This window comes from Colias croceus, chromosome 6 (genome assembly GCF_905220415.1).
Source record: "Colias croceus chromosome 6, ilColCroc2.1".
NCBI lineage: Eukaryota > Metazoa > Arthropoda > Insecta > Lepidoptera > Pieridae > Colias > Colias croceus.
Genome location: NC_059542.1, coordinates 7,612,848 through 7,901,205, shown reverse-complemented (window position 1 = coordinate 7,901,205; position 288,358 = coordinate 7,612,848). Strand labels below are relative to the sequence as shown.

The 288,358-nt window shown below is 33.2% G+C and overlaps 5 protein-coding genes and 3 long non-coding RNA genes across 10 annotated transcripts; 2 read left to right on the top strand and 6 right to left on the bottom strand.

Annotated features, from left to right (window-relative positions):
* Window positions 1-18,148: 18,148 nt before the first annotated feature.
* Window positions 18,149-19,990, bottom strand: LOC123692481. Its single transcript, XM_045637241.1, has 2 exons — window positions 19,671-19,990; window positions 18,149-19,506 (listed from the first exon to the last, which is right to left on the bottom strand). The coding sequence occupies exons 1-2, from the start codon at window positions 19,951-19,953 to the stop codon at window positions 18,386-18,388; spliced, it is 1,404 nt and encodes a 467-aa protein (XP_045493197.1). The 5' UTR covers window positions 19,954-19,990; the 3' UTR covers window positions 18,149-18,385.
* Window positions 19,991-106,947: 86,957 nt separating this feature from the next.
* Window positions 106,948-107,357, bottom strand: LOC123692485. The gene is made up of 2 exons (XR_006751562.1): window positions 107,154-107,357; window positions 106,948-107,093 (listed from the first exon to the last, which is right to left on the bottom strand). It is a non-coding gene; the product is annotated as an uncharacterized LOC123692485 (long non-coding RNA).
* Window positions 107,358-112,168: 4,811 nt separating this feature from the next.
* Window positions 112,169-254,757, top strand: LOC123692479 (polypyrimidine tract-binding protein 2). Of its 3 annotated transcripts, XM_045637238.1 has the most exons (16): window positions 112,169-112,375; window positions 140,252-140,308; window positions 213,382-213,483; window positions 217,799-217,945; window positions 224,055-224,210; window positions 228,799-228,918; window positions 230,343-230,469; window positions 236,062-236,120; window positions 243,617-243,827; window positions 245,757-245,953; window positions 247,222-247,255; window positions 247,933-248,025; window positions 248,610-248,724; window positions 249,728-249,829; window positions 250,714-250,791; window positions 251,245-254,757. In XM_045637238.1, exons 1-16 carry the CDS (start codon window positions 112,373-112,375, stop codon window positions 251,375-251,377), a joined length of 1,734 nt encoding a protein of 577 aa, XP_045493194.1. In that variant the 5' UTR covers window positions 112,169-112,372; the 3' UTR covers window positions 251,378-254,757. The 3 variants fall into 3 exon arrangements, with proteins under 3 accessions (XP_045493194.1, XP_045493195.1, XP_045493193.1); XM_045637239.1 differs by lacking the exons at window positions 112,169-112,375; window positions 140,252-140,308 and adding an exon at window positions 177,006-177,221 and having other exon boundaries at window positions 224,055-224,201; XM_045637237.1 differs by lacking the exons at window positions 112,169-112,375; window positions 140,252-140,308 and adding an exon at window positions 177,006-177,221.
* LOC123692482 lies at window positions 121,609-176,691 on the bottom strand. Its single transcript, XR_006751560.1, has 4 exons — window positions 176,355-176,691; window positions 174,785-174,901; window positions 122,693-122,987; window positions 121,609-121,810 (listed from the first exon to the last, which is right to left on the bottom strand). It is a non-coding gene; the product is annotated as an uncharacterized LOC123692482 (long non-coding RNA).
* Window positions 159,926-167,540, bottom strand: LOC123692480. Its single transcript, XM_045637240.1, has 2 exons — window positions 167,075-167,540; window positions 159,926-161,870 (listed from the first exon to the last, which is right to left on the bottom strand). Exons 1-2 carry the CDS (start codon window positions 167,083-167,085, stop codon window positions 160,199-160,201), a joined length of 1,683 nt encoding a protein of 560 aa, XP_045493196.1. The 5' UTR covers window positions 167,086-167,540; the 3' UTR covers window positions 159,926-160,198.
* LOC123692484 lies at window positions 251,409-256,361 on the bottom strand. Its single transcript, XR_006751561.1, has 3 exons — window positions 256,190-256,361; window positions 255,726-255,903; window positions 251,409-251,481 (listed from the first exon to the last, which is right to left on the bottom strand). It is a non-coding gene; the product is annotated as an uncharacterized LOC123692484 (long non-coding RNA).
* Window positions 256,362-268,087: 11,726 nt separating this feature from the next.
* On the top strand, window positions 268,088-271,719 carry LOC123692808 (RPII140-upstream gene protein). Its single transcript, XM_045637604.1, has 7 exons — window positions 268,088-268,115; window positions 269,602-269,876; window positions 269,955-270,120; window positions 270,203-270,291; window positions 270,493-270,626; window positions 271,009-271,117; window positions 271,532-271,719. Exons 2-7 carry the CDS (start codon window positions 269,695-269,697, stop codon window positions 271,650-271,652), a joined length of 801 nt encoding a protein of 266 aa, XP_045493560.1. The 5' UTR covers window positions 268,088-268,115; window positions 269,602-269,694; the 3' UTR covers window positions 271,653-271,719.
* Window positions 271,720-271,776: 57 nt separating this feature from the next.
* Window positions 271,777-279,728, bottom strand: LOC123692669 (twinfilin). Its single transcript, XM_045637440.1, has 9 exons — window positions 279,541-279,728; window positions 279,248-279,325; window positions 279,054-279,165; window positions 278,531-278,693; window positions 276,783-276,916; window positions 275,952-276,055; window positions 275,164-275,307; window positions 274,638-274,756; window positions 271,777-274,023 (listed from the first exon to the last, which is right to left on the bottom strand). Exons 1-9 carry the CDS (start codon window positions 279,563-279,565, stop codon window positions 273,871-273,873), a joined length of 1,032 nt encoding a protein of 343 aa, XP_045493396.1. The 5' UTR covers window positions 279,566-279,728; the 3' UTR covers window positions 271,777-273,870.
* Window positions 279,729-288,358: the final 8,630 nt, after the last annotated feature.

Below are 288,358 nucleotides of genomic sequence, written 5' to 3'. Positions count from 1 at the left end.
TAATAAGAATGTACTGCGATTCTACACAGCTACCTAATTGATGTAGGTAGTTGATAACAAAACGCAGCAAGTCAACGACTATTAGCAAAGTGAAGGTAGTTGGGTCGAACGTCGTTTAAACAACGTCCGAGCCCCTAGGCACGATTCGTACGAATGCGCCACGAGACAAAGGAAAGCGGCTTTTTATAGTATTCGACAGCTAAGCATGTTCAGACTTTTAATAATGACAACTATGTTGACAACTATTCATCCACAAAAATATTAAATCAAAAGTTACGTCTAACACAACATTAAATAAAACGGCGAACATGTATATAAATAAGAAGTGTTTTTAGGTGATGAGTGATTTTGATTATGAACATTAATTATTTAAGAATTCGTCAATAGTTAAACTTATCTTTAAATAAAAATTTCAAGCCTTTAGCAATGATGAATCTAGGAAAAAGCATTCTAGAAATATTTTTTAGCATATAAGATTAATGGATATAAAGAAGAACTTTTATTCAAATTTAATATTAATTTTTTTGCCTTTTTACGTTTTGAACACGTTCATCGATGAAATATTATTTAAATGGATGACGATCCCATTCATTGGCGATTAAACTACATACTGGAACTACACTATGAATTTCGATGAGTTTTCGAGTTTTAATATACCTTGTAAAATTTTAACATTTCTGTGTCAGATTATTCTAGGAATTCTGTTGTAATGTGGAATATATTTTATTTTAATTATATCATTTAAGTTGTTTGTGTTATAACTACTGTGTAGAAAGAATAATCGATATGAATTCAAATCACTACTAAATAATATTGTTGTTAACTTACTCATACCTTACAATATCAACAGCTATACTAAAAATCTAGCAAAGAACTAGATATTTGTTAGATTTTTAGCTAGCTAAAAGCCCTACGCTCACGCTTATACAACATTATATTTTGCAATTTGCCTACATTTCACTTTTTAGAAGGTAATTTAACCTCTGTTAAAGCTGAAAATAAATAAATTTACATATAAATGACTATGTGCAGACATTTTACGCAAGCATCTAGCCCCTAACTAAACAAAGCTTGTAATATAAGCGCTAAATATTTTTATACACTTTTGGAAACGAAAATCATATCATGTCTACTATAGAAATTGATGTTATGATATTTATCGCAATATTTATCTATTTTTGAATATGAATTTATAATGAACTGTAAAAAAATAATTATCTTTCAGCATGCATGCAAATTCCTACTGAAACAAAAGTTTTCAGATAACATACCTAATACATATTTTATAGTACATCCTAAGAAAATAAATCCCCAACATCCATACACATTAGCGCGCGAACTAAACCCTCAGATCGTTTGTCATTACGGCCACACCGTCGCCAAGTTTATTGAATGATTGATTTATTTCAATTGGCCGAACGCCAACAGGTGATGTTTCAACTATTTGATTTACCCCAATGCTTTTCTAAATCACGCGGTCCTAATTCCTGAACCTTTCCCTTATCAAAATGATGTGACGTCGGGATCTAAATGTGTTCGTGTATTCCGAGGAGACGTTTTAGGATTACGCCTAGGTAAGTTAAACGGGAGGCGATTTAGGCGCACTTTGATTGATTTTATTATAATCCTTTATATTATCAGAACCTCGCAGGCTTAGAGTGATAATATGTTCAGATTAGCACGAGAATGAAGTTGAATGAAACTGGATCATACCTAGAGTGAGTGTCTGTGTACCAATTTTTTTTTATATTTATCACTTCTTAACCTACTTTGCAATTAATGAAAATTCACTTAAATTATATACCCAAAAACTAATGACTGTAATCTCGTTATGCATACATTAATTTCTTTTAAATTTTCATCTATAATAAGTAAAAACTAGCTTTTCAAGCTTTTACATCTCTAATGTTTTCTAACATGTTATCTTAATTTCAACGAACTTCACAACCTACAAATATAGCTTCCAGGAACTGTCAGCAAGCAGAAAATTATTTACAGGAGTATTAAATTATAATATTTCAATGTATAGCCACGTATAACACTTACAGCAATATCTGTAGTAATTGGCAATTAAATGCAATCCCGCTGCGAACCAGGGTAATCGGCTTAACTTTACATACTTATTAAACTATCACAGTTCCTATTTAATGTATAGAATATTAACAAGTACACAGCTTTAACTCCTTCAGTTACATATTTTCCTTGAAAACTTGCAACAATTATGAAAAGGCTATATCTTTAATCTTGAGTTTTATATATAGTTTAGCTCCTGTAACTATTGAGAAAGTACCTAATACGTTGATTTTTAGTCAGCAATTACTTTATAAGATTGAGAACAGTTTCTATGTTAGGTTAACTTTACTATTCTATGATACGTGTGAAGTCCCATGTCCCTAGTGGGGTAAGGGGCAGATGCATTATACATCTGTTTCACTGATCGATTTTCTTTAGGGACAAGTAGGTGATCAGCCTTCTGTGTCCTACCAGACCGAGACATTTTTTTTCTTCGTCTCCACGCTCACGCGTCAACCACTGTACCAAGGAGGCGGTCTACGGTACGCTCTATGATACGTACGATAACTTATTCCATTTCTAATAAAAATGTCTCCAATTATTACACAAACATTTCATTAATTTCTTTTACAGGAATAACTGGAAGAAAAACAATTTCTAAGACACAGAAAGGACGCTTATACCTAAAATAAATAAAATAAAACCCAGAATACAATGAAAATACATGCTTAGAGAAACAAAATCTTTTACTTATAAAAAAAAACATTAAACATTGAAACAAGCTAACCTTCCACAAAACTGGCTTTTATTTACTGTTAAATAAATGCGTCTCTAGGAAGGAAAAAGCTTTCTGTAGGGATTGTACGTCATAAACTTTGATTTTCTTATGAATATTACGCCTGTTGAGCCTGCGACAGTCTCCTGCAATTCATTTTCTTTATGTTATTTTAAATAATAATTTAAAGTCAACTGAAACACTGTTTTTAACCGACTTCAAAAAAAAGGAGGAGGTTATCAATTCGGCCGGTATGTTTTTTTATGTATGTACACCGATTACTCCGAGGTTTCTGAACCGATTTACGTGATTCTTTTTTTGTTCGATGCGGGATGGTGTCGAATTAGTCCCATAAAAATTTTATTCGGATAGGCCCAGTAGTTTTTATTTTATGAGCATTTTTGTCTGTATTTGTAAATGTTGCAAGTGCAAGTTTGAAGTCGGTTGTTTTTAACGCATTTATCATTTGTCTGAGTAACGATAAAATATTTATTTATAATTCTGTATTGTACAAACTTAAGTAAAAATTCTTTTCTTATTTAGAAACTAATATTTCTTCCAATTGCATTGGATACTATCTGTTAAAATAAAATGATAAAGTGAAGTCTGGGGAAACAATTAGATAATAGAAGTATTTCGTTTTAAGGATAGTAAAACGTAGGAACTTAATTTAAGTATTTTCTTACGTTGATAAAACAATTTCGTAAAACGTATAGGATATTAAACAACAGTATTTTCAAGACTGAAAGTAAAATCTGACGAATAATAAAACTAACGAAAACACGTCAAATGAAAAGAAAACCTCTGCGATTTATTTAGTGAATAAAATATATATATATCTCCCTTAATTTCAAAACTACCTTTTCTCATTACTCAACATACCAAAGGAGGTTTTATATTCAGTTTTGTTATGCCTTTGTTATGGATTGATGTAGATCTGAAGCTTTTGCTGTTATATCAAAGGTTTTCTGGGAAGTATAAAAATTGATCTAGGTATCTTCAAAATAATGTTTGAGTTTTAGGTTAAGGTTTAACTACTAAAAAAAATTATATTATGTTTTACATAACTTTCTAAAATATTTTTGTTATCAATTCAATATGTAGGAAGAAAATTGTCGTGAGAAAATTGTTGAGATCTTTAATATTTAAAAATGCACACTTAGAAAAGACTGTATTTATACTAGTTTTCACAAAACTTATAAAACTACATCATTTCATATATTTATCATGACATTTAATTATAATTAAGTTTTATTTAGGGCCAAAAATTATTAACTTATCCAATAAATACATTATGAGTCTTAGAATTTAAAAATGTAATATATAAGCTTTACATAAACCACAATTTAATAATGTAGTTAACCTTTTAAATGTAACGTTTTAAACATTCTTTAACCAAGCTGTCCTGTCCAGTACTTGGGTAAAGAAAAACTATGACAGCCTCTTACAGCAAAGTAAAGAAAAATGCAAAACAATTATTTCTTTCTTCAATCTAATGCAATTTTATTTATTTTTTACATTTTTATTATCATCTAATCTGAAGTATGGATGATTGAAATGAATTAATGTAAGCTTTATTGCATACACCAAATGAAAGAAATAACAACAAATACAAACAAATTGTACAGTAGGCTACATTATGGCTACAGAGCCATCTCTTCCAGGTAACCCAAGGAAAACAATAATAAATTACGAAAACAAGTAGGTGAAGCAGGTGGTTATAATACTGTTTTGAATCTGGAAGTAGTTCAATAGAGCTTAAAAATACTACAATAATTACCAACACACATTTTAACATTTTACAAACGCTGCCATGAAAATTAACGCCTGTAGGTATACTTTATACGGAAAAGAACGTCGATTAAAAAGGAATCTGCGTAAACGGTTATGTAATGAATAATGAATTTGTATGCATTTTATTGAAACAATATTCGTTCAGAAGGCGGCGCGGGGAGGCGGTGGGCTATAACTGATACGCCCACAAAATATCTGTTATGGAGTCATTGATCGATCGTGCTCCATTTAGATACATGTTAATATACATGTGGTATATATACTTGCATATACGCTATATGTATGCGAAAACAGGAGTCAAAATTGCACATGACATCCGTGATAAAGCACCTATATGGATCGCTCAAATTATGATGTGTTTTCGCAAATTATTTCGATGTTTTAAGTTTTTATTTTTCGTTATTTGGTTCAGATTTAAAATAAGTATTATGTTATTTCATTTAAAATTTCATAATATCATATAATTATCAAGAAATATATTTATTTCATAGAAGGCCTTGTGTACTAACGTTGCGACCGTTGTAAAAACTATGGAAATCTCAATTCATAGTTTTTCTTGTTTCAAAGTTTTTTTCTGCTTTTCAACGCAATAGTTCTACGTCTATACGTCTAATATATAACTACAGAAATTATCAAATGTATGAATAAATATAAATTTACAAAGAATAGAAAAAATCCGATCACGAGGCGGGACTCGAACCCGCATCCTTTCGCAGCAAACCGGGGCGAAAAGATACGGGCCAAGGGATGATTTGTATTATTTATAAATTTATATTTATAGAGCATTTGAATTCCATTAAACCCAAAATATCAAATTCATGTATGAATAAACTTATAATTGACCTTTCGTCAAATTATAAAATTATCAAAGATCGCCCCGGTAATTTTGACCAGCTTATCAATCCTACAACTCTCACATGTGAAACATACATTTAAAAATCTTTTCAGAAAATTAACAATTTATGTTAATCCATTGTTACTTTCCTGTATCGTTATAATATGTTAAAAACTATAACATATTTGGAATATTTAAACCCATAACAAAAGAAGAGATTATAAAACTTTCGAAGTCTGAAAGTTTCAATAACAGATGTTACTTTGAATAATTACATGCGATATAAAATATATTCCATTAATTCCAAAGTAGCTGCATAATCATTTCTACTATATGAATATATACTGAAAATGTTATATACGTAATTCATAATTGATTCACGTGTATTTTCTTTGCAGGTGAAGATTAAAAGTTACTTCTGATTTCGTTGAAAACTTTGTTGAACGCTTGTATTTCTAAGTAATGTATATTTGAGATGGAAATTACTTATGGAACGCGTGTTTGTGTGTGTTTAAATATGAGATTGGTTTAAGAATGTTTACTTTCTTATTTTGGTATCGGAGACATCTAGGTAAATATATTATAAATTTCAAAATACTTTGAAATATACACACGTACTAGTCTACAATACTGAAAACATATAAGTCAATGTATTTAATTTAACGCTGAAGTAATAATGTCATATATCTGTTCCCAAAATTCGGAAAGCTCAAAACCGCGGCATTTAGCGTTACATTTTCAAATAGATTATGCCCAAATATTTTACTAATCACTAACTACGGGTATACATCAAATCAAATCTTTGTTTGCATTAAATATACATGTCGATTGTCTATTAGTCTAATGACGTAAAATATCGACACTTTTCGGAAAGCTGTTAATGGAATTGCAGCTTCCATTTTACCAAACACATTTGATTTATAGTTTCGGAAATAATTTTGCCCATTCTATTATATTTTTAACAAGCAATATTCGATCGTATGAATGTAGTTTGGTTGCAGTACATAAACGAATGATATTATTTAAAATTACTTTTGTTACGAATGTGTATCGCATGTTATTTTATATAAAGGAAATATAAATTTCCGCAAGCAGAGAAGTATGTGGGTATTGTTTATTAATTTGAAAATTCGCAAGCATACTTTCGTAAAGTATGAATATGCAGGAAGATTACATACATTCCCAAATGAGTACTCGAGCAGTGAGGTATAAAACAATTTACCTATACATAATTCTTCAACATAATAATGTTCAATAATGGAAGAGATAAAGAGCTTTACTGTAGTATGAAACAAATCCGTAAATAATTGAACCCACTACTACGATAGCGTAACTGATGGTAACCAGATAACAAAGAGTTATAGAAAGGATAAAAGGAAAACATGATTCACATCCATTGATGTATTTGTAGTACGACTATTATGTTGTACCACTAATTTCAGATAATTCATACTCATTTTTAAAATATAATTGATGTTTCTATCTTTACGCGTCTAAGAAGGAAGAACAGACGCAGCAGCTGCTCCTAAGTTAAATATTCATTTGTCAGACTCGAATGTAAGTTAAAAAGGATTGCTAATATTTTAGATGGGTTTTGTCAGTTTCTTGCGTATTGTTTACGATCTGGCTTCAGGAGATTTGTGTAACTTCCAAGACTGCCGTGTAAGAAAATATAAATGGCCGCTGTGTTTATTAGACGGCGCTATGTATGGAAAATGATAAAGCTTTTTGATTTATTAATCATAAAATGTGACTTTTTTCTAGCTTTATTCGAAAGCGCCATCTTGGAACAATGTTTCAGCTTTTTATAGAGGCTGGAAATTCTTAGCGTGGGATACGTAGGTACGTTTATTAAGTTTATTAAAGGTATTATTATTAAGTAAAGCAATACTAGGTTTTCTTCATTTTCAAAGTAATAAATACTGTGTTTATAATGCTAGAAATAGCTATAAAGGTAATGTGCGTCACATTTGTAATATATCAATTCAACCATTTTGTTGCTTTTAATTCATTTAAACATGTATGGCATTTAAACAGATGTATTACAAATTGATGCCATTATAATAATACCACAATAATACGATGACAAATATATAAGGGAGCATAGTATAGTGTACTAACAGTACATGATTACGACATAATTTGCGGTGATATTGCAAATTATGTACGTTCGATTAATAATTAATTTTGATGCTGTACGATATTCGTTTACAATTATTATTTTTCATTGGATTCTCAAATATTTAGACATACTATAGCAGAAAATAACGATATTTCTATGTTTTCATTAAATGATCCTTAAGTTACCCAACTAGAGGGCTTAGATTCAATACCAAGTGGAAGTTCATTAAAAATATCAATTGTTTTGTTTCCCTACTCTTATTGTTACGGAAATTTTAGATACTATGAATTTTACTATGATCTTTATTCATAAAAACGACCTAATACAATCAATCTATTCTACTAATCTGTTATCTATCTATAATATAAACCAAAGCTTAATACAATTCGTAATACAATAATAACCTATTTAGGTATATAGTACAATTCAATTATCGGCTTTGCCAGCGAATGAAATGTTAATTAGTTCGATACTTAACTTAAAAACATCATTAACCATGTAATAATATTATCTGTAACCATGTAATTTTAAATAAACCCTGTTTGATGGTAAATTTATTGATAAGTACTGTTTTCTATAGGCTCTAAATTATAGTGTATCTCGTCCGAGACAAAATGGCAGCATACATTTTATTTCTTTTTTTTCTTCCACACTGTCCGAGGTGCTTCGCGCAGCAATTGCTTTGCGAGTCTATACTGTTCCCGCCTTATTAAAAGCTGAAAAATATCCCTCCATCTACATCGAATTTATTGGATATAAATTCGAAGCAATTTATACAATCTTCATTATAATATTCGCGTAACGAATATGAAATACGGTCATACAACCAGACCCATTGTGATGTATCTCGCATCAGATAGCGTCAGTATGGTGGCGATTGATAGCTACCTTTACGATTTCTAATAAGGTTCCTCAATAGAAAATCAGGGTTTCCTTTTGTCAGTAACGAGCGAGGGGAACGCTTCAATGATGGAGATACATAATTAAAAACCAATGCGAGCATCCGTCTTATTTAAAAATGTACGAGCTATTGACGAATATTTTATTTTATACTTGCCTATTTTGATTAGCGTAGCTGTAATGAAAGTTTTAAATGTTCATGGTAAAATCATCAAAAAATATGTTTCAGTATATTTTTACATACTTAACAGTTTCAATACGGATCTAATCTAGTGTGCAAATTAACGTTTATTTTTTAATGTATAAATTTTTGTGACCTTTATCAGATTTAGAGAACTTTATCAGATCTAGTATAGACATATTTTTGGTTGAAAACAAAGTTTCTTCACTCTCTAGCATATTGAATTTTACTCGAATATTCCAATTGCTTGGATTTAACTCTATTGCAATAGTGCAGGGGCCTTAGCCAAACGTCAAAACGCCAAGGAATAGAATACGCTATCGATAGAAATTGACATAAGCGTATGATGTTTTGCATAAAGATTCGGTCACCCTACCAACGACAACGACGACCACGAACAAAATTTTCATCCAGTCGCAATTAAATAAAATTGTGCAAAACACAATTAAAAATAAAATTTAAGAATTTCCTGTCGTATTGGTGTTTGGAAAAAAAATTTTGAGATCAATGGATAAACAAACAGGTTTTTCATAGAAACGGTGGCTCCTAGAAAAAAATGTATTTAACCTTTTTTATAGATAATTAGATTATATACAATTTTGGTTCAGGTGATTGTATGATAAACTTACCGTCTCGGCGAAAATCGCAAAAAACCCTATTTCTTTTTATTAATTGACCTCGAATTTTTTTATTCCTGAGTACCAGAATGACGGGAGATTTTAATATTGATTTTGAACAAATTTCGGCAAGATTGGAACTTTGGTCGTGGTCGTCTGCGTCGTTGGTAGTGTGATCGAACCATTACCAAAATGTCATGAGCTTATGTCAATAATTATTAGCGTTAGCAGTTTCTATTCCATGGCGTTGTACGTTTGTCTAAGGCCCCAGGATACAAAGTTACTAATAGGAGTTAGTAGAATTATAGGTACATAGTGAAATTATACCTGTATAATATCACTATGTAAGTGCCACCCACCACTAGTACCACCCAATAGTGTAGTTTCGGATTCTATTCAATCTCTTAATTACGAATTTTAGAAGATTATAATGAAATAAAAAGCTTTTCTATTTCTATGTTGAATAATAATAAACATTGTGCATTTTCAAAACACACATTCTTTAAAGAAAGTCCAGGTATCTATAGTAACCGCTTAAGATACAAAAGTAGGTGCTTACAGTCTAAATCTTCAAAGCGAAATGGAGGGTCACATGTTGGAGATAAGATACCTATCTTATTCTCTGCTTTCTTTAGTCCTCATAGACCGTAAAGTTTATTTATAGGTTTAAAAATGTATGTTTGAGTTTATATTATTGTAGTAATATTGCTAATTGTGAATATCAGTACGATTATCTATTAAAAATATAAAATACTAGATTTTCGCCCGCGGCTTCGCCCGCGTTTGCAAAGGAAAACCCGCATAGTTCCCGTTCCCGTGGGATTTCCGGGATAAAAACTATCCTATGTGTTAATCCAAGTTACCCTCTATATGTGTGCTAAATTTCATTGTAATCGGTTCAGTAGTTTTTACGTGAAAGATTAACAAACATCCATACATCCATACATCCATACTTACAAACTTTCGCCTTTATCATATATATTAGATAACACAACCATATAATATATTAAAAAATACAAATAAAAAAAAAACTTTGTTGCATAATATTAATATTATGAAGGCATATTATACAATATACTTCGACCAATATAATATTACTTTATTGAAATTACATCATCCATCATGTTGGCTTGCCTATAATTATTTATTCTTAGAAAGTAGAATTAACAACATACCTATAATCAAAACAGCACTTTTCTTCAATCAAGCCCCTAAAATCACACTCGAAATAACTAATATAAACAAAAGAACATTCGCCCTTCTCCCGTACCATGATATCTTAAAGCAGTATTATTTCCTGCTTTAAGATATCATGATAGAGAGATAGAGATTTCTAGAAGTATTGTTGAAAACGGAGCAGGAACAGGATGAACAGTTTACCCCCCTCTTTCCTCTAATATTGCCCATAGAGGATCCTCTGTTGATTTAGCTATTTTTTTTCTTCATCTTGCAGGAATTTCATCTATCCTCGGAGCAATTAATTTTATTACAACAATTAACAATATACGAATTAATAATATATCATTTGATCAAATACCTTTATTTGTGTGAGCAGTAGGAATTACTGCTTTATTATTGTAAATTATCTAGTATCATGACTTTCCTACACTGGAATAAATAATGCTATCAGACGTCATCGGTATCACAACAGAACTTTTACCAGTGTGTAAAAATTACAGCGCTATATAAGTATAAGGCTGGTTGTAGAGCTTGACCGACCGTCAGTGCGTACCGTCGGTCCTGACGATACGCATCAACAATTGTATGACTATGACACTAATGCGCATGACAATACGCGTGCGTATGGTCGGTCTACCTATAAATGGTTTTATGAATTTCCATACATATGACAAGCGCGACTGACGTACGCACTGATGGTCGGTCAAGCTCTGCAACCAGCCTAAAGGTCATCCAGCGCCATTGACACCAGGGTAGAAAGCCTTTAAAAATAATAAAAAGTGAAAAAAATCGCAGTAGGATGAAACCAAATGAAAAGGAGGAAAATATGATAAAAATGTAAGGAAAAATAAATAACAGTCAATCCGAGTTCGGGAAGTGGGAGGGGGGAGCTTTTAAGAGAAAAAAATGGTCTTTATTACCTACAACTTTGCGATTGAACTTTTTTCCGTAGGACTTGTAGTTTTGTCGGAAATTGAGAGAGACCATTTTTTTCTCTTAAAAGCTCCCCCCCTCTCACTTCTCGAACTCGGATTGACCGTAATTTACTTTTCCTTACATTTTTATCATATTTTACTCCTTTTCTAATGGATTTCATCCTACTGCGATTTTTTTTTGTTTCAAAAATAAACAGCACTGGTGTAATTATTTTCCAAGAGTGGAAATAATACTTCCAAAAGACATTCTAGTCCGGTAAACACCAAAGATACGTCGACTCACGTAAAGTTGCAACAGGTCGCCCATCTATCCGGCCGACGGTGACGAACACTTGGTTAATGGAAAAAAAATGTGAATAGATGAATTATGAAGTTGAAAGAAGATGATCGTGCTGCGATTTGCCACTCCATTAATTTTATTCGGTTAACTTTTGTCCTTTCGAGGAATCATGTCTTGTGTTCGGTAATGAGTGATTTTTAAATCTGGAATGGGGTTTGAATAACAGCTCTGCGAAGTTATTATTTTATTAGGTACATAATTCCTTTAGACATCATGTTTTATAAAGAGTGATTTTAAATCATTTTGAACCAACGTACAAGACTTAAATTCCTTTTACGGCTTCATTACCCCTTTTGTAAGATAATTATTTTTCACAAGGATTGTTTTACAAAAATAGAAAATTTAGCAATAAAACTTACCTACAGAAAGTATAAAAATAAAATTTGTCAAGAGTGCTCAGCTGCTCATTCTGTATTCCAAATTAATAGACCTTTAAAAGAGCCCAATTTCGATTTTAAAATCACCAGTTTGATTTCTGAATGTATTTGTAAATTTTAATCAAACTTTATTATTCATATTTTATGATATATCAATGCTAGAATAAAACCAAATATATTAGTTATTTATTTCGCTTCAGGAGTTTTTCATCACGTTTTTGTAATTTTAGAGTATATCGCTAGATATTTGGGATGAAAAATATTTGAAGATTATTCACATAATTACGATCAAAGTCTATGTTTGAAAGAAATATCCTATTAATTTCGATATCCAATATTCGAATTATATAGAATACTGTTCATGGAAATATTATTTACTTAACAGGTTCACTGTCACAGGTTCACAGCTTATAGAGTGAGAATTGTTCCACACGTCCAGTTATGTTTTTATGTCCGTCCAGCAATTATTTATGATAAAACGGTACATCTGTTACCTATGTCCCGACACTATTTGGTACAGGTAAATTAGCTTGGAGAAATTTTTGCGTTTGTAGTAGTGTATGGTCAGCAAATAAAATAAAACAACATTTTATTTTTAGTTATTATTTTATATATATATATATATATATATATATATATATTAATTATATATAAGTATATTATATGGGATTTTAAATTAAACTATATGTGTTTCTCCTCTGAAAAAGATGAGACTTTAATTTAATATTTGCACATTTAACATACGTATAACTTTTACAAAATGACAATGTTACTAAAATGAAAAATTTACTAACCTGAAAAAGAAACGACATTTAAAGTTTAATTCTTTAGTTTGAGAAGTCAAAGGCTTGCCTCGACCATGTTTTAACACTGGAGCCATTTTGAATTAACAATATAAACTTACAACACTTACACACAAATTTAACACTTCAACAAATACAAAAGATTGCCCAAGTGACTATGGCACTTGGTATCGCAATCAAACTTATTGTTTCAAGATGAAATAAAGCTCAATTTAAAGCTTGATGTTAGTACTTTTAGAAACGATTAAAGTTTTTATATAAATAAGCCGCAGTTCGCGACAATAAAAATAAAACAATAGTTTTATTCAACACTTCAAAAAAATACTTTATCGAGTTTAAACTAACGATGAACGTTAAGTTTTACATTTATTACATAGTTAATATTTTAATTTACAAGACAAATGTGAAAAGTAAATCGTAATAAACATTACCTATTTCAAAAAAAAAATACGTCGAACATTGCGTCGAACACATTCATTCAAGATTCATTTCAAATAGAAACTATGACATAAGACGCAGGACGCTTGCAAGAGAGATAGATATATGTGTCAAAACAAAAACTTTTACTTTTATTTCTATTTATTTGGTATAATTACGACTTAATAGTGATAAATATGATCATTATAAATACAAATAGGAATTAACAATATCACGAACACGTGACACAATTAGTATTTTACCGATTCCATACGTGGTCATACATCTTTCAAAACACAAACTTTTAATATTATTTCTATTTATTCGGTATAATTAAGACTTAATAGTGATACATATGATCATTATTAAATACAAATAGGAATTAACAATATCACGAATACGTGGCACAACTCAAATTTTACCGATACCACCCGTGGTCATTCTCCTTTATCAATTAAACTACGTACATAATAATTATAATTTTTGAATGAAATGTGTGCTTTATATTCTAACGGTACCAAACAACTGCATCTGGCACCTGCGGACAGCGTAAACTGGTTTATTCTGGTTTTGTGCGTTTTTCCACTTTCCACTATCAAGTGACGATTTATTTATTTGTTTTGTTTCGTAATTATTATGGTCAAATATTAATTATGAAACAAATTATAATGGACACGATATTTTATTGTTTCACGGTAGTCGCCTTGTCGTTTGCGGACGTGAAATTGAATGATAGTCAAAACCATTTTCTTTCAAATTAAAAGTTGTTTTTATTGAAAACAAAAGTGTTGCTAGGAATAAGTATAAAATTAAATAGTAATGTTAGGATATCGAAACATTTTTGTATAGGTCTGAACGATATAGTGGAAACGCGCTCTAAGATCTGAGTAATATACACACCACTACATATGCAAAAATTTCTCCAAGCTAATTTACCTGTATATAGGTTATGTTCTGTCAAGTCCACGTGAAATAAATGACGATCTCTCCACGTTCACTGTTAAAAACAGCCTGGAAATCGTATGGACGACCAGACCACATATGGTCTGTGGACTAGTAGTGCTATATACTCTACAGACCATATTTGGTCTGTGGACAGTGATCCTGTTAATAATATTTAAGTAATTCTGGTTATTTTATAAATGAAATAAAATATCAAAAACCGTAAATAACATGTCTTTAGTTTCTATTAATATGTTACAAACAGTAACTGCCCTAGCAGACGTTGTTCTGCCCTATTGCCCCATCGTGTTTTCTTTTTATAACAACCTCCCTTGTGCCTTGACAAAAATCGTAATAGATCAAATATGAAAACTATATATATGTATATTCACACATACTACACATAAATAGCGTGCGTGTGTGTGTGTGTGTGTGTATCTTCTCTATTCAGAAAACTTTCAAAGCTCATAATACAATAACAGATCAACATCAAAGGCTAGTTCTATACACACCATGCTTCATTATAATTCACAAAATTGCGTAAATGGCGTTGTCTTGTAACTCTTCATAACAAGTAGTTAACTCGGAGGAATCCGTGCTTCTTGAAAAATGATGCCAATTTAGACTTCACACTCGTTCCGTCAACTAGGCCCGACCGTCTTCATCCAGCGATTAATTAGTTTGACGTTGTTTGAGAAACAGATTAGAAAGTCTTCTTCCTTTAATGTCTGAAATTAAATTATTAAAGAATATCCTCATCGGAAATCTTAAGTATCCACTTTTACATAAAATATATCATGTCTTTTTTCTCTAACAATCTGAAATACTAAAATTAATGATATAAACTGTCATTCTTATATCTAAGTGAAGTCATAATATTATGAAGGTTTTGAATATTCAATACTACTTCTTACAAGACACGCCTGTAAAATTTCACATTAAACGTGAAATAATTCTTACCTTCGTGTTAGAATTAATCATAAGTAAGCGCATGCCTTCTGTGTTACAAAGAATATAAATTACTGTAGATACTAGATAAAGGATTAATCATAACTTCACGTGAATACGGCATGGACAGCAGGCGTGGTAGACATTTATAACCTCGTCCGAAAAAGTTGAACTCGTCCATAAATCAATAGACTGACACTTGATGAACCACCAACACGTTTCAGCAATTAGTAAGACATTTTTCCATTAAATTTTCATACAAATACATGATAGTTATTAAACTGTAACATGTTAAAATCATACATGATACATTTATATAATTATGATTTAAAACCATTTAATTGAAATTACATTCTGCCCGTGACAACTCTTTGCATGTTCGAAATAAATAATATTTAATTGTTAACGTTTCAATTATTTAAATCCTTACTTTTAATATAAATGCTTTAAATCCAAATACTAGAAATTAACGTTAAATTAAATTAATGTACAAATAAATAATAACATGCACGTACACGTAATATGCGATATGTATTATTCACCATCTTACTATCTGTAACTGATTATTCCACATAATACGATATTTACTAATGGTTACTCATTAAACACAAAGGCGGTATTAATCGGATTACAATAGTGTATATAATACAGGCTATTAGTACCTATATGACATTGAAAGGGAATAGTAATCAATCGAATGCACAATAGGGATTGCAGGTAGAGACATGCGACGTTGATGACGTCACAGTCCTTTGGATCTCCGTCACGGAATCAAAGCAGATACACTCAATGGTCATGATCAATATGGGCATGATGGTATCACAGAAATGGACTGAATGCTTATTCATACGCCTAATCGGGATGGATTTACGAAATACATAGTTGAAGCTACCATACATCAAAAAAGGGGATATATACTACTGGTATAGTATATAACAAAGTCGCTTTCTATGTCCCTATGTATTCTTAAATCATTAAAAATACGCAACGGAATTTCATGTGGCTTTTTAATAGATAGAGTGATTCAAGAGGAATATTTTAGTAAAATTATAATTTATTAGGTTTTAGACAAAGCGGGCGAAGCCATGGGCGGAAAGCTCGTAATAATTCTAACTTTGAAGAGATTTATATGAAATAAAATATTTTTAGCATTATTCATTGAAATGCATTTCCAGGTAAATGAAGTATGGAATAAATTCTGAGTACTAAATCTCACAATTCCATGAAAATTTAAATGGAATATTAGAAGTCAATATTTTCAATACAATCTCTTTAGCTCTATAGGGGAAGTAATATTGAAAGTGGCTGGAAACCTGAATCGAGTAGTGAAGGTATTACTATGGGCCTTAAAAAAATCACGTGTTATAGGTATTGAAAGTTGCTAGAAAACCTGAATCTAGTAGTAATAATGTTCCGAAGGGCCTTAAAAATCACACAATTTACACGTAGTGTTTTATACGTGCTTACTCATATGTAATTAAGATGTAAGAAGGTTAGGATTAACCTATTTAATTAGATTAACCAATTCTATTAACAAAATTTTCTGTTAGAGCCACTCTATAATTGATCAAATATAGGGTCTTAGAGATCTTTAGAGTAAAGAGTTTAAAGAAGAACGTATTAAGTTTATATATGTATTTTTCCCTAATTTAGGTTAAATAGAGTTCATATAAGTAATGATTATATCATCTCATTGTCACACAGAGTTAATACATAATGCATAACGTTTGTACTTAGATTCAATCAAGTAATATCATTAATTGACCATATCGATTAGACGGCTAACCTCTGGTCACTGCGGTAACACGCAGTTATTTGATGTTCAATCGTATTAACTTGAATCAATTAACTTTTCAATTTGTTTGACAGATGAAGTTTCTTGGTTTTTTAAATACTCTTATTTAGGAAGTGAATGGTTACAAAATTAAAACTTCAAGATAATTTGAATATGTAGATTTATTAAATAACATCCATAAACTTTATATTGTCTTTCTTATGATACTAAAAAGTATAACCAAAATCGTAATAATACAATCACAATCAACATTTAGTAACTAAAACTTTATACCCTCAAAGCTTACGCTTAAATAATTCACAATAGGCGGGGAGCAAGATGACGGACACAATTTGACAACCTTAATATCGGGAAAGTGTAACAAAGTCCCCATAAAATAAAATTCATGGGACCTACCTGAAGCACGCCTACAAACAATGTTAGGAAAATTCAATCTCGCAAAATAGAAAATATTTTTACGGTCAATGAATATGAAAATATGGATGACGGGGTATTACAATGGGTATGAATACAGCTTTACGTTGTCTCAATACTAAACTTTATTGTTTCATCCCTCAGTTACAACATAGTATTAGATCACCATACTCGTACAATTCGCCATTCTAACATGTAACCTGCTATAAAAGATTTTTATCTACTTTATTGTAACGGTGACGTAAAAAAGGCGAGCTCCATTGAACGTTGAAAGGATCAATATTAGTAAAGAGGAATGTTATCCTATAATGGCTAGTATTGAAGTGAATTAATGTAATGTTCAATACACTAGCTGTGCCCCGCGGTTACACCCGCATTGCTCCGCTCCTGTTGGTTTAAGGGTGATGATATATTGATACCTTCCTCGATAAACGACTATCTAACACCGAAAGAATTTTTCAAATAGTAATAATAGTAATTCCTGAGATTAGCGCGTTTAACCAAAAAAACTCAATACTTCATGCATTCAATAAGTTACTTTATCTCTACCAAATTACGTCTGAAGCATAGACTATATACTTATTAACGGAGATAGATGCGCATCTCTAGGTACGAAAAAAGGTGTGTTAGTTGACGCCCGGGACCAACAGAGGGCGCTTTTAGTTCAAAAAAAATCCTGCAGGTAGCGTTAGTGTCCTTTTCTCTAATACGGTACTGAAAATAGTAAACTTAGGAATTTCATTAAATGAAAGATATAGAGATATTAATTTAAAAACATTTATTGCTTCAAATACCATAATTCTTTATACCATATACATCACTAAAGAAACCAATGTTTGGTCACAGAGTATTGGAGTAGTCTTAAAAACGACAGTTTTTAGCAAAATCATAAATAACAGGTTTTATTTAATGGATCAACTATAATTTAAGTACTTTTTACATTTCTTTTAAATAAACTCTAAAGCCCGACTCAATTATTATTTGTTGATAATTGATATTTATGATTTTCTTCTTTTTAAATAAAACTCTAAAGCCTGTTGTTTAACCTGGTCATTCTTATCAAATTTTGATAGCTTTCCGTTTATTATTCTATTTACCCCCTTACACCAACTGTGAATAATTAAATTAATAGAGAGATTATTAATTAAATCAATCAATTCACCTTTATGTTTTTTACACGAAATAATTTGATAATTACATGCACAATTCAACATCAGCTTTATTTTTTTCTTTATAAATTTTGATTCAGGACAATCACGTAAACATGCAACAGTTATATAAAAAATATCTGTCATTAAACTAATGAAGTTTACACTTGGGTGAAATAAAGATTTTTTGGTATAATCAACTTCGTAATTAAAAGATTGCAAATCAACTTCTGATCTACATAAATCATGCATGCAATATTTGCAATTCCTAAAAATCTTTGTTTTGCATTTCTTAATCACATACCCAATAACATACTTTTTTGCCTCGGCATACACCAGTTTATCATTATTTTTTATTTGACCCATCACATTCAATAAGCCATCAATATCACATGCAAAATCATCATTATTTGAATCAATACATTTTTTATCATTTAATAGATTCGCCATTGATTTGAATGCATTATTATCATCATTTTCACAATTGGCTCGCGGTGAGTGTGATGAGTTAAAATTATTAATTATCAGTGTTTTAAATGCATTACAAAATTGATTGCAGGAAGGATTTACATTTCTAATTCCATTACTTCTAATACCACTAAAGAAATTTTCTAAAGGATCCTGATTAAAACTTCGGGTTGTTAAACTTTTGATATCATGCTCAGTACTCAAATAATTCCATAATTCTTTGAACGTTTTTATATTTTTTACCCAATTTTTAACAGAAGGAATTGATTCATACTTTATTGATTCATGTCCATTTTTTCTAACTACTGATTTGAATTTAATTGATTCTAAAATCGGAATCAAATCATCCCACAGTTTGAAGTGAGGGGAGTTATTTTTTAAGCATTGCTTGTACTGCTTTTCTGACAATTTGTAGGAATGACCATTAAATGTGTCAAACAATTTATCAAAAATTAAAAGAAAATCTGCAGTCCCCTTGCATTCTTCTGGAAGCACATTATGTCCTGAAAAAGAAAACAATATTTAATAAACTGTCAATATGACTAAGGTGCCTATAAAATCGTTATTGCTATAATCATAATTATTTTCACATTATCATATTAATTCATCTGTAGAGGTATTGTGTAGTATGTAAATAATGAAAGATATAATCAGGTTAATATCTTACTTGCTAGAAATCTCATTGCACTTGACACCCTCTGACTGAAAACTTGTGCAGCATATTTCACTTTCATTTTTGGTATTTTGTCTTTGATGATATGCATTTCTGTAAGCTTATTCAGTAGCCTTATTTCATCATCTCCATCATCAATATCAAGTAAAAGCTTTAAATGTTCCCATTTAGCACATTTTGTTTCTCCATTTTGCAAAAACTCTGCATCTTTTTTTAATAAATTATTGCGAACTCCCTTTAACAAATGCGGTGTGTCAAACAACGGGAAAACTTTCATATTTTCTATTTCAAACGCATTTGATTCATAAATGATCCCCCGTTGTTTATATTTATTTTTTGTTTCTTCTTGGAGCATTTTTATTACTTTTACGTTCGATGATGCTTGGTCACAAATGGTGGCCACAACCCTAAACCCAATATGTTGAAGTTCTTTTATAGCTTCGGTTAAAATTTCTTTTAAGTCAGATGCTTTTGTGCAGCTTTTACAAAATGTGAAACTAATGGCCTGTTTGCTTTTACTTTTTATGCCTTTTATCATCAAGACTAATGCATGATCAGCCAGAGTTTTGTGTCTCCTATCATTCCCCCTGTCTTCAAATCCTATGATTTGGCCAGTTGTTATGTTGTATTCTGTTCCTGGTGCCAAAGATATTATTTCATCAAATAAAAGTGTAACAAGCTTTTTTTCTGCAGGCAAACTTTGAACAACACTTTTAAGCTCTCTTAATATAGGTTCATTTAGACCTGGTTCGACAGTGAATTTACTGAGCAGAGTTTGCAAGCAACGTTTCGAAGGCAGCACAAACAATTTTTGCAATAATTTGTAAGCTTTTGGGCTTTGCTTTAAAATTGTCAGAGACAAAATTTTCTCTGCTATGGTAAATCTTCTACCCTTTGGTTTTTTCAAACTTTTGAACTGCAGTTTCGTGAAAGTCTGTATTTCACTTGGTAATTTTTCAATTACAGACAAAAATGATTTGGAAAAGGATAAATTTTTTGCAGCACAAATTTTCTTTTTTTGAGAGTTATATTTTTTTGATAGCTTTTCCAATTTCTTTGTGATCTTAAAAATGAGCTGGTTTTCTGGATTCTTTTTTGGCCTCAAACGTTTCCGGGAACCTGAAAATAATATTTATATCCATTAAAATTAAAATTTTATTATTTTAAAGAGGTTTTGTGTATTTTAATAACACATTTGGTGAAGGATGAAGGATTTAGTATAGAGCAGAATAATAACCTGTTATAAAAATCAGAAATCTGTTGCTTCTAAAACACTATTGCCAGCTACTGATGGCAGTTGGTGGGCAAGCCCAAATACATTGACAGGCTGCCTCATAGCCTGTATCCTTGTGGTTGAGGGAAATTAATATTATGTATAGTAACTATTATTATACTAACCAGTTAATTCTGATGTGATAATAGCAGCAGATGTTGAGGATGTAGCAGAGGATGTTGGTTGCAACATAATATTATGTTCTTCCATGGAATGTTGGCTGGTTGGTTGGTTGACTAGTTGTGGTTCTGTAAAATAATAATATAATAATTACCTATGTGTTATTGTAACTGAAACATGAAGTTTGCAGAACAATATCACTGTCCCCGGATAATAAAATGATAACTGCAAAAACATAACTTTTCAGGAAAAATAACAATCCAATAAGTGACTATAACTTGCCAAGCAATAGACGTAGAGAGATGAAAAAAGGCTCAGTGGTAGTTAATTTTTTAACCCTTTTATTATGTTTAAAAAAAGTTTTAATAACACTATCCAAGCTGAAGATAATTAAAATTTTAAAAGTTAGTAGCATTTGACTGATGTCTTAATTTACTAATAAACACTTATCATTTTATTCTCGTTAATATTGGACAAATGCATTATTGGATAATATCCAATGAACTTTTATTCTGGTGTTTTTGAATAAAACAATATTAGAGTAATGAACTATTATTATATTAAAATTAAACAGAGTAAAAATTAATAAAAATCAGTCTTCCTGATCATCATCTTAATCATCATGTAGATGGAAACCAGTGGCACGAAATCATATTATTTTTACATTTTTTACGAGAATAAAATGATAATTGCTGATTCGTTTTTCCACAAATATCATTGTAAAAGTTATTATCACGTAAAGAAACTTATTCACTATCATTATAGATTACAGGAGAAATATTACAAAAAAAAAATTGTATAGATGTATTAGGCTAAATAGGTTTCAAATATGGCATAACAATAAAACTATATAATATTTATATTATCATTTTATTCTCCGGGGATGGCAACATAACTGTGCTTATGCACAAAAAAGGGATAATTCCCTACGCACTTTTGTAATCTTATTATGTCTATCTAATATTATACTTAGTAAGTCTATATGGAACTTTCAATATATATGAATAGCACATAGCTATTAACTATTTAAATAGCATTCCGTTATAACATAAAGAAATCGAAAACAACTTAAAAAGTTAAAACCCATGGTCATATTAAACAATTTGGTGAATGAAAATATTGCTTAAACATTCACTTACCTAAATTTAATGTTGGAACTGCATTTTTTGTCAATCTGTGACTTGGTAAACAGTAACCTTCCAGAAAGTGGTTGTTACATAATCTAATGGTGTTAAAAATATAATTATCTCCTTTCTCCTGTAAGGAAGGAAGGAAGAAGGAAGCACACTTTTCCAAACATTGAATTTTTCTAAGACCTCATATGATTCAGTTTTGGGATTTGGAAATAAGTGAAGTGGGCCTGAAAATACAAGAAGCATAATTTATAATATTTATAATAATCTAATTTCATTTGACTAGAAATTGCGTATTACTTGATTAAGTTTTCATTCCATTAAATTAGGTAAGTAGGGATTACAAAATACAAAGCCATAATCGAAAAGGTTTTGCTACTGTAAAGTCCGAAAATATTTATTTGAACTTACCATCATTTTTGCACCCAAAAAAGCAACGTAATCGCGATTTTTTAGGCATTTTAAGTTTTGAATCCTATATATCCTAATCGAAAGGCAAGTCAGTAGTCCAGGTAGGTATAGCGCCAAGTAGATCAGAAAAGCAGTAATCGGTGTCCAAATTCAAAGCCAGGTAGTTTCAGATAATAGTCAGGGTCCGTAATTCCGTCTGTAGAGCGCCAAGTCGTAGAAAAATAACAAAAAAACAGGAGAAATCGCAAATTACAAACCGATACCAAGAAAACGTAACGAACTTTTCAAACTTCAACAAATCAACATTAGCAATGTGTTGCTGTTAAAAAAAAAGTACTATTTTCAAAGTAGGCAAAATATATTTAAAATAATGTTACATGATTATTTCAACGTTTCTAATATTCTTACAGACTTCATTAGTATTTTAAATTTGATAAATTTACTTAAATTTATACATAGTCTAACGTTGTACTGCCATCTAGATAGATTTACATGAAACAAACTTTAAAATCAGGAGGTCCTGGATCGTTAGATGGCTCTAGCTTTAGTGTTAAATTTTTAAACATAGGTTTGTTCGGAAGTTTCATGCCCCTGGTCTGAAGTACCTAAAATGTATCAAAAGTCGCACATAGAGCTAATGATTTTATTACACAGCTCCTCACATCTAATCCAATATTACGCGCTTTTGTTAGTGATTTCTACAAAGACATTTTAAATCGATTTTCTCCTGTATGAAACTAATCCACTTGCACAATGCTGGTTTACAATGGATGGTTATAACCTTATGTTGGGAAGTGCACTAGCCACAATTACACTTTATATTAAGATATTGTGACGGTTAATAAATTATTATAACTTTATTAGACGACTCCCTGATTTAGACTAGAGATAGATGGATCCAGGTTCGAGTCCCATTCTGAAAAAAAACTGCCTATTAGAACGTTTTAAATTGCCATTACTTGAGTTTTCTAGTGCTATATATAACAATCCCTAAATTATAATTTATTCTGAAATATAATTTTAAATATTTCTGAAGTATATACAATTAATAATTTCGTTTATGAGCATTAATTTGTTAAAATATTTAAAACAAAACAAGCTTAAAACAAACTCAATATAATATCAAGTAGATAAGTACATAAATCTAACAGAAACCCAAACTATAAGAAATGATAAATTTAAATCATTTAAACAGAGTTCCACAACTGTATTCCAAATAATTCTACAAAACGGGTGGTTATTAATGAATCCCCAACCAGGAACTAAGAGTTTCCAGTTAACAAAACGCTTCACTAACTATTGAAAAAAGACAGTAATTCGTTAGGTAAAGTAAAACAGCTTCAATACGCTTCCCGGTATTTTTCTTCACTTTAATTTTCTTAGCTCTTGTTACGTTATCGAATACTTCTTAATCAGCTTTGTTCTGAGGTATTTTTTGTGTTTTACGTTCATGCGTTCTATTGAGAAAAAAGCGTTTCTATGAGAAAACATAGAAATACTATTCGTATGAATGGACAAAAGTGCGTTGTTTTTTAATATTTATGATTACGAATAAATATCCTATTTTCTAGAATATGAAACTTAAATTATTTAACTAATCACAAATAGTACAGGCTTGTTATTAGGAAGGCATGTTATAAAAAATTGAAAATAATATTTAAATCAAACTGAAAGTATGACAATTTTTTAACACTGTATTTTTATGTTTTTCGTACATTTACTTCTTATATCCTTAATTATACTTATATGGTAAACATTATGAAATAGTTGTAACAATTGGAATAGTTTCCCTGGAGACTTTAACATTCAAATACGTTGTACTAAGCGTTTAGAATTACAGGATAGTCGGGTAATTAGACATGTATCAGTAACTAGAGGAAACTGTAATATTATAACAATGTGATTCTACGTAGAGCTACTAAATCGGCCATTTTGGTACTGTGAATACTATTATGACTGTGTTATGTAAAAGGTTTGAAATTCGCCAAGCAATATGCCTCTTTAAGTTTCTCGGTTTTTTCTATGACTTTGTTTCTTTGTTTTATGTTTGTATTTACATTATGATGAAAAATGGTTAGGTAATTTATCGATGGCCTTTTATAATTTAGAAGTTGCTCTCTCAAACAAAGACTGAAAGAAAATATTAAATGAAATGTATATGAAATTCTGAAATTACAACCAGTACTTTCATAAAAATCGTAAAAAATTAATATCATTTAAATAAACCCCTGCTGCCCCAGGAAAACGAACATAAAAATCCACACAAGATTAATCAGATACTCCACATATTATTTTACAAAGTATACATCAAATTACATTGTAAATGAATAACAGGAGATATTACTTCTGTTCATATTTAGCGGCAATAAGACCCGAGGTGGCCATAAAGAGGAACAAAAGCGGGAGCGACAGTAAAATTTGCAAACGACGAAACGATACGGCTGCTTAACCCCGACTCTGCTCACTGACACGTTATATTATGGATATAGAAACTCTCCCCAAATATAATATTGTTCTGTGAATCTGAAAAGCCAGTAAACTCCTTGTAATTAAGATTTACTGCTTGGTGGCAGTGATTTTTTTAAATACTCAAACATTTATTTATTCTTCTTCTTCTACAAGCATTTCTGAATCGTTATAGCATAGTTTTACCGTTAACCTTCGGTTCAAAAAGTAATTTCTACAGAGAAGAGCCGGCTAATAACTTGCCTTAAAATTGATCGATGATGCAAATTGATTCCTCTATTGATCGCTAAAATATAATAAATTATATGCAGTTTTATAAAGGAGATAAATAAAAACAATGTTTTACATTATATTGCCTTTTTATTATTCACTTAATATAAATAGCATATCTTTCATTACATAATATGTGCCCACTATACATTCATAGCCACTTAAAGATGTTAGTTACCATAATACATATGAATACCACTTTAAACTATACAATTACCCAAATTATATTTAGCTTGTAACTTCCTGATCTATTTATGATTGACCAATCAAAGGACAGATCACTGGTATACAGTCCAATGAAGCCGAACTAAAGCCTCTTTCATTGACACTTAGTTGATTACTGGATTGTGCATCTCAACGCATTAGGGGCATAGCTTCTTACGCAATTACTGTGATTGTATTTGTGTATGTGTGATCTATTGTATGATATATTCATGATTTGACATAAGTAATACTGTTACTAAAATCCTTGATATCATGGTATATTATAAAGAACGAAAGGACTAAAAAACATTTTTTGTTCACAAAATATGTATGACAATTATTTTCTTTCATTATTATACGATTGTTTTGATTCTCTTATTTGTAACGTTATTACTTTTGTAAAATGATAAGTAATTCTGAAGATAAATTATATTTCAATATTTTCGTTTAAAATTAAAATAGAATAATAATTCTCTCTTACAAAATAATTTCCTACTGCAGTTGCGTGCGTGAAGCTTTAATACCTATCTCAACAAGGAAAAAGGCTTAAAATGAAAAGCGACAAAACATAGGCTCGCAAGGCGGAAAGGCGCTGGCGGCCCGCCAAGGTACCTGTTGTTAACATGTCTCTAACACTTTTACCAGCCAACTGTTGCATTCGCGAGAACACTACTGACACTAAGGTTCTTTACTCTGTAGTTCTTGAGTAGTCTAGTTCTGTTCTCCACCGCGCACTTTGCCACACCTGAAAGAAAGAAAATGTAAGTTAGCTTTATAGCATGGAAAACTATCGTCTTATAAGATTTTTGCAGAAGTAAGTGAAACATGATTATTTATGGGTATAATAATTGTTATTCACAATCCTGTTTAATACTGTTTATTACGTTTCTTTAAAAACGAATAAGAAAATTGTCAATCTCAAATGTACAATTTTCCGTTATTGAAACTAATAAATGAATTGTTATATGAATACTAGCCATCAATTGCCAATCCCCAAAAATCACAAAGGTATCCTCATAGCTAAGAGATCGCATCCTTCCAAACAAAAGCAAAGCTAATATATTCAAGCCATTTGGTGTGTCCCTAAGATTTAGTCGCGATGGTTCCGTATAATTTTTACGTTACACCTAACGTCACCCATTTACGAATGTAATGCGATTGCAGTTGGATGCGGAAATGAAAAAGGACACACTTTTAAATCAACCCTCTAACTAAAATATATTATTACGTAGAAGTGGGAAAGGATCAAACGAATGAAAGACCTTCAGTGATGTTATGAGGCGTCGCATTTTAATCGTTATAAACTGCTTAACAAAGTATCATTTTAGGCAGGTTACATATTATATACTCTAAACAGCATTATATTATAGAACCAATGCTTTAATGCTTAGACTTTAGAGTATTCTCTTATAACTTTACTTTTTGTATATTGAATGTGAGAATAGCTTTGTAATTTATTACAAAAATATTTCGCAATATTACTATAAAAAATACATCTACAAAAATATCCAAATACTCCATTTTCAACAAAAATATACCAAAAACATTAACCCACAACAATTTACAAAAAGATACATCATCCCAAACAACCAAGCAAAAAAATACATCAATTCTAAAGTTATTTATTCAGAGTCCGATTTCAGTTGCATTGTGCATTTAACTGAATGCCATCTATCTACCGTGGGTATATAATAATAAATTTATGAAGTTTTAATTACACTTGTTTCGTATGACTGATAGAGTCAGTTCGCAACTACGCCCGGTTGAGGCATGAAATTAAAATATTATCCCTGCTTCATTTAAATGCATTGCAATGTAAAGTGACTGCACCTTTTGTTGTTCATTCGAATATTATTAATTGTTATTGTAGAAATAGCAGATGATTTTTATGAATAAAATTTATTTTGGGTAGAAAGATATTATATTACACACATAATAAACAAGAATAGATGTATTAATATATTTGAAAAATATATGGCTTAATAGCGTATTTTCTATTAAAGATATTTATTATCACGAAAATATCAAAATTGATTTTAATTGTACAACAACTATTACACACAACAGCAAGAGTTGAATAATAATATTAGGTATTATTTGTTCTCACTTTTCTTAGTTTGATATATTTCCCGTATTTTCTAACTTGGTATGCTTCGAAACTTCTTTCAATAATTTTTGTTTATTTGAACAATAACAATATTTTGTTTCATTTTTACAGGTAAATATTCAATCCCGTGCGGTGCAGAGCAACTTTTTTACAAATTTAATCTTCGTGGGTAAATACATGTGAAACTATAACTTCTTTTACGTTTATACTTACTTCAAGAAACTGAAAATTAAAATCTATAGAATGTCGTTTATCATTTATTTAACTTGTAACCAATTCAAAGAACAAATATAAAGAACCTAGTCAAATGAAAACTGCTATCTACACATTCCGTAGCGGTCGCTACGGGCTACGAAACAAAAGTAATTAACCTGAAAATAACTATTTGAACCATACACATAACGTTCGCTAAATATGTTCAAAAATAATATTTACATTATAATAATATCTATCAAAAATAACTGGATATTATACGCCAAATTAACAAAACTTAAAGAAAAAACTTTTTCGCAACAAACTTGTTATTTTTAAAAACAAGCATTTCCAAAATAATTGATTACAAAACTATTTTTTTTACACGTCGGTAAGCATTATTTCAGTTAATAAATTTTATTGTAGGACTCTAATGTCATGCGAAAACTGAAATTCTCGTGAAAAATCCGTTTACGATACAAAGTGCAGTACATCTTCTTATATTTCATGACTATTAGCACAAAGGAGGCAAGGACCGCCGCAATGCATAGTAAACGAGATGCTAATTTTAATAACCGCTTAGACATCGATATTGGCCACGCTCTTCTAGATTTAATAGCCACTGTGGTTTAAGCCGTTAAATTGCTATTGCTGTAAAACCGCTCCGCTGGCTGCCCGCCAACGCCACCTGTTGACTCACAACTAAACGAATTCTTTCCCCATCTCACCACGGTTACAACAATTCAATATGTTTTTCAATTTAATTCTTTTAAACTCCCATTCGAAATACCTAAAGCGCGGAGTCACGGGAAATAGATTGTATTCGCAACAATTTTGTTGCAAGTCATCTTAAATATCAAATCGCCTTATTGTTCAGTTTAATATAAATTTTTGAGCTTACATTTGCGATTTAAAAACGCGAAAATAATTGTTCCGTTTAAAATAACTTGACATCCTACTTTGTTAAACAAACTTCGACATATTATATTAATTATTTGAACTTTTCATTTCATTCTAGCAAGTAATTTTACGAACGACACCTGATAAAGTTTATAATTCAAAAAAATTTAATTAAAGAGAGGCAGATGTTTCGCTTTTTTAATTTTGCCACCAAACAACGTCGTCAGATGACGCTAAAACGTTACGACATTAACAGTTCAAGAATTATCCTCAACATTTTTATAAAATACCCTTGTCTCTTATGAAAAGTGCTTTTAAATCAGTGTTTCAGTAAATGACACAAGTACTTAATGTATCATTATTTTGCTCTTTATATTATGTACAATAGTTCACATGCTTTAACATTCAAAGAGATACATAAAATAGATGACATAAAGATAATATGCATGCTGATTGCTGGTGATATGTTGAATCTTTTTAAATGCTTGATAATAATCAGATATAATTAATAATATCTGGAGCAGGAGAGCAAATGTATCGCGTAATGTGATATTATAAAAGCCATTGTAAAACATGAATGCGAAATTGCTTTTCACATAATATTTTTTTATAATAATGAACATGAATCAATTTAATTTTGGATAACAAGTCTGCTTTTTTATACTATTAGATATACAAAAGTACTCTACAGTTTTCGTTGAAATCATCTCAAGGAAAGACCTAGCCTTTGAGCGCTATTATTTTTAGTAATAATTTATGTTACTAACTGACCTTACAACGTTCAATAATATTCATAATGATAAATAAATTGTACAATTTGTATTCAGTTTTTATTAACGAAACGAAAACATTGTAATTGGTTAAATTAAAACACTGTTACCTGCGGTTATACAAATAAGATATTCTCTTATGTTAAAGCATTCGATGTTTAATATTGGCACAGACACAATGTAAAATAAATATTTATCTGTTGTTCCCATTTAATATTTAAATTTAAAATATTGACATAGCTCCCATTACGCGCATTCGATTACCGGTTTTCAATTCGTTTTAACAGAGCTAAAGCTTGGCCTGAGGGCTTGCAGGGAACATACAGCTCATAATTTACGAGATCCGTAGCGGAAACAATGTTCCGAACAAAATGGATAATGAAAGCAATACAATTCTGCATCACAAATTTAATCGATTATAGTTGAAGTGACAACGCGATGGTACTGCAGCATCCTTTGAGCTGAATCGGCCTTCTATCATTAACGTATTGTGCTTAAAATGTATAATCGAGCGTTTGACAGCAAATTTAATTTGTTAAATAGGTTGAGCTATTGAATTTTTATCGACGATGTCCCAAAGTGAGTTGAGTCGGTTGAAAAGACCCCGTATCTTGTTAATTAAATCTACATAGTAGGGCGCAACCCCGCGAGCGTTTGGTATCATCTGGCATGTCTTTATAATGCTGCCAATTTTAGGCACAAACGAGCTTTAATTTAAACTAGATTGAAAAGAAATTCTTTTTAGTAGATACTAATTATTTGCTACAGTAAGAAGGAATAATAATCTCAATTTGTGCGTTACTGAAAAAAGCATAACAAGCTACTTAATTGTGATATTATAATACACCATTATTAAAAAGCTGTTTAGGTTGTCTTTACATTTCAAATTAATTACTTAATATGAAAAATGTAATGGCACTTTTAATATAATTTTTTAAATATGTATTAAAATACAATACGTACGTGTTTAATAAAATGTATAAAATCTATGTTTAATAAAATGTATCTCACTCATTTATATTTGGATATTTAAAGCTCTACCACAAAGGAACAAAAATGAACAATATGTCATATATATTTCTCATATTTTATATAGAAATTTACAATTGTGCAGATTTAAAATATTTTAAATAAAAACATCAAACAAATTGTATAATGGACATGCAACATCCATTAAATAAAATCTTGTAAAATGTAAAAAATACACGTCCATTCCAAAATATGCACACATTAAGATCATTATTTATTCAAAAAGATACGTATCTTAATTAAGAATTCCAAAAGCTGGTCCACGGGTCTCTTTGTGAAAAATAAATTGTATGAATCCACATCAAAGAAAATGGATTGGGAATATTGTAACAAAGCACGGCTGTGTCTGAATTAAAAGTAAAACCCTTTCGTTCCGGTCAGCTAATGTAAATACATCCTCTAGCTCTTATAAACCTAATGTATCCAAGGATTAAGTTCAGTTCTTTAATGGACTTAAATATGCTAGTGGAGAATATATGTGTGTTATGAATAATACAAAAAGAGTTGGTTTTTGCACGTTTTTTGCGCACGTTAGTATGAATAAATGTTTCATCGGAAAAGATAGGTTAAACTAGATTCCAATTTTCAATAAAATCTTGGGTATTGTTTTCGGTTGCAATTAGTTTAGACAATTTGTGCTTAATTTTAATGCTTAAATAATTTTTCGTCACTCGTAGTAAATACTTATATAGTTATTCATTTTGGAACCTCTATTGCTATGTTTATTCTAAAGATCATTCTGATACAAAGTCATTAAAATTCGGTGTCATAAATAATTAATAATCGGAACATTATACTTAAAGTATTTCCAATTTAAACATTACTGTATTACGCAGGGAAGGAGAAATATAATTTCACTTTTCGCAGTCATCTTGTGAAACTCGATACCACTCAGTAAATATACCACCATTTTAATGTTGATCTTCAGCAAGGGTGTGGTAATCGAGTGACCCAATTCATAATCCATACTAATATTATAAATGCGAAAGTAACTCTGTCTGTCTGTCTGTTACTCAATCACCTAAACTACTGAACCAATTTGCATGAAATTTGGTATGGAGATATTTTTATACCCGAGAAAGGACATAGGCTGCCTTTTATTGCGAAATACGTACCACGGGCGAAGCCGGGGCGGACCTCTAGTAGAGCATAATTTTACAGTTAAATATCAAAATAGCAATCATACTAGAACAACAATAATTAATACATATTATGAGGCTACGTTACTCTAATACCATTTCTAATATTTCACTCGATTAATGTAATTATCTCAAATTATCATGATAAACTACCAAATAATTTGTCGCATTACACGCACTGTAGGATTAATTTTCATAGCATCATTTTAACCGCATATGTTTGTAACGGCATATTTCGCATATATGTATAAACTATGAACTATTGAGCACTGACCACACCGACGCTTTATTTTGGCCGGTTGATTAATTCGCTTCTGCTGACCAATTATCATGAAATATGAAATCTGAATACACCTGGTTTGTACACTCAATTACTGCGTAAACTGTGATCGGGTGTGAGGCTGAGAAAAGATACAAATATATCAATTAAGTACAAATTAACCTGAATTTCACAACTTTGTTTCGGACTTTTTGATATCAATATGCTAGTTCAATCTATTTGAGAGAATTTTTCTTGAAGAACCTCGTTTGTAATAACAATGAGTTTTTTCAGTTCAGTTTCATGATTAATTTTATATCGTTTCTATTATGCCGAAACGATTATCTCAGCAAAATATTCAAGAAATTATAAAATAACATACATGAATAAAACAAAACATACGTATTCGGGAATTATAAGTAAAGAACAAAGACATAAAGAGCGAGTTCGTGGTAATGTTTTTGTTCGCGTACCCGCATGGACGCCGCGCCGCCGCAGGCGCCCCTCCTGCGAAACATTATTTATATTATACATAACTGTAATTAAACTAAAATGGAGTATTTTAAAGTTTAATGTAACTAGTTGGTACATTTATTTCTGAGAGAAAAACTGTAAATTGCAAGTTTATAACAAAAATCATCAAACAACATTGTATTGAAATTTCCAAAATTCATTAGAAGCACGTGCAATGTATTAAATAATTCACAAAGGAACGAATTAAACTTACGTTTGAAACTATAAAAGCAAAAATCATTTAAAGCCACGCACAAAATCACTGAACTCATTTATAATTACTATCAAACTCACAAACTAACCCAACAACAATTTGCCACAACAATACGGACCTTAAGTTAAGTACTTGGACATTAAACATAGTTACATTACAGAAATTAAAGCCTGCGAATGAACAATCGTCGAAAAGGCTCGTGTTTTGCGAGGCTAAATTAAATGGACACATTACGGGTACGGTACGTACGGTACGACGCAACGCCCGCGGCTTGCTCGCTACAAAGGGCGTATTATTGAAAAAGGGGTTGATCAAAGCCAAGCGATACATTTTCATATATTGTATTCCTTTTCCGTTTCAGTTTGTACAGGTGTTTTTTGAGCTCACATTCCGTAGGCAATGTATGTAATTATATTTTTTTTTTGGCGGAAAAAGAACGTTCTAAGTATACGTTTGTTTTTCAATCACGAAATAGTTTATCTAAAAATAAAATGTTAATTAAATTCTTCGTGGATATTTTTATGCACAGAATATTTTTATAATATGAATAATATAATGAACTCTCCATTGGTATTTCACATGAAGAATATAAATTGTAGTTAAAATATCAAATTTCTCCGAAAAACCTGTAGGTTCCGGGATACGTGTTTAATTTTTTTTAATTAACTTTTGTTTTTATTAATTATCAAGATAAAATGTAGGGAAAACAAAATTTTTAAATCCAATGGATGGACTATCTAGAATGTACTTTGAATAGTTTAATAAAGTTTATTCGCGTTCATTAAAATGCTTCTAACAATGCCATAACTATTCCGTGTAATTTAAATGAAATAGGAAACATATCAATACGAAACAAGAATCATAAATATTTTCATTTGTTTCGTTCACGTTTATTCTTTCGAAACTATTAACAATATGTGTATTTACATAGCGGAAAATTGGTAACATAAATACAAAACAGCCTCTGGCTACATCCCATGACACAGAATATAAGAGGAAGCGATTTTTAATTCGCTTTTCGAACTGAAGTTTCAATATGAGTATGTCTCGGACTATTATCGATTGATAACTTTAACGTTGAATTTGATATTTTTGGTTTTTATGGCATTCAAATGCTTTATAAATACAATATAAAGAATAGAAAAAAAATTCGTTCTGGCGGGTCATGTCAAGTGGCTGAATTGGTCAAGCATCCGCCCCGGATTGGCGTGATAGGATGCAGATTCGAGTCCCGCCTCGAATTAAAAAAAAATAGTAAAAATAGATACAGTATTTGGGTAGTGTAGGTACGTTTTAAGTGCACCTATTCGTTGTTGTGAAGTGTGTTCAGAAGAAATTATATTACATGCAATAAATACTCTGAACTTTTAATATTTACACCGCACGTGGACAACGAACGTTGAGTTTCGATCCTTGCCTGGTTAAAAGGATTTAAATATCCGTTTAAACCAATACGTAATTGAATATGTATCTTAGTTACGATTCAAAAAGGAAAAATAATTCAACACGGTATGGAAATTATATTATTATATAAACTTTTACCTTTGTGTACGGACAGCGTAAAAATTGAAAATGGTATTAATAATTTTTATATTAATCTAGTTGTATGTAACAGGATTCAAAGGAAATAAGAATAAATCTTCTACTCTCAAAACATCAGAAAATTTGAACAACATAACGCTTCTCCTTTTTGTTTCTCTTGTTCCATAACATGATCGAACACAATACTGCTGTTGCCAAACATTGGCTTTGTGCAAAATAATGCAACCTTTCTTTAAATATTTTTACAATTGATCGATTGAATATTATTTAATTTAATTTAACGTTTATTTTAATTTTAAACTATAGTTACCTATATTATATCTAGCTGAACATCTTGCTTATTTGTTTGCTTGAACGCGCTAATCTCAAGAGACATGATTTGAAAAAGGCTTTCAATGTTAGATAGTCCAATTAACGAGAAAGGCTATAATATCATCACACTAAGACCAAGAGGAACGGAAAAATGCTAGTAAACCCACGAGACACAGCTAGTGCTAGTATATAATACAAAATAACACTTATTTTTCAAGTATAAATGCCCAAAAAACGCGTAACACTTGTTTACTTCGTTTCTAATAAGATTATACTCAGACACAAACTTTGTGATTTTTGCGAGATAAAATGTTGCTATTGGCAACGCGTTTGTGTTATTCTTTGCAAGAGATAAAGCACTTAAGTCTCTGATATTGATATGATATGATTTATGGAACTATATTTTATTGAAAATAAATATAAATTTGAAGAGATATTGAGATAAAGAATGAGATGAGAATGAAATTGGAAGGAATTGTTTCGCAAGAAACTAGCTTAACCTAACACTAGTCAATATATTCTTTAGTGGCCATGAACATGAACGAAACCCACATTTTATAAATTTCATGTATTATGTACATTATAAGAAGGTTAAGTTCATAAATCTCAATTTTAGAATTCCGCAAGTTGACCTAAAACTGCCTTACTTGCCAATACGAAAAAAAGTATTCAAAAGCTCATCTATCATACAACAAACCAAGCCAGGAAAAATTCTGCCAAATAATAAACTTCACGAAGTTCTCACTCAATAACGTTAAAAACGAGCTCTCAATAGCAACGAAATTGTTTTTCCGCTAAACAACATCAGCCTGATACATCGGCAAAATGAAAAGTTTCCCCATCACCGACTGACACGTCGATTGGCGTTTACATCTTTGTGGGAGAAATTGGCGAAGATCATACAACCAAACTTAAACCTTAAAGTGGCAGGCTCTCTAATCTCAATTTTAAATCGTTAATCGCTACGATGTTTTCGAACTGCCGTGTTATTACTAACCAATCCATCATTGCTGGATGGAAGTAACCGAGACGAACGAGACAAGGACGTCTACATAACGGCATTATGCTATCAAAGCAGAGAGATAAGTACATTGCTTAGTAGGTATCCATCTAAATGGGACCGCTTATTGATATTGATGCAGCAAGAGGAGTAATGGGCTATCTAAATGGCTATCTCGTAGGTGTATAGTGCGAGTAATTGCTTTCATTGACATGCCGAACCTCGAAGCCGCGTGGAGAATGCCTCCATAATTAATCGAACATAAACGTAGATGCAAATCAGTTTGTGGATGATACCATATGCGTTCACTATTACCATATTGTCATACCGCCAGCCACAGCACGACGGCACAATGAATAACTTAAAAGGTTACTTTGGCAATTCCTTAACTTTCGACATTTGCAAAGTTTACTTAGAAGATGTCTTCAATACATTTAATTAGGAGAGTAGTTGGAATCTTTCGATTGCATCTCTGAAAGCCCTGACTTCTAATAAACTTGCAATCTGTTGCATCCGAAATTCTTCAGTCTAAATCAAAGCAATGGTCTTTCACAGGCGAGTTTTGAACTAGCAGTAAATTAAGATGGTTGCTAAAGACCCAGGATACTTCGAATACTGTTCTATGAACTAGCCTCTCAGCTAATATTAAGGCAAGATTGAGAGTTCCCGAACGGAGTTCCGTACAGACTGACAACATTAATTTTACGTAAATTAGAGATGTAATTTTATTTTAATTTCGGTTTTATTTTTTAAAATGGAAAAATTATGCCTTAACCTAGCTTGGAAAAAACTGCGAAAATATTTATGTTTCTAATTTCACTGAACTACTTACTTGTATGTTTAACAATTACTTGGATATATCAGACGCTATCAGAGCACTAAAACTGTCGTATGAAGTTATGACCTGAATGTACCTTTGCGTGAGTGTTTAATTTTACTTCTGTGTCCTATTTGTATCCCAAAGTTACCTTCAAACTAGCCTACGTCTGTCCCTGAAGTCAAGCCATCTTTTATGTACACCACTCAATCAAATTTCGGTTCAAAACCTACAACATGTTGAATAGTGATCTATTTATCTCTACAGACATTATTAATTACAGTTTCAATGAAACCTTTCATAAAACAAATTAGATATTATTTATATTTACTACCCACGAAGGCCGTAAAGTTCGCTAGTCAATAAAAAGCAGGCCACGATATTCGAGCTATATTTTCGTCCAATTAGTGGGGCGTGGGCAAGATTTACATGAAAGTTACACTATGTTAGTTTTATTAACCTTGTGTCTAATGAATTATGAAGTTTGCTCGAAGCGTGTTCGCAAAGTTTTTACTTTTCGCTGAAATGCTAAGCTTGTCTTTCATTTTCGTAACGAATACTCGTTCTTTCTATGATTTAATTGCTGCTTTTAAAATGTTCGCTTTTAACATTTTGTAGGGTTTTACTTTAATAAAAAGTGGAGTTTGGAAAATACGTATTGAATACATTGCTGGTTAAAATAGTTGACTTATCTTAGTGTTTTTACGTGATAAATGTTTGTATTTGAGCATGAATCATTACGTGATTAATTATATATCTCTAAATGTTCGTCAAAATAGTAACTTCATTTTCTTTAATTCAATGAAATTAGAAATTATTACATAGCTACAATTCATATACAATCTACAAATTTATTTCCCTGTTTACTACCTACACTGTTGTTACATAAATCGTGAAAGAAGTAGATAATACTATACTGAAAATTGTTTTCCTTGTAATATTGGTAAGGAAGTTTAAATCTGAGATGCCTGTTACAAGTAGGTAACCTAGAATTAGGCAACAACCCCGCTGTTAAACTTTACACTGGTTTTTACTCGAAACAAAACGTGGGCGAGTTTTCATCATATTAATATATGTTAAAACTTATTAGCAACATCTGATAGATGTCAGGATCAGCCTCAAGAGGTACGCACGAGGCAAGTTGGTGAATATCTTGCAAGTAACACGTAAATGCCTTAAGCCATCAGGTTGTAGCGGAGTTGCGAACTTCACAAAGCTACATTTATTTAATTTATAATGTACGGAGAACACGGTCCGACATATCCGTGTTTAATAATTATGTTGTAATGTAAATTTGGAAATTAATAGATTAAAATCATATTATTTAACCTTTTGTCTCATAAAAGTTTTTTTTTGTGTTCAAGTTCATCTTGAAGCAAATAGAATAGCAATAATATTGTATGGCTTTAAAAATGATCGTATTTGAAATATGTTTGACATTTTTCTTCTTAGCCAATCGAATCAGACCTGTGAATAAAATAAATAAAATAATATAAATGAATAAAATATATTAAATAAACATTTGGCACTAGTAATTCAGGATACCAAAATAATTTTAATATTAAGGTAAAATTACCCCAGAATCTGATTTTGGTTATGACGACATATCAAATAGCAGCATTACAAACACTGGCAAACAGTTCATTTACGGAACAATCTGTAGCTAAGCAGTTTCGCAAAATACATATTCGTAGTTACATACAAGTCTTGGAAATCATAGCTTAGGCAAATGTCATCATAAGCCATGTAAACGAAGCTAACTCTCAGTTCGTCCTCACTTGAACTCTGTTTGAAATGAGTTTAATCACGCTTCATCTGACAATTTATTCGTATAATAAAGCATATATTGGATCCAAGTTTTACAACATAGTAACGTTAACACTATGTATGTTTTATATTAGATATTATGAAGGCAATAAACTGTTAGTTAGGAAACATTTTGATTAGATAGTTAAACTTACAATGATCTTTTATAATTATAATTTAATGTAAATGTTTAAAATGACGTAATAAAGAAACGCCTGTTCATACGAAGAAAATAAGATAATTTGAAAAGTGGTATTTTTATGAATTCCGAGGACGCAATATAACTTCGTAAATTAATGAGCAAAAAGTACGTATTTATAAGTTCAAGGCAACAAATTTGGGGGAAATATTTCACGATGTACCAAATTATAACTGCGTATAATTTTTTGTTGTGTCAAGTTTTTAATACGCAGAAATAAATCAAATTATAATCAGCCAATGCCAGCGTATACTTTGCATACGTATACCCAATACTATTCTGCACATATATCAAACACTATTTTGAATGCTATGCTTCAAAGACTTAAAAAATATTTCGTAATATTAGTTTGGATTACTCCAACGCTTCACCTGCATGACGTCTTACCTCGATAAAATTATTTGTGCATCTTAAAACTGCTTTTCATAGGATAAAAGCTTTCAAAATTTTATATCTTTATTTCTATAATTAAAAGTTATCCTTACGACAAACAATAGCACAAAATATTTTAACGAATATATCAGCTGTTAAGGTCAGTTTACAGCTTTATTCTGATATTATATAATAACAAAAAGGTCCCCTGTGAGTACCTAAAGATAGGTAGGTGTTATAACTTTCTAGCGAAATAAAGATCGAAAAACAATACACACGCGGAGTTTTAATGCCACTCGAATTAGGCCTTATCATTCCTTGGAATTCAATACAAAGTTTGGTAGCGTCAAAATATCTAATAACTCGATTTGAGTCAAGAAAAAAGAATTCCTTAACACAATATTTCATTGTTTTGTTTCTTTCCCTCAGGTGAAGACGCTTCCAAGCTAAACTTTTAATGTGTTTTTCACTCTGTCGTGAAATGTTTCAATCGCTTTAATTAAGCTCGGAAAGTCAAAAATCCCAGTGTATTTCTGTGTTTAAATTTTTCTTGTTAATGAAAATTTGTACAAGCTTTCATATTTACTTAAATAGCAGTTTTATTTTTAAAATTATTTTTTTTTAAATCACAATATGAAGAATTAGAATATAAATGTAAAAATATTTATTTTTGACTTCTACGTATAGGTACATTAATATTTATATTATATTCAAAATTAAATTATAGAGCACATTATCAATTATAAATATACTTCCTCGTCTCATCGTCTTTGCCGTTTTCTGCTGATAGGCGAGGGCCGTCTTCAAAGATTTCGAATGTAATATTACACAGATACAAGACACTATTTTATAGGTCTTATTCTTAGTTATTATACGTAATAACTATATTATATATATATATATATATATATATAGATATCTCCACGGGCACTATGTTGATCAAACGTGCCATATAGTTAGTAATTATTTGATCCGTTTTCACTTGTTGATCCGGTTGGTATTTGTGGATCCATTGCCACACCACCGTCCGTATGTGGATCCGAACGGAGCCACAAGTGTCACCATCAGTAATAATAATAATTACGTGCTTTTTATACAAATCCACCTTTTTTGCGTTTTAGCTCTTGTTGATCCGATTCAAATGAGCCAATCAGAGCCCACCGAGCTCAGCCATTGGTCGCTTGCGGCCTTAGCCATTTGAAGGTTTAAAGACATTTATTCCCGTTATAGAAACGTATGTTGCCGTTCGCCTTACATAATTTGTTCGGATCTTCGGGAGGGCAAGATAGCTAGCTCGTCTATTAGGATAGTGGCGATTTTATGTTGAGATTATGATATTTGTATTTATGTTTTTATGTAGCGCTTTGCGGATGAACATACACGTATTATAAAAGTATAATTGTTTTAAATTCATTATTTTAGTGTCGTCGTAGATTTTATTTGTAGAAGTTAAAAAAGGATAGTTAAAGAAAGTTTTAATGATTTTATATTGTAAAATTTGGAGTGGCGCTAATTTAATTTTGTAAGCACTCCCCCATACTTCTATTAAATACATTAGGTACGGCTTTACTAACGTGTTGTAGATGGTGTTGCGTAATTTATGAGGTATGCAAGAAGTAATATTACGCAGAGATCTAAGAAGTGCTGATAATTTATTTTTTAGGTGGTCGATGTGATAATTCCATTTCAGGGAGCTGCCGATTCGCAGATCTAGGTTATAATTTTGTTATGAGCTTTGAATTTAGATATATTTATTTTTAGTAGATTGCATTGAAACCTTTTATTTAATTCATTTTGTGCTTGCGCTATCATGTCATGTATAGAGGGACCAAAATAAAACAGAAAAGTGTCATCCGCATAAAGTGTTAGGTGACCTTAAGATTTAAATCTTGTAAATTATTAATATAAATTAAAAAAAAGCAATGGGCCTAGAATCGAACCTTGTGGTATGCCATATGTAATTGGTAAGGGAATGCTATCGTGGTTATCTATTTTAACTATTTGTATGTGATCGATTTTTTAAATATGATTTCTGCTTTACCATTAATGTTAATGGATGTTAATTTCTTCATTAAAAGTTCGTGAGAAACGGTATCGAAGGCCTTTTGTACGTCAATAAACTCCCAAAACTATATTGTTTGCGTCAATGTTCTGTTTTATTTTAATAGTTTGGTCCATAGTCGCTGACAGAGTGTTACTTTTTGGCTTAAATCCGTATTGACGCACTGAAATAAAATTAAATGAGTCTAAATATTTTTCTAATCTCGTGTGTAAAATCTTCTCCAATATTTTTGACAATACTGGCAAAACCGAAATTGGCCTATAGTTACCAGGTTCAAATTTTAAGCCACTCTTATAGATAGGAGTTACCTTCGCTATTTCTAATGAGTCCGGAAAACGTCTTTGACTTATGGCTTGGTTAAAACAGTCGCTTAAGCTATGATTTAATTTTTCTTTGATGCATTTAATTGCTTTTGTAGTAATACCATCAAGACATGTACTACAGTTTGAATTAAGGTTATTTATAATTATATATTTTTACTGGCTTCGGTAGGTCTGAACTTATTAGTGAGGTAATTTTTAAAATTTCGTAGTTGTCTTTAGATTTCCTCTCCTCTGAGTTATAAGATGTCGATTCTGGGAAACCAGCAAAAATTACATTTTTTTCGCGGCTCTTTCTGTCCCGTAGTTCCTTGATTAAGTTTTAATTTATATGAAGTTGATTTTTAGACGTAAAACCCGATGGGTTGGCTGACTGATTTATTGATTGAAGATTTAATTCCAGTGATTTTATTTAACTCTCACCCTGGTTTATCTGGGATTCTAATTGAGAAATTAAGTAGCAGTAATAATCATACATGCTGATGACTAATTAATTTCATTGATTTGATTCGTATTTTGGCGAATTAAATTCAAGGATTGTTCGTTGGACGATTTAATTTCGGTAATTTGTGTTTTTACCTCAGAAATGTTTTCATGAATTTTGTTTACTATTTGTTCATTTGAGCATACATATTTTTCAAGTAATGTACTAATACGGCGGCTCAACTCCGACCGAATATCCTTCATATCATCACTACATCTGCAATCTTGTTCTAGCGGTTGTTTCCGTTTTCTGTAAGTAATTTGAGTATCAGTTGGCATAGAACTCGTAGAAAACGAACTTAGCTTCGGTAGGTCGGGATGCGATCCACCAGCAGTACCCACTGCACCACTGCTGATTAAACGTGTTGGCGATCTGCGTACACTCATATTTACTCCGTAATGGATAATTTGTGCAGGAATATGAGTCGTCATTTGTTTGACCTAAATCTAACATTTTAATTATTTTATCAGATTGATATCAGCATCAGGGCAAAGGCGAACGCTATACGTCAATAAATATTATGATAATAATCTTGATATTTACTGATGATTCAAGAGGTAGGTTGTTATTTGTAGGGTGCATACTACTTGAGAATTATCATTGTCGCTGTATGATGAAAGGTTCGTCCAAATATCTATCATTTTAGGGTTCCGTATTTTTAGTTTCACAACGTTTTCTATAAGTTTCAATTGAATTACGGTCGACTTCTTCAACTTCCATAAGACTCAGGAGATTTTTTCTTGCCCTAATTTCATATCCCCATGTCAATATCATGCAAGTGCATATAAATGGAACAGATCAACATACGACTAATGATTTGGTATATAAAACGGAGTCAAGAAGTGTTTAAGCATTTCAAAATTTGAACCGTTACGAAGTCGAGTTTGTCTAGTTTAGGCGGATTTAGCAATGTATGGAAGGTTAACTAACTATAATATGTTTGTGTACGGAGCCAACAAATACTGTAGTGTTTACGAAAAATTAATCTACGTTACTTAATATACAGTTTAGTTTTGTCGGATCAAATAAAGCTGTAATTTTGATAATATAAATGAATCTGATCAACATACGACTTTGGATTTGGTATATAAAACGGAGCCAACAAATGTTTATGGGTTTCTGAATTTCGGCCGTTACGGAGTCGATTCAGTTCGAGATCTTAGCAATAAAAATGTTGAGTATATCAATTTCTCCACGAATACGTTTGGCAACATCGCTCAAATATTTGCGCCGTTGCCACTCCGGGCAAGATCTATGCAACCGGAGTCGAGTAATATCGGGGAAAAGGTGGAGTCGGCAATGCACGGCAGTCGGGCTGGATCAACTTAGTGCCCAAGTTGGTATTTATATATATATATATATTCAACATTTTTATTGCTAAGATCTCGAACTGAATCGACTCCGTAACGGCCGAAATTCAGAAACCCATAAACATTTGTTGGCTCCGTTTTATATACCAAATCCAAAGTCGTATGTTGATCAGATCCATATATATTATCAAAATTAAAGCTTTATTTAATCCGACAAAACGAAACTGTATATTAAGTAACGTAGATTAATTTTTCGTAAACACTGCAGTATTTGTTGGCTCCGTACACAAACATAGGTAATGTTCCATACATTGCTAAATCCGCCTAGACTAGACGAACTCGACTTCGTAACGGTTCAAATTTTGAAATGCTCAAATACTTCTTGACTCCGTTTTATATACCAAATCATAAGTCGTATGTTGATCTGTTCCATTTATATGCACTTACATGACATTGACATGCGGATATGAAATTAGGGCTAGCAAAAAATCTCCTGAGTTTTATGGAAGTTGAAGAAGTCGACCGTAATTCAATTGAAACTTATAGAAAACGTTGTGAAACTAAAAATACGGAAACTTTCGTCATACAGTGACGGTGATAATTCTCAAGTAGAATGCAGCCTACAAATAACAACCTACCTCTTGAATCAGGGCAACTCTTTGGCGAACTCTACACGTAAGATCCATATTGTGATCCGTCAATATTTACTATCGGATTACGATATTTATTGACGTGTACCCTACACGTCAATAAATATCGTAAGTGTATTGACGGATCACAATACAGGGTTAGTTTTCAATGACCAGCCAAAATTTAAAATTAAGATCTAGATATTAAACCAAAGGTACATTTGAAACATTATTGTCGAATAAAATAAAATAAAAATAAAAGCATTCATTTGAAAATGTCTTAAAAATTGCCTAAATCGTAAACACCGCCAGAATTAATGCACTTGGGTGCGTGCGCGCATCGCCAAATTTATGTGTGTGCTAACTTATACCTATCTAGGTTGTTGAACTGAATTGTGCTTTTGTAATGTCCACACGTTCGCTTTTTAGTGGTGGACAGGAATGAAATCTAATTAAAAAAACAACGTTATTTTTTTCATTAGAACTAAAATGTTATCGATTCTGAACCATTTCTGAAAATTTGGCCGGTCATTGAAAACTAACCCTGTATATCGCTGGATTTCTGGAACTCCTTGTGATCTGATCCCAGGACCTACATCGCAATATTTATCTTGCCGTCATCACTTCTGGCTCGTACAAAGAACGTTTCAGTACTGACGGGATATGTATTTATGGTGTAGGGTGTGCTGTGATCCCTCCCAAGATACATCAGTAAATATCAAGATAATTATCATAATATTTATTGACGTGTAGCGTTCGCCTTTGCCCTGATTCTGATATCAATCTGATAAAATAATTAAAATGTTAGATTTAGGTCAAAAACAAATGACGACTCATATTCCTGCACAAATTATCCATTGCGGAGTAAATATGAGTGTACGCAGATCGCCAACACGTTTAACCAGCAGTGGTGCAGTGGGTACTGCCGGTGGATCGCATCCCGATCTATCGAAGCTAAGTTCGTTTTCTACGAGTTCTACGCCAACTGATACTCAAATTACTTATAGACAACGGAAACAACCGCTAGGAAAGATTGCAGATGTAGTGATGATATGAAGGATATTCGGTCGGAGTTGTGCCGTATTAGTACATTATTTGAAAAATATGTATGCTCAAATGAACAAATAGTAAACAAAATTCATTCAATTAAGCATTCATTTCAACATTTCATTCAATTAAACAAAATCATTTCGGCGGTATGGCAACCATTTAGAATCGTCTGAAAAGTATGGCATGGCGATTTTCGTAAATGGCTGCACGACGATGGTTGCCTGTGCAAAAGATAGCCTGGTACCAATGGTTGAATTGTTTTTTAAAATCAACGCATTCGCGTCGGTATGGCGGGATTTATGTCACACCGGAAAAGTATGGCATGACACTACCGTGTACATCTTTTTTTATGGGCTATCGGTAAATTCTAAAATGTTTGTGTTACAAATCGTTTGACTTTCGCTATTTTTCCGACGAGTTCGACTAACGCCCACGCGACTAAGCCGCCGGTACCAGCGTTCACACCATCATTTTTCTTTTTGTCATTGCGTACTAAGACCCCTGTAGAACCGCCATCCTGTTACAAATGACTCGAAATTTTGTGTCAATATCTCCCGATCTACTAGGTTTGCGAATCGACAGCTCTCTAAAATGGAATCATCACATCGACCACCTAAAAAATAAATTATCAGCACTTCTTAGATCTCTGCGTAATATTACTTCTTGCATTCCTCATAAATTACGCCACACCATCTACAACACGTTAGTAAAGCCGCACCTAATGTATTTAATAGAAGTATGGGGGAGTGCTTACAAAAATAAATTAGCGCCACTCCAAATTTTACAAAATAAAATCATTAAAACTATCTTTAACTATCCTTTTTTAACTTCTACAAATAAAATCTACGACGACACTAAAATAATGAATTTAAAACAATTATACTTTTATAATACGTGTATGTAGATCCGCAAAGCGCTACATAAAAACATAAATACAAATATTATAATCTCAACATCAAATCGCCACTATCCTAATAGACGAGCTAGCTATCTTGCCCTCCCGAAGATCTGAACAAATTATGGAAGGCGAACGGCAACATACGTTTCTATAACGGGAATAAATGTCTTGAAACCTTCAAATGGCTAAGGCCGCAAGCGACCAATGGCTGAGCTCGGTGGGCTCTGATTGGCTCATTTGAATCGGATCAACAAGAGCTAAAACGCAAAAAAGGTGGATTTGTATAAAAAGCACGTAATTATTATTATTACTGATGGTGACACTTGTGGCTCCGTTCGGATCCACATACGGACGGTGGTGTGGCAATGGATCCACAAATACCAACCGGATCAACAAGTGAAAACGGATCAAATAATTACTAACTATATGGCACGTTTGATCAACATAGTGCCCATGGAGATATCTATATATATATATATATATATATATATATATATATATAAATGGATTATATATATAAATACCAACTTGGGCACTAAGTTGATCCAGCCCGACTGCCGTGCATTCCTGACTCCACCTTTACCCCGATATTACTCGACTCCGGTTGCATAGATCTTGCCCGGAGTGGCAACGGCGCAAATATTTGATCGATGTTGCCAAACGTATTCGTGGAGAAATTGATATACTCAACATTTTTATTGCTAAGATCTCGAACTGAATCGACTCCGTAACGGCCGAAATTCAGAAACCCATAAACACTTGTTGGCTCCGTTTTATATACCAAATCCAAAGTCGTATGTTGATCATTATCATTTATATTATCAAAATTACAGCTTTATTTGATCCGACAAAACGAAACTGTATATTAAGTAACGTAGATTAATTTTTCGTAAACTCTACAGTATTTGTTGGCTCCGTACACAAACATATTATAGTTAGCTAATGTTCCATACATTGCTAAATCCGCCTAGACTAGACGAACTCGACTTCGTAACGGTTCAAGTTTTGAAATGCTCAAATACTTCTTGACTCCGTTTTATATACCAAATCATAAGTCGTATGTTGATCTGTTCCATTCACATATGCACTTGCATGACATTGACATGGGGATATGAAATTAGGGCTACCAAAAAATCTCCTGAGTTTTATGGAAGTTGAAGAAGTCGACCGTAATTCAATTGAAACTTATAGAAAACGTTGTGAAACTAAAAATACGGAACCCTAAAAAGATAGATATTTGTACGAACCTTTCGTCAAACAGTGACAGTGATAATTCTCAAGTAGTATGCATCCTACAAATAACAACCTACCTCTTGAATCAGGGCAACTCTTTGGCGAACGCTACACGTAAGATCCATATTGTGATCCATCAATATTTACTATCGGATTACGATATTTATTGACGTGTAGGGTAGTGTATAATTGGCGGATCACAATACAGGGTTAGTTTTCAATGACCAGCCAAAACTTAAAATTAAGATCTAGATATTAAACCAAAGGTGCATTTGAAACATTATTGTCGAATAAAATTAAATATAAATAATAGCATTCATTTGAAAATGTCTTAAAAATTTCCTAAATCGTAAACACCCCCAGAATCAATGCACTTGTGTGCGTGCGCGCATTGCCAAATTTATGAGTGTGCTAACTTCTACCTATCTAGGTTGTTGAACTGAATTGTTGCTTTTGTAATGTCCACACGTTCGCTTTTTAGTGGTGGACAGGAATGAAATCTAATTTAAAAAAAAAAGTTTTTTTTTTTTCATTAGTTCTAAAATGTTATCGATTCTGAACCATTTCTGAAAATTTGGCCGGTCATTGAGAACTAACCCTGTATATCGCTGGATTTCTGGAACTCCTTGTGATCTGATCCCAGGACCTACATCGCAATATTTATCTTGCCGTCATCACGTCTGGCTCATACAAAGAACGTTTCAGTACTGACGCGATACGTATTGATGGTGTAGGGTGTGCTGTGATCCCTCCCAAGATACATCAGTAAATATCAAGATAATTATCATAATATTTATTGACGTGTAGCGTTCGCCTTTGCCCTGATTCTGATATCAATCTGATAAAATAATTAAAATGTTAGATTTAGGTCAAAAACAAATGACGACTTATATTCTTGCACAAATTATCCATTGCGGAGTAAATATGAGTGTACGCAGATCGCCAACACGTTTAACTAGCAGTGGTGCAGTGGGTACTGCCGGTGGATCGCATCCCGATCTATCGAAGCTAAGTTCGTTTTCTACGAGTTCTACGCCAACTGATACTTAAATTACTTACAGAAAACGGAAACAACCGCTAGAACAAGATTGCAGATGTAATGATGATATGAAGGATATTCGGTCGGAGTTGAGCCGTATTAGTACATTATTTGAAAAATATGTATGCTCAAATGAACAAATAGTAAACAAAATTCATTCAATTAAACATTCATTTCAACATTTCATTCAATTAAACAAAATCATTTCGGCGGTATGGCGACCATTTAGAATCGTCTGAAAAGTATGGCGATGCATGGCGAGATTCGTAAATGGCTGCACGACGATGGTTACCTGTGCAAAAGTTAGCCTGGTACCAATAAAATAATAAATAAAATAAAATTTATTAACTTCAAATATAACATTACAATATTGCTCTGCCTTCTGAACTAGGTAATTCCTATATCTCAGAAGGCAGTGCCTTCCCTTGCAAATTCCATGTTACATTATATTTGGCAAGTTAACAAAATAAATTTTAGTGACTAATGATAAAGGATACAAAGTAAATGATTAAGAAAATAAAAATATACGATTTGAATTGCACAATACAATGGTTGAATTGTTTTTTTTTTTAATCAACGCATTCGCGTCGGTATGGCGGGCTTTATGTCACACCGGAAAAGTATGGCATGACACTACCGTCTACATCTTTTTTATGGGCTATCGGTAAATTCTAAAATTTTTGTGTTACAAATCGTTTGACTTTCGCTATTTTTCCGACGAGTTTGACTAACGCCCACGCGACTAAGCCGCCGGTACCAGCGTTCACACCATCATTTTTCTTTCTGTCATTGCGTACTAAGACCCCTGTAGAACCGCCATCCTGTTACAAATGACTCGAAATTTTGTGTCAATGACTCCCGATCTACTAGGTTTGCGAATCGACAGCTCTCTAAAATGGAATCATTACATCGACCACCTAAAAAATAAATTATCAGCACTTCTTAGATCTCTGCGTAATATTACTTCTTGCATTCCTCATAAATTACGCCACACCATCTACAACACGTTAGTAAAGCCGCACCTTATGTATTTAATAGAAGTATGGGGGAGTGCTTACAAAAATAAATTAGCGCCACTCCAAATTTTACAAAATAAAATCATTAAAACTATCTTTTACTATCCTCTTTTAACTAAAAAAAATCTACGACGACACTAAAATAATGAATTTAAAACAATTATACTTTTATAATACGTGTATGTTCATCCGCAAAGCGCTACATAAAAACATAAATACAAATATTATATTCTCAACATCAAATCGCCACTATCCTAATAGACGAGCTAGCTATCTTGCCCTCCCGAAGATCCGAACAAATTATGGAAGGCGAACGGCAACATACGTTTCTATAACGGGAATAAATGTCTTTAAACCTTCAAATGGCTAAGGCCGCAAGCGACCAATGGCTGAGCTCGGTGGGCTCTGATTGGCTCATTTGAATCGGATCAACAAGAGCTAAAACGCAAAAAAGGTGGATTTGTATAAAAAGCACGTAATTATTATTATTACTGATGGTGACACTTGTGGCTCCGTTTGGATCCACATACGGACGGTGGTGTGGCAATGGATCCACAAATACCAACCGGATCAACAAGTGAAAACGGATCAAATAATTACTAACTATATGGCACGTTTGATCAACATAGTGCCCGTGGAGATATCTATATATATATATATATATATATATATATATATATAAATACCTGTTGGTATTTATATATATATATATATATATATATAAATACCAACTTGGGCACTAAGTTGATCCAGCCCGACTGCCGTGCATTCCTGACTCCACCTTTTCCCCGATATTACTCGACTCCGGTTGCATAGATCTTGCCCGGAGTGGCAACGGCGCAAAGTTTTGGGCGATGTTGCCAATCGTATTCATGGAGAAATTGATATACTCAACATTTTTATTGCTAAGATCTTGAACTGAATCGACTCCGTAACGGCCGAAATTCAGAAACCCATAAACACTTGTTGGCTCCGTTTTATATACCAAATCCAAAGTCGTATGTTGATCAGATCCATTTATATTATCAAAATTACAGCTTTATTTGATCCGACAAAACGAAACTGTATATTAAGTAACGTAGATTAATTTTTCGTAAACACTGCAGTATTTGTTGGCTCCGTACACAAACATAGGTAATGTTCCATACATTGCTAAATCCGCCTAGACTAGACGAACTCGACTCCGTAACGGTTCAAATTTTGAAATGCTCAAACACTTCTTGACTCCGTTTTATATACCAAATCATAAATCGTATGTTGATCTGTTGATTGTTCCATTTATATGCACTTGCATGACATTGACATGGGGATATGAAATTAGGGCTAGCAAAAAATCTCCTGAGTTTTATGGAAGTTGAAGAAGTCGACCGTAATTCAATTGAAACTTATAGAAAACGTTGTGAAACTAAAAATTCGGAACCCTAAAAAGATAGATATTTGGACGAACCTTTCGTCATACAGTGACGGTGATAATTCTCAAGTAGAATGCATCCTACAAATAACAACCTACCTCTTGAATCATCAGTAAATATCAAGATAATTATCATAATATTTATTGACGTGTAGCGTTCGCCTATGCCCTGATTCTGATATCAATCTGATAAAATAATTAAAATGTTTGATTTAGGTCAAACAAATGACGACTCATATTCCTGCACAAATTATCCATTACGGAGTAAATATGAGTGTACGCAGATCGCCAACACGTTTAACCAGCAGTGGTGCAGTGGGTAATGCCGGTGGATCGCATCCCGATCTATCGAAGCTAAGTTCGTTTTCTACGAGTTCTACGCCATCTGATACGGAAAACGGAAACAACCGCTAGAACAAGATTGCAGATTTAGTGATGATATGTAGGATATTCGGTCGGAGTTGAGCCGTATTAGTACATTACTTGAAAAATATGTATGCTCAAATGAACAAATAGTAAACAAAATTCATGAAAACATTTCTGAGGTAAAAACACAAATTACCAAAATTAAATCGTCCAACGAACAATCCTTGAATTTAATTCGCCAAAATACGAATCAGATCAATGAAATTAAGTCATCAGCATGTATGATAATTACTGAACAAAACATATTGAAGAGTACTATTTCTCAATTAGAATCCCAGATAAACTAGGGTGAGAGTAAAATAAAATCACTGGAATTAAATCTTTAATCATAATAAACTTCATATAATTTAAAACTTAATCAAGGAACTACGAGACAGAAAGAGCCGCGAAAAAAATGTAATTTTACTGGTTTCCCAGAATCGACATCTTATAACTCAAAGGAGAGGAAATCTAAAGACAACTACGAAATTTTAAAAAATTACCTCACTAATAAGTTCAGACCTACCGAAGCCATTAAAAAAATATATAATTATAAATAACCTTAATTCAAACTGTAGTTCAGGTCTTGATGGTATTACTACAAAAGCAATTAAATGCATCAAAGAACAAGTAGATAACTGCGTTAAAAACAACCGACTTCAAACTTGCACTTGCAACATTTACAAATACAGACAAAAATGCCCATAAAATAAAAACCACTGGGCCTATCCGAATAAAATTTTTATGGGACCAATTCGACACCATCCCGCATCGAACAAAAAAGAATCACGTAAATCGGTTCAGAAACCTCGGAGTAATCGGTGTACATACATAAAAAAAAAACATATCGGCCGAATTGATGACCTCCTCCTTTTTTTTGAAGTCGGTTAAAAATTAAATCATACCTTAAGCGACTGTTTTAACCAAGCCATAAGTCAAAGACGTTTTCCGGACTCGTTAAAAATAGCGAAGGTAACTCCTATCTATAAGAGTGGCTCGAAATTTGAACCTGGTAACTATAGGCCGATTTCGGTTTTGCCAGTATTGTCAAAAATATTGGAGAAGATTTTACACACGAGATTAGAAAAATATTTAGACTCATTTAATTTTATTTCAGTGCGTCAATACGGATTTAAGCCAAAAAGTAACACTCTGTAAGCGACTATGGACCTAACTATTAAAATAAAACAGAACATTGACGCAAACAATATAGTTTTGGGAGTGTTTATTGACCTATAAAAGGCCTTTGATACCGTTTCTCACGAACTTTTAATAAAGAAATTAGCATCCATTAACATTAATGGTAAAGCACTAGATATGCTGAAATCATATTTAAAAAATCGATCACGAATAGTTAAAATAGATAAATAAATGCAATCTACTAAAAATAAATGTATCTAAATTCAAAGCTCATAACAAAATTATTCCACCACACGCTCCACTTAAAATAAACGGTGTTGTATTAGAACATAAAACCCACGAGAAATGCCTAGGTTTGCGAATCGACAGCTCTCTGAAATGGAATTATCACATCGACCACCTAAAAAATAAATTATCAGCACTTCCTAGATCTCTGCATAATATTACTTCTTGCATTCCTCATAAATTACGCCACACCATCTACAACACGTTAGTAAAGCCGCACCTAATGTATTTAATAGAAGTATCGGGGAGTGCTTACAAAAATAAATTAGCGCCACCCCAAATTTTACAAAAACCATTAAAACTATCTTTAACTATCCTTTTTTAACTTCTACAAATAAAATCTACGACGACACTAAAGTAATGAATTTAAAACAATTATACTTTTATAATACGTGTATGTTCATCCGCAAAGCGCTACATAAAAACATAAATACAAATATTATAATCTCAACATCAAATCGCCACTATCCTAATAGACGAGCTAGTTATCTTGCCCTCCCGAAGATCCGAACAAATTATGGAAGGCGAACGGCAACATACGTTTCTATAACGGGAATAAATGTCTTTAAATCTTCAAATGGCTAAGGCCGCAAGCGACCAATGGCTGAGCTCGGTGGGCTCTGATTGGTTCATTTGAATCGGATCAACAAGAGCTAAAACGCAAAAAAGGTGGATTTGTATAAAAAGCACGTAATTATTATTATTACTGATGGTGACACTTGTGGCTCCGTTCGGATCCACATACGGACGGTGGTGTGGCAATGGATCCACAAATACCAACCGGATCAACAAGTGAAAACGGATCAAATAATTACTAACTATATGGCACGTTTGATCAACATAGTGCCCATGGAGATATCTATATATATATATAATATATACAACATATCGTGACATTTATCAAGCGTTTTGTTCCACAGATTGTTTAACTATAGCGAACAGAGTAATTGGCGGAAAGTTGTTAAGACAACAAATCGTAGCTGCCTTGAAGCTGACTTACAATGGAACTTACCGTCCTGTTTACACTAACTTGTACATGCAACTGCAGCCTGATCGCAACTTAATCGCTAACTTGGCGCTTAGAACAAGTTCCATTCTTAAGAACTTATACAAACTTAACCACAGAAGCGATATCTTGAGATATATCGCTCACTTATAAAATGTTATCTTATTGTTTATGGAATGACTGTTTTAATTTTGAAGAATCGTTTATTAAATTTTTTTAACTTTTCCTAAGTAAGTAGACTAACATTTTATCAATTTTTCGATCATTATAATTGAATTTCGCCTTTGGTACTCACCTTCAACCTCCAGTTAACCCTCCGAGGATGGATTACAAAAAGCTTATAATATCGTACTGTATCGGTTTCAGTAATTGGTTTCAGATCATAAATTTTGTATAAGTCAAAGAAAGTTACGATATGAAGTCAGGTAATTAATTTTTCTACAGTCACAATTTTTTCGTATCGCTTCCTTTTAATGAAAAAACTTCATGATCGTTCGAGGGGCCGATAAATATACCAAGTCTAGGATGATTAATTAAATCAATAGTTAATTAATAAATTTCGGGTCTACTCAGCTTCGGATAAGAAGGATAAAATAATTGAATCCGTCAAAATTATGGAAAGGCAATCATTCTGAGGCTAATTAATTATAGAAGAAGAGTTGTTTAAACAGTGAAACCATTTACTTTTTTAAAGTTTTTTAAGCGAAGGAGTTTGAATTGTGGTCATTTGATATGTACATAAAATAAAGCCTTTTAATTGAGTTAGTATACACATTATTACCTCGACTCTACTTATTTCGATAAATTTGTCTCCTGGATCAGAATGAAAATAGATAAAAAACATACATGCAATTAGTGTTTATTTTATTAACTATTTTTGAATCAAATACGTGCTTCAATTTTCCGTAGTTACCTCTCAAGACTATAGAATAAGATTTTCGGTAGTGCAACAAAAGTAAACAACTTGAGATAGTACTACAAAAGCAGAAAGGAAAATCTTTCATCCTTTCATTCAACCTTAATAGATTTATTGTGCTGTGTGACACACACGCACACTCATACATACACACACGCTCACACATGCATACAAACACGCACACTCATTCAAACACGCACGCACAACATACTAAACTTGAGTTAAAATGTATAATTTAAATTTTATTTTGTATAATTTTGTATGGTTTTGTATAAAAATAGCTTAATTACCTAAATCATTATTTAAGTTAATAATATTATGCTATAGTTCTGTTATTATTGAGTCATTAAGGAAGGTGGACCCCAAAATACAGGCTGTCCTAGTTTGGGGTCCAAATGTTACATGTTTGTACCTAACCCACAAATTGGTCAATACATGATTTTTATTTTATTCACCAAATTTCGGCAGCTAAAGTCAATTGTCACTACCGCCTGCGCAGAATATAATATATTCGAATTTCAGTAGACAAGTGTCACCAAAATATAAACAACTTAATACGATCAGGTAAAAATAAACCTTATAAAATACAAACCAAAATGATCTTTGATCACTCACTCCCAAGCTCCAATTTTACTTAATCTTAATCACCGATTTTCCCACAAGAATTGATCGCATCATGATGTTCCCTAAGCGGGAACCCTTTCAACTATGCGTGAGTTAGGAAAGTTGTATTTCATTAACCTAACTCCATTTATTACTCTAATGAATTATAATCTATAATGTCAGTTAACTATTTAACACGCTGAATTCCCAACCTGTTAAAATTTGTTAAGTTTAACCGCGATTGTTTAATTTTCACCTGTAATATGTTTTTTGTTTTGAGTTGAAAAAAATAATTCAGAATGTTGAGACTTTGTGAGTTCTGAATGCGATTTATTCAGCGAACGTGGTCATGGGTAGGATAATGTTGAAAAAGTTTTTATTTCTCAATATATAAACAAATGTCTTTGTTAAATAATACACAAGAAAATAACAAGAAATTTATTTATTGCGTAATACACAAATCTCTTTACCAGTTGTTGGTGCAGAAAACATAAGTAGTATTTTTAATGTAAATGATTAATTTATAATATTAAAGTTATTTATTTCATTTAAAGTAAATATAGGTAAGACATATTTATTATAAATTTATACTAAAACATATTTGAAATTTCAGTGCGACTAACCGAATTCCCGAACACAATGGGATTAGGTTAATAATTTCTACGTTGATATTAACAACATTGAAAGCCATTTAACAATAATTTCTCTTCACTAATGGGATACGATTTCCAATAATTTTCTCTATAACGTAATGTTGCTACATATTCTTAACCGACTTCAAAAAAAAGGAGGAGGTTATCAATTCGGCGGGTATGTTTTTTTTGTGTATGTACACCGATTACTCCGAGGTTTCTCAACCGATTTACGTGATTCTTTTTTGTTCGATGTGTCGAATTGGTCCCATAAAAAATTTATTCGGATAGGCCCAGTAGTTTTTATTTTATGAGCATTTTTTTCTGTATTTGTAAATGTTGCAAGTGCAAGTTTGAAGTCGGTTGTTTTTAACGCAGTTATCACTTGTCTATTCCACTTATTAAATAATCTTATTCCTATCAATTTACATGGTTAATATCGTTAATATTATAATAAAATAGCAATTCTATATGAACGTTAATTTTCATTTCAAACCTTACGTTATCGCAAATTAATTAATACAACACAGATTACACTATCTTATTAGGGAACTTTGATTATAGATAACGAGATGCCATGTATATTGTATAGTTGATCCATACTTAATATTATAAATGCGAAAGTAACTCTGTCTGTCTGTCTGTTACTCAATCACGCCTAAACTTCTGAACCATTTTTCATGAAATTTGGTATGGAGATATTTTGATACCCGAGAAAGGACATAGGCTACTTTTTATCCCGGGAAAATGACGCAATCCTGGAAATAACGGGAACTATGCGGATTTTTCTTTGACTGCGCGGGCGAAGCCGCGGGCGGAAACCTAGTATTATATAAACACTAGCTGTCTCTGCAAACTTTGTTCTGCCTTACTCTTGTCACGTAGGGACAAAAATTTCATGAGAATCGAACAAGCCGTTTCGGAGGAGTTTAACAACAAACACCGCGAAACGAATTAAACTAGCCGTCCGCCCCGGCTTCTACCATAGTAGATGTATTTTATGTTTTCTCTTCATAAATTCATAATTCTTCTTACCATTCTCGTACTTCAAGAAAAATTATAAAAAAATTAATTAACGAAATGGGCACAGACAGCCGTTCTCGAGTTTGGCGCTTACCAATACATTTGGCGATTCATTCTTATTATATACGATTGAACAAGATCCTTAATAATTATGGTTTTGTATAAATCCTTATAAATTAATGACTGTTGATCTTTAGCTCAAGTATCTAAAATATTATCCAACGGTCACATTGTGTTGGGACCCTCATTTTGTTTTGAGGCTTTATCATTCAATTAATAAGCCACCTTACCTATGTTTTAATTAAAATACTTTGTTGAGCACTCCCTTGGGGAAGCTGTTCGAACCTACCGATTAACCATCTCTGATTACAATAAACGTATATCACTTTTCGAGTGAATATTGCGTAAATACTTATTCCCTTTATTATTATATATTTAAAGGAAAAAGTACTTAATACAATCATTATTAAAGACAATTCTCTATTTACTTATTTTAGTTAGATATGCGTGAAGCGATTTTCATAATCTTATTGGAATTGTTCTTTAAAAGCGTGAAATTTTATACAAAACCAAACATTTTAATCGTCGTCAAACGATACATTACATTTAAAACAATTTGCATTCCAAACACCATACATGTTTGCAACAGCTCCCTTATTCTGCAAACAAAAATAATTCCCCATTTACATTGTTTGGGGAATTCTAATTAACCAGGCAAATTATCATTAAATAAATTAATAAACTAGCCCAATGCGAATCAAAAATATGTATTACGTATTTGTAATTAAAATACACGTTTAACTTAAACAAACCGCGAAAACAATTTCCAAAACATTTAAAACATAATTATATTCGAAAACAATATCTGATATTGGTAATTCAATTCACATTCGCGAATGCATTGTTTACATTCGGCATCTCTTTATCAAAATATCATTTTATGAAACGTTCTGTTGGCAAAATAATATCGCAGTAACAAGATTGCGCGGTCAATTAAATTATACCACGCAAAAATTGTAATAACCTTAATTAATAACTTTTAACACTTTAAAATATAATTTTAAAATAATAAACAAGTTGGTGAATGGTTTTAACATTGTAGTAATAAAAGACAAATTATAAAGTTTGATCAAATAATTGTGTACATATTGTACAAACATAAGTCCATGACCATGTCCATGAAGACTATAATAATAATTATTGTTATGTGAGTAGAAACCACTCAAACTGAATCGAAATCAATCAATGCAAGATTCCCCAAAACTGTTTATTGCATGTAGAGTCTTTGTTATTTTAATTATTTATAAACATATTTATATGTTAAACCACATTGCATAATGGAATTATCGATTCCCATTTATTAACACACCCGCATAAAATAAACCTTTCAAATGCACGTCAAAGCGTTGAACATTTACAAAATTGATTTACACTTATATTAGAATAACATTCGAAAAGGCACATCAAAAACAAAACCCGAACACATTCAACAAATATATTCATACAAATTGAAAACCGCACTTAAACACGGTTGTATATAAAAGATTATTGTGTCGCTGTCCGTTTGTCGGCTGCGCATATTTGTCACGGACGCCACTTGTAATGCCGACTGATCCCACCCTGGTCCTGCATCCGCGCCTATATATTATTCATAACATTTTCAACGTACGAAGCGCTCCACACGGAATATTAGAGGGAGTGTTCGAATTTATCCAGCCTTTCAAATTCATCGCTAACTAAATTGTTTTCGACGTTTTTGATAGCCACATTATGTGTGTAATGTGTCTGTGGATTAAGCTGTCTATATGTATTTGTTTCAATGATAGTTGTAGTGTGGATTGGAGTGTAGTGTCTATTAATATTAACCGGTCAAATTATCGATATTTAAAAGTTCAAACCGCATGAAATATTAATGTAGAATATCAAACGTAAATTAAAGCCCAAATGAAGGCTTAGTACGCATTATTCTATAAATCAAAACATGCAACATTATATGAAACATTTATAAACATAGTGCATATCAAACGCTTAAAAACAAGTCATTTTATAGTATTAAAAAAGTATTTTAATATAACGCATAGAGTTTGGAATTTCAAAAAGAAAAAACGCATAGAGTTTGGAATTTCAAAAGGAAAAAATGACTTTATCATCTCTGAAACAAATTATTACTAACAAGAAGTGCTTATTGATCCGTCTATCGGTGTCTTTAAGTTAGTTCAAATCTTTACAAAAATGATTAACTAGCTTTACAAGAATCTAATTTAAATTTCAACCAAGTGACTCAGCGTCGATAAAATTAACTTTTATCACAAATAAAGCTAATTTTGTAAGAGCCCTATAAATTTATCCAGTCAGGGTCAAACACTTACTACAAATATTACTTTGTATCATACTAACCAAGGTTCTGATGAACTTTAAAAGAGAAAAAATAAATCACTTAAAATGGAAATGAAGCGATTATGAACTTTCTATGTAATCTATACAAAATATGCTGTTATTGCTTTATTGAGTTTCAAAGCTCTGTTTTAGAAAACTCATGGGTACTGTTCAATAAAAATACAGTATAATAAGTAAAGATATTAATTCCTTTAATTATGTATAATATTATGAGAAATAAACGAACTTAACAATACAATTTTTCAATCTTGAGTTTATTACAATGTATAAGCGTCTCTACTAACCAAACGAGAACACCGTTATAGTCAAAGATTCAAACAATATACATATATTATAATATTTATAGCCTATATTTTACCCCCGAGAGGATAAAATAGGGGGTTGAAATAAATGAAAGTTTGTACCATAAAAATGTAATTTCTCCGCATAGGCGAAGCTGCGGGTAACAGCTAGTTTCATAATATAAACGTTCACTAATGATAGTTTATTTTGTTGCAGGTTGGAGCAACTATGATGTCCTGTCCTCTCCCCCTCCCGCTGCTGCCGGCGCTCCATCCGCAACCTGCCTTGGCGTCGGACTTCCCTGTTCACATTGGAATAAAGGTAAAAATTACTATTAGAAAAAAATAATAATCTGTACTATTTATCATAATACAAACTGATACATGAGTTTTTTTTTTTAATTTTATAGCCCTGATTTTCACATGTAAAATAAATCCTTATACAAAATATATTCATACTTATTTATTTTAATTACTTTAAAATTCTCGGAATTAGTAATTGCTTTTAAAATAATTCCAGGTAAAACAATTTTAAACTTCATCGGGTCTTCCAGTAACACATTCGCTGAAATGTTACATAAAAAAAAATTTAACATTTTGTTTTTGTTTTTATTTTCACTCACTTTCGAGCTGTCTGTTTACTCTCTAAAGTCGTTTGCCTTCGAAGAAAAGCAGAAAAAATAAATAATTTAATTCCGGCCGCTTTCTACGACGAGTTTCAGACAACTTAAATTGCAAATATATCAAAGCTAAATATTATAAAGCAAGAGAGTATAAGGTAACTTTGAGAGAAAACTTCGTCGTAAGGGCTCGTGCACACCACTTGATTCTGTGAGAATCTGCTGAAAATATTTTCAGAATAAATAATGGACATAAATCATTAAGCTTACTATTGAAATCTAACACCGTTTCACAAATACAATACCTTGAAAGAAAAGCAAACACAAACATAAGATGTTTTCTTGGTTTTCTATTGGATTGAGATGAAATTATATTCTTTATACGGATATAAAAGGAGTGCTTATATACAATATGTATGTTCCTCATACTTTTTTTTTGTTCTGTAAATAGCTATAATTTTCATTAAATGTGTGAAAATATTTTATTTCACAATATATCTAATATAGACAGCGTTTACATTAGTCGATAAAATAATTATTACGATTTTTTTTAAATAATGTCTGACGTGCCTATTTATATTTCATTAAGTAGCTTAAATATAGAGACCTTATTAAAGTGAAGAAATTATCCAAGTCACTTCTCGTTTGAACTGTGTAGCAAAATAGATCGGCTTACAAAAATCATTGAAACCAGAATGAGTAATTATCCTTGCTTGCTTAAACATCTTCATTTTATAGATATCGATTGAAGAGTTTAATTAGTTTGAAGCTTTCAAACCTACGGTTCATTTATTTTATTATTTGTAAAGGCGAATTCTCCAATTCTCCCTTTTGTTTCCGATCTAAAATTATGTGTATATTGCACGATTTCATTTGGGTCTATCATTGTACCCATTGTTATTTTATCATAAGGCAATGTTTTTATATGCTTTTATTTCGTAACGGTTAATAAGGGAATGTTTAGGGTAGCCTAATTAGATGTTTCCTTTGCAGTATAAATCTTATTAATTGGCTCCATTATCGGAAATGATATGTGAGGAAACTAGTATTACACGCATTTAAGGACTTCATTATATTAAACATGAACTACAAGATGGTTTATAATTGATAACGTATTAAGATATAGCAGAATATTATTTATTATATGTTGTAAAATAGAGAAACCGTTAATAGAAAGGAACGTGAACGCACACACCTACACATAGCCCAGGAACGCTTTAAAATCACAAGTATTAAATAGGTTACGAAGAAAGAATTATTCAAAATAGTACATCATAAAATCCATCTAGACTTACTATTACGTCTTGAATTGAGCTAATTCAGTAGTCAATTGAATTTTCGTCAACAGAGAGCCATATTTCAGTAGTTGTGGACGAGATTTCAATTCATACATAATATTTGAATAAATAAATATGCATGGAAGCAATTTATAAAGGCCGCCGGTCCCGGTCGGCGGCTGGGTGCTACAATATCGTAGCCTCATTAGTAGCCCTCGCTACGGCTACGCTCGCTACGAAGCTCTACGACATGTCTATTGTTTTGTGACATTTCTTACACCGTTTGTTTGTCGCTGACAGATTTAAAGGTGCAAACTTGGTCCATTTATTTATAATTTCAGCTTTATTTATTTTATAAAATATTATATTACTTATAAAAATGTGTCTTTTTAATTTAAATTTTATAAAACTATTTTCTACGATCTCATCTCTACATCTCATAAAGAAACATTCACGAAGAATCATATTACCGTTAATTATTGTTCTATAATATATTTTATTAAAAATGAATTCCTATTGAATTACCCATTAACAATATTAAAGGCATTTCGTAATGGATCATAAGCTAGCGACAATGCTTAACAAAAAGCAATTTCAGTGTACCGTTGAACGAATCTACGCACCGTAAGATCCGGAATTTATTAAAGAGAACCGTTGTTGTCAAAATAACAGTGATGAAACATTGCAATCTTTTCATCGGCTTTAATAAGAAGCGACGTGCTGTACAAAAAAACATGGTTTGGTTATGACTAGCGCCCCTTTTCATGATATAGGAATTAGGAAAGTTAGCAAGAAAAACCGCTCTAATATACCAAAACATTATCGTGTTAGTAGATATTGTGTTGCTATTCCATATTGTTACTAATGAGATAAAGTATCACTTTAGAATACAAGTATCGATTTTCCAAAAGGTATGAAAGATATTTAGATATAAAAATGCGTGAAGAAGGGGGAGTGAAGTGATTATATAGAGGTAATATTAAACTATACACCAAATCAAGTAATGACACTTGAATTGATGTTTATAAATATGCATGAACAACATTATTATTACATAAAATTACACAGAACATCTTAAATTTTATACCCCTTGCATCTGCTACATAACGGTTTCCTCAATTTAAAAATATGTCTCCTTAATATCACAGGGCACCTTTACACTGATGATTAGACCGTTTTGACGTTAAATAACAGGTATTATCTGCGGCACAATATAAATGTCCCAACCTGCGACGCAATAACCAACGCTACCGGTTAATGGCCGCCCGTCCGTCATCTTCCTCCGTCTACCTCTATACTAAACGTTATTTTAATTTTCTTGGAACATTAAACATGAATGATGTAGTTTCATAAGCCGCAATATTGTTTTTGGAAATTGTTAATTGGCCAACAAATTGGACGCGATTAAGCGTTGGAGAATTCGTATTTAGTTTTGCATGGTTCCTATCTGTATTTATCAGTGAGGCTATAAGTACCGTGTTTGGTAAATTTAACTAATACACGCGGTTAAATTCCATATTGACCGATATAAATTTAACAGCCTATTTAGAATTAATGCTCCAATGAGCATGATTTCAAGTGTGTGGAAGTATGCTATGATACAGAACATTTCATTTGCTAATTGAATATTGCGGCTTCGATTTATCTAAATATTAAATAAATTCACAAATAAAATAGCACATACTATTTGAATAAACTTATAATATTATCCACTTATATAATTTATAATCTTCAAAATATATTTTTTCTTTAATGAATTTTAGGAAAATGCGAACTAATATTTTCGAAATTTCGAATGTTGCTTGCCAAAAATGTTTTGCAATAGTTAAAAATTGTACAGAATACCCGTGATTCATGGATTTGTTTTAATAAATTTTAGTTAAAGCCAATGTGCGCTACGTTAGTTGCGGAAAAATGATGCAAAAATATTAAACGAGGCAAAAAACGAAGTGAAAATTAATTAACTCCAACGTGAGCTACAAAGCAAAGATGATTTTAAAGAATACTAATACTAATTCTTTGTGGAATCAGAGGTCTGGCACGAGTGAAGATATTTTTAATAAGGTTTCTTAACCTGAGAGTTAATTTAATGCAGAAAGATTTACCCGAGCTATTTCTGCAGTCTTGTGAAGTCACCTTTAAAAGCACAGCGCCTTTATAAATTTGATATGACGTTAGCTAGAAAATTTTATAACACATAATGGTTATTTTAAAGGTATATTTTTAATGTTTTCTTTTTATAACACTTTGTGGTAGATTGGAGTGTCAAGTTTTTATGGTCAAGCTAAAATTAACTGAATAATTTACAACATACTTACTTTTGTTATTTTTGCCTTGTTTACTTGATAAAAATTATACAGCTTATATAAGTATGACTATTCAAACCGTTGATAATTACTATCCTTAGGGAATTATATATTAGGGAAAGAGCAAGAAAGTTTCGTGTTAAAACATAAGAAAGCGCGATTAGATACATTCCAACTTATTTGTAGCACGTAGGACAACTTTATTTTTCCATACTCCTTATATCGTTGATAAAAGTTTTCTAATAAAGGGCCCTTCCAATAGGTAACTTGCTCACTACTTTCTGCTTATTGCGTACAGGTGACAATTGATTGCGATAGCTCTTTTTAAATGACTTGGAACAAAACTTATTGTTACATTGTTCTTAAAGACTCTTGAGGGGAGAAGTGTGTGGTTTACACAAGTGATAACTGCGTTAAAAACAACCGACTTCAAACTTGCACTTGCAAAATTTACAAATACCTACAGACAAAAATGCTCATAAAATAAAAACTACTGGGCCTATCCGAATAAAATTTTTATGGGACCAATTCGACACCATCCCGCATCGAACAAAAAAAGAATCACGTAAATGGGTTCAGAAACCTCGGAGTAATCGGTGTACATACATAAAAAAAAAAAAAAAAATATACCGGCCGAATTGATAACCTCCTCCTTTTTTTGAAGTCGGTTAAAAAGTATAAAAAACGTATTATATTTTTCTTTATGAATATAATTCTAATTTTATATACGTATTATTTATAGAATTTTCTTATTAGCTTTACCCGAAGTACTACATCAAATAATATGAACCTACGCTTAGCTTATTTATCATAAAGAATTAACCTATATTAATAAAAACAGTTTAATAAATACAATACACATGTTATATCATAATTTTATATTATATAACAAGTAAAACAATACCAATCGTAAATAAAGCAATTAACCAGTCTAGTAACCACAATTAGTTTTATAGACATAATACTGGTTTGAACGTTTAACATAGTATGTACTATTCCTATTACAATACAAATAATAAGTGTTTCATAACAAATAAGGTGCATCGTCAAGTAAATTTTAACACGGTTTGGCTTTAATTGGATGTTTGCGTGACGTTAATGCTCCACGCAATGTTACATACTTCCTTATTGCTATAATAAATAGACACAATAGACGCGGCGCCCTATTGAAAGATAAAAATATAAAGCGTGGATAAAAGGCTAATTTAAACTCTAAACATACTGAAAATTCAATGCTGTAGTTTGCGATAGTCGATAGTTGTATCGTATATGTAGGGATGGTGTAAATAATAACGCCAAAATTAACCCAATTTAGTTTATGATCCCATTAACGGTGACAAAATATAATCGTCCATTTCTTAAATCAAAAAAACAAAAAGTAATCTACTCTTAACAATTATAGATTCATAGGCAATACATTCACAGATTCTAATAGAAAATACAGACTTAAATAAAACTATTTATGAAACATTTTTTATTCTTTTTTTATTGTAAACTTTTTATAATTTATATAATATAATAATTTATCCTATCCCACATATAATATGTAGATTATATAAACAAGTATATAGGTTACATAAAAAACCAATGTATTTTGGAATAACCTTAAGAATCCGCAAATAATAATTCTATTACAAAAATATGTATTCATAAGAATAAACCTTTCTTTCGCCAAAAATAACATCGCTGTACTTAAAGGAAAATAAGCATTATAAAAATATTTGTTTCTCTATTTTTCTGAGTTTTCATACATATACATTTTTTTCATAGTTTGGGTTATTTTTGCCCTATTATAAATATTATTTTAATCAGTAATACACTATTCAGTTCCATTATATATCAGCAATTAAACAAGACTGCAGAAATCTAGACTTCAATGGCTCGTTCCTCCGCCAAGTCAAATTAATCCTACCTTAATTAAGTTTACTACTAAGATTGTACAATATTTCGTTCTAGTGTTTTACTTACACAAATTAATAAAGTAAAAGTATGTAGTTTATTTTCTTGTTGTATAACCAAAAGATATGATTTCTGAATAGCATGTTCCTGTAAATTCCATATATTTTTATTTATATTCGTATAAAAGAATTTGTCTCTCAGTATGTCTGCTTCTTATCGTGAACTAGCTTTCCGCCAGCGGCTCCGCCCGCAGTTTCAAAGAAAAGCTCGCATAGTTCCCGTTCCCTATATTACTCGTGGATAATGTAGCTTTCGAATGGTGAAATAATTTTTAAAATCGGTCCAGTAGTTTATAATCAAACAAAGAAACAAACAAGGTTTTCCTCTTTATAATATTAGTGTAGATGTAGATTAAACGGATTTGGATAAATTTTGAGATAAACTTTGGATAAATACAGTGATCGACAAACCTAAGAAGAACTTTAGTAGATGATATAAATTTTCGGTGAATAAACTATACATGATACTCTAAAAATTTCAACAGACCGTGTAACATCGACGTACCTACTTCTGTTGCAATACGAACTACATTATATATTATATAATATGCTTAAGTGTGAATTTCCCTGCCTTTATAAGCATATCATACAGTTTTAGGTGTAAAATGTGAAAAACGCCACAGGGGTTCGTCGAGCCCGCGCTGTTGGTTTAGGACCATACTTTATTAAAATTTTACTGCAATTTAAATTTACTTCATACTATATTCCTAAAGTGAAACCAGCATTCAAAGCGTAGCAACAATTTAGAAGTTTCACAGGTGCGCATATAATATTTCACCTCAATGTTGCAAACAGACCTGACTCAAGCAACTTCAATATTTACCGCGTAACATCCTCAAAGATTTTTAAATTTTTAATGCTCTCCAACTCCCATGAAAGTTCTTTCGCGGGAACACGTACCGACGTAATTTTGACGAACCATTATGTGCGTTTTGAATTTATAATACTTTGCTATGTGTTTATAATGTAACGCAAACAGCTCGCTTCTTTTAATTCCAAGTGTAATTATTTATAGTCTCATAAGTCTCTCAGTTGGTGGTCAATGTTTGAGTTCATTAATATTGGAATCATCATCGCTGACTTATTTCAATAACATAATGATAACTCAAGATTAACGATATACACATTTATATAATCATATCAATTTACCTTATATAATTATTATCAAAACGGTAACAGTAAAACAAACAATTTTAATACATTATTCAAAAATTATAATAATATAAAATTGTTATTCTAAAGAGTTTATAAACACAAAATGTTCACTGCTTTATTAAACATACATAGATATTCATTTAATATTGCATTGACCGTGTGCGTGTTCATTTTAACTTGTTTGCAAATACTCGATCTAATTGCTCGGGCTACTATTTTATTATGAAACAATTTCTGGTTAAAACAAATCTTTTTAGGTATGCGTATAATTAAATATGTATATACTTAATTATACGCATACTTAATATTAAGTTTTAAAAGTGTGTTGTTATATGTTTAACTGTTAGGTATACTTTAATTTATTTTAGTTTGTATAATCCAATTAATTTAATAAAAATAACTTAGTGATATATTTTGTGAATTTCTTTCTTTTTACTTTGCTTAAATTTCCTTAAAATAAATATATTTTTAACATCTTATTCCAATCATAGCAGAATCCTTCTTTGATAAACCCAGTCAGGTATCTATATTTTACACGTTGTACAGTTAAATTTCCATCAAAACCAAGCACTCCAAGTCGACTCCAATTCCGTTAACATTAAAAACTCGGAAACCGATCAGAGATGTTTGCGTAATGCGGTACAAATTATCCGATACCGAACTTAACTTCTTTAAAGGAATTTCCGATCAAACGCCGGTGTAAACTAATTTCGCCGTGCAAACTCGAAACTGAGCTAAAAAAAGGAATGTTTCCACACAGGAGCCTGCTAAACGGGTTACCTATTACACTGTCGATTTAACCAAGAGGTGCCCAAAGGCCCGGCGTTGTGCTAAGTGCAGTCATTGAGAAGATCGGTATCCTTTCCATTCTAAAACCTAATTACTCGCTTTGACGAGAACATGTTTCGGTTTTAAACTGGCTCTACATTATCTTTACTTGAATGTGTGTAAGTTTTTTTTGCGTTCAAAAATTGTGTGTCCATTATAAGAGTATCATTTTGCTCACTACGAGTAAAAATTAAAATCATTATTGGTACAGTGTATGACGTATACCTGACCCTTTTGTTGAAAGTACCAGTTCACTTAATGTTAAACTGTATTATCTATTGATAACCTCGCCACTGAACATTCTATTTCATTTGATTTTCAAAAACCTAAGTCGTTATGTAAATTCTAAAAAAAGAAATTTATTATGCAATATTGATACCTCTACTTTGCACAATTACTTTTATAATGGATAAAGTTGATTCATTAAATACAATTACAGAATTGGATCAGACTGAATTTTTTACGCAAGTAAGTTGTGATATTCAGGATTTAGAAAAAAACATATGCATTAAAAAGAATGACCTGACTATAATATGTCAAAACATAAGAAGTATTTATCGTAATATAAATGATTTCCTAGTAACAATGTCGCTTCTGAATTTTGACTGCGATGTATTAGTGCTGACGGAATGTAGACTGGACAAAGATAAACCTATACCTCAAATACCTAATTATGTTGCTTTGGAATCAACCAAATATTTTAACCAAAATAATGGTGTTGTAATTTACGCTAAATCTCATCTTAAACCAGAATTAAAAGAAGTTAAACTTCAACATGCCTCTTGCATACAATTAATGATTACTGATTTTACCTTATTGGGAATTTATCGCTCTCCATCGATTCAAAATGCGTCGGCTTTCATTGAGTCCCTAAATGATTACTTAGAAAATATAAATTCATCTAACATAATTATCACCGGAGACATAAATATTAATCTTATCCAGAGTGCTAACGAACAAACATATGACCGGAATAATAAAAATTACTATTTAAATATGCTAGCTACTCATGGCCTAGTTGCTGGCCATAAGCTTCCCACGAGGGAAACCAGCTGCTTAGACCACATCATATTGAAGGTAAACAAAGAAGTGTTTCTTGCTAATATTGCCGTATTAAATACTACCGTAACTGATCATTTATCTGTATTTATGAGTGTCTCAAAAATTATTAAAAATTCAAAAATAAAGAAAAAAAATTGTTGAATATATCGACTACGACGACGCTTATAATAGACTTCTTAATAAAAATTTAAAATCATTGCTTTTTTGTGATGATCCTAATATAGTAACAGAACGTCTACTAAAGTACCTTTCAGAATCATTAGAAGAAAGTAAAATTTCTAAACATCTTCCGAGGAACCAACGCACTGTAAAGCCTTGGATAACAAAGGGCATTCTTAGATGTATCCGTAACAGAAACAAAATGCAGCTTAAACTTCGATCTGATCCACACGATGAAATTTTGAAACTTACCTTTAGACGATATAGAAATCACTGTAACAATTTAATAAAAAAATTAAAACGTAAATATGATAGACAATTACTTGCAAAATCTGCTAAGAACTCGAAGAAATTATGGAAATCTATTAAAGAAATAACTCACTTTAAGACAAATAAATCGCATTGTAAAGACCTACTTAACTTAGAGCAAACGTCTATCGATTCTCTTAACTCTGTAAATTACTTTTTTGCGAATATTGGTAAAACTCTGGCAGATGAACTTTTGAATAATCCTCCTCCATCCGTCTCTCCCGATAATAACAGTTTTTGCTTGCCTGCTCAGCAAAGCACATCTTTTGTACTTTTAGAAACAGACCCTGGCGAAGTTATAAGTGTAGTTATGTCTCTTAAATCTGACAGTGCCCCTGGCTGGGACAACATACCAACAAAATTTTTGAAATTATGTATAACTGCTATTGCCCCTCATATTAGCCATCTTGCAAACTTGTGTTTCAGGCAGGGCGTTTTTCCACTATTGTTAAAAAAATCAATTGTTACCCCCGTGCACAAGGGTGGGGATAGGGACGATATCAATAATTATCGGCCAATCTCAGTTTTACCTGCTATATCTAAAGTTATTGAGAGACTTTTAAATAATAGATTGTTAAACTACTTTGAAAAAAACTGTATAATCTCGAATTCACAGTACGGATTTAGACATGGGTTATCCACTGAGGATGCAGTTTTGGCTCTCACATCTTCTATCATAGACCAACTTGACCTAGGAAACAAGTGTTTAACTGTCTTTCTGGACCTAAAAAAGGCCTTCGATACCGTCTCTTTTCCCACTCTTGTTCAGAAATTAGAGCGTGTAGGAATTCGGGGAACACCTCTCAAATTGTTAACGGATTATTTATTAAACCGCACCCAAAGAGTTAAAATTGATAATCAAGTGAGTCGGGATATGGACATTACTTTTGGTGTACCCCAGGGTAGTGTCCTTGGCCCGACTCTGTTTCTAATTTATATTAACGATCTTACTAACCTTGCTATTGATGGTGGTAAAATCATTTCGTACGCAGATGACACCGCTATAGTGTTTTCTGGGCGCTCATGGAATATAGTGTACTCTATAATTGCTCAACTGGGTCTCTCAAAGATTTATAATTGGCTTAAATTGAATTTACTTACATTAAACGTTAAAAAAACGAATTATATTTGTTTCTCAATTAACAATAGAACTCAACCTAATAATAACTTTACTTTAAAACTGCATGAATGTAATAATACAAATGATTTGAATTGTAATTGTAATTTAATTGAAAAAGTCTCTTTTACTAAATATTTAGGTATAATTTTAGATTATCGCCTCTCTTGGTATTGCCATCTAGACTATATTAATGAAAGAACCCGAAAATTTATATGGATTTTTAAAATGTTAAGACATATTACCACTCCTGAACTCATTAACCAAATTTATAAATCTCTTGTACAATCTGTAATTAGCTATTGCATCCCTATCTGGGGTGGAGCAAATAAAACTAAACTCTTGGACGTGGAACGTGCCCATCGTTGTCTACTTAAAGTGATGCACTTTAAACCGCGAAGGTTTTCAACTTCGGAGCTATATAAAGTCTGCGATGTTCTAACAGTTAGACAGTTGTACATTTTTTCGGTTACTACTAAAACTCGTAAAATATCTCCTTTAGACAAATTAACTGAAAATAAAAGGAGAAAGAAAGACGTTTTTAACACCATATGTACTAAAACAGTTTTTGCTAAACACCAATTTAAAGCTAGGTCCATCTATCTCTATAATCGTCTTAATAATATTTTAGATATACATAGACTTAATCATCGTGATTTTAAAAAAACGGTTATTCAATATTTGAAAACACTTTCCTATGAGGATACTGAGGCGCTTCTACACTACATTTTATAATTTTTAATAGCTCAAACATACCCAAACATACACACACACACACACACACACACACACACACACACACACACACACACACACACACACACACACTCACAGACATACATCTGCACACCTTTTATATTTGTAATATTAGTTAAGGAAGAGCGGGTCCTCCTGACACAGGTTTTTGTAAACTTACTAGGAGGACTCATCCACTTTTTTGTATATGTAAACTGTGTGTATGAAAATAAATATATTTTTCATTTTCTTTTTCATTTTCAAATTTACTGAAATACACTTTCACGGTAACAAACCTGTGAAAAGCAAGAAATTAATATAAAAAAGCTGTCTACAAACAACAATTAACGTCCACACAAAAAAAAATTCAGGCCTGAATTTAGTGTATCTAACAAGACGTATACCCGACCCTTTTGTTGAAAGTACCAAATTTACAGAAATACGCACTTTCACGGTAAGAAAACATGAAAGGCTTGAAAAAAATAGTATAAACGCTGTGAAATAAGTAATGAAATGATCACATAAAACAATTTCAGGCCAGAATTTAGTTTATATCTAAACAACAACTATACGTCTATAATAATATTGATAATGACTTCATCATTTATAATTAATGAGCCAATAATATATTATCATCTGCGTATTATAGTCTTAAGCCCGTCACACACGGTGAAGATACTATAATATTTTATGTTTTTTAATGACATTCATGTCATTTGTAACAGGATGGCGGTTCTACAGGGGTCTTAGTACGCAATGACAAAAAGAAAAATGATGGTCAGAACGCTGATACCGGATACCATAAGATACTATAACGTTTTATATTAGAGTATCTTAACATAAAATATTATAGTATCTTCACCGTGTGTCGCGCTTTACTTGGTATTCGATACATTACACCTGGCTAGGGCATACGGAGCTTTAGCACGCAGGTATCTTTTTGTAAACAATGAATTATGACCCTTTTGCCCTTAGACTTATGAAAGGACTGGAGATAAATTATGTGGAACACTTTATATAATATGTAGCGTGTCAATTTATTTATTACAATAGATTTTAAATATAATTTGAGGTTTTCTGCGAACGCTAAAAAACCAAGCAATATAATACCGTCGTGCATATTGCATACGTGATAATAAAATTTAAAAAGAGGTATTAATTTGTATACTGTAATATAATAGTACATTTAATAACGGAACAAATATCTACAGAAATATTTTCACGCGCAAAGGCAAAGCTTTCAATTTTGTTAATGAGTAAAATAAAATATTTTTTATGAATTAAAAAAAGAGTTAAACTTACTTAGTAGTAAACTAAATTTGTAAAACAATGTACACTACATAATATTTATCTCAATACCCATTTAAATCTAATAAATAGTAGTATATAATAGTATAAATAGAAAATAGTATCTTAATACAAAATCTACAATAAGTATGGATACAAAATACATACATGATTACATTCAGTTGGTTCCTATAAATCTCTACGATATGAATGAACTGTATATGAGATTTAGATATTATCGAAAATTAAATTTCCGTGAAAGCATCTACTGATATCTCTCCATACTGCAACTGAATTGCATTCTCTGAAATGCCAATCATCTTCAACCCAAACCTCTTTAACTTATGAATATGTTAAACCTTTCCATTTTTCAGGGCCCGCTATTATCCTGAACCACGTGCGAAGACAGTAAAATAAACATATAAGAACATAAATAAAAGTGCCTAAAATATCGCTCAGAATAAATAAGGATTTGGCAACTGCCTCCTTGTCGCTGACCCTCGAATTTCGTGAAATGGTCAAGGTAATGCCAAATATGTATGAATTATTCACTGTTCCTAAAACTCGTCATGCTAACCCTTCTCTGTGTGGGCTTTCACTTTGTAAATAGATTCTCTAAAACACCTATCCTCTGAACGCCGAAATCAATTAAATTTTGTTTTAATGTACATTTCGCTTCGCACTTAATGGCACTATTAAAAATCAACATCTTCGCTTAAATATAATGATATTGTAACCTAAACCCTCTTGGGTTAAGCCTAAGGGACGCAGGTCGCTTATGAAGAAGACTTAAGTCCCTAAAGTGGGAATCAATTAAGCTGATAATAATTATGAAAATACTAGTATAGGTGTGTTGTCCAATCTTCATCACTAATTTAGCTTCTTCTTGGAACAGGAACAATCTTACCAAACATGTTCGTTACCTATTTTTAAATGTATGTGAGATATAATTATAGTGCGTTATTGCGCTTCATAATCCATTACTTGACCTATTTATCATGACCTATAATAATACTAAACACTGCGTGAGTGTTTAATTATTTTGTTATTCCATGGGCAGCGTGTATTTCTGTTCATTTATTTATCTTTTGAATAAAAAATATAAATTTGCTAATAAGTCTCGTGGAACAGAAATATTAACTGAAAAAGCTAATCCGATGTACGGTTGCATTTGTAAATATTTGAACATGTATTTTGAATGTAAATCAGAGAGCTTATATTAAAATAATTCTATATTTTGAAGCTTTTTAATGTGTGTCTGTGTTGCTTATAAATCATAACTATTGCACATCATTGTTTAATAATGTATAATTTTTCGTCCATTCACTCAACTTTGGTGACTGGTTTTGGGTGGTAGAAAAATTGTTTTTTCTTCGTGTGTATTTTTTATAGAAGTCTGCATTAATTATTAAATCAAAGAAATCAGAGATCATCATCAATTAAATTTAAAATAAAATATAACATAAACCTAAGCTATACCCGTAGAAAATTCTAGGAAATTGCAAAAAATGAAATGTTATGGATGTTTTCATAAATATCTCGTATATCGAGCAAAAATAAAGAAATCAAAATAAACAAAAAACCAATAGCTCACTGTTGGGTTTATGTCAAAGCAAGCAAAGAGCAGCGTATATCCTATAGAGGTGGAATTTTTGCGATATCACGAATGCACAAATACAAAAAAATAGGACTACCTTTTTCCTCTCTAATGGAGTTATACTAATCTGATTATTCTGCAATTATTTAGCAGAGAGGAAATACAAATTCAATAATGAACAAATACGAATAATAAATTTTTATCTAGGTAATGGGTGTAATTAAGTATAATTTATTGTTTTCCAATTGTAACGAAACAAAATAATGAATCTTAACATCCGCGCCTGCATATTTATTGTTTCTTATACTTCGCTTCAATACCTACAAGTACGAACAATATACAAGTCTTAAAATAGCAATTACTAGAAATTCGCAACAAAAAATAATCTTAAAAAAGTAGCACATAAATCAATCAATTGAATATCCTATAAATAATTTCCGAAGAAAACCCGTGAAAAGCTTACACAGTGAGAAACTAGATTCATAAATACGTTATTTGCCATATCTCGCGAACAAACAGATCATTCCTCCCCTCCCCCTCCCTGCGTCTTGAATTCTTCCACCTCGTATCACTTTCCGCAAACGCGTTCTTTATCCAATTATCCGAAGATAAATCTCACCTGTGACTGCAGAGGAAATAGCGCAGGAAAACGTTGTATTCGGGTAAAATTATACGTACGTTCCAACTTTTTTTGTTTGACTTATTCAATTCGCTCTGTTCACTCGCTTATATATTTATCAAAGGCTTTGAAGTCGACTATTGTACGGCTATTTTTGATACTTTCAGGTTTGGTTCGTAGGTGTCGTACGTAGGATTGTAAGCCACAATACGCGTGAACACGAAAATGATTTTCAGTCAAGCGAATCGATTAAATTTCATATGCTTCCGCGATTCAGTAAATTAGATCGGCACTCGAAACGGTCAGAAGTCGACACCGGGCCCTTCAGCCTGATATAACGCTACCCCTCTTAGCAATCACGACGAAATTTAAAAATCGGCCAAGACAGCTTCTGCTCTGCGCCTTGGGTTCTTCAAATTATTTATGTAGTGCTTCGTTTTGCCTGGAAATTTTCATTATTCATCCACTTAGCGTTAGTTACAAAGAATCTGTATAGCAGCTTATTATTTATTCTGCGGTAAGATCTAAAGGAAATCTAAATGCGGAGGAGTAAAGTAAATTATGACTAAATAAATAATTCGCAGAAGTTTGGTTAACGTAGTTCTATTAATATAATAATTAGCAACATGTTTACTGGTACTAAGAAATAATTTAATTTTTTAATCCATATATTTTTATAGATATATTTAACTAGCGGTCCGCCGCGGCTTCGCCCGTGGTACATATTATTTTGCAATAAAAAGTAGCCTATGTTCTTTCTCAGGGTCTAAAGATTGTCTGTGCCAAATTTCATCAAAATCGGTCCAGTAGTTTATGAGCCTATTCGTAACAATCATACAAACAAACAAACAAACAAAGTTTTCCTCTTTATAATATTAGTGTAGATGACAAATTATATTTGAACAAAAAGTCTTAAGGCATACATAACCTTTAAGCCTGTATTTAGAAACGGTTTGTTTTATCCCTTGAACTAGAACTTACCTGGAAACCACAATTCTTACAACAAAGATGCAACAAAAATAATTTGCCCTGCGGAATTCCAAATACGTGAAGGAGATTATTCCCTTTCTACCGGATCGGAAGCAGATCCTATTTCCTCCGACAACATCAAAGTAGATAGCAATCAATTTTTTATTCGAATCAGCAATATTTTGTACGTCATCGACTAGCTTGGCCAGTTTACTTAACACAGATTAAGGAGATTCCGATTACACTTCGATCTCGGTAGTACATTTTCTTATAAGTGCTATTTCCTAGATAGTTTAAAGAAATTAAATACTTTCGCTATAAATTTGTAGCGTAGGATTATTGGAAAGTCGTATTTAGTTGTATTATACGTGCGAAAGTTAGGTAGGTATGTTTGTATGACATGGTGACTGAAACTACAACACTGATTTGTTTTACATTTAAAATGCAAATAGTTGAAGACCCAAGACAGAAAATTACAAGTTTTGCTTAAGCTTTCGTCCGTGCTGTTTAAACCGCGAACAGGTAGATAATTTTTTACGTAAATCCGTATGAAGTCAAAAATAAAATAATACTTAAATAGGTATGCTAACAATCATAATTTTAAATTGCAACCCAATCAAAATAAATCTGGCATTCATTAATTGTAATCTTACTTCTACAAAAACCTTAAGCGTCGTTTAAGCGTAATATTATGTAGAAAATAATTTTGAATTTAGTATAAATATAAAAGAGGGTTGATTTAAAGTAGAAGTAAGATTTTGCGTTGCGGATCAGGGGACGGCACAGGCTACTTTACTTAACCAACGCAATTTACAACTTTCAAAGGGGTAACAATTTTTTTTTCATCAGACAAACTCTTTCATACCTCATATTCAGACATAAATAAAAAATTATTTGCCAACATCAACGCACCCACAGCATTCGATTTCAATTTGATGCGCCAGTTATAACAAATAAGGTTCAATAAAGGATATGCAACCCGCATAAAAGATACACAGATAAAAAAATTCGTTAACATTTCATAGCAACCTGTTATTTTTTTATAAAAGAGTTTTGAATGCAAATTAAAACTGCAAGTTAATCCATAAATAAAAATGTATGACAATCGCTATTTTAACAATACGTAGTTTTTGCATTATCATCGTGGTTGCCCAAATTTGCTATAACGTATTGAATTTAAGCATCATCGAGCGAACATTTCAATTCGCTTTCGATAAATGCAGTTGTTTTTCCGAGACCCTTATCTTTATCTTAATCCTATAAAAATGGCTTTTATAGGATTAAGATAGTTTGTATAATCTATGGGAAACATCAACAACATGCCAATAACAGTACCAGTAAAAGCTTTTTGGAGATATTCGAATGTCTGTAATATTGGCTTACTTACTTGCTTTCAAAATAACTACAAATTGCGGTGAGTTTTTATCGACGTAAGCTTTGCCTTTAAAACGAAATAAGTTGCTCAAATTCTGTTAAAAATATTGATATGAAAAATGACTTAAAATTTAGTTTCGAATTTATTATTTCACGTGACAAAGTGGTATTGTCGTCTAGTCTCTCTTAAATAGAGGCAATTAATTTCTTTCTGAATTGCTCCAAAATAACTGAGCTGTAAAATTATTAATGTTTATGTATTCCGCCGGTACACCTGTGGCTACTGGAATGTCTACGGTTTGCGGCGTAACTTTAAAATGAACTGTTTCACTTCCCCTATTGTTCCCAAAACTCAATTTTATTAGATGTTTGCTCTAAACTTTGAAGCGTGTGAACGCAAATTCTGGTCAAAATGGGAATAAAATATGTTTTTATAGTTTTGTATGTTATTTTGTATTGAAAACTAGCTGTGCTCCGCGGTTTTACCCGCAGTGCTCTGCTCCTGTTGATCTTAGCGAGATGATATAATATAGCCTATATAGCCTTCCCCGATAAATGAGCTAACTAACACCGAAAGATTTTTTCAAATCAGACCAGTAGTTCCCGAGATTAGCGCGTTCAAACAAACAACAAACTCTTTAGCTTTATAATATTAGTATAGATGAGAAGGTTATCTACAAAGTCGAGAAATTATTCAAAGTACTTCATAATATATTGTGTGTGTCAATTGTGAAAACGTCCTTCGTATATACTTATGATGTAATAAGTAGGACTTATAATAATTGTAAGATGTTTAAAGGGTAGTATACTTTACTGAGCTTCTAAAGTTGCATCGTATACGTAGTTATAAAATATCTAAGTCGAGATTTACTCTCGTTTATAAAAACTCAATCGAAATGTTTTAAACAAAGAAGCAATTTATATGACAAAAAGAATTACTAAACAATCTCACACCCCTATTTGAATTTAACCACTTTAGGGAAGTTCAAATTATCACCCCTAGGGTACGTAAGGAGTCTCTAAATTTCAAATTTGCTAACACAGGCTTATAAAATATACATTTTTTTATTGATAGATCCCATATACATAATTATTATGAGATCTAGACACGCGGCAGCGTGTCAAGCCGAGTTCAAGCGAAGAGAACTGGCGAGCAGCAGCCGTGTGTATATTTACACGAACCATTTCGAGCCACTTTTCACCCCCTTATAACTCGAAAACTATTTAAGTTATATAAACCAAATTTGGTACATATCAAGAGGACCTTAAGATAAACAAGAACCTTAAATTTCATAAATACAGATTAAACAGTTGCGTAGATATTAATATCCAAAAATCGCAATTTTTAAGACTGACTGACTTATAGACATATACAAAACCTAACCTACTTCTAGATGACCTAGAAAGTTCAAATTTTGTAATCCACTAGGTAATAGTGAGTGTACAAAGGAAAAAATCAGAAAATACTGAATTTATTTGTATTTAATTTTTTTTCAATGACATAAATTTTGTTTGTATGGAAAAATGGAAAAGTTTAAAAAAAAAGAAAATAGTATATTCACCTTACTAGTCTTAAAAAATAGATCAAAACTAATCAGTGGCCGAAAAAAATTTTGAAATCCATCAATAAATGACTGAGATATAGATTATTGAAGTTTACATATTTTAGGACGAAACATCTGTAGATTCGAAGCGCCTCTGACATCACACTCACTCGCGCTAGTATCGCTAGGGCGGATTACTTCGATTGCATGATTTCTTTATTCAAAACTGTTATTAAACGTAAAATTAAAGAAAATTGTAATAAAAATATTGCCTTTATTGCTCATACAGTTAAAAATAATATATAATTTTACATATTCACATTTATTTATTCTTTATTTAAGAGTGTTTAGTTTAGTTTTAATTTCAGTGTAAATAAATAAATAAAATCTTTATTTTGCTTTAAACATGGTATTCAATGGTGATAAAATTATATTAATAAAGCACAAACATGTTTAGCCAATACAAGCATGCAAAAATAATTACCATAAATGGTGTAATGGAAGAAGGCTTCGTCGAAGGTAAAATGATTTAATTTGCGTAATATAAATATGAGTGAAACATCTTTAGGCGCGTTTAGAGTAAAATTTCAAGATCGCGTCATGGCAATACCGTAACGTCATGGAGTAAGGCGACGATTCTTCTACAACGATCTTTGCATCTTGGTAATAGTGTGTGTACAAATTCACGCTGGATGTTTAGAAAATCATGTAATCTTTTAAACAGAAAACGAGTTTAAAAAATTGCAGATAATGACGGGGCAATGTGCGCTGACATTCATAACATACAAGAAAATATAGAAAATAATACTAAACAAACCATACAGAGAAACCGCAAGAAAAAAAAATCGTATATAAAAAGTATTATATATTTTTAAAGTAAATCAAAATTGCAGAGTAATTTTCTGTACAAAAAGTAATGATATCCCACCAAAAACATAAATGTAAAAATTGGAGCCGAGTTCAATCGTTGACTTAATTTGCCAAAAAAAGAAATGAGATCTAAATGTGTGCCAAGTTCTGCAGACAGTCCAGAAATTTATTTACAAAGATGTATTAAGTTCTTAGGTTGACTGAAAACTCAATTGTTTTATTTTCCCTTAGAGAACAATGTTTATTCCAAAATATAACTTTTTTAATTTGAATAATATAATTATTTTCACAAAGCAAACAACTAATGACCTATTGAACCCCATAATTTGATGAGGCTAGTTTTACATACTGCTTATATTTTGTGAGGTTCTAAAAACTAGCCTCCTCAAATTATGGGGTTCAATAGGTCATTAGTTGTTTGCTTTGTGAAAATAATTATATTATTCAAATTAAAAAAGTTATATTTTGGAATAAACATTGTTCTCTAAGGGAAAATAAAACAATTGAGTTTTCAGTCAACCTAAGAACTTAATACATCTTTGTAAATAAATTTCTGGACTGTCTGCAGAACTTGGCACACATTTAGATCTCATTTCTTTTTTTGGCAAATTAAGTCAACGATTGAACTCGGCTCCAATTTTTACATTTATGTTTTTGGTGGGATATACTTTATAATGTATTATCCATACTAATATTATAAATGCGAAAGTAACTCTGTCTGTCTGTCTGTTACTCAATCACGCCTAAACTACTGAACAAATTTTCATGAAATTTGGTATGGAGATATTTTGATACCCGAGAAAGGACATAGGCTACTTTTATCCCGGGAAAATGGGCGCAATCCCGGAAATCCCACGGGAACGGGAACTATGCGGGTTTTTCTTTGACTGCGCGGGCGAAGCCGCGGGCGGAAACCTAGTATTCTATATATTAATACAAATGACAGCAAGAAACAATATAAAATAAAAAAGTTCAGCTAATACGGGATCAAATATGTTAAATTTAACATTTATAACTGTCATTTACAAACTTTTAATAGCTTAGCTTTTCCAACCACTCTAATGGCTCGATGTCTATAAATTATGAATGATTTATCTTTTTGATTGAAGATCACCTATAATAAGACACGCTTTTAAAACCGATCATAATTACTATAAGAACTTAATTTTCCACGCTTAATATTTTAATTTTTAATTATAAAAATAAAGAATGCAAGCCGACAACGCTTGTTCAAGCCCAAATGAAAACAAATAAATTAAGTTAACTTTTAACGATGCAAATTTTCCAATTTCATTAAAAATCAGCGTTCTCTTGGAGATCAAAGGCTTTCGATTTGCATAATCAACAGGTTCGTATGACTTATTTATATCTCGCCTACTTATAGTGGAGTGTTAAATTAATTTTCAGTTTTTTAGAATATTAAGGGATATATTTCTAGCACAATTAAGCTTTGTTGAGTACTATGAAATTGGTTTTATCTTACCTGTTATTACTTGTGATAAATAAGTTGATTTGAGACATTTTGAGGAATATATTGCTAACTATCGAATTAAAAGGATACCATCCTTTCAAACAAAAAGTAGAGCCTAATCTAAGATATATTTTTTTACTTAATAATAATACATAGTTAATATGTAGCACTATCTCTACATTAATATTTAATAATTCCAAAAAATGTTAGTATGTACACTAAATCATTTTCAGTCATACAGTTGATACAGTAACTTATAGCTACCCGTACGGGCTATTCAAGTAAAAAATAGGTTATCTACATTTACTATAAAATATATGCAAGTTCAAATCGAACCTACGAATATAATAACGAACCAAACATTATCATTACAAGGCCCAATAGATTCTAGCAGTCCCTCGGCGCGAAAGTTATCACGCAAGCGCCAGGTCTCGGCCGTCTCGGCTCACTAAGTGATGTATGACCACGGAGGATGCGCCGGAGCGTGGCGACGTCCGACCTGCAGAATTTTAGTAAACCAACCTTGTAATTTAATGAGCTTGCGATTTCTTTGAGATCGTTTGGAGTGTTATGTATGCTACATACTACTAGTATGTGGATGAATGGAATGCTATTTTAAAGGTTCTGTGGCGGCTTTGCAATGTGTATTATGTTCGTATTACATTTGTAACTTAATAGGATTAATTTCACATTTTTCTTCTGATTGTGCACTAATTTTGTAACGATGTCTTTATTTTATATATAAACCATCAAATATCGACTATAACTCTAATTATATAACTAAAACTAATATATACGGAAAAAGCTAAAAAATTGAAATTCACTAAGTAGTTTTCAACTTATTTGTGGACTTGGTAGAGCAAGTAAAAAATTATACACGGGTTGAAATTTGTATGTTTTGTTGTGATTGATCAAATAAATTATTACACTTCAATATTGTAACGCTAAAAAGTAACTTTTATTCCAAACGATCAACTGTAATGAATAAATTCCCGGATATAAAACTCGATAAATTAACTCCATAACATCGGAACGACAATAATAGTTAGGCCCTTTAGCGTTTGAGAAATAAGCAAGTTTAATCAAGACGTTTGATAAATTAATTAAAATTGATAATCTCAACGTAAAATTGAATTACGGCTTCAGAGTATTCCAAAATTAGTTTGACCTAGACAATGGTGGCACAGTGAGACGATTGTTCAAATATTTGTGCGTTTAGACAGGGTAAGTCAAAGATACTGCCCGCTATTGTTTCGTTGAAATTGCTTGCCTGTCGCTGTCAATTGCGGAATTTATCTTTATCATTTTTAATCCTAATATCCGTGAAATTTAATTACTTCAGATATAGTCATAAGCTACGTGGTTCGTTGAAATTTAAAATAAATTTATATTGAAAAACTAACAACGTGTGTAACATATAAATTTAAAATAGATCATTAAGAGACGCTCATTAACTTATTTATGCTAAATTAACAAAATATTTATCAAAATCGAAATCTGTGCATTGCATTAAATCTAATTACACCAACCGAAACGGCAATCAAAGCGCTAATAATAAATAATCAATGAATCAAAGAGTGGTTAATTTTGATAAAACTAGTCGTTGATCAATTTGCATAAATTCTGGCGTTTACCGCGACCCGTGTCGAAGCACCCGCATTATATGGCACAAGTTTCGTTGATTTAAGATAGCTATATCAGTTTCAAGCTTTCATTAGATGCGACAAAGCCAGCCGGTATTACATCAACATCTGTTGGTTTTATCGTGAAAGGGGTGCATCTTGCTTCCACTATGATTTGATACGATTTTCTTGAGGTGGGTGGAGGTGAACCGTCCAGTGATTGGCATGAATAATTGTCGTGACCTGAGGTTGTAGCTCTATTGTTCGATTTAATGCTTGATTCATGTTTCTAAAGTTGTATTTAAGAAGGTTATACTAATTTTGATTACAACATAAAAATATTTAATTTTTGTTTCAGGTAAGCACGTGCTATTCTAGCTACGTAATGTATCGTAAGTTTTAGTGTGTACTACTTGTTATATAAACTGTAAAGAATTAATTTTCGTACTTTTTATATAACATGAAGAAATTAAATGAACTTTGTCATACAAAGCTTCAATTTTTATTCAATTTCTGTAACCGTTCCGCTTCGATACAGGTCATATAAATACTAATAGGTCATCATTTGCCGTTTCAGTTGGAATCAATTAACAAACTATAGCCATATTCATTTACAGGCGAGCCTGGCCTCGCACTGAACGCCATTGCAATAGAAATTACTATCTCATGCACATTAAACATTATTATTCTATTCTGTTTATTCCGCACTATTCAATTAATAATTGACTGATATTAATTTCCGCTTAATCAGGTTTTTAGAAAACTAATTTGCCTAGCAAATTTGTTTTGGCAGACGATACAATTTGTAACCGCATATCTGACTGAATTTAAATGAACTAAATATGGCAGAGCATTGAATGTTTATTGTTATTATGATAGTCAATTTATACGACAAATACTTCTTGCGTAGCAACACAAAGGTATATAATGTATAAGAAAAGAGAAACGAATGTTATAAAATACATTGGACCGATGACTCAGCAGTTGTACCTATGAATTGCCAGATGGATAGGAAATCCGGGACCGTCCCAGAACTTTCGATTGACCCAATTTTTATATGAGATTAAAAAGATGAAAAATAAGTGTGTTAGTTTCTGTGATAAAAAGAAACGTGAATTATTTCAACTGTTTTGTTTTTTAAATTAGTTTGCAAAACTCTCTATGTTACTTAACTAAAAATATAAGTAGCAAGTCACTTGAGATCTTAGTACTAGTTCTTAACATACATACCAATCGATAAGAAAATATATTATATTTAAAGCACAATGTTTAACTTACTTTTCCACTGTGAACTGTAAAGGATATCTTCGTGAGGCACCAGCGTGTCCCGCACTAAGGTCCTCTCACTTCGCCCGATCTCAGCATTACGTAGCAATCCTATAAAATACTGTAATGAGTTCTTGAAATCACAACAGCATTTTCCAGGATTAAAATCTCGGTTTCGGTGAAAACTGTGCTTAAAATAATACTAAAATTTTGTCCGTTACATTTCTCAGACCTTCCAAAATTGTGACCGTTCTTGCGAAATCCTACACCATACATTGAATTAATGTTGTGAACCAGAACTCCATTTGATATATTATCTGTATTGATATTAATCTTTTAGTACTACGAATTCTAGTGTAACTCAACTTTATAACAATCTATGAAAGTGGTAATCAATATAAACCTGTAGGTAACTGCTGTAAATTCTGTTTAAATACTTTTAATAATTAATACTTTGTAATTATTTTACAATTATTATAATTACTTTGTAATTATTTAACAATACATTAATTAACAAAAATTATCAATAATTAATTAACTGTGCATGAATATCGGAAAAAACACACGATAATATTTTAATTCGACACATACCATAATTCAAAGTACAAAAATTATTATTTTATCAATTTAAAGTGCCGAAATAAATAGACTGGACTTAGCGAGTCTAAACCCAAGTGACTACCATTGTAGGAAAGAGAAAATGTTCGCAGCCGGAATTGAATTTCGCTTTGATACAAGCAACTCTTTGTTACAGAAAACAAAGTAGGTGCTCGTAAATAAGCTAAAATTTTAGTTTCCGCACACAGGTTAGGCACTTAATCGATTCGATAATTTATTGCTTTCCATTCAAATTATACGATTGTATTAACTACGATAATTATTTGTTACTTCTTCCAACTGTATTACCTACATTCATTTATTTTAGTGATCAAATAACGACATTGTCTTCATAAGATGTCATTAAAATCAATGCTACAAATAGAATAAACAGTTCAGAACCTCATTACACTGAATATGAATTATATTCTGATTTCCCATTTAATTAATAATTATATCTTCGAAACTTCATAACGTTTTAAGCTCTTAAGTAAAGGGCGCAGAAGGTTGTTATATAAACAAAATGCAAATTATTTCAGTACCACTCTTACCTAATTAATACATTTTATCTAACAAGGCTAACGTAAACAAATTATTAAATATGATCAAAGGACTAATACCGGGAAATTTGTAAGATTAAAAGGACGGTAGGATGTAAATTAATACTAAAAACCAATTATTATTATCAAACAACTTTCCATGCAAAATTAAGACGGTAGAAAGTTATATTTCGTATTCAAAATGTATGAATATTTTATGTTTCAATGAAGTGAGAAAAATTGCTTAAGTATTACATTTTTTACTACGCATTCGTACATTAAATACAGCTCTACCATCCACACTTGTATTGTATCGTATTACTTTTAATGTTGATTATAAACAATTAAGTCTTAAAATTCAATAAATAACATCTACACCATTTTCAAAACTCGCTCGAAAAAATATATCCGAACTTCTATAACTTCCTTTTCAAAATGTATGAACTCGCTGATTGTTGTTACTTCGGGCGCAAAAGGCAGATTAAGTACATAGTTTTATAGAGAGGAATCCATTAATTAAACAGGTAAATTTTCTAGTTACAAGTAACAAAACAGGGGATGTCTCAATCCAATTTACGCCATAATTATGATGACATCGGAGAAGGATTTAATTAAAGACCTTTTGAAGACCTCCAAGGTAATTGATGTTCAATGACTCTTTGTAGTCCGAGATCGAAGTGTTTTTACTTAGTGATTAAGTTATACGATCTTTATTACAATGTCGATTTCTAACTGAGCGAGAGTTTTGGCTATTTACATTATCATGTTCCAATAGCACACAATATGAAACATTCTACGAATGACGCTAAAATATCCTTCACAAAGGTCCTCAGAAATATGAATACAAAGCATTTCTATTTCAGTATCATAGACTTTAATTAAGCAAATGGAAGTAGACTTCATAGATGTTTTAACGTCTCCGGCAAGTTGACAGTGCTGTAAGGGAAAGTCCAATTTAATATAAGCTTAATTAACAGCCGCTGCACAGAGAAGAATAAGCAGAACCACGTCTACTTTAAACTGAACAAAAAGATTTTAATATGCCGTATAAAAAACCTTTGGTAGCTCCGGGCAGTCACATAGCTGCAAACATCAAACATTTCCTTACTTGGACCCTGGAGAACACAAAGACGATGCGCGTTTGAAAGTTAATTAAATCTAAATAAATGTGTTGACAAACGAATCTAGCTTTTGTCTTCCGCAGTATCTACTGTAACCCCTTGACGTAATATTCAGTGATATCATTTTGTGTCGTGATTAAATTCTTCACTAAAATAATTTCATAGTTAGGTATTATATCATGCTCATGTAAGACAAAAGAAAATATGATGTAGAACTTGTTGGAAGGATAATAATTAATATTTAATCTCTAGAGATCCTACGACATTAGATTAGAAGATAGATCTACGTCTAATAACACTAGGTATAAAAATAGTTTCTTTCAAAAATATTCTCATCGAAATTTAATGTTTCAGGTAAGTTTTGCATTGTACCTACTAGTAGAAATGTGTATAATCTTCCTGAACATTAGGCAAGTACTGTAGCATTTTCCGCAAATACGATTTGGAATGAAGTGGAAAAGTCAGTTATTTCTAAGCCTTATTATCTAGCGAAATCGGATACAACTCCTTTAATACTTAACAATACTCAGAACGCAACGCTGTGTACATAAATGCTGAAACAATTGATTTGCGAAACTATTAAAACGAAGAATAAAGCGCACTTGCAGCGGATAAGTGCTTAAAGCGTTAATGTTTCAGTGAACTAATTCAATATAATAAACGCTGCTAGTACCTTCGTGCATGTTTATAGCTTTCTTAATCAAACTTATGTAGTAAAACAATATTGGTAAGATAAAATTATTAATTTTTAGGATAGGATTGTGATTCTTTTGTCTGTCTATGTTAAGGACCTTTTTGTTTCATACGATAACTCAAAAACTACACCATCTTTATTTTTCTTTTAGGTATGGGAAAGTTTAACCAAATTACACAGAGTAGATATTCTTCAGTCAACCCGGACGAAGCTAGAACATGCAATTATAAATAACTAGATTTCCGCCTGCGGCTTCGCCCGCGTTTGCAAAGGAAAACCCGCATAGTTCCCGCTCCCGTGGGATTTTCGGGATAAAAACTATCCTATGTGTTAATCCAAGTTATCCTCTATATGTGTGCTAAATTTCATTGTAATCGGTTCGGAATCGGTATCGGTAATCGGGTAGTTTTTACGTGAAAGAGTAACAAACATCCATACATCCATACTTACAAACTTTCCCCTTTATAATATTATATATTAGATATTAGATATTAAACTAGCTTTCCACCTGCGGCTTCGCCCGCGTTTTCAAAGAAAACCCGCATAGTTCCCGTTCCCGTGGGATTTCCGGGATAAAACCTAGCCTATGTTACTCGTGGATAATGTAGCTTTCGAATGGTGAAAGAATTTTTAAAATCGGTCCAGTAGTTTATGAGCCTATTCATTACAATCAATCAAACAAACAAACAAAGTTTTCCTTTAGAAATACATCTATATATATAAAAGAAAGTCGTGTTAGTTACTCCACTTATAACTCAAGAACGGCTGAACCGATTTAGCTGAAAATTGGCAGGGAGGTAGTTTAGAGCCAGGAGAAGGATATAGGATACTAAATACGTACCACGGGCGAAGCCGGGGCGGACCACTAGTATATCATAAAAATCGATCGCCTATTAAAATAATAATGCCAATTCTCAAGATAATTAACTGGAGTATGGTTGAGACATGGAACTAATTATTTTCAATGTTAAAGACTCAAGTAGGTATACAATTGTTTATTCTAGCTTTCGTTGTTTACTGGAAATCTATAGAGAAGCTATACAATTTTATCTGATTAAAATTGAATTTACCTACTTAGGTACTTAAGTATGCAATATGTTTTTGGTATTAACTATAATTAAATTGAATATAACTGCTTGAAAAAACATTTATTTTATGATTTATTATTATGTTATCTATGTATACCTATTTAAAATACACTTACTTATAAACCTAAAAGCACTCTCTAAAATCAATGTGAAGTTGTGTGTGAATCATTTAAGAAAAATGCATACAATTATTTCCTCTACAATACAAACAACGTATCTTAACTTTAATAACGACAGGAACAATAATAAAAACGTCAATATAATTGAATTAAAAGCTGATTAAGTTCAAATTTGATTACCGGATCATTCGGTGCACAACAACGGTTCACTTCACTTTGATGGATAGCCATTCATGTGACAAATTTTATCGAGCACTCAGTATTGCCAGTTTAGCTCCCACTAAACGTGAATAATAATAATAAGGGTAAACACTATAATGAAATGTGTCGTGTGCATTTTTGAGTACCGCTTTTACTCAAAATTTAGTGTAATAATCTACCGGCCATTGTAATTATTATAAATATAGGTATTATTAAAAATTTCTCGCAATGAGCAGTTAACTAAACTATATTAATAAATATTTTCCTACTAAAATAGACTTAAGAACACACTCTCATAAGAATCTAAGCGCAAACTACCTTTTTTTAAGTGGGAAAATCTTCCAAAGATACCCAGGGCCCCCGGGGAAGGAGCCGTGGGTTATGTCGGATTCTTACCGACTAAAACCCCACTGTGTTCCGTCGAGCCGCTTTAATGATGGGGCCGCGGGTAAAGCGCAAACTACCTACCTATTCCTTCAAATTGACTATAGAGCAGTAGTCATAGTAACTCTAGTTCTTACAATGCTAAGTAATAAATTCAAATAATATTTTTATTGGAAAACCTTATAATCATCAATGTGCCTTAAAATTGACTTAAAGATCATCGATGTTCTGCAAGCCATTAAGAAGAGCGTTTTATTATATTTTATACGATTAACAGGAATTGCCACTCCGTGACTCGACCACTAATAAAATAGTCTAGCGAACGTTAAATGGATGCTCATGCGAGATACGTAAATATCTAAAGAGTAAATAAACGTTAAATATTTAATTAAAAACGATTATTCCGGTAGTTTTCCGTTTTATCGCCGTTTCATGGATATAGTAAATAAGTTTATCGAGTTTTGTGTACCGAAAGGGCTGGATGGCTTCCGAGCTTGACCACAGCAATATCTACAATCACATTGCAATATAATGTACAATTTAATTTAATACCTACCGCATTTTATTACCAATGTTAATAATTATAACATATTACATCTATCTAGGGGCTCTAGTATTATTTTATTTCTTTTTCGTTGTATCTTTATACTAGAACTAGCTTACCGCCCGCGGCTTCGCCCGCTTTCTCTAAAACGATTTGAGATTTAAACTATCCTATCTCTCAAGTTGGATCGAACTGCACATGGTGTGCGAATTTTATTATAATCGGTTAAGTGGTTTAGGAGTCCATTGAGGACAAACATTGTGACACGTTGATAATATTTGATAAAATAATAGAATCGAATTATATTGAAAACAAAAGCATTTGTATTCTGTGTCAAAAGGCAATATGAGGAAGGATTCCATTGCGTAATGTCTGTACAAATGACCACCATCCACAAATATTGTTTTACGCCAAAAGCTAGCCTTAGTTAGCTACTTCTTATCCAATATTTAATTTATTAGTTTTAAGTCTAAAATTAAGTCGAATGCCAATACAACACATTATATACGTATCCTGTATCAAGCAATACGCCTCATTTGCATCTAAACTCGAGGTAAAGGGCAGCTAAAAGCCGCGTCGCAAAGTAAAGAATCTAGAGTTAATTCCAAAAAACGTTTTAATAAGATTTACTTGTTCGGATCCACTTGATAGATGATATAATTCGCATTAAATCTGTGCCCGTTTATCTGTGTAAGGAGGCGTGAGCGTAATTCGCTGAACCTCACAATTGACGATCTCCTATTGGTGTTCTCCCTAATTTAACTTAATAAGACGTATTGGTAAAGTCGACCACCCATGAATGGAGAAAACGAAACGCGTCATAGGATTATTGGATATTTCAATGGATTTTTCTAGAAGGTTCTAGAATGTTTCAGTCATTGGTTCATAATTTTAATATATCTTAGAATTATACTATCTACATTTAAAGGCGTTCGTTCTAATTCTTTCTTAAAAAAAGCTATTTATAATTCAATAAATAAATTGTAGCATCTGCAAAGGTGGCGAACAATGAAAAGATACAGTTTAAACTAAAATTAATATTCAATTAACCCTAAAAAAACCATTAATATTCTGTATATAATGACCCATATTGGCAGTATTTATTTATATTAATTTTTATTCTTCTACCAAGAACGTGCAAGTATAAGTAGCTCCATCATATAAGGTCTTCCAAGAAATTGCAAAGTACGACGGCACTTGAAATCTCTGTGATTGTACCTAATATAAATAAGTAGCTTTAAAAGAAATGCTCTATATAGGAACCTTGAAATACGAGCCAAATAGGTACTTTTTTTTTGCATTTTTGCCGCAAATAACCCTCGCAGCCAATTTTGCATAATAAGTTAATCTAACAAGCGAGCACAAATCTAATTGGATTTCATGTTTTGTCTGCTATTTGTGTTCAACAAAAATGAGTAATGGACGAATATTTCACACGACCGATCCGAAATGTTTGTAACATCTTAATAGAGCTTATTTTGAATCAAAGCGTATTAGAGAAACAAGTAATTCTTAAAAAATACATTGAATAGATGCCAAACATCGATTCCTTATCGATTCGACTGGAATCGAGACGACGATCGACATATATTACTTACTAAATAAAGTAAAACTACTAACGAATTATTGAGTAAACGTAATTACCCTACATTAATATTCTAACAGTATAATTAAAATCAAAATAATCTTAATTGTTTACATAGGCAGACACTAGGTTCTAATTTCCTCTTTTTATTCGAAGTCTACCTACCTAATCTTTATAAAATATGCTCGCTAGATTTTTTATTAATTAAATGTGAATTGTATAGTATAGATCTAATTATGCTTGTAAATTGATAACGTAAATTTTAATAACATCAAGATTTTCATGAAAAATAATTTTGTTATTAAAAAAATATCGAAATATTAAAAAACTAGATTACCGCCCGCGGCTTCGTCCGCTTTGTTTAATACCTAATAAATTATACTAAACTTATACTAAAACCTTCCTCGTGAATCACTCTATCTATTAAAAAAACGCTTTTTTTTTTTTTGTAAGGTGTTTCTCAATGTTAGCCAGAAGGGCTTCTACATTTTAACGCGGACGCGGGGGTGAACTGAAGGTTCACCCTGGTAGCGACATGCACAAGGGCGTCCCCCCTTGACGGGGACCACGAACCTCGGCTTGAGCTGTCGCTTGAGTGGAGGAGGCCAGAAGGGCCCTAATCGGACGGGCGCTCACCCGGGTGGGCGCGGGAACGCGGAACAAGGGACCTCGTCTTCGCCGGCGAAGACGGTGTACGCTTTCTGCTGTGGTGTGTGCGGTGTCGCGGTTTGTTCGACGTTGGGCTTCAATCGCCGAGTCTAGCCGTGCGTTAGCTTTGGTAATATCATCGTCGGAGTCGTCCAAGACATGTCTCGGCCGCCTACGACGATGAGTGGGATCGGGTTTCGCGACGTATGCGATGGCCTTTGTCACCAATGGGTTAGGGTGGTTTTTAGCCTTGTTGAAGTAGCGCTTAGACGCTTGCTTCATCCATTGGGCTATGGTGGGGAGTTCTAAGTCCCTATGTAGGTCCACGTTACGCACGAACCAGGGCGCTCCAGTCGCTGTTCTCATGAACCGCGACTGAATCGTCTGGAGCTTGTGTATGGAGCTGGGAGCGCAATGCGCGATAAAAAAACGCATTAAAATCCGTTGCGTAGTTTTAAAGATTTAAGCATACAAAGGGACATAGGGACATACATCATACCAGCGACTTTGTTTTATGATGATGCTCACTTGATTTTTTTATGTTTGTAAGATCTTATTATGTTTGTAAATTGATGACGTAAATTTTAATAACTTTTTTTATTAAAAAAATATTGAAATATTAAAAAGTAATTGTGTATCGTAAGAAGTTTATTTGATTACGTAGTAAATTTTTAATTGGTATAAGAAATTGTTTACTTGACAGAGGTTCAAAGTTGAAAACAGTAAAGTTCCTTTTGTTTATATAATGCGGAGATTGCGAAGGTAAGTTTGAACATTGTGGTTTTCATGATCTTATATTAACGAACATAGAAGGTATTAATTAGTGATGCAAGGTGAAAACAGATTCCAAGAAAATCCGGTTGTAGAGCGTTGTTTTGTGTGATGCGAAATCATTGATATTATAGTAGTCATTACTGGTGTTTAAACGATTGGTACCTATTATAAAATGAAATGTGAGTAAAAAAAAACAAAAACAAAATGTAAATTATCCTATATAATATAATGTAGAGTTACATTTTATTCAAATCAAACTTTAAAAAAATATTACCTAACATATTTCATATATATAAAATTCTCGTGTCACAATGTTAGTCTGCATACTCCTCCGAAACGGCTGGACCGATTCTCATGAAATTTTCTGTGCATATCGGGTAAGTCTGAGAATCGGCCAACATCTATTTTTCATAATATGTACCACGGGCGAAGCCGGGGCGGACCGCTAGTAATGATATAATATCAAAGACTTTATCACCGTATTCAGTAAAATACGAACATCCCATTTATCAAATATTTATTATAAAAATCACAATTTTCGGTTACATCATTTTTATGAATAAATGCACATAAACACTAAAAAGTTGTCTCACACCTAAAATCAGTGGCAGTTCGTATTTTTCCCTGTTTGAGTTGCTCAGCGCATTTATTGGCTCGGAGTAATCCCACCACGTCAGCTTCCTGACCTCTCTAATCCCACTCCCTCAAAGCCGTTGAAACATGTTTTCAGATACACTTCTTTGAATCGAGGGTGCTTCGGAATTAATGTGACACTATGCGTAGTTTAGAGTTGGATGTAAAAATGCTAATGTAATAATAAAATGTAATATGTAATAATAATATAATATGTGTCGTGGGAATATATTTAGATGATATTGATATAGGTGTACCAAAAATGTTTTATATAAATTAACTTATATTATTTCTTACTTATATTATACTAGCTGTTGCCCGCAGCTTCGCTTGCGTGGAAAAGATAAATTTTCATGGTATAAGTTTTCATCCCCTATTTTACCGCTTTAGTGTGTAGTAAGTAGTGCGTTGATAGATCACTATATCAGTCACCTTTGAGTTTTATATATTACTAGCGGTCCGCCCCGGCTTCGCCCGTGGTAAATATTTCGCAATAAAAGGTAGACTATGTCCTTTCTCGGGTATCAAAATATCTCCATACCAAATTTCATGCAAATTGGTTCAGTAGTTTAGGCGTGATTAAATAACAGACAGACAGACAGAGTTACTTTCGCATTTATAATATTAGTAGGGATATAGATATTATACATATTACATATCTATTATTAAAATTCTTTATGCATAGATAATATATCGTTTTTCCTTATTAATCAATCATTCATTAGTTACCTTATTTATGAATGGACTTCATTTAACTACTAACCAAATTAAATCATCAATTTTGCATATTATATTTTGGACTTTAAAATAGGCAACTAAATAAATATGTATATTTCAACTAGACAGCTATTAATTACTGCTATAATACACTTTATAACAACATTTACTCAGATCCTAATTAAAATTGTATTGGAACCTCTGAATTACATTTTCTAAAGCACATCAAGTTCCAATCAAGCAACATTTCCGTTTGCACTAGCTAATAAGTTGTTCAAAACAAATGAACACACGAACGAAGCAATAGTTGCGATCAATAAGTCTTTTCATTAAATTAATAAAGCCACTTAACCAACTAGTTTGCCAGTCGGGACTTACAATATACTGTATACCCGATACCACTTCGTTGTCCCCGAGATACGTACGAAACTTAAGCGGCTTACATGCTCCTCTAAGTAATATTCGCAATATTACTTGTCGAGCCAATTTCTGTACTGAGTTATTTGAATAATTGATGCGTCTCTCCTGAGCCACGGCAAACGTTTGCTATCCGCAATCAAAGGTCTGACTCTGCCTTCAAAGCGTGGTTTGCTTGCATTTTGATGGGCCGACTACGCCTTTATTTAATTCGGTGTTCAATCATAAAGGTATAACACGTACTGTGTACATTTGGCGGGACAGGACGGGGGAAATGGCGCCTATTACTAAACAACATGAAATGGATATGTATCATATGACATTTATAAAATAATTTTACTTTATTCTTGTTAAGTATATAAACATTAAGTACTTTAATGATATTAAAAATATATAAAAAAATCTGCCAGTAATTTGAAACCATACACGTAGGTATATAATGTTTTCTATAACGTATTTATTAGGAATCTTCATAGGTCATTCAAGTGAAATCCGATATAAAAAATGTTATTTCTTTCTTTCTTGTTGCGCAATTATTATCTTATACGAGCATAAAATTATAATAATATGTTATTGATAGATTGGTGAATTCCGAGTATTACTTGCTGAATGTTATGCATAGTATTTTTTCAGAGCATATATTATATTTCGATATTTAAAAAGTCGTGAGATATTACGGCAAAATATTTTAATAATATATCACACAGAACATTTTCATTTAGTTTGCCTTTACATAGATATTCGTAAAATGAAATATCATCAAATCAATTATGAAACAACACCCTTTGAAACTCAAACTATAGTAAATATTAATTAAATCTAGGACTAACAGATTACTATTTTAAAGCGATTCCATTATAACTTTACCATATAATACGGCAATACAAATACTCGATAATATAACTATTAACTATAATAAAAATTCACAATCTTTTTGCGACATAATATATTTAAAGAGTACCTTCTTAACCTTCATAATGTACTTAAAGTTCGTTTTATGTATGAGAAATAACTTATGCATAAGTAATTAAACAACGAGCACAAACACTTCTATTTGAATTAGTCCAAATTCATCAAAATACATACTGCTGTATTAGCAAACCAAGGGACGAATTAATACATTTTTATTCATTCTTCCTTCAGAAAATAAATGCGAAAGGACTCTTTACATTGTAAGATGTCTAATTTCGGTTTACGACAACTTTTATTTTAACTTCGTGACGTTTTATTTTTATGTCGAAATTAAACTTTTTGTTCCTCGTCTAATGAACGATTAAATAATATGGCATTATTACAATTTTGTTTTGTCTCTTAAAATGCTTCGTATATAATTTGATAAACTGACCCTTCAGGTTTCAAAGAAATCTCATAGTTTATAAATAATTAATTATATAATTCGCATAAACCTGAACCGCGTAAATCCGGCCTTAATTGAAACTATACTAACTTTACGATATACTTATATTTTAGGTTCTAAGCACTCATGGCTCGTGTAGCTGAATTTTTTTTTGTCATGAATTTTATATATCATATCCTACATATTTCGAATCCACTATAGTTTTATGTATGTAATCTGTCTTCAATTAACCTGTATATTATATTTCACATGAGATGCATTACCGAAATTCAATCCACACGTTAGTATGCAAGCATATTGTTATTGGCTTCAATCCGCAACCAATATGCATCCGAGCCAACCGTATTACTTTAGTAACTGACAATAGCGTAATCTGTTACAAACCACCGCAAGGCATATCCTGAGATACCTTATCTTCAAATTAGTGAATAGGATCCCATTGTAGGTACTCTGTAGTCTAATAACAAAGCACATGTAGCGAGGGCTGCGGCTTGTCACGGCTGGCTTGATCGAAACAAGGAGGAGAACAAAGACGTTTTCTTATTCGATTGCCGGCCATGTAAGTGGATCTGACTGAAGTCGCTTGAAAAATCTTTGACAGAATCAAATGGAAGGTGTCAAATAACAATAGCATCTTCCGCATTAATGGCGATAAAACTGGTCAAGTTGCGTTGGTAAGGTTAAAAATGTATGAAGTTATTTCGTTACCACATACATTCATTCATAATACATTCGTAATTGGTATAAAAATAGGTCGGATTTAAACAAAACAAAGAGGAAAAAATGAAAATGTAATATGAAATAAACCTGTAATCGCCAGGAAAATACAAGAAAAAGGTATGTTATATGACTTTTAGAGCTTTCTATAACATAGATATAATATACAATTTTATTTCAATTGTACGTAGCAACGAAAAGGAAATAAATCCACGGATGAAACACAGTCAGCTTAAATGAAGATTACGCTAAGTAACAAAGTTTGATATAAAGAGTAAATAGTTGTTTCAAGCAGATTTGTGTTTCCATATCATCGTTACATGTACCTTTGGGTGCAGCGCGATTATTCCGCAGTTTAGAACGTTGCCTGCAAACCAAGTTGTGGTCGTTAGTGCGAACATGCCCGGCTTAAGAATATCCAACGTTATGATAAATGGAGATATGCAAACTTTCTATGTTTTATTAGTTTGTTCTTGGGTGGTTACCTCGATGTAATGATGCTATTTTATTATACAAAATATACTGATTACTTTCGACAATGTCCAAGCATTATAAAGCAGTATAACATAGTGTAAATACGTCTATTCATTAAAATCTAATTATACGAAATCATTATATATTATTATAGGAACAATTAATTTTAAACATAATACTACTGCATACTGGAACAATTTAAATCTTGGATTTTAATACTAAAGTTTCACTAGTTCGAAATAATGGGCAGTATACACTATACATAACATTTCCTTCTGTACTCTAAGAACATTATGTTATCATATAACTGCAGTAATAAACTAAACTTTGATATACACAGAATATTCACAGACTAATTCACCCTCAATTTTAACTCAAACAGCAATCACTTATAAATTGTTCTTCCAATTTCAGGTAGGTATGTTTAGAATATAAAATATCTTGTATTGAATTTTGGGTTTATAAGCTCTACGTTTAGATTTATTATTAAATTTTGATTATATCTATTATACGATCTGGATATGAAAGGTTCAAATGCTAATTATTTTTCATATTCAAGTTATGAAATTTAAAGCAATATTACATGTATTTTGAAGCTTTATTTTGCTTTAATAATTGATGGAATTTTAAATCTCAATCAGGAATCTTATTTTTCCTATATTGAAATTGAATAGCGTTGATACTTACAATATTCCTTGTAGGGACGTACAAACATTTTGCAATACGCTCATCAAAGCTTTTTCTATATGTACCTATGTGTCCACATTGTTTCCCCGACGCTTTTGACTTTTAAATAAATTATATTAGAGTTTTGTATTGTATCTGTACCACTTTTTACTCTATTTAAATTGTTATAGAATTTTTACTTATTTTTCAATTATCTATAAAACGCTGTACTCATTATTAGATAGTTGTTGAGCATTTTTTAACATATTTGTAAATACAGGGTGTCTCAAAAGAAAGTTTATATTTTGTGGATGAATAAAAAAAAGTAAGCGGTGTATTGAAAAAATGTTTATTCATTATTAAAGTGCATAATATGGGAATTTATTTCTTAAAAATAATATCGTCCAAATGCAGTCCATTGCGTTCACGGCACTCATTTAATCGAACACTAAAATTATTTATGACAGCTCGGCAGGTAGACACAGTGATGGCTGCCATTTTGTGTCGGATATTTTCTTTTAAATGCACTAGAGAAGTTGGTTTTTTGGCATACACTTTAGATTTAAGATACCCCTACAAGAAAAAGTCCATGGGAGTTAAATCAGGGCTGCGTGGAGGCCAATTTATATCACCTCTCCTAGAGATCAATTTTCCCGGAAAAATTTCATGAATTCGAGGTAAGGACATATTGGATGTGTGTGATGTAGCTCCGTCTTGCTGCAACCATGTTCTCTGGTTAAAGCCAGGAAAGTTTTGCAGTGCAGGCACTAAAAACTCGTCTACCATCGCTCTGAATTTACTGTTACTGCACGCCCCCTTTCGTCTTCGAAAAAGTAAGGGCCAATAATTCCTCGCTAATTTCTATTCTTGATAATTTCTTGTGGGGGTATCTTAAATCTAAAGTGTATGCAAACAAACCAACTTCTCTAGAGCATTTACCTAAAAGAAAATATCCAGCACGAAATGGCAGCCATCACTGTGTCTACCTGCCGAGCTGTCATAAATACTGTAATTTTACTGTTCGATTAAATGAGTGCCGTGAACGCAATGGACTGCATTTGGACGATATTATTTTTTATACCCGGCGCGGCCCTAAGATGATCCCTATGACACTGACAGTTATTCTCAAGAGACAAACTTGTAATGGCGTCACCATTAAATTAGAAACGTATTGGAGGCGTCTAAAAATGGCATTTATTAATTTTTACGTAGCTTTATGCCATTACAATGATATTCTGTTGGCATTATAACAATTCTTAACATTTACGAGAAATTATATCAATCTGACTTTACGTTTACGTCCTTCAAAACTTACATCGTTGGCATTTATCGACTAGTGCGGAAAGTATCGATAAACAAATTTCGATAATGGAAACGAGTTCACATTTTTTTCCATGCTTAAAGGCTGGTTCACACTTTGATTAGTGCGAGTGCAGGTGATTAGTGCAGGTGTTTAGTAACTACGTGTGGACAGCGACTGTTTAGTGCAAGTGTTTAGTAGGCTGTGTAGTAAAGTGAATAGAAGCGTGTTCTATTTTTTTGCGAGTAGCCACGTCCCGCGCGCCCTCCCTTCCCCCTCACTCGCAGTGTGCCTGCCTAAACACGTCTGGACACGAGTGTTTAGTGTTTAGTGTTTAGCGTAGTGTGTAGCGTCGCGAATTGCACCATTGACCTGCACTCCCACTAATCACCTGCACTCGCAGTTGAATTGGACACTACTCGCACTACACACCTGCACTCGCACTAATCACCTGCACTCACACTAATCAAAGTGTGAACCAGCCATAAGCTATAGTTCATTCACTATTGAATGGAACAGAAGATCGCAGCATAATTAATTAATTAATTTCCGTTCGCGTTAATTTACTTACCTATGATAATATAAGTTTTAGAAAAATTAAATGGGGGATTCCATTTTCATGATAAAATAATATACACTGTGTTAAACGGGTTAAAAATTACGAGAAAATGATAAGGTGCATTTTTATGTTTTAGAAAACTTTCGTTTTACTTACCGTTTCGTTTACATAATAGACGTTAAAAATTCATTTTATAATATTTGTAAAAACATGTTTACCGACGTGGCTGAATGCAAACCACGCCTTTGCCTATAAAATAGTAAAGTATCGACACGATCCATCATACGAGCAATCACTAAGACGAACTGTCATAGGGATCATCTTAGGCCGCGCCGGGTATAGAAATAAATTCCCATATTATGCACTTTAATAATTAATAAACATTTTTTCAATACACCGCTTACTTTTTTTTTTATTCATCCACAAAATATAAACTTTCTTTTGAGACACCCTGTATATTATCTTCTACAAAATAAAATATAAAGTTACCTTGTATTATAACTATCTCCTTATTATAAAATTCTTATAAAATGTTTGTTCATTATTTACTAACGGTGAAGACCTTAGAAGTATAAAAAACATGAACGTACTATTTACGTATATCAACGAACCGATAATAATTAATTCAATGCCAACATAAACAGCTGGAAGCTTTATAATTACATTCATTTACTACCTCACCCGGAACAAAAAATAGACAACTAATACCTATAATACTAAACCTAATGAAAACACAAAAAAAAAACATCCTAAAAACCGATCACCGTATCAGAGGAAATTAATTACAACATATTGATACGATTTTATATACAATATTGAATAGGAAATAACACACGAACATATAACTGTTATAACCAAATATAAATATAATATTCACGCCAATCAATTTTCTGTTAGAACGTAATTAGCTATCGGTTATTTGATAGCTAAATTTCGGAGGTTATCTAGCAATTAACCTGAAACAGAAAACCGGGAAGAGATGGATTCCAATCAGTTTAGGAATAATTTACTTTTCATTAGGATTGTTCTTTTTGTTTGTTGGTGAAATCTAGTTAAAATTTTCAGTAGTTTCAGTAAAAATTCAGCGTCTGCATTGAATGATGTTTTTGACGATGAAAAAGTTGTTCAGAAGAATAGATGTTTAATGCATCAGCGGGAAAAAAATAAAACAATACATTATGTACCACCTACAGATCCAGCGGAATCTTTTGCTCGATAACGGGTTCAATTTTGTAATCAATTACGAATTTGATATAAAAGTTTATGGGATATCGAATGCAGAAAAAGGGTCACCCTTTCACCTAATTCAATTACAGAAAACCGGCGTGAAATAGTAGCTATTACTGTGTTTCGTACGGTGAGTGGGGGGGCCGGAGGCCCGTATCCCTATCCTAATCTCCATCCTTCCCACCCCTCTCCCTTATTCCCGTCCTCATTCCTTCCCTTAACTCAATAGTCCCATCCCATTCCATCCCTACCCCCTTCAAACAATAAATGGCAGCGGGATTAAATATAAAATTACCCCAGGAGGGTACTAGCATCAATGATGCTGGAGAATCCCTCTCCGAGTGTTCACGCTCGGACTGCCCCACGTATTCTGGGGGGGGCAAAATTCCGCTATTTTATACTGCCACGGAAAAAAAAGATAAGCTTGTACTGGCAACCCCTACCACATTACTATCTGTGGACTTTTGCAATATTAGGGGACTTCATTCAAACCTAACTGCCGTCCACCAACATCTCGAGACGGCTAAGCCGGCTTTACTCTTTTTGACGGAGACACAGATCTCCTCTCCTGCTGATACTTCCTACTTAAACTACCCGGGATACACGCTGGAACACTTATTTTTACCGCGTGCTGGAGTTTGCGTCTACGCTAGAGAGGATATCTGTTGCCGTCGCCTTGGTATCATTGAGGGTAACCTGTCCATACTATGGCTACGCGTCGACTGCGGTGATCACCCACGCATTTATGCATGCATTTACAGGAGTCATAGCGGAAATGCCGAAACTAATCGCCTCATCGAGCACATCCAAGACACGGTTGATGAACTTCTGCAGAAAGTCCCCTCCGCTGAAATAGTGGTCCTTGGCGATTTTAATGCCCACCATTCCGATTGGCTGAAATCAAGAACCACTGATTATGCGGGTCGAACTTTCCACGACTTTGTCCTGTCATACGGCCTATCTCAGCTCGTCTCCACACCCACTAGGATTCCTGACGTGGAGGACCAAATACCATCCCTTTTAGATCTCCTACTAACATCTCATCCTGATGACTACCATGTTGCAGTTGTAGCGCCACTGGGGTCTTCCGATCACTGCCTGGTGCGGAGTACTGTGCCTGTCGCACGAAAATTCCGACCTAGACCTGCAAGCTACCGTCATGTCTGGCATTATAGATCGGCGGATTGGGACGGGATGCGGACCTTCTTTGCGTCCTACCCTTGGAGTCAGATTTGCTTTGCATCCGAGGACGCTGATGCTTGCGCTGACTTAGTCGCTGATGTGGTCACGCAGGGTATGGAACTCTTTATTCCTTACTCTGTGGTACCCGTCGGCGGCAAGTCCCAACCCTGGTTTGGACAATCCTGCAAAAAGGCATCCCGCTTTAAACAGGAATGTTATCAGGCCTGGGTAGAAGCCATAGCAAGAAAGGACTCTAATGTTAAGGATCTAAAAAAAAGGTTTAATGCTGCCTCCCGACAGTACAAGAAGAACATCAAAAAAGCCAAAGCAGAGTTCGTCCGAAGAATCGGCGAGAGACTTGCACGCTACCCCTCTGGCACACGTGCCTTTTGGTCACTTGCCAAAGCCGTTCAGGGGAACTTTTGCAAGTCATCCTTTCCTCCTCTACGTAAGGATGACGACACTCTGGCCCACACTGCAAACGAGAAAGCCGATACATTGGCCACACTCTTTGCATCGAATTCGACCCTGAATGATGAAGGAAGAGTTCCACCCTCCATCCCATGCTGCAACAGCAAAATGGCTGACGTGAAATTCACACAACGCGCCGTACGTAGAGCTCTTCTTTCACTCGATATACATAAGTCGAATGGGCCAGACGGAATTCCTGCAATAGTTCTCAAATCTTGTGCTCCCGAATTAGCTCCAATTCTTACGCGTCTGTTTCGATGCTCTTACACTTCTAGCATAGTCCCAAGCACTTGGAAGTCCGCCCTGATTCACCCTGTACCGAAGAAAGGCACCCGCTCCGACCCGAAAAACTACAGGCCGATCGCGGTTACCTCCTTATTCTCAAAAGTGATGGAATCCATCATAAATTCCCAGGTGTTACAGTATCTAGAAGGTCACCAGCTGTTAAGCGACCACCAGTATGGTTTCCGTCGAAATCGCTCGGCTGGTGATCTTTTAGTTTATCTGACCCATCGATGGGCATCTGCAATTGAGAGTAAGGGGGAAGCCATGGCAGTTAGTCTAGATGTGGCCAAGGCATTCGATCGGGTGTGGCATAAAGGGCTCCTTTCCAAGCTGCCTTCATACGGACTACCTGAGAGATTATGCAACTGGATAGCCAGCTTTCTCAAGGCACGAAGCATTAAGGTCGTTGTCGACGGAACATGCTCAGAATCCTTGCCTGTGAATGCTGGTGTTCCACAGGGGTGCGTGCTGTCGCCGACGCTATTCCTTTTGCATATTAATGATATGTTGCAAGTACGTGACATACACTGTTATGCCGACGATAGCACGGGCGACGCCGCATATACCGGTCTTGCAAATCTCTCTCAGGACCAAGTGGATGAGCATCGAAGACAACTTGTGTCTAAAATTGAGAAATCTCTTAAAGAAGTCTCAATATGGGGCCAAAACAATCTTGTTCAGTTTAACCCCTCAAAGACGCAAGTTTGCGTATTCTCAGCTAAAAAGAGGTCTTTTGCAGTGTCACCTACATTCCAGAATACTCCTCTCAAAGCCACGCCATGCATCGGAATTCTCGGTATCGACATTGCGAGCGACGTACAATTCCGCGGTCATCTGGAAGACAAGGCTAAATTAGCCTCTAAGAAACTTGGGGTGCTCGCAAGAGCGAGACAGTACTTCACGCCAGCTCATCGCCTACTACTCTACAAGGCTCAAGTTCGGCCACACATGGAGTACTGTTCTCACCTATGGGCTGGAGCACCCCAGTATCAGTTACTTCCATTTGATCGCCTTCAGCGTCGTGCCTGCCGCATTGTCGACCTACCTGAGCTCACCGATCGGCTGGATCCTCTGGCTTTGAGGCGCGATGTTGCGACTCTATGCGTATTTTATCGCATATACAACGGGGAGTGTTCTGAGGAACTATTTGCCTTAATACCACCTGCAGAATTCCACCACCGCACTGCCCGACACAAGCAAAAATATCATCCACACCACCTGGATGCTTGGCGCTCCTCAACCGTGCGTTTCTCACGGCACTTCCTGCCCCGTGCCACACTCCTGTGGAACAAATTACCACCTTCCGTGTTCCCCAACCAGTACGACATGGGAACCTTCAAACAAAGAGCCTACACCTTCCTGAAAACCCAACATCCTTGTTAAGCCGGCAATACGATCGCAGTGTTCCCAACGCTGTGATCGTCATGGGCGGCGTCTATCACCTACCACCAAGTGAGTCGCCAGCCCTATTGCTAGGGTTACTATAAAAAAAAAAAAAAAAAAAAAAAAAAAAAAAAATTCAACATGCAGAAAGTAATTATTTATAAATTCAAAAAAAAATGACAATACAAGAAGCAAATTGTCCTAAAATATTAGCACTACCTGCGCTAAAGCTTCTTTACATCAAACGGCATAACAAAATTCATACATTATGTATAAACGGCTTAATGGAGCTGGCATGAGGTCAAGCCGACTTGGTATTAAGAGCTTTCGGTAAGGCCAGACGACGAGGGGGAGGGACCAAAGTGAATATTATAATAGGATAATAATAGGTAGCATTCCTTATTTTACAGCTGCTAAATAAACAGTCACGGGTTGCCTTATAGCAAAGGCTTAATGTTCAAACCCGAAACTCACTAGTCAAAGCGAACGCTGCCAGTTAGCAAAAACCATTATAAGCAGATGACTGAATACGAGAAATTGTTGGTTTGTACAAAGGCATTGAAATTAATTGCTCAGAAAATAAAGTATTGAATTTAAACAATTTCGAGGTAAATTAATATGGAATCTAAGTCACTTTGTTACTTCAATCTATTATAGTGAACAATATTTAATTGATTGCCGTGAAAGCTTTACGGATTGAAAAATAAAAGAATTACAAAAACGATTGTATTCCCGTAGAGAGCGAAATATAAAAATAAATGTCTAAATCCTGCGCCAACTTTGTTCCAATTGAGTAAGATAAATTGCACTAGTAACAGTGGAATAAATCTGAGATTAATTAAAATACTTTAGCATCTGAATGAATGTAAGATCGCATTTGGGGCGAGGTGCATTAACATAAGTTACGAGGAGCGCGCAGGTAGAAGACATAGAATTAGAATAAACGCCACTAATTGCCTTTTAACAGATCGTATTGTAGAAAATCCGCAGAGAATCCACCATTTCACCCTTTGGATAGGTAAACGGTTTAGCGTAAGCTATTTTTATACAAACTTTTGTGAGCATCTTCGAACCCTCCATAGAATGCGGACGAAAACAGTGACACGAAAATGTGTTCAGTGATGAAAAGGTGCCTTTTTGTTCCTCTTCTAAATCCATTTATACGTAGGTAATTTAAGGTAATGATTTTACAAACGAATATTCAATGTGTAGCAATAACATAGATTTATTAAAAGATGTAATTTTCTTTTCATCGTGTAATGTCTATGTTTCTTCACAAAAATTTTTTAATAATTCACTGGTCGTTAATAAAAATGAAACAAACCCTTCCTGAATTCGATACCACTTCCAAGAGACTTCATTAATAATTTTCTTAATACCGTACGCTATGCATAATCCCATAAGTTTTTCAAAGTACACACGAGACAACTTATAACAATGTCGTCAATTCACAATACATTTAGGAGTCACAAAGCAAATAAGGTCCCAGTTCTCTGTGAAATAGGGCCGCATGAGGTCCCGGGCCTAAGTAAACCCGCTAGGTACTCACAACCGCTACAAAGTCAAGAAGAAACCACAGACGGACCTTTGGACAATAATGCCTTGGGCAAATACTCATATTTAATTCGGCTTCTTTAAACTTGCTTGCTAACAAATAGAACTTTGCGTATGATATCACGACTGTTTGAAAACAATTTTGAGATACACAAAACAGAATTTGCGATTTAGCTATTTGTAGGCATTTACTAGATTTATAATATATCTAGTATCAGCATAATATTAAATTAAAATGATTCTTCTTGGACGTCTGAAAGCAGTTTTAATATTGTAGATAATGGAGATGGACAATTATTTGTATAGTCTACTTATTAAACCTTAATTAAAATTTTATGAAGACTTGTTCTTGTTTTTTTACAAGCAGACAGAACATAAAAATGTAGATGTTTAAACTAAATCTATATTATATATAATATCAAATTACTTTGGTTGTTCATCGAAGTTTTGAAGATGATTTAATTTTATAAATAAATAAAGTCAATTATAAAATAATTGCCAAAAATTATAATGTGTTATATTATATTAATTATAATAATATAATATACATTTCATTGTGCTCATAATATTATGGTTCATAACGAATTAACGACAAAGAATGAGATTATAAAAACCACCTTTATCAATAAAAAAAACTATTGATTCGTATCAAACTACACAGCTTCAATATTTTTCATCGATTTGTCCAATTTTGTCATTGAGGAACTCCAAAAGTTTGCTGACAGGATCACACCTTTCACCCGTCACATGCTAATTTATAACCACTTCACTTCAACATTTGACGAAGGTCCCGAGCCTAGACACTGAATAGTTAATGTTTTATCCAAACAAACATATAATATGTAAGTTAGTTTTGAACACAACAATCCAAATGAGCGACAACTTTCAATGTACAGTTGGTAACACCAATTCGATTAGTGCATTTGATGTAGAGAGAATATTTTATCAATTTTTGGAATGTTATGTACAAGTTTATAAGTACCGTAGTAGTTATTTTAAAGAAGCAGGTAATGTTAATTGAGATATCGCAAACGTCTTCTTTTAGTTATCTACTCACATTCTTATTTTTTTCAGTTATAGTCTACTAGCTTTCAGCCCGCGGCTTTGCCCGCTTTGTCTTTACCGAATAAATTAGATACTTGCTAAAACACATCAAAATCCATTGTGTAGTTTTAAATATTTAAGCATTCATAGGGATATAGGGACAGAGAAAGCGACTTTGTTTTATACTATGTAGTAATGATGACATTACTGCAGCTTCCAAAAACATAGAGCAACGTTGATTTTAGTATTGATATAATCCATACTAATATTATAAATGCGAAAGTAACTCTGTCTGTCTGTCTGTTACTCAATCACGCCTAAACTACTGAACCAATTTGCATGAAATTTGGTATAGAGGTATTTTGATACCCGAGAAAGGACATAGGCTACTTTTTATTGCGAAATATGTACCACGGGCGAAGCCGGGGCGGACCGCTAGTATTTAATATTTTCCTGCACATTTGCTTCTGTTCTGTATTGATAAAGAATTTCGTGTATAATAACTACGGGGAATCGGATAGTAATATATCACTTTCAGAAAATTCATCCATCTCCATACAAAAAATATTGACAGTTTCTCCATTGTGTGAAAAAATAAGAAGCATGAAAAGATAAAGGACTATGAAATACACGTGTTTTAAACTAGAATAGTATATTTTCTGGAAAACATTAAATCATTATAATAAAACCTTTGATGGGGTCCTCTATAAATTTTGACGTAACATTTGTTAAGAAGGCGTTAAACTAATTTTCTTCTCGGGTCTCATTACTGAGGTACCTACTCATAATATCTTATTCTCTATGTAAGAACACAGAATATGCGTGTTTCAGCGTGGTCACTTAAGCACACCCGAATAGGTATTTATTAATTCATTTCAGGTGTAATTAGACCCGTTTTTAATTTAATTTGTAGACCTTCGTCGCGTAGGAATGTAAGGTAAAGTGTCTTTTTCATAGAAGTACGAGATTAAAAATTAATTTTTAAGTTGTGAATTTGACTTCGTCTGCATTGAGATGTTCGTGTAGGTATAGTTCGTTCGTTGTATACGAATTATTTATATTTAAAATCTCGATTAATATATGAAATTCGATTTAAATTAATTTAAAAACAAAATGGTAGATTAGAGATTTTAAATATAAATAATTCGTATTAAATTCCTGGCTCTACTTTACTCGTAATTGCGTTCTAAATAATAAACTTGAACTTGCCACAATAAACTAAACAGTTATAATTGTTAGGATCAAATAGCAGAAGGTTTATAATTTCAATTGAAATAATTTGTATCCACTAATTTGATTGTAAACTATCAGAAAATTAATTCAATTGCGAAAGATCTTGTTCTTTTCTTGCAAAGAAAATTATTTTTATTTAAGTTTCAAGTTAATTGATAGAAAAAAGTATTCAAAGCAATTACAAGTATTTTTTTACGACTACCAAATATTTAGGTATCTGTCTTGTAATATAAAAGTTAAAATAAAAATCTGCGGACAAAAATTCTTAAGTAAAGTAATTCGTAAAGCTTGTATCCCGAACATTGAAAGACTAGAAATTGGTTCCACTTATGAAATAAACAGTTGATCACTTGTATTTTATAGAGCGTACTTATGTTTGAATTAAATTGGAAATGCAAGTAATACATTAAATTTAAACACCTTACTGCGTATGTGCTTTAATTTGTATGCTTTTTTCCTATTACCCCTTGTTTGCTCTTTGGTAAACCAGGAACATCGGCTTCGCGCAACATTGATTACGTCACGGGCTACAGCCATTTAACAAAACACTCGACACCTGCTTTATATGAACCTTTGGATGAACCTTTGTATGATACATTGGATGAACGCTTGTATGAACCTTTGGATGAACCTTTGTATGATACATCTGGATGAACCCTGGTATGAACCTTTAGATGAACTTCTTTATGAAGCAGATCTTCGTGCATCGGACTATGTATAACGGAGCCGTAATGCATTGTTAATCACTTTGATAAGGACAACGACACACCCCACTGTTATGGTCTTTATGACGTAGTTTTTACCGTTGCGTTTCGTTCCACTATATAAAAAATAATTATAATTTTTAATTAAAAAAAAAGTAGCTCCCTGGATCGCTTGGAGGTATTTACCGCATCTGCAAAGAGAAAACAAAGTTAAATTTAAAACATAGTGAACAAACAGTGAACGTATTTAAATTAATTTCAAATTCATTATTTCTTCCATTCTACCGCACAGATACTTTAATACTTTTATTCTTCTTTAGGATCAAACAGGAAGAACATTTAAAGTTAGATCTATTGTATTTTCCAAGGATAACCAGTTTTCTGATGTTTTAAATAGAATAATACTAATCTGTTATCTGAGTAATTCTAAACAAAGGAAAAGTACCTGAAAAGTTTGTTTGATGCAAATTCCAGATGGCTATAACTCCTCATCTCGTAAGAGTTAAAGCAAATATCTTGAAAAGAACAACCGCGCGACGTAGTTGCTAATTTTCAATCATAAATTAAAAGCGGTTACTCGTACGCCCGGTGTGCATCAACCCTAACCAATTATTATTATAGCGCATGTTTCATTGGATGTAAGATTTAATAGAAAAAGTGCATTTTAACTACTGACTCTATATGGGGCGCTCAACTGGCCGTAAATGCCACGGGCAACCATCGTGACGGCGTAGAGCGTGATCGAAGTTACTTTTTTTCGCCACATATTTTCCATAATACACCTTTTTAAAGCACAATGTAGAATTCACTCGCATGTTGATGTTTAATGTTTTGTTTTCGTCGTCCGTTATTTTGAATATTTTTGCTGTTACATCACCGGTTGTTTCTTTTATACCGCTATTTGTAACAAGTCTTAAATCGGAATGAGTCATTTCAAACTTGTATTCTACGCACGTTATAAAATTATAGGAAGTAAAAGCCTTAGAAACTTGAACAATAAAACAATTTTATTGTACCTCTATTTTTTTAGATAAGTACATAATATTAGTGCCAGACCTGTTATCATATTTTATTGAAACCTTAATTAATAGGTACCTACACTTGATTCGATGCCTTGATGTGTTTTCCTACACAATAACAACTGAGAAAGCCTATAACATTCTTCATTCATTCTGCAATATAATACATGTGTTATAACACTTCGAGTTCCACTGCTTTCAAGCACAGCCTACTTCCCACAGCCCAATGTTAAGGTCATCTTACGTAACTTTGTAGACGGCTTGGCGGCGCGAGCGCTGGTTCATTGACCGGGGCCCAAACGGGCGCGACAATAATTTGAATTTGGTATTCACGTATTACCTTACGCACACATACAAATATTAACTAGACACGCTACACACTTTCAAAAACTTGTTGGCTGTTCAAGTCATTCTTTAAACATTGGGCAATTGGTATAGGTATTGGCTTTTTATTGCACGTTTTATTATAAGATTTAATAGTACCGGTAATAATTGAATTACAAATTATTCTAATTGCGACATTGCTTGTAATTACGTTTGATTTTTTATTATTACAAAATTAGGATAAAAGATGATATATATAAGTCAACATCTTGTTTATATATATATAATATATTGCGCAGTTTTAACATTTATACCTATTTTACTTAAATGTAAAAAAATAAAAATATATGATTAAATTATTTTATTTTCTCTAGGACAAATTATTCGAAACAAAGTGACAAGACATAAGTAATAATAATTCTTAAACACAATTAAGTAATTTCCTTTAAATTAAGACCAATCTCTCAGTAATTAAAATTACTCACGGAAATTGGACAGGAAACTAATCGTTTAAATTACTCATATCTAACGTTATTAACAGTATTAAAGTAATGAGAACTACTAGGTAGTTAGGTAGGTATTCTTATAAATTTCGTTTCATTATTTTTACGTATCGATTATCGATACACACAGAAATAATATTTTTAAGTGTATTTATGTTTAAAGGATTACATGTTTTTTATATTTAAATTACAAAATCTATACTAATATTATAAAGCTGAAGAGTTTGTTTGTTTGAACGCGCTAATCTCGGGAACTACTGGTCCGATTTGAAAAATTCTTTCGGTGTTAGATAGCCCATTTATCGAGGAAGGTTAAGGCTATATATCATCACGCTACGACCAACAGTAGTAATATATCTAGTAGAGATAAGACTTTAAATTACCTACCTACTTAACAAAAGTACAACACAACGAACAAAACATTTAAAAATGAGAAGAATATGTGCATCAATAACGACATTATAATATGTAACAGTACGTTGTTTGTGGAAACATAATGCGCGTAAAGATATTCCTTTATAAATACTATTCAATCAAGGAATTGCATCAATTTAACCACTTCCAAAGGTTCATATAGCTCAAGCTCGCATCCTTCAGTCACAGGAGCTTGCACAAAAGCGTTCAAATTTCGAATCCGTTCATCTCACGTTAGTTTAACATATTCAGTAATTACCATGCACCAAGAATTAATTAGCGGTATCGAAAGGGACTATATTTGACAGCTGACTGCCTTGTCAAATTGTTTGAGAGTATGTTACAATATATTAGATCTAGGGTTGCCAAATATTATGTTAATAGAGATTAGGTACTACGAGGAAATATAACTTATGTTTCTGTTATATACCATTTTAATTGTTTAGTTATGATACTAACGTATTGTCTATCTTCAGGCATTCATTTTGCAATATATTTATGTAAGGTTATGGCGGATGGTTACTGATTTTGAAATTTTCTAAATACCTACAGAAATTATTATTCATTCACTCATTCAATTACTGTATGTAACCATTTTGTAATAGTGAAATCCAACGGTTCTGATCATGCGACCTCTTTGAATTTCTATCAAATTGATAGAAATTTATTTACCAGGAATAGGTAATGTGGTTAGTTTGTATTTAGATTACTGGGAAGTAATATTGGATGACCTTACCTGGACTTTGCTAAGGCCTGTCTAATATTTCATGAAATACATTTTAAAACGAAAAAGCCTCGTGCATTAAAGTTATCTAGAAATTCAATTTATTGTGATTGAGTAAATAGGTACGTATCTACTCTTTCTGAAAAATATGTTTTTATGAAGAAATGTTGTTTTCGTTTTTGTTTGCTTCTTATTCATCTATTCAATGCATATTAGTGTAATAGGTTTACCTTTCTTTAATTGGATACATAGGTATTAGGTACCTACCTACCTACTTTTACGATTTTATCTCGTCGTTATATAAAACAAATATAGGTAGTTACCTACAGTACGGGTAAAATAATATACTTTATCATATTACGTTATTGGATTTACCAGATACTGCGTGTATGTAAATTGTAAGTTGTTGTGGGTATCTACCTAAATGTTATGCAGGATATATATAATTAGATAGGTATATTTAATATTTTCGTTTGTTTCGGATAAACATAAATAAGTAACTAGATTACTTACCCTTTTATTAAGATACAAGCAGCTCTTAACAATCCGGCCTAGCATACCTATTCAAAATGATCATTTATCTTGGGGAGCGATTTATTTTTTACAAAATAAAGGTATTTATTGGATCAGAAAAATATTTCTTCTCATTAGAGTCGCCTTTATAAGATTACTGTCAGCCGAATTCAAACAAAAATCGCTTTGTTTGATGGATACTTTGTTTACCATAGCCGGCTAACAAGATGAGCTTTGAGCAGCTAAGTCCTTACCTTACGGACCATCTTCCGTTGTGTATTATAGTTGCTACTTTAATTATTATTTATTAGGTACTTACCTATGTATATTCGTTACGTATTACCTATGTAATTATGTATGGTATGACGTTTAAAATTTCTTCTAGAAGAAGTATCATTGAATGAATACAAGTTTGAGTTTGTAATCCGCCCTGTAGACTGTAGTGACCATAGAGATCTGTGATCTGTGGTAGTGACGATACTAGTGGAAAAAAATTAAGAAAATTTTACCAATTTGATTATTTTGATATTGATAGAAGAATAAATATTATGTACCTACTAACTACGGATTGTTAGGAAATAACGAACCTATTAGTTTTGATTCATTTAATTCAATAGAATCTACCTATCTCACAGAAAGGCTAAATGTAGAGTTTTTTATGCATAGATTAAATAATGATATAAAATAAAAAAACCTACAAAATCTTCAAAGGATTCATTAACTTACATAATATTAGTAAAATGTTATTATTTAAGTAGGTACACCAAGCTTTTTATGCAAAAGTTCTTAAAATTTTTGTGTATCTTCATTAGGTACCTATAATGTTTAACATAACTTTTTTTGCATTAAACGTGACATTATCAAAATAATTTGTTATTGTTTGTGAATAATGTCACTTTAATGGAAGTTGGATGAAAGTTAAACTCAAAGTAATTCGATGGGAATAAATAAAGTTACATCAGGAAAGTTGCAAGTGTTATTGGCAGTACATAAATGCATGTTGCAAAGAGTATCTTGGTTCGTAGAGCGGCGGCGGAAGAGCGGTGAGCGGCGAGCGGCCGCACGGAGGCTGAGCGAGCGCGGCGCAAGCGCCCAGGTGAGACAGGTAGACCCGCCCCTACGCCCTCCGCGCGCCGCGCTCACCTGCCGCTCCGTTCAGTCCATCGCAACACGCCGAACTGGCGACTTGTGCTCCGTGCACGCCGCCACTTTCATACTCTCGCGAGCCCTGCGCGTCGTGTTTCGCTTCACGCGACCGTTCAACTTCCCGCTCCCTACTACGCTCCGACCCTTCCCGCTCCTCGCCCGCTCGCCGCGAAACTTTTGTCGAGTTCCCGCGCTCGGCGATCTCTCGGTGCCGGTAGACGGTGTCGTGGTCGGCGGCGCACGTGGCCGTCGAAAGTTCGGAGGTCGGCCGTGGATGCGGTCGTGAGAGACGCGTGTGAGGCCTCCCGGAGGCCGTCGGCACGCTGTTCCCGCAGCAGCTTGGGTGCGTGTCCTACGCAACGCCGTGTGCTTGTTGTCCGCCGCTGATACTGCAGCACCCGCATCCACTCCCGCTCCCCTTGCCCATCCCGTTGCCCTTCGCTTTCCCGATCCAGTCCTTAGATCCTCAAGTCGCAAAGCACCAGCGTTTGCTGCTCTCTAACATGGTAAGTCCGCTCGAAAGTTCCCGCCTAACGTTCAAAGCTTACTTTAAGTTTCGTCCACGACGCCGGAATGTTTTGCGAACTGACAACAGATATATTTTTAAAATAAAAACATTTGTGTAAACTTTGAAAGTGTTTGTCGTGTATTGAACTTAAAATGAAAGTTTTAAGTATTTCAGCTAACTTTTAAAGCTTTCAAAGTTGATTCGAAAAACTTTTCTTCATTTGCCATTAAAAAACACAAAAATTCAAGATACTACTTACTTACTTACTTACTCCTCTGGCGCTGAAACCCCAAAGTGGGTCTTGGCCTCTGAGACGAGAACTCTCCATCTTCCCCGGTCCTGAGCGGTCTCTTGCCAATTATTGTTGGCTCGTAGCACGCGCAGGTCCACCTCTACTCGATCGCGCCAGCGATACTTAGGTCGTCCAACCGGCCGTCGGCCCAGGGGTCGCCCCAAGTATGCCCTCTTCAGTCCTCGTTCCTCACCCATTCTTTCTACATGACCGAGCCAACGGAGCCGTTGTGCTTTTATTTCTCCAAGTATATTTGGCTCGGCCATTAGTTTTTCAAGTTCGGCATTTGTTCGGACTCTCCAGCTTCCGTCCTCTCGTCTGGTGGGACCAAAGATCTTGCGAAGAAGCCTTCTTTCGGCGACTAAAAGCTAAAAATTCAAGATACAACTACCTATTAAAACTATCAAAATGACGTAGGTACCTACGTGTTTCTTAATAGGTACACAAATTTATTTAAAATGAAATGAATGGAAAATGTATTAACGATGAAACTTTTGGTTAATTACTCTCACGTGGATTTTGAATTAATTTTGTATAGTTTTAATTACCCACTTGAATTCTGTTTGCCGAACACGAATACCGCCAACTCTCACTTACAAAGGACTTTCAAAAGGATGCTAATAATATAATGAGATACAGTATACCTAGATACGCACACACAAATCGTTTCAATGTTAGATTTGAGAATTCTGAAGACAGAATAAATTATTTTGAAGAGATTGTGTTCAAATTACCTACATTATCTATCTAAAACACACCCTAGTACTTTGAGTCAAACCTTCAAACGCTGTCTCCGTAAAAAGTTTTGATTTTAATTGAATACAAATAAAAACAATTTATGTTTATAATGCAAATAAGATTATTATCTTATATGAACAGAGGTGCTCCTTAGCCATGAAAGTAAACGTTGATGATAGAAGTTTAACTTGGAATGGAAGTCGTATCCAACTTTTCTCATTAAGGGTTCCGTCAAAGGTAGTGTGTTTATGTTATTTTCATACCAATTTTTCTGCAAACAAAATTTATAATTTCTCAAAAGCGATCTTCGTGCAGATATTTGTTGCTACATTTCTAGAAATTTAGCTCGGAATTCATACAAATTGCATATAATATATATTTGCATACTTGTTTAAATAAATTTCACGTCACGTTCATTGAAAATATTCGATGTCGCGCCGATATAACGGTAAACAGAGTCCTCCTGAGCTATCGACTGTCATAAGTTTATTGCGAATCAATAGATATTAGAATTAATTATTAGAAACAAAATACCTATACTGCAAAAACGATTTATTAAATGATTAATGTACCTATCATGTTCAAATAATTTTTGATTCAACTAATTTGACAACCTTAATTCCATTAAAACGATAACTCGCAAAAGAAATAGGTAGGTATAAAGCAATATTTTTTTGAAATAACTAAGCCTTATTACAAATATGAAATAAATAAATTTACGCCTTTAAATGCTCCAGAGACTATCACACAGCTAATATGTAAATACAGTTCCATTATGCAAAGGTCGTTAGTCTTACCGTACACAAAAAAATAACTATTAATAATCATTTGATCATTTAAATGGAATCGTAAATCATTCGTATATATCTAATACAACATCACGGCACATTTCCTAGCCGTAATCAGAACTGGCGGAAACACAAACCAATAAACATACCAGCAGAATCCTGTCTCTGCTCTCGTGAGTCGCTCTACATACGAGATACCTAACCGTAAACAATTGTCATAGAAATTGTGGGAAAGGCTGCCGCATCATGAACACGTGTTACTTACTTATTGGACTATATTTTTCGTCATTTAACTGCTTTTTGCTTCATTGCTAAATTAAAATTAAATAACATAACATTGAATTGTGTTAACGTTTTAGGTTTAAAGCTCACAAAAGCAAAGTTAAATTTTGTGTATTCGCCAAATATTATGCTAATAAACGCCGCGCGGAAAGTGCATCCGTTGCTAAATCGCGCGCTATTTTTAAGGAAATTTTTTGCTGTACAGAAAACATAAAGTGCATAGCGTGGTTAGGCACGTCATTAGATCAGTTTCACCGCAATTTCGCTTGAAAACCACGACTCGGCGCGACCGCGCGAAACGGTATTCACAACACAAGTATGCATTTAATTGCATTCAGACGTCTAACGAGTGTATTAATTCCATTTTAACAATCAATTAATGATACAAAAACTGTTTCATTCGCTTGGAACGTTGTGTGACAGATTGCTAATCAAATTTCACTCGATCCTTCAATGTGTTTTGTGCACGATATGAGAGAAATTGTAATCGAATTGTTATTTGAATAAAGATCGAGTTTGTGTTACTTACGAGAATGTGTTGCCCATTAAAGGAAGCCTCGCTTTATACACAATTTCGTTTGTTGAATATAAACTCGTTTAAATTTTCTTACTTTTTTTATAATATGAAAGATTCATTGTATTCGCAATAAGAAAAATTGTAGTTCAAGGTTTATCACTCTATTCTATGTAAAATAACTAGACACCATCTACCTAGACATAATGCAGTACAAACACAGTATAAACCAGCATTCCTTAACACTTATTTAATATTTTGTGAGCTCTGTGAGGCCACTTTATGTCTAGCGTCATAGCCAAAGACGTAATGAAGATTGTTTTATTCTGCCGATCGAAGATAAAAGCGATAGCGAATTATAAATAAATATACATTGTCTTTCATATGAAAATATACCGGCTTAGTAGATAATACGATAAAAATAAATAACATATTATCTTAGCATAGCATTTAATAGGCACATACGTATAATACGTAAACGGTTAAAAAAATTGTCCGCCGTCATCTTAAGTTTTATAAAAGCATTTATTAACAAAAGCAAATGGTAGTAGATAGGCAGCAAAGCTTCACCCACGGTAAGATATCTTATAACCGATGAAAAGAAATATTTGCAATTACTTTGGCAAAAATATTTCGTCGAAATCATAGTAATTTCTTAACCAAACTAAAATTTATTTTCATGATAATAAAAACTATCAGTGACAGAAACTAACTGACCAAAAAAGAGTGGGCAAAAAATAATTAATGTAGGTAATTAATATATCAAAATAATTAAAAAATGCAAGACGCCTTCGCCTATGTATTACATCTAGAGTGAATAATATAGGGTCATCGTGCTGGCTTACAACCGGAACGAGAAATAACGTGTGGTGTGTAAAAAACTAGCCTCCAACTATTGAATATCTAATATCTTGTTCATTGTTGTCTTTATTCACGTTTTTTTAATCAAATTGCCCTGCTATATAGTTACCTGAATATTTATATTTTGTACAATATTTATAGCGTAATAATATTATACACACATGCGTATAAATGTAAAATTGTGAAGTATTTTTTATTAAAATAGTGGAAAATAACGGTGTTATGAATACAATTTACTATTTATAATATTTGTGAAGAAAAATGTGGAATTAATTAAATGTATCTGCACATTTCTCTTAATCTAGTATGAAGTCATTTTTATACATCACGGACAGACGTTAAAGTGCTTTATAACGAAGTTACATTACCTGTAATCTTTATAAACAAATACTTCACACATAGACAAAACATTCTATCGACATTGGTGATAATAATACTGTAACCCGAAGTAATAGAGTTCATAATGCATTCATATCGTGCGGTACCTTTTAAAAATTGTTCTCATTTTTCACCGCAATACTTAAATACGGTTCTAGTCGGGTAACAAATTTTTCTTTCTAATTACTCGGTGTCAAGGCGATTGTGCAGGAAATGCTCTGGTGCTGGACAAAGGCGTCCCCGACGTTCATTAATAAGATCACTCTAACTGCAATTCTTGAATAAAAGCCGGTGCTTCGTTAAAAACATTAATATCGGGGCGATATATTCAGCGTTTAAACCTTTTTTATTTAGACACTTTAACGGGTAATGGCTAATTCTCTTGCGGATAGAATTTGCAAGCGATACTTGGAAATTTGCGTTCAAATTTACTTGAGTAGTACAGTTAAATAATCTGACAATGCGTCTCGTCTCGTTTATTTGAGAGTGTATAATTCTCTGAAAAACCATATAGAATTGTTTCCAGAACCATAACCATAAGTTTCCTGAAAAGGTAGAGCTCTTACGCAGCTAATATATTAAACAAATATATATTTACATTCATCATTTAATATATTTACATGTTAAAGATCATCATAATAGGTATAATAATTTCATTAGAAAATCTTGAAAACAACGTGGAAGAGTATTCCATTTTAATATTGCATTTCTCATATTTCAACTAAGTACGTTAGCTTTTTCATTATGAATAAAATCCGTGCTTTATGAAAAAAGGTTCTTTGTTATTGGTCAATAAAAATTGTCATTCATCCATCGCTAAGAATATAGACAAAATACGTTTTACATAAAAGCTATTTTGCTAAAGTGTGAATAATACATAAACTTTGATGCTGATAACTCAGTACTTTCAAATATCCTAATGCAACAGGCATTAGGCAAACGAAATTTTCGCACCCTTTTCTCTTCACACAGTTCCTCTTAACAATAATATAACATTGAATTGATGCATAGGTATAATATTTTATCAATTTATTACATACTCACAAAAATAAAATATGAGAACTAACTACTCCGTAGAGACGATAATATTTATTATGTTTATCAAAATCATCTATTCGTAGAAAAACAAAGTCGAAATATTTATGGCGTAAGCGGAAACAATCGGAATATCGTAGTATGGTTGAGCACTTATATAAGTTTCACCAAGTACTGTCTTGGATTGCTTTGATACTAGTACTGATAGCAAAGTTATGTACAATCGACCTATAGTTATTTATAGCGATTAATCGTAGAGATAAATAAATCAATTTATTATTAGAATCTTTGAATATTGCTTAGAGCTTTTGCATGGTGGCTAACTTTAAACTATTTGTAAAAAAAAGTATGATTTGTAAATAATTATATTAGAATATTCAGGTAGTCTTAAAAAAAATTATAATTATGCGCCAAATAATTATCCATGAGATTTTCCTGCGCACACAAATAAGAGGAAAATTAGTTGCCTGTTGTACTTATTTATACGACAATATTACCTATATACGTTTTGATTTTAAATATCTCTTCGATAAAAAGTTTTTCGAATACATATTTTCCGACCATTAAACTGTAAATATAATGATTTATTCATACTTTGCTCCCAATCTTGTAGAGAGCAAAAAGCACGACAACTTTATTTATTTACCAATATATTTAATATTGACGCAATCTAATGTTTTGTAGCACTTAAAATTTGTATCGATTTCATATAAATCTTTCTCACGGATACATTTTGTAAATAAAAAAATCAATACGTTAAAGTAAATTTTATTCCTTCGTTGTTATTTGAAATTGGGTTGGTTTAACCTTTAAGGGCTACTAAATTTTAAAATAAACCACAACTAACGAAACTTAAAAGCTTAAAGGCTCAATTAACGAAATCTTTAATAATTGTTCAGAAATTAACGAAGTAAATATACCTAAGCAAAATTAATTCTCTTAAATTTATTGCTTGTTAATTTTAAAGTTGAATCAAATGAGATCTAATGTTCTACATTTACATTTTAGCTAGATTAGTATGTTTTGATATTACGAGTGCTCATGCCAATCTAACTTGTAACTAGCACGTATGCACCGCTAATTTGATCAAGTTGAAATCATAGTTATATAGGTACCTATGGAGCTTGTGAATTGTACCTTAATATAATAAAAATAATCTGTGCTAGTTTGAACTCGTACTTGACGGTTTTTTATAGATGTTACGCAGAGTGCGGTGTCCGTAAGCCATGTGTTTGTTTTCCGCGGTTATTTCTGGATGCCGCTATTGTTGGTTGAATAAAACTGTGAGAAGGTTAACAAGGAAGAAAATTAAAGTTACAGCAGTACGTACGGATATTGAAAACGTGTGTTAAGTAATGTAGAACCCCCACAGTACAAGACCACTAATTCTGAAAAACGTAAAGTAAGTTTTACTCCTCTATCTTACTCAGTAATTGCCAGGTTTATCCTTGTTTTATAATAAGCATAATTACATCTTTACACATCATAATTTAAAAACGTTCGTAATGTGCGAAAAATCGATCACTTTAAGCGCTACGACCATTAACTCAATTAAAAAAGTTAACTTCTAAAATACAAAACGAGAACAAGATTCCCCTAAAATATTTCGATTCACTTACAAACAGGTTCGATAAATTTGTTATGAACTCTGCTCAGGTTATCGAGTCCCGGACCAATTCAATAAAAGCTCAAGGAAGCTGTGGCGATAATCTCGTTATAGGCAGTAACACCATCACTTTCCCTTTAAATAATTGAAATAACAAAGATGCTATTAATATTCAATAGCGGAATAATATGGTATCAATTTCGAAGAACAATATTTGCATGGTTAAACGTAGGGGATGTTGTATCATTGTTTAATTGATTACGCCTGACTAAAAGTATTAAAAGAGCGCGTATTATATTTCCTTTGTACACAATTTAAATACCAATTAACATTACCTCACGTCTCTTTGTTACAAAACATATCATCCGTGTATTTAATAATGTTAAAATGTAAAACCAAAGCTTGTAATAAAAGCGAAGTATTTGCTATCGAAACTCATGCACAATCTAATGAAAAAAGGAAATTTAACGCTCCGTGTGCCTATTGCTGAAACTATGCACTGCGATGCGCTGAACAAACTGCTACAGTAACATTACATTCCAAACAGGGCGTAACTGAATCTGTTTTAACTTCATAGTTGACTGCGTTTTGCAAATCAATATTGTGCTTACTGAATAAAACAGTTAATTAATGTGTAAAAGAGTTACGTGTGCATTGGGTGAAGAAAGTTATTGTATTTTAATTACATGATGCTGGTTTTTTTATGTTCAAAAAATATGTTATGGGTAGTTCTTACTATTTAAAACGGTTAACGTACTTTTTTAGATTTATGATTGACTAGCTTCCGCCCGCGACTCCGTCCGCGCGGATGTCGGTCTTTGCGTGGATGGTTTATTTCTCCATTTTGAGTAACTCGGACAATGACATCTTATAAATATCTATTGGACCCAAATACGGCTAGGTCTATAATAATACGCAACGTGTGTTCGCGGTACCTACTACAGAACAACGACTATGGATAACTGAAAAATTGAGATTAATTTTTTTCTACGTAATAAGGTATAATTATACCAAGTTTCATCGAAATCGAACCGGTAGTTTTCACGTGATGTCTTCACATACAGACAGACAGACAGACAGACAGACAGACAGACAGACAGACAAAAATTTTTTTAATCACATATTTGGGTTTGGTATCGATCCAGTAACACCCCCTGCTAGTTATTTTTTCAATATTTTCAATGTACAGAATTGACCCTTCTACAGATTTATTATATGTATAGATTTAATATTTAATTTGGTATATTCCATTTATCACACACATAATATTATAATGAACACATACATTTTTATTAGACATGAATATTATCTCTACACCCTGACCACTTTCACCATGAGAGAATTTATGTTTCACTACAGTTTCTATCGAAGACGATCGTAATAAACGAGCACGGGCATTATGCGGCCAAATATAATGTTACCAAAAGTATTCCCTAAACACATACGTTCGATAGTAAAAATGTCCTAATGTAAGCAAATTGCCGTCACAGCCTTTCAACGTCCGGTCGCGGCTATCATTTTCCAAGATAAGCGCTTAAAAGCCTCGTGGAAACGCTTTTTAGTAGACGGACTATTACCGGGTGCTCCCATACTTTTTGCTTTGCCTCGACACTGCCGGATTATATGTATATCTGAATAAGTTACACCGAATAGGTTTCAGGGATCTCGATCAGAATTTGTTTTGCGTGCGACCGTTTTCAATTTTCGTACCGCTTTCAAGTTTTGCGATGTGACTTTTTGTTGGTATTTATACAACATTTTTCATCTACCAACATTGCTTTTATGAAGGTAATATATTTCAGATATTGATATTAGAATTTTTTGAATAATATTATACGGTGAAGTGGTAGTAAGGTTGAAAGAAGAGTACGATTTACAAGTGATAACTGCGTTAAAAACAACCGACTTCAAACTTGCACTTGCAAAATTTACAAATACCTACAGACAAAAATGCTCATAAAATAAGAACTACTGGGCCTATCCGAATAAAATTTTTATGGGACCAATTCGACACCATCCCGCATCGAACAAAAAAAGAATCACGTAAATCGGTTCAGAAACCTCGGAATAATCGGTGTACATACATAAAAAAAAATATATACCGGCCAAATTGATAACCTCCTCCTTTTTTTTGAAGTCGGTTAAAAATTGTAGCGCATTAGGGCAGGTTAATAATGAAATCTTGTTCAAATATAGCGATTAGTGTTACAACAAATAAGAATACTTATGTAAAGTATATTTCCTCTTTTAATAATATAAATGGAAATATAGGTTAATAGGTAAATGATACAGACCTACTTCCAATGCAATGAAATGTTTCAACAATCTAATAACTTAATGTATCAGAATACATACAAAGCTCTTTGTAAGCATATTACAGATATAAAAGTGCCTTTTTGATCTAATACAAGATTATGATTATTTAAAAGGCCCTTACATTACATATTATATCAATTGAAGTTCCTTTCTCATAATGTTAATCGGAGTTCCTTTAAGGTTTTGATATTTCGTTAACAAATAACAGGATTGTGTGTTCGCGTATATAATTTTGTATTTCCCAAAAGGATGTCGTGGATTAGCCCTATTTTCTGTGGCGTATATTAATCGTCTGTTACAAAACGTTTCGATTTGAGCCTGTTTCTTTGTGAGCTAGTCGGGAATCGAGAGGTGGGGTGCGGCGACGGTGAGAGGGAGGGGGGGGGGGGGGTACTTGCATCGTACTTGCACTTGCCTCGGTCAGGAAGCGCGGCGGAATGCCGTCAGTCGCGTTGCAACGCGGGGGGCGGGGTGGAGCGAGGGCAATGCTCGCTGCGCCGGCGCTTCTCGTTCGCCCATTCAGTCGGATGTATTTACTATTCGTTATATTTAACCTTCTTGTACTACTACACTTGTGATTAATCTGTATTTAAAGTGTAATCTGGTGCCGTGAGAGTGCGGTACTGAAACAAAAAACATTGAATTATTATTTATTACGTAAAACTATTCAGCAGACACCTCAAAATATAATGAAAAAAGCTTTGTCAACAAATATCGGATTTTTAAACTATGAATAATTGTATCTTATCTAGATAAATATAACATAATTTGATTTCGTCCAGGAACATATAAAAAAAAGAAGTTATCATTCAAATAACATCGGCTCTATATATTAACAATAATCATCAACCGTTATACATATTATCAACTATTTTTAATTACGTACCTATTCCTTGAATAGCATTGAATTTTACGTTATAATCGAAATATAAACTAGCGTTTCCAATTTCCATTGGAAGTCAATTGCAAATGTCGTCTCTATGTTATGTGCATAATGATACCCTGTCATTGGTTTGTCTGCGATTTCACTATGGGTGGCCATCCTTCCCACAAACCAGATTTAAATGATTTTAATAAATATGAAGTACTTGATCGTGCTTTTCAGTTTGTGTATATTATGAATATAAGGTTAATTCCTAATTATAAGCAAAGAACAATGAAAATTCAACCTTTGAAGAATGGCTCTTGTTTAATTTTTAGTCCGATGCCACATTATTATCATAATAAGTTTTCTTTATATGATAAGTAAACAGAATAATAAATGATATTAACAAATCGACAACCCTTTCAGTTACAACATGATACCTAGTAGAGAAAAAATCAAATAAACTGAATAAAATAACTTCTTCACTCGATTTGAAAAGGACCGCTTCCATAAAGCTCCTAAAAGAGCGATAAAATTATATAATATCAACGTTATTAATAACAGCATACTTCCAGAATTGCTCGAAAGCAATATTTCCAATCGGTATAATGTCTTTTTAATACGAGATGCATTGTCATACCTGCGCTGTGACGTCACTCGATACCAGTATGATCCGGATAGCGTCGTTGTTTTACGCACTCGAAAGGCTTACTAGTAAGCACTAAGCAGCGAGCAATTGACGGCTGCGGTTCGTTATTCCAGCTCCATTTTTTGGGAAATTATTGAATATCAAACGCTTTCTTTATTGGCTTCTGTTTCCTCTTGCATTTTAATTTAATCCTACATTTGTCTTCTTTATTTGTGTCAGTTGTTTGTGTCACTTCTGCATCTAAATAGCAAATGCCGACAGTCCATAGAGTTTAGGAATGTTAAATCTGCAATGACAACAATACACATCCCGATATTAATATTCAATTTCACTTCTCATTTATACATTTGTTAATATCACTAATGTTTTCGCTGAACGTAGAATAATAAATGAATTCGTGATCCTAATATATAATTCCCGGCACACAAAACCAGCTTGATGTGAAGCGTCAAACGTCGGCACTTTATACGTAAAATTTAAATTCACAACAGCGCAGACAGATTTACTGAATCCACTAAAATATAGGAAAATAAACATTTACATAGATGCTTTTAATTTACAGGTATGTTGCTGTTCCTAGAGAAACTTGCAAGTTTATTTTTTTACAACGCTGCGTAAGTAGCAGTATACGTATTTTGTTTGCCGAGAGGTTTTTATTTTTTTATTACGCCAGTTTATTATTTTTGCGGATAAGCATTTTATAATATATAAGATTATTCTATTTCAAAAATGTTTAATGCAATTAGATTGATTGGGAACTTTCAATATAGCGCTTACTGTTTTTCAGGAATCGTGGCCTTCCAATGTTTGATTAAAAAGTTTAAATACTTACTGGAATAGGTAAAGATAACTTTTAAATCATACAAACTTGATTTTAACACATTCTGTATGTATCTTAAAATAATGCGGACACGTGAATTGTGGGTAATAAAATAGAAATAAAATGATTGAATCTAAAGATTGAATTTATTTGTAACACATAGCTAGCTAATAAATCTATAGACCTTGCTAATCAACATCAAAGTGAGTAAAATTAATTACACTTGTATAGAAAAATATGATTCCGCAATTATACATTGGACAATCTATACATGTTTAAAACCACGTAATCCTACGATATAGGCATATGATGTACTTAGGTACGTCTTTATATTCATTAAGCTACATCGTGTCGTTTGAATTGTTTTCGTGGACCAAATAGTACGTATCGCATACATTTGAATGGCAGTCTCTTGTCATGATGATTATACGCGCGAGCTGAAACGGGTTGAACAAACAGAAAGGCTTTTAGAAAGCTCGTCGCTCCTAGGTGAGTATCGGAGCCCTGTTTGGCCTAATGTCTTCACATTCAACAAGGCTTATTTTAAATTTAACGAATACACGCTCAATTAATGTTTCATTAGAATTTACCATAATACCCCTCACCACCACAACGAGGGCAAAATTATGAATGTTTTAACTCACAATTATAAATGAAACAATAACGGAATATACCTGCGAAACAAGCTGTGAGCTTATTAAATGAAACGGCCATAATAAAGATAACAATCCAATAGCCTCATTGATTCATTTAAAATGCCATTTTAGTAATGAAAGAGCAAACATCGAAGCTGAATAGTGAAACTCGTGACCGGCGCGATTTAAAGTGTTCCACTTTATTCAGTATAAAATATCCATAATAGTGTGTTGCGGGCCCAGGTGGCGGCACAAACTGCGCAAGTTTCACTAATGTAAGGCTTAAATGATGACAATGTTGGGGACGGGCTCAACCATGCCTACAGGGCTTCCGGCTATCGACTTTGTATTTCGCAGCTAAGTAAGTTAAGCTTTTTAGCTTTTATATGCGTTCGCGTCGTGATCCTGATGCCTCGTTGAATTTAAATCGGCTCTTAGTTGAATTTTTTCAGCACATGTGTATAGGCTTTGGAATCTCTTAAGTATCTGATCTGTTCTAAACAACAAAAGGTAGGTTGGTACTTACTTATTTTCGGTGCTCATGAATAAACCTAAAAACAAAACAGCTGATTTTTATTTAATCCGGTGATCCGGGTTGGCACTCGTACCTTCCATTTATACGAACTACAAACTAATAGACAACGGCCTGCTAGTTACAACACATTTGTCTAACGATTCCCGACGGAGTTAAACAAATCAGCTGCAAAACCCTCCGCGTGGCCGAGATTTATATTGTTTTCTCATCCAATTCAACATATTATGTTCATGTGTAAACCGCACTTGACGTAAATTACATACATATGTATTTAACTGTTTAAATAGAGGGAGCTCGAATTTGTTCCCTTAAATAGGGGTAAAGGGGAAGTTCACACTCCTGTGTAATCGAAAGTGCGGAATGAACTTTTTATCTGCTATCTGCTAACTGGGGAGAAGTCGATAAGATTTATTGATAACGCTCCGAGATACAGCGTTGTTTTGTTGTTATTTTGATTTATACAAATAAAAACGTGTCTGGGGTATAATAGTGACATAAAAAGGGCATTTTGTGGATATTTTCCAGATTATTTTAATGGCTAAATGTTACAAAACGGACGATTATTATTGGAACTTAATGATAATAGTTCTAAAAATAGCTCATAAAAACAATAATTATTATAATTATCAATGGATTCAAAGTGTAATCGCAATATCAAAAGTTATCATACTTTATTTCGATACAACAAAATCCGTGATCCATTTGAATATTTCCGTCGCTACAATTTAAGCCAACTACTTTAATACCTTGCATTACTTAACGGGACAATTTTAAATAAAACGTTTTCAGTTGAACGTTTACAGGTTATTACTGCCATGACAATTTCTTTCTTTTTCCTTCCAACAATCTTATATTAAAGCTTTTCCCGCGCCTCGTCGCTATAAGATATTTCCGTGACCGTCCGTCTGATTAAACTGAAATTTAGCACGAATAAAAAATGGGGTCACAATTAAGAGGTTACGTGAACAAGGGAAATTCGAGAAGTATCCTAAAAGTTTTACAACTGCTTAGCCGTTCATATTTAGTATACTAAAATAGCTTAATCATCGTTTCTTATACTGTCGCTTATTTTACGCCGATTTCAGTGAAAATTAGGTAATGGTTAAAAATTAGGTCACTACGATTGTTAAATGTTATTTTCACAGAGATACGATTGTTAAATTTTATTACATTATTACCTACATGTATAAATATATATTTTTTCTTTATTTCTTTTTTATCACATCTCAATGGTTATTAAAACGTCAATATCAACCTCTATTATATTTACAATATTTAAATTGAGGAAACTTGTAAGTACAAGTAGTGCATTTTAATTTTTATTCCCAAAACCTAAGTATTTGATGTTTAAATAAACAATTGGCAACAGCCCGCGTAATTAACAAAGACACAAACCTATCGATGGCTGAAATATTGCAATGTTTCAGTGAATAAAAACATAAAGCAAAGCTTACAATAAAGATATGTATCGGAATACAAACTGTAGTGTAATGAAAGTGGTGCGTGCAGCGGGCATTAATTGTCACAGGTGTCGATTACCGCCCGTGACGCTGCTGTTTCTGCAATTGTTTTTCTACCGTGTATTTTTAACGTTCGTATATGGTTATGGTTACAAAAATGTGTTGTTTCAATGGGTTTTTTTACGGTTTGGGACTGATATTGAGATGTAGCCTTCTGTTATAAAGACAATGCTTATTTAAAATATAATATTTAAAAAGTTAAGTAATAATCTTGAGGAAAATTGTGAATTGGAGAAAGGTCACAATAATGAAAGGGGTAGTTTCGGTTAAATTTTATTTTTATAAAAACAGCTTTTTAAGGTTTATTTTTTGCGTATCTACTTACTATACAGATATTTCAAAGGTTTTCTTTTTGGTATTGACGCATCTTATCAATACATGTGATATTCTCAAACTATTTCAGTACATAATATTTATTTATTCTAATATAGGTTTATTGTTGATTTAAGCTAATTTTCAATCAAATAAAACAATTTGAAAAAACAAAGATTTTTTTGTAGTTTTGTTGACATTAAACCATTATCTCTAATCAGGTGTGTTATCGGGATCAACTCGAAAGCTTGTCACTGCATGATTCGATAAAGTGAAGCGATAACCTCCGAAACATAAAACATATTGATTTTACTTTAGATAGCTGTTATTGTATTTAACTATGTTTACGTCCTTGACACAGAAGTTTGTTGAAATTACATATAAAAATCATTATGCTACCATCACCACCAACTTTTTAACAATGAGTGACCATAGACAATTACAAAAATGTTTAAAAATGGTAGCTGTTACTTTATTATATTCAATAGTTGATATAATTAATTTATGGTCACTTAAGGGTGTTGAATGTTGATGTTAATAAAAATCCAATGAAAAAACTTTAAGGTACCTATATTTATATAATACATATTATCAACGAATAATATAGTAACCGTCGAAAAATTTTTGCACTGTCTGCATAACAGTAGCATGACGGTCGATTATTATCTTGACACGACCAAGATTCTGGGTTTAATTTCCATCTGAGTTATGAGTTATAACCACGACATCATTATCAGCTCTTAAATGGGCCTGAAACTCGAGTGAAGGTTTAGGATATAATTCAACGCCCCACGTTTTATGGAGTCAATTGAAATTTTATAGGACCTACAATTTTTGCCACACTTTTGGAATATATTGATTTTCTGAGTATATGAGCAATAGTACTTTGGTAATTAATTTGGAATTCGGAGGTTTGTTACTTTTATATGAATAAGATTGAGCTTTTAAGTTTTAATTAAAATATAGAGGAGAAGGAGATTTAACGTTTCATAAAAGTTTCCTAATTTGCGTTTGTGTTTTCCTCATAATAATTTTGTTACTCGAAACAACATAATAATAGCAGATACCCAACTCTATCAAATACGAATACACCGGAGATGTTCAGTAAGGAATATCGTGATATAAGATCGGAGTTTAAGCATTAGTAGCAAAGCTTCGTGCAAACATTCGTAAGCTCGAGTTGCACAAGGTGGAACGAGTTACTCGAATTTAGCATACTGCTGACCAGTTACATGTTGTGTTTCTATATATAATTATTTAATTAGGTTCCTAACTAAATGTGTTAAATTAATCATCTACACAAACTTAAAAATCGCATCTATCAAGAGTAAAAAAACATTTCTAAATATTTACATAGGTCCAATTCTAAGCCGCCAATAAAGATGATAGTATAATGTCTAATCGCCGCCGTATCTTTTAAGGGCGGATTTGCCAAACTAGCATTTACTTATCGGCATTTCCCAATTGTTTGGTTAGGTAATAGAATACGGCGGGACGAACAGGCCCTCGCGGACGTTACACGGTTACGTTTTAGAATCGTTAATTGCCTATCGAATGACACGGGTTAGCGATAAACTTAATTAATTTGAACATAATCGCTTTAACGCAGACTAATATTAACAGATATTTACAGCCGCAGAGCTAATGCTGTATACAAAATAGTGCGTAGAACATATTATATGTTTAAAATTTTAAAATGTCCCGTTGGTTTTACGCGCACTCTCCGAACACCTGACTGAAAATATTGCCCATTATGAAATGTTCGTAGCAATGCGCTTTTGTGTAATTTCATAAAAACATATTTTTATTGCCTATTTACATTTATATGGGCTGGCATAATACAAAATATTTACGACTGTTGATCCTAAAAACTACAACGAATGCGAACTGCAGTTTACACTGGTGATAAAAACACTCGAACATTTTCATATTAATCTGACCAGCCTGATATTAGATTCTATATAGAGTGAAACAGTAATTATATTTACATTATTCTCGCTTATTATATAATGTATTTTAATACAAAATATATAAAGATATGATTATAATAAAAAAAAAACATCAAAACGGACGCTATGTTTATTTTAGACCAGGTTTATTATTACTATACTATTTTTATCCAATGCTAACATAACGGTACGGTGGAGACTATTAATATCTGATTAGGCCAGGTATTCCGAGTAAATAGTTTCATATTATTTTAGAAATCTCTACTAATATTAATTTGAAGTGAAAAGATTTGATTTGTTTTGGTTGTTTGGTTGAATAAACTTAAAAAAACTTCTTATAGGATTTTTATTTTACCGGTGGAAAGCTAAAATATTTTTGGCTAAGCACAGGCAAAATCTAGGCGTAAAGTAGTTAACTGTAAAACACAATAGCGAGTATGAATTTTAAATTCTACAATTGCTAAAAGCTTTCGGTACAAACAAACTTAATTGTATCACCGAAACAAAGTGATAATTACACACGCCTTAATTACATTATAAGTTCGTGTACATCGTCACCTGTCAATACAGTGGTTTAATCTTTGCTAGTTCAATTAATTAGCCGCTATAAAGATCAAAGCACAGTTTGCGATCCGCGGTAAGTACCAGTCAACTTAGTAATGAGCCTGACAGTTAAAGTTTTCCTCCGACCCACCGACACTATATACCTTAACTTTGCTCGATAGCAATAAGGTCGATATTCGTCCGCATTCCGTGTCTTATCTCACATTGTTGAAGACGAAGTTTATCTGATGTATTAGCGATCTGTACTGAATAAATTTATGTAGTGTAATAGTTTAGTGAGGATTAAGTGTTAAGGTCTGCTCCCAGTTTTGCAGTTCGGTCGCGTTCGTAGAATACCTGCGTTAGCGAGATTGGCGTTAATCTGTTAAATCGACTGAGGAATGTTAATTTGATCCTTCAACGCCCAATATTGTTTGCTTCAACAATTGATCGGGCTTTGTTGTGAATCAAGACATTCACCTTTTTATTGCTTTCAGTGGCGAGATAATTGATTACATACTGAAATTATTTCAATAATTAATAATTATTATTACCGCATTGTAGAAGATCTTTAATAACTCAGACCCCGGAATCACAGACACAATAAATTTTAGAAAATCTACCTATTATGTGTCGTGGACCGATCGGGCCGCTTGGGGCTCAATGAGTTCAATTTAACCTTTTTTTGGCAAATAAATATAATTTTTTATTAGTTTTGGTTGGGATTTGTGACTTTAACCTCATTTTGGATAATATTGATATAAATAAAACGAAAATTAAATTAACTACCTACTTTAGAAGTTAAAAGTTAAAATATAATTTTATTAACTGCATGGTTACACATATCACATTATATCATTTACGAACATTGTATATGTAAGTAAGTGTACAAAAAATATAAAAGAAATTCATTCAACTACATATAATACATAATACATTCAAGAGCGTCTTCTTCAGGTTTCATTATTTATTATTTATCACTTCTAAAAGATATACTTAAACAAAAATGAAACATACCACCTACGGTATCTCGTCTCTACTATGTCACTGAGAAAGAACATATTATAGGTAAGAATTAGCGATCATAATATAGGTACAAAATACATGAAAATTTGGTTAAGAAAATTGCAAAAATAATTTCTTTGATCCCCACTTTACTCCGTAATATACGAACATTCGCTTACAAAATTATTAAGAAGATTCCTGAGAGAAACTCGTAAATTTCACATGTAACGACTAAGTGTTAGGATTTATCGAGAGACCGAAATTGTGATCTATTACAAACTTATAAAACTAGAAAGCCTTAAGATTTCTATCAAATAGCTCAGAATTTCGTTTTAACATTCTTTTTCCTTGTCCTAATTCTTAGAAATAATATGCTCTGCGAAAATTTGAATTGTTTATTATTGGCTGAGAGTTTATTGTACACTATACAAGAATCTTGAACAAGACGTAATAAATATGAACAACGTACATTCTAAAATTTATTTAGAATCAAGCATTATTATTTGAATCATGTTAAAATCCGGAATAGGAAGTTAAAAGACAGTCAGTTGCGTTGTTAATCGTACGTTAGTGTTCCCGGAACAATGACGTGTTGTTTTATTCACGACTCTTTTCGGGCAAGTTTGTCCACAAATTGCGACAATTTTCTCTTCACTGTTAGCGAATCCTCAAGAACGTGTTTATAATATCACGTCATGGGTCCAAAAGTTTTTCACGCACGCTGTCAAGCGACAGTCGTCCAGTCCGACCAGTTTAGCGATTTATCAAGGAATGAATCAAAGAGGACTTATTCCGGATATTGGAGCACGTAATCTCAATACACTGTCTCCACTCGCAATTTATCTGACGATGAATGGTCCCGCCATTATTTCCAACCCTTAACCTACCTACTTATTAATATCAACGTAATTTATTGTAAATTGCATTTTGCGAATCCGTGCGTGAATAATGATTTTGAAAATCATCATTATCTATCGCTGTTAAATGATGGAAATAAAATGTAACAATGGACGTAATAAGCTCGGAAATACGTGCAAGAAGTTTAGTTTATTTTAATGTAAACTGTTTGAATAAGGCAAAAGATTTAATGCAGATATGACGCACTAACTTCAAAGAAAATGTAACTTGTACAAGATATGACAAAAGCGAGCAGATAAAAGCCGCATATTCTCCCTCACTATTTAAAGTTTATAAGTAACAAAAGGCAGAGGTTGTCGTGAGTAAGCAAATTAAAATTTAATGTCCATAATGTTATTTCTTGGCGGAAGTTTTAGTAACTATTTGCAGCTTAACAAAGAGTTAAATTGTTATGATGAATTTTGAAAGCTTTACTCGATTTAATAGATTATAATAACCAACTTTGTATTAAGTTAGCTAATTAGACTTTCGAATAAAGGAAAGCTTTATTCGATAAGAAATTCAATAGGGTTTTCTAAAGCGACTTGACAAAATTAGGAAACATTAGAATAAGAAACATTACTTCACCCTATTTGAATATTTTACCAATAATAAAAATCAAGGCCGAATGTAAAGAAAACATATGAGCAACACAAAAAAACCTGTTATACTAGTAGGAACTTCTTCTTTAAAGACGGATCATCCAAATGACCAAATCACATGTGAAACACATTTCACAAAAGCACAGACGACTTAAAAGTCCTTCAATAATATTAAACAAGTGCAACCGCATTGTTTGGCAACGACCCATCAAAAACTACCATTATCATAGACATTTATTGATTTACTAACACTAAACTGTTGTATTATTGCTGAAAAGTTTACATTTTAAAATAAACCTCGTTCCTATAAGCGTTGCGAGTGGCTCGTGATTTACTACTAAAGCTTTTGCCGAGTGAAAAATACCAGGCGTTCTCTTTTTGTGCTCTTATTATGTTTTAAAAGTAGTTGTAATGTGGGAAGCCGCATTTTGATACTGAACAGAGGCGCGAGCCGTGCGTAGTGGCAATTAGATTTAATATATCTATTAGATGTGGAAACTGGAGTCAAGAAAATACTATTTTATTTGTGAGAATAATGCAGGAAATTCCAATTTCGTTTTAATATTTAAGTAGGTCTATGTTAAGAGATATTTCCTGGAAATGTTAAGCGGATTTGGTGATTCCTTTTCACCAGTGATTGGTTGGAATGCTCACTGTAAAGCATTTATTGTGAATGAAAATAATTGTTTTACAATTTCTTAAGGAAAAGATCATGTAAATTAATTAAAAATCAATTAGCAGCGATGTAAACTGGATTCCAATAAATGCGCAGACGTGTAACCCGATATTTGTACATTAAGCATCCGTAAACAATGTTGTCTTTTGCATTTTATTACATTCTTCCTTCAAATATATGAAAATATTATCTAAGTTGATAAGTAATTACACCTGAAAATTTACAAATATTGAAGTAAAACTTCTTTAGGCGGGCTGAGAGTAAAATTTTATGGTCGTATCATGGCAATATCGTCCTATCTTAGAATATTGCCAATGAAGTTTCATTTCTGACAAGTGTGTCTTTTTTCTTAACTTATTTTCATATAATGTGTATAGCATTTTGTATTTCGAATTTAAAATGCTCTGAAAACGAATTTCAAACTGTGGCAAACATCTTACTTGTATTACCACATGCTATATCTGATACCGATGTCTTGTAAACTAACGGCAAATTATTACGTAATCAGTCATCTTTGTATGCAGCGCATGTGGAATCACTGCATAATGCAACCAATGCAGCGACCTCATGCCCTTCCGCTGCCTACTGAATTAATCAACCTTATACACTCACATACAGTATGTATGAACAGAACAAATACTGAACAAACTCAGCGATTGTTTTATTTGGAAGTATGCATGACATTGATTTGGAAGAACTTTCGGCGTCAATTCCAAATTAAGACGCGAAAACTCTTTCTGGTTGTGTGAATTTTTAACGCATATTAATCGGATTACGAGAGGTATTAAATAATTATCATTACGCCAAATAACTAAAATACAGACGGAGATATTTTCCCATTTATAATAATATGGATTACACTTTCTATTAGCAAAAAACTTGCTTTAATTATTATACTGGGTAAACCAAATATTCACCTATAGCTTGAAGCTTCTAAAATCTTTAATATTTGTGCAAAAAAGCAATTCTGCGGCTAATATTATTCATTATATAGTATACGTACGTAATACGTGTGATAGAGTCATTTGCTCCTTGCTCATATATCCGTTTCCGTATAAAATTAATTGGGCTGTGACGCACGGAAGGATGTATGATGGTAACAACTCATGTAAATTGCTTGTATCTTAGCGATGAAGCAGACATACTCGAATGGACAATCTCGGGCTAATTTTACTGAGATTGTTTCTAAAATATAAATTGTTCGGTTGAAATGTAGATTTGTTTTGATGTGGAAATAGAGCGATCATTTATTGCAATTGTCTTTAAGAATCCGCGTTTTTTCGGTCTTTAAATCAATTATAAGTACCTTTGGGGTATTTTTGTAAATACCTATGGTATCTTAATTATATTGATAAATTTAAATTAACTAAATGTAACATATATGACAAAATGAAAACAAATTTGTTGCTCAAAATAAAGGGTACGTATAATTTTAGAATATTTGTTTGGCAATTCATTGTAATGAAACTTTGACCTTTTATTGGATGTATGTATTGTTAAATCCAGCGCTTTCCAATTAAGTGCAACGAAATGAACAAATGGAATACGTTATGAAAATTGTTTTTCTAATATTTTGCGATTGTTGAGACCTAATCTAATTAACTTTGGACACGAATCCCAACGTGTTAACGGGCCAACCCCTTCGACCCAACCGTAAGTGTAATCCACGCGAAATCAAAGCCTATGTCTTTGCATAAAGGGATATAATTCCGTGCACATGGAGCTCATTATCATTCAGAGAGCGCTCGCGGCCGCGCTCTCCCGAATAAAGCATCTGCTAAATGTCTCGTGCTAGCTCAAACTTGTGAGTAATTATCTGTTAACATTTCCAAGTTTGACCTCGCGGAAATCGAGTATTCGCTAAACTCGCGGCTCTCCGGAGGCGTTTTACTTCCCTAATAATCAAGCTCATGGAGATTTTTAATGAAAAAGATTGTGCTCCGTTATTTAGAAAGTTAGTAAAAGGGATCCCGTCCAAAGTTTGTTTTGATTTAGTACCCGTCTTGCACCCTTGATTGTATCCTTTTCAGTGGTTTTGTATCAGATTACAGCTAATTAAAATTCGCGCTTCGTGTCAATTGTTCTCCATTCCTTTCTACAACAATATTCTAAAATATTTAACAGCATATTTACTCAAAGTTATTTGAATACATTTATTCATTCATATCCAAAACAATTTAATCTATACATAAAATGTGTAATAAAAAATATACCTACAGAAATATTGAAATAACGATGCAATATTTTTAAAACCCATATTTAAATATGGTTTTGTTGTGTAACGTTGTTAATGGAAATTTAAAATGGAAGCTAAAGAATGCGAGCTAGGAATTAAAATCCATTTTATTCAAAAAATATATCCGTATCGGGAGGGAGTTATTAAATTCCGAGCATAGATTTTTATCATAAAATCATTAATTGTCGAATAATTGAAGCTACTTCGCTAATGGCTTTCGAATATACCACCGACTATTGTTCTGCATTTCCGTAACATAATATCGATTTAATTGGTTTCACGATTCATTTATCAAATCTCGTTTGCTCGTATTGTGAATGGAAATGTAACCGATACTCTGTGGACGAGAATGCTCATTTTTAAGCAGATTCATGTTCCATCAAAGGATGAGCGAGACTCAGCGCGAAATAAGTAGAATGTCAATAATTCGCAGTTATCAGTGCGATGACTAACAAAAACGTATATTCGCAAACCTGTTTTGATAGATTAGAGGTGAGCTGTTATTTATTTATTTATCGCTGTCCTCGTATCGATTTTCAATTAATCTTTTGTCCCCTCTTCCGCTTTGTTGGGGCAGCTTTATTTCACTTTGTGTGAAGCTGCGTGTATATTTCTATTTATTTTCATTTCCTCGTATTTGCAGATATGAAAGAGGACTAGCACATCGATTCGCTGGGAATCCAGTCTTCGAATACCTCCGTGTGCTAAACAAACACTCTTTATATAAACATTGAAATCACATCGCTACGTTATTCATACCGGGAGATCGGTCTGCTTATTTTTATTTACGTCTTCATTCCTTTGCTATTTATTCATCGTTTTCGTTTAACATCTTTTAGTGAGTTAATCTTGGTGATAATGAGTTGATAAGTTTTATAGACCTATGCTGTATAATACACATTAACATCTCTATTTGTATTTTGTTTATGTGTTTTTAATATGCGATGCGAACACAATTTACTCTTCTTACCACATATTATCTATCATATTAAAGTATACCTACTTAATATTTATTGGTATATTTGAAAAAATATAGAACGTTAAATGATAACACCCAAAATACATGTAATATTCGTACATCATAACAAAAAAAATGACTATTCCGTGTGTTCTAAATCATTTTTTGCTTTTGAAAAACGACAAACCGGATTGCATAAAGTAAAAGCAAAAAAGTAACGCTGAAAAGCCGTCTCTACGTAGATAGGTACATGGAAAAAATCGCGGTTTATGGTCGATATGTTAATAAACATCCGACGTGCCTCGAATTGATGAGATTAAGGTAGGATACGACCGTATGCATAGGATTAATATACCAACAAACGCATTGAAAGTAACGACCTGATCAGTAATGGAATGAGGCCAATTCGATATACGTTTACCATTTTAAACGTTATTTTGTTTACCGTGTTTTTAGACTGCTTACATTATTTTTGAAGTAATAGAAAAATTATAGTTGACAGTATATTATTTGTATGTTTTAAAATTTTACCTAGGTACGTAGATACAGTGCAAATAAATTAGTTTATCTTTATATAGTAAGAAATAATCCAGAAGGTATAATATTATACCAAAGAGATTATTTACTAGGTATCTTCATATTACACGATTACGTCTCATTATTTCAACAAATTAGTATAATTTTATAAAATTAGTCTAAAAATAAAATTCAAAAGAAGTTCAATATAGAATATGAACAGTCTTAAAAAGATTTACACAATATTATCGTGTTTCATCCGGTATTAATTTTTAAAAATACAAAACATACTTCGCGGAATAATTCATGATAAAATACACGTAACTTTATTAAATTCCCTCCTCCGTTAGCCAGGTTCCTCCGTAAGACTTCGCTTTATGGCTCAATTTAAAAAATGTTTCGCATTATATGAGAAGAAAATAATACACTGAAGACTCACACTAAAATTAAAGGACATAAAATGTTTGACGCTTAACGTAAAAGAAAATTTTGTTTGATATTTTTTTTCCATTAGGCATTTAAGAAATGACGTTAAAAATATTGCTTCAGAGGTAAAATTTACAGAGACAATTGTTTTACGTTTATACCTTTTGTGTATGGGTATTAGGTAATGTTCAGAAGTTTTGAGTCAATCTTATAAAACAGGGAAGCCGAAAACAAAGTATGTCCTGATCAAAGAAACGTCGGTGTCATCGACATGAAGAAGTCTTGCCAGGGATTTGACCGTTTTCGATCCCAACATTTTTATTTACCTCAAGAATGTGGACCGTGATCGCGAAATCTTGTTACATTAGTTTTGGCACACTTTCTTAGTTCTAGCTTTGATGAAAGTATTTCCTCCTTCACAAACTATTTAGGGACCATTGGTATTTTGTAATAAAAAGTTTTTGTACTGTACTCAATCTCTTTCGTATTTGTAGCGGCAATTATATACTTACAACAATAAATAAACGAACCGAAAGTCACTCGTATCAAACTATGATAGATTGTGTAAGATAAATAATTATCTACCTATAATAGACATTAATTTATGAAAATAAACATTTAATAAGCAAATAATTTTTTGTTTTCGAAAGTTAATTTATAAAATTCTAAGAATATCTACTTATTATAAATTTATATCTACCATTGCATCAATGATCAAACCTTTGTATAAACAATTCAATTTGATACGTAACTGCGTAGATTATTTGAGGGTATAGATAACGTAATCTCCCACCGAAACAACTCTATTGAAACTATATTCAACGTAACCAAATTCCAGATCCTCGATAAATGATGAACGAGGGTCTCAGATTACTGTACAATGTGATAGAGAATGTGTGAAGTGATATTGTAGGTACGTCGCATTTCACTGTACCTGCATCTTCATATCGAATATCCACATATATTTCCCCGAATAGGCTATTAAAGTTTACGATTAGACTGCATATATTTGACTATATAGAATCGAGTCAGTCTGCTGGTTATTGGAATTACAAATAGGGATCTTTGCTTCTTAGAAGCCTCGAGTAAAAAACTGTACAACTCTCGTTAGACTTGAAATATTTTGTAAGAAATTTTACTGTTTTTTTTCTTATTTTAGCAATCATTTGGTGAATAAATTTTGTACTGTAATTTTAATAAGTAAATTATTATGTATTGATCCTATTTTAAAAGTCTATATCTATAAGAATCTATAACTTCTGTTATTTTTCCGGAGTTTGGAGTTAATATGACAACGCACCGCTCGCTCTAGTCCTTGTTTAAAATTTAATAAGTATAAAGTTTGCATGTCGACATCAGATTAGTAATCATTTGTATGTCAACTATAATTAACAAACTTATTCAAATTACGATACCTAAAAAAATTTTTTTGAAAATATTTATTACAATGTAAATTTGGAATCTTGAAAACTAGTTTTATTTACAACTGAAAATAAGCGATATCTTTTCATATATTATATAAATTAAAAGAGAAAGATATTAAATACTGATACGATTATCAATGTCAATTATTGAATAATAACCTTAAGGTATTGTTATTGAATTAATTATTATTAAAGGATCCTTTTTTTCCGTTTTCATAAGTCTACTTATACATATAATATATCATCTTTCCCAGGTTTTTTCTACACACCTGAAACTTAAAAATTGAATAAGATTAAGTTTTGTAATTAGAATCTAGAGTAGAGATAATTGATCAAGGTATTAAGCTGCATACAGCTATATTCTAAAGTTTAGAGCTCATTCTCACCGTGGCACCAAGACACTTTTATAGCCTGTCAAGTGAAAAGCTTTCTTCATACAGGCGTAAAATGTGAGTAAATTGTACTCACGTATTCATGTTTTATATAATTTTTAAAGTGGTTATGAATTTTCTTAACTTTTTTAATTCTTGACTGTAACTCACATAGTAACCATTTCTTGAACTTTCAATTTTATTAAAATATTGTTGCTTATAGTTATCGAATATAACATGAAGTCATTTTCTGCGTCATTAGCCACAAAAACATAGTAGAATATTAACGAAACGTTATATTATGGGCTTTTAACAAAATTGCGTATTTATTGTGGATTTTTTTACGCTTTAAGCTTAGGAGACATTATAATTCTAACATTTATAAGGAAAATAGAATCTATCTCTACAATAATATATAATAATAGGTTTATACAGTAATAAGTATAAAGGTTGATATAATAAATCCCTTTTCATTTTCGGCTTTGTCGTCAACAAGTAAAATACTAATATTAGTAAATTTTACCGCGTTTCACTAGTATAAATAATGGTTTAGTAACTTGTCGACGGTCATAATATTTACATCAAAAACACACATTCACTGCTTTTTCGAAAATTCATCTCTGATTTTTAAATGTCAGTTATTAATATAGGAACGGGATTTTTCAATATGAATTCCAGCTTAGCCGATGCACGTTCTATTGAATTTATTCAATAGTTATGTCTTTCAATTCAGTAACCGATCTCCGTACACATTTCAAAAAAATAGTCCATCAACAAAGTTTTATTAACATTTTATACGTTTCCAATGTCCATTTGGTTATTACTTTAATTAAACAGCGCAAATAACGAGATGTTAAAAACCGCGATGGGTTTCGCGATGGATAAACTAATTTTTGGCGGTAATAATTCAATCATGGCTTAATTTGAGTTATTAATACGATCACAAGCGCTTGATTTTTAAAATTACATAGAAACGTCATCGGTGGATTTAAGGAAATCGCATCCGTATTTGTGTACACGATGTGCGCCACATATCTACTATATGTATGTATTTTCTGGAATAGCTATTCACAGATCAAGGTATAGTGAGTGAATCTGGTTTCAATAGCATACAGCGCCAATATATAATGGGTTTAGATTCCATTCTCCTGGCGGTCTTTGTGTGTGGAACGGCTATTAATGCAAAATCATTTACCCTCTACACTACGACCGTGATAGACTCGGTTTTCATGTTATCGGAATATTATTTTGTTATAATGCTTCTCGCAAAGCGAATATTCTGTTATGTTTATTTATGACGAAGTATATCAGCTTATTAATAATCAATTATGATCTTGTTAAGCTCGATAGGCTGGTGTGAACAATCCGTACTGGCGCAAGTTTCGTCTGATATGTTATGGAGAACAATATTTCGTACGAAATATTTTATTAAAAGGAACGTTTTAGGATTACTATGTTTTTTTTTGTTATTAAAGTAAAAATTACTGCAATAAATTGCTACTAAGCACCGATAAAATATCAATTAACGTATAAATACATTAGTAATTAATTAGCAGTAAAAGATCTCCTATGTCTTCCAAAATGTATCCTTTATTCGTGCTCCATTGACGGACACCAGGTTCAAATGAAACGTGAATACTCAAGACAATTTGATAGCTATTTGCATGGGTAACAGTCTGGGCCTACAGACGAAGCCGGCCAACAATGGAACGTTTAGCAATTCGCTAACATAATGAAGTTAAGCGGAGATTGTGGTATCCCTCCGCCCTGTGAATTGTGAGCTGCAACATTACACACTTGAAATATCGCGTTTACAAAGGCTATCGTTATATCGAGTTAGCCTTGTTATTGTTTAGCCGTGGTTTAGCCGATCTACGATTATACGCACTAACAATTAGACCAATAGTTATTAGATACCAGATTATTTTTCTATTATACGTTCCATTGGATAACCTAATTTATTTGCGGAATGTACTGTTATTTTGCTCCGAATAATGTTGCTAAAAGAAAAATGCTTACGGCGTACGAATAATATAATTGAATCATGTTCTTCAATCGTGAAGACTCTACGTAAGTTTAAGGCATTGAAAGTATGAATGAAATGTAATAAAAATCTTCTTTTCAGGTGAGTGAATCTTCACTACTTGAGTGCAGCAACGGGCGCTACACAGCGTCCGATACGGTAAGTTGACAAATATGTTTACATTTATTCTATACTTATTTATTTACATATTAATTACAAACATTGAGTTATCTTGTTTTAATGTCATGTAATTTTTATATTATCGTGCACTTTTAATTTAAAATACTACGTATGCTTACGTGAAATCAAATATCTTAATAGCTCTTAATTTCTTTCAATTCTCGTGGTTTTTTTATATCATAAAGATTGTGATAAGTTAGGAAAAATTGTGTTAATTGTCAAAAACAATTCATGCAAATAAATTCGATATTTCTTTAGAAATCCTGGAACTAGACTCAATACTTATTTGCGAATTAATTTCTTTATCATTCCATTTGCATTTTATGATGAAATTCAGTCATAAAGTTTCTTCTTAGTAAGACCAAAAAAATAAACTGTAAGTACAATCTTAAAAGACTCGAAGAGTTAATCAACAAGATTTTCATACTTGCAAAAGTATCAAAGCGAAACTCGCAATCCGCAAAGTTACTCCGCTTTTTTCGCTTTTCCAACTCTCGTAACTACATGTAAACATTTTTTCCTTGAGTTCCTATACACTCAATTTCTGAATCCCATTCAGATTGGAATGAAAAGGAATATACAAATGTCCTATTGCCATTAAGTGTGATTATATTAGGTTGTAATATCAAATATATTCGTTTATATTTTCATTACATGAATCTTTACTTTGAAAGACGTAATAGAATTAAATCAGGGAAGGTCAAAGCAGATAAGAGCCCTTTATATCTTCAGCGTAATTGTATTTACGGTATTCCAAGTTTGTGAATTTTAAGAGCAAAAAAACTCGTGTACTTACATCCCGCCAAGAGGTTTGGGCTCATTCAAGAGACTTCATGCTGTGATTCTAATCAATGTAACGAATTATTCGTTTTTGTACCCATTTTATACATTTACACAATTCCACATTTAAGGGTTATTAAAACGGTCCAACCAAATACTCTGAACCCGCTCTATGTTTATTTTTGTTGTGACTCTCATACTAAATACAGAAAGATAGTGTTAACAGTTAATGCATTATAATATCTGCAGTAACTATCTCTAATAATAAATATACATTATTGAATTATATAATCGTAATTATTGAATACGCGGTCGAGCATGCCCGCATCATCAATTTTCCACTAATTTTCTTTATTTCAATATGAATGAAAAAATACATAGTATATAATTATTCATAAAATTCGAAAGCTGCGTACGGTACGCATGCAGGATAGATAGCACCAGCCACCAGGAAATTTCGCGCAGTACCGATGTTAGTGATTTCAATGCAACACGCATTTGAATAAGTAGAGCCCAGTACATCGGCCGGTAGCACTTGACTTCCCGTCTGTTCACGGTTCGAGTCGGAAGACTAATTACGGCACAGTTTTTGCCGCCTCACACTTATATCTTTCCACTACGCGATGCAGCGAAAAATCCGAATTACCCAACCACGAACCAATTTAAACACTCACTTTATTGACTTAAAGCTCAAAATTCTTTAATTTCTATAACGAAAATAATTTTCTGAAACCGTAAACTGTAACTTCACACTATCAATTTAAGATTTATATTCTCTTAGAGGTATCCAGGTATTTTATTCCGAGCAATTTCATCCACTCAGCGAATTACAAACCGAGCTACCTCATTTCAATTTTTAGTGCAAAATTATTGCATGTGAAATAAAGTAGGATGTGCTGTGAGCGTAAACAAAATAGTGTTGTTAATTAATATAGGTAATATTTCAATACAAAGTAATTGCGTAGGAATTCCAATTTCTACGAAATTGTTTTGTATCCAACGTTCACTTCAACTGGATATTGGGTAATTAACGATATATTTGTAGCTTGATTAACGAGCGTAAATGCACTGCAAAAGCATCGTATTGAAAAATTGTTCAAATTAATTGAATTGATTATTTTAAAATGAAAATTCACGGCCGCAGTACTCGCAAAAATAGTTCGAATATGCGAGTCGGCAGAATTTAATTTACAAGTAGTAGCATGGTAGTAGGTACCCACACTAGTGAGCGTTCGTGAGCGTCAGTGCATGTTTATCAATTAGCATCAAACACGCGGTTGGCTTTTGAAAAACTTTGACTTCTTTTCGTGGTGTTCAGTTTGTGAGTCGATACAAAAAAAACTTATTTCTATTGTACATTTTAATATACTCAATACCTACAGAATTTTAAGTGTTATATCGTGCTCGAGGTTTCATCAAAGTTATACAGTAGATACGTATCTATGTGGTAATTACATACGTCGTTTTCCATTGAAAATGTGTCGATGTTGTGTACTGTGTAAGCAGATAGTATAAATTGCCAAGCCGCTCTCGTAGGATCGCTTCTCGTACGCGAAGCGTCGACGAATGTTTTGAATTTTTAAATTACTCATTGTGCGATGGAATGTTGCTAGTCGGAAGCCCTCTTACTCGACCGCGGAAAGAAAACAAATATGTACTCAAATACACCGGCGTATGTTTCAAAATACAACAACGGTCTCGCGAGCTTTTACCCTTTTAATAGACTAGCGAAATACTTGAAGTCTAGGTCGCGGTCCTCCTGAGTGTGATACTAACGAATGTCATCCTAAATATTTGATTGTTAAAGTCGAAATAACCCTGTCATCCGATAGAGTTTTATGCAGGTTTTACGTTGCGAAGTATATGATTAAAGTTACATGCATAGGTGCATAATGCATTGAACAATATTTGAGCTTTTTAAATGTAGCTTAACACAAGTCAGTCAGTTGGAATGACAAATACGCTACAAATCCATTCATCTGGAATGTAAAGCGATAGTGAAATAAGATAGAATGTTGCAAAGATCGAGCGAAGTTTCCGCGCCTAACAAAGTTGTTGTTATGGAAAGATACATGGAACGCGCAGTCGCATTGTTAACAGCATGTAAAGTACTTTTTTGTGTGTGATACGAGTGGCAGTCAGTTCATTACTGCCATACTACATGATTGCATTCCCAGTTTACAGAATACTGATGGTGGTATTCTGCTTGTTAAAAAAGATCTACTGCAACATTGTTTCATCTGCAAGTTCATAGGAAAATAAATCCAACTGTACCTATTTAAAATATTAGACTGGCTAAACTCTTTTGAATGATTACTGACGTAATTAAAATTATTAATAGAAAAATACGTGAGCGACCTCTATGATCCGTTGCCACTATTACATAATTTATTTATTTATATATTCTTTATTGCACACAATTTTTAATTTTACAATACCAGGATATCAGGAGCAATTAGCGCAAGCAATTTAGATTTTCATATAAGCAAAAGCAATTTCGAAGTTCCATCAAGTCTGATTTAAGGCTGGCTAAATATAAGTCGGTATGATTTGGAATAAATCGTAAAGCAGTCAGTTAAATATGTCCGTGGTAACTATTGTTTCTGTACAAGTAATCGTCGAAGTCGCCGGTAGAACCCGTTCCAGGCCGACGACGCGGTGCATCGTAGAATGTTATTACCTTAGCAACCGGGAAGCGCGGGCGCAACGGCACACGAATGAGAGGAAAGATGGAGAAAGCTCATAGAGTGACAGAGATGCAGCTCGTGAGAGGCAAGGGGTCAGCGAAAGTGCATTGCCATGGCTGTGCGCCGCAACCGATGAGAAAACTTCTTCTAAACGTGTGTGAAATATTCACCATGGGAAACAGACAATTGCACAAATGTATAATTCTGTAATGCGCTAAGATAATCGTTTTGTGCGTTCGTTTAACAAGATTTTGTATGACCTACGTAGGTGTAAAATTATCTTTTGAAGCTTTGTGAATAAATAAAACTGAGTAGAGCAAGAGTAAGCAAATATGTCGTGATTTGCTAAGTAAAGTGGGATTTGAGTTAAGTGCTAAAGTATTGTTCGCTTCATTGCGAATAAAGTAACCTAGATTTTAGTTTAAGCTATGTTGTAAATCACTTAATTTGGTTCTTGAAATTAAGTAAATCTAGAATACCTTTGTGATTGAACTGCATAGTAAACATTTAAAACAAAAATAATTTGCTTCAACAAGGTCTAAAAAGCACGATTAGAATATAAACATTTTCTTTTGACGTATATTTTTTAATAAGATAACTTATTGTGTTAAACACGTGTGCAATAATAAAGTTGGTTATTTGGCATTAATTAAACGAATAGGCCTGTTGTGTCACAATTGAATTCCGTCCCTATCAGATTTAAAGTCACCGAAAATGAAAATCAACTCGCAAAATGTGTATAAAAGGGTGTGATCATTAAAAACTTCGGCGCAATATATTTTGCATGGATTTGACAACGAAGCAAATTTGGAATTGAGGTAAAAGTGGCGTTATTTCACATACAGGGGAGGGTATTTCAGTTCCGTTTAAAGCGGAAGGTAAAAAACGTGTCAAGTAGGGTTTAATTCCGTTCTTATGGCGCCTGTTGGCAGACTACAAAAGGTACTGGAGTCAGGACATTTATAGATTTGCTAACTAAGGTTTATTTGAGTGGGCCAATGTACAGGTCAAGTGAAAATAATGTTATTGTATTCAATACCTTTATCGATTTATTTAAACTTTGTAGGTTATGAAATGTGAACGAAATATTTATATATAGGTATATTAGACTGGAAATTTCCTTTAAACATTCGAACCTAAAACTAAAATTGGTCTTTCGTTGTCAAAATAGTCAAGTGCTCTTTACACAACACCATAATAACATTTCATTAAATTCTTAGTTTTATTGTATAACTAATGCTTTCTGCCTCACCTATTGTCTCATTATCTGTTATCAATAAATAATTATACAAACATATAGATTAACTTTATACCTTTGTTTCACATCGGCCATAATAATATAGCTATAAAAATCCTACTTATAAATCAAATTGGAAGCTACCTAAGCCGTGCAGAAGTACACACATAAATTCACACAAGATATCCTCCTGAGTATAAGTGCGGAGTAATTTGCGAACACACGAGCTTGCTCAGCGTCGCGAACATTAACTATTAAATTCGTTGCATATTAAATTAGAGTCTGTTGTACACAATATGCGATCAAACCTGGACATTATGCCTTTTACAATAACAATAGCATGGATACAATTTGTATTAATTACTCAATGATGAGCGTCAATTGCATCGTCTATTATGTATTGGTTCTTAGACTATACTAGACCTATACCTAATATATTTAACGCTAATGTAATATATCCAAATAATTTTGTTAATGTAATGAACTTTAATGTGGAAATAGTTTAATTACTGGCCTAATAAGGCATTGTATCTTTACTCATAGAATTTGTCAATCGTTTGTTTTTAACTGCATTTTCATTTGAAACATCATCAAAGTAAAATGAATAAATCGAGCATTCTCTTCACAATAAAAATTGATCCATATCATTTCCAAATACTTCATCAATTTTATATTTCCATTGTTACGATGTGTGATTGCTATAAATGTATAGAGTTATATTGTATTCGAATTGGTGTATATTACATAAGATTCGTAGTAGCCGCTGGCAGCCAATTATAAATTAATTTACAACAGATTACATATTCTATTATGGATACTTCGAGTAACTTTTTAATTAAAATTCTTTTAGGGAAGCCGTTAAAACTTTTCCAGCCTTCTGATGATTTCAATTTCTAAATTGTGCAATTATACAGATGTATTGTTAATAATCCTATATTATATAATATCATTCTAAATTATTATCCTTATTGCATTGAAATGCATTTTTACAAAAGAGTCAAACATGCTCGAAATTTTATGTATAATTATAATCTAGTCAAAAGCATTGTGTTTGTTATAGTCTCAGAATGTATTGAAGTTTTTTCAAATGTACCAAAATGTGTCGACACAACCCTCGTTGTAGAGAGTTGGTATCATTATTCAAATGACTTCCTTTGCCATCGGTAAATGAATGAGCATCACTCATGCCGCCACGCGTCGTCTTGCGGTTGACCGTGTTTAGCTTGTTTTGAATATAAAATATTACCTATACTTATAATGTGTTGGAGTTTCTGTGAGTTGATATGAAAATTATGTTAATATGTCTATTTACTGGAAAGTCATATTGTTTTTGTTATAGATAAGTAAAACTAGAACTCTTTAACACAAACGTATAGATAACATTAAATACATAGACCACGCTAGTTTCTGATTAATTATGAAATATGTTATGTAAGATATTGGTAGTTTAATTATATTATGTATAATTTAAAGTGTAAGCCCCACAAGAAGAAAAATAAACGTCTCTCTAAAGTTTCGATTATAAAAGCGACAAACGAAAACAGTTGGACCATAACTTTTAAATGCGATGACACGATAATATTTCATTCTTCATTTTGGCAACGTCCAAAGACCGCTCAACCCAATTCTTTTCATATCTATGACAGCTGGAATACTAGAGAATATTTAACGATAGGTACTTGTTTTGACCTCAAGTCGGTAGGGAACTTAATAACGGGGGTCGCGAGCGAAGTACCGAGGCGCATCATCATTACAATTTAATTTCGAGGGAAAACGCCCGTGACAAAGACTCTGTACTCATTATTCCGTTCCACCTCAGAATTTTTTCAAACCATATGACGATAGATCCAGCAATGAAGGCCTATCTTTCGTGTCTCATGCCTTGTCGAGCCATCTTTATGGTTTTGTAATGTTATAAAAATGTAACTTTATATTTGAAAGCTTTTATATAATTCAAAAAATATTGTAGACCTACAACATTACTAATATCAGTGAAGTAGAAAATGGACTATATATAAATTGACTATACAATATATATAACAAACCTAATACAAGTTGGCGACTCATGCTTAACAATGCTTTTTATATCTTTTACGACGACGGTATATCCGCATAATTACGCTTAAAGATTTTGCTCATTTATCCATAAAATTACTAATCGAGATACGCTCCACCTTCTGTAGTAGTCCCCAGTCTAATTTACTCTAAGATTCTTCGTAATAGATATAATTTATTGAAATTACGAGATTGATTTAAAATTTAAAAATCGCTCAAATAAAATGTATAAAATTTTTAATTTAAAAATTAGAACATTTTCAAGCCCTTAATTATTATCGTCTGAATTAATTAAAGTATTCCAAAAAAAAAAAAAACTTTAAATTTTACCTACGTGTAATTTTGAAGCAATAGCTGATTTATCTATACTTTCTAAAGGGTAATGATCTTTTCAGATTCAGTAGTGTACTATACACAAAATAATAATCTAAAATTCAAAGATTAAAGTGTGCCGTACATTGTCAACGCTATTATACAAATGGAGTTGATACTTCCACATTAGCACCTGTCACTGAGTCGCTATCTTAATAACAGTATTTATAAGGAAAACTCGGTCGAACACGAAAACACAATTTGGAAAAATGTGAAAGTTGTCACAGTAACGCGAATTAAACATTAGGCGGGCGGGGCAGTGGCGTGTTTGAACCTCGCTTACATACTGCCTATACCGAATCAGACATTTATGTATCATCAATCAAAGCTTCTAAATATAATTATGATATTGAAACCATCAATTCCATTTTTCTGTCAAATATTAATTCACTTCCAAATCTATTTTTAACTCGTATCTGTAATTTTCTTACTCGATTAGAGATAGTACTGTACATTTACTTTATTTACATACTGTTTAACCCGAAATATACTAAATTTGCGTACATTCCTCCCGGCAGAAACCACGCGTTTTACCTTCGGTCTAATTGGGGTATATTATTACAATGTAATAGAATTTCTTCAGGCTTCAAATTAAATTCTCTTAAATATGATTGTTTGAAAGCCATTTAGATGAATAATACTACTAATTAGCAATAATAAGGTTTTTGTAATGCCCTTACTTCACTTATATTATATTTGTTCGTTTATGTTATTTATTTAGTTGGTACCGAATATTTTTTGAAATAGAATTTCAATTAAGATGTCTCATTATATTATAATTGGTGAATACATGAATAATTGTTACGAGATTATAAATAAAACGAGGGCTCCTTTTATCCCTGATGCTTAAATACAATATTCGGTTCAGCCTATTCAAATTCCTTGTTAATATTTTGTTTGAAATCAAATAATATCTAGTTATTTCTTCAGTACTTTTTCATTTCAAGTACTTTATGGTATTACTTCTTAATCGATCTTTGAAGTATATTTCAACTCATATATACGAGTATTTATTTTATGAAAAGGTAAGGCAAGCATTAACGAGGATCTTATTTGCCTATACATATTTGAATATTAATATATTGAAATATAGGCAATATCATACGTATTACGACGTTTGTAGTTTAATTTCAAGCAATATAACCAATTATAAAAGAATCAATTCATAGGCCCATAATATTTTGGTCGGATCTCGGTAGCTCGGATTATCGTATTGCGTCCACGTACGCGTGAACGACAAATCAGAGCCATCGTCACCAATTCGGCTAACAACCGCCGGTAACGAAGATTAATTGGCGGTGAACGGGATTAAGGATTACTTTGGACCTTTTTAATCGGCCGCTACAAAAAATTATAACAATTTTATCCGAACGCTTTGTGCGGGCTCTCGATCAATCTGTAAAATTAATATTGCTCAAGAGCAATATGATTTAATTTTTAGTAGTACATTTTTTCAGTATTATGTAATGAAACAGTTGTATTCCTGTGTGATATTTCTTCGTAAAGCAAAATTGTCTATATAAGTATGAACTTAACATACCTAAGCAACATTGTTTCATATTACCTTATCTCTATAAAATATTCGTCTCTTAAAAATACGCTCTCATCGTAACAGCCCTCCGAGTTGCTCTAATTCCTTTCAAATATATCAGAGGCGGGCAATGAATGAAAAAAATGTAGGAAGCGGCCAAAAAGATCGGGGTCTCATTTGGACAAATCGCTCGTAGCGGTCAGGTCAGATACCAATAACAAGGACAACGTGCTATTGTACTCCTCGCTATCATTAGGCCGCTTCCGTACAAGCCATCAGCTTCACGGAAAACTTCATCTTAAACTTAATCCACATATGATTCACTTTCGAACAAATGTTTTTACAGATTGAACCATTCTGTGCAACATGAGGACTCGACAACCGGGACCATCGAATTTGTCAATCCCAAATGCGATTTTATTATCTTATGCCCTCTAAATTGATATATTAAGGTAATAGATTGGTGCTCGAGTAACAATTTTGATGAACGTAAAAGATTATAAAAAAATATTAATCAATACAATATACGGGGTTTTCTTATATTTTTCTTCATGGAAATATGAAAGTTAACAATAAAATTTAAATAAATATCTAGATACCAAATAATAATTAACTTATAGAATAAAAATTTGTGAAATGCGCAGTGTTCAATTATTTAGTTTCATTCTTCATATATCATCACCATAAACCGATATACGAGGATCTCAAAGTGTCATTAGTTCGTCATTATTGCTGTCCATAATATCTAATAAAATAAAGATAACGGCAGATTCACCTGTATTTTCAAGGAATACGGAACAATTTTCCTTGCGCCACCTTTATTAAACCTAATTCGATCCCGAAGAACTTAACTGTTTCATTTAATTCTGCTTCTATAATAAAACACGGGACAGACGTTCTTAAGAGCAACGCAAATACAGACTTGTTGCATTTACGACTTAGTTAATTAATCCAAGAGGTACATCGGCTAAGTCCTATAATTCTTTAAAATGCTGAACTCACGTTGATTGCGTTTTTTTTTTTTTAAGTGAAATGAGGTCACTGTTTTTAATAAGCAGAAAATAATACGACAATATTCACACATGCATAGCTAATGACTGTTTTTTATAAAAATAATAAACTCAATACTTAACATTTATTATTTACAGCAGATAAATGGATGTGTACCTATTATATTTGTTTTTACAAATAAATGTTTGGATCTTTAACCGCGACAAGAAGAAATACACAGAATAGGTAAATAATGGCAACATTTTATGTTCATTAAAAATAATAGCTTGAAGGATTACAAAAATCCTTGAGGATGATCACGAAAATTCTGAATCAACAAAATTCAAACATTTTCAGAGTAAGAAAGGATTATCGTAAGCATTAAAGAAAATTCAGGGCTTATGAAAAATTTAGGGAGTTATTGGGAACACGTAAGTCTTATGAGATTTAAATCATAAACTGTTGTGAAGAGGCTGTCGAATCTCAAAGCGAAAAGCAGTCTAATCCGGACTAAGGGTGATTTTCCACCAAGAATGTGCGAGGTTGTGTAGCGAGGAATGTGTTTGTAAATAACCAATCATATCGATTCATTTAGTTTGAAGTATGAAGCGTTTAGCGTTTGAAGCGATACTATTGGTTATTTACAAACACATTCCTCGCTACACATCCTCGAACAATATTGGTGGAGAAGCAACCTTAGCAGGGAAGGAAATGAGTGTTCATGCACACTGCCGCTTGATTCTCGCTTCTTCGCGTATGTGACGAGCTGACTTTGAATTTAATCCTGTTGTTTTTTATTTCCGTATTCTTAGCATTAAATTTTTTTATTGATATTGCATAAATAACCGGAGCTTATTTATGGTATGTGCCATAAGGCTTTTCAAATAATATTTTGTTTTTTGTTGAAATATTACAAGTAGGTAGGCCGTTTGATTATTTTATAAAATTAAAAATACTTAACAGCACGTTTACAATTGTATTTTTTTAATATTTGGTATTATCAGGTTTAAAATTACCAATTAAAATGAATTAAGAAGCATTAACATTGTAGCAATTCGATACTCCTTACAATCGGGTCATTATTTTTATAAATTATACGGAAAATATACTGTAGTATGTATATAAATAGATAAATAAATATATTTTAAAAGATTTTCTTTTTGTTTCAATATACTACGAAATAAATTATATATATTCTGTAAGATTTTTTCTTTTAATAAAAAATAAATATACGAAAAAGGGACAAATTCAATACTTTTTATGTTACAAGACTAAATAACTAAGTTTCAATATTAACCTAAAAGCACCCCTATTTTCCGGGAATTATAATTTCTAAGTTATTAATGAACGTAAATAAACATTAATGTAATGATAAAATCTTTTGCCGTGGAATTGAATGCGGGAGTTTACTTTAATCAAGACAACAATACAGAACTTTTCCGAGAATTGAAATAGAGTTTTTGAATTATATGGCCATTTGAAACCCGCACGGAAAATGATAGGTATTTTCACTGCTATTGGAAATACCTGGCTATTAGGTGCACCGAGTATCTAAGTATCCATTTCGAGTTTATAGCGAATACTTCCATGCAGGCTCCCCCTTTATTTCAGGTAACATTTTATTATTATTTATACATAACTTACGATAGACTGCATCGTTCGTATGCACTGTATGACAATCATATTATTAACACTTTGAGTATCATGTGTGTAATAGTTTTCACTTTAGTAAATAATGCAATATTTGCGTACGTGCGGCAAACTTGGGTGTAAGTGTTCTTAGGTAGGTTTGGTAACTCGAAAACAAACTTTGTCCATTGCCGTATCCCACCTGATTCTTACATCTGCGACACATAAGTAAAGTTCAAATGTTGAAACAAGGGTATGAAATTCGAGTTCTAATTTGTACTCGCTATACATAAATAGGTAAGATGTAGGTAAAAGATATTATGCGTAATACCTCGCGCGTATGACGTTTGTTTAGGAATTAAATCGCACCCTTCCGAGTCCAAACCCATGATGTTATGAGTCACCTAATAAATTTCTATGATCCGAACTTTGATTTAATTAAGGAACTTACAAGGTAGCAACGATAAACTTTTGGCGATAGTTCACAACTAGTACCGCTCTAAATATAATCGCTTAAACCAACGAGTGCGGTTAATCGTACATTCGAAGCAGAAAAAATTGAAAAAAGCTTTTTATTAAACTTATAAATATTACCTACTCATATGAGTAGCATACCTATATACCTAGATAGCCTTATATTTTACTAACATATTCTAAAATTAAATTAAATTCATTGCTCCTTATCTAAATTGATAACAGCTATGATTCTCTCCTTTAAAAATGTGAAATATCTTTCTTAGTACTGTAATTTCCTTAACATTAGCTCTGCGAATAAAGCGTCCCTTTACAAATGTTTATATAAACTATGAAGCTTGAAACGAGTTACGCAAATTTCTGCGAAATATCTTTAAAAGTGTCCAAGCTCGCAATTAACACAGCTCCACTCCATCATGACGTTTTAAGATAAAAATGAAAAAGTAATGGATTGATGCCAAACTTCCCGTGAAAAAATTTGAGTCAATGAGAGAGATAATATCCTCGTAGCAGCGAGCGAAGTGTTTTATAAAATTTCGATGAAAAATTGTCGCGATGCGGTCTCGGGGGCGGTTACTCGGCCGAAGTTGCCTCGGTAATTTAGCGTCATTTGTTTTCTATGAATATTTATTAAGCTCAAAAACAATGGCCGCGTTTTAATTGAATAGCGCAATTGATTGTTGATGGCACAGCCTTATTCCCATTTTATAAATACAAACAAGCACACGATATAAACATTTAATTATCAAAATACGTGTTGCGATTTATGGAAAATGTAATATGTATTTCATGCGTAAATGGAACATTTCTCAGTGTAGCCCGGGGTAAAAGTGCTAATAAAACCACGTCCTAAAAGCGTGATATTTAAATTTGCCACCGCGCCAACTTCCTCGCCGGCGACAATTCAATTACAACTAATAGCCTCTGATTCATGTTTGTATTGCTAATTAGTCGCCGACTCAAGTTTTGTCACTCCTCACTTACTGCCGCTTTCGCAGCCACTGTACTGTCAGCTTTGTTTAATGAATTGTTCGCTGTGTCACAAAATTAAACACCGAGAGGTTTTGCGCGCAGGCAATTAAGCATTAGAGAAATTTAACCTAAACATAGTTGATCACTCGCTAGATTCCAACGTTTGATTTTCTAAGCTGCAAGTTAAGTAAGAAAGCTAAAGCAAAGGCAAGTTAAGCCGCAAGTTACCGTATTTGAAACGTCGGTCGCGATTTATATAAGAAAACTTGTAAATCCCACTGTGAAACGGAAAGGTACAACCAAACTTTGAAATTAGGATAAGGATATTAAGTTCTTTGATTGTTGTTCTGGACATGCCAAAATTTCGAGACGTTGATTGATTATTTTACTATGAAACTTATCTCAAAGCTAAATGACAGCTCAAAGAAAAATATAAAACTCAACAACATTATTCTCTCGATTGTTTTATGATGCTGAATTAATTATTATAGGAGCTCGAGCGGTCAAATATCGTGTATGAATATCAACTTTGCAATTAACAAAGCGGAGCATTTAGTACAAAGCAAAGCTGTTTCTAATGCTTATCTATTCTATTTTGAACACATTTGCGATTTAATCCTCATATGTAAGCTAGCGGATTTAATACTAGGATCGCAGAAACACGTCGCTAGTTCCTGCAAGTACTATTGTATAGCGAGCGGGCGGGGCGACCTGTTGCATGGAACTATTTTATTAGCACGAGTGTGTCGGTGGGCCATTCTTTACGTCTCTTTTGTTGGCGAGCCGCTTCGTTCTATTCTAGTGTGGATTGTGATTGGCTCGGGTTATAAAACAAACAGTCAGCATATGTCCGTCCCACGCCTCCCTTTTGTTTATTGTCATTCGCTCTGTCGCTCAAATTCCAGCTCCGTACCAAATAACTCCGGTTTTTGCCCAAAAAATTCCGCGCGCATAAATGAAGTATGACAACACTGAAGTGTAATGTAAATTTAAAAGCTTCATGTCCGTGTTCTCCATAGTTATAGAATATTTTTCATAAGGTATGAAACAAACACTTTGTAACGTTAAATTTTGTACAAAGTATTAATATTATTATTCCTTACTTATTATTTTCATTGGTGGACCACTGAGAAACTTAATAATCGTAACACAAATAAAGGGAATGGTTATTGTTCCGCAATTCCAGACTGTCATACAAATAGACGCTAATACGGCAGCTGCATAAACTGCATGAGGATTTACCGCAACATTGACTGGGATTTTCCTTAGGGTTTCCAGCGAGAAAAACGGAATTCATCAAGTGCTATGTCACCTATAATTCAATATTCACTATTACCCTAGATGACTTTCCTGAGGCAATTTACATAGCTTATCCTTTGATAGACGTAAGTCTCTTTCTTCTTATTTGAATTCTTAGAAAAGGTGAGTGTATTTTATTTGCATTGTACGGTCACTTATTTTTTAAACTATTTACATTTACAAGAATTTATTTAGTATCAAAATATACAATTTAACCTCTTCACTAAGCTTAAGAATGAGAATTTTTACTAAAGTTTTACCTATTATAATAAAATTATCAATATCTTCGTATAATATAATTATCAAGTAGAAAGTTTTATGATTTTCTAATAATGATGGTTTGTGTTTTATTTAATGATCAACTCTCCCGCCTTTCTTGATAAGATACCAACTATAAAGTTTATAGTATTTGAAAGCCCTCTCATATTTCTAATTAAACAACAATAGCGGTAAATAGTATAGTGAAATGAAACAAGCTATTGATGTTTACAAAAAGCAACTCATCGACTTAAAATCCGACGAAACAAGGCAAAGAATTTCCTTCTCTCTTTGATTAAATAGCTTTAAAGATTGATTAAGGGTAAACTTTTAACAAGTGGGTTAACGATTTAACAGAAATACATTTAATTTTTTACTTTTCTAATTATCTTTGGTATTTTTAAGTACCTACCTATGCTATAGTTTGTTGGAGGGTCGAGCTTGAATTATTATGGTGTGCTAATGATTTTCATGCCAAATTTTATTCTTTTAAATTTAAATTTTGCGCAATATTGTAAATCTGTTATCTATATTTAAATTGTTTAGGCATTCTAGAGTAAAAAGTAGGTATATTTAGTACAGTAATGAAATCGCACATTAAAAATCATTAGCTACGAAAATAAAACAAGCTTTTACTTTGTCTAAACGAAATAAAATACAGTTTGTTCCATTCAAAGTCCATGAATCCGATTACAATAGAGAATCAGAAGAAAACAGTTTAACAGTGTAATATCTAAACGTGCACCGGAATGATGCTTAAATGGTCCACATTTAGACTTGTCTTCGGATGCAGTGAGATTGCAGTGTCGTCACATTTCAGTGGTCGTACGTGATCCCATCTAGTGTAATCCGTAGGACATCTGCTTTTCAAATCTTCACGTTTCACTTAGATTGTTAGATAACATACCTATTGCCTCATTGTACAGAAACTGTTCAGGTTTATTCTGGGTAATGTTATCGGTTTTGCGTGTGAGGTATTTTGTTTTAATTGTCGTTGAAATAAATGAAATTATTCTGTGAATATTATCACTCACAGAGTCAATTTTTACTTAATATCAATAATAAATATGAACGAATAAAATGCATAGATGTAATTATACAGCAATTAATCCTCAAATTTTCGTATTAGTGATGAAATTCATGATACAGGTACATACTTAGATATTCTTTTTTGGGAAATATTTGATTAGAAAATAAATGGCGTTTTACAATATTCATCACCCAAGTAGTTTGTAACACTGTTACTTAAACTACCTATATAAATAAGAAACCCTACAGGAGTAACAAAAATTAATACCCAATCTACAAGCGGAAAACCAAAACAAGGAGAAGGCTTACTATAATCTTATTAACTACGAGTCCTCCACGTACTAATTAATATCTAGATAATATTACACAACACATAATAATTGAAAATTTACGTTTTGTAGGAACAATCGAGTGAGCTCGTACTAAAGAATTTAACATTTCATCCGATTGGTCTGAACAAAAAATTACGCATAATCAAGTAACGTTACAAAAACAGCGGGCTCAGTAGTGCGTGGAAAGTATTCACTTTATAAATATGGCTTTCATCTGTTGAAAAACTTCGCGAGCACGGCACATCGCGTGACTGGGAGATGAGCGAGGTGCATCGATTGTGACGTTCCCCGATCTATTTACGAGTACAAGCCATACTGTTATATTTCATACTTTCAAGAACATGTTTATACTAACGATATGGTCGTAAAGTCGTATCGTATAGTGTTAAGTGTATTCGAGACTTAACACAACGAGGAAGTATTTTACCATTGAACGCAAATAAAATCATGAATAACAATAATACTGTTCTTTCATTCAATTAAAAAGTTTTAAGTATAATACCTTGTTTCGACTTTAGTAAGGTAAAATTCAGGCACCAATATTATAATTAATGTCGTATTTGCTCACGGTATTTGCTATATTTGCGTAAATAACGATTCATTGTCTCCTAGCTCTTACACTAACCTTATTTCAAATATTAATCTCCAACCTATTCATTTAACTAATCCTAACCCTACCAGAATACCAAATACCCTGAAAATGATCTAAGAACTTTAATTAATCCAATCCACGACTTGTAAGACCACTGAGCAATTCTATAACAATAACAAAGTGTAATTATATCAAGGAAGGAAGGTTTTTAAATGTTTCGACGGGAGAAATGTAATAAATAGATGCCTTCTGTTAATACAATTCGCGTCGCTGTCATCGCTAAGATTGACGGCTTGTAACGTAAATCACGACTAGAAAATGAGTACTAAAGAATTTTAATTGCCATTTCACAGTGCCTTTTGTTATTGTAAGAGCAAACTTGTGCAGAATAGAAATTGATATTTTAATTAACAGGATAAAATACTATAAAGGAGTATTGTAAGACAAGACGATTCTATAATTAAGTATATTGACTAATTGTGCAACACAGGATATGAGTAGAAAAAAGGAATATTATTTGAGTGATGAATAGTGTAAAACTATACTAAAATTAACCTTTCAAGCATGAGCATGATCAAAGCATGACCGCAAGTTTCGTTTCGTAAGTTCGTTTTACATTTCTGACATCGTCCCAAGTAATCTATTAGGCAATTCATCGCAACAATTTAAATAGCTTTTCGATTTCCTTTTATTTACATCGTCACACATTTCCATTAATTAAGCATAAAGAAGCATGCGCATCGAATCGGCCGTTCGACGGGGGACGGAAATGACGCGGAAAATTGCACAACCGCCTCACGTGGACGCAATATCCTAGGACGAGTTCCAATTATGCAGATTATCTAGCCGCTGTATCTACATTTTATTACAATGCTTGCGTATTCGCTTAATAGTCCGTCTCCATGTGGGAGCGATTTCAATAAGAGGTTACTGTAACACATTAGGAATTAACGGTCAATGTTTGTGTTTGTTTAATACTGATTTTTGTAATTAACAAAAGCAATGCTAAAAGTAAAACCTTCGTTCTTTAATCAACCGTCACAGACAACGATATCCTTGAAAAACATTTTATATTCTACCTGAATAACAATATCAACGATATGATGTATTAAACTATAATACATAAAATAAGCGAAAATAATTCACTATTCAGTGTACCTATTATCGTAAATCGTCAAGAGAGATAACATGGCAGCCAATTGAAATCCAATGTAGGGTGAGGAGATCGCAACTAAAGACTGCATTTCAACCCTGTTCGACGATTCTGAGCATTCCAAGATGTTTAGTGAATGCATATGTGAATAGAGGGCAATCTGCATAATGAGAAGTCGGAGGTTATAGCGCGGATCGGACCAGGCCGGCAATTTCTCGGCTCAATTGTTATGGCGTTCGCTTCGAAGTACCGATGTATACATTGATTTCTAGAAAAATACTCTTACTTTACGTCATTTGTTGAATTGATTTATTGCAAAAAACTAACGGATATTAGCTAATTATTTCACAGTAATATTGAAAATGCGTTGAGTTTTCAAAATAATTCAAGTTAATCTTTGCTATATTTACGCTGTGGATTATTCTTATTAGAAACCCCTTAAGATAAACAAATTAATAACAATATTTAAATGTACATTCAAGAACTTGAAATGTTTGAGTTGTCCAGAAAAACGCTATTTGATCTGCTCGGACACTACCTATATTAATTATAGGTACCTATATATAAATCAATTCGTAAGTAAATACCCTAAAAGCACAAGTCACCAATTTAAACGCCCAGCCATTCTGCCATTCGTAAAGCATTCGTTCATAACGTATTATGGAGCAGCAGAATCGCCCGGCTTTTGCAATATCTCTTAAAACGTATAAAAGCAAAAAGGCGCGGGTGAGCCAGTAATTCCATATAAAGGTGTCCCATTCCCGGGAGCTCACATATACCGATTACCTATTACATTTTAGTGCTGGGCGTTAGAGCCTTTACAAGTACCTTCATCGGCGATTGGATAGCTCTACAGTTTTTCTAGCCTGCCAATGGATACTGTAGTTTTTTCAAAGAATGTTCAGCTTAATTGGTCTTTATTTTCATTCCACGTATTCAAATTCCTTAATATGATAGTGTTATAATTTTTCCAATATAATTTAATAAAAGCTTCTTCATTTTACGTTACTATTTTTATACATATGAAAGATAAAACGGCGACAGTTTCTCTCACAGAGCTCATTTCAAAAAACATTATTTCATCGAAAGGTTTTGAAATTACTTATTTTCATTGAAACATGTGAACTTTAAATCTACTCGAACGTTTCAAAGGAATATGACGTAATATATTATTTTTATATGAGCGATACCGTTTCGACGTCCGACACTAAACCCTTCCAATTACCCACCGATTGATAGACCCGATCACGACCTGTCATAGATCAAATTTCCACCAAAGAAAGACCACTTCACGCCCTCATCTCTGACGACTTTCTTTTATTTTCTCGATCGCTCGCCCGTATTTGACATATTTGCTCGAACCCGCGCTGAAAGATTTTATTGACCAGTTATTATTTTATTTTATGGACATCCACTCTTATTTCATAGGCCCCAAGACTGAGTTACGGTTTTTGTCGCACGATTATTGGAGCAAATCTTTTGGCGATTTCCACAGCGCTTTTATTGAATAGTATTAAGGAGTTATACGATTGTCATAAAGGTTACGCAACACAATCGTTTGCCATATTTCTTGGGGTAGCAAAATGTGGACTTCATTGCGCTTATAAACAACTTGACTTCTTTTTTCTATACGTTGTGTAAGTAATGCTGACTTATGAAAACAATAGCAAATAACATGAAGTCCGTTGTGAGATGAAGGGGAAAATAGAAATTGATGTCGAATTCTCAATTAATTACGAGAGGCCGTAGAGGCGATTGCGCTTTTCTCCAGACTGTGCAGCAGCTCTATAAAATCCTTTGTCGTCGCCACATATCATTCTTTTCTTCCTAAATTGCGGTTGTCCCGGCGCGGCAGACACGTCCAGGTAATAACGCAATAACCACTGAGAGTTTTCCCCTAGAAAAGTGATCGAGTTTTCTTCAACATTTCGAAGAGGTTTTCGCCGTTATTGTGGGGAAACAAACCTTATTTTTAACGCGATTTTATAACATTTTGCTTGCTTTTATTTTAGTGAGCGAGATGCAATCGGTCAAAATGCTTGACCACAGTGGCGTTTTTTGAACTAGTGCCGCAGACCCCGTCACTTTGTGTAATTGAAAACTCCAAGTTCACTTGAACAAAACACGCATCAATAAATGTTTACAACTTTTTTGTGTAGGATTAAATTATATCGACCGGCCCGCGAAGGCGCAAAAAAAACCGAAATTTACTTTAAATTATTTATTGTAAAAAAAATTACATAATAAATTACTCCTAACTTAACCTACGTCCCTCCCGTTCGATGTTAGAACTAAGAGTGCTCGTCCTCCTTGGCGGGGTAGCTGCAGCGTCGCGGTGGCGATGATTGCCGCAACACTCTCTGGAAGCGCAGGTGTGCGCGATGTCGCAATTCCTAACAGGTGCAGCTTCTTGGGTGGCCCCATGCATCCTCTAATCTTATATGTAGGTACATAACACCTCCCTCCTGAAGTTCAGCGATTATTGGCGGGCAAGGCTCGTTAATATCGCTGAAATTTCACCCTCCGCCGATTGATGTTCTATTTCTTCTTTTTGATTACCATGAACACTCGTAGTAATAGGCTTTGATGTACGCAGTCTCCGTACGACGTACCATGTCACTAGGGCAACTGCACTCGTTATTAATATAACATATATCGGTATTATGGAAGGCTGCATATAGAGAATCTCGTATCCGTTGTTAGTACTGATAGGCATTTCCATTGATATAGCTCTGTAACTAGCGTGTAATTTATCCAAATTTATCGAATTCAACTTCAGAACTTCTTCATCTGTATTATATTGGCTGGAATCTGGCAGGTTTGCAATTTTCATTATCTGTCCTTTGATATGGTCTTCTCGATTGACTATCTTGAAAGCCTCCGTTTGAAGAATGCAGTTTTTGGGTATTGTGGCTAAGTAGCTTCCTTTAATGACGTCATATTGATCTTGCGAGCATGATAAGTGGATTTTTGATGGCTTGGGGAAACTGATGACGTAGTGGGCGTCGTCTAATTTTTCTAGTGCGGGCGCTCCGAGCTCCACAGGCGTGAAGAGACAAGATGCGACGACTCGTTGCGTGGTAATAAGGTGATACACGCAGTCATTTTTGGATCGATGATGGTTCAGCTTGTCCTCACATAGATACCCTAGGCCAGACTTCGGGCATTCTGCCTCCATGTACATAAAATCCTCGTTGTGAATTGCCACAAAAGGATAGGGTGGAATTAGGACTTTACTATCTTTATTAGGAACTATGGATAATTTAAATAATTCAAAGGTAGCAGGAAGGACAACCGGGAACATAAAAACTATAACTATATTCCTATTACTATAATAATAGCCTAGTTTAACTAAATCAAAATATTCTCTATAATTAACTTGAGGGATTTGCTCTTTGCCATAAAATTTGTGTAATTTATTTAGCATTTCTTTTAGAGAATTTGAATTGAACATAAGATGATGCGTACTTTTCGCACGAATAAAACCTAATAAATTTTCTAATCTATGTAATTCTTCAGATATATCATCTATATTATCTGATAAAATCGCTACGCGTTGAATTAAATCTATGTATAGAGTAACGTTTAAATTATTGGCCTTTAAATCATTTATAGCTATTTCAATTTTTTCCTGATTTTTAATTAAGTTGTTTAAAATATCAGATTGTTGTTCTATCCAATCTTTACTGAGGCTTATATGATTATTCATTTCTGTGACCAATTTATTCTCATTATTTTGTAATAATTTAATTGCGGTATCATATTTAATTGCATCTGTATAGTCTAGATTACCAGAAATACTTTTTATAACTGAACCTAAACCATCTATGAGACCTCTCTTTATGCGATTGGGTTCAAAAGTTTCCAACTGATTTGACAATTTAATAATCTTATAATGCAAGTGTTCAATATGTGAATTATAAAGCGAAAATAATTTATCGTGCAAATTAGGCGTTAATGAATTTAATTGATCCTTTACTATGGTTATACTATCACGAATATCCTTTAAATTAATAATTTGCAAAAATGAATGATAATGAGTGACAATTCTAGCAGTTCCAATATTAAATGGTAATATACCAGGTCCGTCATCCAAGCTAGTCAGGGTGGGATCTTCTGCTTGAATCTGGCACAGGATCAGAGGAAGGATTCTGTAACAATTTAGGTACCCTCTTAAGCCTAGATTTAGCAACAGCGCCATATTTCTTCTTAGTATAGATATGAATAGGTAAATCAGCCAGTACAGTATCGTGCGTAAAACGCGGTGCGGTCTTTTGTCGACTATCCCTAGGATTTCTTACAAAAATTTGTTGATCTGGATAATACTGTATTTCGGGTTCGCGGTTCCTATTAATGTTTTCTGTAATTTGAGTACGGCGTTCCAAAGACGATTCATTAATAATTTTGAATACTTTTTGCATACTATCGCGATGTTCTTGCATATATTGCTGTAAGACATTTTCTGATAGATCGATATCTACAGGATCGCGGGGATCTAAATGACCGGTTATAATGTCAAGAGGCCTGCACTTCGTAAAACTGTGGATCGAACTATTATAGGCAAGAACAGCATACGGCATTAAGTTAATGATTAATTCACCACGTCGTTCAAGTTTTAGTAAACGTATGTGTTCTAATAAAGTTGAGTGAAGCCGTTCTACCATACCATTTTCGTTAGGTGCATGAGCTAATAACTTATGGTGATTTATTCTATGAAGCCTTACAAATTCACTGAATATTTGGTTCGTGAACTCAGGACCTCGATCCGTTACGACAGTCATAGGTAAGCCATGATGTGTACCAAACGTCAAAAGAGCCTGAACTACGCTTATTGCGGTTGCGTCCTTTAAACAATATGCTTGAGCATACTTAGAGAATGCATCTATTATAGTGAGATATTTCTGAGAATCAATACTAAGTAAATCGAGATGTACTATTTCAAAAGGTTTTGTAGGAGGAACTACGATTCGAAATTTTGGATTTACTGGAATTCTATCATATTTCCCTTGACCACATATGCTACACTCATTAATATATTTAGTTACTGCTTCCTTCATTTTAGGCCAAAAGTATTTCCTAGATAAAGATAAATGAGTTTCGTTAATTCCGCGATGGTTAGTTTTGCCTTCATGATAATTTCGTATTATTTCCTGTTGCTTAAAGTAATCTTTGACATTTTGCAATTCTAATTTTGTAAGAACTAAATCCATACATGAACTTTTAAAATTACTCTGTATTATTGGAACTATAGTACACATAGCATCAGGGGGATGAACTAGAATTGCAGTTTTTATCTTAGGATCTACATATTTTTTAATTAGTGAAACTATTTCGCTATCAATATTCGCTTTGTTAACATTAATATCTATCTTAGTATGATTTTCAAAAGGTTTTGAAATTATAGGCTTACTCGGTACTCTATCTATTAAAGTAATAACTATCTGTCTCTTAAATTTATTCAACGGGTGATCTGTTATAGGTATATCTAGAATTGGGTTCTCCGCGTCAGTATGAACTGTGACGGTGTCGGAATTTGCTGTAAGAGTACTTGATTTCGAATGTGCAGTAATCGTACTTGAATTTGAATTAACAGTAATTGTATCTGAACTTCTTCTTATTAACGAAGGTGTTGTTTCTGTTGGATTAACCGCTAAAGAATCTGTTTCCTCATTGTTAATTTGAATACGCGATAAAGCATCGGCGTTACAATTTTGCTTTCCCTGCTTATAAATTACGGTGTAATCGTATTCGCTAAGTTTGAGCCTCCAACGTGTGAGACGGGAATTAGGTTCCTTTAAATTCATGACCCATTGAAGGGGCCTATGATCAGTTATAATTTTAAACTTGCGGCCAAAAAGGTAAGGACGGAAATATTTCGTTGCCCAGACAATTGCTAATAATTCCTTCTCAATCGTACTATAATTAATTTCGCTACTATTAAGTGTACGTGAAGCGTACGCAATTGGTTTATCGGAACCAACGGGGCCTTGCGAGAGTACAGCACCGATGGCTAAATTCGACGCATCAGTCGTAAGAATAAATTCTTTATTGAAATCAGGATACTGGAGAATTGGATCGTTCATTAATAATGTTTTACACCTATCGAAACATTCAATGTAATCTTTAGAAAATGTTATCTTTGAACCCTTTTTTAAGCATTGTGTCATGGGCTTCGTGATTTTAGCGAAATCTGGTATGAATTTCCGATAATAACCTAATAGACCTAGAAATCGTTTAATATCGGTTGGAGTTTTCGGAAGGGGATACTTTTGGATGGCAGATATCTTATCTGGGTTAGGTTTTATCCCATCTTTGCTAATAATGTGACCTAGATACGCGGTTTCGAGTTTAAGAAATTCCGATTTATCCATTTGTATTTTAAAGTTGGATTCACGCAATTTCTGAAACACTTTCCCAAGATTAATGATATGCTCCTGTAAAGAAGTGCTAAATACTATTATATCATCTAGGTAGACTAGGCAAATAGAATTTTGCAATTCTCTCAGTACATTATCCATTACTCTTTGAAAAGTAGACGGACTATTCTTTAGACCCATGGGCATTCTTAAGAATTCAAAATGACCATGTTCTACACTAAAAGCGGTTTTTGGAATGTCAGCTGGGTTCATTTCTACTTGATAAAACCCACTTGCTAAATCTAACGTTGTGAAGTATTGACAGTTACCCAATTTATGTAAGACATCTGTAATATTAGGAATCGGATATTTGTCATCCAAAGTTTTCTCATTTAACTTTCTAAAATCAACAACTAAACGCCATTTAACTTTGCCGGATGCATCTGCCTTTTTAGGTACCACCCAAATAGGAGAGCTCCATGCTGAATCTGATGGTCTAATAATACCCTGTTCTAACATCTTACTTATCTGATTCTGTACTTCCTGTCTATGAATAAATGGATAGCGATAACTTTTCGTATAAACCGGTATTTCATCCTTAGTTCTAATAGAATGCTTAATTTTATTCGTAAATGTTAAGGTTTCTCCTTCTATATAAAATACATCCGCATACTGTGAACATAATGACTCTAAATTTAAACGTTCCTCATTATTTAAGTGATCAGTACGCAAGCGAGATAATACCTGTTTCACACGGTCGGACGAACGTTTGGTGCGCGTGCACTCGTTATTATAAACCTCGGCACATACTGGTCGATCCATTGAAAAAATTACGTCATTACGGGTTGGATTAGAAATTTCCACGATAGCGCGATTGCTTTTCGCCTTCGTTAAACATTCAGAAATATGACAATTACATATAATTTGTTCCGGTATAATAGCGTCTCCATTCTCAACATCTATAGGTAATCTAACTAATTTACTACTTCCTGCGGGTATGACGTCCTCATAAAGATTAGCGTTCCGTGAGTCATATACTAATAACCGATTCGTAGCATTGCAAGTATTTAAAGTTTTAGTTTTATAATTAATTGATGCTTCCCATTTATCTAACAAATCTGAACCTATTAAGCCGTCAAAATAATTGTGAAATTTATAAACGAAAAATGTAATATCGTCAGGGTCATTAAATTCAGGAAAACTAGGTAATGTTATAGAATAATTACTACGAGTTACAGCATGAACATTACTTACTTCAAAGGGGTCATAATTAAGAGTAACGTCAGGAAAATATCTCTGTACTGCATCAGGGCTAAGAAAAGATTGGTTAGCTCCAGTATCAATTAACAATTTAAGTGGAGGATTATGAATTTGAATATAAGGAAGCTGACGTTGCGTGTGTAGATTTAATTCTATTTTGGTTTTTCTAATTTTGGTGGATTCTGAAAATCCTGATCGTGTTCTGAACGTACGTCACACGTTTCACCAGAATTTTCAGGTGCGTCTGTCTGTTCGTAATGTACATAAGGTTCATATTCCGTACAGTAATATTCATTATTATAATAGTTATCCTCATAAGGATATAAATCGGTACAGTAATATTCTTCGTTATCTATATATTCATTATGATTCATCTCCCTAGTCTTAAAGTAATTACTCGGGGGTGGATTACCAAATTTTGACCAATCATGAGCGCGTGCAAAAGGTGTTGGTGGTAAAGTCTTTGTAACGTAATGGCTAACGCCACTCATAGGATGCGGTTTCGGTTGCGCGGGATGTTTAGGCTGTAATCTGAACGTATTGCTCTGCGGGTTATAGTTAGGGGGTGCAGCGCGGAAAATTTGCATAGTACGAGTAGGACGTGCTGGTCCCTGTGGTTGATTAAAATTTCGATTAAAATTTGGTGGCTTAAATTGCGGTCTGAACGAATGTAAAGGCTGTAGTTTAGAAGAGATAGGTTCACTAAAATCATTATGTCTATAAAACGGTTCATTCGAGTACGGCATTCTAAAGGGTACGTGGGGTTTCCTATCAAAAGTTTCATTACGTTGTTGAAGGTATAAAGTGCTTTGTTCTTCATTCACGTATTCTAATGCTTTTTCAATGGTTGCGGGGCGCATGCAACGTATACGTGAGCCTAACGGATCTCGTAGGCCACGTAGGAAAGCCTGTAGTGTTAATTTTTGATACAGGTCCCTTTTTGCCTCACGAGTAGTAACGACTGTTTCATGTAATGCTATATACGTCATTATAGTACTAAAAAGATGTTGACATTTTTCGTAAAACTCTTGAGGAGAGCTACGACCTTGCGTTAATAAGGCTAAATCGTTATAAAGGGCGGTCTCATCTCTATGGTCAGAAAAGTTATTAACTAATACGCTTTTGATACCGTGCCAAGTAGTAGGTATACCGTTTGCATTAATAACTCGGGCTGCAGGCCCAGTGATTTTATTTAAAATACCATTACATAACGCGGCAGTTTTTAAAGTATTTCCGGGATCTTTTTCTATAAATTCCTCAGCCAATTGGTCACTTAAATGTATAAATCTTGTTAAAACGTTAACATTACCATCGAATTCTGGCAAAAGCCTAAGTGCATTAAAAATTTTATCCAAATCTGACATTTTAGATTAATTTCCTATACTTATAATATAAAATATATTAAATTTAATTTAATTTATTAACTTCGTTAAACTAATATAAAAAAAAATAATAATCTTTACCTAATTAATATATCTGAATTATGAAATGAATTAATTCGCAAAATTTGAAAATTAATTAATTCGTAATTAATTAATATTTAAACTTATTAATCTTTTATCAACCTAATATCTATATTTGAATTTTACAATTTGATTTTGTAAAATTCGAAAATTAATTCGCGATGAATTAATATTTTAAACCTACGCGCTACAGTTCCTCGGTTCCCGTGAATGGGTAATCTAGGAAAACTTACAAATCTAGGAATGGCAAGTCACTAAGAGAATTAGTGTACTTACAGGATTTTCATTTCGGCCTTTCTTGCAGTATCAATGTTCGGATACCCTTCGCGTTGCGGCGGCCAATAGATGTAGGTTCTTGGTCCCCGTCGTCGTCCCTCCGATGGAATGGCAATTCTCGATGCTTGTAGTTTCGCGTTCCGAGAGACGGCTCTCGAGGATCATCCACAAGACTGCGCCAATTATATCGACCGGCCCGCGAAGGCGCAAAAAAAACCGAAATTTACTTTAAATTATTTATTGTAAAAAAAATTACATAATAAATTACTCCTAACTTAACCTACGTCCCTCCCGTTCGATGTTAGAACTAAGAGTGCTCGTCCTCCTTGGCGGGGTAGCTGCAGCGTCGCGGTGGCGATGATTGCCGCAACACTCTCTGGAAGCGCAGGTGTGCGCGATGTCGCAATTCCTAACAGGTGCAGCTTCTTGGGTGGCCCCATGCATCCTCTAATCTTATATGTAGGTACATAACAATTACGCGTCAGGTAGATTACAATATTTTTGAAAATAATTGCTATCTTCACCTAATTTTAGTATAAATATTTGTTTAATATGAATTTGATAACAATACTTTGACGTGATACATAGGTATACTAAAATGCTAGTTTATATTTAAATAAAATCTCGAAATTATCATAAATTATACTATGAAAAATGAATACATGCATAATTGCATAGCAAGGTTGAAATAGCAAATTACGAATAAACTACCAAGTTTTCTTTAACCATAAACCATTTTGTTTATTCAAAAAATATAAACCTCAATGAACATTCAATTGAAATTCACGAAACAAACGTGCAACAGACGTGAGCTATATTTTATCGACACACATCATTTGTTTTGGGCATAATCGATGAAACAACAGATTGGGTACGGAGAGAATAACCACATAATATAATAGATTCGCATTTGTTACCAACAAGCTAATAGACATGGAGAGTGTAGACATTGGGATACTAGGTTCTTCTGTCTTTATGTACGATAAAAAATTTTAACAATACATTTAAAATTTAAGTTAATTTTGTTACAAAATATAGGTACTAATATTTAAAAAAGGACAACGCGCGCCACTTCACAGAATGTGTGTCTTACACAATGACAAACTGAATGAAATAGATATGTTTTCATGCTCCCGATATAGTTTCAAATGTACAATTAGCCAATTATATGTATAATTTTTCTAACGTTCGATAATGTACATGCTTAGTTAATGCTTTCCCTTAGTTTAATATTTCAGAAATCTGTGTTAGTTTTAAGTATTTGGCTCCCTTGCAACAGATACCTATCAATTATTGTACAAGTGAGTTTTTTTTTTCTTTTACTTTTTCTATTTATGTTCACTGTGAGACGTAGAGGAAACAATTGTTAATGTTACCATTGTATGTCATTAATTTATATATTACACGGGTTTAATTGTTTCTGTAAGATCTCCAAATAAATAAATAAATAAATAAATAAATAAATAAATAAATAAATAAATAAATAAAATTAAATTATTACTATGAACAAATTAAACTACACGTTCGGTATCAATATTATTTGAAATTTATAACGTGCCCAAACAAAAGGTTTCCGTACGTGCGACTAATATGACTCCCAACCATTTTAAAATTGAAACAAATGCCTCAAAACAATAGCTGTGTTTGTGAGGTTAATAAAATGGCGGGGAATGAATCAAAAATAAATGCAGTACAAAAAATCAACTGTTCCACCTCATTCTACATTTCCACCGACTCATTGTTAGCCCTGTTGGTTTGGTTTTTGTGTGTTTACTGTAATTAAACTCCCCCGTATAAAGTGTAGTTAATTTCGGCCTTTACATACATTCCGGTGGAAAAATTTTAGGGCGTTAAGAATTTTTAAACGAAAAACATTTCAAAATTAGGTCACTTCAACTCATAACACCATCGCATTGCTTCGTTGTAAAATAACTACAACGCGAAGTATTATTTTCTTAATCTCAATGCTTTCTTGTTCAAAATCTATACAATTACAAGAAAGGAGCAGCTTTAGGCTATGATCGAACTTTAAAGGTTGGGAAATCACAAAGAAAAGCTGGCTTTAATTAAGGAAAGCTCTTTGTCCACTGCCGCTTTTAATTTTGATGAATAAAGAAAATTATTTATTTGGCGGCGTTTGCGCTTACACTGATTTATTGTGCAAGTTAGCGGCCTTTTAAGACACCGCATTCTTCCGAGAAAATTCCTTTTTCATAATTCGGTTAACTTTATAAATAAACATTTATTGTAATAAGCGTTAAAACTTGTTGTTCATTTGCACTAAGAGCACAATTTAAATTAATTTAGAAGTATTATTAAGATTTATGGTATTGGATTAACGAGTTGTTTTTATTTTTTCAGGTAAGCACTGTTTTATCCTGTGGTTGTAAGTATTAGTATAAGATTAATTATTATAAGAGGTGTAACTGTTGTTAATTATTTCTCAACTTCTTCCTTCCGATAAATTTCAACTATATTCGACCATAATAAGATTATAGGCTTAATAGTAAACTTGTGTATCTCCACCACCGAAATAATTTCAATAGTAGGTACTCAATTTGGCGTTAAATTTAAATGAGGACAGTAATTGGCCATTTTGAATGTAGACAACAAATATTCCCCCCTTCCCGCTCTTTAAACTTGACAACGTAATTTATGATAGAATTTTTATAATTTAAATGTCTTGCCCGCCTGCGGCTATCGGGCCTGATTCAACAAAATTAGTTTGTTGAATAAATGAAAATTGACGTAGCGGTCTGTAGCTCCGTAGCACATTTGTAGATGTTAGTATAAATTTTTTAATCTCTCTACAGTGGTCCGATGTCATAAATTTGACATCTGTGACTTTTTTATGACGATATTCGAAAACGTGTCCCTCCCTATGGTATGATAAAATCGTATTTTATGGACGCGCTCACACACGAGTTCATTATTTTCCTTCGTTTCGTCTATTAAATTGACGATTAAAGCATCACAGTACAGGTGCAGAACGGAATATATCCAAAAATCTATATGAATTTAACGTTGCATTCATGCCGAGTGACGTGACACAAACGAATCGATTTCCCTCGTTAGCAAAAAAGGGAAAATGCAGACGTGTTATGAATGGGTAATTTATCTTAAACGCTATTCTCAAGAAAATATTTTGAAGGTATTTTTAATATACAAAAGTTCTTTTGATCGAACAAAACAGGTTTCATGTTAATGTTCATATTGTGATTTCTATATTATATTTTCCTCGAAAGTGCCCCTATTAAGGGTAGAAATGGCGAAGGGCTCTCGATGAATAGATAATATTCGTTCGGCGACTGAGGCTCTGTCATGAATTGACAATCTACTGGAAAATGAGAACAACGCTTTTTGTATAGTGTTTATCGGTAAATCATTTTAAATTGATTGAGCGCTTTCGAACTAACCTTGTGTTAACATTATCATAGCAAATAAATTTAGCTGCATTCAATTTGGGGTTTGATGTTTTTGGCGATAACTCACATCAGTCATAGGAACTTATAGTAGTGAGTAAACGTAATTATAAATGAGTGCGTAATTAATTAGCCATCCCTCCGGAACCCAAGAAAACTCTTCAACATTAACCTTAAGCTTATCACGGGCCCATCAGGACAGTTTGTATTAAACATGTCTTTACCCGTCTACTTCCCGTCCCTTTAATACTCCGCCTATCTTCGTTCCCTACTATCATTGTATTCACTATCAAGTTAACCATCTATGTGCCAATTTCATCTCACGCAAACAGGTAGACTATTGTCCAAAAAATGTTATATTCATCAAACTATTTTTCATCACAGTTTAGTACTAGTGACCATTACTTAATTGAATTTACCATCCTCATATTATGTTATTATTTTAATCCACAACTGTTTCGGCATCTACAACTACAGAACTAGCGTGGTTCTGGTTACGTCAGCATAAAAAAGTTGGCGATGACGCGTCGTTTATAAACAATTGTGAAGGCAATTTCACACCGGAATGTGGTTATACACATCGTAGCGTCTACCACAAACTGTCATTTATATTTTATACAAATAAAATTTCATTTTATGATCCAGATATCAACGTGGCTCGAAAACGTAGGTAAGAAAAATACACTTACCTTTATTGCGACACTCTCTTAATACTGATTTTTTTCCTTTCTCCAACTCGGAGCATTTTTATGCTCATCCTCGAAACTTTTGCAATCCACTTATATCAACCGTGAAACGCTAAGCAAATACAAAAAGTTTTCATGTTTAATCTACACGCTTTAAGGATTTTCATTGAAATATCGCACCCGACGGCACTTTAAATAATCCACGGGGGCATAATTTTTATTTATATACGATTTTAGGTACCGATTTTGTATGCATCTCAAATTTGCAATCTCAGATTTCTTTTCTCTCATCTCGTTCGTCTAAATCTAAAAATACGACTGACAATGTATCTGTTTCATAATTCCCCACATAATTTATATCTTGACGAATTAACTTTACGTAGTGCGAGAGGAAATTGTGATATAGGTAGGACTTATAAATTTGCTTCGAGTTTTCCGCTCCTCGACGAATTTATTTGATAAATAGATGAGTGGAATAATTTCGTTTATTCTACAAAGACGTTTCTACACCCTCGCTGTATTAAAGCGCGTTGGGAATTCTTATCTACCAAACATAGCACTTTGATTACAAAAGAAAGGAATATTTAAAGAACATTTCACATGCTTTGTACTTCTAGATCTAGACGTATGCTCATAATTTATGCCAGAAATTTAATACTAAACTTGTTAAGACGACAGAATAAACTACATGAATATTTTCGTTTTAACTGTTTACCTACCTGTTCATATTTGCGCATTCTAAATATAGTTCTTAGCAAATAATATGAATACCGTTTAAATGTGTGGTGGTCATATTATACATCAAAATGAAATACTGTTGTTTAACGCAACATTCTCTAGCATCAGCATTCAGCAAGTATGAAGAGCTTATTGTTTATGTTAACAAAAATATAGTTTAGTCTGCTAAATTAGCCATTCAGTTGTCCAATTCATAATTAAATATTGTTGCAAAATAGGCAGGTGCAATGTTATTAGTTCGTTGTAGATATATATTTTCTAAAAAGCTTAGAAAATCGATTAGTGTTGTATCGAATGATATAGTTTCACGTAAAGACAACACCGCGGCCACCAAGTCTGATATAAATCTCATAGTTGGCCGACGGCGTTCCGACCGACCATTAAACTAAAGCAATATGGACGGTTACATTATGCGATCAAAAACTGATACAGGTAACGGAATACGAAGCAACAAAGTTAGTCGGAAACTTATTCCTATCATTGAAATCGGGTCTGAATCGATCGCATCCCAATTCACATTATTTATTCATCACTCCATGAATACTTAAAATCAATCGCGATCTAAGCAACTACCTCGGCTAATGATATTGTACTTGTTTTGGTTATTAACGTTTATTTAGTGTGTGCATTCGTTATAAGACGCTTATTACTTTTAAAATAAATAAATGTACGGACGAGAAATCGGTTAGTTATTTTACAATGCGATACATGATAAGCTTGAAATAGTAGAAATAGTTGTATACCAGCGTGTAATAGTTCGGTTCAGTATAGTATAGTCCGCTTTAGTTTCGTTTGAAATTAACATGAGAAAATGTGTTGATTTTTTCTATGTTATCTCTACAATAACTGTAACAGAAACAATAAAAAAATTACTCTTAAGTTTATAAATTTTGAACACTATTTATCTTCTCAATAAACGAAACATTTATATGCACGTGCTGTTAGCTATCCAAATTCTGCAGTTTACTTCCTGAAATGGAAGGAATAGAATATCTACTCTTAAAGGAGCTATTACGATGGGGTAGGCTTATCACGTATGGATGATTCCCGTATACCAAAAGCCGTTTATTACTCAGAGTTCAGTACAGATACAGAAATCTAGTAGCAGTAAATACAGGAAGCACTTAGGTTTCATGTTTTCAAATTTTACTTTTATTTTCCGATTCACAATGTTACAACTCACATTTGTGTGCGTCAGTATCTTCTACATTCTAACATTGTTTATTTAGGTTTGATTTCAGAAGTATCATTCTTTTAGAAATAAACAAATTAATTATTAAACACTAGTGGTCCGCCCCGGCTTCGCCCGTGGTACATATTTCGCAATACAAGGTAGCCTATGTCCTTTCTCGGGTATCAAAATATCTCCATACCAAATTTCATGCAAATTGGTTCAGTAGTTTAGGCGTGATTGAGTAACAGACAGACATACAGAGTTACTTTCGCATTTATAATATTAGTATGGATTTAACATAGGTATCTACTATTAGACATGTTATAACTTTATAAGCGTGTAGATTGAAAAAGTCTATCATTTCACTGACTACGCTCAAAATATCGAAATAATAATGCTTGGGCTCTTTCCAATACTATATTAATTATTTAATTTATTTATATCATATGTAATTAAGCGAAATTAATAATTGATTTCGTCACCAACGTGCGTTAAAATTAACAAAGCTAAGTACTCAAGAGACCCGATCAAATATGCATTAAGTATATTATATAGCTTTTATTTACATTGCAATATGATACATATACATAACTAGCTGTGAACCGTGGTTTTACCAGCATTGTTCCGCTCCTGTTGGTCTTAGCATGATGATATTATGTAGCCGTCCTTGATAAGAGAGGTCAGTGGATCTATCTGACACCGAAATATTATTTCAAATCGGACCAGTTTTTTCTGAGATTTGCGCGTATCAACATACAAACAAACTCAGCTTTATAATATTACTTGTAAGTAAAGATAATATATTCGCTAATACTTGTAACGAAGGTCGGGCTTCCCATGATTAATCAACATGAGTTAGGGAAAGGATATGTGTATTAGCTTTTAAATAATTAATTACAATATTACATAATAATTATGTATAGAAAATCAGACATAAATTTTTGTGAGGTCCATTTGGGCTTGATTTTGTGAGCATATATTTTTTTTTTTTTTTTTTTATTTAAAATATTATGTATTTTGAATATGTAAAAAGGAGCAAACTTACAATAAGAAATATCGAAGTGAAATAAAGACTGAGTTAATTCTATAATTACATAACGAATAAGGCGATTAGTTTTTATGGAAAGTATTTTCGATAGTATATAGATAGTACCTTCTCGCTAATACCGGCTACGTATACCTAACGGCATTAATCGTAAACTTTATCTAATAAAAATATTAAAATTATAACTTGGAAATGTTTCACACATGTCCGTCCATTAATATGAAATTTGTTATTATTTTGCGAAAAATAAGAAAAATATACAACAATATTATTAATTAATTTGAAATTAGAAAAAGATGCATGTTCTTTATAACGATCTCGTTTTATATTACTGTGATGAAATCTATACTACCTCTAATATTATAAAGTAATAAAATAATATAAGTTTGTAATTATGTATGTATGTATGTATGGTTTTCACGCATAAACCTCTCAACCAATTTTGATGAAATTTGGTACAGACAATCTTTAGACCCTGAGAAAGAATATAGGCTACCTTTTATTGCGAAATATGTACCACGGGCGAAGCCGGGGCGGACTGCTAGTAGGTTATAAACTAAACAAGAAGGATATCTGAAAACATGTTTGTAATTACGAGCAATAATTTTCACTTACACTTAACAAGCAAAGGTTAGAAAAACTCACTTGAAGTTCTCAAAAAAAGATGTCTTGACGATTTGCTTCACATAGAAGGTTGAAGTTCAGATCCTCGTTTGAGCTAATAGTTGTTTCAAGTTGGACATAAACATTTATCACCGAGTTCTGTAACAAAACAGCGTTAGGTTAGCTACCGACTACGGTTGGATACGTCCAAGAGAATATGTACAAGAAAGATAATTAGTTGCTTTAACATTTTGACAAAAACAGGCACAGACATAATATATGTATCTTAATGTTTTATAAATTATAAGCGGTGAACCTGGGAATGTAGTAGTGGTTTATAATGCAAATGTCGGATTTCTACCTGATTTGAACCGACTTCAATTTGAAACGTTTGTGTTCACATTAAATAGCGTGATCGTTGTCAGTGAACAAGAAATTAAAAAAGTAAATATAGATAATATTTATACGTGAATTATTACATTGAATGTTTAAACTTTGTTTGTGTATATATCTATAGATATTATTACTGAACAAATTATAACTAAATATTACCTAAGCGTTGAATTTCTAATGAAATTGAACATTAAATGTTCGATAGCATCAATTGTCGGAAAGGGAATTCCAACGGTGATTATTCCAAGCTTAAGATCACATTCCAAGAGACACGTAGGTGTCAACTTGAAGTCTAGGTTTACGTGTCGACATTCATTAGCGGATGAATACTAGGTACTTAGGTACCCGATATTCGATTGGTTGGAATTTTGAGTATGTTTACAAATTAATATGTTTTTAATTGCGATAACAGTGTTATTCAATATGGTTATCAAAATTGACCGCTGCATTGAAACTAAAACGTGGATAAATATATATACCGTAGGTAGTAAATATCTTTATTTTTTTGGTACACCGGACGGAGCTGTGAAATGTAACAGGGACAAAGTAAAAGAACCCTACGTACATTTCTCCAAAATGCACACCATATAGGCTATTATAGTCTATACAAATCAAAGCCAGCACGAAATATGGGGATAAGAAATATAAATGCTGCTGAAATCTCATGTCGCATCTCATGAAAACTAAAGAGGCGAAGTACAGTCGTATTTCCAAGTTGAAGTTAAAAATAAGCATATTCCCACCTAAGGGAACTGAACGTCAGATATGTATTTTGCGTGGCAAAGCAAGATCCGAGATGACATCGTGAATTTTCCCGTTTGACACCTTGCTCCAATGTACCGTAAGGACATAGTAATACACTGTAGGTAATGTTCATAAAAGTATTGAGTATGAAATTTACACTAAAGTTATGCATTGCGGAGGTGTATCGATTGCATTTATGAAGTACTCGTCATTTTGTAGAAACTTCACATATTGTATTCGACGTTAATAACAAGATACCTATACCTATTTTTCTAAGTAATTAAAAAATTATACCATAACAAGGAGGCACTTACAGATAAAAATGCAAGTCAAAACTGTAAATAAGACTCTAGAAATGATTAAAATAATCCAGCGAAAATTTCGAAAATAAAAAAATATTTAATTTACCTAAGTAATAAGATATAAAAAAAACATCAAAATACAACGAAAATAAATACTTACTAATAATACTTACTTTTGATTTTCCAATTAGTATATAGCGTAAAACATATTTTTGTTACTTTTATTTCTTACCGCCATTTTCATTCATACACTCATCTATATAATAATATGTTTGAAGCTTGTTTAACAAATCGTATTACAAATACACACGAATATCACGATATTAAATACAGAACGATACTCAAGTGTAAAAGATAACAAGAACTTAGCGAGACATTATCGAGACTTCGCTTCACAGCGCTTCATTGACTGAATACTCTGTGGGGACTTATTGTGTCCCTACCTGCTATTTGAAATCATTCATATCAATACAACACAATATGAATATTTTATCACTTAATGTAAATACAGGCACTTCACAATAATGGAAAATAAAACATACAATTTCAAATCTTATTCTAGAACGAGTTGCCAGAATTAAAAAAAAAAAATAACTGCATAAATAATACTGTCTGACATTATTTTATTATTTCATATGAGGAATTATTTGAAATTAGTTACAATGATACAATATTTAATAAGCACAACATACATTTAAGGATTTAATAAAATAAATTAAAAATTAATTTAATTAATCAATAAAAAATTAAACGCTTAGGGTTCTTGATTATCTGTGTCACGTAATGTCTTGATAATCTGTGGTCATAGCAATCCGACAGCAACGTGCAAACGCGGGCTTTTATTATTATTAGGTGGGTGTTTTAAAAACAATATTCTTTTTGGAATATATTCTAGCACATGTTCCGCCCATTATTATTAAACCTCAGGTTTTTGTTATTTTGTAAGTGCTTTTAGAATCGAAATGTTTAGTTTACGTGAAATGCTGTCGCGTCTTCGGTACAGCCATGATGAGCGCAATTTTTTTGATATTGAAGAAAAGGTATGTTTGTAATTTGAATAGAATCTGTGAAATTAAAATGTTTATAATAAATTTAATATTCGTACAGGTAGAATCTGTGAAATTAAAAGTTATTAACATTTTAATGAGCATTAACATTGTTATAAAATTATTGCCAACCAATATGTGATTAAGAAAATATACTTACCTAAATATTATGTGCGTTTATCTAATACATTATTGTCTAGCCCTACGTTATTATTTGTTTCTTATGTCAACCTACATAATATTATGATCTAATTATCTTTGCGCTGGTTGTTTATTATTCGTTCCATCACGGGCCATACATTAATCACTTTAACAAAAATTTTATACGTCGGTAGGTATGTTATGTGTATATTTTAACTAGATACCATATGGCTTAGAGAAACACATACTATATTAGCAAATACTTATACTTTCATTATCTCTTTGTAAATATTAGAATATGTGTTGTGTGTGTAATTAACTACTAACGATTTAAATTAAAAGAAAAATATATAGTACGCTTTAAAACAATATCATTTAAATAAAACATAATTTTATTAAAACAGTAAATGGATAGCAAAACAAAATAATGTATTGTGTCAACGCTCCGGGAGACAATTTGGCCTTTAATGTCCACGTACTTTCAATGCGTCAGGACAGGCCAGTAAAAACTTTAGCCACTAAAGGGGTTGCAGGCTTGCAGCGTAAATACCTACAGACGGGTGCACTTTCATTGTTCTAAAAAGTAAATTTCAATAACCCAAGAAGTTCGACGACGCTGACTCGCTGCCAGTTGGTAGTTCGAGTTTCAAGAGGACTGTAGACGAAATGCCATTCTCGTTTTATGTATAACCGTAGTTAACAATTTTAATAAGTTGAACTTACTTAAAATATGACTTTATCGCTGCCCAAGTACTTTTTAAGTATCGAGTTAACAAGAACTTATAATATGCTCGTAATGAAATTAAACTGTCTTATGCATTTCTCTTAGCGTTATTGTTTCATTTTAGCGACTTATCCATTATAAATATAATATTTGTTTTCGAAATATTTTAACTGTTAATCGTTACCATTAGCAAAAAATGTACTTATAAAAAATTGTAAGTAAAGGATACGTTTCATTTTTTTTTCGTTGTTGTGATGAAACATGTTTTTTTGTTACTCGGTACACGCCGTTAATCAAAATGAACGTGAAAAATAAAAACAATTAATACTATTTTAAGGGTACATAATGAGCGGGCAATTTGCCGGTTCTATTAATTAAACCTTCGGGTTATTCGTTTTTTACAATACGCAAACGAACGAAAAGCTTTCAAGGGTTTTCTTTTAACTTATCCCGGATCCAAACAGCTAGCGTACATCGATATACCCATATATGTACGTGGATACAAATCGGTTAGCTCGAGACTCAGCTTCACATTCCACATGTTGAGTAGTTACTGGTGTAATTGGTATTCATGCAATGGACGGTCCTGCTGCGGAAATTAAAAATGATTGTACTACCTTGCATGCATAACCGTACCTGTATTGCTCGGCTTAGATATTGGCTGCACTGCACCGTTCTTCCTTCCAATAATACGTACAATAAATATTGTGTATTCACTAGCTATTTTATTGCTACATATATCTAACGCATATCTTAATATTGTGAAATAAATATTGAAGAATAAGGTAGTGTCGTCGTAATTCATTCTTGTTCTTCATTATCACATATTTATAATAGGAAATGTTATTTTATAAGCTTTTAAAATATTTAAAATTCGTTGTCCATAATTATGTCCGACTTGTTAACTTTAAATCATTCCCCGAACTCATTTCCTTAATTGAAAACATTAATTAATTTAACGTTTCAACTGTAACACGTATCCAAACAAGCGGGCCACATTAAAGCTACAAAGTAGCAATTTATCAAAAAATCATTACCGTACTTTCAATGATAATATTTACTGTCGATCAGTCAAAACCAAACAGTGAAATTGCGCACTTTTCCACCAATTAATGTCCGAGTTAAAACTTGCAAAGACTGGCCTGTCGTTGTTCGAATAAACGCGTAAATGTTTACCGTACACGTCGATGGCTGCATCAATTAAAAATATAGTACTCATTGAGTTGACTTCCGTTCGTACGCTGTATTTCTCTCCGCTCGAGCTGCACTGATGTTATTTTCATATGTGTGTATAAAACATTTACAGCCATTAAGGAATTTTACGGTACTTTATGTAAAAGCACGTGAATAGCGCTGACGTATGTTAATTACTCGTACTTTTGGCTGTAATACAATGATACAATTTGTCTTTCATGAGGTTTTTACTTTAGTACTTTTTCTTATTTTATAATATTGAAATAATACATTGAAACATTTTAATCTCATGTTGACATGTTTTATTTAGTTTTACGGGCGTTTTAATGCGATGATGTTGCTACGGTTTAGTCTACAACTGGTTAGATCTTTTTCTTTGTCATTTTTACAAAACTACAAGACTACTACGAGTTTATAATACTACATTCTGTCAAATAAATATTTCGGAGAAGAATATTTTACAGTTAAAATATTATTTGTTCAACTTTGATCCTCGTCGTTTAACTTTCGTCGGATGCACATTCGAACACGTATTTGCATATGAATTCATCGTTTCGTGCGACATATTTTTTTTTCTTTTTCACTAGACCCATTAAACTCTCCATATCAATAAAATTTATCTGTGTGACTTTGGCTGTGCATTTCAATATAATATAGGCAAATGAAAAACTATTTTTAAATCAACACATTCCATTTAGCGCTTCAAAATAAAGCTTCTCGAAAACGGTTCTATTTTCTAGAATTAGCTTTGTCTTTTAGAAATTAATTGAATATTTTTTATTCTACTCCTGATGAACTAAAAATATTATTTTCTTGAAAATGGTAAAATAATTTAAATAAATTATAAAACAGCAGTTGGTTTATACATGTGTTGACTTTTCATCAGTACGGTAATCGTGCAAAAATATTGGTAAGAGCTCGGGTACGTCACGCGAGCCTAGTATTAAATAAAAATAATCCAACAAAATGAACTTAATGGGAAATTTTGTTCAATGTTTGTTGAAACAACGTTTCGTAGGCGCATGTTATATGTTATAATTGATTGTGTTTATAAAAATAAATGGTCTGACAGTCGACTTGTAATGTAAAACTTGTAACGTAGAGGTAAAGCTACATTACAATCGTAGTAAACTCATAAAATTCCCCATATTAGATCTTTTATTGTATTCTTACCAACCGCTCCGTGTCCCATCGTAGCGGGATTAATAAATAATTTTCATTCAATCTATTTAATGAACTGCGAAATGACCATTGTTTATGTTTAGGTTTAGTTTTTGGTGCGGTTTTACGACACTATATGTTAAGTGGTATCGTAAAATTGGTTGTTTTATATGGTCAGTAAAACTTGAAGAGCAATGCATTGTAAGAATGTTTTGACATATAGGTAATCTTTACCCTACGATCGCCTTGAAGCCCCTTTAATATCCTATACTATACCTATAAAATCTTTTACACTTACCGTAGCGGGCAATGTAATAAGTATATTTATGATAGCTAAGTATATGGTTTTGATACATTTCTTTGAACATTGAAAATATGTATTCAAACTCATGCATCATGGTTTAGTTATTCAATAATTTATATGCGTTTAAGTGGCGAGCAAAGGCACGGGATAGACAGCTAGTACATAATATAATGTCCCCAGTAGGAACGATTCGTAGCCGTAAAGTCGAATGCCTATTACGATTTATTGCATCGGGGATGTGGTATTTATGTGGTTTTCGTAACCGTTGTGGCCATTTCGGCGTTTTTCTCTAAATAAAGTTTCCTAGGAACGCCTACATTACGACTACATCGAAGGACATAAATCAGCTTGTTGGGGCTTAAGAGGAATTATCAACTAAAATACGTTATACTAACCCTCATTCAGTCCATTTGAATTATTTATTAGATGATACGTCCATATTATATTTGTTTTTATAATACTAGATAGTTAAATATTAACATTTATGTACTCACAATGTTGGTTTTATAATAATGTTATTCATTGTACTTCATTTATTTAGACATATTGAAATCTAATCAATCAAATCGGTTAATTATTTAAATAATGTATCAAAGTGGAAGAAATACTTCGATAGGATTATAATCAAGTACCTAATTATGGCACTTTTTGGTAAAGTTACACAAAAATAATCTGAAAAAGCCTTACAGCTCCAATAAACCTGCTAATGTGTATTACCTAAGTGGTCGTAAAGATGATTCACAATAAACATCATCACGATAGTAACATAATTACAGCGGTATAATGCAATATACGTACCGAGTGTCGTGTGGACTGTGGGCCTGTGGGGTCGGTCGGTAACCGCGGACCCGCTGTCAACATCAGCCGCTTGAAACGGTTACGTATAAATAATTAACACCCGTATGCCTTGTGTGGACTATTGGAATATAATATGATCTATTTCACATAATTGTTCTTGTTTGTCACAGGTAAGCCGCAATGCTGTTTGACTGTGGGAGTGGCGGTATGATGTTTTTTGTTTCAATAAACGTGTCGGTATACCGCGTAGACACTGGTAATATAAGCTAACTTCCAAATCCTATTTTTACCAATAAACTATAACCTATTTACTATACTAAGGTATAAGATAGAAGTATGTAGTTCCAACGTTATCCTCTCCATATTTTCAATCACAAACCCGATAAATATTTTATTTGGCCCATTCTCCCTTCCGCATCACCTGTTGTCACCAGTTTACAAGTCATAGATGAAATACAAGAAAACGTCAACGCAAGGAAATCAGCTATTTGTTCAAATTGACAGCACCCTAAATAACTAAAGCTATCCGATCCAAGTGAGAGCCGAATATTGCGTCTATCTACCCTTCTCAAGGTACAGTGCGTATTGTAGGTGCACAAACCTCTTTCCCTTACAAAAACCTCCTTTATTATACTCCCGTGTAGGATATAGGGAAATTGGCTGAATGGCTTTATATGAAAAACTCGCGTAATCTTCGGGGGGTGTAACCTACAATATCCTGCACTTGGCATTTGTGCCAATCATAACCGCATCTTAAAATCTGTGTTAAAATGTTTTTTAATGGTTACATTTAAAGTACAAAAAAATGTATGTTGCAAATATTGTCATAAAATACGGTACATAATAATATTAGCATATAATATCGTAGACAGTCGAACAAGAAATTGTTTTATAGATCCATCGCGTATGCTGTGTTAGACTCGATCTTTTATCACTTTTATAAAGAACAGTGTTGAGATTCCGGTGGGATCGTGATCGGCTCAGCGCTTCGAGACTGTAGCTATAACCTGACGCTCCAGCGATCGCCATGCGCTTGTTATGAAAATTCCGACTACGGAATTCCGTCTCACACTTATAGTTCTGCTTAGAATGTGCAGGTTTTTCTGCGGTCTGATTCTATTTAAAATAAAAAAAATGTTGTGTGGTTTTATGAAACCACGGTAAAAGTGAAACTTTTTTTCACACTATAGACATTTAACTAAAAATTATCGTATTTCTACAATAATTATCGTACGTATAATTACAGTATTAGTATAATTACACTTATAGTTCTGCTTAGAATGTGCAGGTTTTTCTGCGGTCTGATTCTATTTAAAATAAAAAAAATGTTGTGTGGTTTTATGAAACCACGGTAAAAGTGAAACTTTTTTTCACACTATAGACATTTAACTAAAAATTATCGTATTTCTACAATAATTATCGTACGTATCGTACGATACGTATTACCGATGAGACGACGTAATAAAAGTTTAAAAAAAAATACGTAAACATGCTTTTATCGATCTGTAAAGATTAATAAATAACAGCATTTGAGGTTCAAATCTAAGCAGTCGAAAGCCAAGCAAACAAGAAGTTTATGAAAATCATACATTTGAAAAATATTGTTCGAATCTTAATAGGAGGATATTTGGTAACAAATGATCGGGAGAAACAATCGCAAGAAAGAATCTAAACATAAATTTTCAAAACCCATCAACCATTAACAATTACAAAAGAAAGGTAAGGAATGAAATGTTTTATTCATTCCGTTAACGAGAAAATTACCGAGAGGGCGGTGGCGGATCGGATTGCAAAGAGTACGCCAAGAACCTTTGTCTTTAGGGATAACAGTGCCCAGTGATCTGTCTTGGTACCAATACCAATTAGCGAAGGCACCTCGAGTACTCTTTTGGTTTCTTCCAAGAATTTCAACACGACGCGCTCTAAATGTACCAACCTATTGTACGAAATATAAAACTTTTTGATTAGAATTTCTATTGCTCAGTCAAGGCGAAAACACAAATCTTTAGGAGCTATTTAATTAATCAAATTATGATTACAAAAAAATTTTGTATTTAAATGACGTATGTTTTTTTTTATAATTAAAAAGTAACCTTCATAGACTTTTAAACCAATTTTATATGAAAAATCTGTAAATATTTTATTTAGTAAAACGAATCCAGTGCTTAATAGTTTTTTTATCCATTTTCATTTTAAACAGATTCGTGTAGCAGCATACAAATGACGTTAAACATACTTTTTCGCCGCCTCACTGTAGCAATGTATATATTTGAGCATACAATTTCCGTTGTAGGTACAAGTATTTCGAATGAACCAATATTCTTCTAATAATATCTGATTTCATTTAGCAACAATCTAACTTCACGTTCTAACGCTTAGTTAAACGCCTGAAACTCTGTTAATTACCTTAACTTCCCAAACCGTACAAATTCGAAATGACCTGTAAACAGAGTGAATTTGCATGGAGAATATTTTTCGTCAACAATTAGCCAGTTAGGCTTTTGTCTGAAAGGTAGGGGTTGGGTTTAACGACGTTTTAAGAGATTTCAACTCGCGAGACCGGGAGCTTATCTCGAACGTGTTGCCTGCTTGTTACAAAAACCTTTTATTAACTTTACGATGCTTTTAAAGAATAACAGATATAATAAATATGCGGGATTCATTTTACAGCACGGTCGTTTTACCTCCGGAAACTTTTTACATTCCTATCGTAACTACCGACACCCCTATTTAATTTATAACGCTGCCTGCAATCTCAAAGCTTAATATTAATGCAAACTCTTAATATTTATTCATCTCCCTGCTTTACATATATTTTATTTCGTATTGGAAATGTTGGCATCAGAGTACAAACAGCACAAGTTAGTACAACATTTGAGAATAGTCTAAATGTATAATTGTAGCTTAATTTATAATAGAACTTTTCGGGGTTGCATCAATAGACCATTTGAGCACTTAATTCCTGTTGATCAAGGAACGTTACACAGATGTCAGGTATATTATGAGATACAAAGCCTTTTGCACGTCTGCTTTGAGTGCTACTGTTTAATTGGTGAGACGAAATGCGGCGGCTCTTTGTGTTGTCTGTGCTCACGGGAGTACTAATCCAACCAATGAACCAAGTGCATTTATCTGTTAAGCCAAATTTAGATGGTCTGAAGTTTAACAATTTGCACCGTACACGAGTGACCACACATCTGTATACACCACTAGCTTTTTACTCATTCACTACTTCGCGTTTGACTTTTTATTTCCCTTTAAGTTACTTTCTGAGTTTTTATAATTCACAGCACATGGTCGCATTGATTGAGTTCCTTTGAATTTTTGCAATCATTTATAAGTTTTTTTTATTAGTTACTAGTGGTCCGCCCCGGCTTCGCCCGTGGTACATATTTCGCAATAAAAAGTAGCCTATGTCCTTTCTCGGGTATCAAAATATCTCCATACCAAATTTCATGCAAATTGGTTCAGTAGTTTAGGCGTGATTGAGTAACAGACAGACAGACAGACAGAGTTACTTTCGCATTTATAATATTAGTATGGATAAGTTATTTTTCTTAGAACCGAATGAAATAAGTAATTCAAATAATTCGCTTAAATATTGTCGCATTAATTGTCTAACGACTTATCACATCCCCAAGATACCGATTGACTAAAACGGTCGTTTATTAATGGTAGCAAATGCCTGACAAATGACATCGTTAATGCTAGAATGTCGAGAAAATTGACCGGTGCTTATGACACACCACACCACTTCCCTCGACAATTAACAATTTCGACTTCATACTTGGCATTTTATTTAGCTTACTTTTGATACAACGATAAAAATTATAGTTATACAATTTATGATTATGATAAAATTAGTATTCATTAGTATTCATTTCGTGTCAAACATATTTAAAAAAACATTCACCTCAAATACAGGTAAATATGTATACGAATTTGTTAAGTTCTCAAACATACATTCCCAAATGGGTAATTTCGCGTATTTGATAAACAAACGGATGAATTATATTTGTCATGAACCATACAAATCATAAATAATAACCAGCACGCATCTAACTTAGTAGCTTTTCTTATGAAATGAAAGGGCACATAAAACACGAGGTAAAGGCAACAGGAGATGGGGATCATTTTCCAAATGCCGCTGGCATCCGGGATTATAAATATACCTGTGTATGTTGAACGAGGGGTGAGGTAATACTGTCACAGGCCGTTGTCGACATCGTCCGGACGATGCCTGCTGAAATGATTTATGTGCAAACCGCTCCACGCGATACCTCAATAACAAACTATTGTATCTACTCGCTATACACTATTAATAAGTACCTCTTGAAAATAATAATCAGGCCAACCGCATATTACCTACTTCTTAATTAGCAGCATAATAAGGAATACTTAAGGTACAGAATCCATTCTGATTTCGTTACGAGTAGAAATGAAAATACATCATTGAATAAATGACTGCGCATTTGACAAACGAGCATTCACAGCTATATGCCGCGGTAAGCGACGAGAATGATCCTCCCCATCGTATTATAAATAATATAGGAATCACTCAGGGGACCACGAAAATGTACTGGATTTGCTAAAATATATTTCCGTTTTTGTTTAGTTCGCTGCGGACTTTTAAACTTCGGTAGTGCTTTTTAGTTTTCATATTATTGATCTAAATGTTTCTGAAATGGAAAATGTAGGTAATCATTATATTTTGTTCAAATTGGGTTGCTATAAATATAAAATTATCATATTTTTTGAACCATTCTTTCTTCGAACTAAAGTGCTTAGTACTTTTGATCTGAAGCAACACTATTACCTTTAAACAGCGTTTCTATTCCTTATTGCAGAGTAATCTCGGCACAAATCCAGCTTATGCATTAAAGGACAAGTTGTATTTTCCGATGTTGAAGAACCATCCTTGAATAGTCACACCACACGCAGTATTGATAAAAAGAGCAAAAGATAATACGAATTCTTCAGATCATACGCATACTTGTTTTTCTTAAATCTCCGTAAACGAATATAATATGAGGAATCTTGTTAACGTTTGAAATTATTTTCTTTGCCCCGGGAATAATGAGTTCCGTATTTTCAGTGGAAACCGCGGTGACTTTTGTTTAATGGAATGATAATACAAATGGTGCCCTCTTTGTAGTGAGGGGCTGAGGATATTGTTGTTTTTCCTTGGGCGGGTCACTTTAGTTTCCAAGGGTAATTTCATTGCTTTTCTAAAAATTGCTCGTACTAATGGATTTCGAGACCACAATATTAAACTCGAGTTTCTCGTTGTCGTTTCAGAATGAAGGTTGCTTTTTTAGGTTATTATAACATAATAAAAGACAATATTAATCAAGAAAGGATGACTCTGTAAGATTAAAATAAAATAGAATGAGGTTAATTTTATAGAACTTTCCTTTTAATTAAGTAACCTTTTCTTATCTTGCATAGTTGAATATATATTATATCTTAATAAAACGTTTGATAATTATGAAAGAAAATAAGGAACAAATTAAATAATTAATTCCGCGAAGCAAATTTTTAAGAAGGCTTGTAAAACTGTCAATAAAAGATAAATCACTCCTAAGTAACCAATAGGGCGAAACTTTGTTGTTTAAAAGTGTACCGAAAAAGTTTTTTATTTTGTTACAGAATATTATGTAGGTAAACAAATTTAATTACAGACTTGAATTAGCCACAATGGCCAGCTCGCGTTGCGATGGGAAACTTCGAAGACCTCAACTTTAAATGAGTTTCCCTGCAAGTGGTGAACAAAACGTATTTTATAAAAAGACATCTTTGTTTGTTCTTCTCATACATATTATTGAAATACCGGGCGAAGTTTACTTAGGGGCGAATGCTTTAAAAGCTATATTGTAACCAATGCTTACAATGGATAAATTTTAATCTAAAACTGTCGTACTTTTTTATAGATTATTGGTTTAATGTCGCTATCTTTATAATTGAAATGAAGAATCTCATTGAGATTAAATATTGTACTTTTTTATCTCTGATTGCTAAAGTATTCGTTTGTTCGTGTTTAAATTTAATTACACTTTAAGTGCAATAGCTGAAACTAAACGGCTACATCCCAAAAATCCCCAATATAAAATGAGAATTACAAATAGTGAACACAAAAACGTCCACGTAATTCTGGCGAAAGTTTTATTATCACGTTTGTTGCGAAGTCGAGATTACATTATAAGTATTGATCACGTACATAAACAAGCGGAAAGTTGTTTCGGAATATCGTAACTACTAATCAATTTTATTAGAAAAGATTCTCCATTAAACATCAAATCTACGTTTCCCAAAGGCTTAGAATTCGTGAGCCGAAATTGCGGTATTGTGTTGAATAAATTGTTATTAATGACCAAAACGCTCCCTACTTGCAATAATAATAATGGCTGTCCGCGTTTTGTTTAGGGATAAATTTCGGATACATAGTTTAAACTGGGGAAATCTTCCTACCTTGCGGTTGACCTCAATCTTAGGGTATTTGATATTTAGCGATTTATAAATTGGTGTTTGGTAAGTCTAGTTGTTTTATTCGTATCTGTGCATTAGTCATAGCACTGATTAAATAAATTTTGTTTTCTCGATAGGAAGGACTATCTAGAAAACAAGATTGTTTTAATTTATCCATTCCGATATGAATCAAATCTTAAAAAGTTTTAAAATGGCCAACTTGATACGATACGATACTTGCGAACGATTGCCTTTTAATTTTGTTAATATTTTGAATTTTTTTGATTCATTGGTTTTATTTAAAGATTTTATACATTTATAAACTACGACAATATATGACTACTACTACTACTATGACTTTCTTTATTAAATCCGACCATCTTCCTAGTCACAAATTTTGTACATCTCTATTCAACCAACTCGATACATTTTCCCAAATCGAGTAAAAACATGGCAAAGTCTACCTACAAATAAACCTTAGGGTGATGCGAAAGCTGTTGAATTTTACGATTCCGCTAAGCCGCCTTATAGTCGAGCCCTTCCTGAATATTTTGATTTATTTATAGGCGGCAAAGCGAAGGTAAAAGGGTGGTCCAAAAACAATAAACCTCTACTCGGGCAGGACACTTACGGCGATGCACCTTCGTAAACACCCTTCTGATGACCTCTCTTAAGCTCCACGTACGCATTTTGTAGTGCCCGCTGTTGTTTTAACAGATTTAGTTTTAACATACTAAATTGGGATAATGCTTTATAAAGTACAGGATAAATTTTGTTTGTGTAAGTTAAAGCTTGTAAATATGTTTAGTAATTGCAAAGTATAATTAATAATTGTTGTACTCTAATTATGTAAATTTTCATTCCTCATATCTACCATCTTAAACTTATTACTAAAAGTCCATAAAAACTTCGCAACCAACTCATTTAAGTATTAATATCATAACATCGGTGTTCCCTTCATGCGATAATTATTAAGTTTAATGGCAAACCTTACCCATATACACCTTTAATTATCGCTGTATCTTAAAGCTTAACAGAAGCTCAAACAAATTTGCGGCAAGGAAGTTTTATATAGTAAATTCATTATTATGTAATCTACTCATGTGAGAAGACGCAGGTCGCATTAAGCGCTTGCCGCTTTCGCTTCTAACACTTCATTGTGATGCTAATTTAGGGCAGCTCTATGAATATGGGGGTGGCACTCCCGACACGCGCACTTTTTACCTCACCGCGCTAAATTAATTTGAATAATACCACCGATAGGCAAGGAGCTTGAGCGAATTGACTTTTATACGAGTTTCCGACGTAAAAACTCCGAGGCGAACGCGGTAAAAATATTTTTCAATTCGACTTAAAAATTATTTAAGTGCGTGTTTATGTTTAACTAGCTGTTGCCCGCGACTTCGTCCGCGATTAGGTCGTTTTTCGTCATTCGTCGTTTAAAAAAAATACGTGACACTTTATTTTAAAATTTTCTTAATTATTGTCTCTTATAAAATTTAACTACATTAAAATTGAACACTCTGATAAGAAAATCTTAAAATCTGAAGAAAACATGAATGTGGTTTAAATTCTACATTACTTAGTATCAAATAATAATCTAAATTAAATGTAGATTAACAGTTTGAGCACACCATTATAGAATATGTACCTAAGTATTAAATTACGTTAGTTTACATAGTAACTTTACTAAAAACACGATGACTATCTTTCGCGCTCGATACCACAAACTAAGCATGTTTGTGGTACGTGGCCCGCGTCACTTGACCCCCCGCGAGTTCCCATCCGTTGCTATGCGAAAATACATTCGTCGCCCTACTGTAGGAAAAATTGTAATACTGTGGCCTGGGCGTTATAACACGTCCAGGGAGTTCCTGAGTGCCGATATCACCATCTTGAGGAAAAGCTTCTAATGTCGATTTAAAACTGCATACATACGAATTAACCTGTTCTAAAATTGTGAAATGAGTTCAGTTTTAAATTTGAGAAATATTGATTTCTTGTATTCCACTATTCGTTGTAGTCGAATACAAAATATATTTAAACAAACTTAGCTTGGCCTTCAGGCAAAAGGGATCCTATCAAATGGTAAACTTGACCTTGTATCTTAAAAGTAAGCATGAACGGATCTTCTGATAATTATTGAGCACCAAAGGATCATTTGAAACGCACTACTATAAGAGCGAATATTGTCTAATAACAGTTTACATTGCACCACAGAATACATAATAGTAGCTAAACGCTAATTGCACAGTATGTTCCTCTAAAAGTAGTGATTTTGTGAAAGGTTCCGGTGTATCTTCAAACGAAAGCCGACTCGCCTTACTACACTATAAAGCATTACAAAAAGAACATACTACGTTAATATCGCCTATACAAAAAATGATGAATGAATGTTACAATATTATACTTTGACTACTTTGACTGTTAGTTAAAGTTTATTTTTACTAACAACATGTAAATGAAGAAGAAATAATAATTACCAACGAACTAACCTTTTCTATAATACTTAACACGGCACATTTTTCAAATTATCTTGCTCAACTCTACTAAAAAATTTGAGGGTTTTGTTGGAACTTTAATATGTAAAAACTATGATATATCTAAACTACGATACAACTTGCATGCGGAAATGCTCATTACAATTGTGAATCTAAAGAATAACTAACATACTGTTCAATTTTATTGAGCTGATGAATATCTTTTGCCTGGAAGAAATCACCGTCGCCTAACTATAATGTGTTTTCTTATAAAACCGTTACATAATTTATTTTATCTACTTAAATAATGAAAATGATATATTTATAAAATATAAAACATATTATGTAAAATGATTAAAAATAAATAAATGAAGCAACTACGATTCAAAGAAAACATCTTTTTCAGTGTGAAAATGCTCTAAGCAATCCTGGATGATGAACTGTATATCATGTACCTACTCTGATCCCAGTACGGTCGGTACGTCGATAGCCATAACGATAAATATTATAATCAGATAACCGCAAAGTCAAAATAAAAACATTACTTGTAAAGTTGTGAGTGCAAAATTTACGTTTCATTTGGCAATAAAAATTTTTTCGGTACTAAAACGTAGTAGTTTGATATGTGGTTGGCTACCCCTCCTCTCCTTCCTGAAAAATATCCTCCAAAATTTCCCGAGATACTTCCAATGATTGAACCATTGGACATTAACTTCAGTCAAAAATTGACGAAGCGGATGATTACTAATTTCCACTTAATCCTCGCTGCTACTGTCTTTATCATCAAATCATCAATTTTCAAGTGGTGTAGTAAAAATATCAGCAGAAATCGTCTTCCAAAGGCGATATAATTTTATTAGCATTGAATCTGTAAATAAAAAAATCAAAAGTTAACTGTAAATCTATAAAAAAAACTACTACTTACAAATAAAATTTTATCAAAAACTTCTGTTCCCAATGCACCTCAAAATAATAAAAGAATCATTCATTTCATTTCATTTCATTTCAATAAATACCTGTAAGTAACAACTTACCTTTTGTGGGAACGCATGATGGTGAAAATTCACAAAACACGAAGATTGCATTTGATATTTTTTGTTTTATGGCATTCAATTGCTTTATAAAATAATATCACTACATAGTATGAAAAAAGTCGCTTTCTGTGTCCCTGTGTCCCTATGTCCCTTTGTATGCTTAAATCTTTAAAACTTCGCAACAGATTTTGATGCGGTTTTTTTAATAGATAGACTGATTCAAGAGGAAGGTTTTAGTACATAATTTATTAGGTTTTAGACAAAGCGGACGAAGCCGCGGGCGGTAAGCTAGTAAATTTATAAAACACGAAGATTTTTAAAATTGTAACTAATGAACACAACAATATATTATTATACTCTTTGGAACACAATCATTAGATTAACTGTAGATAATGGTGTCTATTTTTACTTAAAATAATAAACATCTACCCTCACTTTAAAAAAATGTAGTTTATTATTTACACGAAATATATCTTATAGGGAACGGAAGATATGGGTTAAAGAGTTAAATAAATAAATAACATAATTATATTTAAATTATTACTTAATTTTTAACATTGTGTTCAGTAGTGTTAACATGTAAATTGATTTGATTTTTACGAAATCTCATAGATGGCGCTGTTACAAAATTAACATTATACAACTTACATTCTTTTAGCTATGTTTCTCTTCCCAAGTTACTTAAATGGCATAATTTTTATAGTGTCAATATAGATATTGTCAAACAACATTTATATATGCGTCATTTGATTATTAATTTCCAATAGTTAACGTGTAAATTGAATTGATTTTTATAACATTTAATAGATGGCGCTGTTTCTAGTTTGTCTTTATACTACTAAATTCATTAAACTGTTTCTCTGCCCAAATTACGTAAATGACATAGTTTTTATTTTGTAAAGCTAGATAATAGCATGGCTTACTCGAAACCAACATTTAAACATGAGTCTTTAGATTGTACGCTGTCGTAATACACGGAATACGTAAGAAAAATAAAGGTTCACAGCTCCTCCCCCGTAGGTGATAGCTTGATAATATGTAGCCTATAGCCTCACCCGACCTGTTAGTAATATTCATGCAAAATTTTAAGTCAATCTATGCAGTACTTTTCGAGATTAGCTCGGACAAACATACAGACAAACAGACAAACAGACAAACAGACAAACAGACAAAAATTCTAAAAACTATGTTTTTGGCTTCTATATCGATTATAGATCACGGCCCAGGTATTCTTTTAAAAAAATATTCAATGTACAGTTTTGACTTTCCTACGATTTTATTATATGTATAGATAAAGCAGACGGGAGATGAAAAGCGGCTTATTTTCAATTATAGATTCGCTACGGTCTTCTTTTTACGTTATTAGCACCCCCTTTATAACCTTACGTGGCTATGATTAACTATTAAAACGTTTTACTGCTGCGTCTACAAATGTGTAACTTTTAATAATAGTTCCATTAGTGAGCTCAATTTGACATTAGTTTCCGCTGATAAAATAAATTTAAGTTAGCCCCCAATCACGTCCCGAAAGCATAAGTGTCCGTGTCTCGTACAGGTAATGGTACGAGGCTCCGAGCACTAAGACAAAATTGGCTAAAGCAATCTCGCGCTTGGAAATAAATGTAACGCAATGTAAGTCACAGACTAAATTCTAATACGTTATGCACTCAAAACGTGAAATACCCGGCGTATGAGCGGCGTACGTGTTCGTGATAAAAATTAGTCCGGGGCAATTTTTAAGTGTACCTTTTTCGCTGCAGCATTTACGATTATTCAGAGGCACTACGAAAGTAGCACTTAGAGGAAGCGTAGCCACATTCAGACAAATGTAAGCGCTTTCATTCGCCACTCACATCGTTCTTAAGCCGATTAACGGTGAGCTATTGAAAATATAATGAACCAGAATATTCTATAAGCTTTGCTTATTACTACATTGTGAATATAACTATAATATATTTATATTTTGCGAAGCTTATTCAAGTCAATATTGGAAAAAGGGTCTTGCATTGTTATTCATTTCAATAATTTGTTATTTCTGTACAGATATTTAGTGACATTATAATATTAAACTTAAACAAAGCAAGAGTGGGTATAAACAATTCAGCTACATCTAACCAAAAGACGTCTTACTTAAATATTGACAGCTGTCATAAAGCTATTTAATATAAAGTTTATGGGCCATCAAATAGGCAATATCAAACATGTCAAAGTAGGCATTGCGTAAGTGTTTCGGTATTATACTCGCGTATTATGTGTTTAAACGTCACTACTTTTATTAAATAAATTGATTTTTCTTTAGCTTTGATATAATAGACTACTTAATTCAATTATCTTGTGATATCGTAGGTATAAATAGAACACAAAATTAAATACACGCTGTGACCGAAGCAACTGAAAATTAAATATCAACCTACTTATATTATGTTCTATAAAGGAACCGGTGCCCCTCAAAGAAGATTACTTGGAATTTAATAATTTGCCTCATCTGGATACTTTAATCTGTATAATTAGAATTCTAAATCTTTTTTTTTTATATTTTTTATATATATAATAATATGTAACAATTGTTTTGTACATTATAAAATAATTACTGGAAACGGTAAAACGCCTGATAATAAATAATTTAATTTATGGCCATATTAATTTTAGGGATACTTTTGACGAATCCATTATTTTTACAATTTTAATTACTCCCTATCGCCCCCAGCTCTGCGTATAAATTATATTCTGGGTAAATCGCGTCGGTTATTACTATAATTAATTTTACTTATTACGTTTCGATTGATTTAATTTGACAATTGCTTTCATTTTCTAAACTTTTGTTTGGAAAAAGTTAAACTCTTGGTCAATATTCATTTGAGTTGAACAGAAACGTTTATGTTATAAAATAGTTAAGAAATAGAAATGGGATTTAATAATTCACTAATGAAATGAAGATATTTATAGTCTTAGTCATCAAATACAATTATTTTTTGAATACTTAACAATATTCCATCTAAGAATTTTGCTGAGAGGGTTTCTTATTTTATTCAGTTCTAAGCCAAAGCATCGAAACAATTATTATTTTTCAAACAAAAGTAATATTTGAATAATTAAAGCGTTTTTCGCGAACATTGACGAACGATTTGGCGGCAAGCCACTAAACGCTGCTGTTTCCGCAGCTGCGACAAATGTTTGCCCATAATTGTTTGCTCGCATCCATATCGCTATCTGTTATTTGCACACCGAATTAAGGTTGTCGCTTTGTTACACAAATAATGAGTACTCACGTTAATCCCTTGTAAGTTTCGCTTTCATTACGCGGCATGTTGATCAGTCTTAATATGCTAAGTAGGGAACCAGTGAAAAATTATTGAAATATTTTCTAAAGCTTCTAGTGCTGTCTTATGAAAATACTTCTAAGATTCTTCTCGTATTATCAACTCCAATTTATTTCTTTTCTGTTTTACAGCCATGAAGCCATGCTTTTAATCATTATTATTTTAAATCTGGGCTTCCTTAAAAAATGGTTTACTCCAAAAAAAATCCCAATGACATTGCTATTTGCTAGACTACGTATATGGTAATGCTATTTTAACCGTACCGTTTTCGTACCGTGGGGTGCCGGTTTAAGAATAGCACTCCCCCATCTCCTCCCGTGGGTGTCGTAAGAGGCGACTAAGGGATACCTAATACCGGAACGGGCAGCAGCGTTCCGTGACTTACATGCACATCTACTGCGCTCGCCAACCCGCCTGCCAAGCGTGGCGAGTATTGGCATTAAATCCCCTCATGAATTGTACACCTTTAACCAGGCCCCTAGTACCCGGCAGCCCCGCTATTCCTGGCTACGGTAGCGGCTACGGTAACGGCGGGGCAAGGGGTGCTAAGAATCACCGGATGCGATCCGGCTACCACTCCCGACGACCCCTGGCCCTGGTAACATACAATGCACGCACATTGAGGACGGATGAAAAGATTGTTGAGCTGGAAGAAGAATTGAGCAAATTACGCTGGGATGTCATAGGGTTATCTGAAGTCCGAAGAGAGGGGGAGGACACGGTAACGTTGACGTCCGGTAATTTGTTCTTCTACCGGGAGGGCGACCAACAGTCCCAAGGTGGAATCGGGTTTATCGTCCACAAATCTCTCGTCAACAACATCGTAAGCATTGAGAGTGTGTCGAGCAGGGTAGCGTGCCTTATACTCAGAATATCTCAAAGATATTCGCTGAAGGTCATACAGGTTTACGCACCGACCTCGGCTCACTCCGATGAAGAAGTGGAGGTTATGTATGAGGACATAAGTAGGGCCATACATACCTCGAAAACACACTTCAATGTTGTGATGGGAGATTTCAACGCAAAGTTGGGCAAGAGAGGCGATGATGAGTTGAGAGTGGGGCAATTTGGATTTGGACACCGCAATCCGAGGGGCCAGAGACTAGCAGACTTTCTGGAGAAGGAGGGTCTTTTTATGATGAATTCCTTCTTCCAGAAACCGACCCACAGGAAGTGGACCTGGCTCAGCCCCGACGGCAAAACGAAAAATGAGATAGACTTCATTATGACCACGAAAAGACAAATATTCAAAGATGTCTCCGTGATCCACAGGGTGAAAACCGGAAGCGATCACCGAATGGTACGAGGCATCTTGAATATCGATGTCAAACGTGAGAGATCTCGTCTGATGAAGTCTACGCTCCGTCCTTGCCATGAACAAATCCAAAACCCCGAAAGCTTTCAACTGGAACTGCAAAATCGCTTCGATTGCCTCGACAGTAGCGTTTCAGTGGACGATCTAAATAACAGGCTGGTAGAAACTATCCGCGCGGTTGGGTCCCACTTTAAAACCCGTAAAGTAAACCCGCAAAAACTCTCAGACCACACTCTGAAACTTATGGCAGACCGGCGCTCTATGCCACTGCGCACATCTGAAGATGCTAAGTCATATAGGCAGCTCAATAGACTGATATCTAAATCTCTGCGACACGACATTCGCTCCTTTAATGCTTCAAGCATTGAGGAAGCGATTAAGCGAAACCAAGGCTCGAAAGTGTTTGCAAGAGATATGTCTATTGGGCAGAGCCGGCTGACGAAGCTGAAGACAGACCGTGGCGTAGTAGTGTCGGCCAAGTCAGAGGTATTAGGAGAGGTCGAGAGGTTCTACCGGCAGCTTTACACCTCAGTTGCCAAGCCTGTTAATAGTCCGGCTAAAGACCCAAGAGCCCGACTAACCCGACATTTCACCGAGGATATCCCGGACATCAGCCTGTACGAGATTAGGATAGCTCTGAAACAGCTTAAGAACAACAGGGCGCCGGGTGAGGATGGAATCACCTCTGAGCTTCTGAGAGCGGGTGGAAAACCAATCCTCAGGATGCTCCAGAGGCTATTCAATTCCGCCTTGCTCGAGGGCACAACGCCTGAAGCATGGAGCAGGAGTGTGGTTGTTCTATTCTTCAAAAAGGGAGATAAGACCCTATTGAAGAACTACAGACCGATATCACTCTTGAGTCATGTTTATAAGCTGTTTTCAAGGGTTATCACGAATCGTCTCGAACGCAGGTTAGATGACTTCCAGCCTCCCGAACAAGCCGGTTTCCGTAAAGGCTTTAGCACCATAGACCACATCCACACGCTGCGGCAAATTATACAGAAAACCGAAGAGTATAATTTGCCACTATGCTTAGCGTTCGTGGACTATGAAAAAGCCTTCGATTCGATCGAGACCTGGGCCGTGTTGAGGTCTCTCCAGCGGTGCCGTATTGACTATCGGTACATCGAAGTATTGAGAAGCTTGTACGAAAACGCCACCATGTCAGTCCGAGTACAAGATCAGTGTACAAAGGCAATCCCATTGCAGCGCGGTGTTAGACAAGGCGACGTGATCTCGCCCAAACTTTTTACCGCTGCTTTGGAAGATGCCTTCAAACTGTTGGAATGGAAAGGACTTGGCATCAATATTAATGGCGAGTACATCTCTCATCTTCGATTTGCCGACGACATCGTAGTCATGGCAGAATCCCTGGAAGACCTTAATACAATGCTCGATGACCTCTACAGAGTTTCACAACAAGTGGGCCTTAGCATGAACATGGACAAGACGAAAATCATGTCAAATGTCCATGTTGTGCCCACTCCGGTCTCTGTTGGAAACTCTATTCTCGAAGTTGTTGACGAATATGTCTACCTCGGACAAACCGTCCAATTAGGCAGGTCCAACTTCGGGAAAGAGGTCAATCGTCGAATCCGACTCGGATGGGCAGCGTTCGGGAAGTTACATAACATCTTTTCGTCCAAAATCCCTCAGTGCCTGAAGACAAAAGTCTTCGAGCAATGTGTGTTGCCGGTGATGACATACGGTACAGAAACGTGGTCTCTAACCCTGGGCCTTGTGCACAAACTCAGCGTCGCTCAACGTGCTATGGAAAGGGCTATGCTCGGAGTTTCCCTACGAGATCGAATCAGAAATGAGGAGATCCGTAGGAGAACCGGTGTCACCGACATAGCTCGCTGGATTAGCACGCTGAAGTGGCAATGGGCTGGGCACATAGCCCGCAGAACCGATGGCCGTTGGGGCAGAAAGGTTCTCGAATGGAGACCACGTACTGGACGACGAAGCGTGGGACGACCACCCACAAGATGGACAGACGACCTGGTCCGAGTGGCAGGGAGCCGCTGGATGCAGGCCGCCGGTGACCGGTCGTGGTGGAAAACCCTGAGGGAGGCCTTTGTCCAGCAGTGGACGTCCCACGGCTGAAACGACGACGACGACGACATGTATTAGTTTAGCGTACCTACAAATTATTGTGTTTAAACGGTATGCGATGTTGTTGGAATTGCATAAAATGTGGAGTTTTTAGTGTGTACCATGAATGAATAACAGTTTTGTACCTGCTACGTGCGCGTAGCACTACATGATTTTTATTAATGCACTTAGTGATTGTTTTTCTATTCTATAAATGATTTTCCGTATTAATACTGCAAAAATTGCAAAGGGTTACCTACTCTTCTATATATTTTTAATAAAATTCAAGTAGGTATGTACATTTTAAAAACAATATTATTCACAATTAGTTTCCTTCTGCTTATTTATTTTATTTATTTATTTATATTAAACCATTCCTACCATTACAGTTTACCCAATGCGATAGGGAGGTCAAATTTACAATACAATTTATTCAAATTAAAAAGAAAAAAAAATACATTAATTAAGATTATAATATACAACCGCTACAATTATGTTTGATACTCTAGTCAAATATTATAATGATTAATACATATATAAAGCTGAATAATTCATATTTTTTAATAATGTCAAATTATATCTGTTGTAATCAATATTTCAAAGTTTAGATTGAACTTAAACGTTGTAACCAAGCGAGTTATGATTTTGCCTGATCGGAAAAGCTAAACGTTAATCTTGTCAGTCAAAATGGTCATTCAGCAAATTCAACCCTGATCCCGATTCACCACAGTTAGTCATCCGAGATAACACTGCTATTAACGTATGCCTGACATTTTAATAAATCAAAACCGCGAATTTCATTCATTGTAAGTCACTACCGCAAGCTTTAACGTGACTTGCTGTTTAAAAGCCATCGGGTCTTTTTATTCTTTCCATTGATTCAGGGTATCATTAGTGTACAAATGCGCAACATTTATTCGGGTACATTCATTACGTTTATAGATTCAAATCAAGTTTCATTGAAACATTGATATTGAAGCGTGCGGCTTAGTCCTAATAACCGTAATAAACATCAACGGTAACGAGCTATAGGCAGCAATTCGTGCTGATGTTACACTGTTTTTATACACGGACGGTACATGGGAAAGCTTTCTAATTGCCGGAACAATGCTGAGCCGGTTATTTGCCGGCGGCATTGTTTTTGTCTGCCGGTTCATTTTACCCCACCCTCCCTGAGGCGGGAGATTAATGGAATTTGAATACGCATAGCCTTTGTGTTCGGCTTTACGCGTAATTTAAGCGCGCACCGGCCCCATGAGTCGGCGTTTCGCTCGCCGGTCTTAGAGGATATCGCAGGTGTACGACCCCCCTTATGACTCTAGTGAAAATCACGTATTGCTCGCCTTGTGTGAGATGTGGACGAATTTTTATTCCAGCAAGTCACTGTTACCTGGGGGATATTATTTTTCATCCTCACCTTTTCATTCTCATTGTAAATACTATTTACGGAACGCTTTTCATCAAATTGCCTTTCCTTTATACATCTTACCTACATATAAATATATATAGTAAAGACAAAGCTTTTACCAAATTTAAATGTTATTATTTACCGCGAACAATGTTTATTTGCCGAAAGAATATTCCATTTTCCATACATACTGTTAGCGGTCTGAATTGGCCTGTCGAATAAGCGGTGTGTGTGCTCAAAACACTATCAATCATCCTCCTGGCCCCAGACACACCGTGAAATAAAATGTATTTGTTTTATTGGGCAGCTATTGATTTTATAGAAAATGACTGATGTTCGAAGTAGATAAGATACCTACTCGTCAATAGTGACCAAAGTAGAGTTACGTCATAACTACTGTTCTTTATGAAATTTTAACAGTATTTTAACAGGCTCTACGCGTTTTAGTTTTCGATTTTATTAATTATGGTTTATATTGTAGGTACTCAAACCCTACTTCCCTAGTTAGACCACACGAGAATGAATCTATATAATAAGTTACGTGATCCACATAATTCGTTTGAATATTGTACATTATTGTCCGGGTTTATTCATTACTACGCACTGAAAGCATCGATCATTCAGTAAACCCGCGGCTTCGAAAAATATTGACGAGATGACAATACTTACTCGTTTCATTATACCCTAACGGATGACTACATTTTGTAAATTGAGTTCGTATTAGTCGCTGTCCCAAAATCGCAATTTTCTTACTACGATATTAGTGAAACGTATCAGTATTCGTAATGGCCATAATTGAAATAGATATCATAATTTCAGACATACAGTCCCTTCCTGACATTTATCTTAAACAAAAACAAATCGTATGTAAAATCATAACTAAATTTAAATTGTCCCAAATGGGAAGATTATTCTGAAACCCCAATTTAATCCGATATTAGCGACTCTAAAAATTAATTAAAGCGCTGCGGATTTTATTAACTTACTGCAATTATATTTTCACGTAGCGATTACAGGGGTGCGCCGGTTGATACTGTAACGTCGCCGGCTAAGCGTTTACACGCCGATTTGAAATTTGATCAAACTCCGTAATCGGGGACAAATAAATCTCGCCATTAAAATTAACGGCGACCTCGTCGGTCCTCTATCGACCTCCACAGTAGATTTATAATAGCCTTTCAGAACACCGCCGTGATTATATTACGCTATAAAACGCGTATTATCCTAATTTCATCCAGCTCATATTGCGGAGTGATATTATGAAACAATGTCTTGCCTGGCTTATAATTTAATTTACTGAAAATATTATTATTACAATAAAGCGGTAGTACAATAATCTACTTTGTCATTAGAACACATTGTTTATAAGTACTACGAGGTACTTATTTTTGTAAACTTCCTAGCGATTGGTTTTCTAAATACGGAAGCAAATTAAGAATTATTATAGATACCTCTTGACGCGAAGGTAACGAATCGCCGTAGATGAAATCGCCGGCCACTGGGTTCCCACATTGACAAACGGCTTGGACCACTTCATTAATTGTGGCTCAGTTGCCCGCGACCGGCTCTAAATAATTCACATACGACTGCCTACGACGCCGCAATCTATATACCATGAAAACTACTATGTTTTATGGATGAAGTTGTACTAATTGAGAACAATGTAACCTCAGCGGTTAAAGGTTCCATCTGCGGTGAGAGTCCGACTTAACAGAGTCGTTTTATATTGTATACAGAATAATGTTACAAATAAATCGGTAACAATAGGTATAGACGAAGGATAAATACATAATATCATAATCTGTCGAATGTCGATTACGCAAATAACAAGAGGTTAGATGAGGAAAAAGCAGCTGCAGGGCCTCTCGCACCGCTCGTAACTAGAGCCGTTACGCAATTCGGGAACGGCCTAATTGATTCTTCGCCCTTTCGACCAGACGGGGCGTCGCATTATCGAACACAGGTGCCTCTACTCCAATTATTTGCCTCCTCGCGACAAACGACGATCAGCCTACCTCGGTATCGAGCCACTCAATATTCGCTCTACGTTTAATTGTACACCGGATATTCGTTTCTTAATGTAACGCTATGAGCAATAAAAATCGAAGACGATGTCCCATAACGGAAATGACTTAATTTTCACCAAGTCGGGAGCGTTCATTCGCCACTGGGACTCCCGTCTTCCCGCTATTAAAGGTGTGTGTAAATCGAGCGAGTCTTCGGCGAAGTAAAATATGGGGAATCTCTAGTCGATTTGTATGCGCACCGAACTCCCGCTAAGTAATTTATCTAAAAGTATTTTTGACGGCGAACATAGGATACGGCAAGAGAGTACTTCGAATCGGAGTTTCGACGTGTCTTCACTTTTCCAATTACATTAAAAGCTTAATTAGTAATATTAGTAGTGTCCTCGTTACCGCTCCATACTCTCAGTTCGTAAGAAGGCCGAAGTTTTGAGATGCTTAGATGAAATGTAGCTTGCAATTAGTGTAATGGAAGTAACCTTCCGAGTGAAATTAACGCTATTCGTCTATAGCGCATATAAGGGCGCACTCGGCACAATTAAGTTGTGGAGTGGAGAGAAATTGCAACAAGTGCAACGGACCTCGCGGTGTCCACGGTCCATTTAACCCACTCAGTTTGCGGCTGTACCAAAACCTGCGCCGACTTAGCAGGACGTTAACGTAAACTATTGAACATCTCGGTACAAAATGCACGCTCCATTACGGTTTGCTTTTAAACTTTGCCAACTTGCCCACATTTTTGTGTTGAATTGTAACGTCTCAAACCCTTCATAACATTTTTGAGGTCTATTATGTTATTTACACTACGTAGAACGCCATATTACATGTACGTGAACTAGAAAAATTAAGGACGATTCTAATAAAAAATGAATCATGAACCATTCACAACTTTTTTTTCTGACTTTTAAATGTGTTTAAGTTTCTTCCGTAGAAATTGTACAATTTATTTGCCTCCGCTTTCTGATTTTTTCCAATATATTTTTAACGAGCTGTCGCGTCCCTTATCTATATCAAGACTTTTTTGGACTCCTTACAATGAAACGACGCACAATTGGTTTTCCCGTCTTTCTCTTACGAGGATTTTCTTTTGAAAAGACTTCGTTTGAAGATTGTCCCAATACTAATAAAATGTAAGTATTAAAGACATTTACCAAGGAGGGTTTTTAAAATGACGAATAGAAAACAGATGACAATATCACCAAACAAATAACAAACGCTACCGTATAATTTTGGAATTTAACTCGATTGTACATGAAATATAATTCACAATTAATAAGTCGCAAAATTGTACCAGTAAGTATAATGCAACTAAGCTTTTCCGCTTTAATGCAATAACGCTGCTCTTGGTATGTTGAGAACCTTATTAATTTCACTAGTACAAAATAAGCACGTTGGCCGCCTTCACTGATCTTTAAAATTATTTAAACGGATACGGCGTTCTGCTCACAAATATGCTTTTATTTACATTTTGTTATTTAATAATGCTGTTGGTGTCTAATATATTCAAAGGCACTTCAATTATTTTAATTTAATCATACATTCAGTCCAAGCAGACAACGTTAAATGCCTCATTTAGTTGCTTTTTATTGCATTACAATTGACATTCGTGAACTTTCATAACGCTGCAATCGACAACGTTAACTTCAACTAACAATTCAGCTTAGCGGGAGAACAAAACAGCAGTAAACACAAAAGTTTTCTAGTTACCTATTCAACGACCTCATTCAGAAGAAATTCGGTGCTCTTTGAACAAGAGATTCTATGAAAAGAAATCATCGAATAGGTGAGCGCGTGAAACTCAGGGTAAACATTTGCGTATGTAAACTGGAATTATTCACGAAAAAACTTTTAATGGCGTCCTCGGAGTTCCCGTCAAACATTTATCAACAAAAGAACGAACGTCCCGCAGGCGATAGAACTTGAAATGTATGGAAATTACCCAGTCACAAGCGAGAGAACAATTCACTAACGGCGTAGGCAAATGTTTTTGTCGCGAGCTTGTTTCGTCGGATTTGAGAAAACGGCGCGAACTAGAATAACTCCGCGGATGCTCAAAGAGTTAGCTTTATATACAACATTTACTTACGAAACTTTGCACCGAAACGTTTCATTTCACTTATAAAATAGTCACACCTTGGCAACTACTTCCAATGTTTATGTGAGGAAGAAGCATTATGCAAATATTTATATTATGGCTTCCTAATCGCAACGATTAGCTCACGACTCACAAAAATAAATACGTTTCGAACGGACACCAGTTCATTTGCATTTCAATCAGAACGATATAACCGGTGGGAAGGAAAATCCGCTTCGTCGCCTTACTTAAAGCTTTTGAAATATTTCTATAACTTCTGATTCAACGAGAAAAAAGCCTATTTGAATTGGAAAGATCAAAGCGTAAAAATTTATCGTTACAAAAAAGCGTGGCAAGAATGGCCCAAAAGGCGTCAGGCACTTATTATTTCAACAGAGGCAGTGTCTCGTCTCGTCTTTCATTCTATTTGTCTTTTCGATTGTTCCGGTGCATAGACTCCTCCATTACTCGGCACTGAAAGGAAAGTTTTGTATTCAATTTGGTATTATAATTCCTATTTGAAGTCGCCACGCACCAACGCGTCGACAACGACTATGTAAATGGATGCTTCCAAGATTAGGCTATATTGTCAGCAAAACATTCTGAATATTTTTATCTACAAGTGATTTTTTAAGCTTTTGCATCGATTGATTCACTTGTACACCCACGTCGTAGATATAGATTTAGAACAGGCAGCATAAATAATAGCAGTGAGGAAGGCAATAACTCGAGCGCCGCATTTATTTATTTAACCACTTGTAACTTCCTCGGTTTGTGTAAATATTTCCGTGCGCTTACCTGACGTGAATTTTTATTCATCCGCGCGATACCCTACGGGAGACAAGGAAACATTTCAGAGTTTCTCTTCAATTTAAAATGGAAACTTATCCCCGGGCTACTATAAAGTCTACATTTTCCATGGAAATCCACCCAGCTCGGTTACGTTCAAATCTAACCGGTGTCCACGCTGAATCCACCTGGATTTAGCGCGTACACTGCAGGCTAAACGCGACCTTACTGAAAGACTTGCATCTTTCACTGCGATAGCTTCTATTTTACGAGTTGTTTTCCGCGACCATTTTGCAGATACTAAAATAATAAGAGTTTTATGTTTTCACGTATTATGTAACTTTTATGGCCCCCGAGCTGAAGCGCTGTTACTGTGGCTTACGAGGGCTCTTTCGAAGAAATAATTAACTGAGTGCTATTCGTATTAGAATCAGCTTCGGTTCTGAGATCACTGGCGGAATGAATATTTTTATTATGTACGAGTATGTTTATTTTCTTCAATTGAAATAACAGACTGTGCGTCGTTATTTAAATACAAGTTTCTAAAAACTCAGATAATTCAATTAAACTATTTTTAAACTAAGGAAAAATATGTCCAATATTTAAATGTTAGGGAAGTTTTCCGGCGTATTGGTTAAGAGTCCGAAGGTACGAAATCACGATGAAGACTTAAGGCCGGCCCGAACGTCTATATTCAAGCGAGAGACAAGGGACCGATAACAGATTACCCGCAAACACGTTTTAAATTCATTTCCCGACCCGAACGCCGATCGCTCCCCGATAAAATGTGGGGAGAACCGGGAAAACCAGGACATATTTACTTTGTCTCCCCGCGGCACCCACGGCCACTTTCTCAGGTACCATAATATTTGTACGGGCCTCGTTACCTGCCCGTTCAGATTTGAGAATATTAGCCGTTCAATCTTAGTCCATCGTGTAGGCGGAAAAGACTAATAAAATTAAGTGATTAGAACTTTCTTCTGTTTCATTTAAATATCAAACTCATAATTATTATTCTATCAAAGTTTTTAATGTATTAAAGTTTTCAGTTAGAAAGCGAAATATATGTATGAAATTAAATAATTTACAAAATAAAAAACATCACCTTGCTTTACTTTGTTTAATTTTGTATTATTTATATTTTGGACAAAAAAAATTATATTCTATTAATATTCTCAAGAACGTCAAAATTAACCGAAATATAATAATGATAGATACTTAAATAGCTGATAATAACGAAACATACGAGTAATTCACTTAGAAGAAACAGTCTCATCCATCGTGTATGTATCCATTTATTCTAATCCGAGGCTGCATCTGTTCCCTCTCTAATTTACTTCACAATCCCCCGGTGTAATGACATAACTCGACATACGATTCGTGCCATGGCTGTTGTTCTAACCGCATATCCCTTACGAACAACTTGTCCACTTACTAACTCCATTAGCGCCAAGGACAATGTTTTGACTCCAGCTATTTCGAAAACTGTGTCCGAACACTTGACTTAATCCAGCCCGATGCTTTGAGCCTTTGAAAAGTTTCAGTTACGTTATCTCGTGCGTTTTCAGGAATTATAACTAAATTTTCTCAAATAAACTGCTCACACAATATTTTATGAATTACATTAGCATTTTGTATTTAACGTAAATTAAATTATGTTATTTCCAAAATAACATCTTTAATTGAAACATACAACCTTGTTTAGCAATGTATGTCATTGAAATACGCATAATGGCCATTTCGAGGGATGTGAAAGTAGACGAGCGAAGTTAAGATAAATGTATGGGCTCTTGGAGTAAATTACCCGAGATCTTACGTAGATCACTCGGTTGGACATAGCTATATAATATACCTAAAAATTTATTTAATAGACAAAAAATATGCCATTGCCATAATATGTTTAATGTTATCAATTAATGATATCTATTAATTTTTTTTATATCGTGACAAATGAATAAGGAAGCAACCCAGAAATTATGGGTCTTTAAAAAGTATACATTGATTATTAACAATTTATTAGATCAACTTTTACAATAAATATGTTCATAAAGAAATGGTAAAATCTGAATATAAGTCACAACATTTTCCTTACAGATTCAGAAAATGTATGTCTGTAGCCGCAGGATCAAGTTCAATACGGATCATAAAGGCAGTACGAATAAGCTTATATTTTATCTAATATTACGAAATACAAGAGTAACATATCATAATTAATACTGTACTTCTCTCCGACAAAGGTAAAACGACCAAATAATGTACAAATTAATTATTATAACTCTATTACCGCTCATTAGGTTTCACTTATAATTATAACAGCATCGTCGTATGTAATAAGAAATACGGCTTGTAATAATTTTTCATCATTTACTGGCATTAAGCTCAAATAATAAAAAGAAGATACATTAAATACTTTAAACTAACTACGATTATATAGACATTGCCAGTAAATGCTAACTGAATTGTTAGCGTGTATTTAGATAAAATCCACAGTCTAAACTTGAACGTAGTTTAACAAATTAAACCAAAGTAGAGATTAAACTGGGAGTATTTTATTCGGTTATCCGTTAAAATGAACCGACATCTCGGGTTGGAAGTGCTGAAATGGGGACAAAAAGTATTTAAATCTCAGCCGTTTTTATTTATCTTAGCGGAGCGCCCGCGGCGGTTAAATATCTGAGGCTAGCCGACACGGTCCTAGAGACAGAAATGTAAACATAACATTCCCTTTGAAGAAAAATCGTTTTGATATTTTTGCTGCGTATACACCCCTTGGTGTGACATACACGAAAATATGTATATTTTTTTAATGTTTATTTACTGAGAAATCTACAATAACAATTTTCATATTATATAGCCTAAAGCTTTTCGTCCTGTCTCACATTTTTTATTAGTTATTTTCAATATAATATATTAAAAATTCAATTTCTTATTTATTTTACAATGGTAAATAACTAAATGTGCACATTGAGAAGTACCTACAGTTTTTTAAGGATTATTGCGATTACAATTTAATGCAAAGTGTGTACATCAATTATTATTAAAAGAGAGAAAAATTCTGAAGTGAAACGGTCGCATCTTTATTAAATAACAAAAATTATCCTTAAGTAGGTATGGTGCCTACTAGACAACTCCTATACATATATTATTATAAGTGTATTACTTACATGTTAAGTAATTTACATTCCGGTTCGGCCCAAGCAATTTCAGTTTATATATTATCAAGCTATTAAATATTAATTATATCAAATTGATTGGAATTCATCATACATTAATTGCAATACCAAGTCCTTATTCCATTACAGTTGCTATTATACCTAGGTCACGAAGTAATGACGGATTGAGATGGATGAATATTATGTGTGTGATAATTTGTGTGTCAAAAGTTACTAAGGTAAAAAAATTCAAAGCTTTTAAAAACAACTATGAATTTTTAAGATCACTGTCGTTGTAAGTAAATCAAAATAAAGGGGAAACTTTTGTAGAGTTGAATTAAATAACTTTTGCTATTTTACCCACATTAGAGCTTCACAGCCACATCGTAGAGCTAAACAATTTGCCGCAACTACGGTACAGCAAAAAGAATCTAGATAATGTAATCAGTACAATTTTATTAACTAAAATATGAATTCCTAACAATCAGTTACCGCACGACGAGGCGAGCAATTTGAAGCAGACTGTTCACAAGCCGATACAGTAAACTGAAGAGCCTGGCTTGAAATAACAAATGAAATCGCGGCCGTGTATCGAACGCGGCATAACATTCGCGAGGCAAAAAGAAAATATGAAAAGGCAGAATATTGCCCGACAAAATTACGATCGCTTTGGATTCCATACGGGCCATTGAGGGGTGAATTGTTACCTTTCTACATTGATATAAATTTGTTTTCTCCGTTGAGCCGAGCTGTATTGATTATATTCGTCAAGAGAACACGTTCGCAATAGCTCATAATAGTTCTTAAAGTATATTAAAGTCACATAAATATTCCACGGGAATTTTTTGTATGACCGCAGTAGAATTATTCAATCTCGAGATACGGTTACCATTCTTTGATTAATTCGCTTCAGGGTAATGTGAATTCGAGTTAGATGGAAAAGAAATGATATAGAAAATTCTATTATGTATGTCGTCACAATATTTAATGAAGAATCGAGCTTAACGAAATAGTAGATATTGCAGTCGAGGCTGTTTAAAACAAAATGAGAACCATAAAACACCGGCGATGCGCTTGCCCATTCCGCGATATTTATTCAAATCGTCTCGCATGCAAATTAATGTCGCCTTTAAGCGCTGCCCTTTGTTTCAGTCGCGGCGTCTGTTTATTTTTATCGCTAAACTTTTCCAAGGCTAGATTAGTTTTGCACGAACAATATCGTAAATTGTTACTTGCGTACGAGTTCTAATGACGCGGTTAATCTAGAAACTTGTGCAGATAAATTATAAAGCTTCGTATCTTACCTGTCCCTTATTTAATTATGGGCTCGTTTATTTGTTGAGGGAGATTACACGATGTTCGCCGTATCGAGAGTTGTGCCGGGTCAGTACAGTTTAGTTATCGCTGGGCAAAAGTTAAATAGTAGGCGAGTTGCGCTCGAGTAGTGGTTACGTCTGACGTCTCTATTCATTACTAAAGTAACCAGCTTCCACAACTTTGTTCGAGCAAACTCGCTGCACTTACTTTCCCTATAAAGTAGACTTGTGACAGCGAGTAATGTCTCCTTATATTGTTCTGGGGCTAAGAGGTTTGCCTTTCAGTTATCATGAGAATAGTAACTTTTGTCTAGGCCTTGGTCAACTAAATATTTTATCGTTTTTGTGTACACTTATTGTTTTGTATTCTCTTAGCAATAATTTATCACGAATAATTTTAATTTTAGTAATTAGTCAATAATAATATGTAGTCCTTTATTATTTACATACTTAATTGTTAAAAGCTCAGGTATTCAGAGATTATTATAACAACATGAATACATAACATAATCTCGACATTTTACTTTCATTTGATCAGAGTAAAGCCGTAGTATATGAAATTGATTTCAAATATAGATTATGAAGTTAGTGCGAAAATCATCCGCTGCGGGTGAGTGGCTGACAAATGTCCGTTATAAGCGTTAGAACAAATTGATGTAATTAATTACGGGCAAAGCTGGCAGCGTTGAGCCAACAAATATTATCAAGATCGTTAATTTCGACATCTTACTCAGGAGTTGGTGGGATGATATTAGGCGTTAGAGACGAATGTGCGGTGCTCACAGTGACGGGCCACGTTGCCAGCTTAATGTGTTCGATCTTGTTTGATTGCCGCGGTTATTGCGCTGGACACAAATTACACTGAATAGTTTGAATGAAACTCATATATCATAGCCGAAATTTGACTAAGCGATGCCTCAAATCGCTCTACACGAGTTAGCCGCATTTTGGCATCGATGCAGGTTAGATAAAAACCAGACATTTGAACTTTATAGTTTGAAATTGCTGCAATATTTCAATTCGTTCAAAAACGTGATGACAATAATTGAAGTGATGTTATCTCTTTCCACCCTCATTTAATGAACCTAGGAATTTAGCTTGCTAATTAAACTATTTGAGTCCAGGTGCCAAACACGGAAAATGAGTAAATGTACCTAATAAATACGATTCAATCCCACTGCCTCGCTCATAAAACATGAATATAAAACTGCGAGTGTAACACATGACTCTTAATGAAAAGTATATTATCTCACATAAAAACATTTTATGCCCGTTTTCAACGGTGGTTATTAAATTAAATCATAATTTACACACGTCGCGTTAAATCAGACTGTAAGGTCGTGAAAAAGCAATAAAAATTATTAGACTACAGACTTTCCGCGATACACCTTTTTATATTTTTTCATATTAGGTGTACGTTCTCAGGAACAATGACGTCATAAATGCCGAAACGATTTTTCATTCGCATCGTAAACGTTCGTATTCCCTCTACTTCTTTTCATTCAACCACGGAAACAATGTACGACTGATCCATGAATCTCTTTATACTCTGTAATAACTTTTCGTGGATGATCTTTTACCTGCTTATTAACTTCCGCAAAATTAATTATTCGTAATTTCGAGGTAATCAAATGATATATGAGGCACTGCAACAAAATTAGGCACGTTTACGCTCAATTCTGTAATAAGTATTAATAATGTTTTCACATACGACTTTATTTATCAATAATGTTTTCGATACGACTGCTTTATAAATCATATGAGAAAATGTTAATAATAGTAATTATAGGTACATAAAATGTCATTAAAAGAAAGTTATTAAAATTTTATAACATTACGGACTAAGCAGTCCACACCAGATAATCTAATTCTATTGAACTTCCGAGGAATCGTTGGCAAAGTATTTGCTTAAATGTGGTCCCTAGATTGCGAGGGAGAATGCGATGAAAATTATACCTAAAATAATATTGACTCGAGCAATCTGTAAAATAGGCGTCCCTTACAGAAATAACAATTGAATCTTGTCGTTCCTACCCATCTCCGAGATTTTTTGGGGTTACATTTTAATATCACTAATACATTATACGTATCGATTCACAACAATGGCTATGGCCATTCACTTTGGCTACGTAACCATTTCTTTACCGCTTTCAGGGAAATACTTTTTTGATACGTCTTTATCGATTATTTCTTAGCTTATTTCATAACCGTTATGGAAGTAAGTAGTTTAGTATTATTGTTCGTTAGATGAGCTAGATTCATACATAATATTTATAATTTATGAAATTTGATTTAAAAAATGCGACTATTTTTTTTTTGTTCGGTGGTTATGTTGTTTAATTTAAAATGGAACACAAACCGTTGTCAATCAAATAAAGTGTGTTATTTATTTACATTTAAGCGTTTATTTGCGTAGTATAGACACGTTAGTTTTAAATATGAACATAAAATATTCAAAGTTAAATTCCATTAGCATTGTACCTATTGGTAAAATAAACTTAAATAGTGAATGAGCATTGGAGAGGCGATCCTTTAAAGTATTTATTTTTGGGGGCCAAAAGGGATCAAAAATGTGTTTATTTGATCTTTACAGACTTAAATTACATTGAAACGTTAAGTGTGTTTGATCGGGAATAAGAAAAGACTAGTCTGAATCCAAAGCTTTGATCACGTGATACCCATATGAAAAGAAGACCTAGTTTTTGTGACAACATTTTCAAGTTTTAATCCATACAAACTCTAAGAAGTAATAAATAAGTATTAAACCTTTTAAAACATTTAACCGGGCCCTATACAATTAAAAAAGCAATCAAAATAAATCTTTAATTCCTTGACAAATTCTCACAAGCGTATAAAATGCCCATTATTTAACACAATCTGCTATTTCACAACAAGATTTCCACCCAATTGCTTCTTTGTTGGGAAAAATGTTATTTAATTTCCAGCAATTATTACACCCGCTCTACAAAATTACTCTAAGGAATAGAATCCTGTGTCGGCTTTATTCCAAAAAATCGTACCTTTTCAAAATGGAAGCTTAACACCACAAAATAGGATTCCCGCTGTTAATGTTATCATTTTATTCTATTAGGCAAATTTAATAAAGTAATGGGTTTATATTATTTTGTGTTCGTTGATGTCTGCTTGTAAAGGAAGATTTAATATTTGAATCGAAATATTTAAATGACGGGGAATGTAATACATTCTTTCAATTAATATCTATACAGTAGTACAAAAAACCTTATTGTAATCCTATATTTGTAAGGAATATGATTGAAAATAATATATTTGTCAAGACTTCATTCACTACTTCTCGCGAAACTAAAAGAAACATATGTGCGTATTGCGTATACAAAAAGATAACAACAAGCAATTTGGATCCCAGAATGTACACGTCAAAGCGCTATCTATCTATTTAAGATGAGGAAATGACAGACTGGCTCAGTTAAACGCACCGGTGTCAGGTATAAATCACTAGAAGTAATAAGGCAAATACAAATATAACGCCTTGGAGGATTCCGCCATGTTTTGTCTCTGTTGTTTTACATAATGGATCTAACATCACATTCATATGACACTTTGAAAAGTTTAATGTTTGCTTCATTCAACGGATTAAAGACTAATGAAATATCTTGGGCTCTGAAGAAAATGTTTACATAAAACTTGTGTATACTTAAGTAAATAATAATCTAGTCATCTAATTCCATGAAGCTTAAAGGGAAATTTTAAACTTAACTGAAAAACTGAAATATCCATCCGTATAATGTTTCCATACAATTTTCATCACTGCGTAGCTAATCGGTATGCAGGGGTATGCGGCACCTGCCTACCTGGCATCCGTCACTTGAGACACTTAATAAAGACCCACATGTCACTCCTAACGCTCTTTGCTCTGAATGTAAGTGAAAGCGAAATTGGCCACAACATCAGCTTTATTTGTTTAGCTTTTGCCCATTCATTTAATGGAAATTGGCTTTATTAACACTATTTTATTAAAGATCTCTGTTGATGATATTATGTAATATCACGTTTATTCTTTTAACAAACGTACAATAATATTTTTATAGATAACGTATCGATACGAGACAATTTTAATGTTCTTATTTCAATAACATAACATCGACGTTTTCCTTGTATTATTATTTGGAATAACAGTACACGATATATAGGTAGTTAAGGAAATTACTTTTATTAAATAAATATTTATAAGCATTTTTATGTCAAATTTACAATATCTACCTTTCGCATTCATTATATTAGACGGATTAATAAATTATTTAATATTTCTCTGTTCAAAAGATGAGAAATATCATTGCGTAATTAATGGGTGAGTTATTTAATTTACTTTTTCTTTGTTACAGAGGGGCTCAGACGAGCTTCTTTCGCAGAGTGGCGTCACCGTCATGGCGCCCGCGGCTCCGCACCACGCTGATAACAATAATCAGGACTCCGCTGCGAAAAAAGTAAGTACCCTCTAATCGTCTTAGGAAAGTTGTTATAACATTTGATTGATGTTGGAGTAGCTTACTTGATTTTAGAAATTCGTAATGAGTAAGAATGAGTGTAAGTCGTTTAAATAAATCGTTTAAAACATGACATAGGTATTATTAGGCTAACAATAGTAGGAGGACTATATTATTTCTGTGTCCCTATTTTCTACATTGAAAAAACAGGCGCGCGTTATTGTGTTAAACAAATGGGGTACTCACGAAAGAAACCTTCGTAGTAATTCCTTTTTTATTTCATAATTATCCAACCAGACATTATAAATAAACAAAAAGTAAAGTCAAGAGTATTAAAATAAAGAGCCATCGTAAAAAGATCCACCGTGTCGTAAAGGCCATCCCTAGGGGATTTAAAGGCCAAAATTTTATTAATCTTTTCTCGACTTTAGATTTTAGAATCTGGATGGATTTCATATAGTATATTGAATACAAATTGAATTTATAATCATTTTTCTTCGAGCGAATGGTAAAGATCGTTTAGGGGACAAGCGATCCTTTGAGATATTTGCCTTTATATTTACTCAGTAGGTATTTGTATTTCGTATGAGTTGGATTCGAATAAATCTTTGTTAAGCTACTATGTGTACTGATTGATTTTTATTCTGTCAATAGGATTCATATGGACTTTATTTCAAAGAGCATGTATTCTGATATTTATAATAAACCAATCCGTTATAATTTGTTGGGAAAATAATGAATGCATAATAACTCAGTTTTACAGCGATCCAATAAAAACACACGTGTCTGTACACAAATTTCCCGCAAAAGTTGGGATAGTTAAAAGAATGGGGAAGCGCTGTGTATTTAAACAGAATTGTACCTAAACAAAAAGCGTATGCAACTGTAATGTAAAAATAAACATTGTAGCAGTTTGGGTTTTTCCATTTCGGGGCTGGTTCATTGTATTTTTGCATAGAGGTGAGCAAGGCACGTAAATATACATTGTTTGGTGGTACAATAAATGTGGCACTTTTATTTATTGTTGCTGAACATAAAACATTTCTAATAAATTAATTTTCATTAGTTGAGCCCCCGTAAAATTCTTGTTTGGTATAATAAATAAACCGTTGAAAATTGAGCGACGTTTTAAAGTACCTAATAACAACATTCCAGGTGCAAGCAGCAAATATTATATTTAAAATAAACAATAAACACACAAGTCCTGATGTATTGTCTCCTTAAATGGAGATCCTTTCTTTTCGTAAATTATCCGACTCAAAGGAAAAACATCGTCGCCATATTAGTTTTGCCGACCATTTACTCACTTGTTAGGAAGGTCCTGGAAAAAACCTCGCCTCAGTAATCTTAATTACATTGTGATCTCGTTACAGCTCGGCCCTAATTCATAATTAAATAGGGACGTGTCCCCGTGTCTCTTATTTATTTGCTATTTTATGGTTTCACGATTGCTTTCACTTTTGTACTGAGAGAATTTTAAGAGAGCTTTTTAGAAAACACCCCTTTTTCCGCACTGAATATTCATTTTGGATCCATCAGCGAACCGGCGACTTGTTTAATAAATAATTCTAAGTTCTATTGTTTTATACCAAAGCTATTCTTTGGAATACCTAATGAAAAGGGGCTGAAGAAAACATACTAATAAACCTTCGTCCTCTTTGACCCAGTCATTAATGTCCAAATAAAGTAATTAATTATGTTCTTCGTTTTTTCCTCTTTTCCGTGACGGTTGGCCTACAAAAACAGGAGCGGAGGGTACTCAAGATCAATCAAATTTTGGATAGTGTCTAGGTATAGATACTTATTACCATTTCATATTTATTTTCTTACAGTCGCCATTGTTTGTTATCAACATTGGTACGATAAATATTTTTTTATCAATTTTTATGAACTTCGAATCGTTATTTTCTACACCACTGACTTAATCTTAACTTATTTTCATTTAATTATTCCTATAAATTGAAGTTGTGTGTATATTTATCATAAATATTTTTACTTTAAAGTTGACATAATTTTGGAACAGTTAGTAAAGACGTCTATTTGCTTACAATAACCTTCGGTCTGCCAATTAAAACTTCCGCTTGTTCAGATTTCAGTAAAATTTTAAACCTTAAAATATAGTATTTGCTTGTTTACAGAACGTAAAAATATACGATTCGAACGAAACATTTATTTCTTTAGTAAAAGTATAAATACATTTCTCTCAAATTTCTGTTATTATTAAGAAAATAATTCCAACCTTATTTAGGTTACGTATCTCTTCTGATATATTTGTTTGAATCTGACTTTTAAATAAATGAATAAAGTACTTCTTTAGTGCATTAAAACAGTTATATAGATTTTAGGATTATTTAATATTGTACGATTATATTACTTCCATCCTCTTAATAAGTGTAAAGTCTAAATGCCACTACAGTTTATGGCCTAGTGTTGAAGGCGGCCAAGTGAGAAATAGTATTTCAATAAACACGCTAGACGCGATCATCAGGAAAATTGACCGATTCCGGGAAATCCGCCCAGGAAAATGTCATACGATATCTCTTTTTTTCTATCCCAACAACCAAGCCCAGATTTAATATTTATGGATGAAATGTGAGACGGAGCGGATGATTTAAACTGCTTGATGTGAAAATAGTTCGCAGATTTTCTGACCCAGCGAAAGCAGTGTCCTTCTTCACGTTTTACGTGCCACTTGTTTTCGTTCGCGAGCAAAGAAAATACTGTAATGTACCCTTAAGGTGGGTGAACGTGCGTCGCGATTTATTCCTCCCCTTTGCTAGCGAGTTCGTAACAAATATTTTTTATTTGTTTATTTACGGAGATTTGCTTCTTTTGATGTCGATTGTTACCTGTATTCGTATTGTGAGAGTACGAAAATTATACTCACATTCTTTCTTCTAGTTAGCGGCTTACTCGTAATTCATAAAATGTAAACTGAAATATAAAGTTTTTTTATGTAAGGTCGATATTACGTATAAAAATACTTCTATATCAACTAAATAAATTATATAAAAACCATACTTGTTGAACTGAAGCGCGAGGTCGTGAAAAATGTCATTGATTTCCCACGATAAAAGAACCTAAATAAAAGTGAAAACATTAATCATTCAGCGCAGAATAAACGCTTAAGTCGTAAGTGAAAAATGTGAAAAGTAGGAACGGAACTGTACGACTTCCCGCCACTATCGAGATAGTTGGTCCCTTTTGTGTAACTCGACAATGATCAACTAATAGACATTAGCTTCATTTGTTACGCTTACGAATCGGTAAAAGGAGGCAAAGTCGAGAAAATGTTTCTACCAAATCTCGCGATCCCAACAACTTTGTTACATAAAGTCATTTGTAAAAAGTTTCATCGTCCCCTTCTTGCGATGTTAAATACTTAAGTAGAGTAAATGATCCGCGCCATACTTTGTCAGTTAATTTCCAGTATTAGCTTGAACAGTTTTAAACTTAACACTGATATTTTAACGTTAAAATTTTCGCTTGTAGAGAATTTTTTCTAGAAGACGATGCAATGTAAGCAAATGTTGCAGTACACTTTTTAATCATTATTTATGTATACTTTTATGTACTTTGTCGTAGCTTATTTGAAAGTTTATTGTAATGTCTCAAAGGATTAGAATTTTTTTATGAAGTGACTTTCCGTTTGTTGATGAATATTAATTCAAATCACGACGTAATTATTTTCCCTTACCCCGTTGAGCAATTAATTAATCGAATGGCCATTAAGCTCTCATTGGCTATAAATACTAAAACGTGCAACAAGAATTGCCATACGCGCAGCTCTTTTCTGTTCAATAGAAGGTGAAGTGTCATACAAAGCTACATTATATTGGCGGCCTCACTCGGGCCCGCCACCGTAATCAAAAGCCTCTCCCGGGAACAATAGCGCCCACATCGGGACCCGACCGATAAGCCTCGGCAATTATACTACATCGACTTTTCAATTATCCAACCGACTCTTCCCCGTGAACAATACTAGGTTTATTTATGTATATTAGAGCGGTCATTTTGTTCGCCGTTTAGACGCGCATTCATTCCGACATAATTCTCCATTAAACAATGTAGGTACGCAAATGGGACATTTATATTCCGAGCTGAATTAATACTTTTAATTATGCTTATAAATACGACGCAAATATTTCACATAATTTGTATTTATGGGCACAACATTCGTGAGCTGTAATCGTTCTGAAATTTGAACTACATCCAATTTAAGTTCTTTATAACCAATCGACGGGTTCTTTTATTTCTTGCGTTAATGTTAAGGACACTACCTATTGTGTTTTCTAATGTGAAATTTTAATTACAGGTTAAGCTGGAACAGAATGTTGGCAAGCCGTCTCGGGTTATACATATACGGAACATACCAAATGAGACAACAGAAGCGGAGATCATACAGCTGGGCTTACCGTTCGGCAGAGTCACTAATGTGCTCGTACTAAAGGGGAAAAATCAGGTAATTTATTATTTATAACAACGTTATAATAACAATGACTTGTCTATTTGTTTTATTAATAGTATGTTCCGGGTCGGCATTTTCAGTTTACCCTGACATATTCCAATCGTATAAAAATGTAAATGTATGTGATATAATAAAGAACTACAATCCACTCATAAATATCAATAATTATACAAACTTTTAACGAATTTAATAAAAAGTAATTTATAAAAATATAATCAATACATCCAATTTGTATACCTACATTCACACATGTGTAAAGAATAAATTACTATTGTCAAATATATTCAACCTTATATTTATTTGAAATCAATCGAAGTAATTTTATATTGGAAATTATAATATTATATAGAATTAAATTGCATAATGCCTGAAGGGAAATATTATGCTTGCTTTTAGATGTACGACAAAACAACTAGGAAAATAATATCATTTGTAAATGGATAATATTTCATATTCCGTGTTGGGACAGGGACGAAATAATATCCGACATTTGTATTTCAAAATAATCTTCCTATTTTTATTCTAAATGAGAAAATTTGTATGTGGCGCACTAAATCACGACCAGAAAGATTTCTTACGACGGTCTTACATAATTATTATTAAAGCGTAGGTTTTCTGTCTGGTATTTTATTTTTAAATTACAAATATACTCTACGAAGTTTGTATAACGATAAGCATAATTATTAAAACTAAACAGTAATACAATAAGTTGAACTTATCTTAACTAGATAATATTTTGTAAAGTTGCGTGGATAATCGGTACAGATGCTAGCGGTTTGCAGTTTCAAAGTAATATCGAATAGAAATCCAATACAATAATTGTTTACTGCAAGAGGATAAGGACGAATAATACCAACGTAAAAGCTTGCATTTAAATTGAGTTAGTTTGAAATTTGAATAGTTGAAGTGGATAGTTAAACAATTAATCTTTGATTAATGTATTTATTTAATTACTTTTGTTTTTTATCGTTAATACTTTTAACCGTTGATCCTAATTTAACAGGGATTAACTATCTATTAGCATATGAATGGATACAATGCGGCAAATTTCAATAAGCTAATTGAAACCCCTAATCACAAGCTGTGATATCGTTATTCATTACTTATATACGGGCAATTTTCATTTAACATAACTCGGACGTGTAACAGCACACAATAGACGCTTGTCCGGAAACAACAAGTGGGTGCCGCGCCGCAAATAGGCCGTTTACCATTGTGACATAGTAGACCTACTTATTCTCTCTTTTCTTCAACACTGAAAAAACGGAGCAAATCAGGTGGTAAAATACTGTGCCTCCAGTGAATAAGGGAATAACTCAAAAACAGCACTTTTCAGGAGAGACAAAAAACTATATATCAACACTAAATCTTTATAACTTCAAATTTTTAAGCTTGTATGGGTAAGATATGATGTTAGACTTTAGTTTTACATATGAACAGATATTGTAACAACCCCATAAATATACTTTTTTCGTGTTTTTTTGTAGTTGTGGCCTTATGAACGAGTACTTCATGGAATAACTCAATGTATTCACATAATTTTTTTTTTGCTCTTTGCAATATAACGACTTATGCCCTAATGCACTATGTTCATAGTCGCATAACACGACTTAAATTATTGCCAGTTTTGGTTTTATAGAAATGATGCGACTTATTATGCTTGAAATTTGTGTACTTTATGACTCAATTGAGGCCTTTTAGTGGAACAACCGTGCATGTAGTTTGAAAAACGAATAAAATCAACGGATTTTTTATCGTTATTAAATATAATAAAAACAAAACAACATGTAGGTGTTTATGCATTTGACCCTAGAAGTCCAATCTACGTAAATTTAATGTACACCGCGGCGAAATAACTTTGTCTTTTCTATATTTACCATCGAATCGCTTCGAAATCCAGAAACAACTCATTAGCCGTCGAGACCTAGCAGTACATAGTTGGCTCATCCCGGTAAATTCCGCCATTTTGTAGTAAAGAGGATGTTGTACGTCATTTTGACGTATAATTGGGCTTTTCGTAACTTTTGGGATTGTTTAAAAAAAATATTTTGTGTTGATTTATTTCAATATTTTTTTTCCAAGTCACGTTTTACATGATATAGTATTATATACTATATATTGAGTATAAAATAGGATCCAGAAAACTTTAACACTAGGACGAAAAACCTTCAATTTTAGTAAATGACGATTATTGTCCTCCGCTGGATTTGGACTCCAAGCAAGAGGATTGGATGGCTGAAGATGTTGTCTGGAGAAAAACCGAATATGTCATGGTGGTTATACATTGAGGATACAAGCACTATTAAGAGATAAGAGAAGCTCGAAAACCATATTCCTGTAGGTATGTTCAGTTACCTTACAGGGAAAGTTATAGGTGGTCAGTGGCAATATTTTACGGCATGATATGGAATTTTAACAATTTCTATATCTTATAATATCAAAATAATATAGATAAATAAAGAAAAAACAATGAGCCGCAAAGATTTTATGAAAAAATTAAGCACAAATTTGAAGGTGCCTTGGATGCAAATACGACTTGAAGAGACTCTACGTGACAATATCCAAATTTTTTCAAAATATATGGTACCAGAGTATCCATAATATGTTTACGATAATGCAGGACCAAAATAGTTTCGATATTGCGGATTTTTTTCCTATAAAAAGGCAAATTACAGTGGCTAAAACGCTATATGAGAGAGAACACAATATTCATAATTGTCAAGACTGGTTATATTTTTTTTTTCTATGCGTCTATAATTATTATAGTATTATTGTAGTTAGATTAAATAAAAAAAAAGATTAAAAACTAGTTATTTTTTATAAAACTTATCCAAATATAAGAAGAAAATATTATAAGTTTAACATTTTTGTTGGCTTTTTTTAGATGATTCAATTATCGTTCTGTATTTATATAAACAAGGAGTATAATATTAGTACTTAATGTGTTAATTAAAACTGTATTTTTAATATCTATTGCAAAAAATATTTAATTTCCATAGAAATATTATTAGTATCCCAAGTTAACTGATAAATAAAAAAAGATTGAAAAATATTATTAAGCAAAAAGGAATAGTGTCCGTTGTTTCCGTGCAGTATTCAAATAGACCAATAGTAACACGGCATTAATGCAAAACTGTCTCATGTCGTCACTTGAACCAATGACACTAAGAGTTGTTCCTTTATGCTCATGTTAGAAAAATGACACAACTGCGTTTATATTAAAATAGTGTTAGCACGGATGGAACAAAATGAATTAAGTCTTTATTCAAAAAGTATAACTACACATATGTCTTTGTGTTCGTGGGTTATTTTGACTCGAGACGAATAGTTCCTTTGCGATTGCCTAAAATGATGGATAAGGTAACTTATACCGTTTATCACACCCTACTTATACCGTTTGGGTCATTCGAAAAACTGGGTTAGGATGCAGCTAGAGATATGACCTTTTGATATGTTGTGTATTTTGACGAGCTGAATCCAATGGTGCAATAAAAACCAAAGGGAATAACTCGTCTTACTCCCTTATTCACTGGAGGCACAGATTATAAACAAAGGCGAGAACCCCAATGTTAAATATACGAAAACGGATTTATATCAAAATTCAGATGTTATTTTAGATCCTATAATAACAACACTGTGTATCACCGCTTCGTTGAAGGAGATCGATGTGCGATAAAAACAACAATAACACAACTATTTCATAGATTTTGATGCGTATGTACATATGGAAACGTGACTTTTTTTATTAAAGCGATAGATAACACCTATCGTAACTCATAAAATCCGGCGCAATTACATTTATGCAATAAACGGCTTCCATCTTTCCACAGTATAAATAGCTTACTAAGCTGAAACTTGTGTAAACTTTCAGAAAATTAAACTCCGTATTAGCAGACATTAGTAAAGTTTGTTTTGCTTAAGCGGTGAATCTTCCGATCGACTTTAAGGTGGTTAGGAAGTAAACGGAGCAAATTTACTCAGGAAAAAAATATTTGACATTATTATTCAAGTCCTTTTCAAAACAATATAAGAGTAATTATATTTTTTCTATATCAAATGAATATTGTAAAGATAAAACTAAATAAATTTATGGTTCAGAGCGAACTTTTACAGTCGAATTCAACCAAGCAAAAATATTACAAAAAAGTCACACGCATAAATTATTTAAAATTTCGCCTAAATAGCAAGACAAATGTGTTGACAATGTTATCCTGTTTTATAAATGGCTTATATGACGTTGGCGTATAGAATAAAAAATGTCCTTTATAACACAGTTGAATAAACGCTTATAATCGTCCCACATTTCTTACGCAATTTTAGCGACCTTCTTAGCTTCATGTTCTAGAACGCGAACTTTTAAAAAACTCAAGTCAACGGATTTGTCAGGATTTAAATTTTAACATTTTTATTTCACAAAGTGTTTCTCATTTTGCTTTTTCACTGCTTACAGGTTTTTGTTAATCATTCCGTTCACTTTGCTATTGTCATGGTATTAATGTCAAATACTAGTAAACTAAAAAAGTAAATTAACCACGCGAAAGTAATAATTTCGGTCAGTCTTCCTACTTACTTTGATTGATGATGAAAAGTATCGTAGTTAATAGTAACTGAAGCTCAGAGAGTTGAGTTAAAAAGCCATCCATCGAGAGGTGGGCAAACATTGATGTGAGTGAGTGCGGACAATCGCCTCCACTCTCGGTGATTAAAACGAAGAGCCGTTGACACCATTTTACGATCAAGCCTCGCGTGGCTACTATGTGTTCATTAATTTGTGTGCTATCATTTAGCTTCGAACTATATACGAATTAACAAAGTGGAATAAATATTTGAACTGTACGCGAGCGCTCTCGGTGGTTCCATTTTGTTCGGCCAGTGGAAACAATTTAACATTTTATTTGTAATAATTATTAATGGATGATATTGATTTGGAGAGTATTATTAAAATGAAAATTAGGCACACAATATTATTTTCAAATATTTGTATATTTCATAAATTACAGAGAGAGATGTTGTGGAACAAAGATGAAAATTAATTAGGAATATAATATAAACTTCATTTTTAAGGGTCAACAATTAATCATAGAGGGTAGGTAGTATATTATTTGAGAAAGGTCGCTTTACGACACGTGACAATTAGTTTTTAATGAATAACAGACAATTCTGTTAAATTTGTGGCTAACTACACGGTCTGTTACTGGTGTATTTGTTCGGCTATGTTCAAATGCCAAAAGCAGTATCCTGCGGTCTCGAGGCGCGCTGGCGGTAAATGGGCGACGGTAAATTCTCTATGAAATCGGGAAAATCATAACACATTTAGAGAATCACGCAGTACACGTGCGGCGGATCAGTCTGCTTGTTTGGTTACCGAGTTTGTGTATGGTCGACCCAACTAGAGCCGATTAATTGCAGCCTACGGTGCTACATACAAAACCTCGTTAACGGTACGTTAGCGCAACATTGTTAAGCAATATACCGGTGAAATCTAACAGTAATTCCTGTGCGTCAAAGGACCTACAGAAATAACTGATTCATTCCATTGCCGCGCTGCATAAAATGCATTTCGCGTAAAATTAATATGATGTTGCGTTTACCGCATGCGAATTTTTATTCAAAATTCACATTCTTATGCTACAAGCCATTCGGTATACGTCGTAGTGAATTAGATGGCACCGAGCGTGTGCGAATAAAATATACGAATACGACAAACTCGGAGCGAGACCTCTCGACACGTCATCTTTCATCCCCATATATTACACTCCCGACTCCGGTATATTCGATTAGATTAGGTGATAGTTGTCGTAGTACCTCCAGCCACTCAATTTATGTTCGAGCATTGTATTGTACTTATCGTTATTTATATCATTCGATCTGCCGCACACGGGTTATTATGTTCCAGAGTTTATTTCTTAAAGGAATTCGTATCTATGAATCTACAAAATGTCGTTGGAATATACGCTTATGGTCTACGGATATTTATAAGATCTATTTATATTATTTATTGTCTATTTTTACATCAATTTCGTGTCTTAGAAGTAATACTTAATGTTTTATTATTTATTATTCTACACATAAATATTCAAACTTATATTTAAATTTTCCCTAGGCGTTCCTGGAGATGGCAGAGGAGATATCAGCAGTGGCAATGGTGGCATATTTCGGCGGGTGCGTCGCTCAACTGAGGGGTCGCGCGGTCTACGTACAGTTCTCTAACCATAAGGAACTCAAGACTGATCAGACTCACAGTAATGCTGTAAGTGTGGTAATTATTTATTTTTAATTATGATGAGATGGGAGAGAGCATGTTATACTCATCTTATTTTAATTAATTGTCCCATTTTACTTAGACTAGTAAATTAAAACACAGTAAATAAAAATAATGTAACGGACTTTCACAGAAATTCAACAATATTTCCAAAAGCCAAAGAACAATTGAAATCTGCATCAATCATTGCCATTATAACAATATTCCACTATTCATAAGTATTGATTAAATTACCAAATGCGAAATCAAACTATGTAAATTGTAACTTTTGGTCACTAATAACACACAATGTTTCAATTAGGTTCGTTACGGAAGGATTATAGCATAATATGTGGAATTGATTCGACGAAGGCATAAATAGAAATTAACCCGTACAATGCCGGCCAAACTGTTAATAATCTTTGTTATAGATGCTGAGATAACAGCATTGAATAAACCCGCATTCCGCCAGAGTACAGGCACAGTACAGGGCACGGCGTAGTGATTTGATTGAGTGACGAATGAATGCATTGTGGCGGCATTCGGTAGTTTTATTTTACTGTCAACGCCATATTTTTTTAAAGGAATGAAGCGAAATTTTTGGCAGATTTGTTTTTGATTGTACCTGCCTAGATGTGACTTCTGATGTAACGGAAAATTATATTTCGTATTCATTATTCATTCATTTCAATTGAAAGTGTTTTTATTGTAAGATAATTTAGTCCATAATGTGTCAGCTATTCTTTCTGAAACTTAATAATTATAACCATTGTACCAATACTAATAAAGGATCGATTAAGTTATAGCTACTGAATGTATATTTTTCTTCGTTTCGGCACCTGGCTGGCAAGACAGGTCATATAAAATTTACTTCACCTTTCAACGTCTCTAACACTAAAAATTACACTTAACCCTATAATGCCGTCTTTTGATGTTAACGTACGAGTAATTTATTTTATTTTAGTACCACACCGTCGAAGTTATAATTGGATGAAGTTTAATAGACACCATAATAAAAGTAGGAAACTAATAACGACTTTCAATAGATAATAATGATAACGCGAAGGAATCTTCGTATCTCCCCTAAGGTTTGGCTCAAGAAGGAATCAATAATTCGCGTAACACAGCGCCCCAATGGCTGTATTAATTAAAACGCTTAATTAGTTTCGTTTATCCGTAAATCCTATCGAACAAACCCGGTAATCATTTAATGCTTTATAATATCGGATTTTGGCAAACCTTGCGGATAATCTAATTCAAATGCAATAGATATAAATTTGAAACAAAATATTCTGTATTTTACAGACCTGTAAAGTGTAAAAGCTTCACGGTAAACAATGTTGTAGGCGTGGTTTTAGAAGGATTGTTAACTACTCGTAGACACATTGTCACGTTGTAGTAGAAAGACGAAACGTTTCATTAGTGTCTGTATACATATTATATACCTATATAGGTACTATACTAAAAAAAAAAATATAAGAACTTTAACTTATAAATTTTAGACAAATACGCGCCACGAACACTTTCATATTATTCTTCGTATTATAAACGTCGACCGCAATGTAACAAATAAACACAAATCAATATTTTCTTTTTACTTACTCCTTTATAACATTGTAACATACATCACATTCAAAGTATTAGCGTAAGCTCATGCGAGAGAAACATTAGGCGAACAGCAATAAGCGGCTTTTAGACTTCAATAAACAATACATTCAGAAGAATTTATTCTTATATTGCTTTTTTCTAATGCGTTTTAATAAAATGAAATATGTAGTATTTAACTTTGCCAACACACATTTTTCATAGAGCTTACGATAACTTTTTATAAACGTTTTATTTCATTAGAGTATGTAGGTACAGACAGGTAAGCGTGGGTAAGCGGATTCTACTCCAGCATTTTTCATAATTTTAAAGTAAACTTCAAGACATCAAAGATGAGACAAAAGTAATGATAACTAACAACAAACAATGTTTATCATCTAATAATATAATGTTTGATCTAATTGTCAGCATTACAAACAAGCGTCGGAGTAAACAGAATTGCTAATTAATGTGATGATTAAACTCAAAACGGATACAAATAGGATTCCATTGTCTATTTGCACGAATCTGTAAACGTATTTGAGAAGCTTAGCTTAATATATTTGGTGTTATTAAAACGAACGAATTAGTGAAGCATACGTTGTTAATGTAAATGTAAATAATTAATTTAGAATGTTATTCAACTAAAAATCTTCTATTTTCTTTGTAACTTATTTAATGAACTTTCTGCATAAGAAACAAGTACATATTTAAATCCTCAACAAATTACTGATACAATGAAGTTTCGAGTGAGATAAATTGTATCCTGTTACAGCTTAATCATAACTGTTTAGTTTAATATCTCAAGTATAAAAAGTTATGCTATAAAAAAGTTATTTATTCCGTTATAAACATTTCACTACTTATTTAAATATTATATATATTTTTCTTTAAGTGAGAATATATATTGACAGGCTTCTGTCACTTTCATTTCCTTCTTCAGTAGAACCGACACTTGAGATGGATCCCGTTCAACAATTTTCTCATAATTTTCAAGATGTAGTATTTACATCTTCCATTTAAACATTTTAGTGTAGTTTTCACAATAATATTACATCACTACATGATTATTCAATCAAACAATAAATCAATTCACGAAATTCTTCACGTAAAAATGATTTATCATTCACTCTAGGACTTCCTTTTGCCACAGTTTCCTGTGACTGTACATTTTCAACATGTTCTTTTCTTGTCTCCAAAATGATGATTGATGATAAAATCCATCCTAAATGTAACGTATTTTCAAATCCCATCTATTTCAAAAACACTGATGCATTTCAAGTTAGTATAGTTAATGGAAGACTTTGATCAATCATGCGATGCAAAAAGGTTTTTGTGGTCGTTGAATAGAACTCTCCAAAGGCGAGTTATTTTGTCGCAAACGTTGCCTCCGTCTGCCAGTGGCCGACTTGAAAGATTGCGTCCTGCGAATAAGTTCTCTTAAATAACCTCGAGTTTGGCACTCCTACAACGAGCGACGCTATTCGGAAAAATATTAAAGAAATCGCACTTTCAATTATTCCTACCTTTCTGACATTTTTTATAACATTCAAAGCGATTGCAGGATTCTTTTATTTTACAAAGCACTACAGTCTTATTTATTTTCTTTAGAAATTCACCTTTTAAATTTCCTTAACACCGGTTTTCTTAAGTTTTTGAAACAGTGAGATCATATTACTGCAGAAGGATCTTATTAATTAGCTTAGGATTGCGGTGTAATTAAAAATACTAATAGTATGATGTATTTTCGAATTTGAAAATGTTCGTCAACTATCGATAGTATTTTATTTTTATTAAAAAATATAAACGTGAAAAAATTATATAACGCGAAAGTTAAAGGGATAAAAGGGAGGTCGAGTCAATGCGTATTTGTATCGAAGCCTTTGCCGTCGGCGGCAGGCTTACTATGACATGGTTAAAGCCTTATTTTCGTCTGGCCTGCGCGCTTGTCAGCCGTCCTCGAGCACAAAGCCATGTGAAAATATAGGATCAAAGTGTGCCCACCTGGTGACGTTGCGTCGTGTGTTCCACCCGCTTACATTTTTCGCTTTGGGCATGTTTACGTTTTAACACTTTAAAACGTCGATTGACACTGTTATCGAGCTACAAAGTTCTGTCCGTGTTCAACACGTTTATAATCAATCGAGTTATTAGCTGCTTTCCAACTTTGCTTCGGTCAGATGTTGTGTTGTTTCATGTAGGTATTCTTTTTAGTTCACTGTAAACGTATATATAATGTGAATAATACAAATTTATGAATTACCTATTATTTTGTCATTAATTATTCTATCATTTTAAAGTTTTCTTTATAATATAATGTGTAATATAATTTTATTAGGTTGGCATTTATTAATTCTGTGATCGAAAACACAGCAACAAAAAATACACATACCTATTCATTACTTCACTCGAAAACTTTTTCACCCACAGCAGTACTAGATTCAAGCTAATCCCAACGCAGAGTTGTGGACGATACAAAAATAAGTTTATGGCAACCTTTGTTAGATGCGGTCAATGTTATCTATGTGCTGTACAGTACAGACGAAGGTGCGTGTGCGAGATAGCCCATTCGTATTTGTCCCTTTGTTGTAAGACTTACGTCAGATTAGAGGGCATATTTACTTCTTACGTGTCTCTAATGTCGGTCTACGTCTAATGCGCCTTGTATATTGGCCCTATCAACTGTGGAGTGCTTGTTTACGATTAATATTTCTTTGTTAGGGATGTGTTGAGTTTTTTGTGTGAGGAAATATAAGAATGATTTATATTTTTGTATTCGTTTTATATGCGGTTGAAATATCGTATACAATTAGAATAGTTTAACTATTGAAATTTAAATTAAGAAGCGTTTTATTCTAGCATCTACCTAGTATGTTCTAAGTAGCTGACCTATGCCACTTCGACTTCTCTAATATATTTCCCACTTTAACAAAGTTTGTCATTACTTCTCCACTACGATTGTTCTCGATACTAGAAATATTTTACTTAAAAATCACCAGTTACAAATAAATTGTTTCCACAGTCAGCATCAGCCCAAGCGGCACTACAAGCGGCGCAGGCTATTTCCAACACAGCAGGCGCTGCACTCGTGGCCGGCGCCGGCGCAGCGCTAGCTCCAGCTAATGGCGGCACTGAGATACAGGTAAATTGGATATTTATAGGCTTATTACCTTTTTAAAATATTTATATAATCTTTGGATTGACGAAGCCACTTGGGTTTTGAAATTATGCATTTTTAAGAATATCGTCGTAAGGCAGACATACCGAGTTTATTCGCGCCCCTATTGCTTCGCGAGGCTGCTATGACATTTTATTATGAACAATTTTACGCATTCAATTTTATTTATTAAGTTATGAAAACATTATACTGATTACATTGCACGATTTTAATTTTGACGAAAGGTTCTAAATTCAAGCCATAACTCATTTTAGAGCAGACACATGGGATTGGAATCGAACAAACTTAACCTTACCTTAATTAATCTATTCCAGTAATCCACTATAACATACCTATATTTTAAAGTTATATTGAATATCGTTCGACCGCATTGTTTCGAGTTAATCATTATAATACTCATAAGGACATATATTATGTACGCTCCAGCAAATGTTACCTGAGGGCGACATAAACACGGCGAAGTAGGATTATCTATTTAGAGCGTCGCCAAAGCCAAGCTGATTACGACGACCATCTTAAATATTACAAGCTCGTTTCATAAATCAGATTCTCAATTGCGAAACCTATACATTTAAACAGTTATTTAGTAGTATATCATTTATAGAAGGGCATAGAACTTTATTAACCGCGTCTTGTTGTGCGTTTATTTAAATGTTAAATGTTACCTATGCCAAATTTGCATACGTGATAAATTAAAATTAATAATTCCTCATAATTTTTGTGGTTTTATTTTATATAATCATTTTGCGGTTTTAGTTGTCAAGGAAAATGAGAAAAAATAAGTTCAATATATTAATTTGAAATACGAGTAGATAGGTAAGTACCTAACCTATTTAAACAACAGTTATTACTAATGACTATGTCAATCATCAATAAAATGTTAAAATATCTTTTTGTTTCTTTTGCGTAATAATATATTAATATTAAATTCATCATACTCACAAAGTGCTTAATCTTACGTGATGCCCTTTAGTTGTAGCTAGTTTCGACTGACCTTTTGGCAAAGCTGGGTTTCCATTTAAAATGTATACATGCATAATATGATTAACATGTGATTTCCCTACTTAATTAATAATTTAGTATTTAATAAATAATTAATGGTTGTATAGTGTATACGACATGTATAAATACATTAAAAGCTTTGAAACATTACACTTACTAATTAATACATATTATTGAAGTTTTGTCGTTTTGTTATTTAAAATGCAGTGCCATCAAGAAGCACCAATATAAAGTACCTACCTTATAACATAGGTACTATATTCTTAAACAAGGTACTTCAAAAAGTTTAAAACTTACTAAATAAAGACCGTATACTTATACATTTTTACGGTTATGTAAAACTTTTATTTCACTTTACAATTTGCTAAAACGTAAATATTTCACAGGGCGGGCCAAACACAGTATTACGCGTGATCATAGAACACATGCTGTATCCAATTGTGCTGGATGTGCTGTACTCGATCTTCCAGCGATACGGGAAAGTGCTCAAGATTGTCACATTCACCAAAAATAGTGAGTATTTTATATAATAATTATATTCGAAGAAGATGGATTTTCTGGAAGGTTTATTGAAACATATTTTGAAATATCTTAATTTCTATTTTGGTTTATTTATATTATAGTGATTATACTATGTAGGCTATAATATAATATTATATTATAAGTAGCATTTTTGAAAGTGGGTAATATCAATTTAACAGAATGCTTATTACTTGTTGGTTAGACTGCGTATGCAAACATTTGGACCTTGTAATTATGACGAAAACTGTCAACTACTGCACGATTACTTACACAAATCAAAGCTCGTATAAAATTAGTTCTAATATAACAATGCAGTTATTATTAAGTCTACACTACAAAGGTTTAAAAGCCACTAGCTATAGGATTCTCTTTAGTTTGTAATCTACAAAGTTTTCATGCTATAAAGGCTAATTCTATTACCTACAACCGAGACTATGCTGTGCAATTGTACATATTATAATATTGCTTTTCTATGAATAGAAAAATTAATAATCCCAGGTAATAAAGTATACCATTTAAATTAATATTATTGGTTGCTTTTGTTGAATTACAATTGTATCAAAGAATATGATATTCTTTGCTAAACATATTTTCATATCTATTCATTTTAGACATTGAGGCTTTTTAAAATATGATTATTATCCTGAACTCCATTATGCATTACAAACGCAATTAATTACTTATTTTTACAAATTATCAGCTCTTGCCACAGGTAGAATAAGCTCTTACACATCTTAATTGTTTATTCTTAAAATGTACAATGCGCATTAAGTTAAGCATAAAAAGCTTTCCAATATACTTTGTATGTTTATAGCAAATTTAAGCCATTACATTGTGGTGATAGATTTACTAAACATTAGACAGGTCTAAAATCCAAGGGCGCAATCCGTTTAAAATTTAAATTGTACCCTCATGCATATCCTAAATAAATCCACCGTTACACAGGAGGTTTGTAGGTACATATTTGATAAGCTCTACCCCTCCACCTACGGGTACGATGTTCATTTTCAACTAATTATGTACATTGTTTCAACTATAATATTATAAATGTTGACTCAAACTTAAACACCACTTCTCTACAAGTTTATATTGCTAATTAATTATAATTATAAGAATCAATTTAATATTCCATTTGAATTCTTTAGAAACCTAAATCAATATCTACTAAGAAAGTTTGAGACATGTTTTAGTAATATTCTTGATGGCTTGGAATAGAAGTTTCACATTTTAATCTTCTTGGAAGTTTGTGAACTTAGTATTTTATTAACTATTTATTCAATAACTCATTTACATTCAGCGATAAAATAAATTATTACTGTATTAAAGCACCATTTTACTATTTACGTTTTAAACCGATTAATTTTCAGTTTCTGAACTAAAAGCAATGCGACAAATTAAAAACGAAATACGACACAAGAATGAAATGGGAGACAAAGTGTAGATAGTAATTTGAAAAAGTGACGTATCTATAAATTTGTTCGGTAAACAAACTCGCGTCGCGGCGAAAGATAACGCGAAACATGCAAAGTTGTATTATCTGAGCGACATCTACATAAAGTTCATTAGGAATTTGGTATTATTTAATGTGAATCGATAGGGTGTGTTCGAGGCGCGTTCCTAAGTGCTCATAACTCGTCGGTATCGAGACGGCACCTCCGCTAATGCAGCGTTTCCAATTTCCGAGCGTCGCCGTCGACCCTTGCTCAGCTTCCGAAACGGCTGTTTGCTTTTTTACCGCATTCGTCATTGTCCAATTGTAAAAGCTTTTGTCTGCAGCGGGACAACATTTATTCTGAAGATGAATTCCATTTCGAATTGTGTTTCTACACGATATCGTTTGTTTGCGCTCTTCAGACTTTAATCTTGAATTTAGATGACAGAAATTAACCGCACATTATGCTAAACGTAAAATTTAATTTAATTTAAAAATAACGTGCCTCTATTTGTAATTACAAATTTTAGTTATTTACGATTTATAACGTTGTTACAATTTAATTGTGCACCTCATAGTAAACTTTACTCCTGCAAAACTTGGTCTATCCGTCTACAGCTACATTTGTGGGTACCTCTATTATAGGCTGCATAGTGCATACGTGATATTTTTAATAAAACGAATTGCCTTAATAAAACATTTTAAAAGTAAAAGAACACTAAATAATTCCAGTACACACGTTAACCAGATTGAAAGGTTCAATGTTTTCAATCTATTTTGTCTAACCGCGCGACCGAAAATACTTTATAACTCAAAGCACTTAGAAGTTGTTACCGAATTTGGATTCATGATGTTTCGCCTCGTTATTTCCCTAAGTTTAGCGAGTTTATCTAATGAATATTCTACAAGTTTTTATCATATTACAATTAATAAAGGCGTCAGGCTCCAAAATCTCTGCTTGGAGATGAATGTTTAATGATTGTGTTAGTAACTTGCGATGGAAGGATTTAAATTAAATTATTTTTAATCTTTTGCAACCGAAAACAACAAAACGATTGTTAATTTTTGATTTATTTACAGTTAATTTGAAAATTAGGTATATCAAAAGAAAAGAAATGTCTACGAAAACAATTAGTTTTATCAACGCCTTGTTAGTGTAGGTCGGGGTAAAAATTGTTTTACTTTGAGTGCATTACCTACGCTATAAAAGTCTATTTCCTGTACATAGTACCTAGTTAATGTTAATGGTTAATTGAAAATATAAAGCTTTCCAGCAATTTAAAGTTGTCCTTAGTCAATTTCCATGATTCTAAATCCTTTCCTGATCCTTAAATCGCAATCTTTTAAAAAAAAGTTTAATAAAGATAGATTGGCAATAACATTTTCATATTCCGCAAGCAGTTTCCATATTATTGTCTCAGTTACGTGGCTGCTATCATACACAATCCTAATCCCGGAACAAATCTCAATGAGAGCGTGTGGCTGTAATCCCACCCCCTGCCGCGGCCCGCTCACCCGATTGGCTTTATTAAGGTGTAGCAGACCGCTACAATTATTATTCGTCCCTTGTTTGTGGTAGATGTCGTGTCTATGTCCGTACGATTCTCGTAATTAAGCTTTCGGATCTGCAACTAATGTTATTTGACTTCTTTTCTCGTGTTATTAATTTATTACTCACTATTCGCTTCACGTTTGCGTTAGTCCACTTAAATAATCATTAAATACAATTACACGACACAAAGCGGCTGCACTTTACGGCGATCATTTCATACTTTCAACTCCTGAATTTAGAAATATAATTTAAGTCTTTTCATCGCGGCACGTCTAAAGTCTTACAGCACGTCGAAATGAAAGAGCGCGCAAATTGCGGACGCATTCAAGTTTGACAGAACACCGCTACAGGAGCACTGCTACGAGATTTAAGATATCATATTATGGTGTAATCGGCTAGCCGAGAGCCGGGAGCCGCGAGCCGGGAACATCTCGCTTAAATTTACATAGCGGAAGCGTCGAACGCAACCTTTTTACTTTCTAACGAAAGGCGGATTAGGGAATTTTAATATACAACCACAACTCCCCAAATAATCTTGTATATACGCAGCTTTAAATATTCCATAAAGTAATTGCGCGATCCGGTTGAATTTTTAATGAAGCGTAGCGAAAGACCTTGTAAGGATTGATTGGTATCCTTTCATTTTCAGTTTAGAATTACCTGAAATTGCCGAGGAAATGTTATAAAAGATAAGAACAAAATTACAATAAAGGGTTTATTTGTGAAATGGTCTTTTTGAAATGTTTATAACAAATTATTATTTCGAACTTATTTGTAATACGGCATGCACAGAACTATCTAGTAGCTCTAAATCGAAGGGAAGACCAAAATTAGTTATTTTATATATAGTTTTAAAGATAACAATTTAATTATGTTTAAAAAATCTGAATTTTTGGTCTCAAAAATTTGTAAACAAAGCAGTCCTAAGGGCTATGTCTCATTTATTTATGCAAAATGAATTAATTTTGTTATACAATTGTGGCGGGCCTCAGGCATTCCCTTCATTTTTAATTCGCATTTCTATTATTAAGAGAAAGTCAGTTCTTTTTCCTCTTTCAAAAGTTAATTACATGAAAACTCCCAATTTGCAGCAAGCCTTTTATGGGTTCCATTTTAATGTTTCTAATGGCAAGCCTAAAGGAAATATGAGCTTTAAAGACCGTTTAACTATGTATGAGAAGACTCCCTGTTACTTTTCATTTACGCCACCGTTCGCACTCGAACGTTTCCATATTTTATAGCCTTTTATAATAGGTAACAATTTTAACCTGTCACTTTCTAGTAAGTGTGTTTTTTAAATCGATGCCGTGAGCTAATTTTTCTTTTGTAAACAGTAAGTATTATTAAACTTTAAATAATCTCCGAATTATAGTCCGTATTTTCATGTAGGTATTCCGTTTTTATAATGTAGAACAGGGTAAAGGTTTTAACGGATTATCTTTGAATGTATAAATTGTTTAATTTCCGCAGTGGATATAGCCCTTTAAAATCTTTTTAAAATTCATAAATTGGTATAAGTATGTATAATATTTATTATTCAATTAATTTTATCAACTCAAATTGTAAACATTAATAAAATTTTATAACTTTTTTAACTAAAAAGTGTAAGACGAATTTCGTAAGCCGTATTTCGTATTTATTAACTCGCCTCACTAAACGCAATGATAGCCAAGCTTTCTGTCTTAAATTAGGAGATACACGAGTATCCGCTACGATAAATGTACCTACACCGTATCCTCCTTCCTCTTAATGTTCTCATACGGCAATAAACTCTTATAAACTTGCCGGTATCACTGCTCATGCAATATAACTAAAGTATTTTCACATAAAACATTTGAAATGATGCAAAGCTTAGCCAACATACAGTCGAGTCTGTAAATATAACTATAGACGTTTACTCAAACTTGCGATGAAGGTGAAATTGCATGAAACTTGTTTGCTCGCGTATTTTCTCGAGAGTTAGACATAATAAAATAGATGCGGTGCACCTGAGACGGCTTTCGACAAACTCTCGAAAACTTGGATCATATCGCGTCACATTGGGCGTCAATTTTACCTTTGATATACGCTAGATTAGTTGTCGAAAATTCCTCTTGACGTGTAACATTTGAGTGCTCTGAATGTTGACATTCTCGACTCACTTCAAAGTATTTAGCTCTTCTAAAGTATCACTAACCTTGTTATCTTTAGAGGACACAAGATTTTGAAAGTAATCTAACGCTGTAAATGGCTAAGTAGCTTTGAATAAACAATGAATGCTATGTAGAGGTTAGGTTCTCCCTTGAGGGTCACTTCCCATTTCTTCCTGAATCAAGCGTTGATCTGTTAATAAATACGTAAGTTCTGTGAAACAAATGCTTTGAATTTGCGATATTGTTAAGCCTGTTTTATTAGATATAATTAATATTTTTAAATAAGAATTAAGATTATAATAGTATGTAGAAATAAGATTTCTTTAACTTTGTCAGTATTTCCCAAAACATTATATATTTTGTCAGTAGGCATTAGTACGTGTTCTAGAAACTTAAAATAGATAGGTATGTAAGATTCATTTTAAAATATGTGTAATATTAAATAATGTGCCATTTTTTATTTGCAGACTCATTTCAAGCTTTAATCCAGTATCCAGACACTGGATCAGCTCAAATGGCGAAAACGGTGAGTGCTGTTAACTTCTCTGTTTTTATTAACTGTTTGAAAAGTAAAGCTATAAAACAAAGTTCCTATTGCCTCACGTTTCATTCAACTTAATGACTCGCTTTCGAACTATCTGGAAATGAAGTGACTTAGCCTTAACTGCGCTTCGACTTCAACGAAAGACTATCCAACACACAGCTATTGTAGCTATTGTCATCCATTTGTTCCAAGTTTTCCTTGTAAACGTTATTATTTTCTTACAGTTTGCAATCTTGAAGAGAGTAAATAATGTTACATATATTTTTATCCTTGAAGTTCAGCTTATGTTTAATAGGAAACTTTTTCGAGTCTTGGAATTGCAATACAAATCATCGTATAAAATATCGCGTTGTTATATAAAATAAATAGTGTACAAAATAGGTTCGCTTATACGAATGTGAACAATGTAGCCGACAGCAGCTCGCAAGGCCGGCGAGCGCCGACTCACAATAGTCCGCACGGTCGCCGCCGAATGGGACATCATTTTTCTCGACCAAACTTTTCCCATTCGCTATTCATTTGCGTTAGAAGTTGCTCGTACCGCCGCCTACTGCAGCGACTGTTTTAACTTTATTTCTGATGCAGCGTTCAGGGCAAATTAAATTTCGTTTTGCGGCTTCCGCAAACTCGCTTAACGAGTATAATAATTATCGAGCCTTTTCTGAACGCGATAGCTGTGAGTGGCGAGTTGTTTTTTCTACGGTCAATATGTAATTCACCCCTATTTGTTTATTCTACCCGGTTGAGCTTTCTGTATTTATTAAACTTTATATTAATCGAATCATACAAAAACTCGTACGTGTTTTAATGCAAACTGAGCGTTACGATAGTAGAAACGTTTCTAAAAATAACATTTCATACAAGAAAATTAATTATATGACTTAGATGTTTACCCTATCCAAAGTCCTTTTGGGACATGTAATATGTTATTTAATATCTGACGAATTATATTACACATTTTTGTTTCTCTATATTGTCCGAATAAATAAATAAACAATAATTTAGTTATCTCATTTTAGTAAGTAGAGTAGTTGGCCGACAAATTAAAGCTCGTGAAGCGGGGAAACCTTTCGCAAAATTGAGATATCACTCGCGGAGTGGAATGGCGAAAACTTAGAAACGCTAAGTCCTGCTGATACGATTGAAGTTCTGCTTTGTAACTAAAATATACGGCCTATTTCAAAAGACTGGATACATTCTAAAAATTGTAAAATATTAATTCTATAATGTCAAATAGTTCTAAAACTAAAAACACAAAAAGCTAACATTTGTATTTTAAGTATTATATGAATGTATTAGAGAGACATTTCATAGTGATTCAAATATGTATGTATTGCTAAATTAAAACACATCCTTAGTTTATCAAAGTCCAAATTTATTCTGCAATAGTACAATTCTAGCGTAAACATAAGAATTCATTATGTATCACGAACAAATTGGTGATCTTTTATACCTCCCCTCTATCAGAATAAGGCTTAGGAATCTACTGGGAATTGAACTCCGGAAGCTGCTTTTGTAGCATACCAGATCAGGAGCTATGAAAATAGACCGAATGAAAATTCTGTTCTGTTCCGTTTCGTTACATATTATTATACATCTGACTAAATCATCATGATTATATCATCAAGTAATAAATCAAGTAACAACATATTCAGGCTGTTTACTTTATAAAACGTCAGGCAGTTGCGTAACAAATTTCAGACAACAATCCTTTCCACCGACACCCCTCGTGCCAGATTCGCAAATACCCTATATCAGCAATATTATTTACTTGCTGAAACATAAATTCAGCGGGAAGCGTCTAGTAATATCCATTGACAGTGTGGTTTGTAATATAAAGGTATTAGCAGTCGTATTAGAGGGGTTGCCGCGGTAATAAGTCTGGCACTCGTTAACGGATCCGACGTCGTAACATCGCTCGCTCAACTCGGCTAACGAGCGTGCAATGTCGGTACACAGTTATTTTATTACATTCTTTACCTCTAAATCTCAAACTTTGACATTATTGCACTTACTAATTTGTTGTACCTCCAACGTTGTGCAGTGTACGGAGCTTATTTAATTACTGTTTCCTTTTAGGACCTAAACGTTAAACGCATGTTCCTTGAGATCGTGAAAGTTCTTGAGACTTTACAATCGAAAAAAGTTTTCAAATATTAGGTAATAGAATCGTTAATTTACAACAATATTAAGTCTCGGAAAAATATGATCAAAATTGTCCATCGCCCATTTATCTATCTAGGCACTTGTCCATGTTAAAGCACTGTTTACACAGGGTTTGCTCTTTTGTACAACGATGTGAGTCGCAAAGCACTACGCTAAGAACAATGCGAGGGCTCTTAAGTTTTGTACAGTACTTATGTGGCAGGAAATATTCTTCGGATGTATTGCGATAAGGTTTTCGTTTCACATACGAATCATAAATGGAACCGCAGCAGATTTTTCTAAAAATGAAATTGAAACGTCCCGCAAGGTAAGTGGCAACAGAAATAAGAGGTACAAAGTGAAGTGAAGCCGGATAGTGCTCCAACCACAAAGGGCAGAGTCGGATGTTGAGCGCTGAAATCCCCCGATCCCCGACTCTATGATCCTTGACATAAATCTCTAACCTCGCCATCAAATCTTTTCAGAGGGCGGCTTAGGCGTGCAGACACGAAATGTAAGCTCTTAATGTGCTCAATTCGTGTACCTACATGTAGTACCGGGCTCCGCGTAAACATTGCCCCGCTCGTAAATATACCTATTTCAACTCGAAATCCTGTTTACCAAAGGCACCTATAAAACACGTTACCTTTACTTATTCACTTAAAGTTACGAGACTTGCGTGAAAAGTAAAAACATTATAACAAAAACCCTAGCCGGCTGATTTCGACGCGGCTATTACTGTGAGAAAGTAAGCGACACAAGACAAACCGAACCATTTACGAAGACGATACAAATTTAAAAGTTTCAACTTGTCCCTAAAACAATGCAAACTAGTCAAGACTTAATTAACTCGTAATTTGCACCGTTCACTATTTAATTTTCAATTTGAATACTTATTTATTTTCGATCACAGTAAATTCATCTGGGTCCATACAAATTGATGCTTAAATGCGGAAATATTTTAAATCAATAGAGAAGATTATAATATACGGCATGAATGTGCTGTCATTACTGAATGGTCTCGGAGCTCGGTGCCGTAATCAAAGCCATGCTACTCCATCAATAAGCAATGATTGATAACAATGTGATGCACAGGAATAGCTACGGGCTGAGACTGCCCAGTGGCGATCACTCAATGTGGGGTATAGTTTATAATATACCGTACCGCATATCAAGTGTTATAATCTGAATACGAGAACGAGATTATTAATTTCCTTCTCAGTTCTATACAAATCTTAGTACTATCAATTTGTCTGTCTTCAATTTGTATGATAAAAATATCTTCATATACCTTGATGACTTCCTACTATAATTAATGACACGATTAGAAATGTGAACTAGCACTTTGCATATTTTTCATTAACGAATACAGCGTAAATTAAATATGATATAACCTCGAGTTTATTTTATGTTCCATAAAGCGAAATCCGAGGCAGCTTTTATGGACTCAAGGTGCGCTTTTGTTTACATTTTAAAATTGCACTTTGCACCGCGACCCGCGTCTACTCTGGCCTCGCTGTCAACACGAGAAGTATTCAAACGATGTATGTGTCGAAAATATTATAACCCCGTTGTTTATCCTAGATATTGCGGTGAAAATATAAAAATGAAAATTTTAATTGATGTTTTCGTTTAATATATCTTAAGCCAAAAACGCTGTACAGATTATAACATTGTGTTTATGAATTTCCCTTTAACACTGTTGGCTAAAAATATAAGCTTTTAAATTATTAAATACATTTTTTTAGTCCCCAACGACCACGGACATCCATAAATTGCTATTTGCATTTCCAAAATGGAGCCACTGCCATTTGTTTAAGTGTATTTCATTAACATAAATTGCTTTACGTCTATGCAATAGTAACTTTGTTAGCAATCTTTTTTATTTCTATTTTAGACGATTAGTTGTTTAGAGATGCACGAGGAATCCTTATTAGTTGTAGTATTTACACAAAGCTTAACGATTTATGCTCCAAGAAACATTTAATGCTCAATCAAGGTTAAAATCAGATTGTAGAAATGTTGCGCTCTGTCATTATTTAATCCACTTTCATATTCTAAGACTTAGTATTTCATTTTAAATATGACATCATTTTTTATATTTACAAAAACTTTATATTGATATCAACGTATGTTGTTAGAAAGTAAAACAGCAGATACAAGAGCAAGTTGTAATGTAAACAGGGTTCAAGCTCCGATTAAAATTTCACGTGCTATCGCCCAACCCTGCTTAGGTCAGTGCAGAGCGCAGACTATCAACAAAGCCCGAACTCTGCACCACCTCGTTACGTGTCAAACATTGTTTAAGTATTGTTTGCAGCTACATTGAGGTTGTTCCGTTCAATTATTAAAACTTCAATATCAAAATCAAAATGGGAATTCATAAACATTGCAGTTCCGTGTGCGCTCACAACGAATGTAGATAATTAAATATGAATGTGGAACAGTTTACGTGTACGGCTTGTTACAGCGGCGTGCGTGCGATAAACAATGCTATTATGTTGTGAACAATATTATTGTTCATACACAATACCAATTTACGCTCACTGTCAAAAGTCGAAGTCTTCATTATTCACGATGTCACTATACGCATTTCGTCTGTAGATTAATCACCGCAGTGCTAAGTGATAGGAAGAAGGCGTGTTATTTGAACGATAACAACGTCGAACATTGTCGGTTGTGTCGCCAACAATTAAGGGCAACCCCGAGTATTAATTACATTGTCCAATGGACCGAAAACGGTTTGTTCGGCTACGCGTCCGCGGATGTGTACCTAACCTAATTGAGGATGCCCACGTTTTGATTCACTATGTTCCCACTACTATAATAATGTTATTCAGGTGGTTGAAAACGAGAGGCTTTCTTAATTGAGGTTTTGAGAACTTAATTATGAAATAAAGCAAACAATTGCTGATTTATAGTCCTACTGAATGCGTATATTTTCAGACATTTAATTAATCAATCACTTCTATATATCTACGCTCATAAAGCACAATGGAAAACCTTTAAAAGCGTTGACTAGCAATTAAATAAATTACTAATGTCGTCCGTGTTTTGTTTGTATTTGAAAGCCTTTAATTGTATTTATTTTCAGTGCAGAGCTCAGACTCAATAGTCCCGTAAGTGCTCTCATCGACCAATGGAAGGAATTTCTGTTTGCACTCGCTTATATTGTTGATCACAATGAAAATATTATGTTCAATAGAAATATGGGTTTTCCGGATCATTTGATATTAATATTTTCTATAGCTTATTATTGACGTTATTTTCTTGCTAACTTGCTATCTTCCTATCTTTACATACAGAAATTTCATGTGATTTGTATGTTTGAAGAACATGTTATTAAAAAACTGTTACATTAACCTCATTAATTAAATTAATTTAGTTTTAAATTCACTAAATCCCACGTAAAAATAAATGAATGAAAATGCTAACATTCACCCCACAGGATGTCGCAAATCCTTGAATCACAGCGTCTATAAATATTAAAACCGCTAATCGTAAGGTCTCAACAAAACTTTTATCTGGTCTCCCTGGAAAAACCGTCAAAATTAGCAACAGGGGTGGATTGAGGCGGACCGCACTTAATCCTTCTCTAAGAAGGCTTTGCTTAAACGAGTTCTAACGAGCTAAAGATAAAACAATTACCGGAGGCGTGATTAAGAGATACGGAAGACACTTGTTAGATGCTCCTATGATCTGTCGCGCTTTGATTGGATCTCTCATGTGGTTTTAGAAACACACGTCAGTTTTGTATGAATTATAAAATTAGGAATAAAAAATTTTAACATCAAAAGTAAGTGACTTTTCTCATCTCGAACTGAACCATTTATTTTCTAGAGATAATCAAGAACAAAAATAAAATGTATAACATTAGGTTTGAGTACACTGAAACAACCGTAGTGCTCTCCTATCTTTATAGAACGGTAATAACCGCACTTTGTTTTAACGTACGAGCTATATTCTAGGTTAATTACTTTCCAATAATGCCTAAACAAGCACTCCCTCACCGCAATCAAAATGTGTGATGTCTACAAAAACAGTTACGTATCAAAGCGACCTCCTTCGCTTTCTTATGTGCTTTTCACATTTCCATATAAGTTGAGCTATAAGCGAACCAATCTATTCACGTCTACACATCAGGGGGTCCGCATTTGCATATAGAGCAGAAATTTATTAAATCTACAGCCAATATCCAGCTTTTCGACATTGACTCTCACTTATTCATTGCGTTTCTAAAATTTTTATTAGATTGTTAGGAGATATTCATAAGTTGATTCTCTTTACTACTATACTTTCTGTGTATAAAATCTACGAAAATAATATTTTACTTCTCATGAAAAATACCCAGAAAATCCTCTTAAAATATTCTTTTGAAAAGAGCGCCTAAAGACCAAAGAAATATCGTCTTACTTTTCATTTCATAAATATTATTATTGTATTATATCATTTCACTTTTACTATAATATTCCAAAGGAAAAAGTAACGTTAATTGGTTGCATTATTAATACGTCGCAGAGTGGACGCCGCAGGCAACGGGAGGTTGGCGGTCTTCTAATGAAACGCCTTACAAGAAATGCCCCGGGCACAATTATTGAACCGTTTGAATTAAATAAGTAAGCCAGCCAAAGGATTCATGAGATTCAATACAGATTTTAAAACTTTACCATTCTGTGGAACTCGATAAAGTAAAGCCTTCACGAATTTAATATATGCCGTTGTTGTTCTTTCGATGAAAAATGTAATGTATAGTACGCGCGTTTCATGGACGTCGGGCATAAAGCTGGCAGGAATGGGTTGAGTGCTGTTGCATTTTAATTAATTCCCTTTTCTATCGCGATGCGCCGTTATCAGCTTCCCGCAGGCGTCGTGGACAAACAAATTGCCAGCGCAGGAACGTAACGAATTTGACACGGTCATGTTGTAATTTTTTTCTTCTCCGTAATCGATTTTTTAACCCTTTACTGTTTTATCTTCAAATTATTTCATTTCATTTTCTTATATTATAAAGATGGAACTTTTTATATCATTCAATTAAATTTAAATAAATTTCAAAATTCAAAGCAGTAGTTTACAATTAAATTTAAAAAGAGAGCCTACGTCCATCTTCGACAGCCGGTAACAGCCTCTCAAAGGTAACTTTGTCTGTGCTCATGGGCGGTGGTGTCACTTCATTAGGTGATCCACCTGCTCAGTTACCTGCTCTTACATCAAAAAAGCTATTTCAATAACGTAATCAACAATTAACTGTACGCAAATGTGTGTTTTCGGGAGAGATAAGAATAATTATTTCCATAGTACTATAAATAAAGAACTCGCATTTTTGTTGACAGGCCCTGGACGGTCAGAACATCTACAACGGATGCTGCACGCTGCGCATCGACTACTCGAAGATGACTTGCCTGAACGTGAAGTACAACAACGACAAGTCGCGCGACTACACCAACCCCACGCTGCCGTCCGGCGACGGCGACACCCATCAGCTCTTGACCAGTGAGTTGATGTCACTGCGTGCTCGCCTCCTGGCCCTCGCATCCAGGAAGAGTTAGTCCCATACTACTCCACACCTGGACGCTTACGCACTGCCTCTGTATCTGTCCTTGTATCTATCCGAGGAGCGTTGTAAACTTCATCTCTCCCTTCACCAACTTTGGCCGTTTGTAACGTTCAACATGTTGCCTCGAATTTGACATGGGTCTTGCTGTTTGTTATCTTTCACTCAAATTACGTACTCACTTGTACATGTGGCACTGAATATTTTATTTCTATTTACTGGGTCTAATATCAAACTTCCAGAAACTTATTCGCCTTGTGTTGCTTGTTTCCGAATTCTGTTTATTTAGCATGAATAAACAAAATGTATACATATACATTTTTGACGTGAATTTCAACCTTGTATCGTCTTTCACCTTCGAATGCCATAAATTACTCTTTAAAATTTAATATTTACCTACGTTTTGATAAATAACGAAGACCTTTACCGAGTAAGCCGTATAAGTATCTACTTCACTCTTCCATTCTATCTTTTGTCTTGTTTATTATTCATAATCAATTCTAAATGTTTCCACAGTGACTAATAACTTTTCATAAATCCTTACTGCACCGTAGAGGGTTGTGATATATGAGGATTATTCCGGCATTGCCGATTTGTAGCTTTTGTTACCTAATACCGCTTTACATACAAGGGTCTGAGCAAAAAGACAACATGTTTCGTGTGGTTTCCCTCTCGACGACGAAACATTAAACGTATGCAATGGACGCGAAATTATTGTATTGCACTTTCTTATGAAACTACTTTTGTAACATATTCAGTTACAGAACCTATATCTAAATTATAAAATTTATTATTAAACTATTGGTGGCCGTTCAGCGATACACTTCTAGTCTTGGTTCCTTTTTAAAATTATGCATGTTTCAGTCTAATATTTAACTATCTTGATGAACGTAAAAACATATCCAGCATATTTTATTGGTTCCTATTAATTTATCTGTATAAATAACCAAGATAGCTATTTAATTAAAACCTGTATCCACCTTCGTTCTTACAGTTCGCATCGCAAAAAGGGTTGTAAAAAGTTCGTCTATAATGGTGGTGGTGGATGACTGTGTCACGCTCTACGACTCCCCATATAGTATAATCGTTTTGAAAAACTAACTGCCACTAATAATAATAAAATACATTGCCCCTCGCGCATTAAACTGTCACAATCAACAACATCAAACTATCCAGGTGGTGGTCCTCGCGCTCTCATTTCTAGGCCTCGGCTAAGGCCTCGCGACCCCCTACAATAACAGTGTGGTCGAATGAAACTGCCACTTTACATGCCCTTACGCGCCCAACCAACACCAAAATACTGCCATAATATCAATATTATAAATAGTAGTTATTTATTTTTTGTTATTAATTTTTATTTATTCCTTTCTATTGTTTATACTTAAACATGGTTATAGTGTAAATAGTTTTCCTTATAGTTTTTAATTCTAAGCTGTGTACGGTGTTATTTGGGTTGTGGAATTTATATGTAGTATAATGTAAGAGCTAGATATTAGGAATTGTTCAGCAATCTAAAAAAAAATAAAAAAATGAAATAAAATTTATTAGCAACTTCAAATATAACATTACAATATTGCTCTGCCTTCTGAACTGAACCTGTATCTCAGAAGGCAGTGCCTTCTCTTACAAATTCCATATTACATTATATTTGGCAAGTTAACAAAATAAATTTTAGTGACTAATGATGAAAGAATACAAAGTAAATGATTAAGTAAATGGTTAGGTACTCTGTACCTATTGATAAAAATATAATAACTCTATATAATATTCTGTTTACGTATTTAATAGAATTTGTATGAACTCTTATGATAAGGCACTGTTTTCTGAGACACAGGTAAATAACCTAGTTCAGAAGGCAGTGCAAAATTGTGTACCGAATGTGTAAAATTTGCTAATAAATATTTTTTTTATAACTCCAGGTGGGGGAGTCCTCGCGCCCCCATTCCTAGGCCTCGGCTCCGGGCTCGCGTCCCCATACGGCGTGGGCGTGGGCGGCGTGGGCCTGCCCGCGTTCGGCGCGCTCACGCTCACGCCGGCCTCGCCCGCGCTCCGTGCGCTCGCTGCGCCACCGCTGCCACTGGCGACCGTGCTGCTCGTGTCGAACCTTAATGAGGAGGTATGTATAACACACACAAACATACACACAGACAAATAAAAAATAATATGGTACATAATGAAATAGGTAAACTACATGATACAAAGTTACACACGAACAGACAAAAAATAATTTTTTGGACATAATATAAGCACATTATATTATACATAAAAAAGTGCATAATAAATAGGTAAAGTAACTGATAATAAAAGTAACACGAAAAGACATAGAAAACATTTTTTTTTGACATAGTGAAAAAAGTAAAGTAAATAATACAGGGTCAAAATTTAATTAATCACTTCGTGATTCATTAATAAGATCACGTACAATATAATGTAATAATTAAAATATAACAGGCTTAAAAAATTGTTTAGCCACAATTTAAACATTACAAAGTTACACTTCTACTTTCATTTGGCATTTAAATTTAAATTTGTTTTGATAACATTTTTGAGCTGAAGGGATTCATACCACATACAATACCTATTACATATCATCGATCCACAAATCAAATCTAAATATTGTTTATTTGCATTGTTTATAAAGCATTTATAATAAAGAGGTTCCTGCAACATAATCTAACATCACACCTCAATCAACAACCCAACTTAACACGTTAACCGCCAAGCCTATTTCATAAAAAATGCTTACAACGCTGAAATAATTTTTATGTCCTACCGTCTCTCAAATGTCTGATTATATTAACTTCACAGTATTAAAAGAGTTTTGTAATCAAGTTTTATGAAATTCTCCTAGTGGGGTTACCGGTAGCCCCCATGGCTCTGTAGAAAGGTTATATTTTGCTGGTAACCCCTATGGCGGTTAACATGTAAAACTTCTGCAACCATAAAGTTATGTGTTTTTTTACATTTATGTTTTATATTTGTCTCGTCGCCGGTCCCTCCTGACCCTAAGGCGATTAACGCATTAATTGTATTAAATTTGCATTGTTTATAAAACACTTAGTAATCAAATTAGAGTGTTACCCTTAGTTGTTACACAAATATAAATTGACGATGGAACATTATATAGCCTATTGGCAAAATGCATTGCGCTAACACAATAGCCGGTAACGTCCATTCGCAAGATTTCGCGTCGGTTCACGGCGAGCGACTAATTGTTAATTGGTTAAACTAATTCAGTCGGCGTTACGGGCTATTCATTTATATATTCCACTTAAACACCTCGAATAAGTTGCTAATTTTATTTATAGATATGACGAAATATCTGACATGTATCTTTTACGACTATTTATAATACTATCTCTTTTCTCTTTCCTATTGTTTTAGATGGTCACGCCTGACGCTCTCTTTACCCTTTTCGGTACGTGTGCACATACATTCCGTATTTTATATTAAAACATTAATATTACTATATACTGAGTCCCTGTCTGCCTGGAAGACAAATTGTCAGCTAACATTCTGGATTTCTTTACTGATAACCGCATCCATAGACTTTTCGTCGAAGCTTCGCTTGTTAACACTATCCATTCTGAGTCATTCTGAGCTTTATTAACTGTGTGTGACAATTTGTGTTTCAGTCGTTTAGCTGTAGCTGTGTAGCTCAGGTAGAACATCTACCCAGTGTTATATGTTTATTGTTTGATGCTTCCGATGTTCATTTGTTAGATTTTAGCCAGTCTCTTCACAGTGTAGATAGTGATGATGTAGACAAAAAAATGTTAAAGCTAAGAGTACAATAGTATAATGGACTGTACAAATTTGTTTAATCTGTACAATCAGCTAATTGGATTGTTAACATAATATTAATCGGAAGCTTAACGTGACCTAATAGAGTTAGATTTTCTCTCTTGTATCACTTAATCTGTCCCATTTCAAAATTATTATTTATAATTATGCTGAAACATACTTGAATCGTTAGCTGGATATTAATAGATTCTAATACTAAAACATAACACGAAATAATAAAATGGTTAGAAATAAGAGATGAGTAAACAAAAAATCGCATTGTTCCGTATGTAACACACTTTTACCATTTAGGCGTGTACGGCGATGTGCAACGAGTGAAGATCCTTTACAACAAAAAAGATTCAGCTCTAATTCAGATGGCGGAACCGCATCAAGCCCATCTCGGTGAGTAGACCTTAATAAAACAGACACAAAGCACATTATTGAATAGCACGTGATATTGTTTAGAAACACTGCGATATTTTTTCTCCTTTGAGCACGTTCCGTTACGGCTTCATGAATGTTCTAGTGCCAGTTGATCCCGGACATAAAGGGAAATCGCGTAATAAACGCACTTGTTTAGATACAGAAGTAATGTCCACGTTGGTGCTCCCGTGACTCCGAATATAGAATTTGGAGATTTTCCTTTTAAAATATTTGTAGGTTTTCATACATTGGAGACAAAAGATTTTGTACATTTTTAATATTGAATACACTTGATGACATAATATGTTGAAAAACAATCAGACATCAGAATTGACTTTAATTTAAACCACACTAATAATTATAAATAAGCAAAATTTTATAATTTCCTTTTGACGAAATTTTATTTTTCCAAAATTTTCAACATTTTTCATTGATGCCCGACAATTTATCGTAGCGTCATGTTAAAAGTCTTCCTCCATTAATAGACTTCTACATACTTAACTACGTTTTAAAAATAAATTATCCATATTATTGAAAGATAAAGATAAAAATCCCCATTACAGCGATGACTCACATGGACAAGCTGCGCGTGTTCGGCAAGGCGATGCGCGTGATGCTCAGCAAGCACCAGACCGTGCAGCTGCCGAAGGAGGGCCAGCCCGACGCGGGGCTCACACGGTCAGTTATAATTTAATACATAAAAAAATGTTTTTTTTTTTTTACTTTAGTTGTCCAAATGCACATATAAACAGTTCGAGTGTGCATTATTAATTAATAAGGATTTTTGGATGTATCATTTCAAATTAAATACTCGGAAAAGTTGTCTTGTTTTTATTGTGTTAAAGTATAATCTTAACCGTTAAACACACAATAAATTTTATGATATAAAAAAATAAATAATTATAATTCAAATAATCATCCAACCTTTCAGAGACTTTCAAGCTTATAATACGATTATTACCGAAAGTTACCAAGTATTATTATTTATTACCATTGAAATATAGAATATTAATTATAGTTTAGCTATCTATAAATAGTAATTATGTATACTGAAACAAGCTTGTAATTTGAGTTAGACCGAGAATTCCCAATATTATAGTCACAAGACCTATAGTAATTATTAGAAATAGCTAACGGACTAATCAGCGAATATTCGCTTTAGATTACAGATAATATATAATTTAATATTACACTATACTTAGATACATAATACATTTATATATAAATAATATTAAAATCATGTACTTATAAGATTTATATATGAAAATAAAGCACTAAGCTTATTGATGTTCACACATCAACTTACCCTTTTCGTGGAAAATATTAAAAGCTTCGAGCGAACTCAAATGAAGATTTTTGCTTTTTACTACGAAAAAAATGAAAGTACATACTGGATTAAACCAAATAAAACATATTTTTGAAAAATTTCATTTTCTTTTGAGGGGCTGTAATCCATGACTGTTCGATGATAATAACTTAAAAAATTAATCGCATCCTGAATCATTATCTTAATAATAATTTTATGTTACCTACCTAGTTAGTAGTTACCTACTCATTTTAAATTTCCGAACTTAATTATATTTTTATTGTTTTTTTGTTACTATCAAGTAGGTAACCATAATTCAAATCTTTAACCTTTTTTTATTATATGTAATTATCAACATCGTTAATAAAATTTCAGGGACTACTCACAAAGCCCCCTCCACCGATTCAAGAAGCCGGGCAGCAAGAATTACCAGAACATCTACCCACCGAGTGCCACCTTGCATCTGTCCAACATTCCGTAAGTATTATAAAACGATTTTATAGAATTTATAAGGTTTTCTTTTTTGTTGTAAAACAGACTAAAAATAACTGGTCTGAAAGATTGAAATGAAAATAAAAAATTTCGTCTATGGCTTGGCCTTACCGATCCCAATAGAGGAAAAAAGTTGACGGCTGCACTTTTTTTATTAATAAAAAATTAACTTGACACGTGGTCTTATTTTTTAAAAATTATGAGATGCGATTTTATAATTGGAATTAAAAAAAAGAAATAAAGGTACCGGAATCCCGTGTCGCTAAAACCTCCCACTCACGTATTTTAAGCGTCATGTAGGGACGTCCCACGTCATTTGTCAAAAGTCGCCAGGCCATCGCCGCCAAATTGATACATTTAACAATGTAGGTTAGCCTAGAATGTTTTTTTTTGCGCTATTTTTTGGGGAGAGATCGCTATTAGTGATACGATTGTAATCTATTCTGTACGTCTATTTTACTTGTTTTTCGTGTTTTCTTTTTTTTTAATGTGGCAAATGTTAAATTATATTTCATTCATGCATACACTTAATTTATTACTTAATTTAACTTCACCTAATTTTGAGCGAATCGTTATTTCAAATTTGAATACATTACAGTACAAACAACATACAAATTGGTTCAGTAGTTAAGGCGTGATTGAGTAACAGACAGACAGACAGAGTTACTTTCGCATTTATAATATTAGTATGGATTAAGTAGTAATGATTTCGATAAAAAATAAAAATGTACACCTGTAATTAATAAAAATACTTTTCCATACAATAAAATTCCATAAGTTATATTTCAATAATTGCACTCGTATCTTCGAGTTCGAATGCATACATCAATGCAAGTTGCAACAAATACACAATGTACGTTTGTTCGCAGAGCGACAGTCTCCGAGGACGACATTAAGGACGCGTTCACCAAACGCGGCTTCACGATCAAGGCGTTCAAGTTCTTCCCGTGAGTATTTATCAAAATATTATTTAACGATTTTTTTTTTGTTGTCTAAACTGTATAGGATGATTTTATGTGTAAGTTATTGAAGTAAATACTTTTAAAGCCTATTTCTTTTTCTGATGATAATAATAATTAAAGATTGATTTATTTACATAAGAAAAAGCTAAACGGCGGCACGTAACTGTATCGTTGAGTGACATGTGAAAAAATACTGTCCCGAATAATGCGCTCGTAGTGCAATTATTACATATGCTATATATTTTACTCCTGCGAAGGTTTGAGTCAGCGCTAAATGAACTTGTCGCTAGTGTTTTCTTTAGAGATGTTTTAATTACCTTAATTACCAAGCATTCTTGGAGCCGAAAAACTTAACAAAATTCTTGGATTATTGTAAAATTGTATTTTTATATTTCAATTATTTATTTGTGTAACGTTTGTCATTGTATCCGTTTCCAGCAAGGACCGCAAGATGGCGCTGGTGCAGCTGCCGTCCATCGACGACGCAGTGGCGGCTCTCATCAAGATGCACAACTACCAGCTGTCCGAGTCCAACCACCTGCGGGTCTCCTTCTCCAAGTCGAGTATTTAAACAACCCGACGGAATATCACACAAGTCGTGTCGTCGTCGTGTCGTCGCGTCGTCGTGTCGTCGTGTCGTCGCGCCGGCCTCTCTCACACTCGAGAACTCCTCGACTGAAAATTATAATGTATCTGTATTACGCTTACTTGGAACAGTCTAGATTAAGTGCTATTACTCTACTTCCCTAGTGAATACATGCGTTTACATAATTTAATATAGCGCCATCTGTCGGCCGCGGCCGGTACTGCTACCCGCTCAGAGAGAGTCTACGTTATCTGTATTTTGTGTGGTATTTCATTCCGCGTATTTGATAATTATTGTAACGGTATATTTTTATTTTTTTATATTATTATTATTATAGATATACGTTTCCAGTGATTTGAATAATTTCATTCGAATATAGCAGATCGCAATGTGATTGCGCTAGAATTATTTCATTCGGCAACTGATAGCTATTGTGAGCGATGTCAAACATTGCAATGGTTGTTCTATAATTATTATTATTCGTTATCAGCTAATTTACACATTTATTATTATATTATTAATTATTATCGATTATCAATTATTATTATATTATCCATCACATGTGCACATTGTTAAAAAAATATATTTTCCTCGTCACATATAATTTGCAGTTATCGCTATAAGATTATAGTTTATAAATATATTTTATTCACTATTTTGATATGCACAATTTATTATTGCATTTTTAATTAATTATAGTTTTGTGCGCATACACATTTTTTGTTTATGAACGAGAATGATCGCTTAAAAATGTGTATGTGTGTGCAATATTAGTTATAGACAATTTTATTAGCGTTAAGGTTATATCATCTCGGAGCGCTTAAGGCTCATCGCTACACTCTTCCATATTGTTTCGTTGTCTAGAAAAATATTCTGTTAATCGTTTCGAAGTAGTTATCTCGATTAGTTAGTGTAATCACAACTCTCGTATCTTACCTAGATTCTAGTTAATAATACCATAATACTATCACTATGGAGGTTATGTTCGGTGACATAATAGTGACATGATGCATTTATTCGATGTTAATTTATATTAATGGTAGCTACAACATACTATAAATGCTCGTGCATGTTTCACTAAGTGATTATTTATAAAGGATTATTTATTTCTGTCCCCATTGTCCCTGTAATGTCTATGTTTCGGTTCATTCGAATCCGGCCAAAGTTCGGTCACAGTCCTCGATAATCGGGAATCGGGAGCTGATTTCTAAGGAATGTTATTAGTGATGCAACCAATATTTATTGTACGAATACTCGAATACATTTACTATTTAACATCTTTATTTTGGTGTGTTTTTAATGAGATTTTTGACAACAATCTTCATTGAATGTTGGTATCTATAGAAGCATGTTGTTTATGGTTTCCCGTGTAACGGTATTCGTGTTGGTTGCAGCGCTAAATGTTATGCTGTCAGTATTCACACTAACGTAAAAACAACAGTATTTTAGTGTAATATCCTTACTCGACACTTTGTAAATAACTTTGCTAATTTCCAACGGAGTTTCTCGTTTCCAAATCTCTGCTACGATTGGTTTTCACACATCTTTGCCTTCTTAATTTAAATAAATATGCGTCTAGTCCAATTCGAAAGAGATTAAGTTGTGATTAAGTGATTTAATATTAATTCGAAAAACGTTTCTAACCTTCTAAAAACTGTGGTAATTTTAATGGTTCGTTATTTATTTGGTGCACCGTTTCTGAGCGGTGTGATCTCTCAATTAGGACCAGTTTTAAGTGTTCAGTTACACGTCCATTCATTGTGATTAGGCAAACATGCGTGAAACAGATACCTGATATGACGAGTTAAGGATATATTATTGTCGTACGCGATACGATGCGTACATTATCAATTTTTTAACAAAATTTTAATGTTAGGCGTTATTAAAACATTATATCTTCGAAACCGTAAACGGTGTCTTCATTGTCCATATCTTTCAATGCCAGTTCTAGTGTTGACGAAGAGAGTTACTATAGGAAAACTAATGTCAATGCAAAGTTAACCTATCGGTCAAATTTACGATTATTCGGAACGTTCTCTTTGAGTCACAAAAATGAAGTAAGTATCTATAATTATGATTATGATAGCGCAGACATTAAGAATCACATATTTACACTATTTAAATTGTATCATAATTATACATCACGTACGGATTAATGATAAAACTAGAGCTTAGTAAAATGGTTAAAGAAGATAGTTTTCGATAAGGAGTAAGGACGGTAAGGGAAAATTGTTTTAAAATCGTATTGTATTCATCGGTAACTATCTGAGGTAGGAGCGTATAAGTAGATCGGTTTATATAATGTTAGGAGACCAGGGTGTGGTGATATTTTGCACAATTTTGAAAATGTTTTACTTATACAGCGGGCCGCGACCCGCTGCAAAATATGAACTGTGGTTAATGACTGGTGGGTTCGTTCGGGGAGGATCGGTATAAGCGGTAATACGAGAATGAATTAAATTGGAATATAAATAAATTTGAAATATCAGCAAGAAATGACATATCGGTATATAGAGCGCAACGCTAACTCGGCTCGCGGTCGCTCGGCCGCGGGCGCGTGCGTTCCGGGCCTAAAGTTCCCTCAGTGACACTGGTATTGACTAATAGATAATTATAGGAATTTATGTGTTTAGAAAAGTATTTTAAATATATAGGATAATGTCGTAATAAGATAAAATCAGTGTTTAGAATGAGATGCCAAATTTAAAAGTCAATACACATTATTTTAGGTAAATCTTAAATTAATTAACTAATCTTAACATTTATTAAAAAGTTGATGAAAGATGTTACAGTTAAATTATATTTGAGAGTTTTATTAAGCGCAGTGTATGCAATTTTATTCATAGTGAGTGAAGATTGTTTCGATTTGTTAGTTAAAAGTTATACGTTAAGAAATGATGTGAATGTTGTTTTCAATGTTTTCACTTTACTGTTCTCTATACGATGCTCTCGTAATGAATATTAGATATTGTCGTCGGTACTATAGGTTCCTTCCGAGTGTTATTTGTCTCAAACTTAAAGCATATCTTTGCATATCAATCGTTTGATTTGTTCTAACTTTCATTGTGCTTTATATTTATCTCTTAACGTAAGCTGTAGATAATACTATACAATACAATGATTTGTATCAATATGAATAAAGGCCAACATATCAATAAATAAATCTTCGGTTAAGGCGCATGAATAAAATTTCCTATCCTTTTATTATTTTTGTCTGTTCTTTATATCTAACTCATTTATAGTTTAAGTTTCAATATCATTTAAAAGTGTCGTCATTCAATTTTTTCTTATTTTAGATTAAGCCTTTTGTGTGTTTAATTTCATTCTTATTTTTTATTTCATAATTAAACTATTATTAGCATTGACAGCTTTTTTTCTTTATTTTCCTCCTCTCCTGCCTTGTGAAGCCCGAACCAAGCCTATTTGTCGATATATTTGTATTCAATTTTAACATATCCAAAGAGTTACTTTCGGACCTCGATAATAATAATCGACCTTGTCTTTTTCCGATGAGGTTGAAAATATCCATTGTAAATAAAACTTTAAAATTTTAAAGGGGATCAATATAATGAAATGGTGTACTCAAATACACCGTTGATACTCTAGACATATTCTACTTAGATCTTAACTGTCCTGTTGAGAATACTAAATTGAATTAAATAGATAATGTTAAACGTTTCAATAAAAATTCATCTTTCGACTCCTCTTCGCTTTTCGGTTTTCAATTTGTCTCGGCACTCGTATGAATTTAGGAGGATTACAGGTTGTTAAGTTAAATGTGAGGGGGGGTAAGGGACAAAAATATTGCCAATGATATCGTTTTACTATATTATCAAAAGGAGTAAAATATGCACAGGGTAACTAATACAAATAAATTTATTTGACCGTTCCCGGTTGCAAATCGGGAGGTTATTTTGTCCGTGCCACGTCCCTTATTCCAAATGAGTTGAAAGAACTGAACCATTTCATATTGAAACGTTGAATTAGACAAAAATGTATAACTGCCACTTTGGTAGGCGAACACTTCAAAATATAATATTATCTTGTATAAAATAACTTATTTTAAATCAAATAAATTATGTATGTATGGGCCTATCAAATTTCCACTTCCTACAAACTGGCAGTTATTCTTGTGTTATATAAAATATTCCGGTGTAAATACTTATATACACAACTTTATAAATAATAAAAATTAAAAATATTAGTATTTACTACAGATTTACCTACATAATCATTAGTTAAGGATAATTAGATAAAATTCTGACCGTAGATGCTCTAGTGGTTAATAGATGCCTACATGAAAAAGTAAAAAAAAATCCTCGTAGTATCTTACCTATCTGCCCAGTTTCCTGGTTTCGATTGAACTTCAGATCATTCCTTTTAAAATGTAAAAGGTGTGCAAATTAAAGGGTTGTGTGTAATTTTAAAATAGTTTATTAGATGTATACAAACAGTTTGTGTGCCGAAATGTTATTTCACCAATTTATGTAAAGCACATCTGTTTATTTTATCTGTGAATAAAAATATTTGACGAAATTAAACGAAGTTCTTAATTTATTTTAAATTAGACCCTACGTTAATAAATTTACCTTGTTTATTTTTTACATAGAATACATTAAAGAAGTGGTAAAAGGTTCAGGGTCACCGAGGACAGGGTGCCCAGACCCTATTATCAGTATAAATGCGATAATAATGCCTTTAAAACTATTAGAGAATGTATGTACATATATGGAACATACTTCTATAAATAAATAGGCGGATAGTTATATTATAGGAGAATTTTGCATTATTATTTACCTACTGTAATATACCCACTTCATGAACGTATCCTCTTTAAAAAGACACTCAAACTCATGTTCAGCACGCAGTAACAATATTGGTTCCAGCTCACAGCTGTTAGCTGTAGTTGAGCCCATTATGCATTAGGCAATATATGAAAATAGCTTCACCGTGTGCGGTGTGACGGGCTTATTTCGCGGCATGCGCACAGCACAGAGCAAGTATGGCGCACAGCGCAGCGCAAGTTTTTTTAAATTTCTAATCAAATAATGTTATGTTAGAGGCTAGCCGCTAGAGGAATATTCAAGAGAATATAAAAATAAGATATAAAAATGTAGGTATATAGTTAAAATGGAATTGGTAAGTAGTTACATAAATATACCAAAGAGGGTACCTACAGTGAAACTCGTTAATCTTGACTTCAGATAATATAATATGAATCCTCCATTATCTAGACTTTAAGTACCTACATACATAACATAACAATATTACAAAACTATCTACAAGGTAGGTACCTGTTACCCGCTAATTATTCGTCGGCGCGGTCAAGACAAATTGCCAAAAATATTTTAAAGGCGCTGGCAAGTGGCAACTGCCACTTAGTAAATTGAAATGGCAACACATGAGATTCCTCGCAGAGCTTTCCTTTTACAGAATTTCCAATATAAATAATTTTCAATTGTGATTGTTTGACGTAGACTGTGAAATGTAATGATAATGAAAATAATAAATGAAATTTTAATTTATAATAATTAACCCGCCAATGATTGGTGACGTGAATTTGACTTACACCATTGGTGACCCCGGTCTCACGCACCGGGGTTTTTGACTAGGAGTTTTTCTGTAATTTACAGTTCATGCTACTTTTTATTGGGATAGATATAAAATTTGATGTTTTGTTGTCAATAAAACATAGGTATTTCATAAATAAAATATATTTTATTAGCGTAAGACAATATCTTTGAAATAACTAAAATTTTCAAGTATTTTAACAAAGGTTTTTTAAAACTCAAAAATAGAGCAACAATCTTAATTATTTAACAATAAAATTAAGCTTAGTCAGTCTTATGACATTGAAAACATAAAATGAAGTAACATAAATGGTAATACTTCGACCAAAAAAATAAATATACAATACTAAAATCACTCATCTTCAACAGCCAAACAACTAGAGCAAGTTGGTACCTACTACGTGCGATCGGGTTCGAAATTATCTGGTTCGAAGTCGCTTCCAGATTCAATTTCCAATGACGTTTTTAATCTATCCTCATCAGATACTGCTTCTTGCAAAAGAGCCTCGAGACGACGCTGATTTCTTTCGTAAGACATGCTGAGACAATGTTCACAATTTGAACAAAAAACACAGAATTTCTTGTAAAATATCGATCAAATCTAGAAAAGCATTTACTAATAATAGAATTATATGATTAAACTATAAATTACAACAACAGCTTTATCAAAATGAGTAAAATAAAAAAAAAATACACAATAACCATTTGACTTACTTAGTTGGTGACGCCGGTCTCACGCACCGGGTTGGGGCCAAAACTCTGTAACCTGCGCCTGCGTCGCTCTCGTGGGATAGACTAGCGGTAGGGGGCGCGAAATTAGGCAGCTACTCGAAACCACAGTGTAATTCGATAAACGGTGACAAAAATATTTGGGTTTCTTTAACTGCCCGGTCTCACAGACATATAAGGTCACCAATGGCGGGTTAAGTGACATAATTTGCATGCTGTTAATAACGGCTGAACATGCTGGAACTCAATTGTTAACATCGATTTATACCATGTTTTTTTGGCAAATAAATTAATTTGAATTTTGAATTTGAAAGACCATACTTACTAATATAATTTCATACAGTTAGTTCGGTAGGCCAGGTAAGAGAGCGTATTTATACTAAGTTGTATTCTGAATCTATATGATACTACTAGCTTACTGCCCGCGGCTTCGCCTGCTTTCTCTAAAACGATTTGAAATTTAAACTATCCTATCTCTCAAGTTGGATCGAACTGCACATGGTGTGCGAATTTTATTATAATCGGTTATGTGGTTTAGGAGTCCATTGAAGACAAACATTGTGACACGAGATTTATATATATTAGAAAAGAAGATAATCTATAGTTAAATTACTAATGACATCAGTAATTTAACGTTACATTACTAATGACATCAGTAATTTAACGTGGTCAAACGTACTTTCATGCAGCTATCTTAATACAGCAGTCACTATATTCACAACTTTAATATTAAACATTATTGATAAACACTCAAAAAAAGTACACATAAGTCGTAAAAAGCTTAACATAAAACCCTGGATAACTCCGAATCTTATCAAATGTATAAAACGTAGAGATAAACTGCACAGTCTCACCAAAAAACATCCCTACGATGAAAATAGGCGTCTCACTTACAAGAAATACAGAAATGTTTGCAACAAGCTTCTATTCACACTAAAGACCGAGTACTATAGCAAGCAAATAGAGGACACCAAGCATAACCCAAAAAAACTCTGGAATACACTTAAATCTATCATACATCCTTCCGCACACAAAAATGACCCGATAAAACTAGCTCATGACACACAGAACAACACACTAAATTCACTCAACCACTATTTTACGACAGTTGGCAAAAATCTCTCTAATACAATCTTAAACAGGCTCTCTGCAACAGAACAAACACTCACAAATAATCACTCACTGGCCACCCCGTCGATAAACTCTTTTTTCTTCCTCCCTACTGATGAATCCGAAGTCGACAAATATCTCTCACAGATTAAAACCGATAGCTCGCCTGGACCTGACGGCATTACGGCACGCTTATTGAAAAAAATAAGGCCTTTTATCGCTAAACCTCTTTCCTACATATTTAACCTGAGTTTAAGTACAGGCTCATTCCCTGATTGCTGGAAAATTGCAGCCGTAACCCCCATCCATAAAGGTGGGCCAGTCGACATCCCTGAAAACTTCAGACCCATCGCGCTACTAAACATCTTATCGAAAGTTCTTGAGAAGATAGTTAACAGAAGACTACTTAACTACCTAGACAAACAAAATCTTATTAGTGACAGGCAATTCGGATTCAGAAAGGGTAAATCGACGGAAGACGCTGCCATACTGCTAACTAACTCAGTGGCCTCGCATATACAAAATGGCGAACAAGCTTTGGCGGTATTCATCGACCTAGCCAAAGCGTTCGATACCATCTCGCCGAGTCTGCTCATAAAAAAGTTAGAATCAGTCGGAATAAGGGGCCTTGCGCTTGACTGGTTCTCCAGCTACTTGACTGACCGCAAACAATACGTAAAAATAGACGGGATAGCGAGTGAGGTCTTACCAATTAAATTTGGCGTACCGCAGGGCAGCATACTCGGTCCCACCTTATTTACCCTGTACATAAACGAAATAGTAAACTTACCCCTAAATAGTGCTCAAATAATATCCTACGCAGACGACACAGCCATTATATTCCATTCTACCGGATGGGATGAGGTGTACAAACTCGCAGAATCTGGACTCCAAACTTTAGCTAAAGCTCTTGATAGAAATCTCTTAACTTTAAATATAAAAAAAACTAAATTAATTGCTTTTTCCAAAACACAGGCATCGAAACCTAATCAAAATCTCCAAGTTAAATTTCATACGTGCAATAATCCTGAATTAACCAACTGCGACCAAAACTGTACTACAGTGGAACGTGTAAAAACAATAAGATATCTCGGAATCACACTGGACGAAAACTTATCTTTCAAATCCCACATAGAAACATTGTCTTCGCGAACAAGAAAACTCATTTATGTAATGAAAAAACTGCGAGATTGTACTCCTCTCCCAATTCTCACCTCCGTATTTCACGCGCTCTGTCAATCTATTCTGCAATATGGCATATCTGTTTGGGGGGGCGCCGGAATAACTAACTTCATCACTGTGGAGAGAGCGCAAAGAGCCGTCATAAAGGTGATGCTGAGAAAACCCTTCCGCTTCCCAACAGCTGACCTGTATAGCGAGTTCGCAGTCCTAAGGGTCAGGCAGCTCTTCGTTCTCAAGGCTGTGTTAACTACTCACAGAACCTTAAAAATAAGAAAGGACTTTAAAAAAACTCACCTCAAGGCGCACATTCTCACTGCCATGTCCTCGTGCATCCTCCCTCTTAGCTAAACGATGTCCAAAATTTTTATTTCCTCGGATATACAATAGTGTCAACAAACATTGTAACATAACACTACTATCGAACTACACATGCAAGAAAGTCATAAAGAAATGGTTACAAACACTATCTTTTGAAGAAACCGAACAATTACTTAAAGGACCACTGAGCTGACACACATGCCTTCACTCACAAACAATGACACATACTCACACACACACACACTCACACACACACGCAAACACACACACACACTCTATCACGAACACGCGTGCTGCAAACCGCAAAATAATGTACTTTGTGTTTTTCTTTTATTTTTTTTTATTAATTGTATTAACTTCCATTACATTAGATTATTTACCTACTTGTTAACTCTCTACTGTCCATAACATATGTATATAACGCAAGAAGCGCAACTCAGGGTCCCAAGACACAAGTATTTCACTTAGTTTGGGATCCACTGTCGTACTTAAATTGTAAAACATAAAATGGACAAATAAATTTATTTCATTTCATTTCATTTCATTTCATAGATTTACTTCTGTCTTAGATCATGGATGGATGGAGTACGCTGGCAAAAGTTCTAACTAAACTTTCTGCTGATTTTGGTGCGGGGAGGGTAACTCATAATATGAAACACAATCACACATTCACAAAAATAATTTGTGTCACGAAAGTCGTAAAAATGTACGACCTTTTAAGCGACGAGTTTTTAAATTCAACTCTTTAAATTAAATTTGTATTTCGTTCCAAGATAGTCTCGTGGAAAGTGCAGTTCAGTATCGCGTTCTAAATTCAACTTTATCACTCAGTGCATAAAGATTAAATTTGTATTTCAAGGAATGCGGTTCATTATCGCGTTTTAAATTCAAATTTATCTCTTAGTTCTTAAAGATTAAATTTGTATATTTTCTTTCCATGATAGTCTCGTGGGGGCATCAATGATCGAGTAAACATGACTCGATTAATTGTCTTGATCATAATATCGTTAAACGATACATCAACGATAGAAATTGCATTTTATTAGATATTTACGTAAAAAAAATAAAAAAAATACTTACAAATTTATTATTTATTTATTTAACTCTTTAATAGTTGTACAGATAGGAAACCTTAGAACTACTTACATATAGAACAGAGTACAACTATTTTGGCGGCCTTATCACTTAATAGTGATCTCTTCCAGGCAACCACGGTAAAAGGTAAACAAGCAAAATGATCACTATTGGCGGGACGAGAACAGAAAAAATAATAATTAATAGCAAAAAAACAAAAAAAATAATAATAATAATGTATCCACCTTAAAATAATACATGTCTATATACAATATCACATATACTATACATATACATACACAATATATAAATATATATATATATATACCTATATATACATAAATAAAATAAACAGATATACATACCAATTACATATTATATAATATACATAAATAAATATATACCTACTTAGAAGGAAACACACTGATATTGAATAAGATAAAATTATTATACGAATACCATCTATATCTAATACAGATACCACGTACATATTGAAACATAATGAAAATATAAAAGAAAAATAAAAAAGTTAAAAAGATATTACTGGTCCGGATCAGAAGCGGAAAGAAAATGTTGTCGCACAAGTTTTTTAAAACCCGAAGGGGTCTGGGCTTGACGAATATTTAATGGCAGAGAGTTCCATAAATTGACTGATATCGCTGCAAAAGACTTGCCATAAAAATTTGTGCGTCGGCTTGGAACACGCAAAATGAGTCTATCCTCAGAGCGAAGTGAGTAGCTTTCACTGTGCAAGAAGGAAAAATTGGACTTGAGGTAGGAGGGTGCGGAGGGGTTAAAAAGGATACGGAACAGTAGTTGCAAATAGTGTAGATCCCGGCGAAGTCGGATAGGGAGCCACTTGAGCCTTTTCCTGAAAGAAGAAACGTGGTCATATTTTCGAAGGCCGAAAATAAATCTAATACAGAAATTTTGGAGACGCTCAAGTTTATCAAGATGCTCGACTGCTAAATCAGGAAAACATGCATCTGCGTAATCAAGTATAGGAAGGAGAAGGGATTGCGCTAGCGTAATTTTGGTAGGAATAGGCAAGAAGTTACGAAGCCGCCGGAGCGTGGCAGAAGCAGCATAGATCCTACGGCTTAATTCCTGAATATGGTGAGACCAGGACAAGGTTTGGTCAAATAACACACCTAAGTTCCTAACTACCGTTTTGTAAGGTATAACAATGTCACCGATTTTGATGTTTGGTAAGATACCCCAGTCAATTTCCGAAATTAGATAAGGACTACCGATGATGATGACATTGCTTTTAACTGGGTTGAGTTTTAGTCCAAATTCGTTACACCAGCTGGTTATGTTAGCTAATTCGGAATTAGAAAAATGGATAGCCATAGGTAAGTCAGCAAGGGAGGACTGGGTGTAAATCTGTAAGTCGTCAGCATACATATGGTACAGAGACGTCAGCCGGGAACATAAGGAGTTAATGAAGATGGAAAAGAGGAGAGGAGACAAAACGCCGCCCTGAGGCACACCGGCAGAGACCGCACACCAAGATGAGTACTTAGTATCCACCAAGATACGCTGCCTCCGGCCGTGCAGGTAGGAATGGAACCAGTCAATTACGGAAGGAGAAATGTTAAGTACACGCAGCAGACCCAGCAGTACGTCAAAGTCCACAGTTGTGAAAGCGTTGCTGAAATCTAAAAGAGTAAGTACTGTGAGCTGCTTATTGTCCATACCAGCACGAATATCGTCAGTAACCTTGACCAGGGCTGTAGTCGTACTATGACCGGGACGGAATCCGGATTGGAAATCACTAAGGATATTATGTTTGTTCAGGAAAGAGGTAAGTTGCTGATGTATTATACGTTCAAGGACTTTGGATAGGAAAGGTAATATGGAAATTGGACGGAAATCAGAAAAAGAATTTGGGTTGGATTTTTTGGGTAAAGGGATGACTTGAGCATCTTTCCAAACAGTTGGAAATGTACCGGTGGACATGGAGAAGTTCAGAATGTGAGTAAGGGAGGGAATAATGATATCAAGGATGGGAATGATCATAGTACGGCTAACAAGGTCACAGCCAACAGCATTTGATGAGATGGACAATATGTGTTTCTTAACATCCCGTTCGGAGACTTGCTTAAAAAGGAAAGGAGGATAAGCAGGGGTAGGAAAGGTGGAGAGGTTTTTGAGAGTACGGTGTTTCATATTGGGGTCAAGCGAGGAGGATGATGTAAAGTGCATATTGAGCTGGCTTATATCGATAGTATTAGGAAAAGCATTAGACTCTTTACCAATCCCCAAGCTTTTCAGAAATTTCCAATTTGTACCTGAATCACCGCTCTCAAGGGATTTGTGGATATGGCGTCGCTGAGCGTCTCTACACAATACATTGCAACGATTACGTATCCTATTGTACTTTGCCCGCGCTTCATCCGTTTGTGCGGTTTTTAACTTAGACTTGGCACGGTCTCTTTTTAAGGAAAGAGATTTTAATTCCGGAGTAAGCCAAGGTGCCGGTGTGTGCTTCTTTTTGACAGGTCGGAGTGGCGCAAATTTGTCGTATAGATTTAAAACAAATGCGTTGAATAAGGAGACTTTCTCATCTATAGACTGCGCATCGAACACCTCTTCCCATCTAATGTTTTGCGCATCGCAGCGAAGCAAATTCACGTCCATTCCCCCAAAATTACGCAGCAAAATGGTAGACGGTTTAAGTTTCGGAGAATGGAGCTTGTAGGAAAGGTAAATGAGGTCATGAAAGGAAAAAGCATCGGCTGAACACTAACCATGCTTGGATATGAAGTTGGGTAAGGAGACTATCATTAGGTCAAGTAGTGAAGGATTGCAGCCAGGAAAGTAGTGAGTTGGATTTGAGGAAAGGGGATGGAGATTGTGGGAATTCAGGATGGAAAGCAGCTTATTACTACGGATATCACCTTTAAGCAGACAAGTGTTGAAATCACCCATGAAAATTAAATGCTCATATTGGGGAGAGAGGTAATCTACAAGGGTTTCGAAGGAGGAAAAGTAATCTATGGAGAGAGAAGGACAATAAAAAACACCAAGAAGGATTTTAGCTTGCGGCAAAAGGACTTCAATAAGGAGATGTTCAGTGGAAGAGGCAGGAGGAGGTTGAGAGGAAGAGCAAATTAATTTAAAGGGAATGTGAGAGCGAAGATAGATAGCTACTCCACCACCGCCCTTGCCAACACGATCATTGCGTATAAGGTGAAAGCCGGGGAGAGAATAAGCTGAGGAGGAATGACACGGCTTGAGCCAGGATTCTGATACAAGGATGGCATGGATATTACTTGATATAAACGATGAAAGCATGTCGGGATAATGTGCCGGAATACTTTGCGCATTAATATGGATGGTATTAAAGTTTTTAGGGACTTTGTTGAAAAAGGAGTCAAGGGTAGCATCTAAAGGAGGGGAAATAGCACTGTGAAAACTATCATCACTACTGAGAGATGAATTGGACCAGTGTGAGAAAAGATCATCATTAATATTCAAATTTGTATCGACTGACATTTAAATATAAATAAATAAAATATGTATATATATATAAATAATAAATAAGTTATATACTACAATTTATTATAATATATATAAAAATAATAATAATTATTATTATTATAATATAGATTAAAATTTATTATGCAAATATTATTTTATGCAAGTTCACGCTTGGTTACCTTGTACCCACCTTTACAATTTTAACAATTTAGAGCATATATTATATACCGTTAATTAACAAAAGAAAAATAAAGTAAACTCAAAAATTAAATTTTAAACTTAAAAAAAACAAATAACAATGAACTACGATTAAAGCAAGGAGTATAGAATATAGTCTATGGTAGTAACAACATATTATATGGCAATGACAAATGACAGACGACATTTGACAGCTGACATAAAGCAACAATTAACAACAACAAGTGACAGTCCAAAGTCCAAACAAAACAAAAATATTATAACATTTTGTAAATACCTCATATTTACAGTATTAAAAATAAGTTATGATGAAAGAAATAGATTCGATAGATTCAATAAGAACAACAAGTTAATTGAAATAATTAATGAGGTAGTCATAGGGAAAAGATAATTTAAATACCTCATATTTACAGTATTAAAAATAAGTTATGATGAAAGAAATAGATTCGATAGATTCAATAAGAACAACAAGTTAATTGAAATAATTAATGAGGTAGTCATAGGGAAAAGATAATTTAAATAGTGAGAGAAATTGAACATTGAATAAAACCGAACACCAGTAAGGACAATTACTTAGCTCTTGTTGGCCTTCTAGAGCGTGACACACCCCTGATGTGTTTAGAAGGGTCACCAGAGGATGTTGAAGCACTTGGATGAGGCTTGTTACTTTCAGCCGTACTGGTGGGGATGTTCTTGAGATCACCCATACTATCCACACGGTGGCGGACTCCGTCAGCAGCCATAACAAAGATCCTGCCATCCCTGGTCCAGCACTTGGGCACTCCAAACTGATTTCTGGCAGCCATGAAGATTTCATGCCGACCCTTGGTTAAGAATTCAGATAGGGTAATACCCGAACCCTTGAACTTTGTTTTGGAGGACCAGATCTTTTGTTTCATTTGAAGTTCCCGAAATTTGATAAGAACAGGTCTTGGTTTGCCTTCCTTTATTGAGCCCATCCGATGGCAGCGGCTGATGTCATTACCAGACAGTTGGGATGCATTTAAGTGTTTGGATATAGCATCAATGGTGACAGAGGTTGAGTTTTCGTCCTTGCCTTCGGGTATTCCGTGCACCAAAAGAATTTTACGCCTGTATTTCATCTCCAAGTTGTCGTGCAATTGAGTCAGAGCATCAACTTGAGCCTGCAGACACTGAAGCGAGGTGACAACGAACGCACGGAAAGCAGTGAAATCTGATGCAAGTCTTGATGGAGGACTAGCCAAGGATGAAGTAGTGCTGGTCTTCTGCAGATCGTTTTGGAACTCCATCATACGCTTATTAAATGTCTCAGACAATTGAGCAACAGATTGTTTAATAGACTCCATAGTGACAAATTAGAAGTGAAGTGAAGTTTATATAATATAGTTGAGATTGTATTATTTAAGAGCTCTTTATAAGTAGTTATGAAGGAAAAAGTACAGGTGAGTATTTTAGGGACTTTAAAGCATAGTTTAGTTGAAGTTATTAATATTATTTAAAAATAAATTTGGGAGCAATTTAAAACACGTGTTTATTTATTTTCTGCCTACCGCCGAATGAAAGGTTATTCCATCTTTTTAAAGTGAAACTTTTATTACATCGTCTCAAACTTTTTGGTCTGTGTAGCCGGTAGCGCATGTCGCGTGACGCACGATACGTACGATAATTATCGTATAAATACGATAATTTTTAGTTAAATGTCTATAGTGTGAAAAAAAGTTTCACTTTTACCGTGGTTTCATAAAACCACACAACATTTTTTAAATATTTGATGTGTTTGACTTGTTTCTGCAAGACTTGACAGCACAAAACGGCATTTTTAGCGGAGCATTCGCAGACGTCTGTGCAGACGTCCTTTCGATGTTTTACGAATACGCAGAGTATTTGTAATCGATTACGCAAGTAGTTTTTATGAAAGCATAAGATTTTTCGATTCGAATAATCTTATACCTCGGCAAAAGGGGAAGCGCCTGTGAGTGTAATGCCTCCTCCACACTACTCGCGAAGTTCCTCGGCGAAGTACTCGGCCGAAGTTGACTGAAGTCCGCGGTGCTACACTACACACTCGTTCAACTTCGCGAGGAGCGCATACGATCATAATATTCAGAACGAACTTCAGGTAACTTCGTGACCTTTGACTCGGGCGCAAAAACCGACAACAAACGGAAGTCGGCCGAGGCGAGGTAAAGTTGGACGAAGTAAGCCGAAGTGCCTCTCTACATTATTCTATTCGTCTAACCTCGTTCATTATCCATTACTTAATGATCTAAGACTTTTATTTATTTACTAGCTTCCGCCCACGACTTTGTACGTGCATCCCCGTTTTTCCCCGTTCCCGTAAGAATATCGGAAAATCCTTTCTTAGGGGACGCGTACGTTATGACATCTACCTGCATGCCAAATTTCAGCCCGATACGTCCAGTGGTTTGGGCTGTGCGTTGATAGATCACTATATCAGTCACCTTTGAGTTTTATATAATATATAGATTATACTTCATTGTACAAATATGAATGGACAAAGCAGAAAAAAAAGAACAAAATCACAAAAAGGCATTATTTATACAAAAGGCGGCCTTATTGCTGAACACCAATCTCTACCAGGCAACCTGGTAGGAAAGGAAATGTAAGGAGGTCGTGGGATAGCGCAAAATAAATGACTATAATTACAATTACATATAACAATACATCGCACATAATATAAAATAGACACATACACACATATAAACTAAATAATACATAATTATTATATATTATATACTTCAAAAATATGCACATACTAAAAATTTTACTAAAATACATATTGTACATACATACACATACATAATATAAAATATTATAATAATATAATATACTTAATACAAAATACATACTATACACAAGACTTTTGTATGAATTTCGTTCGGAGGGCCGGATTCGGAAAACGGATCAGGAAATCGTATCAGGAAAACTGATACGTATGTGGCCGGCCTTAGATATAAGCTTCTTATGTAGTAATCTGTGGTAGTAATTAATATTTTAATCTGTGGTCTGTGGTCAAAGTCAAACTCAAACTTCAAACTTCAAAGTGGCGTTTCATTTTCATCAAAGAGTATAATGTTTATTAGGGCATAGAGAGCCCTCTTGAAGCATATGAAGGCCAACCTATTTGACTTTGACTGGCGACAATGAGCCCTCTGGATTTTGGGGTTAGAACTAATTCCATATACCTACATACATATATACGTTAATATACATAGGTAGTAGGTATATTTTTTTTATCACTACCTACTCTTCTATAAATAACGACGCAATTTAATTTGAATAATCATTTCAGGCAAAAATAATATGTGCCTGGAATAAATGCTCACATATTATATTTGCGTCGTTATTGAAATAGGAGAGCGATATTGTTTCAGAGAATACCTACAACTGATTTATTATCATTTATTTTCAACATTTTAGAAATAAGACTAAGATCTAAATGATTACAAAATGGATGGTTTTTAAAGATTTAGGTGATTTAAAAAAAAACTTTTCAGTTGTAATAATTACAAGATAATTAGCTTATATAATTAGTATTTATATTAGTTTCATTATATGAATATAAATACGGAGTCTTTAAAAATGAGATATTTGGAAGTGCTAAATAGGTATAATTCAGTCAAATTTCTTAAAACAAATTGAAGTACTTACTAAGGATAATGAAGAAAACGACAATAAAAGAAATTAGTTCTTTATTTTTTAAATGCTTTCACATATTGTAATATTACATATTTTTAAGTACTTATCTAAAACAAAACTGTCCGTGCACATAATTTTCAGTAAAACGTTTTGAAAGCCTGAACGTAGGGCTCGATTCAACGCACTTTCACCACACTTTCACGAGAACTATAAACTTCACACGATTATCAACAAAATGAACTAATTAAGTAATTTTAACGTAAATAAACTTCACCGTTCACGTATAGTCGCCGCCATTTTATGACAGAATTATCAAATACAAATTACAAAAAAAAAGTTAGTCAATGTTACCAATTAATAAATCATATTTAACACTTTTCATGTAAATTAAATAAGACGTTTTCAGTATTTTATTTAGTTAGACGCACTATTTTTTTATGTAAAATATTTTCCTGAATAATTATAGTTCTAGATAAGATAGGTACTGAATTAAAAATCTGAGATTATTGTTCTAATTCATTTAAACTTTGAATAAAGAAAGGTTTTCATTTGCCTTATTTTACTGCATTGATTTCATATAGGACAACACTGAGAAGCTTTCAGAAGATGTTGCAAGTTTATTAATTTGATACCATATGAAGCGATTGAAATCGCAAAATTATTTATTGGAATTTGAAAAAAAGTAAGACATGCATTCGATCTATTAAAATAAAACAATGTTTAAAGAATAATTTCCATTTATTTAAATATCTTTATTCACTTTGCAAAAACTTCGGAAAGTGCGATGCCATCTTTTGGGGATTTAATATAAACTTATTTAAATAAGTTTTTACTCGCCAAAGTATAGATCGCGTGGCTTTCTTTAATAAATGTCAGTTTGTTCTAAGTGTCCCCCCCCTGATTTTCATAACAAAATTAATTTAGAACTGTAAAAAATAATATTCCATAATATAAAATATTCTTACTTAAATATGATGACTGAATAGATAATTAATGAAAATGTTTAGAATATTAAATAAGAGAATTTTATATGGAACGACATTGCGTTTAACACCAGCGCTCGCAATTCCATTTTTTGACCACCGTAATGAACATGATTACAATTTACTTGATAAATCCATTCAAGAAGCCCCAGAAACTGGATGGGAAAGGGTTAAGCAAATGTACAGAAGAAAGTACGTAATATATTTTTGGCAAGGAGCAGGCAAATATTAGTACATAACCTCATAATTTTAATTTTGTTTTATTTTCAGTGAATATGATGATTTTTCTATAGAATTACACAGTATCGCACAAGCGTCTATGAGTGGCATATTTTTTGGCGCTTGCTATGGAGGTTTTATGAAATCCAGGGATGCTTATTTCTATTTCATAGAAAATAATCAAGCTGCAGTATTTAATTCTACATTTCAAGCGAAGGTAAAATTCAAAATGATTGTTACTATAAACTTATATGTCAAAAGAATATTCAGATAATGACGATTTAACATAAACTTCTCAGAGGAAACTGCAGGATTATGTCACAGTAGCATTTGCTAAGGGAGCACTAAGATGGGGCTGGAGACTGGGAATATTCATCGCAATGTACAGGTAACTATTTTATAAAATGGTCTATTCTTAACACATATAACTGCATATTTATCACAATATCAACAGAGAGATTTGGGTGCACAATTCAAATATTTTACCTGTGTATGCTCAATAAATTTTCTGCTATAATAAGAACTGTGTAGAAGAATAACAATTATAAATTACAAAATTAATGTTCACATAAATTTAATTTCTTTTTAGCTCAATAGCAACAACCATATCAGTTTATAGAGACAAGAATTCAGTGCTGGAATATGTGGTAGCTGGTGCAATAACAGGGGCAGTGTATAAAGCTAATTTGGGGTTAGCTGCAAGTCTGGTTGGTGCTGGATTAGGTATGTTCACATACTGTTAGCACAAGATGAGTTAAATATCTCTTGCAAGGCTCATCATCACTTTTATTTTATTTATTATAGAATGGAAATGGATTTGTGCAATAATTTAGTCCCTTTTAACACACTTTTCTTAACTTCACATGTATGTTTGAAAGTGACCCCATTATGACTTTTGAGTCATTGTTGAATTCTTAGTTTGCTAAGAATTCAAACTGTACAGTGTACTATAATTCAATGAGTTTATCATAATGTTAAAGCATGATAGATTTTTTAAACTATGTTAATTATTTGTAAAAATAAAATTATTGCCTAAAAATCAATTATATTAGAAAAATGCTTTGAACAACTTTTAACTCTTACCTTGTAAATATATTGTTTTCAGGATCTGCTCTAAGTCTGGTGGGTGGTTTAGTAATCGTAGGCTTGTTGAAGATCAGTGGTGTAACAATGGATGATATAAGAAAATCACTATACAAAATTAAGCAGGCCAGGTATATTTTCTATAATATGGATTTGTTGTCACTACATAGTATAAAACAAAGTCGCTTTCTTTGTCCCGTGGTAAGCTTAAATCTTTAAAACTACACAACAGATTTTGATGCGGTTTTTTATTAATAGATATAAGTATATAGAATTTAATAGAGTGATTCAAGAGGAAGATTTTAGTATATAATTTATTAGGTTTTAGACAAAGCGAGCGAAGCCGCGGCCGGTAAGCTACATTTTTATTTTAGGAAATATATACCTGGTATTGATATCTAGTTAAATGTTTGAATGATATACTCGAGAACTGCTTAATCCATTTCATTTGAAATAAGCAGTTCTTACTTACATGTTAACATCACAGGCAAAGCCGGGGCAGACCATTAGTTATTAAAGGAAATAGATACAAATACATTTTTCAGGGAGGAAGTATACAACGAATGTGTTGAAGCCAGTGCTAAGGAAAAGAATGATGATCTTACAAAACACCATGACGTGTTAGTTCAAGAAAAAGGTATCAAGAAAATAGAAGAGATTGCCTAAATAATATTCATTAATATTTATACTGTAGTGTACAAAATGTAAATAATAAAAATAATATGGAATTAAATTTAGTATTTTTATTTTCTTTCTTAGAAATTAATATAATTCAAGAAAAATACAAATATACATTATAAAAATCATTTATTAAATTATTGTTGACTATAATATGCAAAATTATATTACATTACATATATTAATCTCCAGTTATGTAAAAGCACTTGATACAATACAGTAACATTCAAATGAAAAAACAAAAAAGAAAGAAAAACTTGGTATCATAATATAAAGCCGGCTACTCACATACCTGACACAGGGGCAATATTGAAACAATCTCGGTTTCACGGCGGTTAGATCAATTTCGGTGTTCTCTAAATTGCTCCTGCTTGCCTATACACATCACGATTATTAAGGAGCCAATTGGGTGCAATTACAATTTTGCCCCTGCTGCAGGTAGGTGAGTAGCCAGTTTATTAATTTTTAAACACAGTTACAAGCTTATCTGGTGAGATTAAAACGACAACAAATATGTACTTAAAAAAATATTCATCTCAAATATTGAATGTAAATAGACCATAATCTTACATTTGATTATTATTATTCATTTGATTAAACACTTATTAAAACTGGGCAAGAATCTAATAGGACATTGACTGACCCCACAATACACAAGTACAAAAAAGTCTACAAGATGATAAAAATTGTATTAACAATGACAAAAATTTCAATTGCAATAAAGAATGATTTAAAAGCGTAATAATTAATCAATTAAAATATAGAAAATGAAACATTTTGAAGCATTAATACTGGTCATTATATTGCTTTTTTATAAAATACTTTATTAAAATTATAAGTAATAACTAATAATCTTCCAAAACAGAAATTCACAATTAAATTACATATTATGAATTAGAATTTTGCACATTGGCAATATTAAAAACATACCATGTAAAACATAATGATATAAAATGTAGTCTATTGATCAGGCGATCCATTTTATAACACAATAAATCTACACAAATTTTATAAAGAGGAAAACTTTGTTTGTTTGTTTGATTATAATAAATAGGCTCATAAACTACTGGACCGATTTTAAAAATTCTTTCACCATTCGAAAGCTACATTATCCACGAGTAATATAGGCTAAGATATAATATTATCACGCTAACGCCCACGTTCCGCAGATATTTCGCTACGCAGTAGTTTCGCAGAGATTCGCTGCCGCATACGAATGCGTAGGTGTACTAAAGGCGTTGCGGAAGAATTCTAACAAATACCCGCGGCCCCCTCATTAAAGCGGCTCGACGGAACACAGTGGGGTTTTAGTCGGTAAGAATCCGACATAACCCACGGCTCCTTCCCCGGGGGCCGTGGGTATCTTTGGAAGATTTCCCCACTATAAAAAAAAAGGTGTACTAAAGGCGTTAGACTAACAAGAGCGGAGACACGCGGGTGAAACCGCGCGGCACAGCTAGTTTAAAATAAATCTGACTATTACATTAAATAATATAATGTTAAGTTAATTAACCTGTTGATTTTTTTGCTGTTATTTTGTGCCAAATATTTACCCGTTATAATATTTATAAAAACCTTCATGCATCTGACATAATTAGCACCTAGTTTAAGGATTATTCATGCTACCTTGTGGCGACCGAGCCGTTTTTGTATTATTCAAAATCAAAATCTTTCAAACTTATTAATTGGTACTATATAATATTATAGTACCTTATATGAAAATAATAATAAAAAAGCCTGTTCAATTATCGTTTGAATATTAGGAAGACAATTTTTATATAGGTATATATTTTTTCTTTTTATACACATAATTTTAACAATTATACATGTCATGCAGAAATAAATAGCTTAAATCTACAAATAGCTTTAACTTAAACAATAACATATTTATCAAATACATAATAGTTTGAATACAATTCAAATAAATATTTTTGAGTTTTCTTAAAAGGTCACATGCAATTACTCTATTGAAGATTGAGCTATATTGTAGACTATAAGATTATAATTAACAAAAATCTTTATTATTTTCGAACACGCAATAGAAATATCCAAATGTGAGAAATATTTAAAAGTATATTAATAATAAAAATAAATTGATGACCTTTCCAAACACTATTTTGCATAAAAATGTACCACTATACTTCATCATAAATTAATAAGAAGCATAGATTTTTCTATGAAGTCTTATTCCTTGTATAATATAATATTATTGTGTGGACTGAGCTTTAGTAATTCGTTTCGCACCTCTATTTGGCGGACCTTTTGGTTTGGCAAATGCTGGACGATGTAAGTTCACTTTAGGATGGATTTCGTCATATAAAAATTCTTCAGTCAATTCCTTGCCTTCATCAACACCAACCTATAAATAATTAAAATAATTACACGAATATTCTGGTTATCCTTTCTTTTTATAATATCATGATTCTTATGACAAAAATTTAATTCTTATTATAATCCATTTATTACATCTGTTCTCAAAGCTGTTTCCATCAACATTAAATCCTACTAATATTATAAATGCGACAGTATGTATGGTTGTGGAACGATTTGAAATGAATTTGGCATACAAATAGAGGGCAACTTGAATTAACTCAAAGGATAGGTTTTATCCCGGAAATCACAGAGCAACAGGAAAGATGCGGGTTTTCCTTTCAAAACGCAGGCGAAGCCGCGGGCTCAGAGCTGTATTATAGAGCTGAAGAGTATTTGTTTCAACACGCTAGTCTTGGTACTACTGGATCAATTTCAAGCGAGCAGTCATTCTGTTGATAGCTGACCAGCCATAAGAATTGAAGCCAAGCATCTCTTTGATTCTAAAGGTGTAAGAAAGTTTAGAATATCTGCTATAGTGACAAAAATAATAAAGATAAGTCACGGGTAGAATTTGATATGAGCAATTTGGTTATTTCTACAGTTGTCTGTTTTGTTGTAGATCTAAGTAGTATAATTAAAAAAGTAGAATATCATACTTACTCGCTTTGTTACTTCAACACCCATCTTTTCAATTAATTCAAGGAACTGTCCCTTGCAACTGGAGTACATCATCCTCTCTTTTATGCTGCAGGTATATCCAGGCATTGAATATATAAATACTGAAAAAATATGCTGCTGTTTAATACATTTCAACAACTTAAAATTTAAGTTTTAAAATATTTGAGAAAAATTATGAATACATAAGATTTGATCATAAGGTCCGTATTTAACCCATTGACCACCGAGCGGCCCAATGAGACCACGACACAATAGATTTTCTATAGTGTCTGTGATCCGGGGGCTGAGGGATTAAAGGGCCTTACTTTAATAAATGAATGAAATTTGATATAGTATGCCATCTTCTAACATTATAAAATGTTTTATGAACTGTAGGTATTTTGAATTTTCATGCAAAAACGGCTGAATTGATTTGATTTGACAATATGTATAATGTATAAATCACATTTTAAGTATGTGTTAACGTAGATTTCTAAATGTCAACACTATTTTAAAAATATATCCTTACCTATACTTTCAAGCTGATCACCCTCATGTGTGTGTTTGAATATATACAAATGATATCTGGCTTCATTGGCCGGCACCTGAGCAGGTAACTCAGGCAGAGTTATAATTGCAGCCTTGGCTAGACATATTTGTTCTTCTTCTAAATCTGGAAATTGATAAATTATATAATAAACTAGCGCGGTTTCACTCGCATTGCTCAGCTCCTGTTAATCTTAGCGTGATGATATATAGCCTATAGCCTTCCTCGGTAAATGGGCTATCTAACACCGAAATAATTTTTCAAATCAGACCAGTAGTTCCTGTGCTTAGCGCGTTCAAACTATGAAACTCTTCAGCTTTACACCAAAAAACTTCTAACAAATAACTTTTTGAATAAATAGCAATATATCAAAATACTATCTGAATCTGATTTTACGTCAACTTTTTATTACGAAAATTACTATGCTGAAATTTTTTTTAAATCATTTTATTAAGATGTATTTTCGATAACTTATACTACTTGTTTAATAGTAAGTATTTTATTTTGTGGAACATGTTTCTTTAAATAGTACTAGATTTCCACCCGCGGCTTCGCCCGCGTTTGCAAAGGAAAACCCGCATAGTTCCCGTTCCCGTGGGATTTCCGGGATAAAAACTATCCTATGTGTTAATCCAAGTTACCCTCTATATGTGTGCTAAATTTCATTGTAATCGGTTCAGTAGTTTTTACGTGAAAGAGTAACAAACATCCATACTTACAAACTTTCGCCTTTATAATATATATATTAAGATTAATAATATCGGACATACCTATTTTAAATTGTAAATAATTGTAGGAACCTCTTTGGAGATCAAGAATGCCCTGTTTTGCTGATTCTGTTATAGGAAAAGATATTCCACCCATAGTTGACTGCCTGAAAATTTGAAGAATATCAACATTAAACCATATTACGTCTTAATAAGGATTTTATTTATCGCTCTATAGTTAATAGAGAATTTTTTTAACCTGATTAGTATTAAAACAGTATGTATTATCACACTGCAAACTTCAAAGCAAATCCATAATTTTAACAGTCCAGTCTTATTTGGGTGTTCTATTAGAAATAAGAGAGATATAATCTGGCATAAATGAGTTTGAAGAAATTAATTAATTATTTAATACTAGCTGTGCCGCGGGGTCACACCCGCGTGGCTCCGCTCCTGTTGGTCTTAGTGTGATAATATATAGCCTACTAGAGGTCTGCCCCGGCTTCGCCCGTGGTACATATTTCGCAATAAAAGGTAGCCTATGTCCTTTCTCGGGTATCAAAATATCTCCATACCAAATTTCATGCAAATTGGTTCAGTAGTTTAGGCGTGATTGAGTAACAGACAGACAGACAGACAGAGTCACTTTCGCATTTATAATATTAGTATGGATATTACTCGTGGATAATGTAGCTTTCGAATGGTGAAAGAATTTTTAAAATCGGTCCAGTAGTTTATGAGCCTATTCATTACAATCAAACACAAACAAAGTTCTCCTCTATAAAATATTAGTGTAGATAATGAGATTCTATTACAATAATTATTCTAAAAGCATTGGCACAGATAAAATAATACTTTTATATAAACACATATTGACAGCCTCTACAACATTACCTTGCATCTGTACCATAATTGGGACCCTGCCCACTCTCATTCAATTCCTTCAAGGCCTCTTCTCTGTCGGTTAGCGGCGCTGGAGCAGCCACCCCACTCAGATGTGCTTTATATCCTTTCAAGCATACTTCATCCTGTAAAGTGTTGTTAAACTTATCAGTTATATGTGTATATTACGAAATGTGAAATATTATATTTTGTGAAATTCATGAGAATTTCTGCAATAGCTAGGGCTGAAGGGTCATACATATAGACTTGCTTCATTCCGTAGTAACTACTTTCAAAGCATCTGGGATTAAATTTATACCTAGTTCTTAGGCATATTATGATAATATACTGTAAGAAATAACACGCGAGGCCGAGTTAAATATTAGTTTGAATGTAATAAGAATGTACTGCGATTCTACACAGCTACCTAATTGATGTAGGTAGTTGATAACAAAACGCAGCAAGTCAACGACTATTAGCAAAGTGAAGGTAGTTGGGTCGAACGTCGTATAAACAACGTCCGAGCCCCTAGGCACGATTCGTACGAATGCGCCACGAGACAAAGGAAAGCGGCTTTTTATAGTATTCGACAGCTAAGCATGTTCAGACTTGAAATAATGACAACTATGTTGACAACTATTCATCCACAAAAATATTAAATCAAAAGTTAAGTCTAATACGGCCATACTGACAATCGTACGTCCTCGTACGCCTTTTCTCGTATTACAGTACAACGGTAGTTCATCTCGGGATTACACAACCATCCTGCCTCGGCCACACTGACCTTACAGAACAACAATCACATCCACATGACATAGGCACTACGTTCGCGTATCATGGGAACAACACCTATTCATTTGTGACATAGGCACGACGTTCGCTTAACACAAATGAAGGCTCAACTACCCCGGACCGCAGGGCGCAGTCCGGATAGCACACACAATTCCTTCGATGAACTACATTCCCGTTACAATAATCCACGCAACAAACTTTTACTTCACACAACGCACGAAAAAACACAAACGCCAGTATGCCGCTACAAAACTACGTAAACTCAAACACATTTAAATAAGTGTAGGCTTGAATTCTATCCCGCTTCTGATGTAAGAAATAACACGCGAGGCCGAGTTAAATATTAGTTTGAATGTAATAAGAATGTACTGCGATTCTACACAGCTACCTAATTGATGTAGGTAGTTGATAACAAAACGCAGCAAGTCAACGACTATTAGCAAAGTGAAGGTAGTTGGGTCGAACGTCGTATAAACAACGTCCGAGCCCCTAGGCACGATTCGTACGAATGCGCCACGAGACAAAGGAAAGCGGCTTTTTATAGTATTCGACAGCTAAGCATGTTCAGACTTGAAATAATGACAACTATGTTGACAACTATTCATCCACAAAAATATTAAATCAAAAGTTAAGTCTAATAATACAGTTACATATTTTGTAAGATTAAATTGTAATACTGACATGATTACAAAGAGCAACTATGGAGTTTCTTGTTGGTTCTTCTCCATAGATACTGCTTTCCGAATCGGTGGTAAATGTTAAAAATAATGACGTTTCAAAAGTGCTTCTCGAAGAAGTCTAATTAAATAAATAAATGTTTGAGTTTGAGTTGAGACTAATAAAAAATTACATAACTTTTGACACAAAGATTTTCAATTAGTGAAACATAGCACTATATTGTATTGCAATGAAACTCTTTTGAGTGATAACAATTTATAATAATTTATTATAGCAACATGTTACATTACCTTAGTTGTAGCATGCATTTCATCCTTAATGTGCGAGGAACCAAACTCTTGCTTCAATGTAGCTTTGGTTGATGCGTATAACATCTTGTGTCTGACTGGAGCACTGTCGGGAGACCAACTAAGGAGGAGCCATTCATGTCCTAGAGAATTGGTTGAATCAAACCTGAAAGTAATTCCTATGTTAATATGCAGTTTGTCATACATTATGTATTAATTTTGGTATTGTTACTAACCTAGGTACAAGAATATTGTTACTAACGACGGACCAATAATGTTACAATGAATAAATGAATTACTACATAATTATTACTATTACTTTAACACTAATAATTGGCATGACAGATGCCTTACTATTATTTCACTGGTTTCATTTTTATTGTTTATTTGATTGATGTTAATACATTTGTATCAAAAGTAAGGTAAAGGTAACACTCATTCCAATTCATAAGATAAATTTAATGTCATAGCTATTTTTTCAATGTTAAAACGATACAATGAAAGTTATAATGCAAAAATTTCTCACCTATACAAAATGTAACAAGGAAGATCATCCACAATCATTGGAGGGACATATTTATCAAAATCCTGTTCCCAAGTCCCTTTAACTTGTTGATGTGTAGATAAAGTTAATTGCTCTGAAAGGAAATAAGTTATTTACTACCTAAATATAAAGATAAGCTTAGATATGTAACTCTGCTGATAAAAAATACACATTACCATTCTCAATGCTGATTTTAACAACACGTATTTTTCCATCTCTACATTTACTGAAGAACTTTAATAATTCTTCATTCGCTGAAAAAACAAAATAAAATATAGCTTTGAAATTGAGATCATATCCGGCTTCTTTTGGGTTGTTTCTAGACAAATTATTTACGGTGTTTTACTTTAAAATAAGTGATTTATGTATTCGTTTTGGTATGTGGAGATTAGGAGGTACATTATTAAAGAGAAATAATTACAATTTAAGGTAGGTATTCCTTTTTGTGTACTATCGTGAATTAACTTACCCTGGATTCCAGTCTGGTGGGACATTTTGTCCAGATAATCCACACAATAACACGACTTAAATATGTGGTTTTGGCTCTTGATTTATGGATGTTGAATAAAAACTATTCTTAACGTTTGCTCTATCAATATTTCATTCGTAATTAGCTAAAAATATTTTGAGTTTCCACCTTCCAGATAAGTATCCGTCATAAACACAAGTGACAAGACGTCAAACTTCCACGTCAAAATAGCAGCACTTGACATTTGAACATTTCTTTACAGATAAAATAATCATAATATACCACAGATTAACGTTTTTCGTTTATTTTCTCCACAGAACAGTAAGAACATAATAGAAGTGCGATGTGGGCGTGGCCCACGTGTCACTAGTAAGGTAAGATCACCTAACTCGCTCTCAGTTGTGCGCAGAAAAATATTCGAGTCGGTTGTCAACTGTCAAACCTTATTTCCATATTTATTCATTATTTAGAGCGTGTTGTTCGGTATTAGAGTGGAAAAATGATAGCAGACGAAATAATATCAGCAATCGAGGCATTTCATACCATCGGTAAGTCTTATTTTAATTTATTTTAAATATATTTTATGTTACAACTTCGCTTGTCGTAATTTGTCAAAAATTTATAAAAATATTAAGTCAAAATGAACCTTAATCCATAAGAAATAAGTACTAATATAGATTGAACAGCAAACAAGACTTTCTGGAATATTATTGAAATAAACAAACGAATGTCGGATTAGTGATGCATGTGGCGCATATAGACAGTATCGATACTTTAGAAAAGACAAACATTTTAAATATTAAATTTTATTCTATTTTTCCTAAGCTTTCATTTGTCCTATTTATTTATAGATTTTCGAAAGAGCCTAATTTAAAAGAGAAATGGATAATAAATGCAACGTGACGAGTTAACTGGATGCCGAACAGCAATAAGCAGTCTAACAAAGGCCACCGATACATCAAACCTACGGCAGTTCCAAGATTTAAAATAATGCATATTTTCTGTTTGTTTTGTAAATATAGATTTATACTATTCTATTCCGTTTTTTATTTAAATATAATAATATGAAAAGATGTACTTAGTAGTAATAAACATACTCCAAAATGTGACACATTATCCTATACTCATATAATAGAAAGGAAAAAAAAATGCACAAAAATATATTTATTTGTGAATTATCGATAACAAGGCTGACATCCCTTAGAGCATAGCATCAGGTTAATGTCAAGTTAATGTCATTAATTTAGAGTGACACAAATTTCAACCTTATCTTTATGTGTAGAGGTTCAAAGTTATATGTATTGAAAACCAACGCCATCTGTTGTGGAATAGCTGAATGTTTTCGAATTTGGAATTTCTGAGCAAAGAGAAACAAAACAGCTAATATACCTAGGGATGTTATACTAAAATAAACCGTAACTTGGTTCGTTAGGGTACATATTGAAATGCTGAATTTATAACCTAAGTCAGTTTTTACTCAAATTAAGCTGTCCAATCAAAGGCATAGTTTACTTGTAGTGTACTGTATAACTATCGGTTTAAATGTGTGGGTTTGGCGACACTGGTTTTCATACTAATGATGACATTATAGCACTTCTATTATGTTCTTACTGTTCTGTGATTTTCTCGAATAATGAACTAAAATTTAAAAACCTAAGTAAAAAATGCATAAAATAACGTAATAAAAATAAAATAAAATTATAACATGTATTCAAGATATAAAAAAAAATGTACACAGTATACACTAATATATGTATCACAGTTATTACAGAGTTGTGCAGATGCGCATTTTCTCTTCGAAGCTTCAAAAAAAGCCATAAATTGATTTAGATAATACCACAGGATAATAGGTACTAATAATCGAAATGCAACAATAATTATTATATTAAATAAAAAACCGGCCAAGTGCGAGTCGGGCTCGCGCACAAAGGGTTCCGTAGCAGCAAATATAATAAATTACAGTTAAATCAACCTATCTCAAAAACTATAAGAGATACTTTGATCAAACCAAAAATCGTTGAAAGAGTTAATTAGCATGCATCACCTCTATTTTTTTTAGAATTTTATACCCCGTAGTTATAAAAATAGAGGGGGGGGGACATACTTTTTACGACTTTGAGAGCTGATATCTCAAAAACCGTTCACTTTAAGAAAAATGTTTTTTAGAAAACTTTATATCATTTTAAAAGACCTTTCCATTGATACCCCACACGGGTATGTACATCGAAAAAAAAAATTTCATCCCTCAGTTACATGTATGGGGGGCCCCACCCCCAATTCTTTTTTTTACTATTTAGTGTCATATTTTTGTAGCGGTTCATACAACACATATTCCCATCAAATTTCATCACTGTAGTACTTATAGTTTCCGAGTAAATCGGCTGTGACAGACGGACAGACGGACAGACGGACAGACGGACATGACGAAACTATAAGGGTTCCGTTTTTGCCATTTTGGCTACGGAACCCTAAAAAAGAGCGTGTGTGCTGAGCACAGGTGTTAGAGTGAAACTTCTTTAGCAAGATACAAAAATCGTCGCCTTAACTCCTTGATGTGACGGTATTGTCATGACGCTACTTTGAAATTTTACTCTCAACGTGCAGAAGTTTCACTTAAGAAATATTTATTATATTGCTAATACCCACCTAATTGTACCTATACCTAATTAATTTTATAATAACCTCGAGCTTTTTTTTACCGTGCGATTCCTGTTACTTAAAACAATGTTTCTATACCTAGCTTGTTTATTATCTGTTTTCAGGACATAGGTAATATCTAAATTTAATTCTTTAGCCAGATATTTTTCATTGTAAAATTATTAAAATGTGTTATAGGTAGGTACCATTTTTTTCTTGTTATTCTTTATAAGACAACATTGTTAGGCTGTTAGACAAAAAAAAAAAAAACAAAATGAAATGAAATTTGAAATTCGGAAAGTTCGAACTTCGAAACGCTAGTTAATAGTTATTACCTTTATTACTTATGTAGTTAATTAAACTCAAATCTACGAATACTTTTTTTGTTCGTAGTTTTTTTTATAATTAATTATTATTAGTGAATAGAGGTACGTGGCACGCGTTTTTACCCTATTACCTTTAAGTTCATAGCTGTATAAGCATAGCTCTAATTTTTGTATTCTTAGCTTGTGGTACGGAAACAACCATCTTTGGGTAAGTAGATACTAAACAATAAAAAAAGAATTTTATCTCATTGTTAATTTTTTATAAGTATTCCAATAATTATTATTGTAATTGTAGCGTATTTTGTTTGCAGCATCCATAATGTAATTAAATTATCGCATAAGCACCAAGTTCGGTTTTGCTCAATAATTAATTAGGCATCTAATGCAAGACGTCAGTTGAGGCATGATTAAAATACAGCCGTTTAGTTACTACGGTAGACACGTTTCCAGGTACTAGGTAGTTTGAAGATATCCTAGATAGCGCTTATTTGTCGTAATTAGAAATGCAAGTCTGTACAGTGTACAGGATACATTTCAGTAATCGCACAATTTCGCAGACAAGAAGTGGCAGGATGTAATTAAAAACCCCACTGAGTGATATGTACTAAAGGGGCTGAGGGTGTCTAGCCGTATAGGGGTAAGTATTTTACAGTAATGTACCAAAAGATTATTTAGCTGAGATTTTGAAGTCCTACTAAAAATATGTCGATTTTAATTGTTAATTAAGTAAGATTGCGAGAATTATTACGAATTAAGTATATTTAGCAAATACCTTCATTAGTATTTTTTTACAGAACCACGTGAGTCAAGCGATGGGGATGAGCATGAAGAACAGCATGATGACATCACTATGACAGTGGATTTCGAAAATATTTCCAACTTACCAATTACCGAATAGATACTTTGTAGGTAGATAATGTAATATTTTCAACATGTTTTTAAAAGTAAAATTCTATAATTCATAGAGCAGGCAAAATATTATTCTTGCTTTCTATTAAATCTGCTGAAAAGATAATTATTTTTAGCGTTCATAATATTTTCATTCCTTCACAATTTTCTCAAAATTTCACGTTCGTAACTACCTATTGTAAAAAATATGTAGGTCAAAAAATAAATTGTTTTATATTTCTCGAGCTGTGACCTTATTCGTAGAAGTCTTGGCGCGTATTACCTACTACCTATGTAAGTATAACAATTCATAGTAATTGGAATCCTCAACAAGTTTAAATTACCGTTATTCAGACTGCATAAGGTGGCACATTAAATACTTCAGTGCAATTAAGTCTGGTACGGAACACAGCGTCAGGTGTTTGTTACGCAGTTACGCAAACAATACGTGAATATACTCCGTTAATTACGTGTATCGTTAAATTGTGTACAAGCTCAATTGTAACGTTTTGTTTAAATGCTTAATGAATAGACGACAATGTTCGCCGACACGTTCTACGCAATACCGCTACCTCTACGCCTTAATACCTACGCTTTTTCTTTGTGTTAAGAATTAAATTTTAAAGAACTTATCGATAAATAAAAATATAAATTCATGGTATAACATCGTATAATATCTTAATATATATATAAATCTCGTGTCACAATGTTTGTCCTCAATGGACTCCTAAACCACTTAAACGATTATAATAAAATTCGCACACCATGTGCAGTTCGATCCAACTTGAGAGATAGGATAGTTTAAACATGTAGGTACCACGGGCGAAGCCGGAGCGGGCCACTAGTTTCTATGTAAGTAATAATTAAGCATATTTATTATTTTATCATTCAAATCTTTATAACACTTCGGGTGTAAGTGTGGAACGGTTATGGTTTCCTAATGCAGTTCTCTAAGCTTTCCCGTTACAATAAATTTACAGCTGTACTAAATTTTATAAATTTCATGGACACATTTAGCTTAACATTATTTATCCAAGTTGCTTTATGCACGATGCTAAGGTCTTTATGTGAATGCAAGAGATCTGATTTGTTTGTAATTAGTAGAGTTCCCGTTGTGAAATTAAATTTCAGTTGTAGCGTTCGCTCACAGAGAATTCCAAATTAAGGATGAACATGCTTTAACCGAAATTGTATCTATCACGAATTGATTTCTGCATCAACTTAGTTTAGCAAGATTACGTATTGCATTAGTGTGGATAAAATTTGCTTCAATTTATAATTCCACTTGGATTTTTACGTAAAGCACGTAGATAGTGAAATTCTTTTTCAGCATTTAGCACCCTAGTCCCTATATCTCTTACAAGGTACCACCGATCTGTATATTATTGTCAAAAGTGATACATATAAATTTTGGTAACTATTAAAGACGACAGAGAATTATAAACTCTACGTAGGTATTAACTTTTGGTAAGTGTTTACTTGTAGGTAGGTGCTTGTAGTTGTAATATTATGTTGTATATTTTTGAAAGGTATTTTCATTACATTTACACTTACTTACATAGTGTAATTTCACAATACAGGGTGGTGCGGTGTAGGGATCGTATTAGTTCAGAAGGTAGGTACACGATTAATTCGTTTCGTTGACATGGCCAACTAGTAATATGATTTCATTAAGCACTTGCATGAAAAATGCGAATCAGGATATCAGTATTGCCTCTCATCAATTAAATATTTCTGACCCATTAGCGCAGGTGGCGAGCAACGTAATGGAAGCCATTAGAGCTGCCCGCTGCTGCTGGCATGAACCTCGCTTGTTTTATACGTATTTGTACTTTGTTCGTGTGATTTTAACAAAAGAAATCATATAATACGCGACAGGAAATATAACCCAATCTGACTAACATCGTTTTTGTTAGTACTTAACTACTTAGGTAAACCTTTGCTTTATTTTGCTGGTCCATAATTTTTGATAAGAAAATAAAGATGGTACGGAACATAAAGTTTAAAGCGGGTAACAGTTATGTTGATAAATGGCGGCTTAAAATTTGTTGTACCCATATATCATAAAGCACATAAGAGACGTAAAGTTAATACAACCGCTATCTAAGGCGTCACGGCCGGGATAAATTGCTGCAATCTCAACGACATCGCTGGGCTCTGATCCAACTCGAGGATTCCTTTCACTCCGTTGATTTAACGAAACCGCTGTGTTCAGCTCTTGTACGTTATTCCTTGCTAGTTATTATTACCGTTTTCCGGATAAACTGCTTTATTGCATACCACAACTGTCTCTTGATAGTGTTTTCGCATTCAAATGCAAATTTTTTTGATAAATATTTTTAAAACGTCGAATTGTCGTCGGATGGTACAGAAACAATTCCGTTGAATTTTCGCACTCGTAGAATGGAAAATCTTCAATATATTTCGAGAAGCTACGTGTAATATCTGCGGCGCTGCGGGCTGTTGCGATTGGAAATAAATTATCAACGGTTTGCCGGCGCAGCCTGCGTCCTGGGTGCTAATTGTTTTTTATTTTTTGCACCAAACATTTGCGGCGGTTTGTGCATCGCGAGTTTGTTGGTATACTTTTTATAGTCTCACTGTTATTTATTGTTTTGTGTGGAAGCCGCGAATTTGGCAGCGAGATAATAATATGGTTTTGTGGTAACGCGCATGGATTTTTTTCATAATAACGGTAGAGTCATGAAATTTTCAATTTCGTGTACAAAGCAATTGTTTTGTGCATTTAAATTTGTATGGAGCGAAGGTATTGAACCTTCTTTGTTTCAATATTGTATACTTTCATCTTCTTAATATTCGCCAAGTGAAGGAGTGTAGATACATTAAATTATTCTTAATGCGAGAAAGCGACGCTGAGACCGCAGTAATGGGTGAGTAAATATCGCTGTGCTTTATAAGAATGAATAATAAATAGCAGAAGGAGGTTGTATCTCGAGACATCGAACCAGAACGTTTGTTGAACAGGTAGGTTCATATTAATTCTATTCACATGAAAGGGTTATTAATTATTATAGATGAACCTATTATTTAGCCTATAAATAGTTTCTATTCATTATAGACATATTATGTACTTACTTACTTAACACAAAGCGCAAAAGCCTAATAGGTATCATATATTCAGTAGTTGCGTGCTATATAGGTATAAGTGCATATTAAGACAATTAATAAAAAAGTTAAGCAGTAGGTGATATGATATTGTATGGGCTGAAACAAAATTAGTTCTTATTTGTCTGATTATAATACTCTGTAATGTGAAATTAGCGTCTCAATAAGGTTGTAATAATTTCGGTATACCTAATATATAGAAAATCACTTATGACTTAAATGTATTTCCATCTATGAATAGGAAAAATTGCAAAGGATTGCAGTTTTTCTTTGTTTTTAACAGTGGTGAGTATTTGGTAAAAGCGTGCGTCAGACTAAATGTTCAGTGTTTTTAACTGTGAGCCTAGCGTTGATTGCGCACAAGTGTTTAATGAACACTTGTTTGCTGATTGCCGGCTTAGCTATTTGCTTCAATTCTATTGCACCTATTAAAGCAATTTTGCGCCTCCAAATGCTCTTTTATTTTTATAAACTGCCGCTCTAAAAGTGTTATTTTTATTTGGTTTGAAGCTCTGTTTTTATTCAGTTACGCTCTTTGTTATATGTTTAACAATATCTGCATTCCGTTTTCCGATGTGTATGCAAAAATATTTAAATTACAATATTCATTCTGGTACAAAAATAATAGTTACATTTGCAAAACTTATTTGACACGAAACTTGACGCGGTACAAGGCAACCGGCAGTAGGAAATTAGTTTTCCAGGTGATGGTTTTACCGCGAATTCAAGGTGGGACATAATTCAGACAGATCGTTTGCCATCGATATGCACCTTGTAGATCGAAACCGGACCGCGACATCACGTAGCAAAATTCCGTGTCATCCCTGCGGCTAGTGACAGAAAATCGACCTGCAATTTTGAGCAATGTTAATTCACGACAGCCGAATCGACATACTATCCATTATTCCACATGATACTCCAATTGGTGTTAGAAGTAATTCGAAGGCAAATGTAGTCAATCACGCTGCATAATATTAATTGCACAAAAATAACAATAGGAGTTCATTGTGGTAGTTCGAATTAACTATATTAAATTTTATTTCATGATAGGAACCCGCATCGTAATTTTCATTGATATTCGGAAGACTAAATTTCAATGCTAATGTACAAATTTGATTAACTTCTATTTCGTGTATGAGTCAAGTTCTATAAACGATTGCACTGTAATATTACAGTTAGTTTTGCATTAAGATCATAAAGAATGTAGTATCGTTGAAAGGACGATCAATAAAACATTTTGGTCCTGTTTTCTAGATTTACTAGTTAGGTAAGTCTTAAGTTCAGTATTTCCATGAGTGAATGTATAGTGCTTTCTCAATAGATTTGCCTGACCATCCATCCTTACATTAGCGCAACTAACAGCTGCACAACAAAACTTATAGCTTTAAACTTTAGCATAAATATGGTATGTAGGTATTAATAATGAAGATAAAGACTGGAAGACGAGCGAGTATTTGTAACAATATACCTAAGTTATAATTTCTGATAAAGGTTTGTTACCGCTTATTTATCTACTTATAATACTTATTTAAGCCAATATTGGAAGTATTTAAAAATAAGAGATAAAAGAACAAACAGAAAACTTTTTGTTTTATCGAATGCTTTGAAAATTGTTCAAGCATTCAATCGCGTCAGAAGTTTTGTAGATAAAAAATATTTTTTTGACTTGGGATTTGTCTTCAAGATAAATCTTTATATGTATAAATGAGTATAACTTTAGTTAATTGAGATAGGTACCTTTCTGTCCCATTTTTGCATGATTTTTTTGTAATGTTAAGAACAATTCTTTCATAATCAAAGCCTTTTTAAAGCACACACGCAAATCGACAGAGCTAAGATAA

Excerpts from the sequence above, each read along its gene's own strand:
- LOC123692669 (XM_045637440.1), bottom strand. The coding sequence starts at position 279,565 with ATGTCCCACCAGACTGGAATCCAGG. Across the intron at positions 276,917-278,530 it reads AAATGCATGCTACAACTAAG|GATGAAGTATGCTTGAAAGG; the intron begins GTAATGTAACAT and ends AACACTTTACAG. Across the intron at positions 275,308-275,951 it reads TTATTTACAATTTAAAATAG|ATTTAGAAGAAGAACAAATA; the intron begins GTATGTCCGATA and ends ATCAATTTCCAG.
- LOC123692481 (XM_045637241.1), bottom strand. The coding sequence starts at position 19,953 with ATGAAAGTTTTCCCGTTGTTTGACACACCGCATTTGTTAAAGGGAGTT. Across the intron at positions 19,507-19,670 it reads TGCAATGAGATTTCTAGCAA|GACATAATGTGCTTCCAGAA; the intron begins GTAAGATATTAA and ends TTTCTTTTTCAG.
- LOC123692808 (XM_045637604.1), top strand. The coding sequence starts at position 269,695 with ATGAAAATGTTTAGAATATTAAATAAGAGAATTTTATATGGAACGACA. Across the intron at positions 270,292-270,492 it reads ATATTCATCGCAATGTACAG|CTCAATAGCAACAACCATAT; the intron begins GTAACTATTTTA and ends ATTTCTTTTTAG. Across the intron at positions 271,118-271,531 it reads TACAAAATTAAGCAGGCCAG|GGAGGAAGTATACAACGAAT; the intron begins GTATATTTTCTA and ends TACATTTTTCAG.
- LOC123692479 (XM_045637237.1), top strand. The coding sequence starts at position 177,144 with ATGTTTAGTTTACGTGAAATGCTGTCGCGTCTTCGGTACAGCCATGAT. Across the intron at positions 230,470-236,061 it reads TGTCACATTCACCAAAAATA|ACTCATTTCAAGCTTTAATC; the intron begins GTGAGTATTTTA and ends TTTTATTTGCAG. Across the intron at positions 248,026-248,609 it reads ACCGCATCAAGCCCATCTCG|CGATGACTCACATGGACAAG; the intron begins GTGAGTAGACCT and ends TCCCCATTACAG.